At 34.2% G+C, this 217866-nt stretch overlaps 14 protein-coding genes and 1 non-coding gene across 16 annotated transcripts; 9 read left to right on the top strand and 6 right to left on the bottom strand.

Moving 5' to 3' along the window:
* Positions 1-10855: 10855 nt before the first annotated feature.
* LOC133199498 (bifunctional arginine demethylase and lysyl-hydroxylase JMJD6-like) lies at positions 10856-22351 on the top strand. Its single transcript, XM_061335307.1, has 10 exons — positions 10856-11338; positions 11554-11674; positions 12428-12647; positions 13018-13193; positions 14505-14629; positions 17394-17532; positions 17647-17859; positions 19211-19358; positions 20092-20246; positions 21990-22351. The coding sequence occupies exons 2-10, from the start codon at positions 11575-11577 to the stop codon at positions 22244-22246; spliced, it is 1533 nt and encodes a 510-aa protein (XP_061191291.1). The 5' UTR covers positions 10856-11338; positions 11554-11574; the 3' UTR covers positions 22247-22351.
* Positions 22352-24280: 1929 nt separating this feature from the next.
* LOC133199675 (uncharacterized) lies at positions 24281-25818 on the top strand. Its single transcript, XM_061335548.1, has 2 exons — positions 24281-24942; positions 25782-25818. Exons 1-2 carry the CDS (start codon positions 24281-24283, stop codon positions 25816-25818), a joined length of 699 nt encoding a protein of 232 aa, XP_061191532.1.
* A 2172-nt stretch (positions 25819-27990) lies between these two features.
* Positions 27991-34781, top strand: LOC133199501 (40-kDa huntingtin-associated protein-like). The gene is made up of 13 exons (XM_061335310.1): positions 27991-28050; positions 28224-28270; positions 28397-28469; positions 30253-30412; positions 30553-30621; positions 30792-30854; positions 31188-31245; positions 31340-31402; positions 31491-31582; positions 31841-31922; positions 32128-32174; positions 33865-34640; positions 34681-34781. Exons 1-12 carry the CDS (start codon positions 27992-27994, stop codon positions 34000-34002), a joined length of 951 nt encoding a protein of 316 aa, XP_061191294.1. The 5' UTR covers position 27991; the 3' UTR covers positions 34003-34640; positions 34681-34781.
* A 5985-nt stretch (positions 34782-40766) lies between these two features.
* On the top strand, positions 40767-58510 carry LOC133199674 (transmembrane protein 26-like). Its single transcript, XM_061335547.1, has 3 exons — positions 40767-40978; positions 43142-43325; positions 57446-58510. The coding sequence occupies exons 1-3, from the start codon at positions 40767-40769 to the stop codon at positions 58322-58324; spliced, it is 1275 nt and encodes a 424-aa protein (XP_061191531.1). The 3' UTR covers positions 58325-58510.
* An 896-nt stretch (positions 58511-59406) lies between these two features.
* Positions 59407-73205, bottom strand: LOC133199492 (116 kDa U5 small nuclear ribonucleoprotein component-like). Its single transcript, XM_061335300.1, has 26 exons — positions 73131-73205; positions 69131-69265; positions 68784-68894; positions 68067-68103; positions 67767-67845; positions 67523-67598; positions 67025-67090; positions 66859-66894; positions 66064-66154; positions 65850-65932; positions 65535-65701; positions 64821-64948; positions 64662-64725; positions 64450-64540; positions 64069-64332; positions 63492-63685; positions 63194-63305; positions 62911-63051; positions 62636-62729; positions 62332-62422; positions 61648-61861; positions 61054-61141; positions 60682-60800; positions 60411-60505; positions 60002-60263; positions 59407-59610 (listed from the first exon to the last, which is right to left on the bottom strand). The coding sequence occupies exons 2-26, from the start codon at positions 69251-69253 to the stop codon at positions 59515-59517; spliced, it is 2922 nt and encodes a 973-aa protein (XP_061191284.1). The 5' UTR covers positions 69254-69265; positions 73131-73205; the 3' UTR covers positions 59407-59514.
* An 8101-nt stretch (positions 73206-81306) lies between these two features.
* Positions 81307-89115, bottom strand: LOC133199491 (alpha-mannosidase 2-like). The gene is made up of 3 exons (XM_061335299.1): positions 89007-89115; positions 88496-88555; positions 81307-84832 (listed from the first exon to the last, which is right to left on the bottom strand). Exon 3 carries the CDS (start codon positions 84777-84779, stop codon positions 81558-81560), a length of 3222 nt encoding a protein of 1073 aa, XP_061191283.1. The 5' UTR covers positions 84780-84832; positions 88496-88555; positions 89007-89115; the 3' UTR covers positions 81307-81557.
* Positions 89116-105801: 16686 nt separating this feature from the next.
* Positions 105802-132527, top strand: LOC133199497 (mismatch repair endonuclease PMS2-like). Of its 2 annotated transcripts, XM_061335306.1 has the most exons (26): positions 105802-105874; positions 106949-107100; positions 108152-108238; positions 108329-108431; positions 108582-108684; positions 115131-115300; positions 115618-115696; positions 116121-116218; positions 116490-116589; positions 117589-117673; positions 118267-118346; positions 118854-118959; positions 119264-119288; positions 119436-119460; positions 120583-120691; positions 120866-121629; positions 121812-121896; positions 121994-122093; positions 122404-122440; positions 122576-122706; positions 127566-127666; positions 128162-128230; positions 131452-131489; positions 131840-131944; positions 132064-132099; positions 132235-132525. In XM_061335306.1, coding segments are annotated over exons 1-26 (2853 nt in total). In that variant the 5' UTR covers positions 105802-105872; the 3' UTR covers positions 132298-132525. The 2 variants fall into 2 exon arrangements, with proteins under 2 accessions (XP_061191290.1, XP_061191289.1); XM_061335305.1 differs by having other exon boundaries at positions 108152-108431; positions 132235-132527.
* A 5668-nt stretch (positions 132528-138195) lies between these two features.
* LOC133199502 (serine/threonine-protein phosphatase alpha-2 isoform-like) lies at positions 138196-145883 on the top strand. Its single transcript, XM_061335311.1, has 11 exons — positions 138196-138314; positions 139303-139414; positions 139527-139732; positions 139892-139999; positions 140164-140252; positions 140844-140914; positions 142760-142837; positions 143348-143461; positions 143581-143619; positions 144298-144402; positions 144536-145883. Exons 2-11 carry the CDS (start codon positions 139343-139345, stop codon positions 144578-144580), a joined length of 927 nt encoding a protein of 308 aa, XP_061191295.1. The 5' UTR covers positions 138196-138314; positions 139303-139342; the 3' UTR covers positions 144581-145883.
* A 4990-nt stretch (positions 145884-150873) lies between these two features.
* On the bottom strand, positions 150874-157183 carry LOC133199339 (methylated-DNA--protein-cysteine methyltransferase-like). Its single transcript, XM_061335146.1, has 4 exons — positions 157114-157183; positions 156836-156987; positions 151436-151590; positions 150874-151347 (listed from the first exon to the last, which is right to left on the bottom strand). Exons 2-4 carry the CDS (start codon positions 156985-156987, stop codon positions 151085-151087), a joined length of 570 nt encoding a protein of 189 aa, XP_061191130.1. The 5' UTR covers positions 157114-157183; the 3' UTR covers positions 150874-151084.
* A 70-nt stretch (positions 157184-157253) lies between these two features.
* LOC133199489 (ubiquitin carboxyl-terminal hydrolase 43-like) lies at positions 157254-168223 on the top strand. Its single transcript, XM_061335298.1, has 11 exons — positions 157254-158189; positions 159063-159389; positions 159609-159817; positions 160125-160242; positions 160481-160590; positions 160724-160801; positions 161211-161337; positions 162487-162609; positions 162952-163126; positions 163235-164461; positions 164638-168223. The coding sequence occupies exons 1-11, from the start codon at positions 157365-157367 to the stop codon at positions 165069-165071; spliced, it is 3753 nt and encodes a 1250-aa protein (XP_061191282.1). The 5' UTR covers positions 157254-157364; the 3' UTR covers positions 165072-168223.
* Positions 168224-170047: 1824 nt separating this feature from the next.
* On the bottom strand, positions 170048-174981 carry LOC133199338 (ADP-ribosylation factor-like protein 16). Its single transcript, XM_061335145.1, has 5 exons — positions 174852-174981; positions 173575-173621; positions 173290-173409; positions 171696-171814; positions 170048-171460 (listed from the first exon to the last, which is right to left on the bottom strand). The coding sequence occupies exons 1-5, from the start codon at positions 174916-174918 to the stop codon at positions 171298-171300; spliced, it is 516 nt and encodes a 171-aa protein (XP_061191129.1). The 5' UTR covers positions 174919-174981; the 3' UTR covers positions 170048-171297.
* Positions 174982-175282: 301 nt separating this feature from the next.
* On the top strand, positions 175283-189117 carry LOC133199485 (hepatocyte growth factor-regulated tyrosine kinase substrate-like). Its single transcript, XM_061335295.1, has 16 exons — positions 175283-175396; positions 180047-180131; positions 180572-180647; positions 180867-180959; positions 181048-181168; positions 182841-182962; positions 183055-183179; positions 183267-183342; positions 183456-183554; positions 184511-184597; positions 184955-185158; positions 185365-185575; positions 186722-186894; positions 187487-187621; positions 187728-188214; positions 188332-189117. Exons 1-16 carry the CDS (start codon positions 175357-175359, stop codon positions 188532-188534), a joined length of 2337 nt encoding a protein of 778 aa, XP_061191279.1. The 5' UTR covers positions 175283-175356; the 3' UTR covers positions 188535-189117.
* Positions 188600-191999, bottom strand: LOC133199487 (methyltransferase-like 26). The gene is made up of 7 exons (XM_061335296.1): positions 191882-191999; positions 190482-190781; positions 190070-190238; positions 189909-189968; positions 189451-189518; positions 189142-189220; positions 188600-189017 (listed from the first exon to the last, which is right to left on the bottom strand). The coding sequence occupies exons 2-7, from the start codon at positions 190769-190771 to the stop codon at positions 188970-188972; spliced, it is 714 nt and encodes a 237-aa protein (XP_061191280.1). The 5' UTR covers positions 190772-190781; positions 191882-191999; the 3' UTR covers positions 188600-188969.
* On the bottom strand, positions 191650-191720 carry Trnag-ccc (transfer RNA glycine (anticodon CCC)). The gene has a single exon. It is a non-coding gene; the product is annotated as a tRNA-Gly (tRNA).
* Positions 191892-200422, top strand: LOC133199488 (mapk-regulated corepressor-interacting protein 1-like). Its single transcript, XM_061335297.1, has 6 exons — positions 191892-192007; positions 192120-192192; positions 196410-196543; positions 196713-196766; positions 199912-199962; positions 200077-200422. The coding sequence occupies exons 1-6, from the start codon at positions 191956-191958 to the stop codon at positions 200145-200147; spliced, it is 435 nt and encodes a 144-aa protein (XP_061191281.1). The 5' UTR covers positions 191892-191955; the 3' UTR covers positions 200148-200422.
* Positions 200423-217866: the final 17444 nt, after the last annotated feature.

The raw sequence follows: 217866 nt of genomic DNA, 5'->3' as shown, positions 1-217866 counted from the left end.
TTAATATAACATCAGCCTTCTATGAGCCAACATGGGATCCTCGGTGGTATGCACTTGGGCAGGTCAAATATGTTCTGTCATGGCTTTAACAGTTTTCACTTTATAAATAAGCTCAGTGAATTACGTCTTAATCCCTACGCAAATATAAAATGAAGTGCCATTGTCTTTTTTTATTTCTTACGATAAATACCTCAAACATACTGATTCCAGAAAGACACTAGAAAGAAGAGGGTAATTTGTCACATAAAAATGTACTGTTTGACAGCGTTCGAGAAAACTTGTCAAATTTCCCATTAAAAATGAGTTTTTAAAAGAATACAATGCTATAGGAGCACTAAAGTTCTTGTTACCAGTATTTATTCACATACATGCAAACTTTTACACATTGATACATATGTATGAATGTACCTGTCATGCATTTAGTTTGTAGGCAAGTGTACATACATTGTATGTATGATAACCAGGCTTTAAGGTGACCCCACAAGTGGATGTGTATATTGAATACTTTGATTGCTTAGTATACATATAAGCATAATTGACACATTTTTTTTCTTCTAAATGATAAAGATGACAAAGTATGATCAGTTGTTCTTACAAAGATTGTCCTATAGATTAAATCTCTGCTGTCTCCCATATCTGATTGATAGGGAATGCATGCATATTTTGTCTTCAATGTATTGCGCAGTAATGATTCTTCAGTTTGAAGAGAGAAAAAAAACCCACATACATGTTAATAGTGGATGGAATGATCAGAAGTCTCTGAAGGCTGTAGCTTTACAGATCTGAACTGAAAATGTCTTAAGTTTGGATTATCTTAAGTAAAACACTGCACTTTGATTTGTAATATTTTGAGTTGTATACATATTCACAGAACTACTTATCTTGATGTCTTCTGAACTTGCATAAATTTAAGTTTTACTCAAACTAGACTAAAAGTGTAGGACCCTAAAAGGGTTAGCATTTTGAAAGAATCTTAAAAATTATCCTATAGCAAGTAATCATGGCAATATTGTTCATTGAAATCACGTAATATGAACAGAAATATGCATCTTAATATGATCATCATGTGTACAAAGTTTTGATAAAATCAGACAAAACGTTTAGTATGAAAAGAATTTGAAAGAATTTCATACATTTACATAACCACAGCAACATTTTCTCTAAGTAAGTAGGTATCTTGATGTAATTTACTTGTTTCCCAAGTTTTACTAAAACCAGACCAAAACTGTAGGAAGAGTAGCAATTTGAGAGAATTAAGGACATAAGCAATGTAGTTTGAACTTTATTGCCTTTTTCCCTGGAGTTGAAGAGTTCCAATACTTAAATGAACTGTGTGCTACACTTTAACGCCTATACATGCTGTTGTACATTTCTTCTGAAACAAATTTGGATAAACAAAATATCTAGAATATATATTTAGTAAATTTTATATATTTTTCTTTGAATTGTACTAGAATTTTCATCAATTGATATCTTTTCAAAACCCCTGGTAATGCATGCTGATTTTTTGTCTACGAACATCTGATGGCACTATAATCTTAAATTAAGAATATCTAGAAAAATTATTAGTAGGAAGGTATGTTGCGTTTGTCCTTAATAGATTTTACCTAAACTGAAATGAAAAACTCTGAATGACTTGTCGAGCTTTTCAAGGTAAAATAATGTAGCCTGGAATTAAGATTGTAGGTTTCCTACCTGTTGCAAGGACTATGCAATAACCTTTACAAAACACCTGTTATGTTAATTTTTAAAGTTAATGATTTTAAGAAAAAGATATGCTGTTTTTTTTTGACAACATTAATGTTCCTTTCCCAAGTAAACCTGTAATTATAAAATTCATTTTATACACTCTCTTAAGTAATTCAAGACAACCCTATTTTACACCTTTTACACACATTTTATATCTATCAAGGTTTTTCAACTATTAAGTACCCATACCTACAGCAACATAGAGCCATATACGATGCATTATGTAACTTTAGGGATGGGTATCGGCAAAATTTTCGTATCGTGATATATCACGATTTTTTCCCCAAAATATCACGATAAATCGTTATATTTTTACACACAATTTTTACTACAATTTCAAATGAATTTCCATAATATTTCTTAAAAACAAAAAAATATGCAATAAAAAAATATCACTTTACGTTTTAAATTTTTATTTATTTAATATAAAGAATGTTTGGATGCAGTTGTTAACTGTTTTCAACTTTTTTACACTTCCTGTAATTGTCATTCAATAGATTGAACAAATAAATGAATGATTTCCAGAATTTATAGTTATGTACCAAATACCGGTATTTTAGTCTTCTTATCACGATACGTATCACGCAGTAAAAAATCGCGATATACCGGTATACCGATAAAATCGTGCATCCCTATGTAACTTAAAGACTTTTTACACTGAAAACTAAAAAAAAGAGTTCTAATCAGCTCTACAGAGGTATCAAGCCAGTGTTGAACTGAATGTATAGTAAAATTTCACGATCTATTGAACTTTATTAGGGAGAACATTTCACTGTTTATATCATTCTTATTAGATCTTTAGAAAAATGCCACTGAAAATTAAAGTTTTTCTTACATTCATTATTACAGTATATGGTGTATTCACCTTGTTTTCTGGGATGAGCTGGCATTTCTTTTACTTTTCTTTCTCCTGTTGTCACATTTCTACGAATCTGAAAGTAAAACACATTTACAAATCATCTTTTCACACTGTAATATTCTGTTCCAGAGACTAATGGAGAAACACCCATTTTTGTCCCAGAACAAGTTTGCTGAATTTCTGAAGACCTAGTAACTTGCGAAATCCATGTTGAAGAAACACCCACTCATCATGCGATCTTGGTAAAGCATATTTGTTTGGATTTCTAAATGAAATGACAGACTCTCTAATCCTCAAGTCACCCTAAATCCACATCTAGCTTAAAATACTAAACCATAGAAAAAGACAATCTTTCCCTTTTATTTTCTTTTAAACCATGATAAAATAATATTACCACATACAGAATTTTTAATCACTTGAAATATGAATATGTAAAATTTAACATCAAAGGCATGACAAATTAAGAAACAAACCAGAGCATTACTTATACCATGCATAAGTATACAGTTAAGATACCGGTATATGTGTAATCCAGGAGTTTCTGATCTGTGTTATTTTCTTAAACTGCCATGGAGGAAAAACAAATTTGCATCATGTCCTGTATGGAGTGATAATGAAATAAAGGTTCAATATCAGTGCTTCTTGTGTTATGTCAATGTCATTTCAAACGCCATCACTATGTTCATGTTAGGGAGAGAGGAACATTGGGGTCAAGTGTTCCTGTGAAACCTTTGGATGTCAACAACAATAGCAAGCTACAGGTCCATAAACATTTTCTAAAATAGTTCACAGAAGTTGATATAAAAATGTCCTTGTCTTTCAGAGATTTACCTATCTAATTTATCTAATTAGACCAGTATTTGCTGAATCTGTTAGTCTCTTTCTGAGCAGTGGATAATTTGGTCATCATTTATCCTGTATAATGATTAAATGAAGAAATTAAGAGAAGGTTGACATAAAAAGCCAGAGGAATTTATACTTTTTTTTAACCTTCCCTGTTTACCAAATCATTAAACTGCATAAGCAGACATTTTCTGTAAAGACTTATAAATGGCACAGTGTGTGACAAGACAAAAATCACCAAAGATAACCATCCTGCAAAAAAAGTAACAATGTTTGCAAATGGTAGGTTTAACCTATCGTTAACTTTGATCATGTTGCAAAAAAAAGGAACATGGCAGAGTGCAAGTCGCAGAGTCCATTCCTAGCTTACAGAGTGAAATATGACATAAGGCACATTGTTAACTGTCAAGTTTAATAGATCATGTGAAAGTATTAAATCATGACCAGAACAAAACGGAGTGTCTTATTCTTAAATCCTGTTTGTCGAGTGATTAAATGCACTTTTTAAAATCACAATCAAATATGCAATATACATTTTTAATCTATACATTGAATTTTGTAAACAAGTATTTGCTTTGTTCAACATAACTTCTTGGTCTTTAATTCCCTGTGTGTATATATGCCCTTTCCTTATTTAGTCACCAAAAGGCTGAATTATTTCCATAAATTGCTGGATAGAAAAAATATAGCATTGTATGACAGACCAACAAATATTGTCACTTAGCATTACTTAGTTATACAATTCTCACTTTACAGAACAATAATAGAGCAACATATCCATATAAATGATTCCACATTATATAAACAAATATTCGAACCTTCTAAAACTTTTAAATACATTAAGACCCACCCATGAATTTCCCAATCCTCATAGAAACTAAATAACAGGTCATTTAATATTGATTTAAAGACTACACAATAGGGAATATATCATAATTTACTTACCCTTAATTCAAATCAATGGATAATAACTCCAATAAATCCAAGGAAAAACTTAGAAAAACACAGAACCCCAACAGGAGTTGATCAAATACACGTCTAGATATCCCGTTTCAACGGTCTATTTATAAAAACACCTTTAGTTTAGAGCAATAACTTCAATAGGCCAATCGATGACATTTCTCCATGGGATAACACACCCTTCTTATACACAATTAACTTGACAATAAACTTCACCTTCTCAGTCCACCTGTGCTGATTTTTTTCTTATCCCTGATGAACAATTGAAGAATTTGAAAGCAGACTTTAGATAAATCTTTCGTATTTTTAGTGAAATGGTGACATACTTGGAATTTTGACAGCTTCTAGTAGAACCGGCTACCTGTTCCAACACTGGCACACTGTTAATTCAGAGGAATTCATTTAAATCACAATAGAAGTATTTTAGCATGCTTCACTTGTTACATATATACACTGGCATATGAATGGTTATGCCGTCTTGAACACACCATGGGCTGGATATTTAAAACATAAAATGGACAAAGTTTGCAAATATTTGTCAACACATGCTCAGCATGCCTCAACGTTAATCCCTAATCTCTTCATAAAATGTCCCCTTTCCCCAAAAAATTCTTCATTCTGTGAAACTTTCCCTTTACTGATAAACAGGACTGATAAATGAAGTCGTTTACCTGGTGGAATTTTTGACTTGTAGACAGACCATTGATTGCTTCTCCCTTAATTTCCACTGATTTTATGAACAGATGTTGGAGATATGATAAGGTCAGTGTCCCCGGGGCTCCAAGTTATATAGCTCAGACAAATCAAGAAAACTACCCAACTATACCAGAGACAAGGAAATACCATGAGCCTACACAGTTATTATCTCAAGGTGTTGGGGTTGCTCTTTGTTTCAATTTTTTTAGATTAATTTCTAATCATTTTTACAAGATCCTTAAAATCTAGAAAAATTTTCAAATTGGCAGAAAAATGATAACCAAGATGGAGAGTGTATTTGAAATAATACGGGTCATTTTATTATGGTGAACATATATTAACAGAAAGCCAAGACTATCCTAATTTCAGTATTAAGACAATTGTTACCTTTGACAGGAGAAGCTATTCAGGTCATTAGGGATTAAAAGAACTACTTCTGCCTGGTTCTATGATGGGCCGTCACAAACTGCCAACTTCCTCAACACTAAGGATAAAAAAATACCTGTAATCAGCAGGTGAAAAATCAATACACAACCAATGATCTCGCTTCCTATGGGATGAAATCAACAGCTGACTCAGCTATAAAATAAAAAAATACATCAAATTCTTTACCAGAATCAGAAAGCAAACCTGTATTATTGATCAAAATTGATTCCACTATCTTTAACAAAGTTATTTTTCCTCTTTCAAATATTAATTCAGATAGTACTTGATAATTAATAACACATTTCCTAGTCTTAGTTTATTCCTTCCTGCACCTTTTTCTGGTGTACATGCATTTGGATATGCAAGTCAATAAAATGTTATTTTTGTGAAATTCATCACAAAACTGCTGCAATCACTGAATTTCTTGAATTAAGAAAATAACTGCTTATGCCTTGAGTTTTCTGACTTTTCCAAAATGGTTCATAGATCCATAGAATTGCATCAGATGTTCAGATTTGGAATTTTTTTCTTTAGTAGGTATTTCTTACTTAAAATTTGATTGGAAAAAATGTGGAAACTTATAGGTAACTGCACGATTGCTTACTGGTATTTGGGAGTATGGGTCGGGTAACCAGACTCAAAAATAATTCAGGAAAAACCTGAATGCTACCCTTTTGATGTAAAAGATGTAAAATCCAGAAATTAATTATTACCTGGTTAGAAGAAATCTGACAATTTGGCAAAATGGTATTTGATAAATAAAATACAATGTTTCATGTTTGAGGGAAAAAAATCTTTCAAATTGAATTCTTACATACAAAAAAAAAAAACTTGCATGCACAATTTTTTTGCATTTCATGTCAAAATTAAAGCACATAGATACAATATTGAAAAAAAATGTGTACAAAAAATAATAATTGAATATCCCTATATTCTTTATTCATTTGATATATATATATATATATATATATATATATATATATATATATATATATATATATATATATATATATATATGTATATATATATATTTATATATGTAAAGTTTTATTTTAAATCTATTAATTTTCTCACCGTGTTGTCACATCATTATATATTGCGATGTCATGTCTTTATTCCTTGACACTAGATATGCAACAAGTTTATGGAAACTTTATGAGAAAACAACTTAATCAATGTTAATGTAAATGGACATTATGACCTACATTTTAAATTAGTTATTTATTGTCTACATTACTTGATCCAATACCAAACAAATTACTTTTATACAAAGCTCATCTAATAAAATATCATCTTGAGTATCACAAAAACATTTTCTACAATATCCTTGGCCTTACTAACAATCAGAAAAAAAAACAATCTTTCTAAATAATTAAAAAAATTTAATTGAATTGAAAGGTGAGATGAAAGATGAATTATTATAAATTTTCTTTAAAAATTTGATTTTCCAACATTTTTTTCAAAGATTAGAGCTGGCTAAATTTTACCAACTTTGAATTAGGTATTATTCCATTAGGACATTTTTACCTGCTAATCATAAGCAATTATTGCTCTACCTAGTGACAGGTTCAGACCTTTAAGTGTTGGATAATTATTACTGACCACCGACCAGCATTACTTGTGGTTACGCTCCAGTAGATAAGTGTACACATTACTGAATGTTAACCAACATACACATAACAGTGCCAGAGATGAATAATTTTGCTTCATTATAATCAAAACTCAATCATTATATATGTTAATTCATAAAATATTTAAAAACCTTGGGGAATGAATATAACTTGGCTGTAAGCCTTAATTTATTTTATGTTTGATAAAAGCATGTATTACTGCACTTAATCTGTCAACCTCAATACCTTCATCAACAGGACATGGATTCATCACCATATTTGTTCCCACCCCCTCCCCATTTGTAATGAAAAAATTATCAAAGCTTATTTCAGTCAGCACTATAAGTAATGTGTCTCTCAAAAATTTGACACAAACACTACTTATGAAAAAGAAAGAACCTCTTTTTTACATGTATATCTGCTATGCATTTCTGAAAGCAGTGACTTTGACCTCAACCAATTGACCTTGGCTTTGGGTGAAAACAAACTTCAGGTCATAACCAAGTCTTATTTATGAACTTGAAGATCTTTGTAGATAAGAGGTATGGCATAGAGAAATATTTTGTACCCTTAAAGCCTTTGGGCTAACTGAAAGACTCTTGATTGTTAGACAGCCTCAAACTGTCTCCATGTAATTACAAATCTTCTTCAACAGCTGTTCAACACTGGAAGTGACAGATGAAAGACCTGCCAGGGAAGAGCCTCCAGGGTTGGTATCTTCAGAGGATGAAGACCTTTAAGGGGGGAGGAATGTAGAGGTCAGGCGGGTTCAATTGTCGGTGGCCAGATAGCTTAGTTAGTAGAGCACCTGACTGGAGATTCGGGGGGCCCAGATTCGTATCCTGGTCTGGCCCTTCATATTTTTCTCCTCTCCTGTTGCTATGCAATATATTTCAAATTTCTTACCGAAAGGGAGGGGGGTAGGATCACTGGGATGGAATAACATCGTTTAGGGAATTATAGATATCTCCCCAAACAAATGCATTACTGCTTAAATTCAAACTACTCTGAAATATCACATCACACAAACATGTATGCAATGACTATAACAGGAAGAAACAAAATGCAATGAATTTTGGACAGCTACTTTCCCAGTTGAGATACCTGATCACTGGTGAACAAACCTATCTGACCACCAAACTGAACACATTTTAAGAACCCTCTTTTAAATATATATCTTTAGGACGGCTACAAGCCAGACCCATCCTTGGCAGGTTTTCCATCTGTCACTTATGTTCAGTACAAAGAATGATTCTAGTATTATGTGGGTAGTGTTAATTAATTTTCATAATCTTTAGATATTTCAAACCCTCGGTAAAAAAATTTAGACATTTCTCATTATCTGCTCTGGATGTACATGTAATTGTTGGAGAAAAACAATGCCAGGGCTTAGACACATCATACTTAGTAATAAAATTAATGCATAAAAAATGAATATGACAATCACAGGACAACAAATAGCACAGATTATTGGAAAAATTGCATAGGTGCAAAGTGTGTGGTATTTCCATGTTTGAAAAATCGTGCTTTTTCCCGCGAAACTGACACCTGTGTTAAGTGTGTAACTTCTTTTCTGCAAAGGATATTACATGTAAAACAATGGCAACAGAAGACTTTATTCTTCTGTTAGTAACAAAAAATGGAAATATTTTCACAAACTTTACAGTTTATGACTTTTGAAACATATTTTTTCGAATTTTAAGTTTACCTTCTCGAAGTAAGATTGCAACAGTAACTCGTACTTAGATTTTTTCGTAATTTTTGTGAAAAGGTTCTTGCTTTTTTCATCAGTTGTCTTTTATCTCTTAATTAAAAGAAATTAATAAATTTTCTAACAGAGTTCACATTTCAGTAACTTTGTCAAGATAATGCTATATAAAACTCTAACTTTCATTTTCGAAAGAATACATGATGCCGCGAGTTGACAATCAATAAATCACCGAAAAATAACAGTCTAAACACGTGGATGGACCGTGAAGAGAAATATTGTCTCCAATGATTGTTTAAGTATCTTATTTCATTCTTAGTGCATCTTTTATATAGAACATAAACCTAAGGAATGAGGTGATGTGTCCAAGATTTTTCAGTGACCTATCGTAAACTATTTTATAACCTGATAACAGCTAGGTTTATCAAATGCTCATGATCTGTCATTTAAAAAAAAGGTAGGCTCTAGGCCTAGTGAATAAGCAACTCTTTGTGTTTTGTGTCGTAGCAAAGGCTTGTGCACAGTGGAAAAACAAAACACAGAAGTTCTTTAAAAAGCTGATGCTGCGGCAAATATCATTCAAAGTTAATGTGGGGGCTTTTTAAAAGTGGACAAGTTTTAATGAAACTATTTACTTTCAATTAAACAGCTATTAACGACAGGGTTAGGGTTAACCAAAGAACGAAATATACTAGGGGTGTAACAATATGGATAAAGTGTATCATGATACACTGTATTCTCTTTAGAGAAGTGGGCAGGCTTTCGCCTACATCCACTTCTCTTCGCAAGCCTTCATGTTTTGATTCTGGAAAACGTGTAAATCTCGAACCGGTGACGGTCTACACTTCAACTGACATTTTGTCTAAAATACGTCTGAATGTACGTAATAGACGTGTTATATTAAGGCGTAGGTGAAAGCCTGTCCACTTCTCTAAAGAGAATAGATACACTGATGCTGTATCATGATACTAGATAGAATATTCTATCATTAAAATGATATGAGTCCAGGCTATCAGTAGGTACATGTATAAATCACGTAGTCATTCAGTAATTACTAGTTATACTTGTCATTTATTTCTTTTTAGCTCTTCTGAGCCAAAGTCTCAAAGAGCTAATGCTATGGCCATTTGTGCAGTGTGCATAAACTTTTTAGAATATGGGCCATAACTCAAGAACCCCCTGGCCAATTAATTTGAATTTTATGGCTAATCTTTTTCAAAACAATTAAGGTCATTAATTCAAATACTCAGAGGTTTAGAATCATTGAATCTTGTAAGATGATGCATCTTGGGTCTTCGGAGTACAACAACTGAAAAGTAGGTCACTGTGACCTACTTTTGAAAAATTTATGGCTTTAATTAAATATTTCAGGTACTAATTGGCTTAGAATCATCAAAATTTGTCAGTTGATGCACATCGGGTCCTTGGAGTACAACTGGAAAGTAGGTCACCCTGACCTACTGTTGAAATTTTATGGCTGTATTTAATTTTTTTGGGTACTATTTGGCTCAGAATTATCAAAATTTGTCAGTTGATATATCTTGGGTCCTGGCAGTAGGTCGACTGAAAAGTAGGTCACCGTGACCTACTTTTCAATTTATATGACTATAATTAAATATTTTGGGTACTAATTGGCTAAGAATCATCAAACTTTGTCAGTTGATGCATCTTGGGTCTTCGGAGTAGGTCGACTGAAAAGTAGGTCACCATGACCTACTTTTGAAAATTTATGGCTTTAATTAAATATTTCAGGTACTAATTGGCTTAGAATCATCAAACTTTGTCAGTTGATGCATCTTGGGTCCACAGAGTTAGTCGACTGAAAAGGAGGTCACTGTGACCTATTTTTGAAATTTTATGGCTTTATTTAAATATATCAGGTACTTATTGGCTTAGAATCATCAAACTTTGTCAGTTGATGCATCTTAGGTCCTCTAAGTATGTCATCTGAAAAATAGGTCACTGTGACCTACTTTTGAAATTTTATGGTTATAATTTGAAAAATGTTTTAGGTATTAATTGGCTTAGAATCATCAAACTTAGTTGATGCATCTTGGGTCCTCAGAGAATGACTAGTGATAAGTAGGTCACCATGACCAACTCTCAGGTACTAACTGGCTTAGAATCATCTTGGTTCTCAGAGTGTTTCATCGAAATTGTAGGTCATGATGACCTACCTTTGGAATTTCAAGGCTTTATCTAAATATACAGGATACTTAGAGGCTTCAAATAGAAGTGATAGGTTGTACAGTTTATCAGAAGAGCGATTCAAGGCCCTTGGGCCTCTTGTTATTTTCCAGTTCATGCACTGTATTTTTCGTTAAATAGTCCTGTAATAGCAAGCAGGAAAGATATTTGACATTTATCATTAAGCCCTTTAATGGCACTTGTTTCAGTGCTTTTGTTATTTCAGTATTGCCACAGATCGGGAAGAAATCTGATGTAGATGGTTTTAATAAGATAGCAAAATGACGCCCCTTGTTGGAGGTGACGAAATTTCTTATTTTCATTATGGCATCAGTTCTGACGTTTTCTTGGCATGTTGAATATTAAAATTGTAAATAGGTAATTAAGATCTTTTGACAATTAAGGTGGTAAGAGAAGTTTTCTTTAAAGAAATAGTTCAGCTGGGTATTATTTGATTTATTTCTTTGATATTTAAACTTGCTCAATGATTTGGGGATTCACAAATTTTTGTCCAGAAACTTGGTTAGTTGCTACTTATGCAGAAGATAATAACAAAAATGGACAACTGTGAGAAGGAGGAAACTGAAATGATTTCAGAATGGCCAGTTACCATGGATACTGCACAAAAAGTTCTTGGTAATTTAAATTTCAGACAGTTTATAATAAAAAGTCATGAATTTTGTTGGAGTATCTTTAAAAAGTAGTTAGGTTTTTTAATTATCATTTTAAGTGTGTGCAAGTTAATTTCAAAAATTATATGCGGATTGCCCTTTTCAGATAGAGAGTTAAATTCAATTTAAACGTAAGTTACTGCAAATTAAATTTGAACCGCATTCACACTGAGAATTTAATGCAAATTAGTTTAATTCAAATTAATTTACTGCACATCAAATTACTTTGTAGTAGCTCCATGTGAACGCTAAGGGAAGCTAATTCAAATTAAATTCTGACACATACATAATAGCAAAATTAAGCCACCTGCCACATGTAGGTGGTCAGATATCGGTAATTATGCTATATTTTTAAATTAGAGAAAAACAAAGAAAAATTTTGTTTATCACTAAACATCTGTACAGACACTACAATATTATGTCAGTTGTAATCTGCTCTGCATAAGGTGACGTGATTTGCAAATGACATGATCCTCTTAATAGCCTTACTATATAGAAATAAAATTTTAATTTGTATAAGTTCACTTCACATTGGCTGTTGTGTGAATGCAATTTAATTTGCATTACTTTAATTTGCATTATTTTACTTCAAATTAATTAACTGCAAAATAAATGTTTAAAGCACATTCCTGGGAACAGGGCAATTGTATTTATACAACATAAAAATTAAAATGTAAAATAGAGACCCAAAATAGTAATGTACATCTTTTTTTCTCAGGAAAGAAGTCATCATCAAATCCTACAGAAGTGAAAAAGAGAAAGTTTGAAGAAAATGCTTCATTTTCTAAAATAAGGAAAGTACACAAATCAGAGGAACCTTTGGTGAAAATTGCGGTGGCTAAATGGTGGCGAAAACTGTCACAGGAAACCAAAAATGGCTACAGTGATCTTCTCCCCAGGAGCACCCATTCTGATACTCTGCTAGCCGCAATAATGAGGTCAGACCAAGCAGGATTTGGCAAATTAAAAAAGTTGTAGAAATAAAACAAATGTAAAAGAAATATGAAAGTCAAATAACAAAACCATACAGAATGAAATGTTTTAAACTAGTGACAATAACAGATACATCGTGATTAAGAAAATTAATGTATTTAGAAAGCAAGAGTACATGAATACATAATTATATTAGACCTTTTATTCTCAAAACCATGATCACAAGGGTTGGTTTGTTGTGTTTTATTTTAGGGGGTGGCAGTTATTATTATAAAACTTTTGCTTCTATGGCATTTATACACAGTATTACATAAAATATTTGGAGAAATGTGTAATGATATTGAAATATATATATGCCATGTACTTTGATTGCAGACTGGATGTTGCACAAGACTTCATGAAGTCTGAAGTTAAAAGATTAACAAACTCTCTGGAACACAGTGGCTCTTGTTCTAATCTCCACGCAGCTCTTGGTTCTTTTTATGAGAAACTTCAAAACTTTAGTGCTGCTAAAGAACACCTTGAGAAAGCAGTTTCTTTTGATGATGCGGGTAATTAATTTACTCTGTGAAATTAAAATTTTTTCGTTAGCTAAGGAGTTATTAAAATGTAAGAAGATGACAAAGAGTATAGAGTAGATGTATTGCTTTCACATTTACCATGGGTATTATCAGCTCCAAAATTAATGTTACAGGGACAATGAAATCTTTAATAGTGGATAGTCTTTAAAAAAAATACCGGTAATGTCCTGATACCCCTACAAAACAATTATGAAAGTTGACCAAAAAGTTTATTTTATGAATTAATTATTGAATATCAAAATTAACAAAAAGAGGGGTTAGATCTAACATTACATTGATAAAGTTACAAGGTTCATGTTTGTTCAAATCATTGCCCCCTGGGCATTATATATATATTATGAATTCAGATCTATTTACATGTAGCCTTGAAGTGATGTATACCAAATATATTGACATAACTTCAGATCAATTCTGGTATACACATAGCACAGGGATAGACATGAACCTTAATTCAGATCATTTACTTGCCCTTCCGACAAGTGGTCTCATACTTTAACTTGTCAGAATGCAATTAAACTTCCCAAAATGAAGAAAAAGGCCATGATTTATTACTGTAAATGTAATGATAAGAAAAAGTTTGACCAGATACACTACTGTCTTTTTGACAAGTTGAGATACCAGAAAAAAATTTCAATGTTACGTTTGTACATAAATGTATACAACTGTTCTTGTCAATTTAACCTGTAAACACACATGCAGCAATTACCCCCTTTCCTTTATTACAAAATTCAATATTTTTTAAAATTAATTTTTGGTAGGATCCTTTTGTGAATTTGATTTTCAGAGACAATTGGAACAAATGCTAAAGTAAGACAGTTTCTATAAAACATATATATCAATTTTGATCAGGTAACGTTACGTAAATTCTGTGAGTGAAAAATAATATAATTCCTAATCAGTAGGTAACAAAGTTGTTAGACGTTGGGCATATTAACCACAAAAAACAAAAAGAATAACAAACCCGATTTTTAAATGAAAGGTATAATCTAGGAATGCTACTGAGGGATTTTTGAATGCAAAGCAATGTCAGTCTTGTACCTGGCGGGAATCAAGTATTCAATTTATTGTTTTATTTACTAATGTAAACTAGATAACAATATACATTTCTATCAGGAAAAAAATCACTTGCCTGATCGAACAAGTACTTTGACAGTTTCACTTGCCCAAACTGATAATTTACTTGCCCTGCGCAATTGGACAACCGTTAATGTACATCCCTGTACCAATAACCAAAACAAAATTGTAAATGGGGTAATAAAAGATACTCTGAATTCTTCTTAGCTGCAGAGTACAAATGGCTTCTTGAGAAGATTAAAAAGCAGGTCAAAGTTCAACAGGAGCAAAGGTCAGCCATGACGAGGCTTCCATTCCCATTATCTGATTTGTCAATTCCAGTTTGTCTGAAAGTAAGTTCACTTCAAGTAGCTTAGATTGTCATTTAATGTAAAAGTGGTTATATTGAAAGGTTAAAAGTTTGATGATGCCAGTAATTTAGAAAAATGGTGAGTGGAAACTTTGACAGTCTACTAGTATTTAACAGTGCTCTTTAATAGGAATGTGAAAGTTGATGACTGAAAACTATATGACAACTATTTGTTGATTTCATCAACATTTCCACATCAACAAAGTTTCCACTTTTACAGTATTGCAGGGAGGCAATATTTGAAAAGCATATTAAAACTTTTTGTAAAATTATACATCAATGTCACCACCTAAAAGATAAATTTAGAGTCAGAAGATGATTTTTTTTTTGTCACCTGTGTCATCAAGTGACCTTTTGCTGCTTTCATCCATTGATGCATGCCATCCATTAACATTTGAACATTTTCAGCTTCTCCTCTGGAACCACTGAACCACTTTCAACCAATTTTGGTATACTGTAAATGTTTTACATTTGACTAAGTATTCTTTTTAGCACCTTTGGTGTAAAGCAACTTCCACTAATTTAAGTACAACACTAAATGTCTTGCACATATACACATAAATAAGAACATTAAGAAATGCACTAAATCAAATCTACTCTAACTTGTTCAAAAATCAATTTTTACCAAATATTGTTCACACTTAATATAATACATTTTCAGTATAGCATCTATGGGCAGAGGGGAACAAAAATTACGAATTTCATGGTCTCTTCCCCCCTGGGTTGCGAGGGATGGGGCCAAAACCATAAAAATTAATGCAATCTTCAAAATTTTCTTTACTGGGGCGTGCCGCCATGACATCAAGCAGTCAAACTGTTGATATGATTAAAATAAGCATTTGGCTCTTTATCAAAACTGTGAAGTTCATGACCCCAGGGCCAGGGGTTCTGGTGTTAAGATGGGACTCTGTATATCATATAGTGAAAATGCAAACATTCTTTAAAAATCTCTCCCTCTGTATATAAAGCATGATTATGATGAGCAAAGGTGCATCTTCCAAAATATTGAAATTCATGACCACAGGGTCAGGGGTTCTGGAGTTAGGGCGAGGCTCTATTGATCATATAGTGAAAATGCATTAATTCTTTTAAAATCTTCTCTCTGCTCTTGGGTAGTAAGTAGATAAACTAAGTGCATGGTTATGATGAGCAAGAATGCCTCTTCCAAAATTATGAAACTCATGGCCTCTCAGTGCTCTTGGGTAGTAAACAGACAAAATAAGTGCATGGCTATGATGAGCAAGGATGCCTCTTCTAAAATTGTGAAATTCATTGCCCCTGGGTTAGGGGTTCTGGTGTTAGGATGAGGCTATATTGATCATATTGTCAAAATACATTAATTCTTAGAAAATCTTCCCTGTTTCAGGGTATCTATCAGAAGAATTATGTGCAAAGTAAAGATGAGCAAGGGTGCCTCTTTTGAAATACATGGCCATAGGTCAGGAGTTCTGATTGTACTGGTCCTGGAGGTGCTAGACACAAATTGCCCTGCCACCTCTGATTACATAGTACACTGTCGTGACGTGTACAGCTCCTCACTCTATTTCTCTATCTGCTTGGACAGACACGATTCTGACAGCTCCATTATTGTATACGATTGTGTTTTAATATTGTAATTGCGGGCACTGAAATAAACTATGTATTATTTTAGCATAGTGTTTCTCTGTTTCTACCTTCACCGCACATAGGTATTGGTTAACATAGAAGAAATCTATTTGATGTTGAGGGGGGCTCTATTGATCATACTAACTCAGTGAAAATGCAGTAAGTCTTAGAAAATCTTCTTTTCTGTTCCCTGGCATTAAGCAGACAAACTAAGTGCATGATTATGATGAGCAAGGGTGTCTCTTTCAAATGTGTGAAATACATGGGTCAGGATTTCTGGTGTTAGGGTAGGGCAGTGAAAAAGTGTTAATTCTTAGAAAATCTTTTTCTCTACTCCTGAGTATTTAACAAACAAACTAAATGCATGGTTATGAGCAAGGATGCCTCTTCCAAAATTTGGAAATTCATGGCCTTAGGGTCAGGGATTCTGTTGTTAGGGTGGTGCTCTATTGATCTTGTATAGTGAAAAAGCAGTAATTCTGTTAAAATCTTCCTATCTGCTATTGGACATCTAGGAAGCAAACAGAGTACAAAGTTGTACACTATGGTGCTTTTACCAGCTTTGTGAAATTCTTGACCACTGGAATCAGGGGTTCTGATGCTGGATGGGATTCTATTGATCATTTAGGGATTTTTGTACTCTTTCATTTCCCTTTGTTCTCCTTATAAATGAATAAATGAATTATACTACAATTTATGTATAATACAAAAAGTACTTTTGTAATTTTTAATGGTGGAAGACTTGTAAATCATAGGCAAAAATGGCGGACGATTTTGCTATGTTATAAATGTAATTCATTATAGCCATTAAAATCACAAAATATTTAAATAATTTTAGAGCCACAGGGAATGAAAATCACTTTGCTCTAAGCGTCAATTCATTATAAACGTGTTCGCTATACACGTTTTACTGTATTTATTGATGTAAGTCATATTCTTCTAGTGAATATTTACTTTCACCAAAGTGTCATTCAAATTTTTCAGTGTGTTGGTTTATTTTATAAAAAACTAAATCAGCTATGAGTAATAGTTATTCAGATGGTTCACATATTAATGATTTGTAGATAAAAGTTGATTTACAATAAGTTATGATGAAGACAGACATTTTTATTTACTGTCTGATAATTTAACCTAATTTTTAGGTTGATAGAGTTTCAGCTACAGACTTAACAGCAGAGAGATTTTATGAAGATTACTCATCGAAACACAAACCAGTCATTATCACAGATATAAATGTCACAGACACTCCCTGGACTCTACAGTCTATCAAAAATTTCACTGGTAAATATTTTCCTTTTTTCTTTTGTACATAATGTTTGCATAATCATACAAAAGTATTGGCTGTTGTCACAATGAATTCCAGTGTACAGTACTAAAGTTACATTATATTTAAAGGTGACATTGCTGTTACGTTGAAACATTCAGTTAAGAATTCTTCTGAGTGGGCCAGTCTTGAGAACAAAGAGATGACAACTGTGTCAGAATATATAAACAGGATAGAGGGACTGCCAGAGAGCAGGCAGTGTGAGGGGTACCTGTTTGACTGGAGCTTACCCATCCATTGTCCAAGTCTTGTAGAGAAACTGAAGATTCCTAGGTATTTTGCTGGTAAGAAATCACTGTGCATGATAACAAATACATGTATTGTGTAAAACTAAGACACCAGCAGGCATGCTTATGAAAATTTTCTAAGATATGTCTTTAAGATGTGTCTTAGGATATTTCTTAGAATATATTTTAGAACGACATGTATCTTAGATACATCTTAGGGTGTAAAACAAAAGTGTCTAACTCTTAGGATTATCCAGAGTTAAGATGTTGTACATTTCATCCTAGGCCTTTTTTTTCTAAACAAATATGATGTGTAGTTTGTAATTTACATGTACAAGTAAACGAAAAGTTTCCAATGTCCATATTGCATTATATTACAGATTTCTATTATAATATTTAGTGATTTAATTCATTTATTCCCACTTACATACACTGTCATATAACAGAGATGTCTACAATATAGCAGGAAATAAACAAACAACAAGAAAGCAAAACAATATATATGTATTCATAGATATTTGTGTTTTGGATAAATAATTTAGAAGAAAAATTTTTAAGGAGGAATGAAACTCAGCTATAGTGACATATTCTCTTTTGAAGAAACAATAAAATAAACTGTATACTTATGTACTGTTATAATAGTATAATATTTATCATCCTCAAATAGAAACCAAGGAATATTAGGAATTATGTCCTAAGTCCATCCTAAGATGTACCAGTACATGTATCTTTGTCCAAGATAGCTTCATAAGCATGCCTGCAGATTCTTTAAACATGATACTTATTTTTTTTTTTTTTACATGAATTTAAAAAATAAAAATGTACTTAGATTTCAACATCATGTATAATTTTTATTCAAAATGGTAATCAGAAATTGCTATTAAATCAAACCTTTAGACAATTTAATACCATGTGGCGGGGTACCAATTTTGGCTTATTTTAGTAATTTGGTAGAAGCCAGCAAAAATTTTAATTGCTAAATTTTCGCTTTTGTGTGTAAGTACTGAACACAAAAAAAATAACTTTGATCTGGCTGTTTACATGTTAACACTATACTCTCGGAACTCTTTTGTAAATTGGTAAAAACGTACCGAAGACTCAGCTGGAATATATATCTACATATCTAAGGTACCCATCTAAGGTACCTTAAGCAGTCTTTTGTTTAGCAGTACCAAATTATTTTACTGGTTTGCAACTTCATGGAGTCCAGTGTCTGCCCAAAAAAATGTTCTGCCAAAATCATTGGCATTCCTTTAAGCAAGCACATCACCAAATTTTACACCTGCTATACAGTACTACTCTTAAGGTGATGGTTCACTCATGTACACAGTTCACTCATGTACACAGTAGATGACAATATTTTCTGTCCATGTATTGACAAAATTTATACTTCTGTTTTGGTGAACAGGTGACTTTTTACAGAGGACCTCTGAGGGGAGTTTATACAGAGACAGCTGGCCCAGTCTGTTTGTGGCCCCAGCAGGTCTCTGCAGTGAGCTCCATGTTGATGCCTTTGGGTCTAACTTCTGGATGGCAGTGTTTCAAGGGTCCAAGAGGTAATTCCTAATTGTAAATTACATGTATTGCTCATTAGGTTTGTTCATTATAAACACAAGGTGCTGAAGAAATGTTAGTATTACCTTCTTTAAAAATACTTTTTCCAATTAGTTTGTTTTACTGTTGCATGTGTGTATAATGTACATTATGGGTAATTTGTCAAGGAGATTTTGGAATGTGATTCCTTTAACTTGTATGTTCTGTCTCAACTCTAATTCTTTGCTGAGAAAAATCAAACACTATTCATTGAATGAAAATATCACAGATGAAAACAAGCTATCCTACTATTTATGTAAAAAGTTAATAAATTTGAAAATTGTTAAGAGAAATTGTTTCAAAAAATATCTTATTTAGGACATTCCTAATTTTTGGAAGACTTATCAAACACAGCAAAGGTACAATATTTTTTACGAATGAGCTCAAGTTAATATTTCCTAGAATGGAAAGAAATGTGTCATTATAAAAGGCATATATTATGGTATTGTTGGTGGATTGATGTTTCCTGTTAACTGCTAATGTTTGCTGGGTACATTTTATTTCAGTATTTCACAAATTACTGGATACAAAGTGCTGGATACATCTTATTTCAGTATTTCACAAATTACTGGATACAAATTTAGAGCTGGATACATTTTATTTAAGTATTTCACAAAGTAGTGGATACAAAGGGCTAGATACATTTTATTTAGGTATAGTACATACATTGTTAATAAAGTAGACCTTGGTTTGTAGATGGGTATTTTTCCCACGGTCTGATCTGCCCCTCCTTTACCCTCAGTACCCCAATAGTATGGACCCTGTATTTGATGCAGACATCACAAACCCTGACCTGAAAAAGCAGCCACTATTAAGTCTGACACACCCCTCAGAATGTGTCCTGTCTGAAGGTGAGTCTAGCATTGTGTGTCCTGTCTGAAGGTGAGTCTAGCATTGTGTGTCCTGTCTGAAGGTGAGTCTAGCATTGTGTGTCCTGTCTGAAGGTGAGTTTAACATTGTCTGTCCTGTCTGAAGGTGAGTCTAGTAATGTCTGTTCTGTTTGAAGGTGAGTCTAGCATTGTCTGTCCTGTCTGAAGGTGAGTCTAGCATTGTGTGTCCTGTCTGAAGGTGAGTCTAGCATTGTCTGAACAGCAACAACTAGGAAAGTCATTAGAACCAAATTTTACCAGATGGTTTGCCTAATTGAAATCATTATAAATCTATATACTGACATGTCAACATGTACTTTAATTTAAACAATGTTTGTGGCTGCTTTCTTTTGCAGTTGTTCATACAGTACTCATATATTTAATAGTTTTATTTCACATCTCATATCGAAGTTTTCTTTTCTGTCAAGACTGAAAGTTTAATTGTTCACAGGGATGAACTTTCATGTAACTTTTGCCCTCCATCAATGTTATTCATTTTGACTGCCACATTCAAACAGTGTTTAACTTCTACTCAAGAGTGATTTTAAGTTTTATTCATTTTTAGGTCACCTGAGTCACTCACACTATTGCTATCTGTTTTTGTCCCTCATTGTGCAGGTGTGTGTCGTGCGTAAACTTTTCACATTTTCAATTTCTTCCCAAGAACCAGTGGGCCAATTTTCATCAAACTTGCCACAAAGTATCCTTAGGTAATGGTGATTCAAGTTTCTTTAAATGAAGGGCCACACCTTCTTCCAAGGGGAGATAATTAAGAATTAGTCAAAAATTAATAGTATCTTTTAAAAATCTTCTTCTCCAGAACCACTGGACCAGGTAAGATGAAACTTATATGGAAACATCCTCAGGTAGTGTAGATTCAAATTTATTCAAATCGGGTAGAGTGGGGCCACAATGGACATTCAAAGTTTTACATAGAAATACACAGAAAAAATATTTAAAAATCTTGTTCTCCAGAACCACAGGGCCAAAAAAGATGAAACTTATGTGGAAACATCCTCAGGTAGTGTAGATTCAAAAGTATTCAAATCGTGACCCCCAGGGGTAGGGCGGGTCCACAATAGATGATCAAAGTTTTACATGGGAATACACTGGAAAAATCTTCTTCTCCAGAACCACTGGGCCAAGAAAGATGAAACTTAAGTGGAAACATCTTGAGGTAATGTAGATTCAAATTTGTTAAAATCATGATCCCCAGGGTAGGATGGGACCACAATGAATGATCAAAGTTTTACATGGGAATATATTGGAAAAATCTTCTTCTCCAGAGCCACTGGGCCAAGAAAGATGAAACTTATGTGGAAACATCTTCAGGTAATGTAGATTTAAATTTGTTAAAATCATGATTCCCAGGGGTAGGATGGGACCATAATGGACAATGAAAGTTTTACATTGGAATACATAGGAAAAATCTTGAAAAATTCTTTTCTCAAGAACAGCAAAGCCATGATTGGTTATATTTAATACATGGAAACATCCTCAGGTAATATAGATTCAAGTTTGTTCAAATCATGACTCTGGGGATAGGGTGGGGCCACAATGGACGATCAAAGATTTACAAAAGCTTCTTCTATCAGTTTATTTTGTTCTCTATGGATCCTCTATGGATTGTTGTTTTATACTCAGGTGACCGTTAAGGTCCTTGGGCCTCTTGTTTTTTATTGTGTGTGTGTGTGTCTCCTGTACTAAACACAATTTTAATTTCAGGAGAAGTTCTATTTGTTCCAGCAGGATGTCCTCACCGTGTGGAAAATCTGACAACGACAGTTGCCATTTCTGCCAACTTTGTGGATTTGTCCAATTGGAAAACTGTCTCAGAGGAACTAGAATTAAATGCAATTATTGACCCCAGGTCTCAGGATTTACTAGAACAGTTCAAGTCCAGTGCTTTTGATAACACAATGAAATTTTATAACAAAGAAGTCCCATGGTCAGAATTTAAAAACCAACAGTTTCCCAGTTAGGAGAAAGCCATTGACATGATTGCATTTAACTTTTATAAGGGACATAACTTTTGATTGGTTAAAATGTTGCTAATTATAATTATGACAATATTTTGCTCTTTTTATAGGAAGTAAAGAAAATTGTATATCTTATTTTTTGCTGTCATCTTTTATTTATGATGATAAAATTTCAGTTTAAGATATCTGTTTTAGAACAGAACATTTTTCACTAGACTCTTTCACAGATTGATGATATCATAATAATTATGTACTTGGAGGGACCAAAAGCAAACCCCTCCCTTTCTGATATTAATTTCCATTGCATCTAAGTCTGAGTTACCACTTCTAGTAAATTGAGTTATTTTATATAAACCATTAATAAGTCAAAGATTGTTTGGGTATTTTTACCTGAATTGGATACAGAGAAAAAGTGGATATTTTTTTAACTTATTTGTGTGCAGTTTAACAGATATTTATTCTAAAAGTGAATTATAGGGAGTATAAATGGTAAAATTTAGTTATCATAATTTAGAAATAATTCCGAACATAGAAATAACCATGTCTAATTTGATTCAATCATTGAGGGGGAAGGCAGCCACCTGTAGAAGAAAATGAAGATGTTGAAAGTCTTGTGCATTTTTATGCAAGAACATGTGACTTATTTTATGAATGTTTGTTTTAAAATTCCTCTTTCACAGCCCCAGTGAGACACTGTCAGCAAAATAGACAATAAAGTACAAAACTTTGGGGGAAAGCATACTGGTTAGTCTGTATGAATTACATCAAGCCTTGTGTGCAAAATAATGTCCGTTTTTTTATTTTTACAATGTCCATTTTAGTGCAAGTGTTTGTAGTACATGTATTAAAAAGTGGAGCTCCATTTTATAATAGTCTGCAAACATATGATTTTTTTTTAATAAAACATATTCTTCATTATTTGGGGGTTATTCAACACATTGTAAATGTGCACTAGAAAAATAGATGGGGGGGTGGGGGGCAAATAGGAAATACTTGGGGTCAAGGTGTATAGAACCCATATCCACAAACACCTGTTGTGTAGGGAACAAATACTGATGTTTTTTTTAATGCCCCACCATGAAGATGGCCAGGGCATATAGAGTTTGTCATGTCTGTCTTCCATCCTTCCGTCTTTCTGTCCTTCCGTCACGCTTTGCATTTAGCTTAGTTCAAAGCTCAGTTTCAAAGAAACTATTCAAGATATTTTTATTAAACTTCATATGATGATAAAAGACCAGCTAAAAGAAACATACTCAATACAAGATAAAGAAGTTAAGAAAAGTGCAAGAAGGGACAAGAGGGATTATGTTGACAAGCTTGCACAAGATGCAGAAGATGCTGCCTCAAAACAAGACATGGGGACCTTATATCGCATCACAAAAACTCTTAGTGGAGGATTCAAAAGCACAGATACACCAGTGCGAAAACAAGATGGAGAATTGGCCTCCAGTATAGAAGAAGAGCTTACCTGTTGGAAAAATCATTTTGAAAGAGTATTAAACCAGGAATGTCCATCAACAGAACAAGCTGAAATACGTGAAGGTTTAGACACTTTGGACATTGATACCAACGTACCAACAATAGAGGAAGTAAAACATGCCATCAACTTCTTAGGAATGGGAAAGCCCCAGGCATCGATCAGGTACATGCAGAAATGTTAAAAGCCGAGGAAGTATTAACACCCAGACTTCTCACAGATATCCTGCAAACTATTTGGCAGACAGAAACAGCACCAAATGATTGGAAGGTTGGTCTCGTAGTGAAGCTGCCCAAGAAAGGTGACTTAGCAGACACAAATAATTGGAGAGGAATTATGTTGCTGTCAGTGACCAGCAAAGTCTTAAGCAGAGTCATCTTAAACAGAATGGCCTCAGTGGTAGACCCATACCTTCGTAAAGAACATGCTGGATTCAGAAAAGGAAAATCATGCACAGACCAGATATTTTCCTTGAGGCAAATTTTGGAACAGAGCAATGAATTGAACGCAATGCTGTATGCCAATTTCATCGACTTTGTTTTGTAAACAAAACAAAGTTAATGAAGATAAATACAAAAATAGAAAAGGAAGTTACAGCGAACAACAACAGAATAGAAGAAGTAGACAATTTTATATACCTTGGCAGCAAGATCACAGCCAATGGAGATTCCACCTTGGATGTTGAAAATAGAAATGCAAAAGCCCGTACCGCCTTTGCCAACTTAGGGAACATCTGGAAATCTTCAACTATCAGAACCAAAACAAAAATAAAGATATTTAAAACAAATGTCATTGGAGTCCTCCTATATGGATCTGAGTCCTGGAAGGTGACAAACAACATCACTCAAAAACTAGACACCTTCCAAACAAGATGTCTCCGTAGAATACTTAAGATATTCTGGCTGAACAAGATCAGTAATGAGGAGCTGTATGAAAGAACACAAACCGCTGCCATATCTGACCAGATTAAAGAGAAACGATGGAAATGGATTGGCCATGTCTTGAGAAAGGAAACATCAGATATACCGAGGGTAGCCTTAAGATGGACTCCACCAGGGAAACGAAACAGAGGGCGACCAAAGGAGACATGGCGGCGGTCAGTAGAAAAAGAAATGAAAGAACAGGGGTGGACTTGGGGCAAGGTACAGCAGATGTCAGTGGACAGACAGAGATGGAGGTCCTCGGTGCAGGCCTTATGTGCTCAAAGCACGAAGAGGACTAGGTAAGTAAGTCATATGATGATACATATTGATGAGAGTTATTCAACTGCATCAACATTTTTTTATCGTGACCTTTTCTTTGACCTTGACCTCAATTTTCTTAAATTAATGTTTAGCTCAGTTTTAAAGAAACTATTCAAGATAGTGTTATCAAACTTCATATACTGATACATACTAGTCTGAAGTAAGCTATTCAACAGCATTACTTTGACCTTGACCCTCTTACCAAAATTGGAATAAACTTATTTTTTCTAGAGTATTTTTTTTCTCACGAGAAACTTACCTATCAAGATCTCACGAAAGATATCTTCTTAAAACCTTTAATGGTTGTCATCAAGATCCATTTGTACATTTCCTATGACCCCCCCCCCCCTTTGGGAAAAGTTGGATCCCAGTTTTTGTTCCTGTCAACAGGTCAAGGGGTGGAATTATATATTGATATCAAATACTAGTATCATGAGTATAAAAGTATTAAAACAACAGACAAGAAAACACTAAAGAGTTTTTCTTTTTTTTTAAATAATCTAGGGAGAAATGTGCCTCCAATTTTTCTTATCCTTTGTAAAACATAGGACAAATTTAAAACAACCAAAACATGTGCAGATCTAGAGGGGAGGGGGTATGGAACCCCCCCCCCCCCTGGAATTTGCAGAGTTATTTTAAATATATTCTGAAGCAAATAAAAAATGACTCTGGACCCACCCACCCACTCCCGGAAAACGTGGACACCACCATCACGAAATAGGTTTTTTCACGTTTGGGAAAGGGATTTTAGTTTGTTTGTTTTTTTTAATTTTTTGTTTGTTTGCTTGTTTTCTGTTGTTTGTGTGTTTGTTTTTAGGTCTACTGGTCAAAGATCAGAAGAGCTTATGCGATAGTAAAGTGTCCGTCATCCGTCTGTCTGTCTAGCTGTCCGTCCGTCTGTAAACAGTTTTTCAAAACGCTTCTCCTACAGTTTTGGTCTGATTTCAGTATAACTTGGCATATAAGTAGACTACACTAAGATACATAATTCTGTTTATGGGGTTTTGATTTCAATGAACGGTGTTGCCATGGTTACTAAAAATAGGGATTTCTTGGAAATACTTTCAAAATGCTACTCCTCCTACAGCTTTGGTCTGATATCAATATAACTTGGCACACAAGTAGACTATAATAAGATACATCATTCTGTTTATCGATTTTTGATTTCAATGGACGGTGTTGCCATGGTTACTAAAAATCAAGATTTCTTGGAAATACTTTCAAAATGCTACCCCTCCTACAGTTTTGGTCTGATTTCAGTATAACTTGGCATACAATTAGACTACTCTAAGATATGTAAACGTTGATTTTAATAACAACAAAGACTGGGTTCAATTTATATATTGTATATTCCATATGTACAGGTCATGTTATGTGTAGTTCTGTAAATAAAATATTTAACAAATAATTCACAGACAAACAAACATACACAAACATCACACAAAACACTGAATTTTCTGGCTAAGGGAAATAACTCCATTTTCCTCATAACTTTAAGGATCATCATAAAATAATCATTTCAAGCATTATATTATGCAATTCATTATCATAAAATAATTTACTTTTCACTATAAACATATCCATTCATAGTATTCAAATGAAATTCTATTTACAACACAAATAGACATCACAATATACACAAACTTCACTAAACACAAAGCTTACCAAATATATGGTATATGAACCTGATCTTCTTGATTCTTAATTTCTCAGTCAGTCATAACTATAATAAATTATCACATAAAGTAAGTCTGACTGATTATTGGCAAAATATATTTAAAACTCATAAAAAATAATATTTTACAGAAATCTCATTCACATAACTTTCATACATCATGCTCATAATTAATAATGTTAAAATGTTAATAAACTGACCTGTTTAGTATATTTAAATTGTCCATATAAAGTCCATAGGTCTGGTATACAAATTGTCAGTAAATCATTTTGGAGTCAGTAAAAATACACTGCTCACTCTAAGGATCTTTTTTGAATGTCTAAAAAAATTACTACAATAGTGAGCTTCTCACCAGAGTAGCCAATAAAATACCTGGGTTCACCCATGCATGAATAGCATGCTTGACTTAATGGGACACACTATGGAAAAGCCTTAGTGTAATAAATATATACAAACGCTCTTACTTATAACTATTTAAAGTATGGAAATACATTATGGACAAAAATTAAAAACAATGCTGTATTTTTATTAGATAATATCTTTATTAATAAAAACACGCGGTCACAGATACATATAAATTCTTTGTATTGGTTTTTGATTTCGATGAGCAGTGTTGCCATGGTTACTAAAAATAGAAATTTTTCTTGAAATACTTTCAAAACGCTACTCCTCCTACACTTTTTGTCTGATTTCAAGTAGACTACACTAATGTACTGTATTTTCGGGTTGTTCGGCAAAAATCGGGTGAAAAGCATGACCCGCAGTGTCATAAAAAATAATCGGGTTAAGGGTCGAAAAATCGGGTGTAACCTTACGAAATCGAGTGAGTTGGCAACTATGAATACATAATTGTCATTATTGTTTGTTGAATGATGTTGCCATGGTTACTTAAATAGAATTTTTGTAAAATTGTTTTAAAAGGCTACTCCTCCTACAGTTTTAGTCCGATTGCAATAAACCTTGCCACACCAAGGATCATTATTCTATTTATTGCTGTTGCAAAGTTTGAAGTCCAAGTGATACTTTTATCTTCCTTTATAAGTACAACCAGTAGAGCTACAGTCTCGTTAGAGACTTTTTTTGGCTGCAATTTTTTTTCGACTGGGGTGGACTCCCCCCCCCCCCCCCCCCCCGGAAAAAAATCCTGGATCCGCGCCTGCAAAGTCACCAAATCGTATACCGTTGATTAACAATCAAACTATGGAATAAGGTTTCAGGATTATAGCTTTCATATGTAAGCTACGGAGGCATCTTCTGTGATTCTGTGCCCCATCGTGTACCCTGTGTTCAAGAGACAAAATTCAGTCCGAGTTATCTAGTAAGCAACGCATCCGCAGTAGACAAGCATCAAAATGGAAAAGGATGTAGATGTACTTGGCAAATACAGATTAGTGTCTAATAAATTAAAAAAGTAAGTACAATCATGCTACAAATAAGTATATTCCTATCTGTTAATATGTGGACACGAAAAAAAGATAGGATTGTTGGCAAATGGTATCAAACACAGAGGAAATTCAAACTGAAACTGTTTAAATAAACTATACATGTATTCTAAGATAAATTACGCAAAAAATATCTTTTCAGGCGTTTTCTAAAGAGACCAAATGTGGCTGAAGGAATTGAACAGTACTGTAAGTATAGAGTGCCGCTGACATTTGCTTTCCCGAAGCCTCGAAAGTACACCCACTTCAGATTAATTTTTATTTATGTGTCTGTTATGAGAATTAATTCACACATATATCCGTGATATATTCCAGCTGTCTTATCGAAGTCGTTAAAGGAACAAGAATGTCAACAATATGCTGCCTTTTGTGCTCTTGCGCAAGCAAGGTATGATTTAACATATTTAATTACATTACGATATCTTCATTTTGTAAAGAAAATTTATTGTAATTTGTTTCTATCCCCTTCATAGATTTGTCAGTTTGTCTTTCAATGATACATTCTTGCTTTGCTTATCCTCCATTTTAAGAGGTTGCCAAAAAAATTCTTTTTATGCCCCGCCATGAATATGGCCGGGGCATATAGTGTTTGTCATGTCCATCTTCCATCCTTCCGTCCTTCTGTCCTTCCGTCCTTCCGTCTGTCCTTCCGTCACACTTTGCGTTTAGCTCTGTTCAAAGCTCAGTTTCAAAGAAACTATCCAAGATATTTTTATCAAACTTCATATGCTGATAGATATTGATGAGGGCTATGCAACTGCATCAACATTTTTTGACCTTGACCTTTCCTTTGACCTTGACCTCACTTTTCTTAAATTAGTGTTTAGCTCAGTTTTAAAGATACCATTCAAGATAGTGTAATGAAACTTCATATGTTGATACCTACTGACGTAAGCTATTCAACTGCATCAACATTTTTTGACCTTGACCTTTCTTTTGACCTTGACCTCACTTTTCTTAAATTGGTGTTTAGCTCAGTTTTAAAGATACCATTCAAGATAGTGTAATCAAACTTCATATGTTGATACATACTGATGTATGCTATTCAATTGCATCAACATTTTTTTGACCTTGACCTTTCTTTTGACCTTGACCTCACTTTCCTTAAATTAGTGTTAAGCTCAGTTTTAATGAAACCATTCAAGATATTTTTAACAAACTTCATATCCTGATACATACTGATGTAACCTTTTCAACTGCTCATTTTTAAAGAAACCATTCATAATATTTTCATCAAACTTTATATGCTTATACATACTGATGTAACCTTTTCAACTGCATCAACATTTTTTGACCTTGACCTTTCCTCTGACCTTGACCTCACTTTTCTTAAATTAGTGTCAAACTTCATATGCTGATACATACCGATGAGAGCTATTCAACTGCATCAATGTTTTTTGACCTTTACTTTTCCTTTGACCTTGACCTCACTTTTCTCAATTTGTGTTAAAATGTTGCATTACTAATACACCCTCGGCGGGGCATTCATGTCCTATGGACATATTTCTAGTTTGCAAATGATTTGCCTGGTAGATACACAATATCGTTAAGTTTTTAGCACAGAAGAGTTTTACAACTATCCTTCCTGAGTGTAGCTAATTAACATTACACAGTTCTCAGAATCAGGTGCGAGATAGTAAACATGTAAGAGAAATTAGATCGTAGGAAATGCATTCAATCTTAAAATTGAAAAAGTTTGAAAACTGATATTAGTCAATATATAGAGACATGTCCATAGTTAAATTTTAAACTTCTTTTCTGCTTTTTATTAAAAAAAATTGAAAATGTTGATAGTTCAGTAATTTAATGATCACCAGGTCAATTTAAAATGGTCGCCAATTTGGTGACTTATAGAAAAATTTTAGGCGCCAATCATAATTAAATAAGTCGCCAATTAGAGCCCTGTTTAGTTTGTAATGTTTTGGGGTTATGATGGTATGTGGAGCACGTGCTAATTTGCATAAACAGCAAAGTTGATTATATTTAAATATGTTACTCGTACACTTTCAGGAGTGTGACATTCACAACAAAGGATTTTCACACCAAAAGCATCTGTAACCTAATAGAAACATAAACATGATGAGCCCTTGAGTTCATCACTTTCAACATTAGTTATTGTAAATATTTGTACATAGTCCACATGTCATCTTAAAGGCTCTTGTTGCACACAGGTGTGAGCACACTATGGTCAATGCTGCTGGTGAATCCCAGTCCCTGACGGAGGCTGCTCGTAACTTTCTAGAGGCAGAGATAGCCAATCAGGAGCTGAAGTGTGCGAGTTTTAATGAACATCTCACTGCAGCCATTAATTGTTACAGTCATGCAATCAGGGTAAGATAAGTAATCATTAAAACTGTCAAAAGAAAAAAAAAGTTTTAACTGCTTCTTATCGTACTATCACTTTATTTGTAAATATCACAACACTAGGGCTGATATCATTTAGATATTTACCCTTATATCTTACACTTTAGGTTCATATAGAGAATAACAGTGCAGCACTGGCAGCTGCCTTGTGTATAGAGCTTGGGAATGCATTAAAGGTATGAACTTTTATTACAGAGGCTGTTTTTATTTCATACAGCTGTGAGCTTACCATTGTCAGTTGGACGTGCAAATCAAAAATAATTTTAAATTTGATAAACATGTAATTCACACTTCTTTCATCTTTGCAATGTTTTGTCTTCCAAAAACAATGTTAATTTTTTTTCAGAAGTTAAATAAACCAGGAGAAGCCATGGCTCATTTTCAGAGAGCAGCAGAACTACAATCACATGTAATTATCATAACATGTCATTTATGTGGTTGTCCAAAAAATATTCACATCATACATATTTGGTATTGTACTTTGAATGAAATCACAAAAAGCTACAAATCCGGAGATTTTAATGCCACACGTATCATTTTAGTGTTTCAAGTGTTTTGAGTCGCAGTAATCATCTATTACACAGTATTTTGAGAATAAGTCGGTAAAGAGAAAATAGGAAACATTCAAATTTTGTGTAATTGTTATGCAATCATTGCTGATGTTGTAATCTTTAAGAGAATTTCAGCTTAATAAAGAAAAGGAATGATATATATAAGTTTTATATATTTACTTGTTTTGTAGAGTCCACTTGATTGTCTACAGTCATTAAGTGAAGTAACTTCATGTAAAATTGCTATCAGTAAGTATTTTATTTTCTCTCTTGATCATCATAAACTAATATGTGCATGTGATCTGTGAACAAATTATTAATGTATTAGCATTTAAATTTTTAGAAGACTACGATGGGGCACTGAGTGTTCTGACAGAAATGGCTTACCTAGCACAGGAAAGGGGAGGTTAGTCAGAAATGATGACTAGATTTCTTTTGTGTCCATCCTTATATATGAGTATCATACAAATAAAACATTGTATCTTTGTTGGCAGGCTCCTCCATTACAGGAAGGCCTGTAGGAGCGTACTGTGATTTCTTATGTCACTGTGAAGTATCCCGAGTCCTATTGTTGATGATGCTACAGGTGTGTACAAAAAAATGTACAGTAATAAGGAATCAGTAAGGAATTAGTAAAAAAGGTACACCAAAGTTCCTCTATTACTTTGGTGAATATAGTTGTGTAATTCTGTACAATATTTTTCTTGTACTGTTTATCTTTGTGGTGCAGCTGCTGTGTTTAACTGTAGAACTTCAATTGTCACAATGTAAGGAAGACTGTACTACAGGAATAAATAGAAAATTTGAATTATTTTGGTTTGTACATCATGTATCTATATTTCAGCCAACACCTCAAAGAATAAGACCTGAACATGCTCAAACATTAGAGAAATACACCTGGGATTTTAATGAAGACAATTCAACAGGTATACTACAGATATTATTAATGGTGGAGTTTACATTAGACAGGAGTAATGTTCTTAATGCATTGTCAGTTACTCTCACTTGTATTTGGGGATAGATAGTCATTTGTAAATCTATTTAAGTTGTACGTGTACATTCTAAGTACTGTAAAGTTAAATGCTTTCTACTCACAGGATAAAATCATGTTTGATTTATTTCTGTTTTTAGTGCAATATCTTGGAGAAGACCTATTTCTTATGTTACAGTCTGTTGTGGTAAGTACTCGTAACATATAGAATCTTGACTAAGGGATACATGTATTCAAGATAACAGAGTAATGTAATGAGCATACTGTTGTGGTAAGTACTCGTAACATATAGAACCTTGACTAAGGGATACATGTATTCAAGATAACAGAGTAATGTAATGAGCATACTGTTGTGGTAAGTACTCGTAACATATAGAACCTTGACTAAGGGATACATGTATTCAAGATAACAGAGTAATGTAATGAGCATACTGTTGTGGTAAGTACTCGTAACATATAGAACCTTGACTAAGGGATACATGTATTCAAGATAACAGAGTAATGTAATGAGCATACTGTTGTGGTAAGTACTCATAACATATAGAACCTTGACTAAGGGATACATGTATTCAAGATAACAGAGTAATGTAATGAGCATACTGTTGTGGTAAGTACTCGTAACATATAGAACCTTGACTAAGGGATACATGTATTCAAGATAACAGAGTAATGTAATGAGCATACTGTTGTGGTAAGTACTCGTAACATATAGAACCTTGACTAAGGGATACATGTATTCAAGATAACAGAGTAATGTAATGAGCATACTGTTGTGGTAAGTACTCGTAACATATAGAACCTTGACTAAGGGATACATGTATTCAAGATAACAGAGTAATGTAATGAGCATACTGTTGTGGTAAGTACTCGTAACATATAGAACCTTGACTAAGGGATACATGTATTCAAGATAACAGAGTAATGTAATGAGCATACTGTTGTGGTAAGTACTCGTAACATATAGAACCTTGACTAAGGGATACATGTATTCAAGATAACAGAGTAATGTAATGAGCATACTGTTGTGGTAAGTACTCGTAACATATAGAACCTTGACTAAGGGATACATGTATTCAAGATAACAGAGTAATGTAATGAGCATACTGTTGTGGTAAGTACTCGTAACATATAGAACCTTGACTAAGGGATACATGTATTCAAGATAACAGAGTAATGTAATGAGCATACTGTTGTGGTAAGTACTCGTAACATATAGAACCTTGACTAAGGGATACATGTATTCAAGATAACAGAGTATTGTAATGAGCATACTGTTGTGGTAAGTACTCATAACATATAGAACCTTGACTAAGGGATACATGTATTCAAGATAACAGAGTAATGTAATGAGCATACTGTTGTGGTAAGTACTCGTAACATATAGAACCTTGACTGAGGGATACATGTATTCAGGATAACAGATTGATGTAATGAGCATACTGTTGTGGTAAGTACTCGTAACATATAGAACCTTGACTGAGGGATACTTGTATTCAAGATAACAAATGTAATGAGCATACTGTAAACTGTCCTTTGTTCTTCTTTCATGGTTATGCTAAAATGCTTTAAACTGATATATGTAAGCCCGCAGAAAGTATTTTGAAAGAAATATTATGTTTGTCACTGAGTTAATAGTGGAATTGCTAATCTTTTCTTGATGTTTTCGTTTAAAAAATCAAGACATGGTTAATATTGATGCTTTGAGCAAAGTTCTAGTACAGTGTAAACACAAAAAGAATTTTAAAAAAATAACAGCAACAAAAAGCAAAGTGATCATGAAGAAAGAAAGCTATAATATGTATAAGAATCCACTTTCGTTAGGTGCTTTTGTAGATGTGTTTTAAAGATAATTTTAATTTTTTGCTTTTTTTTTGCAGATGGCATGCCAGTCAACAGATCTGACATCTCTACGATTACTCCAGACAGAGTTATGGCCCTTGTTAACCACAGAACAGAATCATTTACTATTTCTTGTGATCCAGGAATTGTCACACCCATCAGGGGAAGGGGTCTAAATACAGAACCATTTACCATTTCTTGTGATCCAGGAATTGTCACATCCTTCAGGGGAAGGGGTCTAAATATCAGATACATGACTTCAGTTAAATTTTCTAAGTGAATTATAGAAGTTGTCCTCTCTTGATTAGCTTTATTTGTACTTATTCCAATTTTTGACACCAGCTCCTAGACTAATGTTCTATCATTTTTATACTTCCTAGGGTTATTTCATTTATTGCAGAAATCACAGCAATACGGCAAAGCAAATTTTCTGTTAATTTCTATCACGAAATCATATACTTTACAAGTTAAAAAATCAATTTTGACATATTTGGCTTTGTACAAAACATTTTTTTTTTTAATTGAAGATTTTATCTGGAAGATGCTATGTTTCCAATAATTAAATACTTGAATATTCATTGATAAAATTGCACTTGAAACAGTTGAAAGAGATACAGATTTTTGTCTAACTCTAGTATGATAACAAAGGAATTTAGTGTACAGACGTATGTTATTGTTTATGCTTGTAATTGAAATACCTGTAATGTGATTTTCCTAATACTGATATGTGTATGTGTAGATATGAGCTTAAGCCATATCAGAATTAATACCTGCCATAAATGCAGGACTGCACTTAGTGACATTTCTTTAACGAGTGTTAAATATTATCAGGGACCTATATACTATATATATAGGTCCCTGATATTATACATATTGTAAATTTCAATTTTTATAATGAGAATACTTTAAAGTACGCAAAATGTACTTTTTGATAAATTCTGGAATAGTTGAAAAATGTTTATTATTTTTAAAAGTCTAGTATTAGACTTGGGAAAATCTGAACTGCAAATCTTCTAATGTTGTCTACGGAATAGAATGTAATCTTTGTGGACTTATTTATGTTGGTGAAACCAAGGGTTCACTTCATGACAGATTTCAAATAAACAATGGGAGCCAGCAGTTTCTCTACAAGCACTTTAATTTACCTGATCATTCAATTTTGCCAATGAAAGTTAGAATTCTAGAAAAGATTTACCATCATACAAACAGTCCATCACCGAGTTCACCTTTCCGTAGACAAAGATAAGAATTTTGGATTAGAAAACTAGGGACGGCCTTTCCCTATGGATTCAATGACAATGTCGATAGTGTTGGAAATCTTTCCAGTCCACAGTGTAACAATAGCAATGTGATTGGACTTTTCAACCATACACAGAGACGTAAACGTAGTCATGGGCATCGGTCTTACAATAAACCTTGAATAAACGATGTCTCTTTTGATTCGTTACTACCGTTTGTTTTTTGTTTGTTTATTGTTTAACGTCCCTCTCGAGAATTTTTCACTCATATGAAGACGTCACCACTTGCCGGTGGAGAGCTACAAATTTTGACGTATACTCGGCACTGAGGGCCATTGAGCAGTGAGGGATTTTTTTCGTGCCAGCACCTGCTGCGACACGGGACCTCGATTTATACGGTCTCATCCGAAGGACCGGTCTCCACGTCCCACAGTGGGATTCGAACCCGCGACGTAAGGATCAACTCCTTACTCCGCGACTCTAGAGCTAACGCTCTAACCACTGCGCCACGCGGGCGATCGTTACTACCGTAAATCAACAGTTAGGTCTTCATCACATTCGCACCAAACTTTACTCTGTCCCTTTGAAACTTTTGAATAGTCAACTTGAAAAGATCAAGGAAAGTCCATTTTTTGATTCCCCGACACCAGAATACAGGCTCGGATCTGTGATTATGGATATTGCAAATCATAGGCATTTTAAACCACCACGTTTTACAGAAGAAAGTGCAGCTAAAACAACCCGTTTTTTTTCCTTAAACTACAAGCATTCTGAGAGTATTGAATTAGCAATACTAGTCCCCTACCTGCAAGTGTAATCTGGTTCCCGTTAAGAATTGAAAATGCCATAATTCCGTCAAAAATCAATGAAGCAGGACGAAATGCAAACTTGATCCTTAACTTATCAAGGTAAAGTCACATACCAAAAATCAGCTCAATATCTGAAAGCGTTTAGAAGAAAATTGCGGAAAACCCCCTAAAAATTGAAAAGGCCGTAATTCCGTCAAAAATCAATGAAGCGGAACGAAATGCAAACTTGATCTATAACTCATCAAGATACACTCACATACCAAAAATCAGCTCAATATCTGCAAGCGTTTAGGAAAAAAGTGCGGAAAACCAAGTGGGACAGACTGACAGACAGACGGACGGACAGACTCAGAGGAAACCTATAGTCCCCTCCGGTTTCACCGGTAGGGGACTAATAATGAGGACCTAAGATCACTAATTTTAAAAGGTCCTAAATATAGGGAACCCCGATCCTTTAACTGGCGTCGTAATTTCATACATATTATAGGTTCTGTAGAGGATTTCGCCAGGCGTTGGGTCAGACATGAAAAGGACCTTGACAGTTTGTCAGAATGGGTTAAATGTATCAGATATATGTTAAAATCTCGCATTAAACGATTGAGGGGCAGTATAAAAACCATCTATCCTTCTGTATTCAATAATTCAGAAGTGAAAAAAGGATTAGATAAATTACACGATCAGTACGTACTGGTCCCTGCTGACAAAGCAAATAACAACATTGTTTGTAAGGCTCATTATATAAATTGTATTTTAGAGGAACTGGGATTTAATTATACAAGTGGTAATCCAACTTATACTCATAGTTCCCTTTCTAAGGAGGAAATTCTTCAAAATCATATGTCAGTTTTGAATATTTTTAATATTCTCAACAACCAAAATGAATTTGAATTATCATATCTTTATTGGATTCCGAAACTTCATAAAATTCTTACAAACAAAGATACATAGCGGATTCCAGTAAATGTTCTACCAGGCCTCTTTCTTCACTCCTCACTAAGATATTAACAGTAGTGAAGGAGAAACTTCAAGAGTACTGTGCAATAATATATTCGAGAAGTGGTGTAAATCGGATGTGGATACTAAAAAATTCCAAGGAACTTTTGGAACATTTGAAATCACAAAATTTTACCAAAATCAACAACATAAAAACTTAAGACTTTTCAACTTTATATACAACTATTCCCCACGATAAATTATAGTTCAGACTTTCTGACATCGTTGACAGCTGCTTTTTCAATAAAACTGGAACTCGTAAATTTACTTACTTTGACATTGGTCATTTGCAAATTAAATTACTTTGTTAAAAACAATGTGATTGTACACACGAGTACTCTGAAGTTGACATTAAAAAGATGCTCGAGTTTCTGATTGACAATATGTATGTGGTTTTTGGAGATCAGGTCTTCCAACAATCTATCGGAATTCCCATGGGTACCAATTGCGCTCCGTTATTAGCAGACCTATTTTTGTATTCATATGAAGCAGAATTTGTTCAAAATCTTTTACGTGAAAAGAAGAAAACACTTCCTGTTGCCTTCAACTCAATATTTAGATATATCGACGACGTAATGTCAATTAACAATGGTTATTTCCATTCTTATATCGACACAGTATATCCCGGTGAGCTTGAGATAAAAGATACCACAGAGTCTGACACATCTGTTTCATATTTGGATATTTTATTAGAAAAAGACGTTAATGGTAATCTAACAACAAAGCTTTATGATAAACGTGATGACTTTAACTTTTCAATCGTCAACTTCCCTTACCTATGCAGCAATATATAACCATATCACCTGCATACGGGGTTTATATCTCTCAGTTGATTCGATACGCCAGAGCATGCTCTATGTATGAACAATTTCTAAAACGAGGTAAGTTATTGACAAACAAGTTGATGAAACAAGAATATCAGCAGTCTCGTTTAAAGTCATCATTTCGTAAGTTCTATGGTCGATGCAATGACCTTGTCAGCAAATACAATCTATCATTATGTCAAATGCTGACTGACTTTTTTCATACTAATTGTTAGGCCATTATTTACACACTGAACTGTTGACGGATTTCTTCGTTATTTCCCGATCATAACAATGAGCACACGGCGGGTGTGACCGGTCGGCAGTGGATGCTCACTCCTCCATGGCATCTGATCCCACCTCTGATGTCTTAGAGGTCCGTGTTTGCTCTGCTCCTATTTTGTAATGTTTAATGGACTTTTGAACTCGAATACTGTTCGTTATCTCCACATATTTCATTCATGCATAAGAAAGATAAAGAAAATTAAAAAAGAGTCAATTTCACCAATATTTATTGATTATTGTGTGATTAAAAGGCTTTACATGTTTCCCAATCCTTATTGAATTTATTCAATAAAATATGTTTAAATTATTATGTACCCGAAGAAAGTACATGTAAACATTTTTGTTCTTACCTCTCTGTTTCAAAATCGCTAACCTTCTACTGGAACATATTGAAACATACTGATAGTCCAAAATCTCTAACCTTCCACTGGAACAGATTAAAACTTGCTGCCGATAAACCAAAATCTCTAACCTTCTATTGGAACAGATTAAAACTTGCTGCCGATAAACCAGAATCTCTAACCTTCTACTGGAACAGATTAAACTTGCTGCCGATAAACCAAAATCTCTAATCTTCTATTGGAACAGATTAAAACTTGCTGCCGATAAACCAAAATCTCTAACCTTCCACTGGAACAGATTAAAACATACTGATAAACCAAAATCTCTAACCTTCTATTGGAACAGATTAAAACATGCTGTCCATAAACCAAAATCTCTAACCTTATAGTTTAACAGATTAAATCTTGCTGCCGATAAACCAAAAGGGTGTCAAGATCCTGTCTTCATAAGGATATAATGTAGATCTATATTTTCGAGACACTTTATTTTCGGGAGAAAGCTATTTGGTATTTATTAGCGAGACGAAGTTTTCGCGGGATATCCTTTTTATTGTATATAATCCTTAACAATACAAATATATGCGAGAATAAAATTTCCGCGAGCAGACAGACTCGCGTAATTACGCGAAAATAAAGTTCTCGCGAATAAAAAGTGATTTACAGTACACAAGGTAGTTTAGAACTTTATTTTATAATGACTTATTCCCTGTATAAATGAAGAGTTCAAATGACTGAAGGACCTTTGTGCAATGATGTCTAAAGATGCTGTACACCTCTTTTGAATCAAATTTTGAGGAAATGACAGCTTGGACTAATTTTTCTTTGAACAGCACAAGAACTTTCATTATTTGATAACTATTCAAAACCCATATATGCTGAGTTTTGTCTAAAAATATCTGATGGTACTATGATTTTATATTAAGAATATCTTAACAACATTATCAATGGGTAAGGTATGTTCAGCTGTTATTAGGTACATTGTGTATAACCTTAAGGTCGTATACCAGAAGTCAAGGTCACAGGACAGTGAGATAGTCAAATAGAGTTTTGATCATATTTCTCAGAACGTGGGTAAAATTCAAAAGGGTTCAATGTTTAACTTGATGTTACTCATGACCTTGAGATTATTCATAATCTTTATTCAAGTTAATGGGCAAAGAAGTAGGTAAATAATGTACAGGTGATAACCTTGGATTAATCAAATTAAGTATGTTCATAACTAAAATGTAAAGAATTGCGTCATGACGTTGATTTTGATATGTCTGTCTTTTGAAAGGCCATATTACGGTACATTTGTATTTCTCTTCCATCAGCTTTTCCATGTCCTAGTCATATCTTTAAAACTGCAAGATTAGAAACATACTTGACAGTTGATGAACTGTGGCAGGAACCACAGGCTCTTGTTTTTACCCAACAGTAAAATGATAATACCATATTACCAGGTGTTATACTATTGGGTAAAAAAAAACTATTACAGAAACAAATGCCGTGTTGCAAGCCCGAAATACATGGGGAGGAGAGGAAGGGATGCCGATGATGATTGGAATCTAACATACACACAAGGATTTGAGTTTTGTGAAACGATGCTTCGGACCTGAACTCAATTCATTCAAATCAAAGTTACAAAAGTTGAAACACGGAGTCACGGTGATGCATGCCATTTTCGGTGATTTTTCCACATCGTGTAACATTGTGTTTGAATCTTAACAAGCACAAAAATTTTAACCAGGTACAAACTGACAAAATCTCGGATTTGTAGGGTTCATTTCAAAGGAATCTCTATAAACAAATATATGTTCAGAATCACCGGGACCCATATATACGTATATGGCGCCCCTTCAAGATTAAGTGTTTAATACCCCCCCCCCCCACTCGTTTTTTAGCCCTTCACCTTATGTGTTTATTTATGTAATCATAAGGACGCTATATAATTCCATTTATTGTGTTTAAACTATGAAATACAGCTTAATGAGCATGAATTTACCAAGCAGTATAATCTATTTATACGAAATACTCTTGATAATAGAATAATTACACCTGTTTATTTTCACAGATAAACAAATTTATAATCAAACAAAAAAAAATTCCACAGCCTCTGTTGCATTTTAAAAATATTAAATGAACATTGAGTACATATTTAAGATTAATTTGTGGAGATTGTATTATAATGAAATATTTTTTCCTTGCAATTTCAATTTGATTAGATTCACATAATTGGTCTTTATGTCCGCTCGACACATTCAATTTTAATTTCCCTTTCAGAATAATTCTATGTGGAAAACGATTATTCACTTGGAAAGTTTTGGTGTACCCAAAATATTTGTTTTAAGTAATGGAATATTATAATATAATGACGTTTAATTGAAATCAATATCTCATCAATGTGTAAGGAAAGGACATTTAACAGCGAGCGAAGGTTCAATCGCTCAGCAATTCCCTCCGATACCAGCAGCATTTCTCTTTGATTTAAAATGGGACTTGACAGATTTAAGGCCAGCCACCTAATATTGGCTAAGGCTATAGGCGTTCGCCTGATGTTCCTTTTGCACTGCCTCCTAGCCGTATCTAGGGTATCAATGATTCTAAATGAATCGAAGTTTTGGATTTATTCCTTGGGATTTTTACCCGGGATCCTAGAGGGTATCCATGCAGTATACTTCAGAAAAGGTCTGGAGCACAAGTGGTAAGTTTAGCGCTGTGCTAAGTTTCTTATTCGTTGTATGCTTAATCAAATTGAAGATGAACAAGATGTGATTGTGAAACACTGATGCCCCCGTATGGCAGCTTATGGCGAAGGTTAAAGTTTCTCAAATGCAAGTTAAAATCCAAGCCAAAAGATAAAAAAAATGTTGGTACCCAAAGAAAGGTCTTGTCTCGAGGAATATATCTGTGAAATTTGAAAGACCTAGCTGCAACTGCTCAAAAGTTATGGCGAGGGTTAAAGTTTTTTAAAAGTAAGTAAAACGTCAAGGTCAAGGTCAAAGTGGTTGGTATCCAAAGGAAGGCCTTGTCACAAGGATTACATATGTGAAGTATGAAAGCCCTAGCACCAACCATTCAAAAGTTATGACCAAGGTTAAAAGGTTAAAGTTTTTCGAAAGTAGGTCAAACTCCTATGTCAAGGTCAAAGTGGTTGGTATCCAAAGGAAGGTGATGTCACAAGGATTACATATATGAAGTATGAAAGCCCTAGCATCAACCATTCAAAAGTTATGGCCAAGGTTAAAGTTTTTCAAAAGTAGGTCAAACTCCTAGTTCATGGCCAAAAGGTTAAAGTGGTTGGTTAAAAGGTCTTGTCACAAGAATTACATATGTGAAGTATGAAAGCCCTAGCTCCAACAATTCAAAGGTTATGGCCAAGGTTAAAGTTTTTCAAAAGTAGGTCAAACTCTAAGGTCAACGTCAAAAGGTCGTAGTTGTTGATATCCAAAGGAAGGCCTTGTCTCAAAGAATACACATGTGAAGTTTGAAACCCCAAGCACAACTGTTCAGAAGTTATGGCCAAGGTTAAATTCTCATAAAATTTTGCAAAAGTGGGTCAAACTCCAAGGTCAAGATCAAAAGGTCAAATATGATGGTACCCAAAGAAAGGTCTTGTCACAAGGAATACACATGTGAAAGTCATAGCTCCAACCAATCAGAAGTTATGGGCAAGGTTAAAGTTGACAACAGACAGACAGCCAAACGGACAAACAGTCAAACGGACAAACAGACAAACAGACAGACAGGACAAAAGCAATATACCCCCGGGATCTTTCGATCCGGGGGCATAAAAACACTTCCTTATTCCCTGTAGGAAATTTACAAAGAACTATTTAACTTAATTTCATTCAAAGGAAAACATTTTACAAAATTGCCTAATATATACAAAAATATTCTGGATTCTTAATTGTGAAGAACTAGATATATTAAATTCTCTTGGAAGATTTCTACAAAAGGCATTACCATAAGTTTAGTTTTAGGCATGTGAACTATTTATGATGAATTATGTATGTACTTTCATATGTGTATGATATAAGTATGTATGCATACAGATGATGCATAAATAAAACAAATATTTTTGCTCAGAACTTATGTATATGCGTAAAACCTATTTAATTATTCCTCCTTTTTATGTCTTCTTCATTTTAATCATGCAACTCTTTCTCTCTTGTGTGTATGTGTATTGTATTACATGTCTATGACTATATATGAGGTTTACAAAGTACTTTCTTTTTGCCCCATGAGAGCCCTTCATTGATAAATAAACTAATTGAGTTGTATTCGAAGATAGTTGCGGTTTTTAAAAAGTCATGGCCGTAGGATCCGAGGGGGGGGGGGGGGGGGTTGCCTCCCCCACAATAATTTTGCCGCTATATACGTTGGTATAGTATACTGTAGAAAACATTGTTACATTATGCTTGTGTCCCATCAATAATAATGTCTGATGACCTTTTGATTTGCTTTTTTTTTTTTTCTTTCTTTTTTCTTTTTTTTTTTTTTTTTTTTTTTTTTTTTTTGCTTGTAAAAGAATTTTTTCTTGATAGTGCCCCCCCAAACTGAAAATATTCTGAATTTGCTTCCTATGGGCCTGAAAGTTCCTACATGGTACACTAAATATAGAACTTATGAATTTAATCAGTTTTGTTTCTTTCTATAACTCCCGATAAACTAATAATGGTAAATCTTGTGAGTACGATTGATTTTCTTCACATAAATCTCTACAGTTCAGAATATGAGAAAACTTTCCTGTGATTACAGATATTAAAAAAAATACGAATTAAGATCACTGTTGCAATGGCATCATAAACTTAACCGTTCTCCATATATATTGAGTTCCTTTGAACTAAAGTTAGCTTTCTTTCAGGATCTCTCTTGGTACGCTCTTGTTTATTTGTCTGGATATCGTACCTATCTGGATTATGGAACTGGATCGGGCAGACAGGTTGCTTTCCAAAAGATCCGGAACCAGCAGCATTAAAATCTCATCAAAGAACTCGACAAACGGGACATATGTGACAACAACTGCAATGGAGACCAACAGAAATGAGGTAGAGATGATCACTTTTAAGTACTTGTACACGTACTTTTCTATATGGGGGAGTGTTTATGTTTGTTTGGCACTCAATTCAGTGCTCCACCACATGGTCAAGGAAACAAGTGGATCATTACAGGCCCGTAGAAATTCCAAAATGAGGTCACAGCGACCAACATTAAGGTCTTGTCAACCTTACCTAAAGATGCTTCAACTTGCGCGGATGGAGAGGATGATGGGGTCCCCCTCAGAGTTGAAAAGTTCTAAAGTTCTATGTAAAAGTAACGAAGATATGACTTGGACCCCCCCCCCCCCCGAAACACAAACCCCTCTTAAAATGGAAAGAAGAGTGATGTATCTGAAGAAAATAGATTTAGGAGTGTCTTCTAATGGTATAATGAAAATACTAAGAAACAAAAATTATTAACAATCGGGGTTTTCCGCTTCGAGACTGATTTCCGAGGTACTAACAGTGATAGTGTGATACCTATCATATTTTTGCAATCACTTTGTCGGGGAGATGTTCTCCTACTCGTCTCTTTAACCTAAACCCCATCTTTTGTGTTTCATATGCTTTTAATTAGACGAAATATTAGACGGACACATAAAATTTTCTCTTCTGCAGTAGGTTTGATATGTTACGCTTTATCTGATTCGTTGACGGAATACAGTTTAAATAGTTTAAGTTTACCCCCCCCCCCTTTTCAAAAGCACGGGCCTGTCAAAGGCATAATAACAGGTATTCAAAAGGCATAATAATGCCTTTTCAAAAGGCATAATTTAACGCCTTTCGAAAAGGCGTTGTAACGCCTTTTGGTAAGGCGGTAATAACGCCTTTTATCGAGTTATTACGCCTTTTTTCGCGTTATTACGCCTTTTTGAAAGGCGTTATAACGCCTTTTAAATATTTTTCTTCATACAGCTTTCGTAGACAAAATATTTACAAACGCATTATGATTTTTGACACTGTGACCTTGACCTTGAAATTGACCTGTTTTTCATTTTTTTTTTTTTTTACAAACTTTAACCTTGTTATAACTTTTGATTGAGAACAGGGCTCGTACATTACCTGTGACAAGTCCTTTCAAAATATACTATGATTTTTAATCCCGTGACCTTAAAGTTTGGCCTTCTTTAACAAAAATAACATTGGTTGTAACTTCTGGATGAAAAAAGATACGGTTTTCATATTTGACTAGTGCATTACCTGTGGCAAGATGTTGCAAACTTGCTTTGATTTTTGACCCCGTGTCCTTGACTTTCCAAGTTTGACATAGTTTACCAATATTAAACATTCGTAATATCGTAATAACTTTTGAATGAGAGATGGTAGGGTGTTTATATTTGACAAGTGCATTACCTATGCCAAAGAACTTCCTACTTGACCCCTGATCTTCCTTGAAGTTTGACATAATTTTCAAAAAAAAATTAATAGCCTGTTGGTGGTAATTTTTGAATGAGAGATGATAGGGTGTTCATATTTGACAAAGTTTCCGAATGTGCTTTGATATTTGACCCTGCGACCTTGACCTTGAATTTTGACCTAATTTTCAAACATTTTATCATTGCTGCTAACTTTTGAAAAGCTAAGATATGGCACTCATATTTGACACGTATATTACCTGTGTTAAGCATTTCCAAATGTAATATGATTGTTAACCTAAGACCTTGACCTTCAAGTTTTACTTAATTTTCAAAAAATTTAACATTGCTGGTAACTTTTGATTGAGAGAAGATAAGGCATTTACATTTGACATGTGCATTACCTGTTTCAAGACGTTTCCGAATTTACCGTGGTTTATTACCTTGTGACCTTGACCTTGAAGTTTAATCTACAGTATTTTTGAAATAAATTTTAAATGGTTATAACTTTTGAATGAGAGAAGAAAGCGCTTTCTTTGTGATAAGATCTTTTGGAGTATATTAGTATATTTTACCTCTAGACCTTCTTGAAGTTTGATGCAGTTTTGAGAAGCTTTAATCTTTGCCATCAGTAATTAAGTTAATAATTTATGTCTTTTTGTATGATGCACAGACAAGAAAGGAAACACAAACAAGGCAGTTACAATATGCCATAAATAATAATAGTATCCTAACCACTGAGACGCCGAAAGTGCATGGGGAACCACAATTCTTGTATTCACTGATCAATTGTTATAAATGAATTCATGGAAATGAAAATCAGACTGCGCGCGATAAAGGATAGTAATGTATTATCATTAAAATATTTTATTCAAAGACAAATGCAACAAATATATAAAAAAAAAAAATATTAATTATGAATGTCTGAATGCTAACAACAAAAACAGGACGCACAAACTTTACGTGCTGAAACCCTAGACCTTTGTCATGTGATAATGCCGATGATATGTACCACGCAGAAAAAAAATCATTGTGTCATTTGCAACTGTAGTGTATTCAAAACAAAATGCACCTCTTCTTAAAACTTTTGTATATCCGGAAACTTAACGTAGGTCGCGGGTTTGCTGACGTCGTTAAAACTGTGTACGCAATTTATATGATTTGGGCGACTTACTTGTGCACATTTGATTATGACGTCACAATAAAAAAGAAATCTGCGATGATTTTTGTTTCATCAAATTCTTCAGTATATCATTATTTAGCTATAACTTTTCTTGGAATTGGCAGTTTAGTGTTATATTATTTAAGCAACAACTTATCACAAATAATGAAGGCTTTTTACGATTTGTATAGTCGATACAATTCTTAGATATAACTTTTGTTGGAATTGGTAATTTAGCGAAGACGGCTCATTATAATTCGAATGATCGACACTGGAAGTATTAAAAAACGTTTATCAATCGGATCATCTCGCCGACGGGCCTTTCCTGCAAGCTTGGAAAAACAAGTGGTTGTTTTTCGGCTTGTCGGAAAGGCCCGAGAAATTGCGATTGATTTGTTTTCATTTGGTATCGCGAAACGATATGGACACAAGGTTCAACTGACCTTTTTCCTTTGATCATATTTGAATTAACAGTTTGATTTATTAATAAAGAAGCCATTATTTAAAAAAAATCGTAAATACATCTGTTACATCAAAAGATTAAACTTTATTTTTGAAAAGGATATTTTTAAAATGTATAGATCTACAAGTTTATCATAAATTAAATATTGCTAAGGTACGATGAAACATAAAGACAATTTTTTAGCGACACTGCCCTTCTGTTAGGGTACAACTATTTGATTCTGAGGGAGAGGAGGGTGGCAAATTTTACCGAGTCAGATTGTTTATTTTCACGTCGGTGAAGGACAGATTATTTATTTCCAAAAAACAAGGGCAGATTATTAATTCTTCTTCACTGAAAAAAGTCTGACAAGCCAAAAAAAAAAAAAAAAAATGAAAGAAAGAAAGAAAAACATCCCAAGTTGAAAACTCCCGGGGGGGGGGGGGGGTCTAGAACTGTCATGGACAGATTATTTATTTTCTTGCCCAGTCGAGGACAGATTATTTATTTTCAACATTTTCGAGGACAGATTATTATTTACAAAATCTGTAAGCCCCCCCCCCCCCCAAATGAAATGATCGTCCCCTAAGCAACAGCTTGCAATGCTGTTACCTACAGATTTTATTAGCTACTTTGCTTTCCATGTCCAACAAGTAGAATTAATGTTCTAAAAAAAACTGGCTGTTGATTACGTCAGATAAAATTAATTTTTAAATTCTCGTCCCATTTACCCCTCTGAAAATGTGGTATGTAAAAATAAATATTTTGTTGAAATATATACTGAAAATATATTATATTTAGCCAAGACGATATTTCGCAGAAATTCGTAGATTTAAGCGCCATGCTAAATGGTCTAAATAAAAACATTTTATATACTTGAATTACTTGAATTAGAGGATACCGTTTTCCGCCTGCACGCTGGAAAAAAATACAAACCATATGTAAGGATACGTCTAATTTGAAAAAAAAGCAAAATAAAACAAACAGAAAAGAATCGGTAAGAAAACAACACATAAAGAAAGTAAATTGGAAGAAAGAAACTAAAGGATTGATTGTTGTTTTACGTCCCTTGCGAGAATTTTCACTAAATAAGACGTACAAAAAATCTGATCTGAAGAGACACATGTCTAATAATCATTTCATTGATATTGAATTATTATGATACGATTCATGGGTTACTTGAAAGCAGATAGACGTGAATTTCTTTTTGATAAAAATTATTTTATCTTATTTTTCTGCACTGAATACCGGATCTAGATATTCACGACGTCAAGCATGACGTCGCGATATTTTATGACGTCGTTCTTAAAAATGTTACATTTTGCGATATAAAAGCAATTATCCACATTTAAATTATGCGAAAACTAACCCGAAGACATATTAATTTTTTTCACATTGATTTATTTCAAATCAATTCTTTGTTAAAATACCAAAGGGGAAACAATTTCGTCTGCGCCATTTAAAAGTTATTGATATTTTTTGAAACAAAATCTTGCCTCAAAACGAGCCGAAAACGACGTTTTTCTTATATAATTCAATAGAATAACGTTGAAAATGTAACGACATCAATGGCATGTTTGGGATTTAATTACACAAAAACGATGCAGACGAATTTTATAAAATTTTCAGAGAATATAAAACGAAGGTAGAGGATTCATACAACTAATTTTCATGATATGTTTTCGGACACTTTTAAATGGCCTGCAAACCCGCGACCTACGTTAATACGTTTTGCTTTTTATAACTTATGCTCGCCCCATGGTTGGGAGCAGTTCATGTAACTTATTATAAAACCATAAATTAATAAATATCTGACGAAAAATGAAAAACAAATTGAAACGTATTAACAACCATTTATAGCTAGTATTAAGCAAATTAAGAAAAAATATTCATAACTTTTATTCATGTTATCAATAAAGAACTATTCCATAGAAGCAATGAAAAAATAACGTCTCATTTCCCCATGTGCACGTACTAACACAACCACAAATAGATCGGCCGGCCCTGTGGCCATATTGAAAGGGTGAAAATGACGAACAGTGATTGATCTAAAAAATCAAACAATACAACTCTCTGAACAGGGCAAAAAAACACGGATCCCCGGAAATTCAAGAGGTGGGATCAGGTGCCCAGGAGGAGTAAGCACCCCTTGTTGACTGGTCACACCAACTGTGAGTGCTATGTATTGATCAGGTAGATGGGACATTCCGTAGTCATTTAGTATAAAGACAAAGGCCTAACAATTGGTATGAAATACTTCAGCCTTGTTAACAAGGTCATTATAACGACTATCGAAGTTACGAAATGCTAACTTTAAACGAGGTTGTTGAAATCTCTGTAATATCAACTTATCTGTCACAAGCTTGCCTCAGTTTAAAAAATGATCGTGCTCAGAGCATGCTCTTGTTGCGAGACGTAAACACCATTTGCAGGTGATAGCGGGATATTACTACCATGCGTTGATCTAGAGGGGTTGCCGGGGGGTCTGTCCTCGGAATTTGCAGAGTTATTAAAATTATATACTGAAGCAAATAAAAAAAATGGATTTAGTTTTTTATATATTATTTTTTTGTTTAATAATTATTATTTTTAAATTTTTTTTTTTGACTTGTCAAGAAATTTCTGGGTTTGGATTTTTTTTTTACTGGAGTGGATCCCCCCCCCCCTTCTGGAAAAATTCCTGGATCCGCGCCTGACTGCATTAATAAGGAAAGTTGACGAAGGAAAAGCTGATGTCATCTCGTTTGTCATACAATTTAGTTGGCGCTTATCGTTTATAGTCTGTTAAAACAGATGTGGCAGACTCTGTGGTGTCTTCTTTTTCAAGTTTACTGGGATATATATCGAGTCGACATATGAACGGAAGTAACCATTGTTTATTGATAAAACGCAATTGATATATCTGAATGTGGAGTTGAAGACCACAGCAAGTGTTTTCTTCTTCTCGTGTAACTTCTGCTTCATTGAATATAAAAACAGTTCGTCTAATAAAGGAGCACAATAAGTGCCAGTCAAAATTCCAACAATTCCTGGTCTCCGAAGACGACATAAATGTTGTCAATGAGGAACTCAAGCATCCTTTTAAATATCAACTTCAGAGTACTTTTGGGTAGAACCAGAGTGATTTTATCAAAGAAGTTTTGTTGATGACCAATCACAAGATACGAAAATTTCCTAATTCTATTTTTATTGATAAGGGAATTTGTCTGTAATATAAAAAGCCTAGTTTTTAATTTATCATGAGGAATGATTGTATAATGTGTTGAACAATCGTACGTTTTGATGATATTAACTTTAGAAAAAAATTGGTGATTTAAAATTTTCTAAAAGTTCTTCTGATTTATACCAATTCTATAATATGCTGTAGCACATCATCTAAAGTTTCTCCTTTACAGCAGTTAATATTTTTGTTAGGGGCTTGGTAGAGCATTTGTTGGACCCGGCAATGTCAGTATTTCTCTTTGTTAGGATTTTTTTATGAAGTTCAGGAATCCGTTATAGATGTGGTAGATGGAACTCTGACACCTTGGTTAACTGTCCAGAATGTTAAAAGTATTAAACACTGAATATAATTTTGAAGAATTTCATCTTTAGACATTGAACTGTGAGTATAATTTTGATTTCCAGACGTAGAATTAAAACCAAGTTCGTCTAAAAGAACAGTTTTAATAATGATAGAGCCTTACAAAGACAAATTTGTTAAAAGTCTTGTCTGCCGGAACCAAGCATAACATATTGTAGTCTTTCTAGTTCTGTTATCACTTCCGATTTAGTGAAAACAAAGGGACAGACCAATCGCATGTTGGCTTTTTAACTTTCTAAGACGGTTCTTTAATATATTTCTAAAACACTTGATCTGACGATGTGTTCAGGTTTCCCTTTCACACTGATATAGGCCATATTTAGAACTCCGTATATATTTCAAATTTAGCCCAACGTCTGGCATTACCTTCGACAGAATTCCTATTAGAAATGTTCTGTCGCCAATTGATAGAATGGGGATCCCTGTCTTTAGGAGGAACTTTTAAGATAATTGCTTTAAGGTAATCATTTTCAACTATATTAATCACCGGTTTTTACGTGTACAGCGGGACTTTAGTTGAAAGAAGAAGAGCAAGAACACTTAAGAGGATTTTGTGAATCAAGAGATACATCATGAATATTTGGTCTATTTAATGACCGATGTGACTACGCCTGCATCTTGGTGTATTGTTAAAAAAGTCCCATCACATTCACATTGGCACATTATGGGCTTGAAAGGTTCCCTGCATTATTTATGTTGCCGTTGCAACCACACGGAAAGGCCGTGCCTAGTTTCCTGTGATCATTAAAATCCACTTGTGACGTCATTCTTGTTTGAGCAGGAATGGAGGGTTGCAATTACATTGAAAATTGTGTTTCTTATGTATAAATTTCCCCCTTCTCTTGTCTCTACTACTCTACCGGGGAGAGAACAAAAAAAACTTTATAAAGTTATATTTTCATAGTAATAAAAAGTGTAGCACTCCAGGAGATCGAACTCGGTACCTTCATTTTCGCGTTCGAACACTCATCTCACTACGCAACCCAAACTCTGGACGGGTTAAGGATTTAAATAACTCCGTAATACTTTCTTCGTCGTACTCTCTTTATATAAACTAAATACTACTAATACGTTAAGCTGTTAAGGGGGGGCATATGCCTGAAAAATCTTTGTGTGAAATTTTTGAAACTTTGATATTCTTTTTATAAAATATTATCACTTACCTATAAATATTAGGTAATAATGAGTATAACTATATATGCGAATTTTCATGCAACATAACGTACAAGAACAGAATGTTCTGGTGTATTGAATTTAAGAAAGCATCAATTTCTCCAAAAAATGAAATGAAATTTGACCTGGAGGTAGGCGGTAGAACAAAACTATAGTTCGCAGTTCTTCAATTTGTGGAACTTGTTTGCAGTGTGGGACCGTTTTTACCCAGTGTCCTGTCCAATACGGTTTAGGATGACTCTTAAATACAGAACCAGGGAAAACGTTAAAAAAAAAAGAAAAGAAACTTGATTTATTGCCATCTCGGGTTATCAGGTTGTTACAAAAGAGCTGTTTACTATTACGGAAATTCCCGGCGTATTTATCCCGGATATTTTTATTTAAATAAAGATTTTGGATTGGCCTCTGAACATGTCTGTTTTAATCTCTGAATTTTATTTCTTTTTATGCTGTAGTATTAATATTTTAGCAATGAAAGGGATATGCTTCGTTCATTACATTGATATATATAGATATTCATATTGCCATTTATGCATGACACAGCTGACAAAACAGATGTTAACGTATCATCTAAAAGTTATCAAATGTACATTAAAAAAATAAAATGATTTATTGCCAGTATGATAAATTACGGATGTAAAGCTCAAATACGGAGAGAAAAAATTCAAACCATTTCAAATTACTAAAAGCTTCAAAAAGAGGAAACAGCTCTGTTACAAGAAAAGTCACCAGATAAAAGTATAAAACTTATTACATGTATATATGATATCGGTTTTTAAGGTCTCATCCGAAGGACCCGCAACTTTTACTCTAAAGTGCAGAGTTGCTACCTATTTTTATCGGGGGAGGGGAGGGGGGGGGGCTATATTGCTTCCTATTTTTATCGAGGCCGGGGGGGGGGGGGGGGGTAATTGATAATAAAGTGAAAGTGTGTGAATTATTTGAAAATCTTCAACTAAGTGCATAGTTAAAATGATTAGGGTACCTCTACCAAATTTGTGAATTTCATGATTCTGAGACATGGGTTTTAGTGTTAGGGTAGGGTTGTGGTGAATCTGTAGTGAAAATGCATTATTTCTTTGTAAATCTTCTCTGCTCCTTGGCATATCGAAGGCAAATTTAATTAAGTTTTAATAAGCAAGGATATTTTTACCAGATTTTTGAACATTAGGATCATTTGGTCAAGTGTTCTAGTCCTGGCCAAGGCTCCATTAATTTATATTCAACTGAGAGAAGTTATTCCCCTTTGCCATTCACTCTTGATGATTAATCACTGTAAATAATGTATTTGAAAGTTAATAGAAAAAGAGAATTATGCAGAAAATTTATTGTATAATACTAAAAGTACTTTCATAGTTTTAATGATCAGGTAGACTTGTAAATAATAAATAAATTAAAATGAGACAAAAATAACTTATCAAATGTTCTTCAAAGACCAAGAGAGGCCTATGTGAGAGCTAGGTCACAATATGGCATTAAAAGTAGTACAGAGGAACTAGTAGTTTGTTAAGGACTAATGACCCTCTGCTCCAAATTTCACGAATTTTTTTAAACTTCACAACATTGATTTTCATCAAGAGCTATAGCATCAAAATCAAATGAAAAATAGTATGAGGTATGAAGCGCTGCTTATTTTCAGAAATGATTTTTATGTCAGATCATAATATGAAGAAATTTTAACACAGAGATTAGGAAGAGTAATAATTTATTATCACAACATAAAATTAGAAATATGCGGTGTATATGAAAATAATATTAGTGTCATACCTACTACATTCATTTTAGAAATCATAATGAAGGGCTACTTCCTATTTCAGAATAATATCACAATGTTATATGTGGTTGTAAGAAAATAATACATCTGTTAGCAAGAGTTATCTTTCTTATAAATATTTTTTCATTGAAAAAAAATGTAATACTAATAAAAATTCTACATTTGGTGCTTGATACATTAAACCATTTTTAAAATAATCGTTAAAAAGATAGAACTTATTCAATTTTTAAGGGTTTTAAAACTGGATTTAAATGTTTTTTTGTCAAACATAATAAATCATATGTTAAGTTTGATCGAATTGACTTCTCAAAGGTCTCGATAATTAAATTCTGATAACGTACACTATGAGTAATACTAGAATATTTTACTTGGAAAGTTATCTCTCTTATCAGAGGGTCGGTCCCCCTTAATTAATAGTCATCGTCTCAAGCCACGGTCCGGAGTCCGCATATAGCTCTCTCCTACGGCTAGAATGGGAGAGGATCGTACATTTTGGCCGTGGTTTTCGACGGTGGTTAATAGTCTGCATGGTGATAGTGCTAAATGGGGGATAGATTAGAATTCAATGTATGAGTTGTTACTGAATACTAGACTAATTATTTCATTGACCCTGATCATCCTATTTCTCTTGCTTTTGGGCAACAAAGCTTCATCTATCAGTTTATACTCAGAGTCTATGGATCCTCTAGATTGTTGTATTATACTCAGGTGACCGTTAAGGCCCTTGGACCTCTTGTTTTATGCAAGGTAGCGGCAGCAGAGTCGATCAAAATTGTTTAGATTGATCATGAATACTACAATAGATTCCGAAACAATTTCCCTTATGTTAAGAATAAAACATTAGTTATTCATGTAACTGGAATTCCATTGTTTATAAATCATTAAGTAACATAAACAACAGAATGGGATACTGAATACTTAAAAAGCAATTTATAAAATTCTATCGTTAGTACCCAAGGGATTTCTCTCCGTCACACTTAGTTAAATGAAGTGTGACGAAGAAAAATCCCTTGGGTTTATACGAGGATGGAAATAGTAAGACAAAATTGAAAATACTAAAAAACGACGAAAGATACCCACAAAAGCCAGCATGTCCAAATTAAAAAAAAAACGCACTGTTTTAGTTTCTTTTGTAAATATTTAATCCGGAAACAACGGTTTGTTTGCTTTTGGTGGTCTTAAATTATCACCAAATCAATTTTGAGAAGTTCGGAACTGGTTGCAGCTTTCATTAGAGAAAAATGTATAATTAAGATGTCATGAACTACACTTGACATTTCTGCGTGGACTACGCATTTATTATTTTGTGAAGTATAGCATTTTCGTCAATAATAAATTAAGGATCCTTTAGACACTAAGGATTTTTGGGGGGAGTGGGGGGGGGCTTTGAGAAAATATTGTATTGCATAAGATGGAAATGATTAGTTGACCTACATATGTTTCATTTTTAACGTGCACAGATTACCTGTCATTCTCCCTTGGAAAATAAATGTTCAAAGAGAACAACTTTTTGATAAACAGTGAAACACAAATCACTGTTGCTTACTTAAACGGGGAAAACACATACAAATAAAGTATTCAATGACTTCAACTTGTCCAATATAATGTTAAGGATACTAGAATAGAATACAAACTGCATGTGTGTTACACAGTACAATTTGAAATCGAGGTGTAGATCACCCTTACTTGATAAAAGTCGAATGAAAATAAAAGTCTTCGGTGTGCAGTATATAGAGGGTCCTTAAATAGCATTTTGACCTATAATCGGGATTGGAATGCAAAATTGCATCTTTTGAATAAAGTATGTATTTGGAATTTTAAAAGAATTCAAAAGACTAGAAGAGGAAAATTACCCGGAAAAAAAATCACATTTAAAAATCGGTGTTCGTTATTTATTTTCTAACGCATATATATGTCTGAATTTTTCAAATTTGCATTTTTAACTTAGAATTCATTAATTGCAACTTAAAAATTAGGCTACATCAAAGTTAAGAAACAGCATTTTCTCCATTAAAGCACCGACTTTTGCATAAATTTTGGCCTAGAAGTCCTTCAGGGCAGGCCTGCCCTAAATAGAATTATGATATTTTGAAAGGTTGTGATCTAAGGAATAATTTAAGATAGGATTTGTTGAGGGGCACCCCTACCCGAAGGTCGAAATTCACAAAATAAACCTTAAAAAAAAAAAAATAAGAAAACATGTTTTAACCATCTGGTTCATATTTATAATTCTATTTTCATAGTTCGAGTGGTATAACTATAACCGCTGACTATTGATACTGCCAAGTACTTTTTTCCAAGTTAGAGTCGTGGTTCGAATCCACCTGGTACCACACTTTCAGAGTTTTAAATTCTCGCCTTTTCAAAGACTATGTTTTTTTTACAGGTGCTTGTGTATTTCCCTTCAATTATCTATCTTTTATGCATGTTCACTCTTGATATCAAAGACACTAAAGAGAAAGCAAATTGTAAATTCCATTGTAAGTAATCAGAGTCAAGTGAACTATGCCTCATCAGTATAACACACTTTCTTCAAGAACACGAATAATTCACTCTGTGTTACTCGATACAGGTATTTTCGTCTGCAATGAGCTGCAATGGATTTCTGTTGTTTACGAATTCCTTAAAGCAGTATGAGCTGCATTTTTGAAAAGTTTATTTTGCTGTTAAAATGTGCTGTTATGATAAATCTGTATGTGTTTAATCCTTTATGATCAATTAGACAAAAATAAAGTGTTAATTTGTTTTGTACAATAGAATATATAGTATTATATAAGAAATCAATATTGTACAGAACGACAATAATGTAATTTTGCTTCCATCAAAGCTTATAAAGAGTTCTTCCATTGCAAATACAAACAAAAAAGTTTATAAACATTCTTTTTCTGTTATTGAAATAGTTAATTACAAAACTGCAACAAAAATTTCCGACATCAAAGTTGCATCTCATATTGCTTTAAAATTAATCAATTCAGTGTATTACATTGATTTTATTGTCTGTACTTCTAATACTTATCCGGTTTATTGTGATGTAAAGTGTATGTGTACCCGGGTATTGCTTGTATTATTTGAGTTATTATAGAATAGAATACGATAGGTTTTATTACCAAATCAGGGCCCAAATAGGCATAAACTCATAAATAATAACAAATATAGAGTAACAGACAATAGACATCATACAGTAAAGAGTAGTATATTTACAATTACATTCATGTAATTTTATATTCAATGTTCTAAATTCAGATTTCAAGTTTTGAAACAGTAGGCTATATTATGTATCAGTAACTGCACTCTAATCCTTTGTTAACAATCCGTTACAACGGTAACAGATCATCTGAAACCAAAATGGGTCTTTATCCTAGGTTTCACTGGTTACAATATATATTCCTTCGGTGACAATCAGTTACAATGGGAAAAAATCATCTGACACCCGAGGGGTCTTTTTATTTAGGTTACAATAGTTACAACTATATTCCTTTGGTGACAATCAGTTTTAATGGTAACAAATCATCTAAAACCCAAGGGAGATCTTATTGATGCAGATATAACATAACCAATTAATAACTGAATAAATGAAAAATGCTGCCCGTCAAAATGTTATGTAACTGGTTACAATTGAACACTGGTTAAAGTCGGCACTAAATCAATTGAACACTGGTAAAAGTCGGCACTAAATCAAGAAAAGAACTAAGACTATAGACATTACAATGTACCATAATGTACAATGAAAAGTGATAAAAAAATCAAATAACATTTCGAGATAACAAACTCAAAATGCGTTCATTATATCATGCTACATACTTAATGTCTATGAAAAGGCTCCTCCTATCTCTACATCCTGAAATGCATGTCAAACGATTTATGAGAAACGAATTAGTACATGTATGTAGCCTTAAGTCATTGATCTGAAGAGAAATCGACAAGCTTTTTGTAAAGACTAAAACCAATCCCGGCCCTATAGGCCAGCGCTCCATTTAAGACGAAGTGTTCCTTCAATGTTCGCAAGAGTAAACTAATGCAAGGTTAAAAGATTAACAGTAGACTTCAGTTTGTTTTCTCAGTGCAGGTTGGTATCGCATTCTATTGAAGTTTACATCGGTTTAATAAGAGTAGCCTAGTGTCGAAACTACAAAAAGAATATCTATTTATAGATCATGAGTACAGGCACTATATATTATATTTTCTTCTTAGCACAAGATGACTTCTACCTAGGTTATGTGTCGCCCACGTGGCGCAGTGGTTAGAGCGTCTGCTCTAGAGTCGCGAAGTAAGGAGTTGATCCTTACGTCGCGGGTTCGAATCCCACTGTGGGACGTGGAGACCGGTTCTTCGGATGAGACCGTATAAACTGAGGTCCCTGTCGCAGTAGGTGCTGGCACGATAAAGATCCCTCAATGCTCAATGGCCGCTAGTGCCGAGCATAGGACAAAATTTGCAGCTCTCCACCGGCAAGTGGTGGCATCTTCATATGAGAAAAATTCTCGAGAGGGGACGTTAAGCAACATACAAACAAACAAACCTAGGTTATGTTTTGTGTTTATTATAGATTCTTACCCCTTTTTATTTTTGGGGAGTGGGTGGGGTTCTTGCTTTCTGTGTACTTCTTATTACATATATATTCTTCAAATGCATTTTTTCAGCCTTTTTATGGAGACTTTATACAGTTGGATAATGACGTTTTCGTCTTCGCCATCGAGCAGAGCTTTCTACTCGTCATGATCATTGGGAGATGGACACTTCCGAAAGGTCAAATGTCACGTGACAAGCTGTCCAACTTGCTGCTGGTGTTGATTGGTAAAGCTTGTGACATGACTGACTTTTTCACGTTGTTCTCACACAAAGCTGTGGTTGAGGACAGAAGTTTTACTTTTGTAGTCCTGGTGGTGTGGAGTATAAGTGTTTTCCAGTTCCCAATCTCCTTCACAGAATACAGGGATGAGAATCTCGTCATTACTGTTCACCGAGACAAACGGTATATGCAGATTATAGTTAAAACACTGAATGTATGCCTCAAAACAGAAATCTGGAGCATTGTAGCCTCTATCCTAATGCAAGAGTTTCCGTTCTTAGTGTGCCGTTCGTACGCTGTCGGGTCTTTGGGAATTGTTGACGACACAATTATATTTTTTCTTTTTAAAAACTCGCTGATAATAACAATGTACATGTATCGACTGGTGTCTTTGTGTTTGGAGACTGGTCCTTCCGAAGAAATAAAAGCTGCACTTATGGAAGTAGACACGGTGTCCTTGGATGACGTAGAGAACAAGAAGGATACACTTTGTATGACGTCAGAAAAACAGACAGTCGTCACTTTGACAGATTTACATGAAGACAAGGAATTAAGAAACTTTCATTTAAAACAAAAGAAACTTGATGAAATCAACTCTAAACAGAAATTTAAAGTTCTTAACAAATCAGGGAATTGCAAACGGACAAACAAGAAGTCCAAAGTCACCCCAGAGAACCCACGGAATTACAGAAAGACATGGCATCATTTGAGAAGACGGAGCTCACTTTAAAGGTCCAGTGCTCATCAATTTAAACAAGAGGCCCATGGGATACATCACTCACCTGAGCACTAAGGCTAGGAAAAAAGCAAAAATCAGTTCAGTATTGAAAAGCTTAAATGCATAAGTGGCCCTTACCTACCCCTATAAAAGGGGGGGGGGGGTTATGATTTGAACAAAATTGAATCTACACTAACTAAGGATGCTTACATATTTCTTCAAACTATTGAAAGTTTTTCCCTATATACTCCTACGTAAAACTTTGATCATCCATTGTGGCCCCACCCTACCCCCGGGGGGTCATGATTTGAACAAATATAAATCTACACTAGCTACCTGAGGATGATTCCAAATAAGTTTCATTTTTCCTAGCCAATGGTTCTTGAGAAGAAGATTTTTTAAATGATGCCATTAATTTTTCACAAATTTGTAATTATCTCCCCTTGGAAGAGGACATGGTCCTTCATTTGTATAAATTTGAATCTCCTTCACCCAAGGATACTCTGTGCTAACTTTGGTTGAAATTGGCCCAGTGGTTCTGGAGAAAATGATATTGTGAAAAGTTAACAATGACAACGACAGACAACGGACAAATTTAGATCAAAAGGCTCACTTGAGCCTTTGGCTCAGCTGAGCTAACAAAAAGCATCTGGATAATGGATATACTACAGCTCAACTGAGTTAGTAAATAAAGTCTCCACAACAAATAAAACAAGAAGTACCAGATTATGATGTTCACTGTCTAGATTTTGACCAAATAGATGTGGGGGATTTTTTTTCCAATAAATAACTTGGACTTTTCACTTCTTTAATTTTTTATATGCAATGTTACGGAGACTATGACCCATTCTGTAAATTTCTACTTCATTAAGCAGAGCTTCTATACGTGTTGACATTTTTGAAACTTTAAGTAAAGAACCTTGGGAATAAATATAATTATAATTTGTCATTAACTTAAGGTCAGTTTAAATGGCACACAAACTTTGAACATTAATATTTCTTGAACATCCATCAAATGAGCAGAGGATGACATTTATTTCGGAGACAATAAATTTTGTAAGAGAATGCAAACCTTTTAAATAAATAATTATAAATATCTGTCACATAAAATTTATTTTTCATGATGGTCATGAAATGATAGTTTACAATGAATATTGCATAATGTATGGAAATATTGTCTTGGTGATTTATAAAACACAATTCTACATTGGGTAACTCTGCATGACATCCTGTTTTGCCAACTCCAACAACATAGGGTCATCAAAGAACTTGTTGATGCTGACATCTTCACTGAGGCCCTACAATAGGTTCATAAATATTTACAGGTAAATTAACCTGCCACATGAAATCTAATGTTCAAGTCTGAACATGAACAGAAAGTTATTTTGTGATTCAATAACAGATTCACTAAGTAGATAAGAAAGACAAAAGTCTATTGATCAGTGGACTACAGACATTTTGTTTGATTTTAATGAACATATTGAAATTCAGTATTATACTTGAATCACAATAAACATTAGAACATGAACTATATACATTACACCACTATTCTTTTGGCTGATTTTATTTGTTCAATCCTGTCAAAATAACCCCTAGGCTAGTCCCATATACATAAAGTCTAAGGTAGTTTTAAGTACTCCAAAAATCTTAACCTTTAGAATAATTGCACAGAAATTAATTACTATGTACCTTTCTTCTTCGTGACTTGATCATAAACTCCCTGGCCAGATGAGTGGCGGGCTGTGCTTCTAGAGGGCGAATTAAAATGCTTTTATCCAGAGGGTCTCCTGGTACAATCTGCCAGTGATGAAACACAGACAGACAGAAGGCCTGACCTTGTGTGTGAGTTCTCAGATCTGTCTCGAATCCAAACGAGTCAATGGCTGGAATAAAAGCCTTGATTGTGTACAGAGGGGAGCCTGGCACAGGTGCATCCTGGGTAACATGTCCTCTGGGAAAAAAAGAGTCATAATTACTTTTCTGTTCTTCATAGGAGTAACACTTTTTTTTTTTTTTTACAAAAAAATATGAATTTGAAATATAAAACATACAGTATTTATGCAAAATTATTGATAGATTAAATATTTTGATGTTTTACCTTCTTTTGGCTAAGACTGTGTAGACAGCAGACACACAGTCAGCAGGAGCCATCACTTCTACAAAGTTGTATGGCTCCATCATACGAGGAGTAGCCTGTGTAGATAGAGCAAATCAAAAAAGGGGAAATCATCAGTGGAACTACACATGCAGCTTTAATAAGTAAATACTTTAATGACTACTACTATGTACTGTTATTTGTATTCATTATGTATAAATAATGTATACAGTGAACAGATTGGGTCTGACAATTACTATACAGGTAAACTGACCATAAGGAAAGCCGAGTAAGCCACTCTTCTGGCTGTGGGGATAATCTGTCCACCCCCTCTGTGTAACGGCTCCTGGGCAATCACAGCATCCAGAATCTTAAACTTCACATTCCTGATGGCTGAAATATAGAATGTCCAGTATTGTTTAGAAAAAAGTTTACCCTTCAACCAGGAAACTTGTGTAGCTTTCATTATGTCATGAGTGTTCATGAATTTAAGAACTTTCATGTTACAGAATACATGTATCTAGTATATAACTGCCAATAAATGGAGGATGATTTTTTTCAGTTTAATATAAATACTAACTTTTAAGATAATTACTATTTCAAATGAATGCCAAATAACAACAAAAGCAATTTTTTTTTGACTTACGTTCATCACAGAGTGGACCTTCTCTCGTTGCCCACTGAAATCCTTGGACTATGCTGTCTTTAACAGCCCCAAGTAAACTCTTATCAACCTACAGAAATATTGACTGTTAGTTACATGTAAAGGATCTTCAAAGAAGAAATACTATGCCTTGTTTTTCATAATTAAATCAAAAGAAGTCTGTTATTATGACATAGTCAAATATGTGTTACAACTGGTCAAGTATCACTCTTGTAGATACATGTAAGTTCCATAAGTTTATGTGATACTACATGTGCAAATTTTTTATGTTTGTATGTTTTATTCTTCCTCTTGCAAAGTACTGATGAATCACTTGAAAATGAGACAAAAATATATCTAAAAATACCAGAAATGTGAACCATCTTAATGACCCTGTCCTACTCTTCTAAAATACCTAACTTTCTTATAATTACTAATTTTAGGATGAACATTTGTGTGCAAGAATTTAGCATTTGATTATCTAAAAATTCACAAAATTAATCAATTTTCTCTCACGTATGAAGAAATAGCATACTAAATATTAGGAAAAATTCAAACTGTGATAACTAGTTTCCAAAGTCAACCACAAATTTTTACCTCAGAGGGCAGTGTGTCATCTACCAAAATGTTTGGTCCTGTGGCATCCGGTCCAAAGGCCCAGATAGATCGTGCAGCTAACAGATCCCAGTCATATTTCGTCTGGAAAAACTCTCCCAGTCGTTTCCTGGGCCATGTGATCTGCACCACTTCATTTTCTATATCCTCAGCCAAACCCTTCTCCAAAGGTTCAGCTATCATTGTCAGCTTGTTTCTGTAACAGTAACATTTCTACAGTAAAAAAGCTTATAACAAAAAGCCAGGGATAGACAATTTCTCTTCATTATAAACTTAATTTGTTATATCTGTTAAGTTCACAATATATCTTAAAGACAGATGGAATGAAACTCACTTCACTGTTAATGTCATTTCATTAAAAACGTTTTTGCTTTAAGCATTTTTTACTGTATTTATCATGTAAAATCTTCCTCATACATAAAATCCTCATGGGAGAACAATATACATGTACAGTTGAACTTTGGTATCTCGAATACATACATTTCGAATACCATGGATATGTCAAAGTGATTTTGAAGTCCCAAGTGCTTATTTCTGAAGTATTTAACCCTGGATATCTCGAATCCTTGAATATCTCGAAGTATATTCTTGGTCCCATGAAGTTCGAGATAACGAGTTTGGACTGTATCTGGAACAAGGAGATGAATTTTAGGTTTAATCATTTACCTTTTGTTTGGGGTCTCTGCAAAACACTTGAGTGATGAAGTTTCAACCACCGTCTCACAAAAGGACACCACTGGATCTGCTACCTTAATATCTACATGTATAACCATAAAATTACATACCATCATAAATCACATATACTTTCCTGTATAGAATATTGCATTTATTTACTTAATAAATGACAAACATCAAAAAACATATAATGTATAAAAACCAATGGTAATGCTTACAATTATATAAATTGTAATACCTTACTGTATCATTAACTGTACATTAGTATAAGAGACTGTATATTGGAGTTTCTTACCTATCTCTGAGTACATCTTCCTCAGATCATGCATCACACAGTCCAGGTATAGCTCACCTGTCCCCAGGATAATGTGTTCACCAGATTCCTCTACCTAGATACAAATTCAGACTTTAACTGCTGATCTACCTAGATACAAATTCACACTTTAACTGCTGATCTACCTAGATACAAATTCACACTTTAACTGCCGATTCTTTACTACTTAATCATGCTAACATGCTAAAATGATGTCTTCCAAAGCTGGAATCACCTATCAATATCTTAATGTATACCTTAGTGGTAAGGAGAGGATAACTCTTGTTAACTTTTCGTAATCCATCCAACATTTTGGGAAGTTCTGAAGGATTCACTGGTTCCACTGCAATCTTGATGACAGAACTTGTGTTGAACTTCAATGGCCGAAAAATGTACACCTACAGAGAGAAAAAGGACAGGTAATCTCTACCCCAAAAAGATTAACAGTCAAACTATTTATCTTCCAATTAATGTCTTTATTAATGATTAAATTACAAAAAAACCTTTGTTCTTTAAATACAACAAAATTAAGATAATCACCTCATCAGAATTAGAGACATCAGTGATTGTTGAAGTCTTGACAATCGGTTGGTCAATGCCCTCTATAAGAATCCAGTTTCCAGCTGGCACTCTATTGACCTCCACTTTGTATCTGAAACAAAGAAATCTAATGTCAATCTGACTACAACTTTGTCAAAAAAAAAATTCCAACAATCCTAGTAAAGACCTTGTGAAAAATTTATGAACATATAGGGAAAACAATAATATTTAAAGTTCCATAACCTTGCAAGCTGAAAATGTCGATTTCAAGGGCTATAAAAGAAATAATACACTGTACCTAGCCTCAGAGACCCAGAGTCGACCCACTTGTCCAAATCTGGAGTCTTCTTCATCCTGCAGTGAGTAGTTTTCTCCAAGGATCCGAACTTCTTGATTAGCAAGGAGAGTTCCACTGATTATCCTACCCAATACGTGAAAACTAGTAGCGTCTTGAGTTGGGTATAGTTTGGTAGTATGAATCATAAGTGGACCCTGAAAAAATGTTAGTATTGCAATGATGTTATCACTGGATTTATCTGTTCAGAATAATGGGAATAGACAGCAATTTAAGCTACATGTAAGCGCATTCTAAATCTGAAATATGATATCTATCTAAAATTATCTTACATCAAAACAAGTATTATGCTAAATCTATTATATATTCTATAAAATGATACTGAACATTTTGGTGCAGAAAACTAACAGACTGCAATTAACACAATGAATCAAATGTGCATTTGATAACATAAATCAATGAGAAAGCAATCTAAGGTTAAAAAAAATTCTGTTCTTTAGAGAAGAAATACTGCCTGTGTTGGCAAAGGATTGACCCTTTGTTTCTGTTTTGTTCTGCAGAAATACTATACTGAACTTACATCTGGGTCACATTGACACATATTATCCACCAGTTCACTGTCAGAGGGTCCTGTGTAAATGTGCTCAATTTTTGCCTGGGCATTGCCCACAGGCGATTTGATAAAGTTCACGCACATATCCACAAATCCTGTAAAATCTCCAAAGAAGCGATTACAGACTATCCTTAGAAGTGGTCGGATGTTTAGCTTCCTCTCCTCTTTCGTGAGAGATATACCAAGTTCATCGCAGAGTCTGGGCAGACACTCATCTACATCACCAACAACCTACAAGTAAAACAAAGCTTCTTTATCTCAGAGACTTTAACATCATCAACTTAAGAAGAGTTTCAATGCACTTAATGTGCCATTGTACAAAACAATGTTACTGTTTAAGTGTAATACCTGTGCAAAAATCTTGTACAAAGGCTCTAGAATAAACTCCACAAAGCTTCTCTGAGATGAACTTGAGGGAGGCTTTTTTGTGAATTTTCTTCTGCAAAATCAAAGGCAAATTTTACAAAAGGGAAGAACATCTGCTGTTCCAATGTACAGAATATGTATGTACCGGCTAATAAACTTCTAAATCTAACTCTGACTGATTATTTTTGACTTACGTTTTACTGTTGAAGTAAATGTCACCCCAAAGTCTTCTTGCAAATTCTTTGTCATTTATTCCACCTTAAAAATATTGTCAAAATTTCAATGCGAAATTGATAAACAAAAATAGGAACTAAATCCCACAACGGGAAATAAATGAATTTTATTCCACCTACCAAAGGAATCACTGTAAATCTTGGCGAAGGATCCTAGTGTAAAACAAAACCTATAGTATGAACTGGCAAAGCACACATTTCCCAGCAATGGAGACACCATCGTTCCAGTCTCGTCTTCAGAGTACACACTAAAAACACAGACCATACCATTATAAATCAAATAACAGATGCAGTTATTGTGTTAAAATAATTTTATTTTAAAATTTAACTTATTAAATGAATTCATCTAATAAAATTAAATGCATATGCAAAATTAATAAAGAATTTTTAGCATTGCTATACATTAAACCATTTAATATATTATACTAAACAGTATTTACATGTACATGTAAATCTGAACTTTATAGTTTGAGATACGTCTCTGACACCAGACTCCCCTCCCCACATCTCACCTGATAAGTGAGCTGACCTCCTGTAGGGCAACCCCAGACCTGCTCCAGGGTGACCTCAGACCTAAACTCCCTCCCCAATGTCTGATCTAAGACAGCTGACTTCTTCCAGGGTGACCTAAGACCTAACCTCCCTCCAAGCCTCATCTGATTAGTAACCCCAGACCTTACACCCCCCCCCCCCCCCGACTTTTCAGATAAGCGAGTTGACCTCCTCCAGGGTAACCCCCAGACCTATCCCCTCCCACATCTCACATGCTTAGAGAACTGACCTCCAAACCCAGACTTAACACCCCCCTTTCTCACCCTATCCCCCAGGTCTCACCTGATGAGCGAGTTGACCTCCTCCAGGGTGTGTCGTAATTTGTAGTAAGCATCTGTGGGTGGGAGCTTTAGTTCCAAAATGAGGCGGTCAATCTTGTTCAGGCAAATTGTGACAGGCAGCTTTTCTTGCACAGCATGCTTCAAAAGTCGCTCTGTGTTCAGCATTATCTATATGGAAAAAAGAATTATGTACAAATATGCAACCATACATATACTTTTACCATCTCTTCTAAGACAATCAAGGACTTTTTCAGGCTGGTATGAAGTTATCTCTAGTGTATGGTGAAGATGGTGAGGATAAGAATTAGTGACTTACTCCCTCAGCAGCATCAATAAATATGACCACACCATCACTCAGTCGGAACGCTGCTGTTACTTCATCCGAAAAATTCACATGTCCTGTTGTAGCAAAAAAATATGTTTATCAGATTAAGATCATTGCTTGTTACAAGCAATTTTAACAATCACAAATGGAAAATGAGACAACATATTTAACATTTATTTTATAAGATTTCAAGACTTTTCCTAACCTGGAGTATCAAAGAGATTCATCAGGAATGACTTGTTTCTTGAATCTGGGAGGACTACAGTGACAGGGGAAGCCTTTATACTGACCCCTCTCTGTAAAACATAACAAAAATATCTAACAAAGATCACTTAAACAGGGGAGCACACAGTGACAGGGGAAGCCTTTATATTGACCCCTCTCTGTAAAACATAACAACAATATCTAACAAAGATCACTTAAACAGGGGAGCACACAGTGACAGGGGAAGCCTTTATATTGACCCCTCTCTGTAAAACATAACAAAAATATCTAACAAAGATCACTTAAACAGGGGAGCACACAGTGACAGGGGAAGCCTTTATACTGACACCTCTCTGTAAAACATAACAAAAAAATATCTAACAAAGATCACTTAAACAGGGGAGCACACAGTGACAGGGGAAGCCTTTATATTGACCCCTCTCTGTAAAACATAACAAAAATATCTAACAAAGATCACTTAAACAAGGGAGCACACAGTGACAGGGGAAGCCTTTATACTGACACCTCTCTGTAAAACATAACAAAAATATCTAACAAAGATCACTTAAACAGGGGAGCACACAGTGACAGGGGAAGCCTTTATATTGACCCCTCTCTGTAAAACCTAACAAAAATATCTTAACAATCAGCACTATAAGTAAAATATTTGTATAGCACATTATCTTTTTTTCTTTAATGAAACCTGCAATTAAAAATTTCTGGTCAATATTTTTAAAGAGTTCCAAATAGAATCATTTTAAGCTTGACTTTTGTTTTGTCTCGTTACATCTTTTACCTCTTGCTCTGTGAAGAGAGTATCTGTGTAGCGTATCTGAAACATGAAAAATTACATGGTTAGAATACTTACATTTGAACAATAAGTTTTTTTATGACAAAATATGCATTCTTAGTATGCCATCATTGAAAATGCTAACAGATTATGGAGAATACAGAATACTTACATCTTTGTCGTCTTTACTGTAGATCTCTGGATGTGTTTGCTCGATCAGACAGTCAACAAACGAGGTCTGTAAGTAGTAAGACATGGTCAATTATCACTGGTACTTACATACACAGATTACTAATTTTATCACTCTATTGAAGAAATTCATATTAGGACCAAATTTTACTTTTTGAGTCACTTAAATCTACCAAGAAAAATGTTTAGTGTCACAAAGGTGAGCAAGTTTCTCTTGTGTACAACACTAGAGATGGTCTAATGTGTACAACACTAGGGATGGTCTTATGTGTACAACACTAGAGATGGTCTAATGTGTACAACACTAGAGATGGTCTAATGCCAAAATTCGGAAAAATTGACTAGTTTTCTACATGTATCATGACTTGCCAGACTTGGATTCAATAAAAAGTCTATACATTTGCTCTCTTTTTAATAGTGACTATGTAATGATTATGAATTATGATTTTAAACTGACTGGCCATCATTAGAACATACTTACCTTGCCATGGTGAAGATGTCCACACAGTGTAACATTCCTTATCAGTTCTGGGGTGTCCATCAAATCTGCCAAAAACCTGTAAACAAAATAATTACATCAATATCTATCAGTAGAATAAGGACATGTAAAACATTCTTATCAACACACTGTTACAACACACAATAATAACTGTGATTTATTCCATGAAATACAATGCCTGTGACAGTTTATAACAGTAGTTATCATAATGAGTGTGAGTGCTTACTCCATGTTGTAGGTAGTTGCTGGCAGATCTTGTTCTGTCATGGCAAATTTCTTCTTTTTCACTGGAGCAATGATTGGTTCTGCAAGAATATACAACCTTGTGTCAGACACAGTTTAATTTTCAATACATTTTTATGGCTAGAAAGTTTTAAACAATGGAAATGGATTCCATCCAGCAATGTAGTTAGTTATTAGCACAAGAAGCTACCATAGTAGCATGGAATTCAAATTAGTGCATCATTTTGAATTTTCATTTCAAAATGAGAATTGTTTAATTTTAAATCAATTTAAACAAATTCACCTGTCAGAGGTTGTGTATCCTCCTCCTGAACGATAGTCTGTAAAAATATTATGTGAAAAATTTTATAAAATACTATCATTGGCATAGAAAAAAATTTCATTGCCTTCTATATACTTGTTGCATGAATAAAAGGTATCAAGCTCACAAAATGACATTCCATTAGAAACTTTTAATTTCACCAAGTAATTTAACCAACTTCAGCAAAAAAAGTGATATTTAGTACACAGTACTTAATATATAAAGACTGTGGAAATTTTTTCCAAAATTCTTTTCAACTGACTTATGATCTTGAAAGGTTCCAAAAATTGTTTTGCACACAAAGTTTTTATAAGTGACAATGATTTAATTGAAATGAAATCTGGTCCTCCTCATTTTACACCCACTGCAGCCTTTGAGTCTAATCTGAGCTTAGAACTCTCTTAATACAAAGTTACAGTGTATTCAAAAATTTCCATTTTTCCAATCCATGTGATCTTGATCTTGTAAAATGACATTGGCCATCCTCAGAGCATATGCAGAGTCAAGGAAATTATTTGAGCATTACTCTGTTGTAAAGTAACATTATGACCAGACTCAATTCGAAAACAGCTTACGTACTCACTTGAAACAATTAACACAAAAATTTTGCTTGCAGGAGGATAAAAACTCAAGAGAATGGAGTATGTAAAATGTCTGGATATTCAAAATGAATTTCACTGAACATCTTTATCCACTGACCTCAACTTCTGGGCCGTAAACCTCCTCAGCTGTGGGGTAATACTTCTTGTCCTCATGAAGAACAACTTGCATTTCATTTTGGTCATCATCTTGTTCCATTTCATCATCATCCTAAAATCATCATTCAAATAATTTATTACACATTCAGTTCCAACAATAAAAATCTTGACAATGATCAGATTCTCAGCATTTGAAGAACTTCAGTTAACTATCTAAATTTAACATCACTGCACATATTTTATTAATCCAAATGTTTAAAGAAAACATATTAATTATGGAATGATATGGATTTTTTTTAACTTTGAGCTATCCAGATTTATAATATTGATCTTATGTTAGCTGCCTACATCTCCATATTCCCTGTCAGCTTGTTCTTCTCTTTCATCATCAGAATCCTCTTCATCATCATCATCGCTATCTAGCTCTGGACCAATATAATTCCCAAACTCATCATACAAATCCTGGTCCATGACTTAGGTTGTCTATAAAATCAACAATACACTAGTGATACAATGGACATAAAAAATTGAAATCGTGAACTCACTTTCTTTTATTTTTTAAAAAGCAAACGATAATTTAATAACAATGTGGACAACAAAAATTGTAATTGACTTAAAAATCTTCTTGTGGTAAAATTCTAATTTTCAGTTTGAGTATTTTTCTTTTTTCTTGTTTTTCTTTTTTCTTTTTTGAAAATCCCCTCTTCTCTCTCTCTCCCTCTCTCTCCCTCTTGAGACTGTTCAATAAACATCAGACTATCAGCACAGGACTTGGCGGCTTTATCAGTAAATGCAAAACAGTCAAAATAATCAAAATCCAATCCTTGACCTGACTACGTTTATCATAAACAATGTGGTGTGAGCAAGAAAAATTATATCAGTTTCTTTCGATTATTATAGAAAAGCCAGTTCAGTTGCCAATAATGATCAAGATAAGTATGACGATGTATGAGGTGTCCTACCAGTGTAGTTGAGTCAGGAAAGATAACTCTCAAAAGGAACTTTGATACTAAGGATTTTAAAGATTATTTTTCTATATCAATAAATTTTATCTTAATTCAATTTCTTGTTGTAATCTAATTCATTAATGTTTCTCCTTTGATCAGCAGTCTTTCCCAATTTTTCATCAAAATATTTTTGAGAAAATGACTTATTTCAATTTTTTATTGTGAAGAAACTCTTCCTAATTTCTTTTAAAAATATATGTTAACTGCTTAAACTAGGTTTTTGTGGTTGTTTTGTAAGCTTCATAACATACATCAGGAAAAAAATTGATGTGCTACTTATCCAAACTCGATGGGAAAAAATTCTTCATTTGAAACTTAATTTTTCAGAATCTAAATTATATTTCAATACCTAAACTTTTTTAATGGTTGATATAATGCTCAGAAATAGTAGAACATAAGCTCCAAGTGGTTAGAATAATCTGTGTCTCAGGACTATTCTCTTTAGTGAAGTGGACAGGCTTTTGCCTACATCCACTTCTCTTCACAAGCCTTCATGTTTGATTCTGGAAAACGAGTAATCGAGTACGAGTAAGAGAAGAGGTCTACTCTGTTTAAACTAACGAGACAGTATTTCCTCATGTTTCTTTCAAATTCTTTTGATCTTTGTTTTAAATCTTTTTTTTCATTTCTCGGGAAAGGTAGAGTTAATTTCGTTTAAGAATAAAAGAAAAGATTTTTAGTATTGACAGAGAGGAAGTAATGAAGTATTTTTTAAAGCTCAAATTTACATTTTAATTGTATCAAAATAGTAAAAATAAGTATAAGTAATAATATTAATTTTGAATAATATGCTAAATCAAAAGTGAATTGTCAAAAACATTTTTTGAACATCAAAATATGTCTTCGCCAATTTTTCCAAATTATCCGACTTAAAATTTTCTATTTTTTCTAATAAGCTGTGGTAGATAAACATTAGTTTAAATACGGGATAGAGAACTTATGAAAATGGATTAACAATATGTAAAGGTTTGTTTTCTTGTGATAATTGTATGTATTTATGTTGAAATTGTTAATATAACACATCTGTTACCATACATTCAGATGTATTTTAGATGAAATGTCAGTTGAAGTGTAGGCCATCACTGGTTCGAAATTTACATGTTTTCCAGAATCAAAACATGAAAGCTTGCAAAGAGAAGTGGATGTAGCCGAAAGCCTGTCTACTTCTCTAAAGAGAATAACTCAGGACAAGCCCTCATCAAAGTTAGAATATGTCCCATAATAGTTGCAATGTAGCAAATCAGAGCAGATTTGCTCTGAAATGATTCTGTAGAATGAAATGGAGTTAAATTGAAAATAACTACCAAATTTATTGAAATGAATCAAAACAAACCTTCTTAAGATTGTACAGTGACGCCTCGTTTATCTGGACGCCTCTGTCCCCAACGAAATCGTCCGGATAATTGAATCACATCTCAAAAAGCATCTCAAAAAGCACTCTCTAAGCATGTTTATATGCACATTCTTGTTTCAAATGTTGCAGCAAAGAAAAAAAAAACTTTTAAATTATATTTTGGTCAATCAGTAATTGATTAATGAAAAAAATATATTAAAATGTAATTTACACAAAAAAATGGATGGGAAATTTTATGCCGAGACCTTCTTTTTTAATTCGCCTTCTCTTTGGCATATGACTTCATGGGTTGAGCAAATTTTGATCTACTGTTGTTTTATTTGGCCATTTATTATAATTATTGAAGCTCACATGATATGACAGAACTGTTCAGCATCATCATTGAAAATGTTCAAATATAAACTAACCCTGTATATTCCCCGTATATTCATTACACAGGGTTACTATAAAATTAACTGAACACTGCAAGCTAACTCAAACAAAGTATTAATAAAAAACATTCGTAAACACAAGCCATCTTCATGATTATCAAAATTATTTTTTTTTTCTACAGATGCTAAGTTTGAATTCTGATCATTAAAAAATACCTTGAAAAACGCAATAAACCTCTGTACGTAACGCCAGTTTTATATGTAATGGACGTTTGTAAACGGTAGTACATTAAATAGAGATATTTCTTCAATTATGTACCTTTTTATACTGTCTTGTGGGGGAAAAAAGCATTTCAAATACATTTACGTTTTTTAGAAATGGAACATCGTATTTTAACCTAACGCAATTGACATGATAAAGAGCATTACGAAATCGCTCGTTATTTATTTTTCATTTTATTTACAACTCTCCAAAATTCTCCTGAATTTACCGATGTATATACGGTTAGCAATATGATTTTGAACGGATTTTTATTTAATTAATGCACAGTGTCAGCTAAATTCTTTGAGCTTCATAATAAAGATAAACGTGTGATTGAATTGGGGTAAACACACGCTAATTATAGACGCTATTGTTTGTAGGTCACAGGTAACCGCCTTCAAACTAACTGCATGGCCAATGTTTTTACAACAATTAATACGAATGCAAGATAAGTGTGAAAATGTCGTTTCTTGAAAAATTACCGTCCGGATAAACGAGTCATTTTTCAATGAACTATTATGTTTTGTAGTAGAAATTGACCGTCTGGATACGGAACGCGAATTTCCGGATTAATGAGACAAAATAACGTGGAAAAAATCTGTTCCCAAAATATATCGTCCGGATGGTGAAGCGTCCAGATAAATGGCGTCCGGATAAACGCGGCGCCACTGTATATGCCTTTTAACCTAAAAAAATAATGCACATAGAAACGAAAATTCAACTCATTTTCTCAACTTTTTTCTCACTTTGAATTAACATGCCATGTTAAAATTCTGAACTCTCTGTAATGTTCATAGTAAATGCACAGTGAGTTGGAATTATAGCTCGTGTTTATTTTGCTACACTGCCAATACACGGAACAAATTCTATTGTTAAACCGGGTCTGTAGGACAATATCATTTTAACAATTCTACCCAGCTGCTAAAGCTAAAGGTGTGTGGAGGACTCTTAACAGGCCTTAAACACAGGTACTTGTTTCTGTATTTTTTTTACCCCATAGTATAATAATAACACAAGGTCGCATGGAGTAACCCCTCTCTCAATTGCAGTCATTTACACATTCTGAAAAAAACGTAGTGGGAAACTTTCATTACCATTGTCGTCTACGATAATTTATCTACAAATGACGACAATTCCAGGAAAGAGAGGTATGTTATTCGAAGTTAAACTTCTGTTATTATCATACTATTTTTTTTCTTCTTTTTATACAGAAAGTGAGAAACAAATGCCTGTGCATAGCTTAGGAGACTTGACGTTTGTGCTTTTATTTGACAAACTTTTAGTAAGTGTTTTCTTATAAATCAATTTCGCTCAACATTTTTGCCCAAAGGATATTTAGTTATTCTCAACATACCTTGTTGTTCAATACTGCAAAAAATATATGTAAACCATGTGAAGAAAAAGAAAGCCGCCAACACCGGAAGTGTACTAAAAACGTTTACGGAACATAAAAATTAAAACACGTGCGGGAAAAATATTCCGGAAAAAGCATCATGTCCACATAATTTTACTGTTTGAACAAGTTATAATGGTATCTGTTAAAAAAACAAAATGCAACCTGATTTCATGTACATTTAGCAAGACAGCAATTAAATGATATCAACCCCGATCATAGGCACTCCCATGGCTTAAGGTATTTCCATACTCACAATTTTATGGGTTCAAAGTGGAAAAAAACTGCATTTATTTTTTACTGAATTTAGTTTATATTAATTAATAATTGCAAAAAATATATAGGTTGCCATATTTTTTCAGATGTAAGACAGAAGTATATGTCGGCATAAAAAAAAAACCCCATACATTTATAGTAAACAGTATCATAAAAATTATGTAAAAACTGGTTCAGATACATAATTCTGGTGCTGAATATTTGAATTGTGAATATCAGGGAAACCATTTTACCTTAGAGTTGTTAGAGGTACAATAAAGAAAATGTCTGAATGAAGATACATGAAAAGGAGTTATTGCCCTTAACAACATATTTCAAAGACTGAATTGATTAAATAAAGAAAATATTTAATTTTTTAATTCTTTTACTAAACATCATTTTTCATTTAACCAATTAAAAAGCATTCTATTAAAAGATATTATTCTATTGGGTATGAATTTAAATTTGTAAGAGTTTTTGCAAAATCTTATGACATCACAGGAGGATGGAAATACCTTAACTCACTAACTATTAAAAAAAACAACAAAAAAACATATAAACAGTTTAATTATTTGACTGAATGATTCCTATCTCTCTGATTGGCTGAGCTCAAATATTGTAGAAAAAATACTACGTTATGTTCACATGCACGTGATCTCCCAGGTAAACCTTAGGATTTATTTTCCTTCATTGGACTAAAAAATAGATTGAGAATTTCCAGTCTGATTAAAATCAGCTCCTTTATTTTGATGGCCGCGGAAAGTCTAAATGTAAACAAGAAAGATGGCATGGTTTGCTTAATGAAATTGTATCATTTAATCATTGAATCAAATAAAAGAACATTTCTTGCTGGGGTTTTTTCAGTCAATACGATGATTTAGCCACCTGAGGAGTACAATATTCACCTCGCCCTTCGGACTCGGTGAATATTGTACTCCTCAGGTGGCTAAATCATCATAATGACCTAAAAACATTAATTGTATATATTTTTTTAAACAGTTAAGCTGGGGAGTGCCTATAATCCCGATGTAAAGAAAATTACTGCCGTTACTGCAAGTAACATACTTTGCTTGATTTTATCACTTTATATACAAAAAGGATTTGTATATTTATAGTGATAACGTAAAATCAAACATAGTATGTTACCGGCCCCCTGTCAGGCTGTATAGTCAATATTACTTAAAGTGATGACTTGGGAAGTCAAATATTGATACATACAATTTTAGGTATTTGAAATATGTTAAAATGTTGTCTTCTCAGTGGAGATTCATGCAAAATTCTGTCAAAACTATGCCTCATTGTCTTTATACCGGTATATAATCTACTCTAACCTGAATATTGTTTATAAATTTAGACGTGTTTTTATGTATCCTTTGTCTGGACAACCCTGGCGTTCCTGGTTTTTTATGTACAATGTTAACATCAGAGAGACGTTGTAGCAGTGATTTGTTTCAAAAATATATATCACGAGTTTAAAAATATTTAGGTGGTTTATTTCAGACTTCAAAATCAAATTTTGGCCAGAATTTAGAAGAAAAAAATGAACGGGACTCCAAGTGGAGGAATATACTGTTGTTTTCGGCCTAGGAAAATATCACACTTGATTTTTGACATAACATGATGAGATTATGATTAATTTACTTCATTTAAGAACGTTTTTAACAAGGGGCCCATGGGCCACAACGCTCACCTTAGTATCTTTGGCCCTGCTGTCCTTCACCAGATTTTCTCCCTTGTAATAAGTATTGTGCCCCACCCTATCCCAGGGGGTCACGATTTGAACAATTTAGAATCTACACTACCCCCAGGATGCTTCAAAATAAGTTGCAGCTTTTCTGGCCCGGTGGTTCTTGAGATGAAGATTTTAAAAGATTTTTTTCTATATATTTCAATGTAATACTTGGATTCCCTATTGTGGCCCCACCCTACCCCCGGGGGTCAAGATTTGAATAATTTAGAATCTACACTAACCCAGGATGCTTCCATATAAGTTTCAGCTTTTCTGGCCCAGTGGTTCTTAAGAAGAATATTTTTTAATGACCCACCCTATTTTTTCCCTTTCTTGATTATCTCCCCTTGGAAGGGGGCTTGGCTCTTTATTTTAACAATTTAAACTCCCCTTCAGCCAAGGATGCTTTGTACCAACTTTGGTTAAAATTGGCCCAGTGGTTCTTGAGAAAAGTTGAAAATGTGAAAAGTTTACAGACGGACGGATGGACAGACGGACGGATGGACGACGGACAATAGGTGATCAGAAAAGCTCACTTGAGCTTTCATCTCAGGTCTTCTTCTAAAGGAGAGCAATATAGTCTAAAAATGGCCACGACCCCCAGCATTCTTAAGAGGAGTTGCGCTTACAAACTGTTCATCTCTATATTCAATATATGGCCAAAATTTTAAGTTCAAAAGGTCCGAAATTCCCAGAAAAATAAAGAAATTAGAATTTCTTGGTAATATGCACATCTATACATTATGTTCTAATTATCTACAAAGTTTCATGAAATTCTATGCAGCGGTTTAAGAAGAGCTGTGCTTATAAAAAAATAAAAAAAAAAAAAAAAAAAAAAATTAAATAAAGAGGACTATAAACGGACTAACTGACGGATCAAAAACATTATACCTCTTGCAACTTGTTGTTATAAAAGTAATTTAAAATTTCTCTCTACATTTAAACACTGTTTCTAGATGATATCCTAAATGGACCTTTACGCTTAATAATATCATTTTAAGCCCGAAATTAATAAGGCTTTAAAAATAGGCGATGTCACATGTCAAGGTCAATATACTTTATTACATAAAATCGTTATCCCTCCTATTCTATAATTTGTGAATTGTAACAAACTAACAGTTTTTCAGATGAATATAAAATAAATTATATAAAAGTTCGAATCCTGCAGAGGAATTTGTCTGTATTTAATGAATACGATTTTTAAAAATCGCACTTTTATCTAAAATATTGTTTATTTTTGCTTATTTGACTTGTGTATTTTTATGCATCCTGCTTTATTACAACAAATCTTGATAACTACATATTATCTCGTACATACGACATACATGTATCATCTTGTACGTAAAACTTGGTATCTCGTAGGTACGACTAATATCTTGTACGTACGACTTAGTATCTCGTAGGTACGACATAATATCTTGTACATACGACTTAGTATCTCGTAGGTACGACATAATATCTTGTACATACGACTTAGTATCTCGTACGTACGACATATTTTCTTGTACGTACGACATAATATCTCGTGCGTACGACTTAGAAAAAAAAATAATTTCAATAGGCAGCAATACGCTTCCGTATGAAAACGAAGAAGGTGATTACTGTATGTATTTATTGATTTCAACTCATGCCCGTAGGAACGGGGGGGGGGGGGGGCACGGGGGGGTGCCTCCCCCCAATAATTTTGCCGATATATAGAATACTATATAAAACATAGCTACTATATGCTTGTGTCCCTCAAAATAACGTCTGATGACCTTTTTTTTTTGCTTGTCAAGGAATTTTGGTAATTGATAGTGCCCCCCCCCAACTGAAAATGTATGTTTGTGCCTCCTCAAAGTGAAATTGCTTCCTACGGGACTGCAACTTTACACACTACAGACATAATTAGGACCCACATTAAATGTTAGTGTCCCTCTGTTTGTCAGTCCGTCAACAATTTACATGACGCGATAATTTGACCGTATTTTAGCCTACCAACTTCACGTGTTTAGAGGAAGACACCTATAGCTTGGAGGGTTCTTTTGTTCAAAGGTCAAGGTAACTGCTATGACCATTTCACATTATATAATACAAGAACTCGGATATTTTAGAGCTACAGGATTCACATTTGCTGTATTGATAGATAATATATTTTCGATTTTGGTGTCAATTAGTTGAAGATTAATTGAGATTATGATATGGTTATTGTGACGCAATGAGTTAAGAAACAAGAGGCCCAGGGGCCACATCGCTCACCTGAGCACTGTGGCTAGGAAAAGAGGACAAATCTGTTTAGTATTGAAAAGCTTAAATGCATAAGTGGTCCCAACCTACCCCTAAAAGGGAGGGGGGTATGATTTGAACAAAATTAAATCTACATTAACTAAGGATGCTTGCATGATTTTTTTGACTAACTGTGACTTTTTCTCTACAAGTTTGAACTTTCATTGTGGCCCCACCCTACCCCTGGAGGTCATGATTTGAACAAACTTGAATCTACACCACCTGAAGATGCTTCCATATAAATATGACCAATCATAGCTTTGCTGTTTTTGAGAAGAAGATTTTTCCTATATATTGCTATGTAAAACTTTGATCGTCCATTGTGGCCCCATACTACCCCCGGGGGTCATGATTTGAACAAATTTGAATCTACACCAGCTGAGGATGCTTCCAAATAAATATGACCAATCATAAGTTTGCTGTTCTCGAGAAGAAGATTTTTCCTATATACTCCTATGTTAAACTTTGATCGTCCATTGTGGCCCCACCCAACCCCCGGGTGTCATGATTTGAACAAATTTGAATCTACACCACCTGCAGATGCTTCCATATAAACATTACCAATCATAGCTTTGCTGTTTTTGAGAAGAAGATTTTTTTCCTATATAATCCTATGTTAATTAAAACTTTAATCTTCTATTGTGGCCCCACCCTACCCCCGGGGGTCATGATTTGAACAAACTTGAACCCACATCACCTGAGGATGCTTCCATATAGATATGACCAATCATAGCTTTGCTTTTCTTGAGAAGAAGATTTTTGAAGATTTTTCCTATATACACCTATGTTAAACTTTGATCGTCCATTGTGACCCCACCCTACCCCTGGGGGTCATGATTTGAACAAACTTGAATCGACACCACCTGAGGATGCTTCCATTTAAATATTACCAATCATTGCTTTGCTGTTCTTGAGAAGAAGATTTTTCCTATATATTCCTACGTAAAACTTTGATCGTCCATTGTGGCCCCACCCTACCCCCGGGGGTCATGATTTGAAAAAACCTGAACCTACACCACCTGAGGATGCTTCCATATAAATACGACCAATCATAGCTTTGCTGTTCTTGAGAAGAAGATTTTTGAAGATTTTTCCTATATATCCCTATGTAAAACTTTGATCGTCCATTGTGGCCCCACTCTACCCCCGGGGGTCATGATTTGAACAAATTTGAGTCTACACTACCTGACAATAATTCCACATAAGTTTCATCTTTCCTGGCCCATTGGTTCTTGAGAAGAAGATTTTTCAATAATGCCATTAATTTTTTGCTATTTCGTAATTATCTCCCCTTGGAGGGGGGCATGGCCCTTCATTTGAACAAACTTGAATCCCCTTCACCCAAGGATACTTTGTGCCAAGTTTGATTGAAATTGGCCCAATAGTTCTGGAGAAGATGAAAATGTGAAAAGTTTACGACAACGCCAATGACGACGACAACGACGACAGACAACGAACAAATTTCGATCAGAAAAGCTCACTTGAGCCTTCGGCTCAGATGAGCTAAAAGGGTCCGACGTTGCTACTGAGGGAGAACAACCACTAATTTTAATATTTTCCTAATTGTATAGTATATATTATTGGTAATCCCCATCTGCTATAATCATCATCATCATCATCTTCTTTAGTTACTAGTCGTTTCTTTTTGAATTTCTTCTTGTGTATATTATTCTTTACTTGTATGCCCTGAGGGGCTCCAAATTGGTATCAATAAATCTTATCTTATTCTGGCAAAATAATTGGAAACATCTCCTCCCCCGGTTCCCACGGGCCTGAATATTAAGTGAAAAATACATAAATTTTAACATTACTGGTGATACAAATTAGGTCAACTCAAAAATCGGATTGATCTTCAAGCTGATTGTGATGCAATAACTAGAATATTTTATTACCAATTTTATTAATTATCTAATGCAGAGATGAAAAAAAATGTATTTTTGAAAAAGATAAAATACTTAAATATTATGATGTCATTTAAATAAAAATATGAGAAGTCAAAACCCACCGTCTAGTGGGTTTTTTTTTATGTCAGAATCATTCACTTCCTTGTGAACACTTTTAAATTGCATACGGTCTTAGGCATAATTTAGCATAAAAAACGCATTGAAAGAAAATTCCCCGTCATATTTTTAGGTCTTTTTGCTCAAAGACAAATTATTGAAATACATATAAACAATCTGTCGGGTCCTTTATGATTTTGTCACTGCTCAGTATGCTTTTTATAATTGTCGATATACCTGATTTTTTTCATTACTGAATAACATTAAGTGAACCTTTCTGAAGACAGCTGCTGGTTCACACAAAACCTGTTTTAATTTCTATTAAAACTGGGATTATTCTTGTAAACAATGTTCTACCCATTTTTATGCATTGCTTTAATCCAGCATATGTGCTAAACATGTCAATGTTTCAAATGTTAGTATGAGGATCAACATAACCTAAGCTTTAAGGGGAAAAACATTCTTGTGCCACGTATTTTCTCTATCGATATACATACATATATGTGAAAACACAATAGTATAAATATTCATGCTAAAAAATATGTTTATACATAAAGGATGATAATTGTACACTTTGTGAGAGATGGCCTAGTCCTACAGAGTTTTCGTAAAGGGTTGTATTAGCATAATTACTAAGATTGATCTTTGTTAAACTTATTTTTTTTTAAGAAGAATGAAACAGCAAAGACTGTGTCCATTAATCAAATTTCAGAAAATATGTTGAATTAAGACGGCCTTAGGAATAAATGTAACCTGTGGTTGAACTCGATCTTCTTTGATGCATTAAAACACATACATCTCCTTTTAATCCATATGTGCTTTAGTCTCTACAATTTATGTAAATTGCAATCTTTATATTCTTAAGCATTAAAGTTGCATATATTGTCATTATTGTGTTGATACCCTTTACCACAATACATACAAGTGTCATATGTGTACATGTATATGTTTATATAGATATGTATGTAAATGCTCTTTATCACCTATTTTTGACCTTTTCCATCTATGTTTGTTCTCTTTATGTCCATATGAGCCCTGAATTAGCAAAAAACTTATCTCTTCAGTGTACAAAAACTCTCAGTGAATGAAAAACTTTATGAACACTTTTGCTCTATGATATATATATTTTAGATAGCACTGTTTTTACAAGAGTACTCCAAATAAAGGAGGTATAGGCCTTGTTCTAAGTTGTTCTACGTGTCCCCTGTCAGTTTTTGTTGTATAACATGAAGGCACGACAGGATTCTCTGGTGAAAGCCTTACTAGCAATAGATATATACAAGTCTTCCATAATTGTTGATAACATGCAGGGTATTTTCCAGTTAACGCAAGTAATCATGTATAGGAGATCTGTAAATAAACTTAGGTTAAAATAATCTTGATATATTGATAATTACAATCTTTTAAAAGGCCGGGACATAAGTAGATAAATTAATGCACACATCGATTGGTATTCTCAGTTCAGTGAAAAATATTAAAATCTATATATAATTTCATTTCCTTAGGGGACAGTCAGAATGGTTAAGACCATGTGTTGTATGAAGTTGTCGATCAGTAACATGTGTCTACATCTGTAACACGTGTTTGCTCTGGTTTTCTGCGTCGCCCGCGTGGCGGTGTTAGAGCGTCGCAGAGCAAGGAATTAATCCTTTACCTCGCGGGTTCGAATCCCACTGTGGGACGTGGAGACCGGTCCTTCGGATGAGACCGTATAAACCGAGCTCCCGTGTTGCAGTAAGTGCTGGCACGAAAAAGACCCCTCACTGCCCAAAGGCAGCAAGTGCCGAGTACAGGTCTAAATTTGCAGCCCTTAAACGGCAAGTGGTGGCGTCTCAATATGAGTGAAAAATTCTCGAAGGGATGGTAAACAAATAAACAAACAAACAAACTGGTTGTCTACCGAGGACTACTGTTGCTGCAGCTAGCCCTTGCATCTGGATACCAATCGGATGTCTAACAATCCGATCCTCAAGGGGAGACTGACTAGCAACATCATCTTTATTAACAAGTGTATGAAACGAAATTAGGAATGTACATTCAATGAACAATGAACATGACTATGAAATAAATTAAAAGGCGAATATCAAGAACAGATGTGTATAAAAGAAAATACATTGTAAGACACTATAAGATCCACTATCATGACCACTGAATTTTATAAGACTCTATTTCCATACTATCAATTGTCACTTCAGATGTCTGCGAGAGTTTCTCTTTCTCGTGTAAATAGGTCAACGACATTTTTCTTATTTCCTTGACTTTGAGGTCAGTGAAAAAGTCAAATAACCTGAGTTTAGACACTCCAGAGGAACACATTGAACTATCACTTGTTATCTTACACGACGTCTGACGTTGATGTAATGTTATACCAGTACCTAACAGTTCTTGTTGTTCAGAAATAAAAGTCTTTAAGTTGGCTATGACCATATCACATGGCAAGCCTGACTTTAAAAATCTAAATTCCTTCAACTCGTATTTCCTGCTCGCAACAAACGGAAGTAGAGGGTGCTGCATGAAATCATTTATGAGGAAACTTTCTGTCGACGGATGTGCCATCCTCTTCCGGTGATTTTTGAATATCTCAGTCTCCGTATTGAAGTCCTCTATATGTAATATAAATTTACTAACAGTTGGTTTATTGTCTGTGACAGGCTCCTCTAATCCTTTACCAGAGGAGGTTGGAACACGATCAATTAAAAATTCCAAGGAACCGGATTTAAAACTCCCTACACCCAAAGGTTGGGCGACATGTACTGTCAACCTCGATTTAGAATCCTGCAAGACCGCCATAGAGGTTATTGGGAATAAGTTGGCAGCCATGGGATAATTATTTCGGGTTTGTCTGCTGATCAGTTGAAATGAATTGGAGTCGGTATAAAACTGCATGTATGGATTTCTGATAGAAGTTTGCAGCTCCATAAATAGCTCTTTATCTCTGTCCTCTGCCAGCAGCAATGTCGCCACGTTTTCTATGTACACATAGCGTCCGTGAAGGTCACTAGTGTTGTATATAGTAGTGGTGTGCTGCAACAAAGCATGGTTGATAATCACCGTGGTACTATATTTCCCTGATATTACCCTCACAAAAACATTCTTTTCGAACAATCTCGTCACTGTCCCGTCAGTCCCAAAACAGTAGGCATTGCTATTCACACCCTTGTACCAATGCCATCTAACGCTAGTGTCGGTACAGCGCTCCTGCCCTCCCTTCTTTCGACACACAGATTTTAACATACCTTTGTCCGAGAACGTGACTTTTAACTTCTGAGTATCCACTTTAAATTCGCTTTGGTCTAAATCTAATGCTGTTGGGTTGAAAACATTTGGTAAAGGAGAATTTGCTTTTCCGTTCAGAATGCTGACTCTTGAAAATTGAGGTTTACTCTTTTGTGATCGTTTGAAAACAAATATTACGAACGACATTGCAGGTATCTCTACCGGGAATACAACTTCAAAGATTGCTTTGGCTATATTTTTCTGACTCTCCCAGCAGGGATTGATCTGCACTTGTACTTCATTGCCATGCTGATCTAGAACTTGGACCATCATAGAATTAACGATAAGGCTAACATATTCCTTGCGCCGCTGTGTGTACGAGTTAGTGAAGATAACCTGGGTCCCAGACTCAGATACTGCTATAACACGTCTCTCAAGAGGAGCGTCAGGTTTGGGTTGGACATGAATTGGTACTATATTGATATTTGTGTTTGCAGCCTCTTTTAGCAAAAGGCTCTCAATGTCTCTTGAAATAACACCCTGTAGCAAAGTAATGGCAGCCGTGATTCTGTTCTCAAAATCCACGACTGTCGGATGCGCAGAAGTTCCTGTTATAGCGTCATGATGCTGCACTAAGCCATGGGTGCGTCTAGCCTCCTGCAGATCTCTCAATACCTTTTGAACATTTTTAAAAACATAACCCTGTTGTTGCGCACGATAAACAGAAAACGTCGTCAACATCTCCGCTGTTTTTAATACTTCTAACAGATATCTTATCATCCGTTTATCAAACGGTCTGGATGTGTAGTATCCACTCCAATACTCATCATCGCGATCCGTGTAAGTGAAAAAGTCTCCACTTAAAGACATATCTGGTTCACCCGATTTAGCGATACTTTTGTGCAACTCGTTAAAATAATCACCCACAGTTCCAAAACGCATTCGAATGTTCAACTCTTTTCTAGAATTTATATGGTCCATTAATTTCTTCATATTAACGTAGTTTGTCTCGAATTCGTAATCCATTATATATCTGAAATCGTCTCCGTGTGGCATAAGCAGCACATTATGTTTGTAATGGTCTGCCTTTTGACGGTACTGCTCAGCGACCATTGTGGCATACTCGTGAAGATTTCTGGCTTGTCTGGCGCCATTGCCGATAGGAATTGGTTGTTCCTTATCATCAGGAAGGCCAGCCCGACGACCGAAGTCCATCACAGCACATACTTCCTGGTCAGGTCCACAGCTATATTCGATGCCGTACAGCGTGTAAGGTTCCACGTGACACAGTATGTCATTTTTTCCCGCCATGTCCCAAGGCTGACGCCAATTGAATGTCATAATGTGACGGTGACCCATGTACTGCTTAAGTGCACCATGAACACGTAATACAGTCATGTCCGACATACCAGACTTGTACCATAAATAAGGTAAACTTGTAGAATAACCAAATGGATCGATAGACCAACTGATATTTGGGGTGACTCCCAAGGTATCTTTGATCCATAAATGACCTTCCACCAGCTGATCGATAACCGCACTGTAAAGTGTGTTGGCCTCGTCTACTGATACCCAACCCCCAGACAGAATTTCTATCCTGCCTTGTTTAACAAGGTCCTTAAACTTGTTCTGCATATCAGTGGGGCTCTCTTTCCACCATATATCTAGAAAAACAGTCTCTGACCAAATCATTCTAAAGTCTGGGAATTTCTCTAGAAAGAGAACAGTGTTTGTAAGGATACTTCTTGTCCTAACAGTGTAGTACGTCTCCAATGTCCAAAGCCAGCCCGGGTCGTTATGGGAGTGGGGGACCACGATTATCTGCAGGGGTTCTTTACCACTTTTCAGATTCCTTCTGTATTTTTCGTTCTTCTCGTGAAGAACATACAAACCACCCTCTTTTCTGGGATTGGTTGTAAAGTTCATGTCGTCATAAATTTCCTCTACCATCCAATCTGAGGTCATAGTTGTACCAGCACAGGCTCCTGTAAACTTTAGGGCACCCCCTATTCCAGCAAACCGGAAGTTGGGAAGGTTGCCTATCATTTCTGTCACATTTTCTTTCTGGTAGAGTTTGTAAAGCGCCACTATCACGATCGTCAAGGACGCTACTGTCATTAGTACCAGGCGCTGTTTGTACTTCATTGTAAACTGTCCGAGGAACTGTCTGCGATAAGTTCACCTCATTTCTTCTTTATCTGAAAAGAAAACAGGACATTTATGACATAAGTATTATAAACCAAGGTGAAGATTATACGGAAACGTTTTTGGACCTATGTTGAAATGGTTTCACTATATATAATTCAATTAAACTAGATGTTTGGGGGAAATGCGACAAAACTGAAAGTCGTATTGTCCCCAACTTTGTATAATCTGACATATCTGGTTTAACATAAATATTAATGAATTTTAAAAAATATATATTAAAAATATCTCTTTCGAAATATATTCAGACACAGTGCATTATACTAATATATAATAAATAAACATACGTTGCATAAATACATGTAGTTATTAATAGCCTCAAATGACCTTACATGAAACCCTTACGACAGGATAAAGTTACTGAACAACCTCGCATCTTTGTCACAGAAACGTTTCAAAATGTATTGACAACCAAATTATTTCGGTAAACTGTTGTCATTTTGACTCTAAATTTAGGGGAAAGTTACCGACGTTGTTGCACTGCGATTTTTGCCGAAATAAATTAGATGTTTTAAATTTTTTTTACCAACAAAATTACCATAACCTTGACTAAGAAGAAGTTTTTTTTTCTTTATGGAAATACAAAGCTACGGACTTTAACCACTTCTTTAATTGATATAGAACTATATATAAATAAATTGAGGTCTGACAAAGAAAGTGTATTGGGTTTCAAAATTTGTTAGATGATTTCAAAGAGGATTTAAATCATAACTTAAAGCTTGATTTACTTCAGTTTTCTTAGTCTTCCACTTTCTGAAAGAACCAACAATGGCAGTTAGATATACCAATACATGTATTTACGAAGAATTTATTTTGACATGAATTTATAATTCTCTCATACCAAAAATATATAAAATAAATAAATACATGTCATAATTGAAAAATTGGCTATTCAGTTCAAAATCAGATATAGCACGTAGACTAATTAGCAATGTGAAACTCTATATTTTGTGTGTTTCTCTGAAATTTTAAAATGGAGCAACATGAAATAGTATACTCGTCTACATCTTCTGATGCTGACTTGAAAAGTGTGGTCACAATTAAAACTTTTATCTACTCTACACTACAATCTTCTGATGTTGACTTGAAATAAAACTTTTATCAACACTACACTACAATCTACACTACATGACATAAGAGTAATATGACTGAGTGTTTCTGCTCTATACAAGCTAGATATGAAGATTTATCCATATATTCCACTTATGAAACTTCGACAGCCTCGTAGTACTGGAGACCTTAATTTGAAAGAAGATGAGCGTATTTGGAGTGTAATCTGCAAGAATCGTGTGTACGAATCATTCACAGTGTTAATGTCCAGTGAAGTAGAGTAGACGATTTGGTCGACTGACCACAGATGTACAGACTTAAAGTTACACATATAAAAATGTTAAATTAAATTATCTTTTCAAAAATCAGTAATTATTATAACCGTTCACAGTATCACTTCACCTAATTTGCAAGCAGCTGTGAGACAATGGGGTGTAGTTACATGCAAATGTCTAAAAATTCCAGTAGGTGAAAGATTTGCTTTGGCTCTCGATGCAACACAATAATTTTTTTACTTTATCTTAAATGTCATTGATTCAATAAATAAAAAAAAAACTGACAAATGACTTGAGTGCTTGTTTAAACAAAATAATAAATAAATGCTCCATGCGATGATCGAACCAAAAATTATCGAATCATGGAGAGGAAACTATACCACTCTGCTATCGTCGCATCACACTAATACTGGATCTTAAAACGACAATGAAGCAGGACGTTTACACAATGCGATTTTTTTTTTATAAAGTTCGGGGGGGGGGGGGGTCTGGGTCTTCTCTTCATTGCTCGTTTCGTTAAAAGGCACACAAAAAGTTTTAAAATCGTGGACAGGCGACTCCAGGCATAGTAAATTAATAGAAAAAACGTATCTAAAAATTGTACCAAAAGACCCGTACAGTCATACTTCATTAAATATTTTAGCAAATCAAAACACAATTTCAGGGAAATATTTTCCTTTCCTAAATAACGGAAACTCTACATATCAATAGAATGCTAAAATCATGTGACAGATCGATGAAAATTTCACATTTCAAGTGCATCTAGATTCCTATAGAATCCTAATCAAATGTGCCCTCGTTAATTCTTTAAATTTACACTTATAAAGAAAGCTTTCACCTAAATTTTGTATTTTCTTGCCCCACAGGTCTTGAGTGAAGATAACGAACAGTGATCGATCTCAAACACCTACAAACGATAAATTTGTACACAGAGCGTAAATACGGACCGCCTGGAAATTCCACAGGTGGAATCAGGTGCCTAGGAGGAGTGAGAATCCTCAGTCGACCGGTCACACCCGCCATGAGTCCTTTGTATTGCTTAGGTAGACAAAATAATCCGTAGACAAATATAGTATAAAAACAATGGCCTAACAATTAGTATGAAACATAACAGTCAAAATACGACTCAATCAAAGTTGTATTTGCAAACAAGTCACTATATAGACTATTATATAACAGAATTTTCGAAATGCTGACTAAAGAGGTTTTTGAAATCTCTGCAACATCAACTTATCTGTCAGTACCCTGTCTCGGTTTGAAAATTGATCGTACTCAGAGCATGCTCTTGCGTATCGAATAAGTTGGGAGATATAAACACCATATGCAGGTGATAGTGGAATATTACAACATATAAAATAAGGAAAGTTAGATGCTACTAATTACCAATCCATAAAGCACTGTCTTGCAAATATAGTAATTCAGTATCTTAGATGGAATTTCTAGCTTAGACATAAAAATATTTGCGAAAAGTTTGTTATAATCATTTTACACTCCTACATGTACCTCTTAATACAAAGTTTAATTTGCCCCCCCCCCCCCCTAAAAAAATGTTCTTTTTTTTACTTGCATGATTTCGATGATCATTATGTTGTATATATAAAATTAAAGAATGGACTAAACTTGTACGTCAGATTTTTGATTTAGAATTAAAGATAAAAGCTTTATATTTTTTTTTCAGTACTTTCTATTGTAAACATAGATTCTCTTTTTAAGTTTTGAGACGTTCCATGCAAAAATGTTTAACACCCTATATATTTTGAACAATTTCCTCATCTCTTCAATAGCCACTCGTATATTAAAAGACAACATACTGAAGAAAAAGTGAATTAGTTCATGGTCCTTGAGTTCAGTTGTCATTATTTCCTTGCTTGGGTTATACAAGAGTATGTACTGTCAAACTCGTAGTCTCGTAGTCAAGGTAATGACTATAAAATGATACAAAATATCTGCTTTAAAAATAGTTTTTAAAAATGTAAACATTTACTCTTACAAGTATTATAAATGTTATAAAGAGTTATTGACATAGTCACTATAGTAGAAATGGTTCACTGCATTTAAATATTAAGAGCTTTCATTTTAAAATACCAGAATACAGAGGGCTATAAATTCTTCTTCTTAAACGGAATATTTTCGTAGCCGACACTGTCACGCCGAGATTATTGATAACTTTCATTAACCTATCCCCCGGCGTAAACCCACAATACGTGTCAAATATACCAGTGTAAAGAACATTGATAAAACAAAGGGCTTACTGCTACCTTTATCTGTGTTTTCCTACTAACAATTAAATGACATACAATTTTGTATTTAAGACATATAAATTATTTTTACCTGAGTTAAATCTAGGCAGGTGAAACTGCTAATGTCGAACATGTTATACGAGCCTCTCTCCTGCAAATAAAACGAAATAGGGTTTCAATTTTCGTGTAATTGCGATCAAATATTAATTTGGCTTATGCTCTTTTGTAAAGCTGTAGCAAGCGAGGAGTAATCTAGATGATATCTAAAGCCTAGAGGGAAAATATCTGGAAGTTTCCCCCCTCTTGTTATTAAGAAGAATACTGATATACATACATGTACATATACAGCCAATGTTTAAATCCAGTGCTTTAAATGAATAAGGCAAGTCATACACTGCTGAAGCGAAACTATCACAAAAGAAATCAATAATCCCAGAGATTTATATGCATGGTAAAATGATCACACCGGACATTCTCTCAGCATTCTTCGTTTGTTTACAACAATAAACCTTACTGGCCTCGTGTCAGAAGATTCAGTCATGCAAATCTTACTAGGGAAGAAATTAATAGCCAAGATACTGTACGATATAGTAATTACAAACCTCTGCAGTTTCTTTCTTCGCAGAAGAGTTGCCAGCATGTCCCTGCATCGACCTCAAACAAACAGAAATACAGTTGTATTCACGTTAATCGACAACGTATCGGGCAGTGGTCCTGCTAAAATTGCCAGTCAAGGAAGAAATATAACGGATTAAGCTTATTTATAGACGTTGGGGTGGATCATGTGGCGTGTGAAGTTCAGCTCGATTATTTGTTGATTTTTAGCTCTGCTGGTCAGAGACCAGAAGAGCTTATGCGATAGTAAGGTGTCCGTCGTCCGTCCGTCTGTCTGTCTGTCCGTCCGTCTGTAAACAATTTTTTCAAAATGCTACTCCTCCTACAGTTTTGGTCTGATTTCAGTATAACTTGGCACACAAGTAGACTACACTAAGATACATAATTCTGTGTATCGGTTTTTGATTTCAATGAACGGTGTTGCCATGGTTACTAAAAATAGAAATTTCTGTGAAAAACATTCAAAATGCTACTCCTCCTACAGTTTTGATCTGATTTCAATATAACTTGGCACGCAAGTAGACTATACTAAGATACATAATTCTGTGTATCGGTTTTTGATTTCAATGAACGGTGTTGCCATGGTTACTAAAAATGGAAATTTCTGTGAAATACTTTCAAAATGCTACTCCTCTTACAGTTTTGGTCTGATTTCAGTATAACTTGGCAAACTTTTAGACTACACTAAGATACATAATTCTTTATATTGATTTTCTGATTTCGATGAACATTGTTGCCATGGTTACTAAAAATAGAAATTTCCTTGAAATACCTTCAAAATGCTACTCCTCCTACAGTTTTGGTCTAATTTTAGTATAACTTAGCACACAATTAGACTACACTAAGATACATAATTCTTTATACCAGTTTTGGATTTCAATGAACGGTGTTGCCATGGTTACTAAAAGTAGAAATTTTCTTGAAATACTTTCAAAACGCTACTCCTCCTACACTTTTTGTCTGATTTCAGTATAATGTGGCATACAAGTAGACTACAGAGATACATAATTGGTGTTATTGTTTTTTGATTTTGTTGAATGATGTTGCCATGGTTACTTAAATCAAAATTTCTGTAAAATTGTTTTAAAAGGCTACTCCTCCTACAGTTTTAGTCTGATATAATAATAAATCTTGCCACAAAAGAGACTAAACCAAGGATCATTATTCTGTTTATTGCTGTTGCAAAGTTTCAAGTCAAAGTGCTACTTTTATCTTCCTTTATAAATACAACCAGTAGAGCTACAGTCTCGTCAGAGACTTCTGGTTCAGTATGTAACCGACTAACCTACAGTGGAAATTGAGGCTGCGTTCTCCAGTTCAGTTCTGTTCTCCCCAAGACGGGATGTGGTCTTCAACTTTTTATTTGTCGAGCTAAAAGAAGGTGGTGGTGGTGGTGGTTGGGATGGGAGTAGATTTCCAATGCTTGTTAATTCACAAGCTCTTATTGGGGGGAGGGGGGGGGGAGGCATTTAAACATTTGAAATAATTTAAATATAAACATGACTATAACAAATTACACCCGTGCTAAGTGAATCACTGCTCATAAATTTAGCAAATTATTAGTAAATTAAGTTTTATTTATTCATTGATTTCATCGGACATTTTGGCATACAATCACATTTAAGCATAATAAAAAGAAAAGACAGAGAAGTGTACAATCAGTTACATGTATACTGTACTGAAAATATTACTGCAAACTACTTGTAGTTTCATAGCGCTTTCGACTCTTGCATGGCTCTACAGTGGATTTTGGGATTGTGACAATAACAGCATATGTAATATTTTAAAACAATACTGATGGTCTTTTTGAAATCGTAGGAAATTATGATATACAGTTTCATTGCAAACACTCAAAATGAACTAAGTTATCATCCCGAAATATATGAATTTCTGACCTTGAGATCCAGTGACTTTTTGATCAAGGCGCGGATATAGGGAAACAGCTAGAAATATGAGACACAAGGGAAACTCCATTCCCAAACGTGAAAAACCAATTTCGTGCGGGGAGGGGGGGGGTCTCCACTAATTTCAGGGGATCAGGAGATCCCTCCCCCTCTAGATCCGCGTATTAGATTTCAAAATCAATAGGGTACGTCTTTAGATTCTAGTGGAAAATAAGTAACAAATTGGGTTAAATATAATTCCCCATATCATTTCTTAAGTTTAAGACAGGAGTAATTTTCTTGATCAATACGAATCATAAGGATAATTGTCTCAAAGATATTTCTTCTATTTAAAATATGATTTTTTAAAGCATAGATACACACTGGATGGAGGGGGCGTGTGGGGCACGGTTAACGCCTAGATGGTACAATGTACAGGTAGGCGAATTAAAAATGCACTTTCTCTTCCATTGCTGATGATGGCAATATGAAGAATATTGGGGAAAGTAAAGTGACAACATCAGTTTTGGCATTAAATACTGTGAAACAGGCCGTTTTAGGAGAACTAGTCCAAAAGTGGAGGACATATTGCATTGTATCTCTAATTTAACCCTCTATTTTTTCATCGAGTAATGCAGCTAATTGTAAACATGTACATCAGAAAGAGTTTAGTTTGAATGTTTTACATTTTAAGATATTATAATTAAGATTAAAGTAAGTATTGAAATGTCCGACTAAAATGATACTCATTATAATTTTATCTTTTTGTATACGAAAGTTTCATAGCTAGATAAAATGTAAAGATACGGAAAATGATTTACGTGATGTATTTTCATGAAAATGAGCATACGGCAGGTGTGACTGGTCGACAGGCGATGCTTACTCCTCTATGGCACCTGATCCCACCTCTGATGTTTTTTTAGAGGTCTGTGTTTGCTCTGCTCCCGGTTTGTATTGGTTCAATGGACTTTGAGCTTGATTACTATTCTTTATCTCCATATTTCATGTATTATATTTCTTGTCTTCGTCTTTTGCACAGGAAAGTCATTCTGATTCAGAAATCCATCCTCGCAAGCCAGAGGTCCTGAGTCAACGTGTTGACTCAGGACCCCTGGCTTGCGAGGATGTCAGAAATCATGCATTATTAGCTAATATTGAATACTGCAAATTTGAGAAGACATGCATTAAGTCAAAAGGTGTCATGACACAAGATGAAAAGGGGCATGGTGAAAGAGCCTGTGTGTGACATGATGAAAGACAGGGATGACTTACATACAAAACTATAAGTAGATGGGATCAAATCACAGCTCAATAATGAGCAGATAAGTTTGACAATTAAGATGATGAGAAATTTTGCATAATTTGATCATTGATACTAAGATGTTTTTGTTTTTGTAGGAAGGGTGTAACTACACCTATGAAGGCTAATTTATAGGTATTTAAATTTAATTTATAGAATCACTAAAACCCAGGAGCTTAAGGCAGCCCCAGACCCCCTACCTCTAAAAACAAAATTCAACCTCTCCCCAATCTCAATTCCTGGATCCGCCCCTGATACTGGCGATTAAACTTCAAAATTTCATAGCTTTTTTGTGACATAAGGTTCAAACAAATGGCTTTGATTTGACCTTGACAAAATTTGCAGTCCGATGACAGTTTCAGCGGTTTTTCTCTTCCCATTTCCTTGTTTCACAAGCATTTCATCCTTGATTTGAGAAGCTCGGAAATAAGGTTTACTGAACATAAACATGGAGTCAGGTTATTTCGACTTCGTTTGTTTGAACATAAAAAGTTCAAACTTTTATTATGTTAAAATGTTAAGTGATGGATATAGGGCAAGGAAATAAGAGTTGGCAGGGAAAGAGTTCAAGGAAAGGGAAGAGGGAATTAATGTACACCTTATATTAACAATGTTAATATTGTTTTTGAGGCTAACATTAATATATACAGTATAAAATAACCCTATTCTTATATATATATATATATATATATATATATATATATATATATATATATATATATATATATATATATATATATATATATATATATATATATATATATAAAGCACTAAAAACCAACAACACTGTATATCCTAAGTGTCGGATCTACTAAGTAGATACAAGGTCACGGATGGAAATTTATATAAAGCACTAAAAATGACCAACGACACGAACAATAATAATTGTCAAATTTTCGGGACAACCTGTCCCTTCCTCAGGACAAAGAAAAAAGGAAATAGAGAAGCAAAAACAACTAGCACTACTACTAAACTACCAAACACTAAATATTTACAATGTTACATGTTTAATTTGGAGTTTATAAACAGTTGTGAACAAAGAAATCCGGAGCGCTATGAATTGCGTCCGGTCTATCGGGTGTAGTCTGGTGAAGTGTGATTTACATAATTGAACGAATTAATTATCGCTAATTAATTACGGCCAACAGTAAATCGTACATTGTCTTATTCTCTGAAAATAGCGTAACTCTACATGATAAAAAGAAATTAAAGAAAGATAATATTGAAGGACAATTTTGAAATATGAATTTGGATATATTATAAATTTGGAAATCGGAAAAAAGAAATAAACAAAAATGTGAGCTGTAAATATTTGGGTAGGTTGTTCCAGGATTACTAATACGAATTAACGGTAAAGTTTACACTATATAGAGAGAATGAACTTGTTTGTTACAATCCGGGATTGGGTCTAGTTCACGTTCATCCTGGTGAAGTCATTAAGTTTGTTAATACCATTAGGGCGGAATGACTTCAGCCTGTGCATCCAGAACTTTTCCTTGCCTTTTCTCTGCGCGTCTGTCCATCTTGGATCATGGTCATGTAACGTTTCGGTTTTTTTAAAGTATATATAAGTTCGCTGCCACCAGTAGTAACGTGTAGATTTAACTAGTAGGTACCTATGAGGCACGTTACAATAATGGGTTCGAAGGTACCTGTACAATCAAGTAAATTTAAATGGAACAAGTGTAATCAATTAAAATACATTTATTAAATTAATAAATAGTTCAATTAATATACAGATTTTTATATAACGTTCCAGTTCACAGTGTGATGTACAATAATAATAATCACATTCAAATGTTACAGTTGCGCGTTATACTCGGTGAAAGGTGCTACCGTCTTAAGGTGCTAGGTGCTACCGATAATATTGGAGCAAACTGGTTTTAGGTGTCCGGTGTTCAGGTGCTAGGTGCTACTGATATAAGCTAATTGGTTCTAAGTTCCATCTTTACTGGACTGGTGCTAACCTTACTCGGTGTTAGGTGCTAGGTTTCTGCCAAAATATACTTGGTCTAATCTCCGAACATAAATTCTCAAAGTGACTCGGTGTAGGGTGCAAGCGCACCGACTATCTACATATAATTCCGTACATGCTCAAACTTAAGTCCACCACCCTAAATCTATAACTTCTGGTTATAGAATAAATTAATCTATGTCATTAAAATGAAAAGTATGCCATGCAAATTTACCATCACCTCATATACATTCATGCAAAAGACACAATTAATTCAAGTACGGTGCATTGTCGTAATTTCAGTCAAACGGTGCAACTTCACACCGAACTATAAGAATTGACTAAGTTTTACTTGCCAATTAAAATAGAATAAAATACGAATTCAAACTACCAACAAATTACAAACTTTAAATAACAACTATAAATTTACTGGGAGAGACAATTTTCTGTGTCTCCCAGGGTCAGAACCCCGAGTGCACCGACAATCTAAATATCGCTTAATTTAAATATGAAATAAATCTAAGTTTCTAAATATTCAATATTACTTGTAAACTTGATAATTGTTTCTTACTGCGCTATAACTTATAATTAAACTATTTTAAAATATCTTTACTTTAAAATGCTCACTTATATAAAATAATACCTCAGCTCAAGGTGCAAGGTGCAGTTCAGTTCTCTATATCTACCAGGTGGGATTCTGACAACGCTCTCTCAGAATCTTGTCTTTTATACCATGACGCAATGATGCATCGTCTACGTCATATGTAATTCGTAAAAACTTCAAAACTATTCTTTACTCAATGTACTTGAATTACTTTATTTACTAATAAAACATCTATAAAACTCATTAATTAATCTATAATTTTTAATCTAGTCTAGACGTCTTATTTATGAAGTTTTGTAAAGAAAGCGTACATGTTTGTCGGCGTATGTAGCAACATATCCAGAGATCCGTATTTTCTACCATACTGGTTCTACAATTAGTGTGTAAAAGCCATTTCCAGTAAGCATCCAACAAAATTACGGTAATAATTCACAAGAGAATTTCTTTTACTTTACTATATCGTAAGACTTTAGAAACATTATGATAATTCTAAGGACACTCTTAAAGTTCATATAGACAATAGTAACTTGTAAAATCAGCATAACAACGGACAACCATTAACCACCGCACGAAATGTAAACAATCATTCTAAGTTCTCTGTAGAGAAATAACTAAGAAATTTATTTTTAAAACAAAATATAAGTTGGCAATGCAGGCACAACAGTCAATAACCACTACTGTCATGTCCTCCCATTTGTGACCTTCAAGGTTGAAATGTTCCCCAACGGGTTCATTGAGTTTTTTGGTCCTAATGGTAGAACGGTGATTATTGACCCTCCTGCGGAGATCTCCTGTTTCACCAACATACTGTTTGGAGCAAACTTTGCAACTGATGAGATAAATGCAGTTGTCTGTTTGACAGGACAAATTCCCTAGTATTTTGTAGCTGCGGCCTGTAACGGGGCTGTTAAAACTGTCTGTGTCAGAGCTGTACTTACAGAGAAGACATCTTCTGTCAGAGCAAGTTTTAAAGCCCCCGTTAGGTAATGAATTGTCCAATCTGGTTCTTACTACCATGTCCTTCAGGTTCCTCGGGCGTCTGTATGCAGCCAATGGGGGCTCCTTAAATTAAGACCTCTGCCATTCGTTTATTTGAGTGGAGAATTGGCAGATTCTTTGAAGGATACCGCTGAGGTTCTTAAGGACGGGATGGTACGTGGTTACCAGAGGGACCCTGCCGCTATTGTCTTTTTCCTTGTAGCGTAATAGGTTTTGCCTGTCATGTCCCGCCATCTCATCAATAGCAGTTTGTACGGTGCGGGCATTGTAGCCTCTCTTGCATAAGTGGGACTTAAGGAGACCGCTTTGTTCTTGATATAAGGCAGGGGATGAACAGATGCGCCGAATTCTGGTGGCTAGACCCTTAGGCACACCCTTGAATGTGTGTGGGGGATGACAGCTAGTTGGCATAAGATACAGATGGGAATCTGTGGGTTTCGTGTGGAGACTGAACTCGATTTCACCATCAGTCAGGGTAGATGTAGTATCTAGGAATATGTTTTTCGAATTAGATACGTCTACTGTAAATTTGATAGACTGATGAAAGGTGTTGGCAAACGAAATGAATGCCTCGAGGCTCTCGCGACATTCCACCCACTTCATCTCTATATCGTCAATGAAACGCAACCAGCTAAGGGGCCTAAATGGTGCTTGAAGTAGCAAGTTGCGTTCCAGTCTGCCCATGAAAATATTGGCATAAGATGGTGCCATTTTCGTACCCATAGCAGTGCCATTAACCTGCAGGTAATGTTCTCCATTAAACATGAAGTTGTTATACTTGAGAACATGTTCAAGGAGCTTGGCAAGGGACTCGGTAGAAGGAATTTGTATGGATCTACTATCCCAGACTTCTCTACAGGCTTCGATACCCTCATCGTGCGGAATATTGGTGTACAAAGATGTGACGTCCATAGTCACGAGAAGGGTATAATCTGGAAGGCCAGTAGAGGGCGTCTTGTTAATGTAGTCCGTGGTGTCCTTGAGATAGGATGGCAAATTCTCTACGTGTGGACGGAGATGTAAATCGATGTATTCAGAAATTTTCTCCGTGGGGTGTCCTATTTTGAGAGAATAAGACAATGTACGATTTACTGTTGGCCGTAATTAATTAGCGATAATTAATTCGTTCAATTATGTAAATCACACTTCACCAGACTACACCCGATAGACCGGACGCAATTCATAGCGCTCCGGATTTCTTTGTTCACAACTGTTTATAAACTCCAAATTAAACATGTAACATTGTAAATATTTAGTGTTTGGTAGTTTAGTAGTAGTGCTAGTTGTTTTTGCTTCTCTATTTCCTTTTTTGACTTCTTAACTTTTTTCTTTGTCCTGAGGAAGGGACAGGTTGTCCCCAAAAATTGACAATTATTATTGTTCGTGTCGTTGGTCATTTTTAGTGCTATATATATATATATATATATATATATATATATATATATATATATATATATATATATATATATATATATATATATATATATATAATTAAAATATTACATGTTTTTAGTATTACATGTGAAATAGTTATTCCGCCCGTGAAAACCATCACTGACCGTGGCGAAGCCGAGGTCAGCAATGGTGTTCATGGATTACAATTTCACATGTTACCCTAAATAAGCATGTAATATTTTTGTTTTACTGAATGTATTTAGAATGTATTTAAAAGAAAAAAGCCACAGTGAACCGTACTCGCAGACATTCTGCGCAGTTCACAATTTATACTGTTATCCGTCGGTTTGCATTGTCAACCGTTGCTATGTTATGTTACCCGGATGTCTAAAAGTCTAAGTTTAAATGAGATTGACATTGTGACTCATTCTCACCATCAGACAAAAGGACCATGGGTATCATTGATGAGACCGATTGAGGATCACAGCCAGAGAGAAGACCACAGTCCTGAGGACCTCTTACCTGATGAGGCCACTCATATCTACACTGAGGAGAAGCAAAAGCAATAATGTACAGCTGCAGAGCCTTCAATAGACGGCAAAAACAAAAGATACCAGAGTTATAAGAGATCTTGCATAAACACCTTGATAAGATTTTAGATACCTCACTTATTGCAGACATCCACAAAAAGTTCATCATTGTCAACAGTGAAACATATGTATACAGTTCTACAAGAACTGTTCGGGGTTAGCTACAAGAAAGCGAGAGAAGCCTCCAGTACACCTAAAAGACGTCAGCAAGAAATTCAGACTCTGAGAGCGGAAATAACTGTCACAATGATGTATACGGAAAGGACAGCATTTGAGGACGGAGTTAAGGGGGAGGAGAAACAACCTACAAAGGACAGACAAATTAAGAAGGCCAGAAGAGAGAGGGAAAAGGGGAACATTTTTTTGTTTCCAACCAGTTTACGAGAAGCAATGGACGAAGGTGGGTTTAGAATAAAACACAAAAGATAAAGTAGAAAAACATCTGACAGAGATAGACAATGACGGGAGGAAAAAGGGATATCTATAGGAAACTGTGAAGGATAGAGTCGTGCTAAAACCAGTATTCAGGAACTACCATGGAAAAAGGAAAGAAATCGATAGAGTGAAGACAGCTAGATCTGCAACTGCATCGGACCAAATGGAATTCTATACAAAGTTTATAAAAGTGCCCAAATGGAGTTTATTAAAGTACATGTGTAGTATGGAGATAGGGGAATATACCATCATGTTGTCAGAAAGCAGATGTACACAGAAGATTACACTTCATTCAAGTAAAGGGAAGGAAAATCGAACATTGTCCTATTTTAAACATAGAAAGGTAAGATTGTGGCTGGCTAGAAGGTGACTGACAAAAACCACGTACAGTAAAACACGCTTATAATGAAGTGACTCTTACAGCTAAGTGATTTTTATTCCCCGTGGCTTCATAATATATCGTAAACTTAACGGATATATAATGAAGCAAAATCGTCTGTCCCTGGCATTGTGTTATAATCGTGATTTACTTGTAGATATGTCTGTACAAAAGGGCGAAGTTGCAGGATTTCTAGGATGCATTGAACACACAAGCGTTATTTCTCAGCTGATCGAAGTCAACGAGAACAAAAAGACTTAACAGTAGTAGTTGGGTATGGTTAGATTTGACCAACGCATACATGTATTTTCCACACATGTTAATACAGGATTCGCTTGTACACAACCATATTCCAGAGCACTTTAAGAGAATTATAAGTTGTTTCAGTAGGATTAAGCTGCAGTTTACAACAAGCGTATTCACATCAGCATGACAGAAAGTACAAAAGAGAATGGTTAATGGATGTGCTATCTGGGTTATTTTTGTTTTCTGTTGAAATGGACAAGCAAATGAGATCCGAAGAGAGAGAAATTAGAGATCCAAAGCCATCAGTTTACACCAGGAAACCACCGAATAGAGGATTCATGGATGATCTAAACATCACTACAAATAACCATGTTCAGGCCCGATGGATATCAAATGTCATTGAAGAGATGATTTCATGAGCAAGAATGACTTTTATGCCATAGAGAAAAAATCAAAATCACTGATAATAAGGAGATCACACATCAACTTCATCTGAAGATGCAAGAGGAAGTCATTCCATCCATAATTGACAAATCCCACCAACTGCTAAGGAAGGCGGTTCGATGAATTATCAGATGAAAAGACAAATATCAGGAAGATGGAAAATCAGATGTCAGAGGGAATGAGGAACATCCACAAGACAGGTTATACCAATATAGATTCCTGCCAAGAATAGCACATCCTCACGTCAGAGGACCTGTGTCCAAAAAGCTGGAAAGAAAAAAATTAATAAACATATCAGAAAATGGTTGTATGTTCCATCACGTAAAGCTGTATAACAAGAGCGTCAAAATGCTTGAACATAAATACCGTTAACATCCATAGTTGAAAAATTAAAAGTGGGCAAAACATGTCTAGTAATGGCTTTGGATGATCCTAAAGCAGAAGTAGATAATCAGGACAAAAGTGGCCAGCCTCCAGATCAACTACAATAGCAAAGACAAGACTAAGGCATCAAAGCATAGTTGAAACCGAGGTAATAAAAGACAACGTCTTGCAACATAGAAAAGCTGCTATGAAAAATGCTGACATTCAATAGAAACGAAGCCTGGTATTATTACTCTTCCTACAGTTTTAGTCCGATTTCAATATACATGTACTAAGTAACTTGTTACACTAGTAGATTACACTAAGATACATAAAACAAGTAGAGAAGAAACAGACAAGCAAAGAAAGTTGAGTTAAGGAGTCAAGATGCGTGGTTAAGATGGGAATAGGAGCAACGATCCCTTAATATTTACACTTCAAACTATCATCCCTTTGAAGATCAGTTTATGGTGTGCTACCAACACCTTCAAATCTGCACAAGTGGAACCTGTCAGACACTTCAAATTGTCCCTTGTACAAAACTGGGGAACGCTTCAACACATTCCACCAAGATACAGTATAACATAGTGAAGATTTATATAAATGGCAACACAGTCAGTCTCTATGAATTAGCAGAAGTAATGGAAAGAAAGAGGAAGGGGGGACGAAATTTAAGAAACAAAATTTATCAATATATGAATCCAGTTTGTGAAGGATGGAAATCAAGTGAGAAAAGAAAACAAAGACGACATGAATATTAAACCAAGATAGAGACTGACACCTAGAGGTAGATTAGTCAAGAACAGAGATTTGCAGCTAGAAGTAGATTACGCAAGAACAGATATTTGCAGCTAGAGGTAGGTAACGCAAGAACATAGGTTTGCTAGAGGTAGATCAGGCAAGAACAGAGATTTGCAGCTAGAAGTAGATTACGCAAGAACAGAGATTTGCAGCCAGAGGTAGATCAGGCAAGAACAGAGATTTGCAGCCAGAGGTAGATCAGGCAAGAACAGAGATTTGCAGCTAGAGGTAGATTAGACAAGAACAGAGATTTGCAGCTAGAGGTAGATCAGGCAAGAACAGAGATTTGCAGCCAGAGGACAGAGATTTGCAGCTAGAGGTAGATCACGCAAGACCAGAGATTTATAGCCAGAGGTAGATCAGGCAAGAACAGAGATTTGCAGCTAGAGGTAGATTAGACAAGAACAGAGATTTGCAGCCAGAGGTAGATCAGGCAAGAACAGAGATTTGCAGCTAGAGGTAGATCAGGCAAGAACAGAGATTTGCAGCCAGAGGTAGATTAGACAAGAACAGAGATTTGCAGCCAGAGGTAGATCAGGCAAGAACAGAGATTTGCAGCCAGAGGTAGATCAGGCAAGAACAGAGATTTGCAGCCAGAGGTAGATCAGGCAAGAACAGAGATTTGCAGCTAGAGGTAGATTAGACAAGACCAGAGATTTGCAGCTAGAGGTAGATTAAGCAAGAACAGAGATTTGCAGCTAGAGGTAGATCAGGCAAGAACAGAGATTTGCAGCTAGAGGTAGATTAGGCAAGACCAGAGATTTGTAGCTAAAGGTAGATCAGGCAAGAACAGAGATTTGCAGCTAGAGGTAAATTAGGCAAGAAGCAATAGTGGTGATGACCGATGCAGAAGAGCTGCAGTACAGAACATGGGACAGGTATCCCGCAGGATATGAATGAAGGAAGACGCTGGAAACCCACCATCGATGTGCAGTGATAGATTGCCTCTGTTGACTCTCACCCCTTCCTGGGAGTGTACCGAGCTAGGAGTTGAAACACACGGTGATTGATGGGCTCGGCAAAGGCCGTATAAGCAGTAATTACATCAATACTATATTCATAACCTGCTGTTAAAATTCTTGAAAATATTTTAAAAGATTTCCCTATATATTAAAATTCGCACATTAACTTTTGATTCTTTATGGTGGTGTCATCCTAGCCCTGGTCCATGATTTAGATAAAATTAAAGTAGTTTATTTTAACAAGTTTACGTGATATACAGGAAAACATCAAGATTTAAATTCAGCAGTTAAGGCATTCTACAATGAACTTACTGATGGAAAGAACGAACTGCGTAAGCTTATTCGACATTGAGGTATGACTGTGTAACAGGAAAGGAGAAAATGTTTGACTGGACCGGTAATCGAACCCGGGACCCATGCATCTCTAGTCAGGTGCTCTACCTACTGAGCTACCTAGGCCGATATCCACGGCTCGATCAAGCCATTACAGCTGTTTTCTCGAGAGTGTCTATTTGTAGTCTAGGAGACGGCCGTCATCCCATTTGTCTTTTCTTGTTCACTGTAAAAGCTTTTTTGCAAATATAACATTTTAGTAGTATTTTCTTCACTGTGTCATGTACTTTTTGTCTGAAAGGGGAAAAAGAAATACAGGCTGTAAAACATGAGTTTAAAATTTCTACCGTATTCAGAAATCTCAAAAAACTAAAATGATTTATTTCTGTGATTTACGAAGTTATAGCATACGGTAATCATTTATAACCAAAATTAATTAAAGTTTAAACTACCGTATGATTTCTTTCCTTTTTTTCTAGAAAAGCATTTTTAAAAAAAGACCAAGACTTTGTACAAAAATACTCTCAGAATTAGTTATAGAGCACGCATCTTACTGTATATACAAGGTACGTAGTATCGTTTTTGAAAATCGGAGGCAAGCCAGAAAAAAGTACGCATCTAGTGTGCTTTGTTTCAATGCATGGCTTTTGTTATTTCAGCAAAATTCAAAATGACGTAAATTGTCCAAAGTCCTATTTCGGGGGGGGGGGGGGGGGGTTACGGGTTCCAACTTTTTTCATAACCAAATGTTATTAATTAATACATTACCATGCACATTACCATATGCATGTTTAACTATACCGCAACAAAAAGGGGGAATTCCTGCCTTTCAAAGAACATTTTCAACAGTAAAATGTTATGTTTAGAAAAAGGGGGACAGCCCCGCCCCTGATACTACGTGCCTGAATACTGAAAAATTCAAATTTGTCTGTTTTGAAGTATTTTTGGTATCGAGAAAATAATTCCTGGTATCACAAGTTCCATTTCTTAAAATCGGAACATAAATAATATTTGATGTCAAAAATTAATGATAATCGAATTAATGATACCAGAAACCCATTTTATTTTCTGAAGTCAGGAAATATTTTTTTAATGCCCCGGTAGTCGAAGATTCGGGGGCATATAGTTTTTGTTCTGTCCGTCTGTCTGTCTTTCTGTCTAGCTATCTGTTTGTCAGCAAAAACTTTAACCTTGCCCATAACTTTTGAATGCCTAGAGCTATGGATTTCATATTTCACATGTGTATTTCTTGTGAAAAGACTTTTCTTTGGGTACCATCACATTTGACCTTGGAGTTTGACCCAGTTTTCCAAAATTTTACCCAATATTAACCTTGGCCATAACTTTTGAACAGTTGGTGCTAGTGCTTTCATACTTCACAAGTGTAATTCTTGTGACAAGACCTTCCTTTGTATACCAACAACTTTGACCCTTTGGTCTTGACCTAGGAGTTTGACCTACTTTTGAAAAGTTTAACCTTGGTCATAACTTTTGAATGCTTGGTGCTAGGGCTTTCATACTTCACATATTAATCCTTGTGACAAGATCTTTCTTTGGATACCAACAATGTAGCCCATAGCATACGGTAATTATTTATAACCAAAATTAATTAAAGTTTAAACTACCGTATAAGCCCGTTGAGGCCAGTTCAGAGATAGAAATATATTTTATTGCGTTTAAACGCAATAATCATTGCGTTTAAATGCAAAAAATTGCGCTAAATCGCAAAACACTTTGCGTTTAATCCCAAAAGATTGCGATTAAACGCAATATTTTGCGTTTAATCGCAATAATTTTGCTATTGAACGCAATACTTTTGCGATTAAACATAATAATATTTGCGTGAAATAATAATCCTTTTTATTATGGATTCGTTTGGCATTTGAACACAATGATACTGTAGTTCAAAAGTCAGACATCAATTAGCCAAAGCTTATAATTACTAGGATCCGACACTTTAAAGAAAAACCGTTTGGTTCTCTGTTTTTTGCAAAATATTCCAGATTTTTTAGCATTGTAGTAAAACAGTGGCATCCTAACAACCAGAATGTCTTTAACGTATTAGAAATGAAGCCTTTGATCAACTGCTTACGTATCACAACTAATTAAGAACGTTTTAGTGGTATTAATAAAAACTTGTCAATTTGGTAGTACACATCGATCAATCTGTTTTCATTTGATTTTAATTTTGATCTCGTATGATTCCATCACCTATGTTCTCGTGTTTAATGTATGCAACCATAGGAAGGATTGTGAATATACATTTCAGTCTAAATACTTCATCATGTTGTACGTAATTCCAACATTTCATCAGTCGTTTCCTAAACCCCTTTATAAACTTTGTGATCGAAACGTGGGGGATAGTTTTTTAAAACCATTTTTTCTTCTTTAGTCTTTTATTTAGAAGATCCATTCTAATTGTTTGCAGAAATTGTTTCAAAGTAGAAAAAAAATAACAAAACAGAAAATGTGATTTGTGATTGTAAGCAACTGACCAAGACTTCATTAAGTACATAGTGATCTAATATTAAAGACATGGTCTCGTTCTTAGGTTGCCTTTGTTTTTACAAACCGACATTTTTTTCTTATCCTTTCAGAGAACATTTTTGGAGGAATCTGATTCTCTGAGCTAGACAATACAAAATTTCATAATAAGTAAAAAGGAGAAAGAATCAAAAGATATCAGTATGCGGAGGTCCATTGTACTCTGCAAATTTTGATACAAATGATTGCCTTTAAACACAAAGATTATTGTGTTTAAATGCAGAAGTATTGCGTTTAAGGTAGTCCGATCCTCAGGTTCTGAAAATCAGCTTTTAAGTAATTGAAAATGCTCACAAGAATGTCTCTGATTTCACATAGTAACGTGAATTCTTCAAAGTTAATCATTATAGTTAATCATATTATAGAGAAAATTATCAAATCTCAAATATATTTTCAGGAAATGCGAATAAAAACACCAGCTATATAGGTATCATGGCATTTGGAGAAAATTCCATCTTTTTTATGCTGATACAATATTTTAGTTCTTCTCTTTACTTCAATTGTTATGTAATACATAGTGCAAAAAGCTTGTGCTATCATTGCTAGACATCACATATTACGTCAAATTTCATACCATGCTAATAAGCACTGGAATCTAATGGTAGACTAAAGTAAATTCGATTTCTCTATAAATGAATTCATTTTTTTTCTTTCATGGGGTACAAATGTCAACTTTTTACAAGACCGTTTCTAAGACTTCAAAGAACCTTGAACACAGGCACTTGTTTCAGTAATAAATTTTTGACCCATAGTATAATAATAACACAAGGTATCCAACTCCAAATTACACGGAGTACCCCCTCCCCCAGATTCGCACTCATTTACACTTTCAGAGGAAATGCACTGGCAAACCGTTTATACCCATATCTTCTACTATAATTTATCTATACACAACCATATATGACATGCTTGTCTTTATTTTCTTTTATCTCCGTAAACAGTGTCAAAACGCTGCTCGCCGAGTGCAAAAGTCGAACTCAACCATGGAATGGTATGTGCTAATCCCTGCGTTTGCCTGTGACCTTGAATCATATTGAATAAAATGAAAACTGTTGCGCGAAAAGATCTCAATTTCAAGCTTCATTTTGAGACTTTTTAAATAAAATAATAACTTTAAGAGTTATCTTTCCTGGCTGAGGATCGGATATCCTTAAACTCAAAAATTATTTTTTGATACTTTTTTTTTTTTTAATGCAGCAGAATATCTGAACGTCTCTGTATGAGTGAAAAAATTCCCGAAAGGGACGTTAAACAACATACAATTAATCAATCAATCTAATATCAGAAAAGTAGATTAAATTTAAAATCAGAAAATGAAAATCAGGTCCTAATAGAGCTTATGATGTCAGATTTTATCAAGAGGAAATTTTCCTTGTCCTAATTTTAGTGAGCAGGGTTTTATTTTAATCATAAAATCGTTAACGTGTATGCAAACCAGGTTAAATGCCCCAAGACACAGTGTGGCTCAAGATATTTTAGCAACACCCGAATATCAAGAAGTACAAACTGATTAAAACCTCTAGTTTCACTTTCCACACAAACAATCAAAGTTAGAAAAACTTTAACTTATAAATGCTTCAGTTAATTTGACCAGCTTGATGAACTTTCCTTTAGATGGATTATGTAAGGCCAATGAGAATATCAATATTAACGTATATTTTTTTTTCATATTATTGTTTATGATTTTATTTCTAAAGTACAATGTACTTTCTCAAATAAGTGCGCCAAAAGCTGATCAAGGCGATATCATATCAGGGACGCATATACGTTGATATATGTACTTTTTTTTAAACTTTGGTTGAAAGATAAATAATTCTAATTAAAGTAGTTTTGCATTTTATTTTTACACATACCCGTGGATGAATATATGAGATTATTAAAACTACAATTGAAACAGTTTTATCTCGTATGGAAAAATGTGCGACTAACAGATTACTTAGGAAAAAAGATATCATTTAGATTTGACCATGTACCAACTTCATGTCATATCCCAATGAAACTCTAACAAATGATATTTTATTTCTTATATTTTTAATTTTATTTGTGATACAAAGAAAAAAATGCACAATTTATACTGTTATGGATATGCAACATAACATACAATAGCCTTGGTTCATAAGTACTCGAACTGCTTCATGCTTCACCGGATATCGTATCACAGTGGAGTAAGCTTTGATGTCAAAGCTAAACATACAGGTACAACGTCATGTGATGTCATAATCTAGACCCTCAAATATGTCTCGTGTGGTTTGCTTTCCATATGCAAGAAAGTCTGATCACTTGACCAATTTCACGTCATTGAAAATTGAATGTCAGTTTAATAAATGTATTGTCGTATAAGGGAAGACATTGGCAAATGTGCATGATTATAAAAAATCATACGATTGCCGTCCCTATTCATTTCACATTGTATTTATATTTGAAAATCATATAGACAAGTGCTTCCAATCAATCTTATTTGTTTATTTATTTTTGGGGTGGGTGGGGTAAATTTCTGCATATTGTACACAAATTCTTTTTGTATATGTTTTGATTAATAATATTTGAATACACCATATGGAGGGATTTTAAAATCTGTAAGGAATTGTAATATTAATTAAATGCAAATTATATACTATTGATTTTTTTTTTAAAGCAATATTAAATAAAGCTTTTTTTGTGCAAGTTAAATTTTGATATGAGTGTAAATGATTACAGGGAGGAGGAACAGGTGTCACTTGCCAAAGAAATCAAAGCAATCGACAAAAAGTCAGTTCACAGAATTTGTTCAGGGCAGGTTGTTCTAACTCTTGCCACAGCAGTCAAAGAGCTGGTGGAAAACAGCATTGATGCAGGGGCAACCAGTTTTGGTAAATAGAAAAATTTCTAAGAAGTTACTCTCTGAATCAGCTTAGTGTAATGTGTTTGTTGAACAATTTTGGTGTTACTGCTGAGATCTCTTTCACACTTAATAAACAACTTTCTTTACCATAATCTTTATTAGTCCCCTACCAATGAAACCGGGGGGGGGGACTATAGGTTTCCTCTGAGTCTGTCCATCTGTCTGTCTATCTGTCCCTCTGTCTGTCTGTCAGTCTGTCCCACTTGGTTTTCCACACTTTTTTCTAAACGCTTGCAGATATTGAGCTGATTTTTGGTATGTGAGTGTATCTTGATGAGTTAACTTACAGATCAAGTTTGCATTTCGTTCCGCTTCAATGAGTTTTGACGGAATTACGACCTTTTCAATTTTTCAGGGTTTTCCGCAATTTTTTTCTAAACTCTTGCAGATAATGAGCTGATTTTTGGCATTTGACTTAACCTTGATGAGTTACAGATCAAGTTTGCATTTTGTTCCGTTTCATTTATTTTTGACGGAATTATGGCATTTTCAATTTCTAGCGGGAAGCAGATTACACTTGCCGGTAGGGGACTAGTATTGCTAATGCAATACTCTCAGAATGCTTGTTTTTTTTATAAAGAATTTAATTGTCATCTCAGTGACCTAAGCTGATGAGCTTTTCTGCTTGAATTTTGGTAATTACATATATCTGTATAAACTTGACAAATTAAAAAAATGTTTTCGACTCAATCAAACTTAACATAAAGGTACATAGCACTGCAACCTCAGATAATAAGGATTTAAGTTTGATCAAATGAAATCAAATATGACTTTGACAAAGCATTACAAATGTCATGTTTGTAGAATTTTTTTTTTTTAATTCATTGTCATTGACAACTTAGAGGACCACAAAAATGCCTCATTTTAGATTAACAAAATGTGCACATGGTAAGAGCTCAGAGAGGCAAGCAGTGTGGCCCATTTGGCTCTATAACAAAAGATAATGACACATGGAAATTGTGTTGAAAATTATTTAGTTTGATATCTCAATGCTCTTTGATCTATCCTTTTCCCTGCAGAAATAAAACTGAAAGATTATGGACTGGAGTCGATTGAAGTGAGTGATAATGGGAGTGGAGTGGAGGAGAGTAATTTTGAGGGATTAAGTATGAACCTTTTTTTCCTCAGTATGTTATTTTCTATAAGCGTTGTTTGTACACTTTACGATGACACCATCACTGATGTTCTTTTGTTAGCTCTCAAGCACCATACTTCTAAGCTTCAGGACTTCACTGATCTTACCAATGTTGCGACGTTTGGTTTTCGAGGGGAAGCTCTGAGCTCTCTTTGTGCCCTCAGGTACTTTGTCTTTTAAATGAGCTAGTGTTTTCAAATTTCAGCAAGCAAAACTTCTTTTAGACATTGTTTTGTGTAGAACCATAAGTTGAAATGAATTATAAAATGCTATTTTTTGTGCATGTATACACTAAGTTATTTATATTATCACAGCTCACTAACAATTACAACAAGGCATAGCGATGCAAGTGTTGGTACAAAACTGGAATTTAATCACAATGGAAAAATAAAGGCTAAGTCTCCACAACCAAGACAGGTAAAATAATTAAGACAAATAGTTAATATAAAACAATGTAATTAGTAATTTTTTTTCCTGCCATTTAAATGTTAAACTGATTTATTGATGTTGACGTTTCTCTGACTGTATAATGTAAATTTGAAATAATATAGTACTGTAACAGTAAAAACAGTCTAATCCAACACCTGTGCACTTCTCTTCACTGTAAATTCTGACCTTTGTTTTCATTCCCATTTTACTATTATTTAATGTTCTTTACACTCTGTAATCCGATACTTTTTCTATTTCGACACAAAATTTATCTGGAAGTGCAAGTTGGATTAGAAAGGTTTCACAATATTTAAAATATAATATGTGATGAAATGAGTTTATAAGGAGAGATGTAATGTCACAGTGCATGAGGGGATGTTATGTTGTAATGCCACAGTGCATAAGGGGATGTAATGTTGTTATATTACAATGCATGAGGAAGTGTAATGTAATGTCAAAGTGCACGAAGGAGTACTATGTTGTAATGTCACAGTGCATGAGGGGGTGTAATGATGTAATGTCACAGTGCATGAGAAAGTGTAATGTAATTTAATGTCACAGTACATGAGGGGGTGTAATGTTGTAATGTCACAGTGCATGAGGGGGTATTACATGTAGGCAATATTGTTATGTCACAGTGCATGAGGACATTTATTGTATGTCATAGTGCATGAGGAGGAAAAATCATAGGGGGTGTTTGTCACAGCACACTAGGGGGTATTATGAAATTTCACATGACATGAGGGAGTGTAATGTAATGACAAAGTACATGAGGGAGTGTAATATAATGCCACAGTACATGAGGGAGTGTAAGTAATGACACAGTACATGAGGGAGTGTAATATAATGACACAGTACATGATGGAGTGTAGTGTTATGACACAGTGCATGAAGGAGTGTAATGTAATGACACAGTACATGAGGGAGTGTAATATAATGACACAGTACATGAGGGAGTGTAGTGTTATGACACAGTGCATGAAGGAGTGTAATGTAATGACACAGTACATGAGGGAGTGTAATGTAATGACGCAGTACATGAGGGAGTGTAAAGTAATGACACAGTACATGAGGGAGTGTAATGTAATGACACAGTGCATGAAGGAGTGTAATGTAATGACACAGTACATGAGGGAGTGTAATATAATGACACAGTGCATGAGGGAGTGTAGTGTTATGACACAGTGCATGAAGGAGTGTAATGTAATGACACAGTACATGAGGGAGTGTAATGTAATGACACAGTACATGAGGGAGTGTAATGTAATGACACAGTACATGAGGGAGTGTAATGTAATGACACAGTACATGAGGGAGTGTAATGTAATGACACAGTACATGAGGGAATGTAATATAATGACACAGTACATGAGGGAGTGTAGTGTTATGACACAGTACATGAGGGAGTGTAGTGCAGGGTTCGACATTCACGCTCGTCACCTCGTCATTTCCATCCCGGAATGGTTTTGGACGACCTGAATTTTAGTCGGGCTCGCCCAAATGACGACCTGGTGACGAGTTTGGAATATTCAATAATTATGTTAACATTTTTAAAAATAAACTTGATAGTGAGCATTGTGAAAAAAATGTTTCTTATATCTCCATATTAATAACTGTTTCTTGTCTTCGTTGTTGTATAAAATAGTAATACGGCTTTTGAAGTTCCAAAAATGTCCGGTTTACATTTTATAATACAGAGCACTTCCGTTAAAAAAAAACATGTGGGCATTTTTGTCGAGAGTGAAAAAACCTGCTCCAAAAAAAACAAACTACGAAGAAATTGCAAAGAACGATCTTTCAAAGTGTCTTGGGGTGAAGGGCGGCCGTGGCTGAAATATGAAGATGGCAGAATGTTCTGCACTTTCTGCAAGGAAGCTGGTGTTATCTCCGACTTTTGTCGGGGGTCCACCAGCTTTCGAATTGACTCGGTAAAAAAACACGAAAACTCCGACAGTCACAAACACTCGGCAGTCATCGCCACCAACAAAACAAAACAGGTTTGTTTTATTATTTATTGTCACAGATAAGAATTAATATTTTTCTTAAAACAGTACGATCATGATATATATTGCTCAGAGCAAAATGCCAAATTAAAAAATGATTTTATTCTTAATTATTAGCCTGGTACACGACCTGCAGAAAAAGCACTTCAAAACCTGAATAAAGAGAATATAGATAAACTTATTATTTTATTCAAAACGGCCCATGCACTGGCAAAAAATAACAGGCCGTACAGTGACTTTGAGTGGCTATGTAAATTAGACATTTCAAAAGGACTGGTACTAGGAAATACCTACATAACTGATAAGTGTTGCAGTAATTTTGTTAATGCCATCGCAGCCATAGAAAGAAATAGGACTAAAGAGGCAGTGGAAAATGTTAAATTCCTGTCGATATTATGTGATGGATCAACCGACCAAGGCATAATTGATAATGAGATAGTATATCTGCGAATGGTCATAAAGGGAAAGGCAGAGGTTAAATTTATTGGATGTAAGCAGGTGACAAAAGCTGATGCCAAGGGAGTTTTTCTTGCTATGAAGCGAGCTGTGGAAGGTACATTACTCAGTACTTCAATTACTTTATTAGATTTACAGTATTAATCAAATTGCAATAGTCCAAAGACAATCAAAATTTTTAATTTTATACTAATCTTTTTCAAACAGGAGTTGGGCTTGATTGGTCACTAACACATAAGAAAATGGTGGGTCTTGGTTCTGATGGTGCCGCAGTTATGACAGGCAAAAAGACTGGTGTTGCTGCCTTGATGAAAGAACACCATCCTTCAGTCATTTCCATTCATTGTCTCGCCCACAGGTATAACTTATCTTTAATTTATACAATCACTGCAAGATGGACATAACACAAAATCTAACAGGAAATTACGAAATTTAATTATTAATTAATTTTGGTCAATCATGATCAATGAAATGTAATTACTGCTGAGCTTTTACAAATGTATTTATTTATGTTGTTAAGATTAGAGCTGGCCTACAAAGATGCTTTGAAGGGGATCAAAGTAGCAGAAAAGGTTGTCTCTGGACTTTTACTAGGGTTGTACTACTTTTACCATAACAGTCCATTGAATCGGGCTAATTTGAAAGAGTCATATAAAACCCTTGGAATAGACATGAAGATGCCAACAAGAGTTGGCGGCACCAGATGGGTTGGCCATGTTTTACTGGCATTGAAGAACATGTTCCATGGATATGCTGCCATCAAATAACATCTTTATCAGGTGCTTACTTAATAGAATGCCCTTCTGTTTATTGCTAGAATTAAGTTTAGATGAACTTTGAATCTACCTTAATCTAAGCATTTTTTGATAAAAACAAATAATTATTTATTTTTCAGCTTGCATTTGGGTCAGGTGTGCAAGCTATTGCCAAAAGTAAAGCCCTTGGTCTCTATAAGATTCTTGTAGATGACAATAACATCACATTTGCAGCCTTTCTTCTTGACATTCTGTCTCTTCTTCACATCATGTCTCAAGTATTTCAGAGGGGAAGAAAGTTGCGTGGCTGATATACACAGGGCTCTCAACTCCTGTCTTTGCTCACTCAACAGATTTTCTGAGATGTAAGTTTACATTTCAATTTTTATTGCATAAAATATAGAACCATTTGATATGACTATTGTGGCTGGGTTTAATTTAATGAATACTCTTGAATTAGTGATGGAGCCTATCTGACAAAGCTAAAGTCAGGTGATATGGGACCAGTGGTTTCAAGTGAAAACCTGGCATCATTTTCAAAAGCTAGGACTACATTGCTAGAAAATTTAAAAATCAGATTGGCACAAAGATTTGAAGATGCAAATATTGGAGTTGTTAAAGCTTCAATAATTGTTGACTTTAAATGTTGGCCAGAAAAGGACAGTGAAAATAAATGGGAAGGTAACACAAGTTAAACATTTATAGTTGAGTTACTTTCAGTAATCCCTTTTTATTTTCAAATTGTTTTTTTGTTGTTGATAATTTATTAAAAGCTATATATGGCGTATCTGAGCTAAAGAATAAAAATACGAGATTGAGTGTAGATGAACATGAAATTTGTCATTTACGTTCAAATTAAAATTATCATCGATTTAGAACTTGAATAACCTCACGTTTTTATTGTTAAATTGACTTTTTAAACTGTGTCTGATATTTAAACGCAGAGTTGGTAAATAAATTGGTTATTGTTTTAAAAATCCAATATCTACGAAACGCGATTGATTTAAATTGTGTAATTTACAGGAAAGTCCTATCTTTATAAAAAGTAATAAAACAAATAGAAAGATCTTTTTAATTTTAGTTAGTCTGAACTTATCAAAAATAAGTCATATATGACTTTAAATAAAATGCTGACTTATTAGGTTGTTATTAGGTTGTTATTTAAATCTAACATTTTGGGTATCTTTAGTTTTACTTAAAGTTATGTTACTTAATAATTATTGAAGTTGTTCAATATATTTTTTAATTGTACTATACCATTGATTTAAATTTAATAATCTAATAATTTAATTCTATGGAAAGGAATTGCAATACTATGGAATTTATACACATTTTTATGAGTAATTGTGCTGAAATCATCAAGTTGTGATTTACTTTATACTACAACTGTTCATTTTTTTAATTCATTTTTACAAACAATGTTGCACTACTGATAGATTTTGGTGATGAACACGTCAGGACAGTAGCTGCTCATTTTCGCCAGGACTTGGAGACAGCAGATGTTGTATTTCACGAGTGGGTCTTTTTGAAATCAGACATATATGGAAGGTAAAGAAGTCAATTCAAAGAAAGACTCCAAATCTAAATGTATCTAAAAATGTTTATACATTCATTGAATTATTTATTTTATTGACATAGCTTCCCAGATGTACATGTGTTGTCTTGGCCTGAAGTACAGAGGCAATTCACTGGATATGAGAACATCTTTGGACTCATTGACCTTCTGATGACTTTGCCATCCTCAAGTTCGGAGTGTGAAAGAGGTTTTAGTCAGATGAAAAAGATCAAAACAGAAACCAGAACCAGACTTACTGAAGCATCATTGGATGACCTTATGACAGTCCACCTTCATTCAGATGCTATTGACAAGTATGATATAATATAAAAATGTACATGTATTTTCACTTGATAAGGGGATTTTAGCATATTATGTATTACTATACTCACAAGCACACTATTTGACAAACATGTTATAATATTAATTACAATACATTGATCATTCTCACTGACAATTTAAAAGATGAATTAAAATAACTTTTAGGTTTGATCCAATCCCTGCAATTAACAAGTGGACTCATTTGGCACTGACAAAGAGGAGACCACAGTTTAATGACAAAAAAAGGGTAAGTGGTTGCATGAAATTCAGTTTAGTCACCTGTGCAATGGAAAAAATAACTTCCCAGAACTTTTCAATCTACTGCAATTCAGACTTCATTGTATGATTTAAAATCAAAATGATGAATAGTACAATCAGATGTAAACTCAATTCAACACTTTTTAGAAACAACAGACCCAAGGACAAGGAAGAGAAAGAGAAAAGAGAAGATGCGAGACAATTGAAATTATGAATAATGCTGAAAATCAGATTGAAAGTGTTGAGAGAGAGGGGACTCCAATTTTGATTGAAACTGCAGAGATAAATGTGACTTGGAGTGAAACTGTTGCGGAAGACTCTAGGGATGAGGAAGAGACTGATGAGGAAATGAATGAGAATGGGGAAATAAATGAGGATGAGGACAGTGAGATAGATTCTGAAAATGATCTCAGTGAAGAGAGAGTCAACGAGATTCTGTTTAACTATGAAAAAGAAATAGAGAAAGAAATGCAATAAAATGATTTCACATTTTGTTTAATTTGATATTTTATTCGGGCGACCTTAAATTCATTCGGGCAACCTGAGATCAGGACCAAGGTTGCCCGAATGGCGAGTCCAAATTCTGACGAGTGTTGAACCCTGTAGTGTTATTACACAGTACATGAGGGAGTGTAATATAATGACACAGTACATGAGGGAGTGTAATGTAATGACGCAGTACATGAGGGAGTGTAATATAATGACACAGTACATGAGGGAGTGTAATGTAATGACACAGTACATGAGGGAGTGTAATATAATGATACAGTACATGAGGGAGTGTAATGTAATGACACAGTACATGAGGGAGTGTAATGTAATGACACAGTACATGAGGGAGTGTAATATAATGACACAGTACATGAGGGAGTGTAATGTAATGACACAGTACATGAGGGGTGTTATGAAACAGAATATGAGGGAATATAACATAGAAAACATATAACAGGATTTGATTTAAAGAGTTTTAATTATGCAGTGCACTGTTACACAAGGATTATAATAGGGATATAGAGATATTTGAACAGTAAATTGATGGGATGTGATGTAAAAGTGTTATGTAACATGTACATGTATATTGAATAGAGAGGAACGACAGTACTTCTACAGAGCCTGTTCTCTACGCTTCCTGTCAGACACAAGGAATTCCAGAGAAATGTCAAAAAGGAATTCAATAAAATGATTCAGGTGCTGAACTCTTACTGCATTATCAGTACTGGAGTCAGGATTACCTGCTCTAATCAATCTAAGAAAGGGTAAGATCTTCACCGATTTTCTCAAACGCTCCTCTATACTTTATTTTCACAAAATATTCATCGAGTATTTTAAGACAAGTAATCATTAATGTTAAAATGCAAGAAATGGATACCAAAATAAAAATAATTTTCTAGATTTTTAAAGTACATGTGGTTTTTTAGTTATTCTATAAGATATGAGGAAATTTATTTGTATCACACATGTATTGGAATATTAAGCAATATAGCAAAAGCTGGGCGCGGATTGAATATCTATTGTAAATTAGATTTAGTATAGATATTAATATGGTAATAAATAGTTTTTTTTTAATAAATAGAGGGTGGTCAACAGTGGTGTCTAGCAATGGAAACCAAACCTTGAGGGAAAATATAGCAGATGTTTTTGGTCCAAAACAGGTAGATGCACAGATATTAATTAAATATTCACACCTGTACAGATATTAATTAGATATTCACACCTGTACAGATTTTAATTAGATATTCACACCTGTAGAGATATTAATTAAATATTCACACCTGCTTTGGAAGACTGTGTTTGTGAACTTATCTTAGGTTGATTCATACTTTTACTACAGTATTGTGTGTCCCTCAACCACAAAATTAAATTCCCATAAACCAATATTTTTTTTTCAAACCACGAAAATTTGATCGCAGGAAAATAAGTGATTTTTAATAGTATACAAAATGTAACTAAGTTATCAGTTAAAACTGGAGCTAAATTACCCTATATATTTTAAATGAGATTTCAGTGAAAGCAGTACATATATGTATATTAGCATTTTCTTATATTGCTGTAATCTTACTCCCACTCGGCTTACAGATGCAGAGTCTTACAGAGTTTGTGACCTTTGACCCAAGTGACGATGTCTTGGATGAGTACAGTCTCAAGGTCAACAAGGACATTGTAAACCGCTTCAGGTCAGTTAACTTTAAATGTTAGTTTGTGATATTGTTAACTTTAGTCAAGTAAGGAGAATGGATTTAATCTAAAGTATTGAGGGCTATGTTTGTAAGTGTGCCCATGGTGTAGGTTTTCTCTGTATGCAGTATTGAGGGTTATGTTTGTAAGTGTGCCCATGGCATGGGTTTTCTCTGTAGTATTGAAGGCTATATTTCTGATGTTTAGATATTTTCTGTTTGTAGTATTAATGGCTATGTTTCTAAGTGTATAGATATTCTATGTTTGTAGTATTGGTGGCTATGTTTCTAAGTGTATACATGGTGTGGGGAGGAGTGCTACAGACAGACAGTTCCTTTTCATCAACAAACGGCCCTTTGATTCAGCAAAGGTTTGTCTTATCTTTTGTATGATACCAAAATTTGGCTATACTTCTGGAGAAATTAAATCTTACAGTAAAACTCAGATAAAGTGAAGACTTGTGAATTTACTTCACTCTTTCTGTTATTTGTTTATCTGTACAATAAATTTGTTAAATTAAAATGTATATGCAGTGAATTTGTAATATACACATTTTCCTTGAAGTATGACTATAGAATATACATGTGTTGAGGTAAGTTTACAACTATAAGAGGTGTAAATTTCTTCATTTTCAACCTCTGTGGGACACAAAATCAATTCACCACATCTTTAAATTATAATATCAGAGTTTATTATGTAGTCTATATATATTCTTTATCTAATCTATACAAACACAAACAGTTTATAACATTACATATTCACTGAATTTGAAGATGTATTCACCGGAGGGTCAGTGTGCATTCAGCGGTGATTGTGACATCACAAACGATACCTCAAATAATATTGTAACAATGCTTGCAATGACCGGAGCCAGCAGTGTACATCTGAACAGAAAAATGTTAGGCAAACCTATCACCGTATTATTATCCAAATATTTTGACGGAAGGAAATGATGTCTTACACACAACGAAAGAAAGATACTGGAATGATAGCTTATAATCTGAACAATTTCAAATCATTCTGTAAAAGAAGTTTGTTAATGAAAGTGGTGTCATCATGCAGCCTTTAATGTTTTATTTATTCGAATTTGGACAATATAATAAAACAGTTACGGACTCTTTTGGTGGTGAATATGGTTTGATTTTCAACAGAAAAAACCCAATATTGACCTCGGCTTTGCCTCAGTAAGCATAAGTTTTGACAAAGAATTCTTTAGAATTTTACCATGGATCCCAAAAAACTTTGCTTTATCTCTAAATTCACTATAACTGTGTTTGTACTAAATTATTTTTTCTGTACTTTCCATGAAAATGCCTTCAAAAGATTGACAGTTGTTTTGTTGCATGATTAGGTTTCAATTATCTTCCAGATTACAAAAGTAATAAATGAAGTCTACCATCAGTTCAATCGTCACCAGTACCCATTTGTGGCAATTCATATCAACATGGATAAAGGTTAGAATAAGTTCCGTTAGAATTGACAGAGTACAATACTTGATTGCATTAATACATGTACAGTTGAACTTTGATATGTCAAACATTGATATTTTGAATGCCTTGGATATGTCAAAGTCACTTAGAAGTCCCAACCACTTTTCCTTGATGTCTTTTACCCTCAATATCTCAAACCCTCAAATATCTTGAATTTTTTTCTCAGTCTCGTCAAGTTCAAGATATCGACGTTTGACTGTATTTTTGAATGCATTAAATGTTTTTTTTTTTAAACAAAAATTATCTTTGAAATAGTTTATATGTGTTTATGGTTTAAAATTGTATACAATACTATGTAGGCCATCAAGTATTTGACCTTCAAATTGATTGCATATGAACAACAAAATTGAATTCAAAATTATAATTTGGATTTATCTTCATCTACAATAGAGCTAACAAAGTTGACAGAGTTTTTTATGAGAGCTTATTAGAGAATTCAGCTACATAAATTGTTAGAAAGATGTATAAATTTCATCATATTAAATGCAGATGATGGTGTCGCTGTCATTTCTGATTGTTGTCTGTGATAGTGTATAGTGTATGTTTATCTATTGTAGAATCTGTTGATGTGAATGTTACACCAGACAAACGTCAGATATTTATGGAAAATGAAAAGATTCTACTGGCTATAATTAAGGTAATCTATTTCTACTGGCTATTTAAGGTCATATGCAACATACATGCTCATACATGTATATTGTACAATGTACCTTTCCCACTGACAATATTCCAAGATATTCTTAATTTAAAATCATAGTACCATTAGATGTTCTTAGACAAAAAATTAGCATACATTACCAGGAGTTTTTAACAGATATCAAATGAAGAAAATCCTTGTGTTTTTAAAGAAAAATCAATAAAAATATAGTTTAAGCTGGTATTTCCTCAAAACTTTGATTCAGAAGAGGTGTACAGCATTACCAGGCATAATAAAATTGCACAAAGGTTCCTCAATTATTGGAACTCTTACATTATACAGGAAATAAGAAAATAAAGTTCAACACCATGTTGCATTTGTCCTTAATAAGTCTCGAATAGACTCAGGCTACTCCAGGATAATGGGGTTATATTCCCATAAAAATTCTAGACTGTGAATGCATTGGGTTATACGTGTATCACATACGTATGTTGTCTAACTTTTTAGACATCTCTTCTGAGGATGTATGAACCCACTGTGTCCACCTATCCTCTGTCTATGATCACTGATAAACTGTTCCAGAAAAACTCAACCCCAGAGAAAATCTACTCAGGTGAGTTTGCCAAAAATAAAACTTGGCCTCATTAAACATTATTTCAGGTGAAAAACTCACAGCATCAGAGAAATTCCTCTAAGATGAGTTTGTTAGAAAAACTCAATCCCAGAGATATCCCGGGTAAGTTTGCTAACAAAATCCAGTCACAGTGAAAGCCATCTTAGTTTCTAGAAAAAACTCAGCCCCAGAGAAAGACATCATGGATGAGATTGAATATTAAGTGAATGATGGATTGGATCATTTGATGGTGTAATTTTTATGTGATTCTATCTGAAGTCTTTTTTTGTACTTTTATTTTCAGACTGTGAGAGAGAAGGAACAGACAAGTAAGTAATCAAAACCATTGTTTAAAAATTCCGTAGAATTTAAAAATAGTAGTTCTTAAATAAAGAAATTTTACAATGTTGTGTGAGAGGTATTAATGCTTTTTAAAGTTGCTCTAAGTATTACCCATCTTGTATTTATTTTTCCAGTCAGTGCAGTGGAACAAAAAATCAGGTAACTCTTGAATATAAAATCTAGTATACAGTCAAACCTTGTTATCTCAAAGTTGATGGGACTGAAAAAAACTGTGATTTCCAAGAATTTGAGTTATTGACGTTAAAATACATAAAGAGAGAGTAGTATTAAATGACATCCACATCACTTTGACATATCCATGTTAAACATGTTGAACATATTGGTATTGATGTTCAAGATGCATTAAAATCTGTGTTCAGTATAGTAATCATGATGTCTAGTTGTCTGTTTGTCTGCCTGTCTGTTTCTGCTTCCATTAAGACTTTGATATGATTACTTATTGAGTATGTTTCAACCTATGGACTTCAAATGGAATTTTTAGCAACCTTCTAATTTAAGATAGCAATGGCCTTGGTAATGATAATAATAAATGTTGTTAATTATCAATCACAAATATTTTCATAGAAAATAAATGGAGTTATTCCCAAAAATTGATTTCGCTAATAATAAATGCACACTATAAGGAAAATCGCTGAATTTGCTTGTCGCTAAAATAATATGTAATACAGTACTGTAAAGTTTCTGGATGTACCGTAAGAGGAAAACACCAATTTTTGTACCATTTGTACAAAGGTTACCCTAGTATTACTTGTATATCACAATACATGTATTTTACTAGTACATGTACATGTATTACATACACTTAAGGAATAACTGTCTAGTTTTTTGGTTTTATGATGTGATCAATCAATTCGCTTGTGTGATAATTTGCATAAATGCCGAAGGCGTTTATGCGTAAAATTATATCACGCGAGCAAATTGATTGATCATCATCATAAAACAAAAAAAAAACCAGAGAGTTATTCCTTATATTTACATTTTTACCTGATTCTTGATTCAATAAAAAGAAAAATTCAATAATAAGAAAACTCAGCATCCCCGTCAGGTGTATCACTAAGCAACACGCAGCAAAACAGCATGTCGTTCTACCACGTGCTGAGCAAATCGCTTTATGGGGTTATAAAGCCATTACCTTATTTGCAGTTTTATCTCAGAGAAAGACATTGGAAAATGTAAATATATTACAATACATGTATTATATATATTATTCATATACATCACAATACATGTACATGTATTATACTGCAGTATGTATATCAGGTTTCAGCACTGAGTAACCTGAAGAGAAAGTTTTCAAGTGTATTTGCCAAGACTGAGGCACTGGGAGCTACATCCCCCTCAACTAAAGAGAGAAGTCCGGCCTCAAAACGTTTGTTTTCTTTCTTATTCTTCAGAGTGTAATACTTTTTATTCTCTAATTGAAATCCCAGTACTCTTTAGCATATCCTTATTACAGAAAATTAAACTCGCCTTAAAAGTGTTGTACATAATGTACATAAAAAAAGTTATCATGTATGCAAGTAAGTATTTCATCTTGTTGTAGAGAGAAGGCTTGATCACTTTGTTTTCAAATCATCTCCTATGAAAGAAATAAAGAATGGAGTCAAAGAACTTGATTCACAGTGGAATAAATCAGAAGAGGCTGTTATCGTATTGGAAGAGGATGGTTATAAGTCCCCAAATTTCCTCACAAGGGAGCATGGTATGGATCTTATTAAGACAGAGAGTGGAGTTATGGGCCCTGGAGGAGACTGTTATAGGTCAGATCTGAAAGTCATGTTTCATGAATCAGAAAATGTGAATTCTGTCACCAACCAATGCAGTGCAGAAGCTTCATCAAATTCTACATCAGAGGATGGAATCTCAAACTGTAATCTATCGTGTTCAACTGACTCCCAAAGGGCATATGGAGAAGAGGATCTTATGTGTTCAAACAGCAGTAACCCTGCCATTAATGTTGAAAATTACATTGAGTCTTCCATAGACAATTCCAAAATTAATATGTGTTCAAATAAAACTAATCAAAATACCACTGAGTGTTCAGATGATAACTCCTTGTGTTCAAACCTTTATTCTTATAATGTGAGAGAGGGTTCTGACAAAAGTCTCTGTGTTACCTCAAATTGTTTTGAGGATGTCCAGTTGCCTTCAGAGAGTACTTCTGGTGATATAATCAAGTTTTCAAACAGAGACAGTGATGATACAGATATAAAGGTATATACCGTGTGTAAATCCTCCAGTGTGTCCACAAACCAGCCAAAAATCTCATCTACCACAGACAGCATCAATCTGACAGTCACAAGTCTGGTATGCATTAATAAACAAGATTCTTCCTCAAATGTTTTTATTTTCACAATAAACGAATGCATTAATGATCCATCTCAGGAATGTTTCAAAGTTTTATTAGGTGACTCGAATCACTCAGGTGACATTGCTTATTGTATGCAAACCTGGAAATAATACACTGATGAAGAAAAGTTGAATTGTAGGATATGAAAGAATCTCTTTCCAGAAGAGAAACATCTGTACCATTCAGTTTCTTAAAGCTGAAAGAGAAATTAAAAAGAACTTCAAGTAAGTATGCTATTTTATGATATAAGTAGATATACATGTACCTAGTGCTAAAATACAGCTGTATAAACATGTTGATTTATTTTTCTTTGATTTTCAGAAGAAAAGACCACTGACAATGAAAGCTGTAGGAGATTCCGTGCGGTTATCTCCCCTAACGAGAACCAGTCAGCAGAGGAGGAACTGCAGCGGGAAATCTCGTAAATAATTCATTTTCAATCGTTATTAATCAGATTTATAATGAATATCAGCATAAAACATATCATATGTAATTTAATCTATAGCTGATAATTATGCATTTTGGATATAAATACCTATCGGTATAATTATTTATTATATGTCTATTGTCTTGACAGATGCCTTTTATTACACAAATAAGCATCCCAATACCTCCTGAAAATCCATTTCCTTTATAGACGGTTCCGATTTTCAAAATATGATAAGAAACGCTTATCATACTTAGTATCTGTGATTGTTCACATAAGTCTGATATAAAATTATTTATTTCAGAAAGAGCATGTTCAGAGAAATGGAAATACTTGGACAGGTGGGACGACAGATATTTATGTATTTCAAAATATAATGAAAACTTTAATCCATGTTTTTTTTTTTTTAATGATATTTATTTTTGCTTCAGAGATAGAACAACCATTAAAATTTGTACCGGTAACTTACTTTTCAGTTCAACCTTGGATTCATCATAGTGAAGCTGAATAATGACCTGTTTATTGTTGATCAGCATGCAACAGATGAGAAGTACAATTTCGAAATGTTCCAGAGGCACACTGTTATACAGAGTCAGAAGCTTATACAGTAAGTACACAATACATCAGAGGCACACTGTTATACAGAGTCAGAAGCTTATACAGTAAGTACACAATACACCAGAGACACACTGTTATACAGAGTCAGAAGTTTATATAGTAAGTACAAAATACATCAGAGACACACTGTTATACAGAGTCAGAAGCTTATACAGTAAGTACACAATACATCAGAGACACACTGTTATACAGAGTCAGAAGCTTATACACTAAGTACACAATACACCAGATACACACTGTTATACAGTCAGAAGCTTAAACAGTAAGTACACAATACACCAGAGACACACTGTTATACAGAGTCAGAAGCTTATACAGTAAGTACACAATACACCAGATACACACTGTTATACAGAGTCAGAAGCTTATACAGTAAGTACACAATACACCAGATACACACTGTTATACAGAGTCAGAAGCTTATACAGTAAGTACACAATACACCATAGACACACTGTTATACAGAGTCAGAAGCTTATACAGTAAGTACACAATACACCAGAGGCACACTGTTATACAGTCAGAAGCTTATACAGTAAGTACACAATACACCATAGACACACTGTTATACAGAGTCAGAGGTTTATACAGTAAGTACACAATACATCAGAGGCACACTGTTATACAGAGTCAGAGGTTTATACAGTAAGTACACAATACATCAGAGACACACTGTTATACAGTCAGAAGCTTATATAGTAAGTACACAATACACCATAGACACACTGTTATACAGAGTCAGAGGTTTATACAGTAAGTACACAATATACCAGAGGCACACTGTTATACAGAGTCAGAGGTTTATACAGTAAGTACACAAAACATCAGAGGCACACTGTTATACAGTCAGAAGCTTATACAGTAAGTACACAATACACCAGATACACACTGTTATACAGTCAGAAGCTTATACAGTAAGTACACAATATACCAGAGACACACTGTTATACAGAGTCAGAGGTTTATACAGTAAGTACACAATACATCAGAGGCACACTGTTATACAGTCAGAAGCTTATACAGTAAGTACACAATACACCAGAGACACACTGTTATACAGAGTCAGAAGTTTATATAGTAAGTACAAAATACATCAGATACACACTGTTATACAGAGTCAGAAGCTTATACAGTAAGTACACAATACATCAGAGACACACTGTTATACAGAGTCAGAAGCTTATACACTAAGTACACAATACACCAGATACACACTGTTATACAGTCAGAAGCTTAAACAGTAAGTACACAATACACCAGAGACACACTGTTATACAGAGTCAGAAGCTTATACAGTAAGTACACAATACACCAGATACACACTGTTATACAGAGTCAGAAGCTTATACAGTAAGTACACAATACACCAGATACACACTGTTATACAGAGTCAGAAGCTTATACAGTAAGTACACAATACACCATAGACACACTGTTATACAGAGTCAGAAGCTTATACAGTAAGTACACAATACACCAGAGGCACACTGTTATACAGTCAGAAGCTTATACAGTAAGTACACAATACACCATAGACACACTGTTATACAGAGTCAGAGGTTTATACAGTAAGTACACAATACATCAGAGGCACACTGTTATACAGAGTCAGAGGTTTATACAGTAAGTACACAATACATCAGAGACACACTGTTATACAGTCAGAAGCTTATATAGTAAGTACACAATACACCATAGACACACTGTTATACAGAGTCAGAGGTTTATACAGTAAGTACACAATACACCAGAGGCACACTGTTATACAGAGTCAGAGGTTTATACAGTAAGTACACAAAACATCAGAGGCACACTGTTATACAGTCAGAAGCTTATACAGTAAGTACACAATACACCAGATACACACTGTTATACAGTCAGAAGCTTATACAGTAAGTACACAATATACCAGAGACACACTGTTATACAGAGTCAGAGGTTTATACAGTAAGTACACAATACATCAGAGGCAGACTGTTATACAGTCAGAAGCTTATACAGTAAGTACACAATACACCAGATACACACTGTTATACAGTCAGAAGCTTATACAGTAAGTACACAATATACCAGAGACACACTGTTATACAGAGTCAGAAGCTTATACAGTAAGTACACAATACACCAGAGGCACACTGTTATACAGAGTCAGAAGCTTATATAGTAAGTACACAATACACCAGAGACACACTGTTATACAGAGTCAGAAGCTTATACAGTAAGTACACAATACACCAGAGGCACATTGTTATACAGAGTAAGAAGCTTATACAGTAAGTACACAATACACCAGAGACACACTGTTATACAGAGTCAGAAGCTTATACAGTAAGTACACAATACACCATAGACACACTGTTATACAGAGTCAGAAGCTTATACACTAAGTACACAATACACCAGAGACACACTGTTATACAGTCAGAAGCTTATACAGTAAGTACACAATACATCAGAGGCACACTGTTATACAGAGTCAGAAGCTTATACACTAAGTACACAATACACCAGAGACACACTGTTATACAGTCAGAAGCTTATACAGTAAGTACACAATACATCAGAGGCACACTGTTATACAGAGTCAGAAGCTTATACAGTAAGTACACAATACATCAGAGACACACTGTTATACAGAGTCAGAAGCTTATACAGTAAGTACACAATACACCAGATACACACTGTTATACAGAGTCAGAAGCTTATACAGTAAGTACACAATACACCAGAGACACACTGTTATACAGAGTCAGAGGTTTATACAGTAAGTACACAATACATCAGATACACACTGTTATACAGAGTCAGAGGTTTATACAGTAAGTACACAATACATCAGAGGCACACTGTTATACAGTCAGAAGCTTATACACTAAGTACACAATACACCAGATACACACTGTTATACAGAGTCAGAGGTTTATACACTAAGTACACAATACACCATAGACACACTGTTATACAGAGTCAGAAGTTTATACAGTAAGTACACAATACACCAGATACACACTGTTATACAGTCAGAAGCTTATACACTAATTACACAATACATCAGAGGCACAATGTTATACAATCAGAAGCTTATACAGTAAGTACACAATACACCAGAGACACACTGTTATACAGAGTCAGAAGCTTATATAGTAAGTACACAATACACCAGAGACACACTGTTATACAGAGTCAGAAGCTTATACAGTAAGTACACAATACACCATAGACACACTGTTATACAGAGTCAGAGGTTTATACAGTAAGTACACAATACATCAGAGGCACACTGTTATACAGAGTCAGAGGTTTATACAGTAAGTACACAATACATCAGAGACACACTGTTATACAGTCAGAAGCTTATATAGTAAGTACACAATACACCATAGACACACTGTTATACAGAGTCAGAGGTTTATACAGTAAGTACACAATACACCAGATACACACTGTTATACAGAGTCAGAAGTTTATACAGTAAGTACACAATACATCAGAGACACACTGTTATACAGTCAGAAGCTTATATAGTAAGTACACAATACACCATAGACACACTGTTATACAGAGTCAGAGGTTTATACAGTAAGTACACAATACACCAGAGGCACACTGTTATACAGAGTCAGAGGTTTATACAGTAAGTACACAATACATCAGAGGCACACTGTTATACAGTCAGAAGCTTATACAGTAAGTACACAATACACCAGATACACACTGTTATACAGTCAGAAGCTTATACAGTAAGTACACAATACACCAGAGACACACTGTTATACAGAGTCAGAAGTTTATACAGTAAGTACACAATACACCAGATACACACTGTTATACAGTCAGAAGCTTATACACTAATTACACAATACATCAGAGGCACAATGTTATACAATCAGAAGCTTATACAGTAAGTACACAATACACCAGAGACACACTGTTATACAGAGTCAGAAGCTTATACAGTAAGTACACAATACACCAGATACACACTGTTATACAGTCAGAAGCTTATACAGTAAGTACGCAATACACCAGAGGCACACTGTTATACAGAGTCAGAAGCTTATACAGTAAGTACACAATACACCAGAGACACACTGTTATACAGAGTCAGAAGCTTATACACTAAGTACACAATACACCATAGACACACTGTTATACAGAGTCAGAAGCTTATACAGTAAGTACACAATACACCAGAGACACACTGTTATACAGAGTCAGAAGCTTATACAGTAAGTACACGATACACCAGAGACACACTGTTATACAGTCAGAAGCTTATACAGTAAGTACGCAGTATATCAGAGACACACTGTTAAAAGAAATCAGAAGCTTATACAGTAAGTACGCAATACATCAGAGGCACACTGTTATACAGAGTCAGAAGCTTATACAGTAAGTACGCAATACACCAGAGACATACTGTGAAACAGTCAGAAGCTTATAAAGTAAGTACACAATACACCAGAGTCAGAAGCTTATACAGTAAGTACGCAGAAGCTTATAAAGTAAGTACACAATACACCAGAGTCAGAAGCTTATACAGTAAGTACGCAGTATATCAGAGACACACTGTTATAATGAGTCAGATGGTTATACAGTAAGTATGCAATACACTGTTCAGAGTCAGGAGCTTATACAGTAAGTACACAATACACCTGATAAATGTATATACAGTAAGTACACAATACACCTGATAAATGTATATATACACGTAAGTACTTAATACACCTGATGTAGATTGTACAAACAGTTTTCAATAGTCTATACACTGATTATTCAGAACACAGTTGTATATACAACTGATATGGGTTCTATAATAGTTAACAAATGATCATATTTCCGTTGCAGACCCCAGAACCTGGAGTTGACAGCAAGCAATGAAACTATTCTGATGGACAGCCTGGAGGTCTTCAAGAAAAATGGATTTGACTTTATCATTGATGAATGTGGTATTTGTCATTCTTGCTAAATTACTGTGCTCTGTTTTGACATTGGATCTTTTTTTAAATCATTAATTGCTCTTTAGTAGACTTAGATCTACACGGAAATCTTGAAATTACAGTATTGCCTACATCATAGTCAATGTTTATATTATATTCAATATCAGGTGTTATTTTGGTTTACTTTCAAAATCTATCAGCTATCATGAACAGTTAAATTTCTGAAATGTTTCATTCTTTGTGTGTTTGAAGAGGCATTTCTCAGACTCATACCCAGTGATAAAATATTCAATATTAAACCAACAATGTAATGATGAAAAAAGGAAGATACTAGGAATGGAGAAAATCCTCATTATGTTGTAGAGGGATTATTTTTCCTCCAAATATTATGGACAAAGAGGTCATCCTCACAATAACACAAAACAGAATTTACATTATTCTGGTCAAAGTGTTCATTAAACAAACCAAACCTGTAGTGATTAAATTTGTTCATTGACATTTCAGCTCCTCCTATGCAGAGAGTAAAACTTACATCAATCCCCGTCAGCAGGAACTGGACATTTGGCAAGGAGGGTGAGTAAATCTTGTGTAAATCATTTACAACACATTGTCATTTAGATCAGGGTTGGTACACATGTAAATACTTTTACTTGTAAAGAATTTAAGGTTCAATTTTCAAAGTCCAAATTTCCGGTATGTGTGGATAATTTCATGAAAAATAAAAAATGCTTTCTTGAAATGTCATTTTAAGAAAAAGTGCTTCACAAGAATTTTTGCGTAATCTGAGACAAGAGCACTACAATATCAATTCTGATAGTAGCAAATAAATTTGGAATTGAAAGAAAATATCTTTTATCATAATTTCAAAAATTTTGATTTATGAATGCTTATGTTTGACTTGAATGGAAACATTCACCATTTGCACCGATTTTGCATAACTTAAGAGTTATAGTCGGTTAATTGTATCTAATTTTGGCAAGTGGTCAACGACTTCTGAGTTGATTAGTTTGATAATCAAAGGTCATATGATTGATGATTTGCAAGCTTTGATATCTAAACATACCAACGAACCGTCACCGAAAGATAAAAAATACAAGGTAACAGTTGGATTTTCTGGCTAAAAACTTATGTATTACATAAATAAATCCATATAAAGTAAAATGAATTCCTGCTTTATAAACAACATCATGTCTTAAAAATAGCTGCAAACATTCAGGTAGCGAAGGAAAGCAACTATAGTGACTTTGAAATAAACATGTTTTTCCCCAACACAACAGGGGGTAAATATGATTACATATAATTATCATTGCAAAAAATTATGACATTTGAGCAAGTAGAAGTGTGAAAAATAACTTATGAAAACACCCCAAATCGCGCAGTTTTCTTACCGCTCCTTCCAAGGAGTCGCACATGTGACATCACAGACCATGGCACACGATTCTCTCTTCAAATATGCATATTGCAAGATTCAACTTTTAGACCTTAAAAAGTGCAATAAATTGCCATTTTTTCTTTTTTCATTGTATTTCCCACTATAACTCATCAGAAGGAATGGATTCATGGCAAGAATTTCGAACTTTTATCTTTTAATAAAAATCCTTTTAGCAATGAAGTTTTATCATTTACTCATTAATTTGGATTGGGCATGTACATGTGTACAACTTGAAACAAGCCAGTTTGAAACAATTTTTTCAAAAGTTCATTTTGAATTTTGGCCATTGCCACCAAGTGTATGTTGCAGTAGTTATTTCAAGAGTTTATTGGAGTGTGACCACCATATAAATCCTGAAAGTGCTATGTCATAACATTTTTGTGGAAAATCGTGAATAATGATGGATTCCTTTGTGGGAATGATGACCATTCTCACAATGTTCAATCCTCGTAGACATTGAATTTGCTGTTGTGTTTAACTTGAGGGATTGCTTTTTAGCTCACCTCGACGAAGTCGAGATGAGCTTATGCTATACCGTCGGCGTCGGTATTAGCGTCGGCGTCCCAGTTAAAGTTTTAGGAGCAGGTCCCATTCCCAAGAAACTATAAGCCCTACCTGGACCAAACTTGCATGGATAATGCATCTAGGGATGGACACTACCACTTGCTTCGGATGCTGGATCTGACCTAGATTTTCCAGATGAATGACCAGGTTAAAGTTTTTGGAGCAGGTCCATTCCCAAGTAACTGTAAGCCCTACCTTCACCAAACTTGCATACTATAAGCCCTACCTGGACCAAACTTGCATGGATGATGCATCTAGGGATGGACACTACCACTCTTGCTTTGGATGCTGGATCTGACCTAGATTTTCTAGATGAATGACCAGGTTAAAGTTTTTGGAGCAGGTCCATTCCTAAGTAACTATAAGTCCTACCTGGACCAAACTTGCATGCATGATGCATCTAGGGATGGACACTACCACACTTGCTTCGGATGCTGGATTTGACCTAGATTTTCCAGATGAGTGACCAGGTTAAAGTTTTGTAGATCAGGTCCATTCCCAAGTAATTATAAGCCCTACCTTGACCAAACTTGCATGTATGATGCATCTAGGGATGGACACTACCACACTTGCTTCGGATGCTGGATTTGACCTAGATTTTCCAGATGAGTGACCAGGTTAAAGTTTTTGGAGCAGGTCCATTCCCAAATAATGATTAGGCCTACCTGGACCAAACTTGCATGCATGATGAATCTAGGGATGGACACTACCACACTTGCTTCGGATGCTGGATTTGACCTAGATTTTCTAGATGAGTGACTAGGTTAAAGTTTTGTAGAGCAGGTCCATTCCCAAGTAACTGTAAGCCCTACCTTGACCAAACTTGCATGGATGATGCATCCAGGGATGGACATTACCACACTTGCTTCGGATGCTGGATCTGAGCTAGATTTTCCACATGTAAGACCAGGTTTAGATTTTTGAGCAGTCCTGTTCCCAAGTAACTATGAGCCCTACCTGGACTAAACTTTCATAGATGATGCATCTAGGGACGGACACTAACCAACCTGCTTTGGATGCTGGATCTGACCTAGATTTTCCACATGAGCGAACTTTTGCTATATTTTAACCAAATTAGCATGGATGATGTATCTAGGGATGGACAATTCCAGACTTGCTTTGGATTGTGAATCTGACCTACATTTTCCAGATGAGTGACCAGGGTAATTTTTAGAGAAGCTCTATAATATTATGGCCTTTTATGATTTAACTTGCATAGATGGTGCATCTAAGGATGAAAAATTCCAGACTTGCTTTGGATGTTGGAATTCACCACAATTTTCTTGATTACTAAACAGCTTAAAAGTTTTTTGAGCAGGTCTATTTCCAAGTAACTATAAGTCCTACTTAAACCAAACTTGCATGGATATTGACCTTGGGATGTACCCTAACTAGAAAAAAAAATTTATGCGAAATTTGCCTTACTTATAGATAACATTCGTCGAGGTGAGCTTCGTAATCTTTGATTACCTATGTTTTGAATTTGCTGTTGTGTTTAACATGAGGGATTGCTTTTTTGAATTTGCTTTTGTGTTTAACTTGAGGGATTGTTCCAGAGCAGAAAGATTGGGGTGAAATACTGCACTGATTGAGCCTAGTTTGAAGGCAAAGATAAAAGACAGAAGTGATGGTGATGAGAGATATCACAGTCTCATTTTGCACAATAATACTCTATATGTACAACTGTAGCACCTGTGTGTGTGTACAGTTTAAATGTAACTATATGTATAAGAGAAGTGTAAAAATGTTTTATGAAAAATTGTTGACAGTATTTTACAAAATTATTTTTTCTTTACAGACATTGAAGAACTCATCTTTATGCTCTCCGACTCTCCTGTAAGTCTAGTCAGGGGCCAAAAATAAACGTCTTTATTGAAGTAGGGTTTTGATTTTGTCTCAGAAATTGTATTATCTTCTCATTTGATTAAAAACTGCCAAAGCAGCATGTTATCTGCAAATTGCAAAACATTTAATCTTGTGTTAGACAGTATTTAAAGAAAAATCAATAATGCAAAATTAAATGCTAATAGTGTGCTTCTCTGCTATTGATTTTTTTCATTGTTTCTTTTTATTAATATGTACATAGAATCTGTATTTAAATAGATAATGATGATCTCCAAGAAAATTATGTAAGGAGTGCCAAGTTTAATGTAGTGTATTGATCAGCAGTTTTTGTCGTTTTTCAGAATGTTATGTGTCGACCATCCCGGGTTCGCCAAATGTTTGCATCTAGAGCTTGTAGAAAATCTATCATGATTGGCACTGCTTTAAAGAAATCAGAAATGAAAAGGGTATTGTTTACTTTTTTTAAAGCTTTTGACAAAGATGACATGTTCCATAAATGTTACATAATTATTGTGTCATAGAGATCATTAGATATTTTAATATGTTGACTTTCTGTTTTCCCTAGCTTGTATGTCATATGGGAGAAATAGATCAGCCCTGGGTATGCATTTCCTCCATTATAGAAGTATTTTCAATTTTGTACATGACTTTCATGTAGAAAAACAATTCTGTTGAAACATTTCACGACAGAATGAAATTTGCCAAGGATTTTCCACTTGAGCATCTTTTTTTTCAGAATTGTCCTCATGGCAGACCAACAATGCGACATCTCATCAACTTATGTATGGTTCCAAGATAACAAAATCAGACTCAAGCCTGCACATTGTAACAAACAATAGACTTGATCCTTCTAAGCAAGCAGCAGACAGGTTCTGGAGTGTTGCAAGAAAAAAGCGAACTTTTATATTTACATGTAATAAATAGTACATGTATGACTGTAGAAAAAAAACTAAATAAACAGACTCAGTACTGGTAACATTTTCTGCCATCCTGTTTTATGTTTAATTTTAAATGAAGAAGTAAATTCTGTAGAAGCAAGGTGATTAAAAAAGGTCTTTTGTGGTAAATTCTTACAGAGGCTATAAGATGGGCCACTTTTCCATTAGAGTTTGTCTGGAGTTGTCTTTAGGATACTATTTAATTCAACAGCAATAAATATATTTGGGGGAGGTGGCCCCTTTATGGCTTCTCAAATGAATTACAAGATGGTTTCAGGTTCTGTTAATTAGGGCCCCGCTCTTCGGGCGCCCTATAGTGATCAGTCTGTCGGTCCATCCGTCCGTCCGTCTGTCCGTCCGAGATCTCTTGTCTGGTGCATATCTTCTCTCTCCTTGGCTCAATCTGGCTCATACTTCACCCACAGAGTGTATTTGGGTAAAGGGTGTGCAGTGACCTTGAACCGTGTTTCTAGATCTAAGGTCAAGGTCATAGCAGAATTATATGAAAAATTCTTGTTCGGAGCATATCTTCTCTCCTCTTGGTCCAATGTGGCTCATACTTCACTCACAGAGTGCCACTGGTCAATGGATGTGCAGTGACCTTGAACGAAGTTTCTAGGTCAAGGGTCAAGGTCAAAAATAGCCTCTCTGTTTAAATTCTTGTCCGGAGCATATTTTTTCTCTCCTTGGGCCAATCTGGCTCATACTTCACCCACAGAGTGCCTTTAGGTAAAGGGTGTGCAGTGACCTTGAATCATGTTTCTAGGTCTAAGGTCAAGGTCATAGCAGAATTATATGAAAAAATTCTTGTCCGGAGCATATCTTCTCTCCTCTTGGTCCAATGTGGCTCATTCTTCACTCACAGAGTGCCACTGGTCATTGGATGTGCAGTGACCTTGAACAAAGTTTCTTGGTCAAGGGTCAAGGTCAAAAATAGCCTCTCTGTTTAAAATCTTTGTTCGGTGCATAATTTCTATCCCTTAAGTCCAGTCAGCCTCAAACCTTACCAATTGACTTAGGGTACGGAACATTTGTGATTTTCCTTCCATATTTCTCATAGATGATATGCAACAATTATCATAGAGGATATGCAGCATTCATGATTTTTGTGCCGTTTTCTGATTGAGAGTATGGAGCACTCATGATTTTCGTACCATTTTTTATTATAACAAGAATAACATAGAAGCCCTTTAGACTCAAACAACACATCCCTTAATAGTACACAAATGTTCCTCTTCAAATTAAACCCTTTTAGCTACCTTACATTTTCATGTTCGTTGCTGAAAGCAGGGCCCTTTGAGATGGGCACCATCTCAATGATATCTAGTTGATGTTAAAGATATGTTGGTAATGAAGACTTTTTAGCTCACCTGTACCTAGGACTAAAGTGAGTTTTTCTGATCAAAAATTGGTTTGTTGTTTTCATTATAATTATAAACTTTGCACATTTCATCTTCTTCAGAACCACAAGCCATTTTCAATAAAACTTGACACAGAGTATCTCTGGTTGAAATGAATTAAAGCTTAATCAAATGATCAATGTATGCCTTCTTCTATGGGACAGTAAGAAAAATGGGGCAAGGATTTGGAAAGGTCATATAAAATTTTCATGAAGAACTAGTGGGCCACTTATGTGAAAGCATCCTGTCTTGGAGTAGAACTCATGGCCATCAGGGGAAGAATAATAGGGCCGCAGTAGGGGGATCAAATTCTTTTACATGGGAAATATGTAGGAAACAAGATGTGTTTAACACAAATGCCCGAAACATTGCTAAGTTTGATGTAAATACTGGACATACTATTTATGATGATATAAGATTTACAGGGTCTCCTGTTTGCAGACAGAAAGACAGTTGGGACAAAAACCACTTTGCCCTCAATCTTTGATCTCTGCAGGGCCATGATTAGTCATATAAATATTCAATCATCCTCAGATAGTGCAGATTCAAGTTTGTGTTGGGTAAATCATGTCCCCTGGGCTTGAATTTACACTGGACTGTACCTGCTCCAAAAATTGAACCTAGTCACTCATCCAGAAAATGTACATCAAATCCAGCAACCAAAGCAAGTCTGAAAGAATTACAAAATCCATGCAAGTTTGGTGCAGATAGGGCTTGAAGTTACAATAGGATGGGCCTGCTCCAAAAACTTTAACCTGGTCTCTCATCTGAAAAATGTAGGTCAAGACCAGCATCTGAAGCAATTCTGGTGTGTGCATCCCTTGATGCATCATCCATGCAAGTTTGGTTTAGGTAGGCCTTAATTTTTGGGGGGTAATAGACCAGCTCAAAAAAATTTAACCTGGTCACTCATTCAGGAAATATAGGTCGGATCCAGCATTCCAGTGCAAATCAAGTAGTGTGCTTCCTTTGGTGTATCATTCTTGCAAGTTTGGTCTACATGGGCTTATAGTTACTTCAGAATGAACTTGCTCCAAATGTTTAACCTGGTCACTCATCTTGAAAATGTAGGTCATTTCCAGCATCCAAACAAGTCTGGTAGTGTGCATCCTTAGATGCATCATGGTGATCCCTGCAAGTTTGGTCAATGTGCTCTTATAAGTTACGGTACTTATAAACTACTTCAAAAACTTTACCCTGCTCCAAAAACATTAACCTAGTAATTTTTGGCTGAAAATGCAGCATTTGAAATCTGATTGTTACAATGAAATATAATGTAAGCATCATCCATGCATCTCTGATCAATATAGGGCACAAAAGTACTGAAAAAGAAATCTGCTACAAAAACTTGCCCGGGACGCTGATGCTGAGGGTATTGCGTAAGATCCCCCAACTTAGTTGAGGCGAGCTAAAAAAAAAATTATTTAAATAACAGTAGCGCACCCCAGTTTAGTGCAGATTCATACTTGTTCAAATCATGGCCTCTTGGGCTATGGTGGGCAAAAAATAGGTATATTCAAAATTTTACTTGGGAGTAAATAGAAATTTGAAGGAAAAAAGGGAGAAGCAAGACAATATTAAATCATATATATTTATACTTTTTTTATTATTTTATATTTAGACAAACATTCTGACACTGTGTGCATGGATTCAGTGAAGTTTGTTCAAATTATGGACATTGAGGTTAGTTGGAGTTATAATCAGAATTTAAAAATTTTGACATCCCCCCTCCCCCGGTACATTTAATACACATAAATCTGTCTTGATTTTTTTCCTTACAAAACAGCAAGGCAACATTAATTATATTAATAATATTCAGAATCTCCACGTAGTTTGGATTAAAGTTTACTTAATTCATTGTACTAGGGACCACAGTTGAGCCACTATGTAAAAGTCAAAATTTCCCATGGTATAAATACAGAGAGAAAATTCTTTTAAAAACAATATTTTGATGCACAGCAGAGCCGAAGTTACTTCAGGTGAGTGTTGTGGCCCTTTGATCGCATGTTTTCATTCTTACAAACATTCACTTCATTTTGAATTTGAAATGGATACAAAGTTTTCTTAAATGCATTAGAAATGAAGTTGAAAGCTTTAATTGTTTGGTTTGGGGGGGGGGGGGGGGGTTGTTTGTTTGTTTTTTGGGGTTTTGTTTTTGGTCTAGAGATGTGGTGAATCACCGTAAGTTTTAAACGATGGAAGCAGACAAATTCTCCCACAATAACTGATTCTTCAATTAAGTGTTAATCAAGTTCTTTAATTTATTGGTATATGAGCTGTTGGATCACAAGGTGTGTAAATTGTCTTAACTAATTACAATCGCAAAACTAAATGACAATGCTGCATCAAAAGACAGACGTGTTCAGAATCGTAATTACGACGTATTGTTTAGACTGAAGCAGACACATCGATATGGTCTAAAGAAGTAGTAGATTTTAATATCAAATATTAATTCCACATATACAAGTTTGATATGTGTTTCTGATCTGATAATTTGTTGATGATTTTATAATTTATTCATGCGCGGATCTAAAGGGGGGGTCCGGACCCCCCCCCCCTCCCCAATGGAATTTGCAGAGTTACTAAAAGTATATACTGAAGCAAATAAAAAATGACTTTGGATCCCTCCCTTGGAAAACGTGGACCCCACCATTACCACCACGAAATATGTGTTTTTCACTTTTTGGTAATGGATTTTTTTTTGGGGGCTGGTCAAGAAATTTTTGGGTTTTAGAATTTTTTTTTAGTTGGTTGGACCCCCCCCCCCCTGGAAAAAATTCCTGTCATTGGAGAGTAATGTCCGCGGAATTTCTTTGATCTCAGCAATATCTGTAGTAGAATATTCAATAGAAAACACAGGAATTTACGGTTTACCCCCTATTGGCCCTAAATAACTTTGCCAACATACTTATCATACAATGGAACCAAGGTTAAGTTATAAATATTTGGTAAACCCCTTTTTTCGTGTCAAAATTTTATTTTTTTTTTCTGTTAGGTGGTACCTTCCATTGGAACCACCCAATTTCTTCCACAGGCCTGGTATGGAAAGGGTTCAGACCTTATACGAAGAATAAATCCCCCATTTGGGTTTGAATTTTGAGAAGGATAATACTCGAATCGTGTATTTATGATTGATTGGAACCGAAGAGATGAGCAACTGCAAGCTTGTATAGTTCTGGCAATTTTTAAGGAACGTGGCATGTATTTAAAATGCAGTTTGCACATGGAATGCAGACGATTTGAACTTTCATTGGATTAAAAATATCTTTTGATCATTTATAAATTTGTTTGTAACATATTGATTATTTTTTTAGGAATGTAAAATAGCAAAATCAGTTATCTATACTTTATTGCTTTATCAGTAAAATTTTGTTGAGAGGTCCGAGGAATAGCCCAATTTAGCTATAAAAATCGACATATATCCGACCAACATTGCCTACTTTTCTTATTTTGTTGCAACAGTATTTATCTTAAACTTCTCTATACCCTGAGTTGTATAAAATATTGTTATGGACAATTTTCAGTTCGAGTTAAATAAAAAGCACACACCTTCAGCAAATTTTATCGTAAATTTTTTCAACATGTGCACTTTCGTTACAGAGCCATTTTCACGATTAATTTATGAGCGGCAATTTCTCGTTTATTCATGAATTCGTCATTTTCTTTTTAGATGAAAAGAAACTGATTAATGAGAAGGGTATACGGCGCAGCGAATTCCATAAGATGGGGAGGGGGATAATCTGTGTTTTGTAGCTTATGACCAGAGAACTTTCGAAACTAACTGTAAAGTCATGTACTATGTACAAATTTCAGATTAAAAATATAAACTTAATAGCATGTCTGAGAACCGGTACTGTCGAAGTTTGGTCGCGAGCTATTTATTGTAAAAACAAAGAAAATAATTTTATATTAAAGTCTCTGGTTAACACATTCCTTTGACCATGGGTATAATTTATTCGATTGCTTGCAACCCTAAAATGGTTTGTAAAGCTTCTTTTATGAAAATCAATGTGTACTTTCCTTTATTGTATTTTCTATGTTTACTTTCTAAGGTCAAATATTTGATTTTAATAAATAGACGTAACATTCGACGGTGGCTTTTATGGAAATAAGATTGGTTTTAGGACTGGACTTTTAATTCAAGCTGGATACATATTCCGCTGGGAAAATTATTTAACAGGTATATGCTTTATTACCTTTCTTCATAATAAACTAAAAATTAAATCATAATGTTCCGAAAAATAAAATTGTATTTGTCAGTTAGATCTATATGATTCACATCGCGCGGGTTCAAGTTTCATGCAATTGGCGCTAGTTTTCACGCGAGGCTTTTCAGTTGCCTTGGTTATGATCACATGATCTTTACAAAAGTCTGCATCATCAATATGTAGATGGATGCCAAGAAATCAATACAGGAGGTTTGATATCCAAAATGAATCTTAAAACACGTTTTCTTAGAGAAGACCATTTGATTTAAAGTAAGCGTTTCCAGACGTGTCTTGGAAAAACAGTATAACGTTAAGTTCAAAAGCTTATATGAATAGATTGTTATTGATTTTCGAAAGATGATGAATGTTTTATTTAGAGTGTAAGTCCACTGTGTGTATCGTATGTCGTTATTCAATATGCGACATCCAAGAGTGTTGACATTTAGTAATGTTGCTTTTTCATTCTATACACATTTATACAGCGTCATTTTTTTTACTTCATGGAAGATAGGTTAACCTATTCAAAACAAAACTTGCCGGGAAAATGTGTCATGTGATACATGTGTGTCCGTGTATTGTGTAAATTTCATAATACATCTTAATATTTAATTAAAGTGGATTTTAATCCAATATAAAAATAAGATTTATCAATATTTAATGACAAGAACTGGAATAATGAAAATACACTTTGTGAAGTCGTTTGTCCTAACAATGTTAAAGAATAAAATGGCATTTATTACCAAATAATGGCCCAAATGGTGGGCATAAACATAAATATTGATAATTTTTAAAGTTTCATATGTATAGATGTGTTATTATCATTAATTTAAGATACATATGCATATATTTAATTAATATTACTACGTACGCATGTGCATTAAATGTCTGATACATCAACAAAGGATATATTAAACAGAAATCCACTTCTGCTTCATGTAGAATAAACAGATACATGATAAATGGAGAAAAGTAATAATTAAACTGCAATGGACAGTAAAAGTCATACAAAGTTCAACAACTTAACATAGTGAAGTAATGAATTAAAAGTAAATGAAAGTCGGTATCCATTCGTACCTATGAAATTTAATTCACAGAGCTTGCACATCAAATCAACATCTTCACAATTCATCAACCATAAAAATTGATTATTTATAGACATATTGTTAAAAAGATGACACATCAGTGAATCTACTGTACCAATATTGGTTGACACTTTATATTTTGCTACATTAATTAACATGTATTTAATTTGTTGAAGGACATAAACATCATAATTAATAAGAAACTGATGCATAACCATGACCAAAGACCTTGACGTGGACTCAATAATAGAGCAACTGCTTACAGCCAAAGACTCGCCCACCAAACAAGTATCAAAATTATTTTTCTAAAAGAAAATATCCACTGTTTTGTATAATTCTTGGTGACTTTTGTCTATTTTCCAAGGCCTATTAAAATAATTCAGTATACTTTTCTTTAAAGGTTCAGTTGCCAGAAACACAAATACGCCAATTATGTCAACTCTCCAGGGAAATATTTTTGGAACAGCCAATGTTAATTGAAATAACAGCCCCGGTGACAATATGTGGAGACATTCATGGACAATATGAAGATTTAATGAGACATTTTGATAACTGTGGATTTCCACCAGAGTCTAATTATCTATTCCTAGGAGATTATGTAGATCGGTATACAACTGAGTCTCTTTTCATTGTATCTAATGATTGTTGCATCATGAAACATCGTAAATAGCCCCAATACATTTTACTTTTCAATGATAGTTCAAAACATTTTCAAAAAGAAGGAGTCTAGTTCAATTGATGAGCTGTACTTTTTTTTTGTTTCAGAGGAAAGAGATCTTTGGAAACCATTTGTCTGATGCTAGCTTACAAAATCAAATATCCCAACAATTTCTTTTTATTGAGAGGAAATCATGAATGTGCTTCTATAAATAGGTATGCCAATATGTCACTAATAGAGCAGAATTAGTCTGTTTAAAGCCAATCGTTGTTAATAATCTTTTGCTTTGTGACATACATACTCGAGTACAATTATTCTCATTGCTGAATGAGAAATCAGTGCCTTGTCATACTGTTTCCTTTACATGTCCATTTTGCAGAATTTATGGATTTTATGATGAATGCAAGCGGCGGTACAACATAAAACTGTGGAAGACATTCACTGATTGCTTTAACTGTCTACCAGTTGGTAAGAAACTCTTGCATAAAAAGTATATTCCATTAAAGAGTATGTTTATCAATATCTTAAACCACATAAAATTTAACAGTTATATGGTGTTACTGTGAATTAAAAGCTCTTGTCATTTTATGCAAGCATAGAGTGTTATTTTTTTTTTTATTGAACTGTCTTAAATGTCACAAGGTGTAGATATATTTTCAATAGCATAACTGCACTATATCAATTTGTTATTACACATTCTATGATTTATGACGTGGAACTAATTGCAATAATTCTTTAGGCTTAAATTTCTAGATAGCGAATTCAAAAGATTTCTGTACTATTAACCAAATATTTCTAAAAATATTTTGAGTAGTCTGTCATTTCAGTTCTTTTGGTCATGATATTTTGGTACTATATAATATTATCATTTATAATAGGAAATTGATTATTCAGGATAGAAACTGCATAAAGTGCTGTCAAGATTGTAAAAGCTTACATTTTTTGAAAACTGAGCCAACAGCTAAGCACAAATATATGATCCTTGTACTACATTTTAACTACTGATATATTAAACTATTTTATGGCATGAAAACTATTGCACTATCTTCATGCTTTCAGCTGCACTAGTAGAAGACACCATATTTTGTATGCATGGCGGCTTATCACCAGATTTAACAGACCTAAAACAGGTATAAAAGCACCATTCATCAATAATTTTTCCCCCAAAAATCCAATGTTTTAAATACCTAAAACAGGTATAAAAGCATTATTCATCAATAATGTTTTTTCTTTTTTCAAAAACTCAATGTTTAAAATTGCATCCATTAAACACATCGACTATTTTTGACTTGTATACTGAAAAAGCACAAATTCTTTAAAAATCCCCCCCCCCCCCCCCCTCCTGTATATTTTGCAGATAAACTAAGTGCATGTTGTTGAAGAGCAAGGGTGCCTATTCTGAAATTATGAAAATTGTGGCCCCAGGGTCCGGGTTCTGGTGTGTGTGTGAGGAGGGGGGGGGGGGGCTCTATTATTTATATAGTGAAGATGCATTATTTCTTTGAAAATTTTCTTCTCTGCTACGGGGTGTTAAGCAAACAAAGTAAGTGCATAGTTATGATGAACAAGTGTGAGAAAGGGGGTCTGGTTTTAGGGCAGGGCTCTATAGATCAGATATTGGTATTAATCAAACAAACTAAGTGCATAGTGAGCAAGTGTGTCTCTTCCAAAATTGTGAATTTCATGGCCCCAGGGTTAAGGTGGGGCTGTGTTGAATCTGCAGTGAAAATATATTATTCTTTGAAAATCTTTCTGCTCCTGAGCATTTAGGAGGCAAACGGAGTACAATGTTGTAATAAGCAAGAGTATTTTTACCAGGTTTTTGAAATTCTTGACCACTTGGTCAAGTGTTTTGGTGTTGGGTAGGCCTCTATAAATTTGTAGTCTACAGAGAGAAGTTATTCCTTGCTATTCACCTAAGATAATTAATCAATCACTGTAAATAATGTAATTGAAAGGTAAATTGAATGAGAGAATTATACAAAAAAATTTTATAATATACAATACAAAATGTACTCTCATAGTTTTTAATGGTCAGGCAGAATTGTAATTAATAGATAAAGAGAAAGGTAAAAATACTTTTTTTGTACATTAAATGTTCTTAAAGAACAACAGAGGCCAATATGAGAGAAAATGAGATTGGTTTCTTAATAGTGCTCAAGCACTATTGTTTGTTTAGTCAGAATGGTGATTGTAACAAATGGGGGCAAATACAGGCAAGTTAATAGATATACGTTTATAAGTTTAATTGATGAGCACTAGACTAATTATTGTGTTATTCCCTGATCTCCCCAATTCTCTTGCTATTGGACAACATAGCTTCATCTGTCAATTTATATTGTTTTATTTTTTACTTCTGTGAGTCCTTACAATGTTGTATTATATACAGGTGACCCTTAAGCCCCTTGTTAATTTTTCAAAGGGAACTAGATTACACTTGCTGTTAGGGGACTAGTTATGCTTATGCAATACTCTCAGAAGCTTGTTCTGAATGAAAAGAATAATGACCCCTTTTCCTTCTCATCTACTCATAATCGATATTTAAGTAGGGTAGAAACTTATGTATCATTTTCAGAATTTAATTGCAAAATTGAACAATTATAAATTTGAAAATTTTATTTTACTTTTTCATCCCCATCTTTGCAGTCTGCGCTATAACTATTGCTATGTAATTTCAAAAAAAAAAAGAAAGAAAGAAAAGATTTTAATAACTTTCTTTAAACAGAATGTACTACTGTGGAATCATTAATGTTCGTGGAGGACCAATGTTCGTGGGTCACCATTATGCACGAATTTACATCCCCATGAACAATTATTTTGTGAACATATTTATTCACTGAATCTTCTGTATATCCTCTTTCCCAAGAACCAACAAAATTTTGCTTTCCCAGGAACATTGACCCCCACAAATTAAAATAATTCCACAGTAGTTGAAGGACATCAATATATATACATGCCCATATTTTCTTTATTAGATAACAGAGCTTGAGAGACCACTTGATGTCCCAGATCATGGTCTCATTTGTGATTTATTGTGGTCAGATCCTGATGAGGTAATGATCTATGAATGATCTTGTTCATGACCATAAGGTAAAAAAATTATGGAAATAAAAAAATATCATTGGGTAGATCCAGACGGAGAATTTGGACTCCCCTTATAGGATTTCAGTGTTATCAATTTTAAGGAGTAAAATACATAGGAAATTCTCCTTTCCTTCCCAAGATAATTGGACACTTTATAAAACCTTGGAAAATTTGGAGAATTAAAAATTTTTTGGACTGAATTTGGACCCAAAGAAGAATCCCTTCTTATCTTTTGAGTAATTCGATCTGCTTTTTTTTTTAAACTCCAATTTAAAGTTGATATACTTGTATACAACACATATTATTCATAAAATTTATTTATTTTTGATACACATACAATGTACTTTGATGATCCATTTAGTGAGTCAAAGTTCTAGCTTTTCATAGGTTTTTAAACTTGAAAACCTTGTTTATTGGCAAGTGTCAGATGCATTGTTTACTAAAAACTTCTTGAAATTTGAACATTGTTTATTTCACAGGATATTACAGGATGGGGAGAAAATGATAGAGGTGTATCCTTTACCTTTGGTGGAGATATTGTCAAAGAATTTTTAAAAAAGCACAATTTCAGCCTAATTGTGAGGGCACACCAGGTATTTCTTTACATTTTCAATGCAAAAGTTTCAAATATAGCAACTGTGCTTAGTATTTATTTATCAAAGAAAGCAACTTTCTTTACGCATTTTACAATTTTGTTTTCAACAATTTCTAGGTTGTCGAAGATGGATATCAATTTTTTCAAAAAAGAAGGGTAAGTTTGCTTTGTATAGTTATAAATTGATTTTTATTGAAATGTTTTAATAAATTCATCATATATTGGAACATGTATTTCTTTGATATATGTAAACACTGCTGACTTTTTTTTTAATGTGAATCATCTCGTATCGCAAAATAGTAAGTCAATTAGAACAATAAAATACTTTGTTGTGCTACATGTTGCAGAAACCCATAAGAATATTTATTTATTATACAATAAACATATTTTTTTCATTGAGTCATAATTCTGCGGAATCACAATTTCTGTTCAATGCATAGGTAGTAAATTACACAGATTTCTTGGATTAAATGCCACTGCATGTATTAAATGCACTTAAAGTATGCTGTGACAAATTTCCACAGAAAATTTGTGACCACGTACATTAATCCCATGCAGAAAAAAAGTATGTCTACCGTGTTCATATCTTTGATTAAATTATTCATACCAAGTTGATGAAAGTGCTTCAAATATTGCATTACCAATCCATATGTAAAGTATATGGAAGAGCAGTTACTCAGATGCCTTTATAAAACAGGATTTTACTTGTTTATAGAAGTAAATTGTTATCCATAAAGAAAACAGAAATATAGCTTTTATAGGAAATAAAAAAGAGAATTTCAATAGATGCAAACATAATAAAATAGAAGAAAAATAATTTTTATCATTTTGTAGCTGCTGACTTTGTTCAGTGCTCCTAATTACTGTGGAGAATTTGACAATGCTGGAGCTGTGATGAGAGTGACTGATGACTTGACTTGCTCATTCAAAATACTTGAGGTTTGAAAATTTAATGCATTTGTTTTTTAAAAAAAAAAAGGGGGGGGCAAGAAAAAATGAATAAATTGTCATCAGTAACCTTATTTCTTAGTTTATGTAATTTACATCCTTTTCCATGCCTTGTATTTTACAGCCAAAAACAGTGAAGACAGTAGCTGTAACTAAAGGAAAGAAATAGATCCTAGGACACACATTGCTGTATTCATATAATTGGTTGTGTACCAGTACTGTTTCTATTTATATTGTTTCATGTATTTTGTAATGCAACAAAGTTGCACATCAAAGGATAAGTCACAGACACTTCTCCTGAAGGAATTATTGAATTCTTTTCAAAGAACTAAATTTACTGATTAAGGTATTGTAATTTTAATTGTGTAAATCAATAAGAAAAATAGAGCAAACTGTTGTACAGTAGAAGATGTGGGAGACAGAGACAGCAGATAAAGTATGTCGTACTGTCAAAGGAAAGCTAAAACTTTGGAATATTGATACATGTATAAACAAACAAAAAAAGTTCTGAAAATTGTTTATCACACTTTTACTCGGATTTTGTCTTCGTATATGGGAATTTCATTTTTGAGTGATGCTATTCAGTGGTAAAAAAAGTGATAAAGATGATTTCTATATAATTCATTACTATGACTAACTAAGGTATTTGGTACTCTGGAGGCCAATTTTCAATGGTAGTATACATATTTCATCCCAATGTATTCTTCTGTCTGTAAGAGCCCCTACCAGTTTTCTTTTTTCTTTGAAAAGAGCATTTCTACTACGTCTTTAAAAAACTTGCATGGATGTTAATTAAATATTTAAATCAGCCTGCAGTAAAGAGATATAGATTATGGAGAGGAAAACCAAACTTAAGACTCCCATATGTTTAAATATATAACATTACTCTGACACATTATACATGTAGTTATGAAAAGCAGATGAGATCTTACAAGCAACCCATCTTACATTTTAATTGTGCTCTGGTCACTGGACCATGATGCATATTACGACTTAAGCATATTTAAGAATTCAAAATTTTAATCAATGTATTATTAACTCTGAACTGAAACTCAAAATCTGCAGCTACATGTAGCAAGCTAGCAAATTCTAGTATTATGCTTTGAATAGCATTTAATGATATATGTTGAACTTTTTTCTGGCAATGTACAAATTTTGATGCCAAAAGTTTTCCTATTTGTAAGACATGGGTGCTCACTGGGATGAAAATAGATTGTTCTACTTTCCACCTATGTCTACAATGTTCACATAATACAATATTTTGTTTCATTGCTTACATGTAAAGTTTGAGACAATCATTTAGATTTTGCGTGATGGAACATATTCTGTAGTCTGAGGAAGTCAGTGTTGCCCTCTGATGGTAATTTTAATTTTATAATGTACTGATGATGAATGTATAACTTATCAAATCTATTCATAGTAATGTGTTGATTGTATGCCAAAGTCCTTGAAACTTTGATTAAAAAAAATGAAAAGCTTGTTTGTCTTACTAGTATTTATGACCACTGTACCATTCTCTTGTAAGGAATACAGTTATACACTTCTACAGTATGTGCATACTAACAAGTGAAGGGGGGAAAAAGTGTGTAGTAGTAGTTCTGTCATCTCAGAAAAAAAAATTTCCAGGATATGTAGATGGATTTTGGTTTTGATTGTCTTCTGTGGACAACACACACACACATTCCTCAACAAACTTCTGATAAATTGCATAACATTGTCACTGTGACTTACTTTTGGGTTGACATATCTCAAGGCCCAAAGCAGTGTTTGAAACTTGCCATAAAATTAGCAAAACATATGCAGGGCTGATTGCTAATGAAAGTTGTCAGCCCTGCCGAAGATCTAATCGCCCAAAAAATTTTCAAAAAATATCTTTAATACATATATATAAAACATTTGTTTGCAGCTGGGAAGCGCCAAGTTGTCGAAAAGACGTATATGCTCTTCTAAAGTGATAAGTTCAATTGAAACTTCTTGGACCTTTCCTGCAAAGCTCATAAAAACAACTCCAATTTTTAACATTAGTTAAAATTTCGTACAAAGTGGAGTCACTTCTCGTCAATATTTGGCTAGACAGAATAGATGGTCTCTTCTGTAGTATATGTTGTATCTTTGCATTTAAAGAAGTTTTGGTCCAGGTTATACGAATAAGACCTTTTCCATGTTGACTTCAAGGGGATTGTCATGGAGGTTGTTTCTCTGATTGTCAGAAAGGCCGAGAAATCACAATTGTGACAAGTTCTGCCACTTGGCTAAATTATTACGCCTTGGTACTGGTACAATTAATCTGAGACAGATTTATCAATGTAAGGATAAGACCATAGAAATTGAAGCCCCGTGTCACACATAAAGATCCCTCAGATTATAAAATTATAATAAGCCATAAAATTTATAAAGTAGGTCACTTCCACCTACGTTTTAGTTGATGCACCCTAATCTCGGTGGAGATTCGGCTGGGCTAGATATTTGGTCTGACGCCCACCGGTGGGCGTCGGACCAAATATCTAGCCCAGCCGAATCTCCACCGAGATTAGATGCACCCTGAAGCCCCAAGATGTATCAATGTTCAAAGTTTGATGATTCTAAGCCTCGTAGTCTACTAATTATTTTAATTATTTACATTAAAATAGCCCAAAAATACAGAAAGTCGGTCACTGTGACCTACTTTTAGGTTGACACACTTTTAGGCCACAAAATGCATCAACTGACAGTCTGATGATCCTAAGCTTCACAGTATCCTAAAACAATTTGAAAAGCTGCGAAAGTCAAAGTTGTTCACTGTGACCTACTTTAGGTCAACATATCCCATGGTCATTAGATGCAACAACTTACAAGACTGGATGATCCTAGTGCTCATAGTAGACAAAATATCAATGTTTCACCAAAATATTTTAGATCAATTTTGAAGTGACCTTGAGACCACCCCCTTTGACCTAAAGTGCTGCCTTGTACAATTTTTAATCTAAAATATATCTTTATATATAAGTTTGTTAACAATCTGCCCAGTGATTCTTGAGTAGATTTTTTAGCAACCACTACTTTATTTTACATTTCCCAAATTACCCCCCCCCCCTTGTTTGAGGGTCTCGTCCCTATTTTTGGTATGAATGAAAGCCCTTGGCCCAAATTTACAGTGGCCTTTGGCTCAGAAGTACAAAAGCCTATTAGGATCAAACTACGGTAAAAAAAAATCTACAACAGGACCATGGGCTACATAGCTTACCTGAGCATATTGGCTAGGAAAAAGCATAAATCACTTCAGTATTGAAAAGTTTAAAGGGGGGGGGGGGGGGGGGGGCTAGGATTTTGAACTACCTGAGGATGCTGTCATATCAATATAACAAATAGCTTTGCTGTTCTTGAGAAGAAGATTTTAAAGATTTTTTTCCCTATATATTCCATTGTTAAAAATTTGATCCCCCATTGTGGACCCTTCCTACCCCCCCCCCCCCCCCCCCATCATTTGAACAAACGTGAATCTACACTACCTGAGGATGCTTCCATATCAATATGACTTAACAAGGCTTTGCTGTTCTTGAGAAGAAGATTTTTCAAGTTTTTTTTCTGTATACTTCTATGTAAAACTTTGATCGCCCATTGTGGCCCCACCCTACCCCCAGGGGTCATGATTTTATACAAACTTGAATCTGCACTACCTGAGGATGAATCCACATCAATATGAGTAATTGTGACTATGTTGTTCTTGAGAAGATTTTTCAAGATTTTTTTTCTATATATTTCTATGTAAAACTTTGATCCCCCATTGTGGCCCCACCCTACCCCTGGGAGTCATGATTTGTACAAACTTAAATCTACACTACCTGAGGATGATTCCATATCAATATGACTCATTTTGGCTTTGTTGTTCTTGAGAAGATTTTTCAAGATTTTTTTATATAAATTCCTATGTAAAACTTTGATCTCCCATTGTGGCCCCATTCTACCCCCAGGGGTCATGATTTGTACAAACTTGAATCTACACTACCTGAGGATGATTCCATATCAATATGACTCATTGTGGCTTTGTTGTTTTTGAGAAAAACAATTTCAAGATTTTTTACCTACATATTTCTATGTAAAACTTTGATCCCCCATTGTGCCCACCCTACCCCGGGGGTCATGATTTGAACAAACTTGAATCTGCACTACCTGAGGATGATTCCATATCAATATGACTAATTACTGTAGATTCCTTATTTTACGCGAGTACTTAATATCGCGAAATGGCCGAAGGACGTCAAATCACGAGAACAATAATTCGCGAATGGGTGATTTATCTCGAGATTTTGCATACATTAAAGCACCATAAAAATAAAAGCGAGTATTTTTATTTCACGAGTGGTGCTTCTCGCGTAATTACGCGATAATTTATTCCTCGTGTATATTTAGGAATCTACAGTAGGGCTTTGTTGTTCTTGAGAAGAAGATTTTTAAAGATTTTTTTCTATATATTCCTATGTAAAACTTTGATCCCCCATTGTGGCCCCACCCTACCCCGGGGGTCATGATTTGAACAAACTTGAATCTACACTATGTAATGAAGGTTTCACATAAGTTTCAACTTTTACAGACCCATGGTTCTTGAGAAGAAGATTTTTAAAACATACCACCAAATTTTCACTAATTCTTAATTATCTCCCCTTGAAAGAGGGTGTGGCCCTTCATTTGAACAAACTTGAATCCCCTTTACCCAAGGATGTTTTGTGGCAAGTTTGGTTGAAATTGGCCCAGTGGTTCTGGAGAAGAAGTCGAAAATGTGAAAAGTTTACAGACAGACGGACGACGGACAAAATGTGATCAGAAAAGCTCACTTGAGCCTTCGGCTCAGGTGAGCTAAAAAGGCACTATAACGCCTTTTCAAAAGGCGTTATGACGCGAAAAAAGGCGTAATAACACCTTTTGGAAAGGTGTTATAACGCAGAAAAGGGCGTAATAATGCAAATAAAGGCGTAATTACGCCTTTCCAGAAGGCATTATAACGCGAAAAAAGGCGTTATTACGCCTTTTGGAAAGGCGTTATTACGCCTTTGAAAAAGGCGTTATTACGCCTTTCCAAAAGGCGTTATTACGTCTTTCCAAAAGGCGTTATTACGCCTTTTTAAAAGGCGTTATTATGCCTTTTTAGAGGGCATTATTTCGCCTTTCTAAAAGGCATTAATACACTTTTCAAAAAGACGTTATAATGCTTTTTGAAGGGCCATTATGTCTTTGACAGGCCCGTGCTTTTGAAGTGGGGGGGGGGGCAGCCTCCCATAAAATTGACAAGCAAACAAAGACCCCCCCCCCCCCCCCCCCCCCCCCCCCCCCCCGAAAAAAATAAACTGCCTAAACTTGAGGGGAATGTTTTTCCAACTCTTCGGTAAAACTTTTTTAAATGCAATGACTTGCCCGAGTTTAACCATACTGCAACAAAATGTTAAGGGACCAAGCAATCAATAAATGACTTTTTATATTTAAACTTTAGCAAGACTATTCTCCCAAAAAGTGGGGTGGGGGAGCCCCCCCCCCCATTCGTACTACCGGTCTGTTTGAAAAGGAGTTTTATCCAAAAATGGAAAGGCGTTATTTTAAAATAATAAATATATGAAAGATTGAACCAAAGCCATATTTATTTATGCAATATTTAGATTATAGTTTTAATATTATAACTTATATTATAAATCATAGTATTTTCTATATTCCTGCACATCTCGCAGACAGCTGTTTGCATTTTGCATGCACATTAAGACAAGTCAACACTCTAGTTTTGAAAATCCAGGATATAGGCAAAGCCAGCTTTGGGCTTTGCTAGCCACGTATTAAAATTTCATGTCAAATTTGAAATATTTTTCTCTCTCTTCTTGGGAAAAAAACAGGCAAACTATTTGCATAGGTATAATGAGCAATTAGCCTTCAACCAAATTTCTGAAATCCATGCACCTTGGTAGAGGCGTCTGGCATCAGAGAAGGACTAAGTTGGTTTAACACTGAAAATATTTTACACATTTAAAAATCTTTTTTCCTGGAAATCTATTTATAATCAGCCCCCAGGGTGGGCTAAGTAAGTCATGTATTGAAAAAAAGAGACATAATAACGCCTTTTGGAAAGGCGTAATAACGCCTTTTGGAAAGGCGTAATAACGCCTTTTGGAAAGGCGAAATAACACCTTTTTAAAAGGCGTAATAACGCCTTTTAAGAGGCGTATTAACGCCTTTTGGAAAGGCATAATAACGCCTTTTGGAGAGGCGTAATAACGCCTTTTGGAGAGGCGTAATAACGCCTTTTGAAGAGGCGTAATAACGCCTTTTGGAGAGGCGTAATAACGCCTTTTGGAAAGGCGTAATAACGCCTTTTTTCGTGTTATAATGCCTTTTGAAAAGGCGTTATAACGCCTTTTAAATTTTTTTTACCGTAGTTTGATTCTTATAGGCTTTCATACAGAAGAGCTAATTAAAACAATAAAATAAAAAAAAAATCATTGGTAATCTTTCCGGATACATATATTTCATATCATATTAATTTTTGCTTATCCCAGTATAATAACAACAGATAAGTAACACAATATATAGAATATTGTCAAGTAATTTCAAAATAATATAAAAAGTAATGAAGTACTGCATATTCTGGGTAATTATAAATTTGTCTGTCTAAATAGGTAAATAAGCTCTTGAAGGAGTGTTTTTATGAAATGTATCATATTGGTGCATGCTCATGATGCAGTAGCCATTCCTTGATTTTGTTCTTCTGCCCTCCGTGGTAATTACCAAGTTTACCTCCGGTCTGAATTACCCTGTGACATGGCATGATGAGGGAGATTTGGTTGTTCTTCATTGCTAGTCCCACAGCTCGACAGGCACGGGGATTACCACACATCATGGCTAAAGCACCATAGGAAATCACTTGCCCAAATGCTACTTTACTCTGAAGGGTTTTCCAGACAGTCTCTGTGAATGTTCCTGTTATCATAATGATAGCAGCTTGGGTAACATTATATTAATACATATTATAATATAAAAAAAGAATTCTCAGAGTCTGTTATCTCACCTGTCTGGTACACAGAGGCACAAGCTGGGGGAACTGAAGTCAAGTTAGAAGTGTCTCCTGCAAAGTAGTGTTGTAACCATTGCACACAGAGAACAGCAGGTTTGTATGTGTATCCATTATCCTGGTACATCTGGGATTTCACTGTCACAGTTGTACTAAAAAAAACAAGAAGCCCATGGACCACACTGATCACCTAAGCACAATGGCTAAGAAGCAGACCTAAGTTCAGTATTGAATTGGGGGGGGGGGGGGACTTAAATTTACACTACCTCAGGATGCTTCCATATCAATATTAATTTTAAAGATTTTTTTTCCCTATGTATTCCTATGTAAAACTCTGATAACTCATTGAGGCCCCATCCTACCCACCCTAAATTTGAACAAATTTGAATCTACACTACCTGAGGATGCTTCTATAATAATATGACTAATCATGGCTTTGCTGTTCTTGAGCAGAAGATTTTTTCAACATGATTCCTATATATTCTTTGTGAGGTAGTGTAGATTCAAGTTTGTGCAAAACTTTGACCCTTTCTTGTGCCCCCAACTCCTGAGGGTCATAATTTGAACAAACTTGATTCTACAATACCTAAGGTTGCTTCTGTATAAATATGACTAATAATGGCTTAGTTATTCTTGAGAAGAAGATTTTTTAAGATATTTCCTATTTATTCCAATGGTATACTTTGACCCCCTTTTGTTGCCCTGCCCTACCCCCAGGGATCATGACTGAAACAAACTTGAATCTACACTACCTGAGGATACTTCTGTTATAATATGACTAATCATGGCTTTGCTGTTTTTATCTAGAAGACTTTTTAAAGACATTTCCTAAATATTCCACTATGTAAAATTTCTACCCCCTCTTGTGGCCCTGCCCTACTACTGGGGGTCATGATATGAACAAACTTGAATCAAGAGTATGTAATGAAGCTTTCACATAAGTTTCATCTTTTCTTGCCCAGTGGTTCTTGAGAAGAAGGTTTTTAAAAGATGCCACCAAATTTTCATGAATTCTGCATGGCACTTCAGTGGCGGATCCAGAAGTCCACGTGGGGGGGGGGGGGGGTTTGAGGCCCGTAGGGCCGAAGGGGGAGGGCATGGGAGGGGGTGCCCCCCTCCCATAGGTGGGGGTTCGGGGGGCCTCCCCCGAGAAATTTTCTTTAAAAATGGCTCCAAATGGTGCATTTTCCAGCATTTTAGATTGAATTAGTTTTTGGCCACTTTTTTCCTAGTTGTTTTTCAAGACCGACCTACCCACATTTTCAAGAAATTGAACAAAAAATTAAAATTTTGGGATTATTTTTAACTTCCATGTTAACTTGAAAAATGAGACTTTTCTAAAGAAAAAGTTAAATGTAAAATCTGATAAAATTAGAAATATCGCCATTTGCTATATAATATCCAATTCTTCATTTTAAAATGCACGTCCAACACACTGTTGCATGTGAAGCTTTGTCTACCAAAATACAACTGCATGATGTGCAATTTTCCAACACTTAGAACATTCGAATTCTGTGTAGAGACCCTAATTACTCTTTTCAACTACTTGACTATACAGTTCATATAATTTGCAATATATACACAAAATGATATTTCATATTGAAGAATAAATATAAATTATTTTGGAAAATAATTGGAATTATTGCTTATTCATTGGGGGGGGGGGGGGGGGTTAATTATAATTTCTAACATAAATGCACTCTTTAATTCTTTTTTTTTTACCCACTTACCTGTCCAATGTTTGAAAAAAAAGTCTTGAAAAACAATCAATAAAAAAGTGGCCAATTCTTGTTTTGACAGGACCTCTAATTTATACGTATTAGTTTTACCACAATTCATTATACAAAGTTGTTTTATTCAACATCATTCAACTGTAATTTTAAAAAAGAATGCAGATCTTTTGCTTTTTAAAATTGCATTGTAACTTCCATCTACAAAAGGAATACTTTCAATGTGCTTTTTGGTACATCGTTTATTTGTTCTTCCATCATTCTAATAAAAATTTTCTTTCAACGGCAAAGTATATCCATACATGTTGCTTATACTGTAGGACATCATAATTAATACAGGGTGAATCTTACATTTCATGTAATTTGGCTAACCTTTGATTTCATGATTTGATTACAGGTCACAACGTAAACAACTAGTATGCGTCCCTGATGTATTAATTAATTTTTTTTCTATTAAATAATAATCACAGTTTATTCACGTAGTTCAATAAAGTAACATTCAATTATCGAAGAAAGAAGAAAATTCTCGAAACAATATTACTTTAGCCAAACAAAACCGTAATAACTATGTGCAGTTTTGGTTGTATGACGTTGCGTCATCACTAGCTGCACGGACTATCATGATCTCTGCATGTACAGTACTGTTGATTACCTGTATATTGTGTGCGCTCAAGCGGAAAGGGATTTCGCATGGTGACTGTATATTTCACCTCTATGTGTAAAACAATGGGCTTGGATAGAGTTGCATTTATGCAATATATTGTTAAAATGACACTTGTAAAAAAAATTTTTTTGATCGGGCGGGGGGTTTTTCCCGAACCCCCCCAAACCCCCCTGAATCCGCCACTGCACTTCTGTGAACAAACTGAAATCCCCTTCATCCAAGAATGCTCCATGGCAAGTTTGTTTGAAATTGGCCCAGTGGTTCTTGAGAAGAAGTCGAAAATGCAAAAATTTTACAGACACCAGATAACAGACGCCAGACACTCTTTGATCAGAAAAGCTCACTTGAGCCTTTGGCTCAGGTGAGCTAAAATCAGAGGTAATCAAAGATTATGAAGCTCAACTCAGCAAATTTAATCTACAAGTAAGGAAAAGCCTTACCCTAAATGAATGGTAGTATTAGGGGTGTAACAATTTACTGGTATACAAATTGTGCCATATCACAGTCCAAAAAATATACACCTTTTTATCATGATGTATAAAACTTTAAGTTATTTGTTTTAGTTGAGCTTATAAAGCTGATATTCTTTACTTACTTGTGCTGCTTATTATTGTGTTTCAGAACTTATTAGATTTTTATGCCCCCGTAATCGAAGATTCGGGGGCATAGAGTTTTTGCCCTATCCGTCTGTCTGTCTGTTTGTCCATAAAAACTTTAACCTTGCCCTTAACTTTTGACTGGTTGGAGCTATGACTTTCATATTTCACATGTATATTCCTTGTGACAAGACCTTTCTTTGGGTACCATCATATTTGACCTTTTGACCTTGGAGTTTGACTTACTTTTGCAAAATTTTATGAGACTTTAACCTTGGCCATAACTTTTGAACAGTTAATGCTTGGGCTTTCAAACTTCACATGTGTATTCCTTGTGACAACACCTTCCTTTGGATACCAACAACTCTGACCTTTTGACCTTGAAGTTTGACCTACTTTTGAAAAACTTTAACCTTGGCCATAACTTTTGAACAGTTGGTGCTAGGGATTTCATATTTAAAATGTCTATTCCTTGTGACAAGACCTTCCTTTGGATACCAACCACTTTGACCCTTTGACCTTGACCTAGGAGTTTGACCTACTTTCGAAAAACTTTAACCTTGGCGATAACTTTTGAATGGTTGGTGCTAGGGCTTTCATACTTCACATAAGTAATCCTTGTGACAAGACCTTCTTTTGATCCTTTGACCTTGGAGTTTGATCTCCTTTTGAAAAACTTTAATCTTGGCAATACCTTTTAAACATTTGGTGCAACGGCTTTCATACTTCACATGTGCATTCCTTTGGACAAGACTGGATACAAAACATTTTGGCACTGACCTTGACCTTGGAGTTTGACCTACTTTTAAAAAAAAACTTTAACCTTGGCCATAACATGTGAACATTTGGTTCTAGGGCTTTCACATTTCAGGAACATGTGTATCACTCACAAGACTTTCCCTTGGGGCCTCATTTGACCTTGACAGGTATATTCCTTGAGACAAGACTTTTCTTTGGGTACCACCATTTTTGATCTCTTGACCTCTTGGAGTTTGACTTGCATTTAAGAAACTTTAACCTTCGCCATAAGCTCCCATACAGGGGCATCAGTGTTTCACAAACACATCTTGTTTTTTTTTTTAATTTTGTTCATTTTTAGCTCACCTGAGCTGAAGGCTTAAGTGAGCTTTTCTGATCAAAATTTGTCTGTTGTCTGTCATTGTTGGCTTGTCATAAACTTTTCACATTTTCATCTTCTTCTCAAGAACCACTAGGTTGAACAAACTTGAATTCCCTGCTTACATACAAACACACCCAATGTGCTCCAGGTTGATCTTGAGGATCTGTTTTGACTACAATGGCTTTTTCTCCGAATTTTAATTGATCTGGTTCACCCAAGGATGCTTTGTAGCAAGTTCAGTTGAAATTGGCCCAGTGGTTCTGGAGAAGAAGTCAAAAATGTGAAAAGTTTACAGACGAATGGACAGATAGACGGATGCCAGACAAAATGTGATCAGAAAAGACCACTCGCCCAAATGGGATATAATAGTCTGTTTGGGATATAATATTCCAAATGGGATATAAATTTACAGTGCAAAAAATGAAAAATTTTATTTTGGCAATAAATATCATAAATCCGCATCAAAATACTTATTAAAAAGGAATAATTTTTGGTGAGGAAGTTTTTCTACAACCCTACAGTTTGTTAGATTGATCAGCAAGAAGTTAAAGAACTTCTACTAAACAATAACTTGTTAACCAAAAGTTATTCCTTTATAATTATCTTGATGGGGATTTATGATATTTATAGCCAAAATAAAAATTTTCATTTTTTGCACTGTAAATTTATACCCCAATACGTTTGATTTCCATTAATGAACTCTTCAAAATTAGAGGCGCGTTTGGTCGTCTGACTGGGATGGCATGGCGTTGCGGATAACACAAAACACGCCAATCTCAATCCAATTTTAAATGTTAAATGTATTTGTCATTCCAGTTAAAGAACAGAGGAACTAAAATACATATGTAAGAGAGCCAGAACCCTAAATTTATCATCCATTAATAAACAAGACGACATTTCCGAGGCATGTGTATTGTATTAGATGTATCATACGTTAAATAGATACATACGATCAACAATAGATATAAATTGATATCGTTGTCATACCTACTCTTGATGTATATAAAGTCCACAACAATAAAATATTTCATTTGCATTTTGTTAGGATTTGTTCATTGACATTCAACATATTGTTTACATGTTTATGTTACGTTTGTCCCAGAAATCCCGCGAGAATTGTACATTTTCCGACTTTTTCACAAAAGAGCGCACTAAGAAGTATAACTCTTCCATAGTGGAAATAGAACGTATTAATTGGGATATTATATTCTCAGCGGGCTATTATATCCCAAATGGGCAAGTGGTCCCAACCTGATAAAGCAATAATTTGAAGCATTTCAAAATTACCCAGGACGTGGTGAAAAATTCTTGTCATTTGGTGCCATTTGTTGTAGTGAATGGAGTCCTCTTGGACAACTGATTATTTCCATATCACCAATAGGTGTACTCACAATGTATGTGTTAGTGGGGCCTGATTGACAAACTTGTTTTCCCTTCATCTAAGACAAAAAATGTACAAGCAATGTCAGACATATCATGCTGAATATTATCTAGACAATAAAATATATACAATGTATATTGGTTTTCTCAGAAGTAATCTTTGATCTATTCTGTAATTTACTTACTATTGATCTTTTGCACTTATGAATGACGTAAAACAAAAGAAAAGTGAAAGGAAAGTACTCAGATTTTGATTTAGCGCGATATTTAATGATTAAATCGTACTTTTAATCATTCGTTAGAGAAAATGCGTTTTTATCGAAATGATTCTTGGTTGACCTATTGAGTAAATAAAAATGGCGATCGAAAAACGAAAAAGAAAAACAGAAGGTTATTTTCAACAAATACCTGTTGATCTAGTAAAGTATTTGTGATAATGGACATAAATCTTAATTCTGCATATCAAAAAACATCATCTGAAAACAGTTTAGCGGACAAAGAAGAAACAAAAATAGAAAAACAACCAACAACACTGACTGAGCATCATCGGGAAGTGAGTCAAAGTTTATATTTTTCGTCAAATGTCAAAACAGTAAACCCTGTGGAAGCAATAGCTGACGGTCCAATAAAATCAAATTCTCTACCCAAACGAAAGAAGAGGTCACGACCATCTTTTAAATTGGTCATCAATCTTATGAGTCGTTTTAAAACTTCTTCAAGTGTTGAAAAAAATTGTGTGGAGACCGGGGGTCCAAAAGGGGGATGGACTCCTTCACTGCCACGGAAAAGTGGACAGTCTAGTGGTAAACAGGCCAAAGATTTGTCTTCATCTCCACTGATGACTCGATCGTTTAACAGTTTGTGGAACGTTGTTCCGGGTACCGTTGGTATCCCAAATCATGGGAACACTTGCTTTATGAATGCTGTGATACAATGTTTGAGCAACACGGATTGGTTCACCAAGTACTTCATTTTAAAACAGTTCAAAGATGATATGAAAAGCAAATCCTTTTCAAAAAAGTTTAGCAGTCAGAAGAGTGATGTAACAGAACAATTAGGAAAATTACTAGAAAGTCTGTGGAGTAATAATTCAAATGTTGTAACAGAAGTCTCAAATGGATTTAAAAGTGTTGTAGGGAAGAACAACAGTCAGTACAAAGGATCAGAGCAGCACGATTCTCAGGAGTTCTTTCTGTGGCTTCTTGATCGTCTTAATGAGGACATTTTCACAAGCTACAAGAAAAAAGAAAAGACAAAACGGGTATTTTTTTTAATAAACATCATTGTAACAGAAGAAAGCTGCACATTGATTATGGAACATGAAATTGGTTTATTTATGTTGATACATTTCATCAAATGCTTAGTTTTTGAAATATTAAAACTATAGTACATGAATTTATTTAACAGAGATGGATTTTTATGTGGATGAAGAATATTATAATCGCACATTTATCTATTCCAAAATTATGAAATGAAACCAACTCTGATCAATATAAATGAACACAAATAAATTAACTTTCATTTAAATTAAATAGTCATGAAGTGAAAAAATTATTTAAAAAAAAAAAAAAATACTATCTTCGTGCACAAGAAATTGTCCCAAGACACAGTTAGATTATTTTAACTAAAGAAAATCTGACCCTGTCAGTGTTCTAGCATTCAGAATGCTGCTCATTTTTAATCTTTTCCTTCATCTTTCTTTTTAAGACTTTTTCTTCTTGTAACAGAAAAAAAAAAGTCAACTGGCATTGAAAATTGTTTAAATGTGATTATTTGTTTGTATTGTCAAAACATGCCGAAAAGTAGTCTGATTGAAAATGCGGTTTGTCTAAAAAGTACTATGCTTCCTCACAATGTAACAAAAACATATCAGATGGGAGGTTTTATAATTATTGATTAGAATTAAAATGATAAGAATTAGACTGGACAAAAAAATGCTTCCCAATTTCAATTACAACAACTAAACTTTGTGCTATTCAAAATGGGCATTAACTTTTCAACCAGCAAAAAGATAAAGTATCCAACAATTATTTTATATCTTCATAATCAAGAATAATTTCTGTGACAGAATGTATTTGTTGTAATTTTGTTTAAGTACAAGTCATAAGTTATAAATATATTTGATGCCTTCCAGTTAAGTACCTCAGACATCTCTGATGAGGCAGCAGCTAAGGAGGTATTACAGCAGAACAGTGGCTGTGTCCCGTACAATCTATTCCAAGCTCTGTATCGCTCTTCACTTAAATGTCCAAAATGTCAGAAGCTGAGCAATACATTTGAATCCTATCTGTGTCTCTCCTTGCCATTGCCTGTGCGCACTACGAGGCCAGTTTATGTGATCTATGTCTCTAGGGAGGTGGAACCAATGCAGATCAAGATTGGGTTGACACTGAATGTCCATGACACAGTTCGGGAACTAAGAGAGGCAACTGCTGCATACATGGAAATTTCTCCATCCAGGGTAAAACAATTTAATTAGAAATGTTCTTCCATGACATAATCTAGTGCTTATGAAAGAAAATTATATTCAGTAGCAATGATTATTATAGTTTATAGTTTGAAGGGCTTGATTTCTTTAGTTACAGGTACAAAATATATTTTTTGAATAATATAACCACTGGTACATAGCTTTAGTTTTATGATTAGTTCAGGTATTCCAACTGAATTTTATTTTTATTAGATTGTGTTGTGTCAGATATTTGAGGATGGGATCCAGAATCGTTACTGTGATGACCAGCCCTTGACTGACATATCAGAGGTGGAGTCGGTTTACGCTATAGAAACACTAGCACCTCCCGGTCAGGGCAGCAGTAATCCCGAAGAGTTTGAGTCTTCCTACACTCAGCTGATTGTTATAAACACAGAGAAAAGATCCTCACCAACCAGATAGTAATGTCATTTAACTGCCTACTACATAATTAATGTATCTGGTAATCAATGAATCAATATCAATCTGTGTTTTGAAACATATACCCTGGTAGCTTACAGTGTGTTCACACAGGCCTTCAGACAAATTGACCTTTTCAATTGTTAAAAATGCCCCTTAGAAATCAAAATTTTAAAAATAAATGTAATGTTTGCAAAGATTTTTTTTTCAAACACCTCATCCCTAGCCTGTTACAACTGATATATAATCCTTTACTTTGAAATAAAGGGAAAACACTGAGCTTATAGTGGTAGATTGTATGTTTTTCAGTGCAAGGTTTTGTGCTCCAGTCATTCTGTGTGTTCCTAGAGATATAGACTTTAGAAGTTTGCAGAAGAAAATTCTAACTGTGATGGGAGAGTGCATAAAAGAGGGACTTTTGACACAGGTGATGTACTACATTTTTAAAACACGTGCAATACCCTGCACACTATATCATATGTAGTGTTCAGGGTATTGCAAGTGTTTTAAAAATGTTTATGATAGTCACTGTTTAGAAAAGAATATTTTAAGGTTCAATGGATTATACAATGAATGTGTGTATGTTTGTGTATGTATTTATTAAACAAATTCTAGAAGTGAATATAAACAAAAACACAAAAGTTCAATGAAAACTTACTTTACAGAAGTTGGATGTGCTGTTCAGACTGCGGCTTGTTGATGAATTTTCAGGAAAGCGATACTATTTACAAGATGATGAAGAAATTATGCCTCTCTATACACAAGCAGTGGATAGGTACAGTTTTATATACTGTAATTAAATGATTAAGAAATAAGTTTGTAAACATTTTTATATTTGCTTAATTCTATTGTTTTGTTTGTTTGTTGACAAATGATTTAAATAACTATTTATTCTGTTTCATCATTAGTGCTTTGACTTATGGAGCTGAATATGGTCCTCAGCATATAGAGCTTGTGGCCGAGTGGGACCATGCTATCAAAGAGAGGTAACAAACTCTTAATAGCTACAACTAACTGATCACTGTGAAATCACTAATTTGCTTGGGGTGGGGTGGGGGGGGGGGGGTTAATTTTCAATGTTTTTAAGGTATTAAGAAACCCATGAATTCATGTCCACTGAGAAATGTAAAATGTCATATACAAAACTACTTGACAATTCTTCAGCCATGAAATCAAATCCCCACAAACCCATAGTTCTTCCTCAAACCGTGAAAATTTGACCCCACAAAAATGTGTGATTTTACAGTATATTGATGGTTGTTTAAAAAACTGTATGTTGTTAATTTGGTTTCCATATTTATTACATGAGGCATCATAAAAAGACAGAAAATTTAAATTTAGCTGTGATTTTGTTGTTGTTGTTAAAAATATATCCTTTTGATTTTGTTTATGAAGAGTGATAATCAAAGACAATGATGTGCTGCATGAAGAACCGAGTGTGAAGAGAGTACGGATGTCACAGCAGCAGCCATTGAAAGTCTCTCTAGATGAATGCTTCCAAATCTTCACCAAAGATGAAAAGGTAAAAATAGAGATCCACAGTTTGTTGATATTGACCATCGAATGGTGTATCTCAATTACTGTAGAAGTATTTGATTTTGTTTTGGATTAAATTTTGTTATTTTTTTTTGTCTGGAAGAGAATAACATATCCAGTATGAATTATTGTATTTCAGAAACTGATTGTCTTAAGTCAGAAATATACATGTATATTTCTGTTATCCGTAATGCATTTTTAAACAACACACTTTACTGGTACCATTACACATAAAGTCAGAAATATACACTTGTCTACCAACAGGATGGTTGTTAATGTGGTTGAATGCCTAACATAAGCTACGGAAATACACATGACATGTATAGCCAAAAACATCACAGTTTTTCACACAAAACCTGCTGGATTAAATGTAGAAATCCTAATTCCTGTTGTACACACAATGATTATATCCTGAATTACACTGTCAATCAATAGACCACTGATAGGATTGAACATGACATCTGAAAACTTGATTTTAAGTTGTAGAATACATTACAATTCTCTGCTCAAATAATTTAGTACGTGTTTGCTTGATAATGCAAGAATTTATGTTGGCTTTAGAAGCATTAAATTTACGCCACTTATTTGACTACTGTCATCTTTTTTTTTTGAGATAAACAGGTTGTGATCAATGATATTTACTGGAACAAGAAAATTGGGTTTTGAAAAACAAGACTTGTGTTAAGCAATTTAATGGAACCCAAACTAAATTAAGCTCACACTGTGGATTTGTTTGTAAATGGTTGTTAACGTGCATCATTAAACAACTAGTAAATGGCAGATCAATTTTAATGGTATAAGGACTAAGAGATAGGCAGTATTATCTACACATTGTATGCAAAATCTGAAGAGGTTTTTTTTTTTTTTTTTTTTTTTTTTTGGAAGTGATGAAAATCAATGAAAATTAATCCACAATGATCCCCCCCCCCCAAATTAAATATGCTTACAGTATATTTACACTTGCAGGGATCTGCATATTAATTGAGCAGAATTTGTAGTATAGATACATTTTTTACCAGAAAAAAAAATACAGTGTATGTACATATTGAGAATGTATGGGCTGCATCTTTAGATTAGAGGTGATTTGCTCAATGTTATCATGCTTATATGATGATCAATGTTTTTTTTCTGACAGTTAAGTGGAGATGATGCCTGGGAATGTCCACACTGCCATAAACAGCAGAAAAATGCCACAAAAACAATTGGTCTGTGGTCACTTCCAGATGTACTGGTCATCCATCTCAAGCGCTTCAGACAGGTAAACTCGGACTCATACATGCACATTACTGTATTTAGTTTTGTAGCGAGTCAGCAATGTCTCAACTAAATGTACAATGTATATGTTTCATCCTTACATTTCACTTTTAAAATAGGTATTTTAAAAAAATGAATTTCCTTTGATTGTAAAAGAAAATATATATATATATATATATATATATATATATATATATATATATATATATATATATATATATATATATATATATATATATATATAGTCTCAAAGACTCTCGTAGGACTTGCATTTGAGGTAGAAATAAATGTAAATGCTTGAAGGGGGCTTCAGTTTGTAAGATTTTCTTATACTGTTGGGATGTAGGTGGGACTACGTAGAAGTAAGCTGAGTACTTTGGTGGATTTTCCTGTGAGAGAGCTTGACATGGCCTCACATGTTGTAAAGCGACCACACACCAATGCTGATGACACAGAAATGATATACGAACTTGAGGGTGTATTAAATCACTATGGCAACATGCAAGGTGGTCACTACACAGGTAGGTAAAACCTTCTAATAGATAAAAAGTATATTTTCAGAAAAACCATTGTTGATTTAAAAAAAAAACAACTTTACATAAAAATCTTGTATTTATGAAATATTGCAGCATTTTGTAAGAACCCAGTGGATAGCAGGTGGTATGAGTTTGACGACTCTAAAGTGAAGCCCATGGCCGAGGCTGAGGTAAAGACCTCATCTGCTTACCTGTTGTTTTATCAAAGGAAGGGTGTGATGGATTCAGTGAGAGAGGACCTTGAATCTGGATATCACTGGATCTACAAATTGTACCCCAATGCCTATAAAAATGTAGCCAAAAATTTGAACAGGAATGAAAGTAACCCACAGCCTCGGTATACAGAAAATATTATGGATCAAGATATTCCACACTCAATGAATTGTCCAGATCCTATTCCACTCATGACAGCAAATGATCCACCAAAACGTGTTCAAAACTCTCCAACTAAAGTAAAAGATAATTCTCTCCAAAAATCTGACTCTGAGCCAAGCATATGTAAAAATGAAGTCAAGCATGCCAAGACAAACTCAGATATTGTACCAGAAACTGTTCCTGACATAGCATGGAGAAATAAAGATGTTGACAGTACTGATCTTGTGAAGCCAAGTCAGCTGAGAAATCTTTTGAAAAAGGGTCAGGATGTGCAAAGGGAGACCAGTCAAATAGCAAAGGGTGACATAAATAACAGAAAACCGTATGATCATACCAAATATGCAGAAATAGGCAGAGACCACCACTCTCCAGAGAAGCAGGCAATGCCACCAAAGAATGAAAATAGTGAAAAGAAGCACTCCAGTGGAAGTGGGCTCACTGTTAAGCTACCAGAAAAGGAGGTGTTTATTGTCAGACAGAATCACAAAACTGGACAGACAACTGTGGAATCTTTCAGTAAACATCTTTCTCAGGTAGAAACTCTGAAAAAACAATTGATCAATTCTGGTCCTCAGAGCAATGGGAACCATCCAAGTAAACTGGATTCTCATGACACCAGTAAGAAACTAGCTGCCCTCCAAATTAGAGACAGAAGTGACCACAGAGATGAAGTTGATGTGCCAGTAGGACCAAAGTCCCTTCCTTCATCATATTCATCAAGATTGGAGACAACACAAGTAAACATGTCTAAGTCATATTATGGTCAGAGGACCCCAGAAGATCACCCCCTATCACCAATTGATTTTAACAGACAACTGTCAAATCCAACCAAAAGTGGATTTGTTGAAAAAGAGGCACCTAGAAACCCACCTGTCAAACGAAGTAAAAGTCAGACAAGGACTAGAGAACAGGAGCAAAATGCCATCAATGACCTCAGGAACCAAGGTAGGATTCATTTCATTTCACAGAATTTTTTTTCATTGTACATGATAATGATAAAATGTTGTTAAATAGAAAGAATTGCATGCGTTATCACAAGTTTTTAGTCAATTTATTATGTATGTAAGATTATGAGTAGTGAATATATTACAATATATTAAAAATCTGTTTTATTTTTAAAGTCCATGATCAGAGAAATGGTGTTAGTGTTAACAACAAATATGCTACTATAGCTAGAGTGAATCAGAGTTTCCAAGGACATAAGCACCAAGATTCAGCAGTTGTACGGTCTTCTACAGAGGGTAGTCTTGGTAACAACTCAATGGTTCCTGGTCATCAGATCACAGACAGGCAGGACTATGATGTAGGTTTACCACTGAGGCAGGAAATTTTGGAGATTAGAGATACCATTCAGAGTTCCCCACATCTCCACCAGGCTGGATCTAGAAAACCAGTTTACGATGGTGTGGTGAACACAGACTCACATTCATACACTGAAGGATTTCCTCGCTATCAACCCCACAAACATTACAGAAAAACTCCAAATAGGGAGGAACTGGAAAACCTCAAAAAGGAAAAACTGTATTCTCCATGTCTTAAAGAATCCTCTGTCTAAAGAGTTCATTTTAGAACTGTAAATTGGCACTTCTCTAGTGTGTAATCTTTGCTATTTATTTTGCTTAGCTAGAGACTTACCTCAATATTACACCATGACTAATGTGCAGTGTTTGCAAAACAACAACATTAAAAAAGGATTGTATCATCTATGTAACAGACCTCAAATTGTCATTAGGACATACTTATGACAGAAGATCTTGCATGTTATTGTTAAGCCTTTTTCTCTTCTTTCTCTTCTTGTAGGCACATTCAACATCTGAACAGCAAGTTATGATTGGAGGGACACTTTTAGCTATGACTGGATAGACACTTATGATAAAGACTGTTAGCTTTGACTGGAATAGACACTGTTAGCTATGACTGAATTATTATCTGTTAACTGTAAACTTTGACTGGATAGACTGTTATGATAAAGACTGTTAGCTTTGACTGGATAGACAGAGTTATGATAGACACTGTTATGATAAAGACTGTTAGCTTTGACTGGATAGACAGAGCTATGATAGACACTGTTATGATAAAGACTGTTAGCTTTGACTGGATAGACAGAGATATGATAGAAACTGTTAGCTATGACTGGATAGACACTGTTAGCTGTAACTGGATAGACATTGTAAGCTATAACTGAATGAACACTCTTAGTTATGATTGGATAGACACTGTTAGCTATAACTGGATAGACATTGTTAGTTATGATTAGATGAACACTGTATTGAAAATTACTGTGCAATTTAGTGTTAAATGGCTATAAAATTTTGATTACTGTAAATCACATTTTATTTACAAGAAAATTATTTGATAGTACTACTTAGAGATTGCATTGACCTGAAGATAAAATTCTTGTTATTGTGCAGAGAATATACTGATACTTAGTCTACCAAATAAATACAATCTTATTGTCAAAATAGTCAAGAGATATACAGCACCTCGAAGTTAATTAAATTCATTTTCATTTCATGAGGGCTTCTTTGAGGATTTTGCCATGTGATACAGGGTTTTAAAAACACCTTAAAGTGTGGCACCTGTATTGTAATTTAATTAATTACAGGCATTGTAACATCTTTGTTGCTTTATTTTGACTCATGCAATTGTTATAATACATGTGTTTATGTATGTATTTTTGTTTGTGTTTACTTCCATGATACAACGACACCAAGATGTAATATAGAATGTATAATCTATACGTATCAGAAAACTGTCCTACACTCAATGCATTTATATTCATTGTGATTTTGTCAAATTTTCTCTTAGAATATGCGTCTTAATGTACTAATGTGTAAATAAGTAAAAACAGTTAAAGGGGATTTTTGTGTGTGTGTTCCAAAGATCAAAAACTCATTATTTTTTCATTTTTGCATTTGAATTATAGGTTGTCTTTAGCATCTTTTAAAGGAATACATAATGCTTATAACAGATGATTGTAAATATGTAGTGTCAATTAGGGAAGACAGGAGAGAACTTTTTCCAGATAGCTTGCCACACGAAGTATTTTTTTTTTCAAACAAACAGTGGTATTGTTAAGTGTTTTACTGCTAGAAGGGAGTGCACTGAATTGATCCCTTAGATTAACAATTCATTGTGTTAAGTGCAATAATAAGTGCTTCATGGTTTGTGATGGTGAAGTGTATATGAATTATCTATTATATTAGAATGACTGGAGTTCTAGAACTCTGTATTAGTAGTAATTACGCACATTCCAGGTTGATGGTTTATGTACATATTACACATGCAAGGCATGTGAACCATGTGACATTTCATACAGCTATGAAATACTTTGAAAAATGGCATTAACACATTACTTATGATTGTATACAATTTACTCATTATTCCATTAGTTGTTTAAAGTTCTAGTTGGTGCATTATATATTTACATTTTCTTATGTCATTCCACCTGTTTAAAAATGGTTGTGTCCTTATATATACCTTGTTTTTTCTTTTACTTTTTTGTGTTATCAATTTTTTTTCATTCTTGCTTTAATGCTACATATATTTTGAGAGGAGGACTAGGAAATCTAAGTTTTCAGCAGATTGACAATTTTGTCCTGAAGGAACTGGTTCTTTCTTTACAACTAAAAATAGAATTCATTGTGGTATATTTTGTTGACACTTCTATTATATATTTCATTTTAAAATTGGTTTTTAAAATTTTAAAGAATTGAAAAAGAAAATTCATTATATTTTATTGGCATTCCATTGTACAGGTATAGTATACCAATTCACATTTTTTTTTTTGGTCATGAATTAATATTTATAATCATTCATCAACTTGGGTGTCATAAGTGGAAAAATTAGATCAAACAATGTGTTTAGATAATTATACATTTAGTGTACAATGATTCATCTGTACAGTAACACAACCTTTGTAATTATCAGTATTTCTTATATGCTCAGGATCATTTTACAGGAAACTGTTATTGGAATAGAGCAGTATGTGTAACTACTGGCTTCTCACATTTACTGTTTTTCAAACATTGTTTAAGCATATTTTTCAGTTGATTTATTTCAAGTTATAAAACATTTTGCAAAAAAGTACTTGTTAAAAGAAAAGTCAAATCCTAAATTCAAAAGAATAGAATGTTATTGACCCAAACACATATTAACATACATGTATAAACATAAATAATGCAATTTACTAGTGAACTGAACTAATATTTCAGGACAATTAATATAGAAGAGATACCTTTACTCTTGTATGCTATTTCTTACCATTGAAGGTACATGTTAAGTTACATAGTGGAGAAAAAAATGAACATTTTATCAGGAGTCAGGAGCAGGAATCAGTTGGAGAAATTATACACAGTTATAAAATAAAATGATAATATTTCACAGAACATTTATTATTATACACGTAAAGGCAGTATGCTATCTCTTTTTTCTGAAAATTTAATTTCTAAGTATACGTATGGAAACTGAAATTATTAATCTCGAATTATTCGAATTATTCTCGAATAATTTTTTGAGAGAAAGTGAAGACTTATTAAAATTGTTAACATTTGTTTTCTGACTGGTTGTACAACTTGAGCATTCCAGCTTTGTTAATTTTTATCTTTGTTTTTGTTGATGTAGCCTTTTCAGGTTCATTCATTGTAAATTTGTCATTCAGAATTTTAGTACAGTATATAACACATATACATGTATGCCAAGAAATAAACTGTACAAAAATTAATAGTCCTCTGCTTCTTTTAAAATACTGTTAATTCAGGCTATATACATATGAAATAACTGCCATATAATTAACGAGTTAAAAAAGATTTATTTGGCCTCACTGCCTGCATTTTTTCCAAGTTAAGCAGACATGCTAAGTTCATTTAAGAATACTTAATGCCTTGAAGGTATGATTGTACATGTACCAAAATGATTTAACCTTGATTAATTGCTACAAGTCATTAGGTGCAATAAATTATGTGGTATGTCCTAAATTTATCTGCATTGTTCCCAGGTATGATGGGCTTCAGTTTACACCAGGATTTCACTCTGTTTGTATATTTACTAGTATCTATCTGTCAACTGAGATGTGTTGAAAAACATAGAGGCTGTGTATTTCTTTGTAACACTTTCATCTTCAATACCTTAGCCTTGCCCTTATGAAGGGTGACCAACCATAACATGGAAATAAAACAATTAAGATGGTGACCTTTATAGTATGGTATAAAACCACTTAGCATCACATATGAATTTATTTAAGTTGATAGGTATTCTTTCCATTTGCTTAAACTAAGTACATATTGTACACGTATACCGGTAAATTGGATTGAATATTTCCAGACAATTTATTACCTAGATACAACATATCTGGTTTTATGCTCAGCACCATCCCTGTTAAGGCAGTAAATAAAACCTGAGTGCTGACTGACCTGTTGTGATCTTGATGCAGTCCTGAGAATAATGGCCTATACTAGTGGAGACTGAATGCTTTATATCAAATAAAACCAACATAAAAACACCATTTCAGGAAAGTTTAATCATTAGGAACCAGGGTATACATTGTGTAATTGGTATATAGACTTTGTCTTGTACATTTGAGATTTGTAATCCCAACATTTTATGCATTGTTAAAATCGTCTTCAATCTATTCATTAAGTGCATTATCAGTCTTTTTAAAAGAAAAGTGGATTATTCTTTCAACATGTTCAATGGCCTTATTAAATGTTTTCATTTATCTGATATGCATGAACATTTTGCATAGGGACACCAGTTTGCACATGCATGTCACAAATATCAGAAAAACATTGCGTGGGGGAAAAACTCTAGTCTATACATTGGAAAAAATTAAGTACTTTTAATGGAGAATGAATTGAGTTGTCATAGTCTTTGTTGTAAACAGATGTTCTTTTAGCTTCTTAACAACCAATGACAAATGCTTGAAATGTGATTGTTAATGCAAACAACCACTTATTATATCACACATACTATCAAACACAATGCCATAATATATCACACAGACTATCAAACACAATCACATATCACACAGACTATCAGACACAATGACATATTATATCACACCGACTATCAGACACAATCCCATATTATATCACACAGACTATCAAACACAATCACATATCACACAGACTATCAGACACAATGACATATTATATCACACCGACTATCAGACACAATGAAATTATATAAGATTATTTTTGCAATTTTCATTGGCTGAAAGTACATCACATGATATTCATTCTTTTGTAATACTGACTCTAAAACACATTCATGGAATATGCTACCACATGACTCACCGTTCGGCTGCACCAAAGTTATATATAACGTGACGTCATAATATAATAAGAAGCATGTTTTTACCATTGTGACGTAATGACAGCCAAGTCTTTTCAGTTAGGACTGTGTAGATTATTCACTTTGAGTGATTATATAATATAATTATAATTATGGACTTCAGTGTAGGTCAATATATAGTTATAAGGACCCATGTCAAGTGATATTGACCCAAGACACAGAAAATGATAGCAACCTCGCAATCTCAGTGGCTATCACTTTCTGTGTCTTCGGTCAACATCACTTGACATGGGTCCTTATAACCACATATCGATCTACACCGAAGTCCATAACTGTATATTATATCACACAGACTTTCAGACACAATGACATAATATTTCACACAGACTATCAGACAAAATGACATATCATATCACACAAATTATCAAACACAATGACATATCATATCACACAGACTATCAAACACAATGACATATCATATCACACAGACTATCAAACACAGTGACATATTATATCACTCATACTATCAGACACAATGACATATTACATCATACAGACTATCAAACACAATGACATTTTATATCACTCATACTATCAGACACAGTGACATATTATATCATACAGACTATCAGAAAAATGACATATTATATCATACAGACTATCAAACACAATGACATTTTTTATCACTCATACTATCAGACACAGTGACATATTATATCATACAGACTATCAAATACAATGACATATTATATCACACAGACTAACAGACACACTGACATATTATTATATCACACAGACTATCAGATACTACAACATATTATATCACAGCGACTATCAGACACAATGCCATATTATGCCATATGATATAAAACAATAACATACTATATCACACATATTAGAAGAGAAAACATACACTGTAGCCTATTAAGGTTAAATATATATGCTCAATAAATCTCATCATCTGAGTTACATATATATATACACACACACACACAATAAATATCAACATTTGAGTTACATTTATGCAACAACATTATATAATAACATTTCTTGTTTCTAAAATTCATAAATATATACTTTACACATATACATGTATGTTAATTTTTGACAGTCTAGGAAAACACAGGAAGTAAATACTGGTACATACAATTAACAGCATTAAAAATTCCACCTCCCATCCTTATTTCCCATTTCAGCAAAAGTGATCCCCACCCATCAAAAATAATTTTTTTAATGAAAAGGTCAACGAGCAGCCATGAAAGCTAATTTCTAACAGTGTAGTGTCCACAAAAGTCATATCATAAAAATCATTCAAAAGTAACCAAAAAAAAAAAAAAAGAAACAAAAAAAAAAACAACAGACCAACACAGGTAAATTACACACCACTGGAGCAGTTGTACAGTCATAGACTGCAGTTTAATGTTATTATCACAACACAGCATACTGGCTGGCAACGTTATCACAAAAATATCACTAAGTTTTTACAAGCATCATCTGCTATGTTGCTGCATCCATTCCAAAACCCCCGACAGTCCCTGGCCTGTCACTGCACTTATTTCCTTTATGGATATCTTGTGTTTACTGTGTCGTACTATATCATTCCATCGGAACAGTGATTCAAACTCAAGTCTGCTCATTGAAGTAGCTAAATCTCTGAAACAGTGAAATATCTGATTTATAATAAATTAGAAAAGAATTCTGATGCTTATCGATGAATATCATCATTGACACGGACATATCATTTTGATATGGCTTGATGCACCCTTCATCTGTATGCATAATGAAATTCTACTAAATGTTAGATACATGTTGGCACTGTATGATAAACATTGTAGAATGATATGAAATCACAATGACAGTGTCCACTATAGAAGAGTTAGATACTCACATCTTGTTAAGAAGCACCAACACTGGACAGTCGTCTTTTAAGTTTGGATTTGTAAGGACTGTCAGGAACAACATACAGGCAGCAGATAATTGTAGACGATTTGACATGTCAATCACATACTGAAACAAAACAAGCAATTAATTCCTTCTTAATTACATGTATATTGTGTAAATATATGTGACTGAAACATTTATAGCAATGTAGTTGTGGCTAATAGTCTACTGAATTACCAACAAGTGCAAAGTAATATGCATCTACAAAAGGGGCTATAAAAATATCTATTAATGAGTATTTATTCATAAATGACAAAGATTGAATATGTAAATTTCTTTATTTTTGTACATGGTTAGTAGAGCTTACTCATATTTTAAATTTATGCTCATAATGTCTCATTTAAAACCATTCAATATCAAATGTAAACAAGCCTTAGTTTATCTTCAATTTTAAAAAGTTTAAGGTAACCTTATAATATTACTTGTCAGCTCTTAAGAAAAGTTCAGTCAGAACCTCCAACTTCAAAATATTTATAACAATTCAATTATTATAACATATTTGAATTAAACAATGCAAATTATACAACATTCAATTTAAAAACTGCTCACAAAATTATAAAGAAACAAGATTTATGCGGGACTATTTCTTGTGGTAAAAGGATATTTAGAAGAGAATTCTTCAAATCTACACATTTGTTAAATTAATATTATGGAACTTCAGCCGTACATATTTTTTAAGTCAGAGAATTCTTTCCATTACTATATGCTGGAAATATTAAACACATGTATAAGTTTCAATCAGTATTTTTAAAACAAATTTTACATATCCATTCAACAAACTTTGCCAAGAAATGAAGACATATTAAAGAAATCAAGATATAATTTACACTGTTTTTTTTTTTTTTTTTTGCCTGAAAATCGCATATTTTGACCAATATCTCAAAATTTAAATCACTGGCCCCAACTTTGTCTTTCATTATTTTAGACTTCTGACTACATGATACATGTACTTCCAACCGATCAGCACTAAAGTCATAAAAAGTTTGATACAAGAAGATATTTTATTGCCTATTTAGTTTTTTAATACCCCAAATATGATACTTTTTTAGTGCAAAAATGTCACACAATAATTTAGGCATTAATTTGAATGATTTGTTCAATGATAAATATTATTCAAACTATTTTACATACATTAAGATTATATTTATTGCCATGATTACATCTGGTAAAATATGGTGATGGTTAAAGTGATACAATTTAAGTGCGAAAAGGTCAAGTTAATTGTACCGTTGCTCAGTAAGATTAGATGTGCACTGACCCCTAATTTTCTTTGCGATTTTGAGCCATGCTATATGTCTGAGTACTTATCTTACATATAGTTCTCAAAAAATCCTTGATATAACTAATTTCATGAGTGACATACCTTAATTATAAACAACAAATTGAAAGCAGACATAAAAGGAAATTGGAAATTTTTAAACCAGCAACATATTAATTTAACTGATGAGTTCAGAGTTTGTCCAACCTGGAAGAGAATCTAAATATAAATTTCATGTGGTCTCATATGATTTCATTGCTGAGCATAATATAATGCAACTCACAATCAGAATATTGCAGTCTTTTAGATAATTTGGCCATAATGGAGACATTGGCCCTCCAAGTTCTCTGACAGTTATTTCTTGTTTCTTGTTCAGTGATATATTAACAAGGTTTGTTCCAATCTAAAAAATAAAAAAAAAGAATAAATTCCTTGAATCATTTATACACATACAATTTGTAAAAATATAGTCAAAATTGATACACTAAGCACATTAAACAAGAAGCATGACAGTACTGATTTTTTCTCTGTTGAGCACTTTATAATAAATATGAAGTAATTTACTTACTGTTGGCAATGTTGATGGTATATTAGCCATGCCATGTTTTAAATCATCTTAGACAGGGGTTAAAGAAACATAATTTATAAAAATTATATTGATTTTTATTTGAAAACACTTTTTCACATTTTAGTTACTTACAATCATTTAATTTTTATTAATCAAAGATTTTATTTATCTCATATAGAAGGGACATATAAAGGAATCTTGCAATATTGCAAATTTCTTGAAATGTAGCTACAACTGTGGTAATGTAAGATAAACGGCATCCTAACAAACAACTTGGGCTAGTGGGTTAACCAGTTAGCTTGATCGGTAGAGCACTGGACTGGCATGCAAGAGGTTCCAGTTTAAATCCATTTGGAGGCACAAACATGTCTCTGTTACATTGTGATCATGATCTGTGCCCTGGTAGCTGAAAGCAGTTTCTTTCAAAGTTTCGCACCAAAAGTGTTGGGATGTTCAGGGAGACAATGATGTGTCTTTCTCTGAATTTGGTAGCATAAGATAAGTAATGGGAATCAGTAAGAATTTCATAATCAATGATTAGCTGTCTGTAACTAATTATTGGTTATAATCCAAAAACAAAAATATCCATAATAAACAACATCGAATGTCCTAGGAATAAACTTTCATCCTTGAAAAGTAACAAGAAAGTAACTAAGAGTAACCTAAATAAAACTACCAAATACATGTATGAAGACCTTTATTTTGTGGAAATATGCATGTTGAGCACCCAATACCCATAAAAAGCATTATGCGCCATTACCAAGCACCTTTTAAGGGTATTGGATAAGATGTGGCTGAAATTTTGCATTTCAAAAATAGGGCTTGATAAAATAGAATAAACAATTATAATAAATAATTGATAATAATATTTTTGTAATCAAGCACTTGGAATCTACAACATTCAACTGATTTTCAATCATAATCAATGTTTTGATCAACACTTTGTAAGATACATTACATTTGACTAGTCTGTAGTTTTGAGTCAGTGTAATCAATAGAACAGTACCTTGATGTGGCAAACCTGAAAAAGGTCATGGGTTCAACTTCCTAGGGCAGAGCAAACACACAAACCAGTCTGTAGCATGCATCTATTGAATCTTATTTCTAAGGTTCTTTAATTCTATAACTTCCTGTCGACACAATAAAAATTTTCAATTGTACATGCTACATTCAGTCATTTGCATGTTTTAGTAATTAACATTAATATCAAATATGATTTTTACATGCAATTTGGTCTAGCAACAATACTGAGCTAAACAAATTGAAAAAAAGGATACAATTCGACTTCAGTTTCTTCGTTAGTAAGGTTTTCCCTGAACTTGTTGGACCAAGTAAAAGACACATAATTCTCCAAATCTTTTAACCCTAAGTGGATATTATAATATGTTAACTAAAGAAGTTAATTTTGGCTAAACATTTTTCCTACAAAATTAAAAATATGTTTGTTTATCACCATACTCAATGTTTATTTGTTTCTTTACAATTGATATTCAATAAGTCTTCCATTTAAACGTTTCAATGACTTTGAATATATCGTATCTCTTATATCATTAATAAAAAAAAGATGATGGGTTTTTATTTCCATATATTTTCATGCTTTTTTAGTTCTTAAGTTTTGGGCTAAAAAAGAAAAACTTATGAATTAAAATAATGCTTTTGTTAATTGCTCGCCTTATTAACTCACAATATTTGTATTTGATTTAAGCGACCTTGTATATTTATCAGTTGGGTTATGTCATTGAGTCATATTGCTTAGACGTTCACTTAAAAGCAAGACAGAATATGTTTTCAAGCAAATCATCGGCCTTTGATAAGGCTTTGGGTAAGTAATCATTCTTTTTTATGACTCCATTGCTAGATTTCATGAAAAGCTCCAAAGAGAGAACAATTTCAACAAACAGGAAGAGTGATGTGGCAACAAACAAAAGCCCAAGGACTGCTGAAGAATGTCTGTTGTTTATCATTATGTCAAGCTGGGATACCCAATTTTCAAGAAGTTGCTTTCGTCGTGAATTCTCTATATGCAAATATACATATCTGTACACATCAATAATTATTTATTTATCAGACAGATTGATCTACCTCTACAGAAACTAAAATTAATACTTTTACATTTAACCCCCGTTATATCCTAATTATCCTCTAATGACCCAACTGAGGAACATAAGTTGTGTAAAACTTATAGATTGGTAGGACTACCAAATGTAACCTTATTTTCATGTACCTGAATCACAAGTACATTACACAGCACAATCTAATTAAAATTAGATGTTAGATCCACTCGCATACTCGCTTGTTAGTGTAGTGAGTATGCGAGCGGATCTAACATCTAATTTTAATTATATTAAACACAGCAGTGATGCAAACACCACATGGTGTAAATAAGTTTTTTCTAAAAAAATTGAAATATGAATGTCATATTTTGAGAAAAAATTACCATTAATTTTCTTAAAAATTGATGTTAATTATGTAAACTAATATATATATTAAGAATGAAATACGGGTACTACTAAACAGAGTACGCTAGAGTACGATAGAGTACTTTAGAGTACGCTAGAAAAAATGTGTAGTTTAATGCAATTAAATTGTTTATTTATGTAAATATAACTCGATTAAACATTATTATAAACTAATATTGCAATATTTATTTCAAAATGTTTGTTTTTAGCGCTATTTTGACAAGAAAATAACATTCATGATTCAATGAATTAAACTGTTAAAGATTATTAACACTCTGATCTCGATTAATATTTTGTTTCAGACTTACTAACTTCAACTAAATTTTATAAAAAATTAAATTTATTGCCCTATATAAATATTTTTTACATTAACAATGAAACATTTGAACATGTTCAAGTTAAATTAGATCGGGATCAAACGATAAACCGTCACCTGAAATCAGAATTTGAAATAACTCCTAAAATAAGGAAAACATACAAATCTAATTTAAAATATATATTCATTATGTTTAACTAAAGTAGAAAAACATACAAAAAGTAGTTAAATTGCATTAAATTATTAAATTTTACTAGCGTACTCTAAAGTACTCTATCGTACTAGCGTACTCTGTTTAGTAGGACCGATGAAATACCATAGCCTCTGACTGAGCTAGGAATTACTGAAGAGTGAAGGATAGGTTCATTTTTTGTGACCATCTAATATGTTAAATTTATTATCTAAAATAGCAAAATGCCAGGTAAAAAAAAATATATGTATTAAAATACAGTCAAAACTCTCGAATTTATGGGACCAGGAAAAAACTTCAAGATTTTCGGGGATTCAAGATATCCAGGGTAAAGTACTAATACAGATCAAGGAAACTATTTTCTGTGATGTCAGAATAAATTTACATGTTAAATAAGGCATCAACATGACTGACAAACTGGCCAATCAGCTAAATGAATTGCATTATGGGTTACTACAAAAAAATACTACATGTACGTTTTGAAAAGGCCAGTATTTCAAATCGCTCTCGGAAAGACATGATGCATTTCTCCAAGCATTTTACACACTTAATATAATATGTTCAACATTATCTTCTAATTCCATGCTCACATTTACATACAAATGTTATATAACGGTAACATTTGGGATTCCTACACTCTATTGTACAAGTCTGTTAGTTGACAATTGCATGACAGCTTTTCCCATGCTGAACTATCAGTGAATATGAATTTCACATGACTATTCTCTGGTCCAAAACAATCGACTCTGAGGTGTACTCGCGTATTGTCATTGTTTACTATGTATACAACTTCAATATGCTACTCAATACACGTTCTATGATCAATATACATGAATACTGTGTAAAAAAAATGCCGTACAACAGTAAACTTAAGTTTTTTTTTTTTAATAAATGCATTAAATTTTAATTTCTATTAAACAAATAACAAAGCAACAATGAATAACACCAGTAGCATGGCAAATTTACGAATATCAAGTTATAAAAACTGGATTTTTATATACTTGTGAAGACTATGTGAGCAGTATTTCAACGTACTATTTAACACGGAAAATTGACTTTGTTTGTTAATGTGAGCAGGGTAAATCTTAATTAGTACCTATTCTTTGTATTTTTCACAAAAACATTAAAAATAATTATTAGTTGACTTTCCTGCAGTCATTTGAAATCACATCCTAAATTTGCCTGACCCACGTGTTTGTAGTAAAATATAAACATGTAGTAGACCATTATGCTTTTCGGCTCATTCTTTGGATTGGACCATTGTTTGCTGTAAACACTGCTGTGCTCAATGACAACAATATCCATATAAGGTAGATTCCTCGACCTGTTAAAGAATAAAGGGTTTGGGACTTCCAAATCACTTCGACATATCCATGGTATTAGAGATATCAGTGTTCAAGATACCAAATTTCAACTGTAACAGTATATAATATGAACATATGATATATGTTTCTTTCAAAGTTTCTTGTGCAAATGAAATCTGTAATTTGCTTGACTGTCATGCAGATAACTTCAGCAATCAGTGCGACCGTCATGCGGATAACATTTGGTAATTAGACAACTGTCTTGCTTATACTTGGTCTTAATTTTATTATATATGAGTGTATGATTTTTATAGTTTTAACATTATATATTGATAATAAAAAATAAAGTAGGCAAATTAAAGTGGTCAGTGATCAGAAGTTGGTAAAATCTCAGATATGGCTGACCGTGGGTCACCTGTTTGTATTTCAGTTTTCTCCTTTGTTATTGTAATAAATAAAGAAACTTATAAAATATATATATTCTGAATAGTTTGTTGATATTGATGAAAAGGTTTTACTTTGTTATCCTTGATAATTTTAAAGAGCAAGTTTTGAAAAAGTAAACAACAGGGCTTGTGAAAAATCACAAGATTTCAGACAGTTGCAAATCTCTGTTATTTATGTCTCTGGTAGTATAACTAGTATTAAAGCTAAGAGTTGACCACAATATGGACTGAACTTATATTTAAAATTAAACATCCTACTGACTAAGCTTAGGGATCAGTCCTCTTAGTCAGTGTTAATAGATATATGGCCACTCTATTTACAAATAATAACCACCTTTAACCCTTTCCCTTGTTTTGCTTGAGATCAAAGAGGTGACCACACTGTGGTTTGAACTGATATAAAAATTGACCAGCCTGCTGACTGAGTTTAGGAATTTGTCCTCTAGTTAGTGTTAGTAGGTATGTGGCCACACTATGTGCAAGTAATAAACACTTAGGTTTTCACTCTTTCCTGTTTGTTTGAGATCTAAATCTTACACTTGAAACTCTAGACACCACTCAAAATGTAAGTTTTGTTAAGCTGGCACAAATAATTAGGTGTCCATTATGTGGTTTGAACCTGTAACATAAATATAAAATCAAACTACCAACTGAGCTTAAGTGTTTACTCACTAGCTAGGACATAAATTGGGTATTGCTATGCAGTGATCAGGCAGGTTTGATTGCTGGAGGTCAGATACATTATTTGATAGAATACCTAACTAGCGATTCGGGGCCTGGGTTCCAGTACTGGTCTGGTCCGTTGCATTTTTCTTCCTCGCTGGTTACAGCTAGTAGGAGCTTGGCCTCGCTTTGTATGATGAGAAGCCACTTAGAAAAGGACAGTCAATTCCTAAAACAAGTTTGTGTTATACATGTACATACAACTTATCCAGACCACTCATGCGTTGTTTTGGAATTCCAGATGTTCTTTTTGGTTTCTTTAATTTTTAAGTAATAGATAGTGGATTTAAGTAAAAAACTAATTTAAAAAATGAAAATTACATTTTGATACATGATAACATGAATTGGAAAACACAGCATTTCTGCACATTTTCATTTTTATTTGATATTATTTGGGGCTCTCAGCTATTATATTAACATTATAATAACTTCGTTTGGGCATTTCACACTTGGTCAAGTGTGTTATTTAACCCCAAAAGAAATTTGTTTATTTTAAATCCATTTTAGCTCCATTTTTACACAAGCACACAGGCCATCGGCCGCATTCACTCCAGGCCATCGGCCTTTCACTGTCTCAAGGCCATCGGCCATTTACACGCATGCAAGGCCATCGGCCTAACTCACTCATGGCCATCGGCCTCACACTGTCACTAGGCCATCAGCCTCACATACATGGGGGCCTGCAGCCCACCACATATACAAGCCATCGACTACCATATTTCGGCCATCGGCCTATTACACGATGCATTTTAACAATGCCCTGTTGTATCAGGCTTGTTGCCTGATAGTGTATATACCTAAGTACTATAAATATATTGTTTGCGTGTGTAATTTTCATGTATGGTTTGTTTTGATTTCATAATAGCTGAGTAGTTACCAGAGGGCAATTTGAATAAATTTGTAAATAATCATTTGTGTTGGTTTTATATAAATTGATATTAATAGACATTTTCTTTAACAGTATATAGACAATTAATTAAAAAAAGTTACTTAAATATTTCTGTAATAGTTGTGTTTCTTTATATTTTGAATAGAAAAAGCAACAAGTCAACTCCTTCTGGAGCCAGACTGGGATTCCATTCTTCAGATATGTGATTGTATCAGACAGGGAGATGTACAGTATGTATTGTTACTCAGACAAACACTGTGATTTGTATTATTGTACATTTTAGTGAAAGTGTAGCTTAAATTTGAACATGCATACTAGTACTTTGGTAGGTTTTTTTTATATTGTTTGAAGTTACAATTATAACATTCCAAATGAAATTGAAATGCCACTACAGCTGGGATTTAACAATGTAGAATGCTCAGAATCCCCCATAGGAAAAACAAGATTATGTTGTTGAAAGAACATTCTATTGATTTTTCTACCAAGATGTGCATATCAAAAATAACCCGAGAGGCTGTTCCTTAGTACAATGCATGCAGTCTGAAATAACAATACATTGTTTTATTTTAAGTTGATTTTTGTAAAACAAGTACAAATTTAGATACACCTTCATTCCTATTCAACAAGTTTTAATTTTTACATGCTTTACAATTATATCTTAATTTTTCAGGGGCAAGTATGCAATTACTCAAATGAAGAGAAAGATTACTGCAGACAATCCACATGTTGCGATGTTTGCTTTACAGGTAAGTATAATGTCTGTTCTCTGAAATGTACACAACATTTGTTTTTTCCTGCAATATATGTCATTCTGAATGTTTATTGTAATATTTGTTAATGACAGTAAGTGATATAATTTCAATTATGTGTAAATGATGGATATAAAGCTGTTGAAAGATGTTTACTTTATGAGTACATGTACTTGCAGTAATTTTACACCTAAGACATTTGCTTAAAAATTTCAGACTTTGGAATCCTGTGTGAAGAATTGTGGCTCCATCATACATGATGAAGTGGCTACTAAAGAGTTTATGGAGTTCCTTAAAGACATTGCAAAGGTATGATCTAAATTGTTAATGGAGAACTTTTCTGCATACAATTGAAATGCTTTCAAATACTTAGAATTATTTTATGCTTGTCTTTCAGAGCAAACCAGATCCAATCAAAGGCAAGATATGTGAACTGATTCAGTGTTGGTCCCATGCCTTCAGAAATGAACCCAATTACAAAGTTGTACAAGACACATTTAATTTAATGAAGATGGAAGGTAAAAAGAATTTATTGTTGCTTCTTGGCATATAGACCAAGATCTATTTTTTTATAGCCTTTTTTTTCTCTTGAGTATTTTTTCCTTTTGGAATAAAGTATCAGTTCCCCCCAATTTTGATTTTTTCTTATTTACTGTTTCTTTGGAAAACTCCATATACCTGTACTTTTGAACAGTTTATTAAATCTCATCACAACTTCTCAATCAAGTCAACAGTTGATACAAACTGTGTTGATCCCCATAACAACACACAAGATATTTTGTCAGGGTCTCTTGAGTTTTGGGAGATAGCTGATTGTAGAGTTCTAGGTCAGCTGATTGTAGAGTTCTAGGTCTCCATAACAAAATAGGGAATTAAAGGGAAATAACTCTCATATCACAGAGTGCACTATCAGAAATAACCAATATATGTCAGATTACACTTGTCAGAAATTCTGTCAGGATTTCTGGATGTCAGAATCCCCAGTTCAAGGAATTCTATTGTCAGGATTTCTGGGTGTCAGAATCCCTGATGTCCATAATTCTATTGTCAGGATTTCCCCGGCGTCAGTAATTCTATTAACAGGATTTTTGGGTGTCATGAATCCCTGGTAGTCAGGATTTCTATTTGCAGGAGTTTGAGTTATCAGGAGTTTGTAAATGTTAGGTTTAAGGTTGCCAAGGTTTGAAAATATTTTTTAGACTGATTGATAAGAAGTTGTCTTTATATTATTATTACATTATTATTTTGGTTTGTAGAATTCATCATAACAATAGGCAAGTGCTCGGTGAAACTGGCAAAAACTGAGCAGTTCACTCAAAAACTTTATCATTTAGAAACTAACCAAGCAAAATGCTTCATTTTCATGACAATTCTTGACAGGCATAAATAATTACAAGTTAAACAATTACGAACAATTATCTGTTACTAAATTATTCTTCTAACTATTTATTTACAATTTTAGTGCAATTAATAAATTACATTTTTGATACATCAATAATTCACTACTATTGGATCAAGCACTATCTCTTGTGATGGAGCTTCTTGTACATCTGTGACTAGATAATAATTATTATTGGGCAAAAACAAATAATAGCAAATGACAACAAATATTGTTGTTTGATAACAAATATGAAAGGAGGAATCAAATCTACAGACATTATATAAATAGTTTTTATTAAAACTATAGTTTAACCAGTTACTACTACATTTGTACTTGCTTTTAATTAACGCAAATTCAAATCAATGTGCTACGTGAACTATTTGATGATGTCATACAATGGCAGCCTACATACACTAAATGTAGATGTCATTATAATTTAAAGAATAAAGTGAGGATTAACTCATATCATCACTGAAGCTACTGGATTTCTTATATCAATTGATGATAGATGCATAAACTGTAAGATAAAGAATCCAAGAAAGAAATCTTATCAAATAAATAGTACCTATCGACAGAGGAAAACAATAGGGACAAACACAACAATATACTAGTAATCAGTAACAAATAATGGCATGATTCATGACAGATTGTAGTACTAAGTGATAACCCCCCACCCACCCACCCACCTACCCCAATCTAATTTAATAACTTGACTATTACAAAAGTTTAATGTTTTATAACAGATCTTTATTTAGGCTATATATTTTTTCTTGGTTTATTTACATTTACATAGATGTTTTCCATGTCAGGTCACACTTTCCCAACTCTGAAGGAAGCAGATGCAATGTTTACAGCAGAGAAAGCCCCGGAGTGGAAGGAGGGGGACACCTGTGCCAGGTGTCGTACTAGATTTGGGACATTCAACAGACAGGTAATTATGTAGAGACATATAAACTGTAATGACATCAAGTTCAAGTATGTCATATTTAACTTATATTTATGGATAATTTGTAATGTTTACAGCATCACTGTCGAAGCTGTGGGGATGTTTTCTGTGGCAAGTGTTCCTCAAAATCCTCCATTATTCCTAAGTTTGGAATTGAGAGAGAAGTTCGAGTTTGTGACTCCTGTTATGACAAGATTCAACAGTATGTAGATTGAAGACATGTTGATTGCTATATAGGTATTTTAGTTGCCATTAACAAGCTAAGATATATAATTTTCCTGACTTTTAGACCTAGCAAGAAGAAGGAATCTGATTCTGATCTGCCTGCTGAGTATTTAGCTAGCCCACTATCTAAGCAACAACAGGTACTTGTATAGCATATTTAAATTTTTTTAAAGAGGTTGCTTTAATACACTGGTTATATAGCTGTTGTGGCATTACTGTATTTGGAGTAATTATGAATCTTTTCAATATTTAGGCCCCGCCCCAGAAGTCTGAGCAGGAGATCCAGGAGGAGGAGGAGCTACAGTTGGCCCTGGCCCTGTCCCAGAGTGAGAATGAAGCCAAGGAGAAAGAGGTGGGTACTTATTTATTGTCCAAGTAAGGGGTGGGCACTTATTTATTGTTCAAGTAAGAGGTGGGTACTTATTTATTGTTCAAGTAAGAGGTGGGCACTTATTTATTGTTCAAGTAAGAGATGGGTACTTATTTATTGTTCAAGTAAGAGGTGGGTATTTATTTATTGTTCAAGTAAGAGGTGGGTACTTATTTATTGTCCAAGTAAAATATGGTATGTGATTTGGCATATTTTTGGTTGAATTCTGTTAAATAAAGACTTTCTGAAGAAGATTACTGTTAATTTCAGTAGATGTTTTGAGGCCCCTTGTAAAGGTCAAGGTCAAAATAGTTACCATGATTATTCTACATTTATATGATGCAATTACTGTAAAATGACTAATTTTTGTGGGATTTAATTCATTAAATAGGGGATTTGCTTTTGTGGTTGGTAGACATACTGCAAAATCTTTTTGTTTACTCCATAGACAAAGAATGGTTAGATGGAGACACCTCTTGAATTAGATTCAAGGCCAAAGATATGACTAGCGCTTATTTCAAGTGATCCAGTGCAGAATTTTTTTTTTTTTAAACTAAAAAACTTTTTACCCTAAAAAGATTTACAATATGTTCAGAGGAATACATGCATGGATGTCATTCATTCAGAGATTAAGGTCAAAATTGTCTATTTGCACATGAACACACTTTCATATGTTTAAAACAGTTGAATATATTTCAGCATGCAGATTTATTCTTTTGACAAATAGTGAAACTTGCTTTGTGTTACAACTTACAAGATACCTGCTTTATAGTCTATTCCTGTGTGTTATTACTGGATTGTAAAGCCATTCGGGCAGTGTTTTAATTATCTGTATAGATTGAATTGTCAGGGTCACCAAAGTTCATTTTAATTTTCTCTTTTTCCCTTGACATAGAGAAATTTAAATTTAAATTATTGACACATTTTTGTTCCACTAGAGGGAGAGGCTGAGGAAAAATTATGGTATGTATGGAGGATCCACTAACTCTACAGCATCAGCTCCAGCCACACAATCCACTGCACCGGTATGTCCTCAAGCCAAATCTGGGATCTAATGTAGACCTCTTATATCAGTCTAGCAATAGATATTTAGGTTTTGATTTAATTTAAGGTCAGTGAAAACAGTGATATTTTAAGATTTTAAAACTTCTATAGCCTTTTCAAATTTCAGCCAACAAGACACGGCCAACCAAAAAAAAAAAAGAAAGAAAGAAAGAAAAAATCAAATGTGAAACATTGCACTGAATTTTTTTTTTTTTTTGAAAGGAAACTTTATATTTCAAACAATATTCAATGTAATTGTAATAAGTTGTGTACTTATTTTCAAAAAGTAAATGTTGTTGTGAGTATTTATGTTTAAGTAAATAAACTTTTTTATTTAGGTATCTGCTCCCATGATCGACACCACGGACATGGATCCTGAGTTAGCTCGCTACCTTGACAGGAACTACTGGCAGAGAAAGTCAGAGGACAGTAAACAACCCATAACCAATAGTAACCCGACCACAACCACCCCATCTGCTCCTGTAGCCAACACCGAATCAAAACAGGCAGGGGTGGTAACTGGAGGAGGGGTAGTTATGGAGGTGAATTTCATTTAATGTTGCACATTCCATTTCCCCAAATCAAATCGTTATTTAAATTAATCAGGTGAAATGCTTACTTGTGCAAGAAATTATACAACATTTAACTTCCTTTAACTGTTAGAGCTTTGAAAAAGGACCTAACAAAATTTATTTTTCTTTTATCTTTGGATGTATCTGCAATGAATCATTCGTTCATTTTCCGACAGGCCTTTCAGAATGGAGCAGACGAGGGGGACCAAGAGCAGTTTCTGCGTGCCCTAAAGAGCAGTCTAGAGATATTTGTCAACAGAATGAAGAGCAATTCCCAGCGTGGTCGCAGTATTGCAAATGATTCATCAGTGCAATCACTGTTCAATGTCATCTCAAACATGCATCCCCAGCTGATGAAGTACACTCAAGAACAAGAGGATATGAGAGGTAAAGCAGACTTCAGAAAAAAAAAAATGTCCTGGCCAAATAAGTTATAGTTACACTATAGATATTAATTGGTTAGCGGTAAATACACTCACAGTTTTTCATTCACGAGGGGCGGAGCCCCGAGTGAATAAAAACTGTGAGTGTATTTACCACTAACCAATTAATATCTATTTTGTAAGTTACTTGTACCAGAGGACCAATGAGAAAAAAGCAAGTTGATAATTAGCGCCGCCTACTACAAGGTGTCAAGTCACGGTCCGGAGTCTGTATAAATAGCGGTCTCCATCTGCAAGGATCTGTGGCACTGCTGCTGCAAATCGTTGATAAAAAATTCGGAATTGGTATGTGTGAAGATATTGTACCTTTGGAATGTTGAAGACACATAAAACATGATTTTTGTCAGGTACAGGGTAGCGATTGTTGGCTTTTATATTCAGGCCGTCAACTCTGAAAGAAAATTTATCTTTCTATATTGATTTTTTTTTTTTTTTTAATGAAAAAAGGGTGGATGGGTATGGGAAACATCGCCACTGAAAATTTTCTTTATGGCAATCGGCGTATACAGAAAAAAATGAATTGATTTCTGACATTTTAATGAAAGTTTGAAATGGTATTGGAAGTAAAAAAAATGCAGGGACTTCTGATGTGAAATTGCTATATGTATTTAGAGATGGGAAAGAGAATGACGAGAATTCGAGATAGGACGTATCATTTACTGATTAAGGATACGCGGAGAAAACATAAAGAAACATTTATGAAGCAAACATCGACAAGCTAATGTTAGTATTCTTGAATTGAAAATGCTGACTTAATTCATTCATCAGCCATTGCCAAGGTCTGGAAATTAACATCATTCATTCATCAGTCAAGGTCTTGTCACAGTATGGCTTGATGCCAAAAGGTGGGCGTGACTTAAAAAAACTGTGATTCTTCAGGCAAATACACCCCAGCAACATCAAAGCAAAATCTAACTTTACAGCCAGTCCTATTTTACAATATTTTGTTTGCTCATGATATTTTTGGAATAATGTTTGTATAGAAGTAAAAAAAAAAAACACTGGAACATGTACATATATGTGTTTGTGTTATCTTACGTATACATGTATTGTACTCTGAATTATAATACAATTTGATTTTCGTTGACAGGACATTACGAGTCCTTACAAGACAAGCTTGCCCAGCTCCGAGATGCCCGCGAGGCTCTGGATGCTCTACGTGAGGATTATCGAGAGAAGAAGCGACGAGAACAGGAGGAACTGGAGAGACAGAGGCAGATACAGATGGCTCAGAAGTTAGAGATCATGAGGCAGAAGAAGCATGTAAGTCCACACAGAAGCGTAATTTGTCCAAATTCATCTCAAAATTAAGTCCCATGCTAATTTTTAATAAGTCTCAATTTAATCAAATCTGTATACTTTGGATACTCTGTATTCGGTAATTTGCACACCTTAATGCAATTTGCAGATTGCTCATAAATAATTTTAAGTATTTCCTCAAAGACCACTTGCTTCAACTCTCAATCAAAATTGGTCAACAAAACCATATGCTTTGATTAAATGAATCAAAAGACACATTTTAAATTACTGTAAACATATTTTTTTTTATTAGCTAAGAATTCCAAGGGATCACAGCTTCTGTTCAATCCACATGTAGAAAATTACTTGTACCCAAATCTTTTGGATTGCCTTTGTATGTCTTTAAGAAACTTTTAAGTACATTGTTACAAATTCCACAGGAAGAAAAGTATGTCTACAGTATCCTGACCACACACTTTTCAGAGAATTCTTTTGGGACATTCTTCACAATAGCATGTCAAATGAAAACAAATGAAAAAAAATAGCCATAAACATTGTTTACTGATCACCGAACATCATAAAATCAATTTTCTTTTAATTTTTTTTTAAATTTCAGGAATACTTAGAAATGCAGAGACAGTTGGCTTTGCAACGATTGCAAGAACAAGAGAGAGAAATGCAAATGCGATTTGAACAACAGAAGCAGTTAACTCAGATGAGGCAGATGCAGGCATATGGATACCCTCCGAACGTGAGTCAATATATACATAATACAATCTCTATTACATTCGCTGTCTTACACTGTGATAGGTTATACATATATGCACTTGTACATGAATTTAATTTTGAACACTTAGGCTTATGGGCAGATGCCACCAATGCAGGGCATACCCGGACAAACCTTTAGTCCAATCAATTCTGTGGATGGTTCTCCAGTCCATCAGATGCATCAGAATGCTTATCCTCCAATGGGTGTGGGTCCAGGTAATATGAACATGGGACCAGGGCAGGGCATACCACAAATGCAGGGCGGAATGAATGTGGGAATGGGGCCCTCTGGAGGGAGCATTGATCAACAGAACATGATAAATCAGGGCCCTATTGGGGCAGGACAGCCACAGATGCAGCAGACACCTCAGCGGCAGATGTATACTGTTCCTAGTTCACAAGCAGGAGGGCAGTTTCCACCAGGATCCACACAACCTGTTAATTTGCCTGGGACATACCATTCTGAACAGGGGCAAAACAGTTACCAACCACAGATGCAATATAGCATGTCACCTCCCATGAACCAGGGGTACATGCCACCTCCTAATATGGATTACAAGGCATTCAATATGCAAAGCAAGTGAATTTTTATGTTTTAAGTGTAGAATTTTTTTTACTTAAATGAGTACTTGTTTTGAAAATATCAGTTAAAAATTTATTTCATATTTTATTGTTGTAATGTTTTGTTGACAGATATGTCCAATGCTTTGCCCCCGCAGAATCAGCAAGGTGTGTATTCAACCCCCTCAGGTCAACAACAGCAATATATGACAGGCCCTCCCCCTCCTCAAAGTCAGCAGTATCAACAGGGAGGACCCCCTCCCCAGGGGCCTCCTCCCCAACAACCTCCCCCAGCCCCCACACAACTGGAGGGAGAACTGATTTCATTCGATTGATGTACAAATTCAATAGCTGATCAGCGTATTTCAGTAATACAGATATATTGAAAGAATAACCAGACTATAGACAACATTTATTGGATACTTAAGAATTTTGTGTTGTAGCATTGAAAACATGCTTGAAGTTGATTGTTGTAAACTAAAAAGTACAATGTGAAAATGATTTTTTCTTCTTTGTCACAGATTTGGGTTTCATAATAATTGTAAATCAACATCTATGATATTACATGTATTACATCATTTGTTGAGCTATATAATAAAAAAATTCTACCAAGTTAAACAAATATATATGTAATATGGTTTCTTATAAAATGACATATGTGTACATATACCAAAAAATTTTGCAGATACTTAATATTGGTACAGGTAAATAAAGGATCCTTTAGATAAAATGAACAGCTTGTCAAGTTTGCAAGGTATTTACATGTATATCTAGGATTTCTTGAAGATCAAGGTTTTATTATTTGCTGGCATATCAACCTACAAATTAAACAATGCACATGTTTAGTACTAAGAAATTTGACAAACCACTGTATTTACTAGTAATTATATGGAATAAATTGTAGTAATGTATGGTTAATACAGGCATCTTTAACTAACTTACTGTTTTCATGAGAGCCATTCCATTCTGAATTGCAAGCTTTTCTACATCATCAACATCTCTGACACCCCAGCTACTGTCCCTGTAATAAATATACTTGACATGTCCAAAGAACTACAAGGTACAGAAGATACTGTACTTGATTCGCATTTAATACATATATTGATATTTTAATGTATATATATATACATGTTGAAAGATGTACAAGGTACATGTACAGGAAAAGATGAAGACCTTGATAAGCAAAGTATAATAATAATGCTCAAATGTACTTGTCCCTTTACAAGGTTACAGGGTAGACATCAGCTTTACCTTTGTCTGAGGGAAGCATCAAATGAAACATTGCTCTCTGGAATCAGTTTACCATGAACTGCAAATGGCTGAAAAGACATTTACATTTGTACATGTAAATGCATTTAGGTAAATAAGAACATAAGGATAGCTTTTCTGATCAGAATAAGAGCTTAAGAAATCCCTTCAAGGAAGTACTGGCAGACCAGATAGGAGACTGAAACAGTTCATTTGCAGAACAGTTAATAGAATGCATATTTCTACCCATTCTCCATTTGTGGAGTGTAAATGTTTTATTTGATTTTAAAATATATATAAATTGCATTGAGAGGGGAAAACCTGGAATTATTTTTTCCTCAACCGTGCTTTGATGTGAACCCCAACAAAATATTGCTATGAAAACTGCACGTTACATTTTCCCACAGTCAGACAACATGATTCAGTTCCCAGCAGCAGAAAACTGTCATTAATTTACTTACCCCATATAAAAATAGCAAACCTCCACTCTTCAGGAGGCTTCCACAGCCTTTAAATAATCCCTACAAAAAGGATGTGTAATTGTTTCTTATAATGATCAAATGATAAATAAATTAAAAATATTATTTCACCATAACCTAGTTGAATGTTCTCCAAAGCTTACTATTGCTGTATCCCAGGGTGAAATGTGAATCATGTTCATATTGACCACAGCATCAAATGAAGCAGCCTGGAATTTTCCCTCATTCCAGGACTGAACAGGAGAGGTTACATCTATTGGTATAGGTTCATTTATGTTCTGTAGGCCATAATGTTCCTTATATGCTGAAATACTAGAAGATTACGCATAATGCAAAACATGGTTCTGTATTCATGTATAGGATGAAAAATATATACATCCTTCTACATTCCAACAATTAATACAAATGTAATAAAATTCATGAATTCTACAAATAAATATATAATTTCTGCTCAAAAAAACCAAGTCAAATAATTCATATGTGTAATATATGAATGTGAATATGTACATGTATAATTTTAATCAGTCCTTTAATATTATATATTAATTGAATTACCTTTCTAAACATCTTTGATCAATCTCACTGGGTTGCCATTTTATTAGAGGAAAATTTTGTGCAAACAGGGCAACATGAGCCCCACAACCTGAGGCAATCTCCAGGGCCTGCCCCTCTTTATTAGCTGGCAAATGGTCCTTCAGAACATTCAACATGTGCTCTTTATTTCTTTCTGCTGCTGGGAACTGTAACATGTTGTCTGAGTGTGATGTTGAAAAATATCTTGCATACAAGTATGATTGTTTCCTCTGGATAGTGCAGGTAAGAAATCTGATGAGCAAACAACTCATGCATCAAAATCTGTCAATAAACACAATTCAATCATTCAGGAATTGTATATAGATATACCGAGACACTGTGGAATTATTTATGTATAATTATTAATTACAGTTCAACTTCGTTATCATGGATATCTCAAAGCCAGTTGAAAGTCCCAATTACTTTTTCTTTAATCTGTATTTTAAACTCATCCAATACTTGGATATTAATTTCCAAGTTTTTTCTTAATCCCATCAATATATAACAGGCCTGTAGCAACGGTTTCAAAAGGGGGGGGGGGGGGCAACTTCCCAGAAAAATCTGAGAAGCAAAACAAAATAACCTGACCAAAAGTGGGGGGGGGGGGGGGGGGGGCAACTTCCCAGAAAAATCTGAGAAGCAAAACAAAAAAAATTAAACTGACCAAAAGGGGGCAACTTCCCAAAATTATCTGACAAGCAAATAAAAAAGGTCATTTATTGTCCAAATCATGGAATTTGCCAGTGCTGGACCTTACAACATTAAAAAGTGGGGGGGGGGGCAACCAGCATATGAGGGAAAATTTACTATAGCAAAATGCTATACTCAGAAAAAAGTGGTGGAGGCGGGGCCCCTCCAACCCCCCCCCCACCCCCCCCACCCCCGCGTTCTATGAGATAATGAGGTTTGAGTGTGATGGATACTCCTGTGTGGTTGCAAGGTACTGTAGTTCTAACACTTTATATAGTTTATTGGTTCAAGTTCTGTTTGTGCCACAGATTTACATTGTCAAAAAATACAAGCAGGGTAAGGTACCATGAAAAGACCCACGTTACACTTATATCGAATGATGATCATAGAAGGAATGCACTTATCATTCTCAGTGTTTTTGTATGCAATAACATTGTATTAACCAGAACAAAAAAAAGTCTGCGCCGCCCGGGAATCGAACCCGGGTCGCAAGAATGGGAATCTTGCATGATACCACTACACCAGCGGCGCCTTGATTCCGATGTTATGAAAATTAAATATTTATTGTTTATTTTCCAGTTTTATCTTTATCGTTTTCACTTCTTCTGATACATCTGATATCATTGTATAAGTTAAATATGTTTATAACTATGGCTTTTCCCGAATTTAACTTTCTGATCAACATGACCTACCTTTACAAAACAGTCCTTCCTTCTATTTGACCTTGTGCGCAATGTTTTGCGCAGAATAGAGCAAACGTTATGAGATGTATGCATTACAGAGAGGTCCAAGCAAACTCGTCGCAAGCACCCGCAGAGGTAACTTTTTTTTGCTATATCTCATTAGTATTAGAAGGTACGCGTCTGCTGTGCGTGTCATTTTGAAGGAGAAGTTTTGAAGCTCATGTTTACATGGTTTATTTTTACTTAGGGCCCTCGAAATCTCTGAATAACCTTGAAAAGAAGGACCAAGAAAAGGATTCGAGCGAGGATAGCAATATGAGGTTTGCATCAACAGTAACTGAGAAGATCTTTTTATAATTACCATTTATCTTCAAAATCATTGCATCTTTTCAATGACATCATTATTAAGCTCAGAACTAGTATCAATGACAGCGTAAACAAAGAACCACGTGTGTTTACAGGTGTGATGCAATAACGTTAAAAGGGGGGGGGGGATAAAGCCAGAGACTAATTTTCTTTTTTGTAGCATTCGTTATCTGAACATTTTGATATTTATATAAAGTGTCGAAGACTCCTAGGATTGTGACAAAGAATGTTTTAGGAAATCTTATTGAATAGGAATGAATCCAGGAGTTTTCCCCGGGGTCAGTCTAGACAAACTCCAAAAACGGCGTGAACTCCGAAAAAGGAAGTCTTTGGCTCCATCATGCATTGCCGCAAAATGGCGTCCGATGTAAACAAACGATGGATTGTCGTTCGCTTTCTCCAAATATATGGCTGTATAATGGCTGTATTTAGTGCATTCACTGCATTGTGACTTTATTTTAATTTTTTGTTGAATGGATATTAACGTTTATTAATATATTCGATCAGTGCATATTATCTATTCAAGATATATTACTAAAGTCAGGTACTCTTCACACAATAGCTCCGACGAAAATAGTTCCATTCATGATCAGTAGATACAAGATTACAACAAATGTTAAGAATAATGATGTATATTTCATACGTTAAAGAAAACAAAATTAACGTAAAAAGATTTTAAGAAAATCACCTTTTCCCCGGAAAATCAAATAAAAAATTTTCATATTCCTACGCTCGCTGCCTCCTCAGTCTTTTTCCCGAAAATATATAGGTCATACTTCGATTGATAATGATAAATCTTTTCACCAGTTATATTACTGTCATTATTATTGTTTGTTCATTGCCTTATAATTTCTTTTGAATGGATATGTTAATCATTAACTGTGTGTTTTTTTCTCTCTTTTAATGAATAACGGAATGATTATTATGGTTAAACACCTGCAATCGTAACCTCTCGGCAAAGCAACGTAATGTTCCGAGCTCATCTGAAAGGATCTTCGCACGTGTGTAGACGACCTAGGCTATTTGGTCTTGCAAGCACAGGTGTGTGCACCGTTTGCTAGAGACGCTTAGATCACGTAGACTGGGTATCAGTATTTGCTACGGAAATGAAGAAGTTTAGAACTATACACCAGTTTCATAAGAAGTGCAGGTTTTTTACTCAAGCCCTAAATTGGGCTAGAGGGGCTGAGTTATCTAAAACGAGACTAGGTCATCGATCTACTCAGTTTAAAAACACGAAAATATACTAAGTTTATCTTCAAAACATCTGTATATTCAAAATCTATATTAAGTGTTAAATGTCGGATTCTATCCTATGACGAAGGAATATTCAGTGATGCTCCATAGCCGCAACCGATCTTGCGCTTTCCTTTGCGTTTAACAACGGCCGTCAATGCATCTCTGGACAAGTTCATTGATTACATTCTAAAAGGTGACATGTTGACCATCATTAACATCTGCCTATACTATGGGTGATAGTAATTTAATAGCACAAAATTAAAAAATAAATTAAAATCTATCCTTGATAGATCTACAGTTTTGCTATTTAAAAAAAAAAGGGGCTATCTTTGATAATCCATAACGGCTTGAACTTGATTTGAATTTTTTTTTTTTTTTTTTTTTTTTTTTTTTTTTTTTACAGAAGATTATATCATTGGAAAGTTAGATGGTACACATGTAGCACAGGCCCATATAGTACGCGGGATTTTTTTTCGGAGCCCCCCCCCCCCCTTTCACTTTGAAAACGTTGCTACAGGCCTGTAACATGCTATTTGGTTTAAATATTCCTGAAAATGAGTGAGGTGTTAAATACATTTTTAAAATTATACGATTAATTATATTTAGTCTATGTTCTATGTGAAATTAAAACTATTTTTAGCGACTTTGTGATAGTCACTACATGCATCTACATCTAACGTTATATATGAACTTGCAGTTTGTTTCCTAGTACATGCATATTTTATTCAACAAAAGATGTTGAAACTCAGTAGCCTAAATATTTTGTCGTTTTAGGATATTTATGGCACTTTTATTATGACTTTCTACAGCTTGAGTATCTCTGACGTTTTGTCAGTAAATACTTGTTTTTTTTATTAGAAATCATCTGAGCACAATGAAAATTCGAATAAATTAAAAGTGGAATATCTTGGATATGGGGTAACCCATATCTATTCTTGTTAAATTATTTTGTGGATATTGACTTATTTATCGCTTCAAACTCTTGCATAATAGTAATTAAATTGGATATACGACATCGAATTCAATACTGCCGGTAAGAATTATTTTCTTTTTTGATTTATTGTCTCCTTGATTTAAATTTTATGTCGCTCCTACAATTAAGGTGCTTTTATTTGTTGTTGAAGACACCCAGCTTGTACTTATTTTAATCAGAAAATGCGTATTTTTCACCATGGAGCAGAGATATTCACAAGTTCATTTTTCGAAGACATGTTGTGACCTTAATTACAAATAGCTACTAATAAGAGTGTTTTTAAAGTTTTCATATTGATAGATAATAGTTTTAAAAATGTTTTCATAATAATATTTGTTCGTATGTAATAAACAATCGGTACATAACGATGGTAAGAACTTACACGTTCAATTCAGATGTAGTACACAAATAAAAAACCGGAATGCTAATTTATGTGTAAAATTCAGTCAAGTTTTTAACAGTTACAATATATATTGTCCCATTTTGCATGTATAAGCCTTTTATTATGCATATTTACTTCTCAAACGTATCATTTACTCTGTAATTGATCTGACTTCAAACGTCAACTTTGAGAGTAAATATCACCTTTTTTGCAAATAAAATCAAAAATCTGACAAATACGATCTCTTCCGAAGTCTTTTATTTAGCATTTCTGAGTACTGGCATAATTGCCATACTTTCCAAAACTTTGCACGGACAGTTTTTGTAGACCCATCATTTTTGCCGAAAAATCGCCATTTTTTGTGTGTGTGCGCATGCGCGGACTCTATTTTTGGAGTCTTTTTCAGTCTCAATTTCTTACTTCCGGAAACACTGTTTTTGGAGTTCGTCTAGACTGGGGGTGGGGTTACTCACTAAAAAAAAAAAAAAGAAACTAGAACTGTCCAAAATGGACTAATACCCCCGCTAGGTTTTTCAGAGAAGGTGCCAAGTCACTAATGCTAGTATTTGATGGATCTAAGTGGTGTTCACAATTTATTTAAACATTTAGAGTGAAAATTTAACGATAATTGCCATTGAATGAAATTAAGGCACAGCCTAACAAACCATCAATACTAATAATAACATTGTTTTTTATTACAATGAAAAAATAAACAACAGTTTTTCAAGTATTTCTCAATTGGAAAGTATGGATGCATTATTTATCCATTTTTTTTTTACAGTGACTATAGGTCAAGGTCATGACACACCCTCAGGTCATAAGCAATCTCTGTGTGAGGTGGAAACTCCCAACATCCCAACACTATTCTCCATAAGAAAGATATGGACCGGACACAAACTAAGAACTTTTTTTTGTCAATGATCTTGAACTTGCACAAAGGACCTTGGGTCAAGGTCATGACACACCCTCAGGTCATAAGCAATCTTCGTGTAAAATGGGAACTCACCAAATTTATCCAACCAGACACAAATTATGAACTTTTTCTTTCAAGTGACCTTGAACTTGCCCAATTGACCTTGGGTCGAAGTCATGACACACCCTCAGACCATGAACAATCTTTGTGTGAAGTAGTAGGTTCTAATTTTCTTTCATAAAGAAAGATATGGACCGGACACATTTGCACAGATGGAAAGCTAGACAGACGGACAAGCCACAAGGTGATTCCGCCCCCAAACTTTGTTTGCAGAGGGTATAAAAAGCACAAAATACCTATTTCGTTGGGGTGGGGGGTTACACAGTTTATCTAGTGGACATGCCACTTTCCTTCTTATATGTATGACATTTCCTATCAACTTAGGAGGGGTCCTTGTTTTGAAGGGGAGGGGGGTCCAAGTAATTTTTACACTAATGTATATAAATATTAAGTTAAAACTATTTTTATTTTAAACTATTTTAACTTAATTAATATGTATATTTATATGTATGAAATTATTCATAATAAATTGAAACTAAGAGTTACGGAAGTCGGTAATCACCCCCTTCATTATGATAAATTAAAGAATGATCTTTCATTGCAGCTCTCCAAAACCAACTTTTAATTACAATCAACATCATGTAAATGGTAAACGTGGATTTTCCCGATCAAATAGTAGTAGCTCAGCAGAAGCAATGACTCCCCAACATGAGGAAATAGTTAGATATCTGTATGATGGTAAGTTCAGTGGTTGTCAGTTTACTCATTCTATTGTAAATAAATAATGCACAGTCATGAAGATGAAAATAAGCTAAATTAAGCAATGTTCTAGACAAAGGTTATTTCATGTTAATAATTTTGAGGATTTCTTTATTGTTTTACATCAGAATATGTGTTATATTTCCAGCATGGGTAAAAGTAAACAATGAACTGGAAGCGTGTTCTCGTAACCAAAGAGAAGGTAAGTTGTGTAAGCTAAAAAGTATAAAATTATAGATTCTTTTATATTAAAAATTTTATTACATGTATAACAAAATTAGATTTTTGTTGTGAACAAATGAGAATCAGTCAGAACATCTTCCCAAGTCAAGGGTTTCTGATCCACTCCACTCCACATAAACAGAATAGACTAATTTTGACGGGGTTTAAAGTGCACTCTCTGAATGGTCTCATACAAGTTTGCATCAGCCAATCAAAACCATTGATTTATTAAACCTGAAACTAGATCGTAAATAGAAAAACATGCCAGTTTTAGTCCCAACAAAAACGGCATTTCCATTTAATAACCTTAGTTGAATTTATGTTGAATTTATTACCGACTTCCAATATTTTCTCGTATTCTCTATTTAATTTGCTTACTCTGATTGATCAATAGCAGAGGTCAGCACAATTCAAAATGTGTAAACTAGACGGCATGATAGTAAACCCTGTCAAACTTAGTCTATTTGGTCAAGGGTTTATATGGAACGGAGTTGATCAGAAACCTTTGACTGGAGAAGATGCAGTCAGAATGATTATTGATTTAAAGATTTTTAATTCCTTTTCAAACTTTTTATATATTGTAAAATGGATTGTTCAAATATTTTATGTATTGTAACATTTTTTTTAGGTCACCTGAGTAAACTCAGGTGACCTATTGCTATATGTTTACATCTGTCGTCGTGCATCCTTAGTTGTGTGTTAACAATTGAACATTTTCAGCTTCTTCTCTGAAACTGCTCAACCAATTTCAACCAATTTTTGCATATAGCATCTATGGATGAAGGGAAACAAAAATTGTGAATTTCATTGTTCCTGCCCCCCCCCCCCCCCCCCCCCCCCCCCCAGGGCCTGAGGATTGGGACCAAAACCACTAAAAATAATGCAATCTTTAAAAATCTTCTTTACTCCTGGACATTAAGTAGTGAAACTGTTGGCATGATTGTAATAAGCATTGAGCCCTCTACCAAAATTGTGAAATTCATGGTCCCAGGGTCAGGGGTTCTGGTGCCAGGACGGGGCTCTGTTGAATATATAGTGAAAATGCATTATTTCTTTGAAAAATCTTCTCCTCTGCTCCTGGGTTTTAAGCACTCAAACTAAATGCATAGTTATGATGAGGAAGGGTGCCTATACCAAAATTGGGAATTTCATGGCTCCTCGGTCAGAGGTTCTGGTGTTAGGGTGGGGCTCTATTGATTATATAGTGAAAGTGCATTAATTCTTTGAAAATCTTCTTCTCTGCTTCTGGGTATTATGTAAACAAAGTAAGTGCATAGTTATGATGAGTAAGGATGGCTGTTCCAAATTAGTGAAATGAATGGCCACAGGTTCAGGGGTTCGGGGGGGGGGGGGGGGGGGGGGGGCTCTATTGATTATATAGTAAAAATGCATAATTTCTCTGAAAATTTTTTTTTTGAAAATATTTTTTCCTGTTTATAAAGCAAAGAATCTAGGTGAATAGTTATGGTGAGCAAGAATGCCTCTTCCAGAATTGTGTTTCATGGCCCCTGGGTCAGATATTCTGGTGTAAATGTGAGGATCTATTGATAACATTGTCAGAATGTATTGGTTCTATTAAATAATCTTGTCTGAAGAGATAAAAAAGTGCATAATTATGATGAGCAAATTTTAAAACTTGTGGTCCCAGGGCCAGGGGTTCTGGATATGGGAGGGGGTGGCTCTATTGATTATCTATTAAAAATGTGTCATTCTTTAATTCTTTGAAAATCTTCAGCATAGTTTTGATGAGTGAGGGTACTTCTTTTTTTTTGAATTCGGTAAAATCAAGACGAGCAGGTGGTGCAGAACAATAATGATATCTAGCAATGTGTATTTAAAAAAAAAGGAATAAATGAGGGGGATATGGTACAAAAAGGTAAATGAACAAGCATATTATAATTTATCTTTATCATGGGAACAATTTCTTTTTTTTTAACATCAGGTTGTCCAGACACATTTATTTGTATGGAAACGCAATCAAATTGATCTGGAATTTTACCTTCGATGATTTAAATTTTTACGGACATGCTCAATTCGTAAAAATTTAACCGTAAAAATTAAATCACCCTGTTTCAGTCAAAATTTGTAAAAATTTACAGCAGTAAAATAACCCGTTTTACGATATTTCTTTGAAAATCTTCTCTGTCCCTGGACATCTCAGTAAAAATTTTAATAAGCAGGGTATTTTTACTGAATTTTTGAAGTTCTGTACCATTTGGTCAAGTGTTTTGGTGCTGACCAGGGCTCTATTCATTTGTATGCTACAGAGAGAAGTTATTTCCCTTTGCCATTCACCTTTGATTATTAATCATTGTAGATGTTGTATTTAAAAGGTTAACAGAATTAGAGAATTATGCAAGAATTTTTATTGTATAATTCAAAATGTACTTTCATTGTTTAAATGATTAGGTAGATTTGTAATTAATTGATAAATAAAAATGAAACAAAAATACCTTATTAAATGTTCTCCAAAGACCAAGAGAGACCAATGTAAGAGGTTAGAAAATGGGCTTAAGGACATACGCAACATAGTTTGAACTTTATTGTCTTTTTCCTTGGAGTTGAAGAGTTCCAATACTTAAAGGAACTGTGTGCTAAATTTTAATGTCTATATATGCTATTGTACACTTCTTCTAAAACAAGTTTGGATAAACAAAACATCTAGAATATATGTTTAGTAATTTTTGTATATTTTTCTTTGAATTAGACAAGAATTTTCATCAATTGATATCTTTTCAAAACCCCTGGTAATGCATGCTGATTTTTTGTCTACGAACATCTGATAGCACTATAATCTTAAATTAAGAATATCTCGAAAAAGTATCAGTAGGTAAGGTATGTTGCGTATGTCCTTAAAATAATATAGAAGCATTATTGTGATAAATGGGGGCAAGAACTTACTTTATCATGTTTATTAGCTGTTACTGATAATTGATCCTGATCCTCCTATTTCTCTTGCTCTTGGGCAACAAAGCTTCACCTATCAGTTTATTTTATACATTCTATGGATCCATTACATTGTTGTATTATACTCAGGTGACCGTTAAGGCCCTTGGGCCTCTTGTTTAAAAAATGTAAGTTCTTACAGTTCATATATATTTTTAATGCATATTATTTTGATACAGGAGGACCTATAGTGTATAGAGATAAAAATCCAAATAACCCCACCCTTGTTAGTAAGTATTGTCAGAAAGAGTTTACTTCCTTTTCCGTAATCTATTCTACATAAGTGACACATTTGTTCTAAAATTTTGCAGTATTCGTTTTCTAATATGTTCAGAATCTTTCAGATTTTAAGCCTTTTGATCTTGAATCCTACTGGGGAGACCGTCAACTGAACAGTTTGAATATACAGAAATAATTCTCAGAGAGGGAGTCATACTACCAAAGTCTTTCTACTGGCATTTTTAATTCATTATTTACAATTTTATTGTCAAATCATTCATATTTTAACAGAGACAGTAGTAAATGTCAAGTTTTTATTTCTTGTAAGCTGCTTGTTAAACAGCAGATTAAGAAATAGTATCATTTATGTATTTGTTTAAGAACTGATTGTTTTTTTTTTTAAGAATCTTCATTTGTGATGATTTTAAGACAGGTTGTCAATAAAAAAATAATAAAACCCATATTATTTGCTTTTTCTGTCAGTTTTTTTGGAAGAGGTATTTGATGTCAGGACTGCAGATAGTTAAAAGTTTTAAAAGGTGTATAAGAGTTTGTACCAGAAAAATTACCTAATTTCATTAACAATATTTGACAGCATATTTGAATTTTTTTTAACTCACTTGAACTCACTTGAACTGAAAGCTCAAGTAAACATAATTAGACATCTGTCAGCCTAGCTTTCTATGTGTCCGTTTGTATTAATTTTTCTCATTTTCAACCACTGGGCCAATTTTTAACCAAAGTTGGCTTGAAGCATCCTTGGGTAAAGGGAATTCATTCTAAATTGTTCAAATGAAGTGCCAAGCCCCTTCCAAGAGTTGATAATCAAAAAAAGGCAAAATAGGGTGTTCTCATGAAAGAAATCTTCTCAAGAACCACTGGACCAAAAAAAGTTAAACTTATCTGGAAGCTTCATGAGGTAGTATAGATTGTAAAGTGTTCAAATCATGGCCCCTGGGGGTAAGATCGGGCTTCAAAGTTTTATATAGTAAAAAATAAAATAAAATTTTAAGATCTCAAAATCGGCAAAGCTGTGATAAGTCATATTAATATGAACAACTCTTTAAAACTTTGTCTTGTTAGATCACCTGAGCCGAAGGGTCGAGTGGGCTTTTCTCATCAAAATTTGTCCGTCATTGTCCTAAACTTTTCTCATTTACATCTTCTCTAGAACCACTGGACCAGCTTAATTCAAACTTCCAATAAAGTATCCTTGGGTGAATGGCAATCAAGTGTATCTAAATGAAGGGCTTTTCAAGGGAAGTTAATTAATAAGAATTAATGAACATTTAATGGCATCTTTCAAAAATCTTCTTAAGAACCACTTTGCCAGAAAAGATTAAAAAAAAAACCTTCAGTAAAGGCTTCATTATATAATGAAGATTCACGTTTGGTTAAATTATGTCCCCAGGGGATAGGGTGGGGCCGCAGTGGGTGGTCAACGTTTTACATAAGAATGCATAGGAAAAATCTTCTCAAGAACAGCAAAGCCATGGTTAGTCATATTGATATGGAAGCATCATCAGGTAGCGTGGATTCAAGTTTGTTCAAATCATGACCTCCGGGAATATGGTGAGACCGCATTTTACATAGGAATAAAAGAACAGCACGACTGTAGTGACTTAGGTGAACGTTTTGGCTCACAGGCCTTCTCTTTAATGAATACTGAAAATGGCCAATATTTTCCTCATTTAGCTAAATTTAGCTTTGTAATTGCATTGTGTTCATTGTCCATTTGTTGTTTATATATATATATATATATATATATATATATATATATATATATATATATATATATATATATATATATTGACTGCCAGATCGAGGTATAATATGTATGCTGTTTTGGATCTCGTAACCAGCCTCTATAACCAGGCAGAGCGCATGCGTGAAATAAATTTCCATCGAGATCGGAAAACAGCAGAGAGGAAATTCGGAATATATAATGGAAACTAGTAATGCGGAATGATACTATAGTCAGATGCAGAATTTTTTGCATAATTCGATCAACTTTTATTTTAAAAAGCAGAAGAATAAATGAATCAACTTTACAGTTAGTTTTTATTTATCTATTTATTAATTAATTAATTAATTTATGTATTTATTTATTTAATTATTAATTAATTAATTTATTTATTTAATTTATTTATTTATCATTCTTATAATAAATTAACTAAGTAACTGATTAATTTATTAAAAATATATATTTGTATTTTTTTTTAAATTCATTTATAACATTCTTTCCTTCATTTATTAATTATTCCATCCATTAATTAATTATCTATTAATTAATTCATTGATTTATTAATTTGTATGCATGTTTGTTTATTTATTTATTTATTATTCTAATAATTAAGTAATTGATTAATTCATTAAGAAGTTCATTTATTTGTTTGTTTATTTATTTATCATATTCATTCCTTCATTTATTTCGTATTCTATTAATTAATTTATTTATTTATTTATTTATTTATTTACTTATTTATTTATTTATTTATTCATTTTTTTATTTATTTATTTATTTATTTATTTATTATTTATCTATTTATTTATGCATTCATTTATTCGTATTTTTATTTATTTCTTTATTTTTTATTTCTTTATTGATTGATTGATTGATTTTTGCATTTATTTATTGATTTATTTATGCATTTATCATATATTTCCTTTATAAATTAATTATTTTTACAGGGTTTGTATACTTATTACCAGGGTCTGTTTATGTATTGCCATAGTTTGTATACCATCACCAGGGTCTATATACCTATCACCAGGGTCTGTATACCTATCACCAGGGTCTATGTACCTATCACCAGGGTCTGTATACCCATCACGAGGGTCTGTATACCCATCACCAGGGTCTATAAACCTATCACCAGGGTCTATATACCCATCACCAGGGTTTGTATACCCATCACCAGGGTCTGTATACCTATCACCAGGGTCTGTATACCTATCACCCGGGTCTCTTTACTTATCACCAGGGTCTGTATACCTATTACCAGATTCTGTATACCTATCACCAGGGTCTATATACCTATCACCAGGGTCTGTATACCTATCACCAGAGTCTATATACCCATCACCAGGGTCTGTATTATCTATCACCAAGGTCTGTATACCCATCACCAGGGTCTGTATACTTATTACCAGGGTCTATGTACCTATCACCAGGGTCTGTATACCCATCACCAGGGTCTATATACCCATCACCAGGGTCTATATATCCATCACCAGGGTTTGTATACCCATCACCAGGGTCTGTATACCTATCACTAGGGTCTGTATACCTATCACCAGGGTCTGTATAATCTATCACCAGGGTCTGTATACCCATCACCAGGGTCTGTATACCCATCACCAGGGTCTATAAACCTATCACCAGGGTCTATATACCCATCACCAGGGTTTGTATACCCATCACCAGGTTCTTTATTATCTATCACCAGGGTCTGTATACCCATCACCAGGGTCTGTATACCTATCACCGAGTCTGTATACCCATCACCAGGGTCTGTATACCTATCACCAGGGTCTATATACCTATCACCAGGGTCTGTATTATCTATCACCAGGGTCTGTATACCTATCACCAGGGTCTGTATACCTATCACCAGAGTCTATATACCCATAACCAGGGTCTGTATTATCTATCACCAAGGTCTGTATACCCATCACCAGGGTCTGTATACCCATCACCAGGGTCTATAAACCTATCACCAGGGTCTATATACCCATCACCAGGGTTTGTATACCCATCACCAGGGTCTGTATACCTATCACCAGGGTCTGTATACCTATCACCAGGGTCTGTATAATCTATCACCAGGGTCTGTATACCCATCACCAGGGTCTGTATATCCATCACCGGGGACTGTATTATCTATCACCAGGGTCTGTATATCTATCACCAGGGTCTATATACCTATCACCAGGGTCTGTATACCTATCACAAGGGTGTGTATGCCCATCACCAGAGTCTATATACCCATCACCAGGGTCTGTATTATCTATCACCAAGGTCTGTATACCGATCACCAGGGTCTGTATACCTATCACCGAGTCTGTATACCCATCACCAGGGTCTTTATACCCATCACCAGGGTCTGTATTATCTATCACCAGGGTCTGTATACCCATCACCAGGGTCTGTATACTTATCACCAGGGTCTATGTACCTATCACCAGGGTCTGTATACCCATCACCAGGGTCTGTTTACCCATCACCAGGGTCTATAAACCTATCACCAGGGTCTATATACCCATCACCAGGGTTTGTATACCCATCACCAGGGTCTGTATACCTATCACCAGGTTCTGTATACCTATCACCCGGGTCTCTTTACTTATCACCAGGGTCTGTATACCTATTACCAGATTCTGTATACCAATCACCAGGGTCTTTTGACCCATTACCAGGGTCAGTTTATCTATCACCAGGTACTGTATACCAATCACCAGGGTCTCTTGACCCATCACTCGGGTCAGTTTATTTATCACCAGGTTCTGTATACCAATCACCAGGGTCTCTTGACCCATCACTCGGGTCAGTTTATCTATCACCAGGTTCTGTATACCAATCACCAGGGTCTATATACCCTTCATCACGGTTTTTTCTTCCCTCGTGCAGGGTCTAGTTCCCATCTTTTTAGTAGGGTGACCTTCAACATAGTTTGCATTATGAAAATGAATCAAATTACTTTTTAGGGTGTCTTCATAAACGTAACATCTTGTGGAGAACGTATGAGTTGTTTAATGAACTATAATGATTTTATTGTGATTAAGATGCCTTGACTCTAATGTTATATTGATCTTATTTACTTTTTATTTTGTAGTGTAAGCCTGTCAAGGAGGAAGCAAAGGACATAGAAACTTATAACAATGGACAAAGATTTATATTTGTGTGGAACTATCTTTACATTGTAAATGCCAATGTATCCTGATTCCTCTATTGCATAAATCGAGAGAAATCTAAAAATTCCATTATGTTGTTTACTTGTTCCAGAGAAAATGTGAAGATATACATATCTACATAATTAATCAATAAAGTGTGAAATTTTAAAAATTATCATAAAAGAAGAGCAACCAACACAAAGTTCAAATTTCTTCTTTGTTCGTGACAGTAGAACAGTAGGATAATAGTGCCAAAATTTGTGTTCTACAAAACCTAGCTGTCATGTTGTCAAGAAGGAGACCCAGTGTATTTTCACTGCATGGAAATGATATGGAATGTCTTTAATCGTTTTTTGTTGTTTTTTTTTTCTTTTTGGTTGGGATGCAATCGTCTATGGCATATTGTGACTGTCGTGGCGGCTCATCATATTTAAAATTATTATATATTTTTAAAGTGGGATGTTCTGTTTAAAAGCTTAGGACCAAGGATCGAGTTATGATTTGAAAGTCGATCAAACTTCAATGTCAAGTTTATGAGATTAAAAATCAAAGTATATTTGGAAGGTCTTGTTACAGCTATGTTCATGTACAAGAAAATATTAAAGTCCTGTCTCATCAGGTGCAAAGCTTTGGCCAGGATTAAAAGTTTTGTAAAAAGAAAGTCAAATGCCAAGGTCAAAGATCTTAGGCTATATACATTCCAGTGACTTGTTATAGTTTTGTCACGGGTATTGCACAGGTCAATTATGAAAACATACATCTCATTCCATACTAAGCTTAGGTCAGGGTTATTTTTTTTTTATAAGTATATCAAATTTCACTGACAAGGTCATAAGATAAAAAAAATAAATTCAGAAAGATTTTGTAATTCGTAATTCATATGTGGAATATGAGAGTCCGATCTTCTCTTAGATGAATATTTCTTGAAATTGATAAACTAAACAAAAAATTATGACCAATGTTCAAATTTTTGTGATGAATAAACACATAGACTGTCCCGGCGTATTTGCTTTAGCAATGGAGAATAATTGAATAAAATTCCATGAAAGATAAATTGATAATTATGATAAAACGTTTTATTTGAAGTAGTGATATGTATATCTTTCCAAATTAATTTTATTAGCAATACATATATTCAAAGAGTAAGGCGTAGATGTGTATTAACCCCCCCCCCCCCATTTATTTTTGTAAACTTTAAAATATCATGCTGGCAATTTTTTTATGCTTGCTAAAATAAAAACTGATATATGAATAATTTACGGTCTAAAATTATTTCATATAAACACACTGCCCACACGTTAGGTGCCTGCAAACATCTATGTGCAACAGAGGCAATTGATGTTACTTTTTTGTATATATGAGGTAAAAAGGTTTTTTTTTGTTATAAAAACCTCCTGCATTTACAAGTGAGGTTTGAAATATTAAAATTTTATTTTAAGAAAATGCTCCGAATATTCGACTATCGTTCGAATAATGTTATCGAATAGTCGACTAAGGAAAATAAATATTTTGACATCCCTAAAAATACACAGTTACAAGATTTCGAATATGAACTTTTCGCATAATTAAATATGAATCACAGGGATTTTTTAAATATATAATTATGAAGTATACACAATTTCAAAAATAAATCACAAGATAATCGAATATGAATTACAAAATTGAGTGTGTTTGTTTCTTATCTGACTATATCTTTGCGATTTCAAATAATTCTCCCATGTATCGTACATTTTTGGGCAATTTCATGATTTTAATCATGTGCAAGCAAACACAGTCTGTGATTAATGTGTTAACTGTTGATTCTACTTGTTTTATAAACAAAATATTTCATAGAATTTTCCTACTAGATGTACAATTTGCAACCAGTTTAAGTGTTCTCAATTCTTTAATTTATTGGATAAGATAAATTAATCGAACGCTTTATTCGCATTTTTATGCCCCCGTATCGAAGATTCGGGGGTATGTAGTTTTGCCCTGTCCGTCCGTCTGTCTATTTGTCCGCAAAAACTTTAACCTTGCCCATAACTTTTGATTGGTTGGAGCTATGACTTTCATATTTTACATGTGCATTCCTTGTGACAAGACCTTTCTCTGGGTACCACCATATTTGACCTTGACCTTGGAGTTTGACCCAGTTTTGCAAAATTTTATCAAACTTTAACCTTGGTCATAACTTTTGAAAGGTCGGTGCTTTGGCTTTCATATTTCACAGGTGTATTTCTTGGAAGAAGGCCTTTCCTTGGGCACCATAAATTTTGACCATTTGACCTTGACCTTGATTTTTGACATACTTTTGAAAAAAAATAACCTTATCCATATCTACTCAATCGTTGCTACCGGGGCTTTCATATTTCACAGGTTTATTCCTCGGGACAAGACCTTACTTTGGGTACCAACATATTTGATTTGCGTTTGAGAAAGTTTAACCTTTGCTATAAGTTGCCATACGGGGGCATCAGTGTTTCACAAACACATCTTGTTTTCCGTAACGGTGATTTTTGTACATCAGTATTGGGGGAATTCAAATTCATACTTTAACATAAACTCAGTAGGAAGGAAAATATTTGTACAACAAATCAAATAATTTGCAATTATAAAATGTTAACTTGTTTTATAAAAGATAAAAAATTGTAATAACAAATTGTTAATCTGAAATTATAATTTGATGAATTGTAAATACAAATGAAATAAATAAAATCTGTAGTATTTAGGTGCCTTGAAAATCTATAGTGAGGTCGTTATTAATGGTCGACCTTTCCCTACACCTTGATCTACATGTTTAGGCCTTGAAATAAATTCCAAGCAACACATTCCAGACAATTATTTAGCCATCCTTCTTTATTTATCATGATAGTTAGACTGACAACACTTTGTTATAAATAGTGACTTTAACCCACTTCCCCCAATAAAAAATTCATGTAATCGATAGGTTATACCTCCTTAAATTTAAATTGAAATTTAAACTTAAATTTTCAGTGCAGGCGTTCATTAAAAAATATTTTTACAAAGTCGCAAAGTCCAAATGTAGACTTCAAAGCTAAGTATGCATGAAAGTTTGATATGTTTGATGTCAAAGAACATACCGTATTAATTTCTCGAACGGTCTATAACATGGTCATTTCAGGCCAAAAATAAATAAACAAATTAGTGAACAAATTAACGTACAAATAAACCTCACTTTACAGCAAAGGACTTTCTCTTCTTTAGTGAACAAAATTATCTAAAATCTATAATGGTTATTATCGAATATTTCAATTTAATTTTGTTTGGTATTTCAAATTAAAACAAAATGTGTTTGTGAAACACTGATGTCCCTGTATGGCAGCTTTTGACAATGGTTAAAGTTTCTCAAATGCAACTCAAACTCAAATATTAAGGACATACGCAACGTACCTTACCTACTGATAATTTTTAAAGATATTCTTAATTTAAGATTATATAGTGCCATCAGATGTTCGTAGACAAAAAATCAGTATGCATTACCAGGGGTTTTGAAAAGATATCAATTGATGAAAATTCTTGTATAATTCAAAGAAAAATATACAAAAATTATTAAACATATATTCTAGATGTTTTGTTTATCCAAATTTATTTTAGAAGAAGTGTACAACAGCATATATAGACATTAAAATGTAGCACACAGTTCCTTTAAGTATTTGAAATCCTCAACTCCAGGGAAAAAGACAATAAAGTTCAAACTACGTTGCGTATGTCCTTAATAGCTGAAAAATGTTGTTACCCAAAGAAAGGACTCTCAGTGAATATATCTGAGAAATAAGAAATTCCAGGCACTAACCATTCAAAAGGTTTAGCTCAGGTTAAAGTTTTTTAAATGTGGGTCAAACTGCAAGGTCAAGGTCAAAGGGTCAAATTAAAGGTACCCAGGGTAAGGCTTTGTCATAAGAAATACACATGTAAAACATTAAAGAATTAGCACCAACTGTTCAAAATATATGGCCAAGATTAAAGTTTTTCAAAAGTATGTCTTATTCCAAGATAAAGGTCAAAATTTCAAATATGTCGGAACCCAAAGAAAGGATTTGTCACAAGGAATACACATGTGGAAAATAATAGCCCTGATACTAATTTCTCAAAGTTAAAATTTTTAAAAGTTGGTAAAACTCAAAGGTCAAGATCAATTTTTATTAATATCCGTTCAAAGGTCTTGCTACTATGAATACACATACTAGTATAAAGTATGAAAGCCCTTGCACCAACTGTTGAAAAGTTATAGCCAAGGTTAAAGTTTGGTAAATTCTTGAAAAAGTGGGAAAAACTCAAAGATCAAGGTCAAAAAAGTCAAATATGTTAGAACCCAAACAAAGGCCTTATCACAAGGAATGCACATGTGAAATATGAAAGCCATAGGTCCAACCATTCAAAAGTAATGGGCACGTTTTTGCGGACAGACAAACAGGTGATGGGTATACAGACCCTGGTGCTAGGTATACAGACCCTGGTGATCGGTATACAGACCTTGGTGATAGATAATACAGACCCTGGTGATGGGTATATAGACTCTTGTGATGGGCATACACACCCTTCTGATAGGTATACAGACCCTGGTGATAGGTATGTAGACCCTGGTGATAGATAATACAGACCCTGGTGATAGGTATACAGACCCTGGTGATGGGTATACAGACTCGGTGATAGGTATACAGACCCTGGTGATGGGTATACAGACCCTGGTGATAGGTATTTAGACTCTGGTGATAGATAAAACGGACCCTGGTGATAGGTATACAGACCCTGGTGATGGGTATACAGACCCTGGTGATAGGTATACAGAATCTGGTGATAGGTATACAGACCCTGGTGATACGTAAAGAGACCCGGGTGATAGGTATACAGACCCTGGTGATGGGTATACAGACCCTGGTGATAGGTACATAGACCCTGGTGATAAGTATACAGACCCTGGTGATGGGTATACAGACCCTGGTGATAGATAATACAGACCCTGGTGATGGGTATAAAGACCCTGGTGATGGGTATACAGACCCTGGTGATAGGTATACAGACCCTGGTGATGGGTATACAGACCTTGGTGATAGATAATACAGACCCTGGTGATGGGTATATAGACTCTTGTGATGGGCATACACACCCTTCTGATAGGTATACAGACCCTGGTGATAGGTATGTAGACCCTGGTGATAGATAATACAGACCCTGGTGATAGGTACATAGACCCTGGTGATAAGTATACAGACCCTTGTGATGGGTATACAGACCTTGGTGATAGATAATACAGACCCTGGTGATGGGTATATAGACTCTGGTGATAGGTATACAGACCCTGGTGATAGGTATACAGACCCTGGTGATAGATAAAACAGACCCTGGTGATAGGTATATAGACCCTGGTGATAGGTATACAGACCCTGGTGATGGGTATACAGACTCGGTGATAGGTATACAGACCCTGGTGATGGGTATACAGACCCTGGTGATAGATAATACAGACCCTGGTGATGGGTATACAAACCCTGGTGATGGGTATATAGACCCTGGTGATAGGTATACAGACTCTGGTGATGGGCATACACACCCTTGTGATAGGTATACAGACCCTGGTGATAGGTATATAGACCCTGGTGATGGGTATACAAACCCTGGTGATGGGTATACAGACCCTAGTGATAGGTACATAGACCCTGGTAATAAGTATACAGACCCTGGTGATGGGTATACAGACCTTGGTGATAGATAATACAGACCCTGGTGATGGGTATATAGACTCTGGTGATAGGTATACAGACCCTGGTGATAGGTATACAGACCCTGGTGATAGATAATACAGACCCTGGTGATAGGTATATAGACCCTGGTGATAGGTATACAGACCCTGGTGATGGGTATACAGACTCGGTGATAGGTATACAGACCCTGGTGATGGGTATACAGACCCTGGTGATAGATAATACAGAACCTGGTGATGGGTATACAAACCCTGGTGATGGGTATATAGACCCTGGTGATAGGTTTATAGACCCTGGGGATGGGTATACAGACCCTGGTGATGGGTATACAGACCCTGGTGATAGATTATACAGACCCTGGTGATAGGTATACAGACCCTGGTGATAGGTATACAGACCCTGGTGATGGGTATACAAACCCTGGTGATGGATATATAGACCCTGGTGATGGGTATATAGACCCTGGTGATGGGTATACAGACCCTGGTGATAGGTACATAGACCCTGGTAATAAGTGTACAGACCCTGGTGATGGGTATACAGACCTTGGTGATAGATAATACAGACCCTGGTGATGGGTATATAGACCCTGGTGATAGATAATACAGACCCTGGTGATGGGTATACAAACCCTGGTGATGGGTATATAGACCCTGGTGATAGGTATACAGACTCTGGTGATGGGCATACACACCCTGGTGATAGGTATACACACCCTGGTGATAGGTATATAGACCCTGGTGATGGGTATACAAACCCTGGTGATAGGTATACAGACCCTGGTGATAGATAATACAGACCCTGGTGATAGGTATATAGACCCTGGTGATAGGTATACAGAATCTGGTAATAGGTATACAGACCCTGGTGATAGGTATATAGACCCTGGTGATGGTATACAAACTATGGCAATACATAAACAGACCCTGGTAATAAGTATACAAACCCTGTAAAAATAATTAATTTATAAAAGAAATATATGATAAATGCATAAATAAATCAATAAATAAATGCAAAAATCAATCAATCAATCAATAAAGAAATAAAAAATAAAGAAATAAATAAAAATACGAATAAATGAATGCATAAATAAATAGATAAATAAATAAATAAATAAATAAATAAATAAATAAATAAATAAATAAATAAATAAATAAATAATTAAATAAATTAATTAATTAATAGAATACGAAATAAATGAAAGAATGAATATGATAAATAAATAAACAAACAAATAAATGAACTTCTTAATGAATTAATCAATTACTTAATTATTAGAATAATAAATAAATAAATAAACAAACATGCATACAAATTAATAAATCAATGAATTAATTAATAGATAATTAATTAATGGATGGAATAATTAATAAATGAAGGAAAGAATGTTATAAATGAATTTAAAAAAAAATACAAATATATATTTTTTAATAAATTAATCAGTTACTTAGTTAATTTATTATAAGAATGATAAATAAATAAATTAAATAAATAAATTAATTAATTAATAATTAAATAAATAAATACATAAATTAATTAATTAATTAATAAATAGATAAATAAAAACTAACTGTAAAGTTGATTCATTTATTCTTCTGCTTTTTAAAATAAAAGTTGATCGAATTATGCAAAAAATTCTGCATCTGATTATAGTATCATTCCGCATTACTAGTTTCCATTATATATTCCGAATTTCCTCTCTGCTGTTTTCCGATCTCGATGGAAATTTATTTCACGCATGCGCTCTGCCTGGTTATAGAGGCTGGTTACGAGATCCAAAACAGCATACATATTATACCTCTCGCCAGATCAGCAAAACGTATTTAAGTACATGTCACTATAACAGATAAAGGCACGTAGTATCGAGGGGGTGTCCCTTTTTTTCCAAACATAACATTTTAACTATTGAAAACAGGCCCGTAGCAACGGTTAACCTTCCAAAAAAAATCTGTCAAGCAAAAAAAAAAAAAAACTGTCCAAAAAGTGGGAGGCCAACTTCCCAAAATAATCTGACAAGCAAAAACAAACAAATAAACAAACAAACAAAGCAAAAACAAACAAATAAACAAAAACAAACTGACCAAAAAGTGGGGGATAAACATCCTAAAATAATCTGACAAGCGTTCTACGGGCCTGGAAATTGTTTATTGAAAGTGTTCATTTAAAGGCTGGCTCACCCCTCCTTCCCTCTCTTGTTGCGGTATAGTTAAATCATGGTGGTAATGATTTTAAAATAAATTTAGATGTGAACAAGCTAATTCAGAGAATTTGTGTTCCCCGCTTAGGGAAAAAAGAAGAGCATGCGCAGTTCTATTGGGGGGGGGGGGTCGGATACAATTCAATTCAATTCAATTGTTTATTGGCCCTCATGGGTCAAAAAGAAAGTACATTGTAAACACTTATATATGTATACATTTAATAATTCTGCAAATCCAGGGACCCCCCCCCCCCCGATCTGCGCATGCTCTTCTTTTTTCCTTAAGCGGAGGGAAAAATTTCTCTGAATTACCTTTGTTTTTTTTTTTTTTTTTTTTTTTTTTTTTTTTTTTTTTTTTTACTAAATGATAGTATTCAACATATGAAATGAAGAAGTTATGCCGTCTGGCGTGTACAAACTTTCTCATAAAATCATTATTACAGTGTGATAAATATTTCATATAAAAAAATCTTCTATACCCATATTAAAGAATAAGCAATCAAATCTATATTTCTATATTGACATTTTTTATTTGCTTCAGTATACATGTATACATTTAAGAATTATGCAAATCCGGAGGTGGTGGTGGGGGTCCGATCCCCCCTTAGATCTGCGCATGCTCTTTTTTTTTCCTCAATCGGGGGACACAAATTCTCAAAATTAGCTCTTTTTTGTCGACCAAACTTAATTACATGTTTACATATTTTGGTTATATGTTAACATGATTATCTTGCATGTTGACATAATAATGTATCTTACAAATGATGTTTCACACCTAATTTTACCTTTTCACATAAGTTGCAGTAACGTAAGTGGGTTGTCTGTCGAAACAATCATCTTGCATGTCAGGATAATGTGTAGTAAATTAATTTGTATACTAGTAAAAGGGTAGAAAATAAATAATGTCGTTTTTTCACCCACATTGGCCCCCAGGATGGAAATGAAAATTTCGAAACCTTAATGCACATCTACAGGACACCACCAATCACCTTCCAAAACAGAATTTGACTACCGGGTAAATTGTTTGAGGACTTCTGGGAACCAGGTTTCTGTAAAAAAAAAAAAAAAAAAAAAAAAAAAAAAATTAAAAAATTTTAATCAAAAACTACATTGTTTTTTTTTTTACCCTCATTCAACCCCCAGAGTGAAAATGAAAACTCTTAAATCTCACTGCACATCTACAGGACACCAACTATCATATTTCAAAAGATGAATTGGTTACTGCTTATATTGTAAGAGAAACTGATTACAGGAAAAAGAAAGTGTGATAGACGGACGAGGACAACAACAATATACCCGAACTTTCATTAGAAAGTGCGGGTATAATAAAGTCTTACAACAAGAGTAATATTATTTCAACCCATACTTCACAACCATATTACAGAATTGGTTTCACTATTGTTGCCGTTCAGGGGTTTTCTCCCTTATGCAACTTGTGGGTCTCCCAAGTCTGTTTATTGGACAAAAGAACTCTAAGTCAGGATTAAAATGTATAAAAATTTATCATTTCTTGTTGTATTTAATTTGCAATATCTCTTTGAATGATTATCCCTATTTCTTGCTCCCGTAGAAATATTATTTCTCTCCCAATTAGAAATGGGAATAAAATATTCTCAAATGGGAGAATTAAGTTTTAGGGAATTATAAAATAAATTTACAAAAGTATAAAAGTATTTCCCAAAATACTGGGAGTCTCTTTACAACACAATTGATAGTTATCAGTTATGGGAGAGTTATTTCACCTCCCACTAATTTTCTCCCATAGAACAATTCAATATAATTATTAAAAGTAAAAAAATAAAATATTATCTCAAAATTCATCAGCTCCCATAAATGAATTATTTTTCAATATGAGTTATCCATTGACTTTCACTCCCAGATATTCTGGAGATGTGAGCTGTAAAAGTCAACTTACAAACTGACTTGTCGATCGATCTGCGCTGGCTTATATTGGCATCGGGCTCGATTGTCGTGACGTCACGACAAAGTGAAAATACCCGAATAAATATATCCACTGCCCATCTCTCCATTGGAAATTGAAAGACCACTTTTACAAAATGTAACTTTAAAATATTTAAAATTTTCAACAATTTCCAATGGAACACCTTCAAGAATTAAAAGAAATATTAATACTTGTTTAACCTTTGCCAAATATAACAATTTTCGTTTTAGTACATGTACTATTAACATTAAGGTGCCATATTTTACATACGCACGACCCCCTTGACCCCCCCCCCCCCCCCCGGTTCCTACGGCCATCTGTTCAGAGAAAATCTCAAATAATTAAGCTGATATACTGAAGATTCTCATGGGATTAAGATAACAGAAAAGTGTAATCTGCAAAAAGTAAAATATAAAGCCGTAGATATATATTTAGTTCATCTTGAATTTTCTAAGGTTTGTCAAGGTTTTCACCTTATCTAGATCCAACAGCATTTCTGAGGAATCTCCATTACTATTACTCTTGATTAAATACCCATATGCATCTATACGTTACCTCCAGTGCAACATCTTGTAAAGAGACAGAGAAATGTGATTTTGGCTCACTATTATATGTCTCTAAGTTTGGTCATTGCATGTTGGGCTTGTAATCAATTGGAATTTAATTTCATGAATGTGCATGAAGAAAAATACTAGAAGGTCACATGCAGCATCGAAAGCACGATTACTTATAGGTACGTTCTCAAATACAATACAAATGATTTTTATGATGTTTCCTTCCATGTACATGTATCTTTGAATAATATTTTAACTTTTTTAATTACTTTAACCTATTCATTCAGAAAATGTGGGTCACGTGCAGCGTCTAAACATGACCGTTAGTTTGCATCCAAATTTGCAACGACTATGTAATAATGGTCAAGAAAGGACTTGAATAAACCTGCACAAAAACACTCAGTCAGAAAATAAAGGTCATATGCAGCAACCAAAGTAAGACTGTTCGTATGCATCCCAAGATAATCATATCATCAACTTTGGTTCAAGGAGGACTTGCTACCTGGGAACAGATCTGCATTAAATCTTTTTTTGATCACTCTTTCAGACTATATACTAGTAGGTAGCTTACGTCCAAAATTCACATTCAATGTATATGTTTGAAAAAATGCAGGGGTGGATATCTAGCCCCCCCCCCCCCCCTTGAATTTTCAGTGTTATTAAATTTCTATGTAAAAGTAACGGAAAAAAAACTTGGTACCCTCTTGCCCCTAGAAAACACGGACCCCTAGTCAGGAGAGTCAGGTATATTAGCAGAAAGTCGACTTAGGAAAGTGTTTCTCCTCCCCCATCCTTAAGGAGGTTTTTTCAGGCTTGGGCAAGTTTTTTTTTCGCTTAGAGTACAACATGTTGTCATCATCCATGTAATTTTGATCAACATTTCAACATTGGAATTACAGTTTAGGAAAGTCAACTAAGAAAAAAAAAGAAGAAAAGACGAAACAACGCAAAAATGTAAGACTTTCAGAAAGGTGTAATAAAGCAATTAAAGTAAAAGGGCGAATTAATGCAGATAAAGGCGTAATAAAGGCGTAACAACAATAATGCGAATCAAAAGATTATAGCGCAAAAAATGTGTAAAACGTCTTTTCACTTCGCTTTTTCTTTCGGTTTGTTTGAGTTATCATACGTTTCCGTATAATACCCCTTTTACTCCGATTATTACGCCATTTTGAAAGGCTATGATTACCCTTTTTCACGTTACTATGCCTTTTTCGCGTTATTACGCCTTTTCACTTTACGCTGTATATCCTCCCCCACCCCCTCTTAAAGATTTTAACCTATAATCAGCCAGAAAATCTAGGTCACTTGAAGCATCCAAGCCTTATTGTACATATGCAATCAGGGATCAAATTCCAATAATGTCAAATATATAATTGTAAAAGTTCTATGCTTAATGTATCCCCCATACGAAGTTAAGATTAAGTAGAGTACCCTCCTAAACAGCAATTAAAGTGATTTGAAAGCTCATTCATTAAACATCTTCCCTTGGACACTTATTCATGAAATTCATAAATAAATGGAATGGAGGGAAAGGAGGAGAGGGGAATAGAACATAGTGCAATACTGATATCTTAATCATGGGGAAGGGGGATTGGTATACCTGTACAAGATTGACCATTTTTAGTTTGTTAACCAGTGCTATAACAAAAAAAAAAAACAACAAACAAATGTTATATTGTTCCATTTCACCCCTGAAGCATCTTCAACTATTTGATACATGCCTCGAAACGTCGCAACTTTCACAGAGGTTTCCTTGTCATTGAATAAAATGGATAAGATATATAGTATATATAGGTATACTAAAAATACGGGGTAAAAATACTTCGGTCAGAATGACAAATCATTCATGTAGTCTTACATTGATAGCCCCAGGAATGTGGAATTAACCACAGGTATCAAAAGAGTGGATTATACTTTGAAATAAGAACCAAAGTCCCTCAATGAATATTTAACAGGAAATTATCGAAACGAGGTCAGCCCAATCCAAATACAAATAAACTGTAGAAAAGGGTGAAAACCTAGCTTATATAATAGGGCAGCAAATGGCAATATTGAAGAACTTCTCCCCACTACTTTGCGTCTATTTTCCATTTATTAACTTCGAAGAAAATTGCACAAGTGCGAATTAAAGTCCTATAAAACAGTCCTATATATGCGTAAAATATTGTGAGAATACTTCCCCAACCACCTCACACACATACTCTCACACACAGAGAGAGAGAGAGAGAGAGAGAGAGAGAGAGAGAGAGAGATTCCAATTTTAAATTATGGCCTGAAAATACCTATGGTCAAAATGTTTGTAGTTGAAGTTCGCAGTGCACATAAAATAAGTTCCACATTAAAGGAAAATCAGTCAAATAAAGTTCCTCGATTAAACATAAAGTAATATTAATATCATAATATATTAAAAAAAAGTGTAGAAGATGACATCCCAACAACATCAATATACCCTTATTAATATATTTTTGCATAAAAAGATTGTCAAACTATACTGAACGCAAAAAAATAAATAAATAAATAAATTAATTAATTAAAAAAAAAACAAAACAAAACTCAGTACACTGGGAGGTAGGGTGAATACATCAAAGCCGCAGGCCTCCAACTTTCCCGTTTTCTTAAAA

Source organism: Saccostrea echinata, unplaced genomic scaffold (genome assembly GCF_033153115.1).
Source record: "Saccostrea echinata isolate AGI-Se365-2 ecotype Australia unplaced genomic scaffold, CSIRO_AGI_Sech_v1 ptg000034l, whole genome shotgun sequence".
NCBI lineage: Eukaryota > Metazoa > Mollusca > Bivalvia > Ostreida > Ostreidae > Saccostrea > Saccostrea echinata.
The sequence above is the reverse complement of the archived record's forward strand: the minus strand, read 5'-3'. Positions and strand labels throughout refer to the sequence as shown.

Bases quoted from the DNA above. Each gene is read 5' to 3' on its own strand.
- LOC133199498 (XM_061335307.1), top strand. From the start codon at position 11,575: ATGCAGAAGATAATAACAAAAATGGACAACTGTGAGAAGGAGGAAACT. The intron at 12,648-13,017 runs GTCAGACCAAGC...CTTTGATTGCAG, and splicing joins CTGCTAGCCGCAATAATGAG to ACTGGATGTTGCACAAGACT. The intron at 13,194-14,504 runs GTAATTAATTTA...AATTCTTCTTAG, and splicing joins AGTTTCTTTTGATGATGCGG to CTGCAGAGTACAAATGGCTT.
- LOC133199675 (XM_061335548.1), top strand. From the start codon at position 24,281: ATGAAGATAAATACAAAAATAGAAAAGGAAGTTACAGCGAACAACAAC. The intron at 24,943-25,781 runs GTAAGTAAGTCA...GTTTGTTTTTAG, and splicing joins CAAAGCACGAAGAGGACTAG to GTCTACTGGTCAAAGATCAG.
- LOC133199501 (XM_061335310.1), top strand. From the start codon at position 27,992: ATGGAAAAGGATGTAGATGTACTTGGCAAATACAGATTAGTGTCTAAT. The intron at 28,470-30,252 runs GTATGATTTAAC...TGTTGCACACAG, and splicing joins TGTGCTCTTGCGCAAGCAAG to GTGTGAGCACACTATGGTCA. The intron at 31,583-31,840 runs GTGTGTACAAAA...TCTATATTTCAG, and splicing joins TATTGTTGATGATGCTACAG to CCAACACCTCAAAGAATAAG.
- LOC133199674 (XM_061335547.1), top strand. From the start codon at position 40,767: ATGGGACTTGACAGATTTAAGGCCAGCCACCTAATATTGGCTAAGGCT. The intron at 40,979-43,141 runs GTAAGTTTAGCG...GCTTTCTTTCAG, and splicing joins AAAGGTCTGGAGCACAAGTG to GATCTCTCTTGGTACGCTCT. The intron at 43,326-57,445 runs GTAGAGATGATC...GCATTTTTTCAG, and splicing joins TGGAGACCAACAGAAATGAG to CCTTTTTATGGAGACTTTAT.
- LOC133199492 (XM_061335300.1), bottom strand. From the start codon at position 69,253: ATGGACCAGGATTTGTATGATGAGTTTGGGAATTATATTGGTCCAGAG. The intron at 68,104-68,783 runs GTCAGTGGATAA...ATATTTTTACAG, and splicing joins TTTACGGCCCAGAAGTTGAG to ACTATCGTTCAGGAGGAGGA. The intron at 65,702-65,849 runs GTAAGTCACTAA...TTTTCCATATAG, and splicing joins TTATTGATGCTGCTGAGGGA to ATAATGCTGAACACAGAGCG.
- LOC133199491 (XM_061335299.1), bottom strand. From the start codon at position 84,779: ATGAAGTACAAACAGCGCCTGGTACTAATGACAGTAGCGTCCTTGACG.
- LOC133199497 (XM_061335305.1), top strand. The intron at 119,289-119,435 runs GTAAGTAATCAA...TTATTTTTCCAG, and splicing joins GAGAGAGAAGGAACAGACAA to TCAGTGCAGTGGAACAAAAA. The intron at 131,945-132,063 runs GTATTGTTTACT...TGTTTTCCCTAG, and splicing joins AGAAATCAGAAATGAAAAGG to CTTGTATGTCATATGGGAGA.
- LOC133199502 (XM_061335311.1), top strand. From the start codon at position 139,343: ATGACCAAAGACCTTGACGTGGACTCAATAATAGAGCAACTGCTTACA. The intron at 143,462-143,580 runs GTATTTCTTTAC...AACAATTTCTAG, and splicing joins TAATTGTGAGGGCACACCAG to GTTGTCGAAGATGGATATCA. The intron at 144,403-144,535 runs GTTTGAAAATTT...TGTATTTTACAG, and splicing joins GCTCATTCAAAATACTTGAG to CCAAAAACAGTGAAGACAGT.
- LOC133199339 (XM_061335146.1), bottom strand. From the start codon at position 156,987: ATGAAGGGAAAACAAGTTTGTCAATCAGGCCCCACTAACACATACATT. The intron at 151,591-156,835 runs GTAATTTTGAAA...TGTTTTTTTTAG, and splicing joins AATTTTTCACCACGTCCTGG to TACAACTGTGACAGTGAAAT. The intron at 151,348-151,435 runs GTGAGATAACAG...TTATGATAACAG, and splicing joins TGCCTCTGTGTACCAGACAG to GAACATTCACAGAGACTGTC.
- LOC133199489 (XM_061335298.1), top strand. From the start codon at position 157,365: ATGGACATAAATCTTAATTCTGCATATCAAAAAACATCATCTGAAAAC. The intron at 160,591-160,723 runs GTACAGTTTTAT...TTTCATCATTAG, and splicing joins TATACACAAGCAGTGGATAG to TGCTTTGACTTATGGAGCTG. The intron at 160,802-161,210 runs GTAACAAACTCT...TTGTTTATGAAG, and splicing joins GACCATGCTATCAAAGAGAG to AGTGATAATCAAAGACAATG.
- LOC133199338 (XM_061335145.1), bottom strand. From the start codon at position 174,918: ATGTGTCTTTTACTTGGTCCAACAAGTTCAGGGAAAACCTTACTAACG. The intron at 173,410-173,574 runs GTAAGTAAATTA...TTTATTTTTTAG, and splicing joins TACCATCAACATTGCCAACA to ATTGGAACAAACCTTGTTAA. The intron at 171,815-173,289 runs GTGAGTTGCATT...GTTTTGTTTCAG, and splicing joins AAGACTGCAATATTCTGATT to TATGTGATTGACATGTCAAA.
- LOC133199485 (XM_061335295.1), top strand. From the start codon at position 175,357: ATGTTTTCAAGCAAATCATCGGCCTTTGATAAGGCTTTGG. The intron at 181,169-182,840 runs GTAAAAAGAATT...TTTCCATGTCAG, and splicing joins TAATTTAATGAAGATGGAAG to GTCACACTTTCCCAACTCTG. The intron at 182,963-183,054 runs GTAATTATGTAG...TAATGTTTACAG, and splicing joins TTGGGACATTCAACAGACAG to CATCACTGTCGAAGCTGTGG.
- LOC133199487 (XM_061335296.1), bottom strand. From the start codon at position 190,771: ATGAGTTGTTTGCTCATCAGATTTCTTACCTGCACTATCCAGAGGAAA. The intron at 190,239-190,481 runs GTAATTCAATTA...GTAATCTTCTAG, and splicing joins GATCAAAGATGTTTAGAAAG to TATTTCAGCATATAAGGAAC. The intron at 189,969-190,069 runs GTAAGCTTTGGA...TCCTTTTTGTAG, and splicing joins CACCCTGGGATACAGCAATA to GGATTATTTAAAGGCTGTGG.
- LOC133199488 (XM_061335297.1), top strand. From the start codon at position 191,956: ATGTATGCATTACAGAGAGGTCCAAGCAAACTCGTCGCAAGCACCCGC. The intron at 196,544-196,712 runs GTAAGTTCAGTG...TTATATTTCCAG, and splicing joins AGTTAGATATCTGTATGATG to CATGGGTAAAAGTAAACAAT. The intron at 199,963-200,076 runs GTAAGTATTGTC...AGAATCTTTCAG, and splicing joins AAATAACCCCACCCTTGTTA to ATTTTAAGCCTTTTGATCTT.